The sequence below is a fragment of the Sturnus vulgaris genome, chromosome 13 (genome assembly GCF_052056855.1).
Source record: "Sturnus vulgaris isolate bStuVul1 chromosome 13, bStuVul1.hap1, whole genome shotgun sequence".
NCBI lineage: Eukaryota > Metazoa > Chordata > Aves > Passeriformes > Sturnidae > Sturnus > Sturnus vulgaris.
The window spans coordinates 16,480,185-16,741,983 of record NC_142255.1 but is presented as its reverse complement, the minus strand read 5'-3'; the positions used below and the strand labels follow the sequence as shown (position 1 = coordinate 16,741,983).

Here is a 261,799-nt window from a genome sequence, read left to right as displayed (position 1 = left end):
TCCAATGCCCATATGGCCCCCGGACTGCCAGCCCCAGAACTGCTTTATTTCCATCAGAAATAGGGCAGACATTTCCTTATCAATTTTTAGCTAGGGAATTGCAGTACTGTGGTAGAAATCTGCCAGCCCCAGTCCCTCACCCCTTCAGTTTAAAACCCCAAAGACTGCAATCCTTTCCTCCCAAAAGTCCATGATGTTGTCCTATCCATCCCTAATGTAATTAATATATTAAAAAGTACTTTTCCATGAAAAAAGCAAAATATGTCCATTGGGTTGTATTTTCTATCCCCTGAAGATAATTTGCTCTTATTTTATGAGTACTTAGTACCAGATATTCCCTTTAGAAACTGAAAATACTTGAAATAGTTCTCTCTATATTAAGGATAGAAAGCAGAAACATAGGAAAGATCTATACAGAAAGAAACGTAAAAGTCCAGAGAGGCATGGTAACCAAATAATAACCAAATCTCTGGAACGCTATCTCCCCTAATGTGAACTCCTAAAGTGCAAATCACAACATTCAAAGCTCCAGCCACCCAGAGCAGCTTTTGTTACATCTGAAAACAGAGATACAGACCAATCATACTCGGGAGGAAAATGCCTTAACATCATTCCTTGCAGGACGACCTCTTCGAGTGAGCCACACCACGCTTTCAGCAGGGCTAGCTCGAACACCAACCGCAGCCGACCGTGGTTCCAGTGCTGCAGGAAAACTCTGGCATGATATTGTTTCCCGGTGTCACATTAAATCAGAAGCGAGGCCGTGGATCGCTGCTTTAGCCAGGAGTTTCCAGGCAGACACACTTCAGATCTGGCTCCCTGCAGCTACAAAGCGAAAGCACACAGAGAACACCAGCCAGGTGTTCGTGCTCACCGGGCCAGGGGCTCGCCTGCTTCGGGTGATGAATGGATTTCAGGATCCCTCCACGTCTCAGGGGCTGCCTGGAGGTTTCCAGCTGTTGCCAGAGTGAACAGCTGGGGACAACAGGGCACAGCCCCGAGCCACGGGGATTGCTGAGTGTCACATTGGCGACCCAGGACAACTGGAGGCTCTGAAACAAACCCAACAGCCAAGGCATTGCTGGCCAAAATGACAAGCCACGTGAAACAAAAATCACTTCAATTTGTAACTGCGCCATCACCGCAGAAACCAAACGAGTTACAGTGATGGCATGGTCCAGCAGCAAATCCATTGACATAAGAAAACATTTCCTGGCCATGGTTACGCTAACGGTTAAAATGGTTACAATCCACGTTCAGATCGACACCTCACCCCGCCCTTGGCAGGCAGCGCTTTCCCCCGGGCGGCTCCGGGTGCAGCACCCGCCCCGCGGGGTCGGGGATCCCCGGCTGTCGCGATCCGCAGGGCGAGTAAAGGCGCGTTCTGCGCCGCTCGGGGCTGGGATCAGACCTGAGGACGAGCAGAGGGGCCAGGAGCGGACAAGGGCGCTCGGGCAGCGGGGAAACCCGCGGGAGCGTGCGCGGGCGGGCGACAGCCGCGACAGTCGCGACAGGCGCGCGCCGCCGCCGCGCGGCCGGTAGATGGCGCTGGCGCACCGCGCAGCGCGCGCGGCCCCGCTGCCCCCCGCGCTCCCGGGGCCGCGGGTTCGGGTCCCGCTCCCGCCCGGCCCCGCAGAGCCCGGGCACAGCCGCCGGCCCTGCGCTCCCAGCGCCTCTGGAGCACGGCTTAGCAAGGCAAAAAACAACCAAAAAAATATATATTAAAAATTAAAAAAGAAGAAGGAAACACCGTGAGCTGCTGCAGCCCCCCCAGCAACTCCCGGGAATTCCTGCGCGGAGATGAATATGGATGAAAATCTATATTACCCCAGGCGCCAACTTAGCGCAGGATGTTTATGAAATATTCCTGAAATGTAGTTTATTTACAAATCAAGTTATCCACTTATGTGAGATACTTAAAACATTGATGCGGTTAGTGGACAGTTACTATTATTACTTATCCCTTGTTACGCTCCAGGTGCTCCGTGTGGTACCAGCCAGGCTTGGTCCCTCCTGCCGGGAACCTACAGCGCACAGGACTGAGCCACATCTGGGGAACTTTTCCCTAAAATCAGGCTGTGGCTGACAACAAGATACCTGTGCAAATCGAGGAGGGAATAAAAGCTCTAAGGATTTTTTTTTTTTTTCTTTCTGCTGGGTTTGTTTATTTGTTAGCTGCAATTCTTCAGAATAGCAGCTGGATCAAAGTTCATTTCAAGCAATTTTGATCACGAAATAACCAGATCAGAAGCTGCTTCTTTCTTCCCTTCTTACGTATCTTCATCAGAGGCTTTTCCCTGCTGCCTTTGAGCACCAGGCAGCAGAGATCATGTACCCAGCCCTAACAAAACCCAGTTTCACACCATTAAAGGGAGGATAAATTGGAACACTTGCCAAGGACTAGACAAGCTTCAAAAGAATATTTTTAGCAAACCCCTGAGTCCTAACAATTTGTAAAATGAGAAAAATTCCTTAGCAGGCTCCGCGCTGTATTCCAGCGCACGGAGCTCGCTCTCTGTACTGGCGCTGCACTGTATGCAAATATATCACATTTTCCATGTTTGTCTGTGCATGTTTTGAGTAAGGGCACACTAAAGCACTGTCCCTGAGTCGTAAAAATGCTCTAACTGTGGTTCTTATCTGGATGTCATCCCTTGTAAAATGCTGCTGTTGCATTTCTCTGGTTTTGGTTCTTTTTCTTTTTAAATGGTGACTTTACGTCCACTTTCTCACACACGTGTTAAGGTTTTGCATCTGGAGCAAACCTGGGCTGCCTGAACCGGGTTTTGGAGCAGGACAGACTTGGTGGCTGGCGATTTTTGAGCGGGGTGTCCTGGCCAAGCAGAGCTGAGACACGCGGGACACGGAGCCGAGCGCAGAGGGGAGCAATTCTTTCCGTGGAGAAGAATCCCTCCAGCTCACCGAAACAGAGCTGCCCGTGGCGAGTTTAAAACCACGGCAAGAACTCGTTACCCTTTTGGAAGCTCTCTCTGGCCCCAGCCTGTGTCTCCAGGCGGTGCAGAGGGGATTGCTGGAGCCCTTTCCCTTTCCACTGCCTCACATCCCTGAGGAACAGGGGGAATTCTCTGCTTTCCAGCACGGTTGCCCTTTGTTTATTTGTTCCCCCTGTTCTGTTTCAAGAAGGTATTTTAAATAAAAACCCAAAATGTACAATTACCAGCTTTGCAGAAAAAAAATTAACATTGTTAAACTACCCAATCTGAGCTGCCCATACTGTGCATATTTTGCATACGCCATTTATTTTTCTTTGCCATTTTCTCTTAAGAAATCATCCCCCAAAAAATCTATTCCTGCCTATTAAAATTGCATTCTTTTTCACGTCATAGAGGTGGAAAATACGCACACAGTGGTTGAATCTTTGTTATTACATGCTATGCTATTCCCTGTCAGATGCTAAAACTCTTTCCTCAGGTGATCCTGAATTTTGCAAGTGCTCAGAGCAGCACAGGGACACTGGAGTCCCTGTGTCAGTAATGAGCTCCCTCCATCCAGCCTTGAGTTAGATCGCTGCCCAGTTACAGAGCTTTTTCCTGCATTATTTTTTCCTATCAATTATTGATTAAGAGCATTAACTTGTTCATGAAAGGTAAAAAAATAAAAAAAAAAAGAGAGACCAAAAATTGCAATTTTAGAAGGTTTGGCGGGAAAATTATTTCAGAGGAAGTAAATTGGCTAAAGCTGACCAAGAGCAAAAAAACCCTGAACCCTAAAAATTCAAAGGGAAATATTCTGTCCTTTTCTCACCCCTTCGAGTGAGGAATTGCAGCCCATCTCACACTGTTTGGAGAGTCATGCTCTTTGCACTGTGTAAATATGAAGCAGAGCAGAAGAGCCATCTCCCTTCTCGCTAAATTCACTAAATGTTAGGGAATTTAAAGGCAGACCTTTAGCAGGCTCTTTAAGCCCTTTGAATATAAAATTTGCCCTTTCCCCCCCTCAATAAAATCTGAAAAGGAAAAGCCCTTCAACAGCTTCCCTCTCGATGTTTTAAGGAAGTTCACCAACCAGACAAACATCAAATGCTGATGGAATGGGCATATTTAAAAAAAAAGCAACAAAACGAAACTGATCTAAACTGATGTGCTTTGCTTTCAGTAGGAGCTGGCAGAAAGGGCTGGTAGGATTTTTGGTTTCTGTTGTGGACAGTGTCTTGGTCTCTTGTGGTCTTAAAATTTGTGAATTTAGGAGCTGCTGCAGTTATCTATGAAGTCATTGCCCCTCTGAGTTCAGGGCGGTAAAAATGAAGTCAAATTAAAAGCTTTTAGAAAAAACACCTTTAATTGGTATTTATTTGAGAGGTGTCACAGTGCTGTGCCCACATATATATATGAAAGATGGTTTACATGGGGCTTTTTAATGTTACAGATTCCTCTCCTAAGAAGTTAAATTATTACATAAATGAGCTCTTGAAAGCTGATTTTACGTGTGAAAGCTGACACAGCTCAGAGAAGCTGGAAGCATGGGTGCTAAACCTGTGTATTGATATGTTTGAATTTCTTTTTTAGGGCTCTTTAGTAAAAATAGCTCCTATTTACAGTGATATAAATCGCCTGCCTTTAATGGTCACTTTCCCGAAGCATCTGCTGAAAAGCTTTCATCCACATGCTGCACCTGCTAAAATCAGATTAAAGAAGAGCCAAAGCTGTTTTCTAAAGGGTCCATGTCTGGGAGGAGGGTGGAGAATTAAAAAAGGAGCTGCAATCAGGATGATTTTTTTAAAAAAAGTGTTATTTGGGTTTGAAATAGGAAACTGAAAAAGTTGGGGTGGTTTTTTTTTGTTTGTTTTTTGTTTTTGTTTTTTTTTTAACATGAAACAAGTACCTAAAATAAGACTGCGATAAAACCAGCAATAAAAGTCAGGTTGAAAGCTCTCCCCTGGTATAGATTTAATTCAAAGTATAAGAAAGTTTGTGACCAAATAAAAAACTATCTCCATAACTAGCAATTCTCCAGTGGTTGGGGAATATTCTGCAAAAAATATTCTTTGCAGAATATTCAGGGCAGAAACACATCATCCTAGTTCAAAAAGAGGTGTTTGAAGGATGTTGTTGGGTAAATGCTGAATCTTAATAAATTAGGTTACTAATTATTAATTTGAACACCAGGGAAAAAATGCTCAGCTCTCAGAATTTGTCCTGTCTGAAGGGCAGAAATGAAAAGAAATAAAGCCCTGATGGACAGAATGTTTGTTCGGGTAATTACTAACAAAGCCAGCTGTGATGTACCTAAGGAGCACAGATCAGATATCATTTCTGCTTTGCATACTACATCTGCTTTCAATATTTTTGGTCACTCCAGGTCTCTGTGCAGAGTTATTTAATGCTGCCGTTTGTTGTGTAACACCAGTGAATTCTGTGATACCGGAGTTCTGCCGGTTCAAAGGAGATGGCCCTGTGGAGCATCTTTTTGATGTCATGGCTTTTGCTAGAGGCTTTTGTTTAAAGCTTCCCACACACTGTCTGCTCTCTCTCTCCTGCTCTCTCTCCTGCTCACGTGTGGGAAACAGCAGAGTAATTTGCAATATAAATTACAAAATCAACTGTTGAGTTTACAAATTGAATATGCATGAAAATATTGCCTAGTATTACTGACTTCCTCAGCCTAATAAAGGTAAATATGTCTGAAATTTGTGTTGGTGAAAGAGTGGATATTTATATACTGTAGATATTAATTACAGTTGGGCTGATTTAAAGTTTCTGTTATTAATTCCCTTATAGTTTCTCTGTCATTGGGATTAACTGCAGCCACCTACAAGCACAACCATTGGGTAATATCCTTAATTACAATGGGAAGATGTTCCTCTTACAGTTAAAGCAGTGCTTTAACAAGTACCTCCTAGTCTCTTTTGTTTATTCCAAATAAATATTAGCCCAAGGGAAAAAAAAAAAAAAGAGGGACCAACACTCTGAGAATAAAAATGGACTGGAGGGACTCAGAGGAGCAATGATTTTGGTGAGTGCTTAATTTCTTGTTTGGTTGAAAAAAGCCTGGATTGGCTATTGACAGGTCCCTATCAATAGGCAGACCCCAGAGGTCTGGCTATTTGCACATGGCCTGATTGACTTGTCCTTAATAGACATATAATTGTTGACAAATACCTTCCAATAGACTGTGGCAGGCATGGCTGGCAGACAAAAGAGGCTTCCCTTCGACAGGGAGAGGTTTGAGAGAGGTGGCACCTTACCAAGGGAATAACCAGCTTCCCTGGAGAGGCTCCTGGAGAAAAACCTGGAAAATCAACCTCATTCTCATCCCCTGGTGGCTGACAGCCAGCTCAGACATAAAAGCAGTGTTGTCCAAAGGCTGTGTGGGATCCAGCCAGGGTGTCCCTTCCTCTAGACAACCTCAAACTTCCAAATGCAGCTTAATCACAACAAGCAGTGTAATTATAACAGCAAACTCTGCACTGAGCCCGTCCTCTTCCCAGAGCCTGTGGTTTTCGAAAAGCACAACAAGAATTTTTCCTATTATTGTTTGCTCTATTTCTCTCTCTCAGGTACTTTGTCCTCAAACATCCAGCTGTTATTTACGGACAGGATTCCAGGGTAGGCGGCCCTTCTGCTGTTTTTAAGTCCTAATGTTTCCACTGATTCACTAAATAATATTGAAATATGAATTCTTAAGAGCAGAAAAGCCAAGGGCAGTAGCTGCAAGAGCAAGGAACTGAAACATTCCAGTCCCCATGGATTCCTGCAGCCGCTGTGTGTGGTTGGTGCCTCTGAAAACAAAACTCAGAAATGGATGCTTAGTGCTGGTCACCCATTTGTGAAAATCTTGGCTGACTTTCCAAGGCACCTCAGGAAATCATGGTGGAGCTTGCAGTCTACAGCTAAGGATCTGGGTCTAAACACAGCCTCATTTTGTGCAGTGCCTTCACACACACACACACACACACACAATTCTAAATGAGAGACTTAAATAATACATTTACTGTGCTATTATTTTGCTGTGTTAAATAACAGCGCAGAAAAGAGAATGAAGAGGTGTAGGCAAAGGAAAAAAAGATAATAAACTGCATTTATCTGTCCTCAAGATAATAGTTCTATATTAGATATGTTGGGGCATTAATTACATGGATTTTTAGAATGTTTAGTACATTATAGGCATTGCAATACTTGTCACAAGACAAAAGGCCATTGAAATGATGCAGTACAGCCTTAGGCAGCCATAAAAGAACAAATTGTTCAAGTTTGTGCATCAGTGCGAGATCCAAAGAACCCTGTCTCCAAGAAAAATACCAGTGAAATTTAGAGATGTACCTACTGTGTGTGGATTTACCCAGAAGTGGGCTGAAGCCTGGACTCTGGCCTTGGTGTGCCTGCCTTTCCCTGTCAGCAGCAAGCTGAGAAATCGCTCCTGAAAGTTTGCCTCGCAGGATTTCTTCCCTTGGTCGTTTTGGATTTAGTAACATCTGCCCCGTTGGGACACGGTGCCTGTCAGGTGCAGGTACCACCCTCACTCTGGAGCGTGAGTGACTCGCAGGGGGAAGGCAGAGAGGGGAGGAGGGGGGTCAGGAAGTGTGTGTGCTCCTTAAATCTCTAAGCTAATGTCTTCAGCCTCCCACCTCTCAGCTCCCCCACCTCCCAAACTAATAAAAACAAGCATTAAAAAAAGAGATACAGAGGGGGAAAAAAAAATCCACCAAAAAGCAGTGCGGACTGTGATCACAGAGGCAAGCAAAGGAGGGTACAAATTAGTGTGACACCATCAAGGTGACACTGTAGACAACCTCTGACACCCGGCACAAAGCTGGATGCCTGGTGCCAAAAAGACCTTGAGCTTTGTCTTTGATTCTTATTGATCAAATACACAGATTAAATACAGTATCAGATGACAAGGCTAAAGCCCGGGATTCTGCGTACAGCGAAGATCCTCAGACATGAAAGAGCAGATAGACAACAGAGACAGAGAGACAGACAGAGAGGTGGAATAATTGTATTGTGAATAAACAGATCTAGGCTGAGGCAGGCAGTTCTATCGGGCAGATGGGCAGGGCTTTTTGTACCTACTGCACTTCTTACAGGTCATGAAATCCAAGTGTCAATAATATTAGGAATGAGGGACAACGTTTTAAACAGCATTTCTGCAATCTCCAAACATTCCTGAGCATGTGCATCCTGTGACCAGCTGCTCCAAAATGGTGCACGCGCCTGTGTGTGTGTATGTCCATTAATTCAGAATTACTCCAATTACGAGCTTTTGATGCTCCAAACCCCTCTTCCTAACCCAAAAGAGATGGAGAGCCCTCGGCCTGTCCAATCAGATCATTTTCCCTCCTGCCTGCAGCAGATGTAAGCAATTTACTTTTTTATTTCTGCATATTCAGTGCGAGCGGAGCTGCTGGTGACTCCTCACCCCGGAGCCTGCAGGATTCTAACCCTATCAAATTAAAGCATTTTGCTCACTTATTCCCAAGCGCTCGGCGGGTGCTTAGCAGGCCTCCCGCTGCATAGCAATGGCGGCCGTTCGTGTCCGCTCATAGCCCGGGCCTAATCAGGGATTATTAAGGAAAATATACAGTGCTTTAATTTGATGAGGCTGGTTATAGGTACCGCAGTTAAAGGTCACACTCTTACGTGTATCTCCCTCAGTCACTGTAATATTTCCCTCCCGCTCGGCAATCCTCAGCTCCAAACAATAGGCCAAGGAGACACGTTTATTTTGGTCACGCTGTGATGAGCTCAAATAGGGACAAAAATGAATTATTTAAAGTTGGCATAAACAAACAAGCCCGGGCCAGGCTCCCCTCAGCCCGCTCGTGCCCTCGGCAGGTTTGTGCACGTGTGTGTGTGTGTGTGTGTGTGTGTGCACGCTTGGTCCTGCTCTTGCCTTCAAAGAACTGGCAGTAAAACCCTTCCTCAGCTGGAAGGTGAAGCCTTTTAGATGCCAGCTCCAGGCAGGATGGTGGCCAGTGGCCACTGCTGGCTGTTGGGTGAGACCCAGCCCGTTCAAGCCCTGCAAAAGCACCTGGGAGCGTCGCAGCACCAGGTGCCTAAAAAGGACTTTTCAGCTGCTCTGAAAGCTTTCCCCACCCAGCAGGAGGTACTGGAGTTATCCAGAGAGAACAAAAACACACACAAGGCCTGATGGGGCAGGCTCTGAACCTTCCTGCTGCCACAGTGGGAGCTGAAGGGCTCAGCTCAGCCCCGTGCAATCCAGAGGTTGGGAGAGCCAGGGAAGGGCACCGACTCCCGTGCCAGGGGAACCAGCTCATGGCCTCCTCTAAATCCTCACAGCTTCCAGCAGAGTCTCTGCGGCTGCAGGGAAGGGGAAGGGAGGGCATACAACAATTCTCTTCTCCCGTCAGCCCTAACTCTGCTGCCATTCGTTAAAACAGCAAGGTGTTCAGGCTCTTGTAAGAGCTGCGTGGTGGGGAGGGAAAGAGCGAGCCAGTGAGAGACGGGTGGGTTAATTCTAATCTCCTTTCAAGCCTAATGGTTTGAGCATATGTGTCCATGCAGCAGACCAACAGCAGGCTTATTTACCTCCAAAATTTACATGAGAATTGCTTTATGCAGCTGTATGTAAAAATTCAAACCACACAGTGTCACTGTATCACACAGGTCAATCCAAAGCCCAGTGGCATTATAGCGAGAGACAAAAGCCTCACCACTTCACCAGGGTTTCCTTTAGGACTGAAAGTTGCTCTATTAAAAATGAAAAACAACAAAAAACAAAAATGTGAGCCTATTTCCACTGCCTCCCCCTTGCAGATCCCCAAAAGCTGCCGAAATTATGAGGACCTGGAGCCTGAGCCTGCTTTTGCCCCTCTCAGCAGGCTGCAGGGAGGGCTGCAAAGGATGTCAGGATTGGGCCAGCTTCATTTTGTGTCTGTGAATAATCCCGTTAGCTGATCCCCAGGCATAGACTTTTTATATACACATTACTGATGGGCAAAGGCAGAAGAGTTCACGGAGGTGCAGTTTCAGTATTTATCCTAAACAGAGGCAGACAGGCTCAGGCTGCTTGGGATGCTACAGGCATCCTGCTCCGTCTGGTAAATTGCTTGTGATTGCCTGGTTGTTGGTTTGTTTTTCTCCCCCCAGCCTGAAGGGTCTGTGATATCTTCAGAAAAGCCACAGCTATGTGTGCTGTGCTATATGTGGAAATACACATTTCTTTAGAGATATGGGGGATCCTGCACAGCAGAAGGAACCAGGATCTTTCAGAATCACCTCAGTTATATTGTGCTGCACTGATTGTATCCCATCTTCTTCCACATGAAAAGCCCTTCTGTTTCAATACCCCTAATTCTACCTGTTCCTCGAGTAAGTTTGACTGGTATTTCATGGTCACATACTGCATTAGCAGCCTCTGCAGTGGCACCCCCTTTGGAAAATGCAGAAGTGTATCAAGGGCCAAAAAGTTACCTGTACTTTTTTTAAACTTGATAAAAACTTTTTCTGTGGAGGCTTGGGACAGTTCTTATTTTAGTCTGAACCAATTATTCAGCCTTAATACCTGGACCCTGGTATGCCTCTGTCTTTGATCAGAAAGAACTTGCCTGAAGGCCAGCTCAAGAGAGGTTCAAAGTCAAATGCTTTGATTTAAACCACTCTGCTCCTATCCATGAAAGAAGATGAGAAGGAGCTCTCTGGTATAAGACGTGAATAAGTGCAATGCAGAGTGTCACGTGCAGCATTACAATGCAAAGCATACAGAAAGAGATGGTTCGGGGAGCAGAGGGCTTCAAACACAAATCACCCCAACAGCCTGGTGGTTCTGGCAGTGGCAAAACACCCCAGGGACCACAGCAAAATTCCCTAGCCTGTGAGATGCTCCACATATTCCACATGAATGCAAGAAATAGAGATCTCAGCATGACCGAGGACCAAGATTCAGTTGTTTGTGGTCTGAGAGCCCTTGGAACATTCATAAAGGTCTCTGGACAAGGATGGCATGCTGCTGGACCACTCCAGTACTCTGAACAGTTCTTTCCTTGACACTGCGTTTGGCTACATAATTCCAAATAACCATTACCTGTGTGACTACAAGGATCTTTCCAGAACTGCCCCATTATTTCAGAGAATAGGAATATGATTCCTACTGCCTGCCATGGAAAGGGAATAGGACTCAGGCCCAGAAATCTTCTTGGATCTACACAAAGAAAGGAAGCCCAGCCTTCTAATGGCAACAGGAGATTGCTCTCCTTTCCTACTTTCCTCAAGCACCTTGATGAGTATTTCAGTCTTTGAACCTCCAGACGCTCAAAAAGGAAAAAAAAATTCTTCTTGGGCTTCACACAGGAAATGAAATGCAGGAAACACAGTATCAAAATACAGCCCTGGATTGACAGTGTCACCATTTTATTGCTCGGGTTGTAATCACTCTGCCAGGGAGTGATCATTTCCCCATGTCCAGGAGCAGGACTGGCTGCACTGCCTGGAAATGCAGGAAGATGATTTCCCCCCATGCCATTCAGAACTTCACTTTGTTGACAAGAACTAAGGGAACAAAAAGAAGAAGAGCTTTTTTCAGATATCTTTTTCTACTTCTGGTGAATGAAAGTAACTTTTCTTTAACTGTCAGTGCTGTGGCAAATACATTTAGTCACTGTATCCTGCTGGGTCTTTTCACTGGGGAAGGTTTTGATGGCAGAGCCCTCCTTTTCTCCACTGACTGGTACCTTAGACATTTTTCTATCGTCTTCTTTTCATTAATTTGCCCCTATCCATCCTTTCTGGTGTGCTGGTTATTTAAAAAGAAGCCCAGAATTCATTGGAGCATAATACAACAGTACTAAAGCAAACCAGATTTGATTTTTGCCTTAGAATGGGGCCTCTTTGGAGCGAGCTCCCCAGAGCCCATCCCCACAACTGCACCAGGGATTGCAGCAAGACTGCTCTGGTGTGTGGGCTCTGCTGGCCAAGGTCTCATTTCAAAATGCTCCTTCATGGGGAAATAGAAAAAAGCCAAGGTGACAAGTTCCAGGGCTGCTACGTCACCACACCTGGTGGTGCCAACATGCCAGCAGAAGTGGAACCAGCAAAAGAGACAACTGAAGCGTTTCTGATACTGAAAAAAGCAACTCAGGCCACAAAAAAAAGAGTTTGAGGGCAAGGCTTTAAAACTCTTCTCCCCCCCACCCCCGCTCAATTATCAACATAAGGGAATCATGATTTAGAGATGATGCTTTCCTCATTCCAACTATCAAAACAGACTCCTTTTCAGGCTCTGTAAAGGGCTGTTATAAATGTATAATCCCACACAGCAAAAGCAGATCAAAATCAACATACCAAAAAGCACACTGGGGCTGAGGAGATGCAGTGCAAGAGATCAAACCATCAGAGAAGTAAAACACAGGGGAGGATGAACAAGGGTAGGAAAGAGATGGCATGAGAGAAAGAGAATAATTAACAAACAGCATATTCTATAAGGAGCAGGTGACTCCAGCTCATAAAAGAAAACACTGGGATCTCTTCTCTGCCTGCACAGTAGTTCCACAGGTTTTGAGATGAGAATGATGAGAAACTAATTTCCAAGGTGCACCTCAGATGTTTGGTGCACAACACGGCAGAGGACCAGAGCCTGCTGCCATCAAACAAATGCATCTTCCCAGAGGTGAAATTAAACTTTAATGCAACCTACCCTATTAAACTATCCTGCCAGGCCAGCAAGGTGCTCATCTGCTGCTTGTCAAGTGCAGGTTCTGGGAATGCTGCTCACTGTGCTGCTTCACCTGCGCTGTGGCTTCCTGAACTCCACACAGCCCTTCTACACATCCTAGAAATGCTCCAGGAAAAATACAGAGGGAAATTTGACACAGCTTGAAATCTATCCGGGTGAAGGGCACTCTTAGATACCAGCATGGAAGGAAGGAGGGCTGTTTCTGGGTTCAGAAGTTCCTGCCATGTTCTCTCTGAGGGAGGATCTCTAACTTTTTGGTGTGCTGTTGGCCTCCACTTTTGGAAATAAGCAAATACTATTTCAGTGCTCTTCCTGAATACTGAGAGGGCATCTTTTGTAGCCTCTGCTTTTGTAAAAAAATTGGAGGTTTGACTCCCATAGCATGATCTTCCTCCAGAGAGAGAGAGACAAATCTGCATGGACATGACAAGAGAGTTCTTAAAACCTCTCCAAGCAGCAACGAGCCAGAAAAGAGAGAGAAACAAGAGTTCAGAGAACCATGAGAATACATCAAGGTTCATTAAATGTCGTGTGAGCCTGTGGAAGTCTGGTCACTTGTGTTTTTTGCTGCTAAGCCAAATGCAACGTGTGTGTGTGATGTTTCCTTCTACACTGACAGTCCTGGGGCAGCCAGATTTGTGATTTTGCCACAAAACTTTGAGATTCAAGCAGGAATTTGTAGTTCATAAGGATGCCGTGGAAGAGAGATAGGGAAATGGGAACTTCAGAGAAATGTGTTGGATTTTGGAAAGGAAATGAACTGATCGGAGCACGATTTAAGCGAATGGAAGAGCAAGGGAAGAAGGAATGAAAATTTCTGTGGGGGAAAGGATGGGTTGAGGGTGCAGAAAGTTTCACAAGCCTAAATGAACACCTTCCTTTTATTATCTCTGAAGAGTGGCAACATGATCCCTAACTGAGGATGAACACATGAAATTGCACATCCAGTAGCCACTGTCAGTCGTTAATAGAGCAGCGAAGTGCTGCTCTATAACATGGAGAGGGAACAGCAGCACCCACACCCTTTGTACCCACTTCTTGCACCTTGTAGTATCATTTTCTTCTTCTTAGAGTAGATAAAGGGGATTTAGGGAAGACCTGTCAGTCAGACCTTAATAGCTTACTAGATTTTAGAACAAATTTGAGGAAAGGATCAAAAGGAGTAAAGGGCAGACATTTACCGTATGGGTTTCCTGGGGCTAGACTGTGCCCAGCTATCCTGATAAAAAACATTTTTTTTTAAATTAAAATTCTAAAAAGGTATCCAGTCTTCATTAAAGTGTTCCAGCAGGTGCCACTTGGGAACTACCCAGTTCACTGGAGGAAAATAGAGACTCAGTCAGAGCTCTGAGGTCTGGGTTGGTGACCGGGGAAGGGAGGATGTGATGTGCTGCAGGGGGGAATAGGGGGCTGGAGGGAAAATATTAGGGGAGTTCTTCAAAGATCAGTCTTTGGACTGATCTCATTTAACGCTTCATTAATAAACTTGGCACAAAAAGTAAGAGTGTTCAAATGAAATTTGCAGATTGTACAAAGTTGGGAGGCACCATCAACACAAACGAAAATCGCAATATCGTGCAGGAAGAATTGGATGACCTTGGGGACAGAAGTAATAGAAATGGGATGAAATTGAACAGTACAAAATGCAAGGTCATGCACTAAAGGACTAATAATGAGAATTTCTGCTAGAAGCTGTTAGGAATGACAAAAGAAGAGAAAGACCTGGGTTTCCTAGTTGATTACAGGATAAATATGTGCCATAATATAATGCAACTGAAAAGAAAGATGCAATCCTGAGATTCATCACCTGTAATAGTGCTAATAATGAGAGGAAAATATTAATGCTACTACACAAAGCACTGGTGAGACATTATCTGCAATACAGCATCAATTCTAGTTACCCATGCCCAAGGAGGATGCATGCAAATGGGAGCAGAGGGTGCAAAGAGGACTATTACAATGATCAAGGAACTGGAGAGTTTCTGAGAGGAAACTAAAAGCCTCTCCTTGCTCAGCCTACCTAAATGGTGGCTTAAAGGGACCCAGATCCAATTCAGGAATGGTGGTGTCCAAACCAGCTGGGTAAGGATATGTGTGTAAAGGTGACCCAGGAAGAACTGGTTATAAATTTATTTTAATTCAGCTAATTTGGGAATTACAAGATGTTTCTAGCCACTGGAGTAAAAATCTCTGAAATGACTTTCCAGTGGGTGTAGCAGAAGGACAAAATCTCTGCCCAAAGCATTGAGAAAATTTAGAATATAACCTGATCAGATTACGAATTCTACAACATAATATAACATGGTGGTCATGAGGCAGCAAAATGGATTTAATATTCCAGACTCACATTCTTAGGTTTACAAGCCATCAGCCATCTTTTGTATTTTTCCTTTAATGCCCAGGAGGATGGGTAGGGGCATCTCTTTACCCTTCAAGTGGATAACACCAGTAAATGAGAGACTTTGCAACACAGGAATCTTTTGGAGATAGCAATTAGTCAAGTAAGTATCTTAAAAAGATAATGAAAAATTTAGTTTGTGTGTGTGTGATATCCTGAAATTTTTGGGGGAAAGATACTACTTTTTTTTATTATCACTTGAGAAGAACTGTGGATAAAAAATTGATTTTTCCTCATTCTAAGAGTCCACTTGCCAGCATAACACACATTCTTTGCTTTTCTCTGGAAATATCTCTTGATATCAATAATTTATGCAAAGTCCTACTTTTGGTTGTCTATGACATATATCAGCTATTTATTTTTGCTGCCTGGGAGGATGAATATTGACCCAATAGCTTTAACTATTGTATCCAGCTACAGCATATGATCCTTCAACTTCATGAAGGCACAAGTTCCAAAAACTGCCCCCACTGAACATTACAATAAAGCCCCTAAAATTGGAATAAGCAGGCTACTAATGACATTTTCAATGATGTGGCAGGGCATCTTCCTTGCTCCCTAATCCTACATGGAATTTTTCAGAAAATTAGTTTCTTCACTGAAAAAAACAGCTTCAAACTGACCACTGTTATCTGCAAATTCTAATAAATAAGGCAAAAAAATGCAAAAATAGGCAGAAAAGTCTACATACACACTCACTTTTGACATTTTTTTAACCATATACATTGCTATTTCTTTCTACACAATATTTTCAGTCCAAATATTGTTGAAACACATTAAAAAATAGCATGAAAACAACCCAGATATTCTTTATATAGGTCAAGCAAAATATTTTTGATAAACCAATGCACTTTCAGAGGGAGGATTTTTTTTTCTTGTGCAAGATATCTTTTTTTTCTCTTCCTCCCAAATGTCAGAAATGTCAGCTAAGCCTATTTTATAATTTTTTTCTTTAATCTTAGTTACTGGATGAGAAAAATCAGTTATTCAGCTGTTCTAATAGCAACAGTTGGAGGGACAGAAGGGGAGATTTTACACTGGTGGAGTGTAGACACCTAAACTGGCCAATGCTGCCTGTGCTTAGCAAGTAATAATGATGAAATGAATTTGTCTAACTAGTGCCTGGAGGATGCCTGTGATGGGAATGGTATCAGAGCTTCACAGCAAAACTGGTGGGGAGTCAGGCTCCACACAAAATACAGAGGCATGCATAAGTAGGAATAGAAGTATATAAATACAAATAGGAATATAAGTATATAAATAGGTAATAGGTATGTGTATAAAATGTATGTGATGGGAATGTACAAGCATATCCCTACTTTGAAATTGTGCTATTCATTATGAATGCTCTTGCTGATTTGAAACCTCACCTAAATATTGCATTAAGAAGCGATTTTTAATTACAAACGTGGCAGACAGCTACAGTTATTTCTCCCTGCATTGACATGATAACATTATCTCTCTGCAAATTCATGGTTCACTTTCTGAGGCAGCTGGGATGGCCACTGGTGTGTAAATAAGGGAATGTGGGGATGTGCTGGAGAGAGCTGCTCTCTCCCACTGCATGGAATAACCTCATGCAGTGGAATTCAATTTTCCCATTTTCGGGGATGTGCCTTGGATGTGAAGTGTCACTGCTCTGCCTTGCCAAGCACTACAGCTCCTGCTATGGAAGCACAATGAAACCAAACAATTAGTTAGAATTACTGCTCTTAAAGAAAACTGATTTGCTTGTCTTTCTTCTAAGAGAGACTCAGTTACCGTATACCATCAACCTTGGCTTGACTGGCAGTGATTTCCCTGGTCTGGTCTGCTGGGAACCTTAAATGAACACGAGCAATTATAAACCCAAAGTCTTCAGCAATTTGTAGGCATTATCTCAGGATAATTGCCCTGAAACGTTCACGTTGCAAAGCAAAGGTAGATAATTTAGAAATCCATTTTTCTCTGTCGGCGCTATGAGCTGGGTGGAGCACTCTTCCCCCCTGCGGGCCTTGTAGTGGGGTAATAAAGCCTGGACTTGGTCCTTTGAAAAGCCCTGTTGCTGTCTTTAAGAAAGTAAAGAGGCCAAGTCTCCGTTCAACCTTTTCTGGCTTTATTATTATTTATAAAATTGAAACTCAAGCCTTATTTTCTGGCACAAACAGAGGAAAACTGGAATATTAAAAGCCAAGGGAACAAACCTGCCCCGAGGAGCTCTGCAAGAAAGCCTTCCTGCTCCCTGAATAAGTACCCCTCAGAAGGAAACACTGTGCTCCTCATGGCTGCCCATGCACCAACACAGCTTGGTATTTTCTGGGAGTTTTACTTACTAGCTTCTAAAAGTGCTCCTAAGTGCTCAGCTCCCTCTCTATGTCTGGTGAAAACCTCCTGAGAAGTGCTGAACGTTCCTCTCTTCTCATGACTCACACAACTGCCTCATCTGTAGGTGGTTTCCTCAGTTCCTTGCCCCCATCCAACCGAGCAATGCATTCATTGCCTGACTGATTTATAGCAGCTCTTCCCTCCACTGCAAGCAAGGAAAGCTGCCTCTGGCTTATGAGCAAAGCACGGTGATCTCTGAGCTCCTTCTGCAAAGAACTAACAGGAAGAAGGATGCTCGGAGTGAGGAGGAACAGAAAGGCTCACAGCTCTCCAAATTTTCTTGGAGGCTTTCAGAAAAAGAAGCCATTACTGCTTTTTTTTTTTTTTTTTACTTGCTTTGAAATAATCAAACCACACAAAAGACCCTTCACTGGACTCTTGCAAAGCCACAAAGCTCGTCTCAGTGAGGAATGGTGAGGACTGACTTCTGAGGAAGGAAGAAGAGGCCCCCAGAGCAGAAACACCTGCTGCAGTCAGTATCTCGTACCTGTGCTTCCACATATCAAAACTAAAGTAGTCCAGCTCAGCATTTTCCAGAAAGTTGTTATAAAAAAGGAATCATCAAAAATCAAAGCTGTACAAGCCCAAATCAGAGACTGGGTATCAGAAAGGGCAAATAAAGAGAGCATTTAGTAAAGAAGAAATCATTGAAGTAACAGCTATGTTGGAAATATCCAATGAATGCTTTGAGCGTTCTCCCTGTACCCTTCACTTTGGAGCCCGTACTTTCCTATGGAGAGTAGGAGAAAATTCAAGGAGCAAACACTATTATCAAGGAAAAACCTCTGCAATATTCTGAGTTCCTGTAAATTTAATTGATTCTTGACTGTTCTGACCTTGGAAGAAAAACTGAATTTCAAAGACTGATCCAGTTCTTTGCACCACTTACGGCTCATCTGTGAGCACCATGAGAAGAATGGGACTTAGAAACCTTCACCCTTCTGCATCCATATCCCTTTTCTCTCCCCCACTCCATTGTTTTTCATGCTCAGCTTATCCCATAAAATTGCAAACTCTCAATGTTGCCATGCTTCATCAAACCATTTGGGTGTCCATAGCACACTCACTCCTGCTGCTCATCACCTTCATTACCTGAGTTTGCCTTTGAAGCTGGCCTTGCTCTCTGGCAGGGCTCTGTTCTCCACAGTGCTGGGACACTGCAAAGCATGGCCAGAGTGCAGGACATCTCCAGCTGTGCCAAACCCATGGCCACATCAGTCCCAAGGGTAGCACAGATATCCTCCCTCACTCCAGCACTGCCCACTGCTGGAGCTGCCCAAGTGTGCTTGTTTTTATAGGCCCTGGGGAGTTGGCCCTTTTCGTTCTCTCTTTTTTGATATTTTTTTTTTCTTAATTGAGATGCAGAGTGAACAGAGGAGAAGAGAAATGGGAAAAGGGGAGTTATCAGCAAGAGGGCCAGCTGAGTGAGGTTGGTGACCTGATTTCCAGCATACTGGGGGTATTCTGTGACCCCTGTAATTTTACTGCCTCCTGAGTTATCACTTGTGATTTTCACTGGAGTGAAATGACACATCAGGGAACAGTAAGGATTCCAGCAGACCACAGACAGGCAGAATACAAAGTACCTACCAAAACAGCTGCTGTACCTCTGGCATAGATATATTTTTAATCCCTTGAAATGGAGATTCCAACTCCCTGTTCGGGTCCCCCTAGGCTTTGTTAATTGAAAATTCTAGAGAAGGCAACTTTAATTTTATTTTTTTTTTTTTTTTTACAATCGTGGGCCAAGCTCACAATGCCAAAGCTCCAGAGGCTTCTGTATTGTAGCTTTGAAGGAGATCAATCCAGATTCAAATGTCCTCTCTTTGGGACAGAGCTTGTTCCCCATGAAGACCCCATTTTCCTTCCTGACCAAACAAACTCTTTGCCCAGTGATGTTGTGCTCAGTGGAGTCCCACCAAATAGCAGGGACTTGAAATCTCAGGTAGCTTAGCAACAACACATTGCCCTATCAGAGACTGGACTGTGTTAAAAAAGAACTGTTCCAAGTAAAATATTTATCAAGAAACAGGTGATGTAAGAAGAGATCTTTCCTGCAAAAATAATGAAACAGGATAGGTAGACTCTCTTTTGGGTGAAATTTCAGTTGCACAAACCCCAGCTTTCTGCAGTGCCTGATACAGTCTCAAAGTTCATCACGACTATCCTCAAAAAGCAAAAGCAAACATGAAACTTAAAATATTTGCTACATTCTGCTTTCAAGTTTAAAAAATGGTACCTTTTTGAAAACCAGTGAATTCCCGTTTCATTTCTAGTTGGAAAGGGAAAAATAGCCTTTATTTCAGAGGGGTTGAAGAGAGCAAAGGCAAGGTGACAGAACAGAAAGAATTATGTACACTTCCCTTTACATGCAGAAAAATGCATTGAAAAAACTTTAACCAAGACACTTATGGCAAGATTTCTTGCTTGAATTGAAAATCCATTTTCTATTTGAAAAGTTTAGACAAGGAAGTTTTGACTGAGAGCAGTGTTCACACACCTTTTAAAAACTGCTACAAGCTGAACATGTAATTCCAAATCCCCCTGGAGAAGTCCTATAAAATTATTATCAAATAAATAGAATTGTGTAGTAATGACAGGAAACCATCTGTGAAATTGACTGGAGGATTAGTTCCCTGATAGCAAATGCAGACGGGCAAGGCAAAAAGTGCTGTAGAAGTTTGTCCCCTCCAAAATGTGAATATTTTTAATCATTCAGTGAAAGATTTCTTTCTTTCTAACGGATTAATGTGAGAAGAGTCTTTGCTCCAAAAGTGTGTGCTGAATACCTTTTAATTTTTAAAGAAGAAATCAAATCCAGACCGTAGCAGTGATGACTTCTTTCTCATTCAAGTGCTTGGAGCAGGGTGTGATTTGAATGCTGACACTGCTGACTTGCTATTGCATGGCAGTTTGTTACGTGAGCACCTGTTTTTACCCAATCCCCCAATTTTCCAACTGGTGCATTTTGTTCCAGGCAGGGGTTACCCTACTTGTGCTGCAAGTGGCATAGGCTGGGTTTAACCAATGACCTACAGCTCACCTGACTTAGTTAAACAACTCTGATGGACTAGTGCTGCCAACAGGGAGAGAAGTGGAGGCAGAAGAGATTTTCTGCCTGTCCCAAAGAAGCAGAAGATCAGATGCTGGGAACCTTCAGGCGAGCAGCTTTGTTGCCATAGCTGGTCCTTCAGATGGCAACTGAAAACAAGGTTTCTAATACAAATTTGTGTGAACTTTCCCTCCCTCCTGTTCCCTCCGTTGGCCCCGCTGAGCCTTTCGGCCATTTCAACTCAGAGCCTTAGGGCTTAATTATTAGTATGACAAGCTGAGCTTTCAGAGAGGTGAAGGGGGAGAGCAGAGGTGAAGTGGCTGGAGACATCCTGCCTCAATAGGGCACAGGCAGCAGCCAGGCTTCCCTGCCTTTCCCAGCATCACTGCCTGAGCTTTCACTAACAGCTGCCTGGGGCCCAGGTGGCCACAGTCCTGTCCCTGTCCCCTCAGCCTCCCCACTCTCTCTGGAGGGTGCAAAGCTGCTTTTGGGGCCCTGCTGTGATCTGAATTTGGGAGCATTCCCAGTGCCAGGCAGCACAGGCAGGATTTTCTGTACACACATCCCAGTGTGTGCACACTCAGGGCAGAAACCCTTCTGAGTCCTTGTGACTTCTTACTGCACCTTTCCATTTGGATCCTTTTAAAGCCCAAGACTCATGCTTTGGGTCTTGGCATGAGACGAGAAACAAAATAATCAACATCATTAGCAGGCAGCTCTCCTCTGTGTCCCCTGCCCTCGTGGCACTTACATGCTCCTCACCCTTGTAATATTCCTGTATGTATCAGACAAAACCTCACTATTTCATTGCCTTAAACAGGAAAATGTTTTCAACTCCCCTATGCGCTCCTGCCTAGTTCATGGCTTGATTTAATTTTACAAGGCAAGAGCTGGAACAATTATCTGATTCTTCATGTACAGCAGGCTTTCAGTGGTCATTTCTGAAGTTTTACTGGTTCGTAACCTCTGTAATCAGAAGACCCAGTTAAAAAAAAAGAAACTAAGTGAACAGGCAGGAATCTGTTCATATTATCCCTTCCTAGCTGTCCAGGCTTTCATCCTCTTTTCTCCCACACATGCCCTTATTGCTCTGCTACTCACCCACCAATGAGGGTCTGTCAATGGCAGTGAGAGGTCAACATCAAAGCACTTTTACAGCTAGCAGCTTGCAGCTAATGCTGGCATTATGGAGAGAAATAGAGAGAGAGAGAGAGAAGCATAGGGATTGAATGAATGGCCCTCTCATATGGAAAGAGACCGAAGAATAGAACAAAACCTCCTATTCTCCCACTCTTTATAATACTCCTGGGCTGAGTGTGCGTATGTGGTACACAGCTGAGTTTGAACTGCATTAGCACTCTTTCAGTTTACAAACAAGAGGCCTAATTTAGAAGAAAAATCTCTTATCTGATTATTTCTTTGTGCTCACCCATGTGGTAAAAAATGTCTGTACAGAGAAGGGAGGGGGGCTACAGAGGTGACTTATTAACTTCTTTGGCTGTATCATAATTGTGAAAGGCAACTGGGGGGATCATTATTCATCCATAATTTTCAGGCTTGAGGAAAAGAAGTAGTAAAACATTCCCTCAAAAGATATTTCAATGTGGATTACTCTTTTTCTGAAGAAGGCGTTGGAAAGACTGTGGGTCAGCCCCACACCAACTGTATGACTGATGCCACTCTTATCCCCTGCCTACACAGAAACCCAGGAATTATTTTTGTCCCCTGCAATTGACACTGAGATTGGATGTCCTCCTATAAATATGCTATGGCCTTGGTAGAGTGGATTTCACAATTTGCTGGAATTGCTATGCTAGGTGGATAATTGCAATCACCTCTCCTGGCTCACCTATCCCCGATTCTGCAGAGGGAAAAGAGGGAATTCAAAGCTGGCATGACTGCAAGGCTGTCACCCAAAGACTCTAGCAGCAGGATTAGGCATGAATATTGTTTCCAGGACTGACAACGAGTATTATTATTTATATTTTTTTCCTTCTCTGGAGTCTGAGACATCTCATCCTTCTATCACTGCTCAAGTACATTATTTAACAAATATAATCAAAAAACCATCTTAGATCTCTCTGGCACTTTTCTAGGGACAAATCAAGGTTACAGTATTTAATTCATGCAATAAAGAGCCTCAGCAAAAAAGGTGCATAATGGTTACTCTTATTTCACATCTCCATGGGTTATGCTACTCCCAAAAAGTTGAATGTGATCTATTTGGAGTGGTCAAGTGAAGATCTAAAGGGCCTTTGTGGGGGAGAAAGGCAGCTTGGAAGAAATACTGGGAAGAAGCTTCACTGGGTTCTCACTTCCCCTGGCAGCACATCCACACAGTGAAACACCTCAAACCCTCTCCAGATCAGGGATTTCTGACGGCAAGAATTGGTTATAGCCATGCCCTAGCAAACTAATTTTATATCTGTAACTGGGATTTTTGTCTACCCATGCAACATATAAATGTATAATAACATGTAAATGTATAATCCCAGCTGAAACAGTCTTTACTCTGAACAGATTTACATCAGGGATTTACATACTGGGATACAAGTAAAAAAATCATAGTGACTCTCAAAGTTTCACCAGGATTTTCCTCCTTGGATTCAGGATGCAGAGATTAGAGAATGGCTGGAAAAGTGTAGATGTGATAGGTACTGATCTTGGAGGCTAACCTAGAGAAAGTGTTTTGGAAAACAGCTGGATTGGTTTAGGGGAGCCTGTACTGGGGGATTTGAGTGGTCTATGTTTTCAGAGACCCTGCAAGAAACATGTAATGAATACCAAGACTTGCCTTTCAAGCATAAATATGACAGAGATCTTAACCATGTGAGTATCTACTGCTTAAAAAATTCACTATGAGACCAGAAAGAAAGAACAAGTAAACTACAGTATAAATACATCTGTGCCATGTAACTGCAGGATGCCTTGATGCCTCAAATGCCTTTTGAATACTAATGCTTTTCTACTTTACTACAGGAATTTTTCATGTTGAGTTTTGTATAAGTTTTTTGTCAAGTGTTACTTAATACGCTTTTGAATCAGAAATCAGCACAATAAGCATAAGACAAATCCATCCATTTTTCCCCTCTGTATCTCCTCACAGGACAGGAGTAACAAGGTACTTGTCTTGCACAAAGGCCTGAAGTTGTTTATATTTTTTTAAGATGATAAACGTGCAACTCAGCTCGCTATGTACAGATTTATTTTAAGCAGAAAGCACTGTTGGTAACCTCAGAGAACTGTGTTCCCAAATTGGTGTTAATTGGCAGATAAAAGAATAATGACACCTGATCTCCCACCTACCCTTTCTGAGAGTGCCAAACACTTGCTCCTAAGCTATGAGCTAAAAAGGGCTGAAAGAATTAATGACATTACTTTCCTTTAGGAGGAACTGTACTGGCGCTTTGAGCTCAGTAGAAGAGAGGCAGATAGAGGATATAACTTTTTTTTTATTTTTACAATTTTGCACGCTCAATCAAAGCTATGCCTGACTTTATAAATCTAATGGTTTAAAGTCTTTTACGTGGCATTGATCTGTTTTGAAAATTCACAGGAGCAGTAGGAAGCAGTTTAAGCAAGGAGTAGCCTTGGGAGCCAGAATACCAACTCAAAATTTTTTATTTATCTTCTTGAAGATGGCTGTGATGGTTCATTAGTGCACATTCCTAACTATAGACACAGAAAAAAAGGACATAAATATTTAACCTTTGAAAAGGAACTCATTTACTGGAAATCCAACTTTATGAACTAAGGTTATAAATAACTCTGATGCACTGCAATCAGCATAGTATAATGAGATCACATGAATGGCTGAGTTGTCTTTAACCTTTGATTGTTTAGAGGTGCAGTTATTCATTTGTGCTAAGGATTAGGATGATGAGCACCGAAGTGAAGCTGGGTATCATCAGGCCCAGGGCTGTACAGAAAACATCCCTGAAGTGAAAGCAGTCCCCTCCCCTCCAGTTTCTACCTTCAGGATTTCTTTCATTCCCAGTAATTCAGTTGTAGTCTGTCAAAACACTGAAGGGGACATATATTTCAAATTTATCTGTAGGGATTTTGTAATGCTAGAACAGGGCTTTTTCACTTTGCCAAAAGAGATCTCCTGGGGGAGGTCTGTTCAAGTTACACACTTTTTAAGCATTTGTTTTAAAATGCCATGTATAAAATACATTTTTTAAGGTATATTCTCCCACACAAAAATATCTGCTGCACAGTAGATTTGTATTAGCACAATGCATAGAGAAAATTCAAAAGTTTCACCTCTACAGAGTCCTTCCTTGACATTGTTCTTGCAATTCCAAGTCTCTGGCAAAAGGTGCCTGTGAGTAACCCAGGGAGGATAATTCTTATTGGTATATTTTTTGGTTAATTGATTTTTCAAAGCAGATGATTTAAAGATCATTACATTGCAATGTTTTATAGCGATGAAAAGCACTCCCAGCCTTCTGGAGACTTCCAAGACAGCCCTGGATTAAATCTCACAATTTGTACCAGTGAAGCAAACCACTTAGTCCTGTATCACTGAACTCTTAATAAATGCAGAAGGTGAATCATAGATAGTTATGTAACCTGCCCAAAAATACAGAATACTGAGCAAAAAGACTAAGGGACATAAATGTCCCCAGAATGCTCTTCAATGAGGTTTGCAGGGTCGGGCATTCCAAATATTGTTGTTTTTCACAGCTTTACTCCTCTTGATTTGAAAGTATTTACTAATTTTACAGAAATATAGTTTACTGACTAATTTCATGATGAAACAGCTACATTTTCAAAATTACTCATTTTGGGGTGAAAATAACCTACAGATTCACCCCAAAATACAGAAAAACACCCAATAACAACAGCAAAGAAATACAGAAATCATTCTTGACCAATCTTTTTTAATGCAGAAAATTGTGAACGCTTTTTTTTCCTCTAGTTCTGCTCACTTTTCTTAATACCTTGGGCTCAGAATTTGAGCTGCGTTCTCAAGAGATGAAAAGCTTCTTCAGTATGTAAGGATAATAAAACAAGCTAGTGGACGCTGAAAACACTGAATTTTTTGTCCATTAGGAACATCTGCCTATTCCAGGAGGGATATCAGAAAACGTGTCCAGGCAGAAACACAAATTGAGAAAATGTCTGTGGCAGCATCTGAAATAACCACAACAGGATAAATAATAAAATATTTACCATGACACAGTAAGGCTCTCTCACCATGGCAGTGTAGGGCAGGCTCCCCAACAACATACTTCCAGCATTAGGTCATGGAAATGGTGTCAGAAGATGGTTTATTGTAAATTATGGCCTGGATTGCCATATATCCACTACACCTCCAGGAATCTGAACTCTGAAGTCATTTAGAGGTAGGGTTACATCTAGAAGAAAGGATATCTTCCCTGGGAGATAAAACAATACAGCACTTCTATGTTTTGCAGATGTAGCAAGAGGAAAAAAAAAAATCATTGGAAATGGACACCGAAGAAAAAACCAATGGAAATGGAGCTGGGGAAAACTATTCTGAAACCAGAAAAGATTTTCCAGAAAAAGCCAAATAAAAAGACTTGTTTCTTGAGCATTAATACTAGCCCTGCCCCTCCTTTGGCCTTTAAGCTGCAACACAGGGTATGTTTCTGATTTTAATTTCATCTGCTCTTATCACTTGGATAGAAATGCAGAAAATCTTTGCCATCTATTTGCTCACCATGGTGAGTGCTGTGGCTTGCAAAGAGCAGGCCAGCATGAATAATGCCAATAAACAGAGTCAAACCACACAGCCACTTTTGAAGTGTTATTCCATTAATCTGGATACCTTTCCCAGGCCTTTCTTCCTCTTCTGATTGCAGAATTTGGGGCACCCAAAACAGCAGCTATTCCTGATCTTTATCCCTGTTACCTCAGCAGTGGTGCCCCACCAGCACCACATTTCAACAGATTGAAAGCCCAGATTCCACTCAAAGGAATTCAATTAATGAATTGGTGAACTAATGAACTGATTAATGAATTAATGAACTAATGTAATGGAACAGTGAGCAGTGAGAGCCAAATTAAGGTTTTGAAATTTAGAAATTGCGATATTCTTTTCAAAATACAAATGTTGCTGTTTTTTTTTTCTACTCAGATAGGGGTATTTAATTCCTGAGTAGACTTCTCTCCCTTCTTTCCCCTAAGTTTTCTTAACTTTGATAAAACTGATTAGGAACTGAAGGAGATAGAAATCTCCTTAAGTTATCCTTAAACACACCTCAAGTGGTGCCTCTGTGACACAGCTGTATATCATTGTTCTCTCTCCAAGCATACATGGAAAGACTGAATGATTTCCTCAAAATTACACAGGCTATTGGCACCAAAACTTTTAGACAAATCCAAAAATTACCATTTTAAGCTGCACCCCATTTTTCTGGAACACAGCCACTATGCCTAATTTTCCCCGAGGAAATAAATTACAATTAAATAAAAATTGAATGAATAAGGGAGGAGAAGCCTAAATATTAAACTATAAGTGTTGGAAGAGAATACAACTTTTTGGCTGATTCCACTGTGTCTATAAATTACAGCATAGCCTAATGTATCATGTCTCAGATACAAGAACAGCACTGAAAAGAATAATTTAGTTTCTCATACACAGAGTTAATGATGAATTACCATTTACATGTTTCATCATTCACCAGTACATATGGCTATAATTCAGGAATCGTGACGGTACAAAATCTATTACTCTAACAAAAGATTTGTATCAGACAATTATCTTGATGGTTCCTGTCTTGTTCTTGGAGTAGCAGAATATTCAAAGAGCTCTGTGAGTTATCTGCCAGCTCTGGAAGTTCTTAGATACCAGTGAATGTCCCTCCTCAATCGTAAAAACAGAGAAGAAAAACTAATGTTATTTTTATGAGTAACTTAAGAATGCTGGCATTCCCCTCTCTCCCTGCTCAGAGAGGCTGCAGTAAACCACTCATTGAGCCTATCCTTTCTGTTCTTTTAGCAGGATTCCAGGGCTGCATTTTTACCTGTGTTTTCCTTCAACTTTTATGTGTTATACAGTCAGTTTCTGAGGACTTGGCAATTCTTCCCCCCTGCACAAAGTAACTGACTTGTTTTCCCAAAAGCACATTATATTATGATGTTACAAACTCAACTCTAAAGGTCATTAATTCATGATTTAATGTTGTATGGGGCAGTAATTTTTTATTCCCCATACTTTCTGTAGAAATATAAACCAAAAGAAACCTCCAGATTAACTCTTTCATCCCTGAATACCGTGCCTGTATTCATAGAAGCCTGTCTCAAAAGCCATTTCTTCCAGTAGAATACAAGTAAATATGTTATGAGCCATAGGGACACGGAATGAAGCCGTGAAATATTCAAATCCTGAATTTACTATTGACTCATTGTGCTATCTTTCCCATGCCATTTAGCCTCCATAAATCTAGCTGTGAGGCTTCAGTGAACACAGAACAAATTATGCCCAAATCCAACTGGGCCTATCTGGTTTCTGTCATGGTTTGACATCACCTGCTTCATTTTATAGCTCAACTTGCATTAGCAATCCATACCCAAACCCATGCAACCTCATCTGTGCTACAAAGTCCACAGAGAGAAGACCCATCTCTCTATTTAGGTTTTATGATAACTCTGTGAAACTCTTACTGGTCATAATTTTTTCTCTATATCAAAATACATCTCCATATTTTGATCCTCTACACTGCCCCGTAAGGCTGATATAAAGAACTTTCGAATATGGTCTCAACTTCCATTTTCCACTGTAAAACGTTGCTTCCTGGAACAAGTATGAGACTCAAATGTATGTATTGACATTGTCTCTTTTATTTCCAGTGTCTTATCTAAGGAGTTTTCAGTGAGTCTGTCAGATTCCTTGATTAAATCATACGCCTCAGCTTTGAGCCTGTTTTTCCCTCAGTTGACATCTCGCCCTAAATACAAGCTTCTGCTTAGGGCTACCTCTTCCTCATTCAACCTGCCAATCCTAAATTTATCAAAACTCAAGATGTGGATATCCTTTTAACCTATTTATCCACATTAGATAATTCTTGACTTCTCCCCAGGGAATGTTTCTGGGAAGCTATCCGTTCTTTGATCTGCTTATTAGGCTTCACTGTTGTCACATTTGTGCAATTCATCTGTAGTTCTGGCTTTCATTTCTTTCAGGAAATGACAATTCATTTGTGGGGGTCTGACTCATTTAAGACAAAGTCCATGGGAGTTGAAAGCTCTGCTGCACCACTGAGGCTCCATCTGTGAAGAGACTTTGACAGTTCTTTCCTGTAGCTGAAGATTCTGCCTTTCCAGCTACAGGTTTGACTCCCTCCCTTCTGGACTTACACTTGATTTTATTTCCGTTATTGTAACATCACTTTCAATAGATTGACAGGCAACTAATGAAGAACTGGGACTAATGAACTGGGACCTTCATAACTGCCTGGACCTGGAAACAATCTCTACAGTCTTGGCCACAATTTGTCACTTTGAAAACCACATCAAAACATCAGGTGGACAGGAACACAGACCCCTAGACATCATAGTAGAAAAAATAAAAAAGGTGAAATTGTTCTTCTTTTACTGTTTGTGTAGCTAAACACAGTGAGAAAGATGCAGAAAGGTTTGACCGTCATCCCCCTCTTGCCCATTACCATCACTTTTCTATTCTGGAAATTATATGATAAACTTGGATTAAGCCACCCCCCAATTCAAAACCAAACTGGATCCAATTCAGGTCTCAGCCTACCTATCAAATATGCCCAGATACAATTAGCAGTCCTACTGAACATGATTTAACCTCATTTTTCCAGTGGACAACATTAAGTGAAATCAGTGGAGAAGGGATGCATTTAGCTGAAGAGCAGCTATGCAGGTTCCAAGGACATCCCATGCATTGCATCAGGAATAAATCTCTACAAAGGTGTTTTGTCACAAAATTTTTCCTTTTTTTCCTTCCTGTCTGGAGGTGTCTGAAGCCCCATCAGTCTTTCTATAGCATATTACATTCCCAAAATATACCAATGTGTCACACTGTAAAAATAGTACCCAAAGTACCTTAACTATGAACTTTACTATGTTATAGACACCTAAGTGAAAAAAAAAAAAAAGGAAAATGAGCTTGCTGGAACCACACATTTTAACATGCAACTATATCTTTCTCATCTGGGCTTGCCTTCAGAGCTATGATAAGCATTTCAAACAAACAAACTATTTGTACAAGGTATTGCTTGTAGAGCCTGGTAAAGTGGTGTTCAATTGTTATTCGCACTCTCTCAACACATTCCCTATGGAACAAAATAGGAAGTTATAAGAAAGTGAGCAGGAAAATAGGATTAGAAGGTAAAGCATGGACTCAGGAAAAGGTTACAGCCCATTAAGTGACAGGCTGTCACGGTCATGTGCTGACTTAGCCCCGGTCACCCTCGTAAAAAGCACACACGTACATGGTTGGTTATCACAGATCAGCAGCAGTCACTTGTTAAATCTGAGCCTTAATTCCCAAACAAATATGTCCATCATGCTAAATGGAAGTAGGTATGTGCCAATACACTACTGTGATTTTAAAAATTCATTGGGAGGACTAAAAATAGCTCCTAGAATGCATTAAAAAAATGTGTTTCTATGCTGTTCTTTGCGACACCCGTTACTTCACTTGTGAGAATGTTGCTACACCGTCCATCTTTATGAGATTATAGACCACAGAAAACACATGGGGAAGGCTGATTCTCTTCACATGAAGCCTTCTCTACACCCATCTGGCAATATAAATAAAGCTTACTAGTGAGGATAGATGGCACTCGGTTCCAGGCCCTTTACACTGCTAGACTGGTGCAAAGCAAAGAGCCGGTGTCTGGTGTTCGTCTGACAAGAAGAAAATCTATTTTTGCCCGTAGAACTCTGTGGCAGATCATTAGAATATAAAAAAAACCCAACAAACCAACCCCAACCCCCAGATATCTCACTTGTGCCTACTGGAGGAGAGCAGGCTGAAACAGAGCTGAAGACTCTGTTGAATCTTCCAGGACATTAATAACCAAGAACCACTAGAAATAACCATGGTAACAAACAGTAGCTAAGTACAGTACAATCACCCTGATTACCATAGAATTAGCACAAAACAAATGTTTATTTTTCCTAAATATGTGTATTATGATGATGATGATAATGTTAGTAACTACCCCAAATTACAGAGTATTTGCCCAAAATGCCAATGGTATTGCATTAAATGCTTTGCTCTGCATTTGTTTTCAGACTTGCTTGTAGTAATTGGTGTAAAAAGTGTATTTTTAACAGATCCTTTCCCCACTCTTTCTCCCATCCTGTCCCCCCTCCCTGACTCTCAACCAGCTCCATTAATTTGAATATCCATTGGATTCATTGATCACTTCACAGCTGACCACAACACTTTTCTGACATTAATCATTGCACCATTAACCTTTTTATAAGGCTCTCACCTACTAGACAACACAGGTTTGATTTTAATTTACACTCAGGGATTGTGCATTCAGGGAATTACACCATGAAAAATTAATTTGAACTAATAGAATATATGCAGGGTTGGTCTTAGGTACGTTGAGAAAAAAGTGGCACCATGTAAAAGGCAGTAGAAATATTGGTACTGCAATGGGATGTTTACTTTTTTTTGCTTTTCCTGAGCCCCTCTGTGTCTAATCCCACTTCTTGGCTTAACTCACTCTGCAAATGATTCTAGGATGTCATCTGATTTCTCTGCTGAACTATCTCACTTCCACTGTGCCACTGCTAATATTTGCTGGATCCTGGCAAGCATGTCTGGGAAGTTGACATGGCCAAAAGTCCTAGGCACTGCTTTTTCTGGCCTAGTTTATCTCCCCAGATTGAACACAGTTTGGAAATAATTTAAACTTCAGAATAAGAAAAATATTCTTGGGAATTGCAGGGACCACAAATAAATTCTAGTGACCCAGATCTCCTGGTTTATCAGCATCCTAGAGCTGGTGTAACAGCTAATGTCTTTCCTTTTAAGTATGGGCCCATCAGATTCTCAAGTGCAAAGAAGTCTTCAGTAGGGAAAGGTGCAGCCCAAACTCACATGTGGTTCTGCCACCTGGGACAATGAGCACCAGATGAAGCAGGGAGTGACACTGAAAGGATGTTGAAAGTTAAACTGGAGGAAGGAGGCAAAGCTGTTGAGTCTGGCAGCTAGGATCTTGAATGAGACTGTCACACTGATTGACAGATATTCCATGGACCTGACCCCCTTGTCACATTCACCTCGTGTCAGTGGAACTGCATTAACTAAAACACAATGACTCAAAATTTACACTGGTGCCAGTGAGAAGGGAGGGAAAAAAAAAAAACCCAACAGAACAGGTTTTATATGCACAGCCTGGGGAAATGATCATCTGGTGCAAGTGTCTGAAACTCTGAAGGGAACAGAGCTAGGAGGGCATTTTGTGTGTGCACACAGGGCCGTTACACAGCACATATTCCACAGCTTTCATCATTCAGCACACATTTCCCTCCAACAAAAGCACACACACAAAACGAGACACAGGACCCATCAGCAGCCACATCCTCTGTGTGCCCTGAGATTCCCAGGAAGCTGAGGCTCCAGTGCAGCCCCAGACTGTCAGGCTGGGCTCGGTGTGAGCTGCACTGACAGCTGGCACTCGGCTGTGCTCAGCCCCCCTTTTGCAGTGTACAGCATCATGCTCCGACACGCGATTGAAGTAATTAGCTGCCGAGCGGCTGAACGTACCCCGCAGAGCACTGGTGTCTCGTCTGACACATCTGGGCACACAAAGTAATTGAAACAGCTGCTTCTACCCATATGGCAGCAAAAGCTGGTGGTAGAGAGCCTGCTGGCTAGGCTGTACCAACCTCAGACAAATTAGCCATCATTAATCCCAGAATCTGACCAGCATACACACAGCCACTAATCAAGACATCTGGGGGAGGGGTGCTGGCTGGGAGGGGGAGGGAGGGCTGCCAGGGAAGAAAGAGGCCATTTAGGATTATTCTTAATGGCAACAAAGTGTGAAAAAGAGGAAAGAAAAAAAAAAAGCCTAATACTTTAAGAAAAAAAAAAAAGCAACAAACAACACCCAGCAGACCACCACAGCCCTCCCTCCCCAACACTTTTCTCAATCAGCTTGTCTAGGTGGCTTTGCCCACGCTGTTCATTAGAGAGCTGCTAAAATAGCAGCATTGCTTTCTGAAAGTGTCACACTGATATATGCACATGTCTGGCATCACACAAAGATTATAAATAGCGCCATGTAATCTAAGAACCTGGGGTATTTTTACCCTGTGTGGAATGCAGCAGTGAAGTCAAGGCTGTGGGTGAAAACTGGACCTGCCCTTGTATGTAGGTAGCTGAGGTGCACCCTCTTGCTCTGCAGGACCAAGCGTGGGCCAGGCAGGCACATGTGGGCTGTTTTCTTTCATCTCTCCAACACCATTCTTGGCTCTGAACTTTGCCACCTGCAGTGAAGTTGTGCAAAACAACGTGGCTCATCTTGCCATTGTAAAATCCAGCGTGCAAGTGGGAGGACAGGGAAAGCTTCATAACCATCACCTCATAACCACAGGCACAGAGTGCTGTGCAAGGAAGGAAGCAGTTTGTTTAGGGAAGAATGGATCAGATGATGCCTATGGTATTCTGCCTCGTGTTTGGATTATTTTATGTCTAATAAGGTGTGAGCCCTAATCTGAGTTTTTGCTGTTGCTGAGGTATTTATGATCTCCCTCTGGCTTCCCTGCAATCTCTTTTTAATGGCTGAACTTACAGCTCAGCCTTCACTTTCAGAAAGGTCAAATCCCTTGGGAGGGCTTTTCCCTAGCCACCCACTCATGTTTCTTAAACTTACAGGAACAGAGTGCCCAAGATTCTGCCCCAACATCACATGTTGAATGGCTGAATTTACCAGCCAATTCAAGAGTCACTGGGGGAACAGGCATCCCAGCGACTGCACACGCTGTGCTGAAAGACCTTTGAGTGATGCCAAGTGCGTGTACATTAGCATTTTAGTTGGTTTCGAGAGTGTGCTTCTGATTAATCCTCCTTACTGTGCCTTGGCTGGAACTGTGGAATGGCCTGGGCTGCTTCAGCTGCATCCATTCCTCTTGGATGCATGCAAAGCAGAAGAGATGTGCCATGAGTGCACCTACTGCACTCCAGCTGCTAACAGGACTAGAAAGAGCCAAGCCAAAAGCAGCCCCTCAAAACCAGGGTAGTGTGGATGCAAATTCTGTGGTGTTTGACAGAGCCTCCCCTTGCAGACTGCTTGCTAACACACATCATCCCCAACAGCACAACACTGGTGCTGGGGTGGTGTGATACAACAGCCGTGAGCATCTCTCTGCTGTTACCATATTTACTGTGAGCAACCAAACCATGCTGCAATTTATTCACAAACTGCTAATGTTCTCCAAACAAGCTCTTGGCACTGCTGCTTTCCTGTTCATTTTAGCTGTTCTCTGCACTGCTTTGGTAGTACGAGTGGGATCTCTTGCACATGGTGTCCCAAGCAGCACTGCATTCCAAATAATTTTGGGATAAATTTCTTCCACTCTAGGGAAAATAGTGCTACTTGCTTTAAAACAACCATGGATCTAGTTCCAGCTCCCAATTCCTCAGCTTTCAGAGACATGACAGGTTATTTTGCAGGGGGAAAATCCCACGACTACAGTGTGAGAGGAGATTATAGTCAGGTTTGCAAGCAGACTCTCTCTGTCCCCAGCAGTGCTCCATTATGATCTTAATCATGCACATCTCACTTTGTCCATGTGGGATGAAGAGTTTTAAACCACTTGTCTTACAGTAGAAGTAGAGACTCTGCCTGGATGTTCAGAGAGGACTAAGTGACAGTTTCAAGGTTGTCTGATGTTGGTGATCCCTCTCCTCTGCTCACATCTTGTCACGTCCCTCCAAGCCTGACTGTTCTTCAAAATCTAATTTCTACAATTTCTTACAGAGATTTGTGAAATTTGGATGCTTCCCTAAATAAACATACAATGCCTTTCCCCATTTGGAAGTCAGTTCTTATTGACAGGCTGCTTTTTGATTACTGGGATGAAATGCTGTGTTAAAGTCTGTATTACATCACACCATTTTACAGCTTCACTGCAGGTTCATCTAAAGGAAGATGAGCTACAAGACAGCAATTGCACTGGTAATTAACAGAATAAAAGACATTATGGAAGGCATACGAAAGGCAAACATGATTTCTTTAAAAGGTTTTCCTCAAATGTTATTCTCTCTAGCAGTACACTGCGGCTCACTTGACATCCTAGTCCCGGTTTATTGTTTTAAACAAAACTATGTTACATAAGAAAAGTTCCTGTCTGGAAAGCTCTGCTGACAGCACGTGTTTGATGACAAAGGAGGCTCATAAACTCCAGCACACTGGAAAAAACAGTACAAGCAATGTGACAATCTTGGCTGCTGGAAGTGTCAGTGTGCTGGCTGTGTCCTGCCTGGCTCCTCAGGCTCTGCTCAGACTCAGCTCTGTGGGATGTGCCTGGATGGAAGCAACGAGAGCAGAGTGAGGTGGCCCCTTGTGATTTGTTTATGGGAACGTTGTTTCCATCAATCTGTGTCTGTGAGGGATGCAAGTATGGTGCTAATGCTTCCCCTGACACATGGATCAGGTAATGCTGCCAAAAAAATATCCCCCCCTTTCAGACATTCCATAGCTTCTGGATCCTGAAGGCAGATGTAAGTTGTGTCTTCTACAAAGGCATCTGCAATGTGGTCTTTTCTGTGGTTAAAAATTCCCCCCTTTTTTTTTCTTTTTTTTTTTGATTGCTTGGCTGGCAAGCTTAGGCACTCTTTATTATCAAGAAGGCTGCAATTCTTCTTCCAAATTCTGTTGTCTATTTGCTCTCCGAGTGTTTTTTGCTTTATTCTATGCAGTTTTATTTCTATAGTTGGGCATTGCAAATATTCTGCAATAATTTTGCTTCAGCAATATAAAATTGTGGGTGTTTTCCAAGAGCCATATGGAACATTTTCTTTAATTTTTTTTTCAGGTCTACCTCACAAGCTTTTCCAGATATACATTTTCTTTTATGTAAAGACAATTTATAATCTAGATAGATTAGGACTCGCTATGCACTAGTTGATCCACTACTGAAACACCTGAAGTGGTGCCCACTTCACTAATTCCCTAACAAATGTCCTGGTTCAGCACTTCCCCTGGGACACATCCTAAAGCGAGTGAGAAAATGACTTACTGATTATCAGGCCTCATAGTCTGACATGTTTAGCTCTCCTGCCTAAGCACTTGAAGTAAATGAGATTTCTGTAATTTGGTGAATCAGCACAAAAAAAACCCAGAACAACCCCCCTCAGAGGTAAATTAACAGAGCATTTTGAGATGAACAGCTGAAATAGTTTCAAGTGCAGACTATCTAGATATTCAACTCTTTTTTTGGAAGAGATTCTGCAGTTCAAGCAAGTTGACAACACTGAAACAAATTAACTACACATTGGCATCAATCTGAGTCTGCAATCTTCTCTGAGGAAGCTTTGCTGAAAACTTCTTCCCCTTTTGACAATGGAATTTAGAATAAATTAAGAGAGATGGACGCAGGAACAGAGCAAAGCAAAATTTGGTTGCTATAATCCTGAAGTCTGTAAAATGCAGACAGGTGAAATGACACGAGCAGATCAGGAGATGCTGTGAGAAAGAAGAGAAACTTTCTGTGTCTGCCTTGGCCAAGTGGTGAGTCAGGGACAAGGAGTAACAAAGACGAGTAAGGGACAAGTAAGGGACAAAGAATAAGGGGCAAAGACAAAGAAGAATGGAAAAATTCAGGAAATGCTTTAAGCAGCAAGAAAACTTTGCTGATGGCAGGATCTTTCAGCCTGTCTGAAAACTGAGTTCAGCTCTTTGCAACATTTGAGATCTGACTTTAAAAATATCATGAACTTTGGTGGGAAATAGGGTTCTAGGTATGGAACACCCCTGAGTCTGGAGAGAAGGAAACTTGGCTCATTTGCATTGATTTTGCCTCTTCAGTCTGTCATTGATCAGGACCACAGGTTCGTTTGGAAAAAGCAATGCCCTTGGCTTTTCCTATGGGAGCTGGACATTCCACTTATCACCTTGCACATTACTTATCTGTGGAAAAAAGGGGAAGAGCAACTTTTCTTGGCCAAGAATGCCAGAAGGGAAAGGTGTGCTTCTCCTTTTAAAGGATGGAATTTTGAGAAGTGTGGATTTGAATCGTTGCCTTTCAGCAGCAACAATAAATACTCAGCACCTGCAAAGCTGCATTGGTAAACATCTAAAAAAAAGGGACCTCTTCCCCCTCCCCTTCCCTTTGTCCACTACTATATTTATGAAACTAATTATATTTTTCAACAAGAGGATCACTGTTTTCCTTCCAATTCCCTTCCCAATTTGAGCCCTGGGCATAGGAACCACACTGCACAATTAAAACAGTTAGCACAACACCTGGATTACAACTCTGCACTCGATTGGGGGCCATATGGTTTATTATTCCACGTCAAACCTCAGCCATGCATATATTCTTTCACATAAATGCACCCCTCCAATATATATTTTGAAAGCCTCTGTGCTTTATTTCTTTATATATGAGTAGCTGTTGGACAAACCAAAATTTCTGTGCTCAGCTGCAGCAGAAAATGGTCTGAAATGTTAAGTTTTCATAAAGGCTTGCTTCCAGATATTTAGGGAAAAAAAAGGGAAAAAAGAAAAAGAAAATTCAATTTGAAACATCTGCTGTTCTTCATATGAAACCTGTCCTGAGGGCATGTTGTACCTGTGTCTGAAGCTTCCTGCCTGACCATACCAAGTTATGGATTAATGATTAATCTACATCTCATGTATGTGTGTGTGTTTGAAGAGGTGTTTATGTTACCAGTCTGTAAATACTTCTTCACTCAGATATTTTAAGTCATCTGCAAGGTCTGTTACCTGCCTCTGTTAGAAATGTGTAGGCTTAAGCCCTGAGCATTGTCAGATTGAACTATATTTACAATGAGTATATAAGATTAAACAGGGTCTAAATTATCTTTTTGTATATATCTTATTTAAAAAATGGTCCTTCAATATTCTTTTTAAAAAGTTGTGAGCCCAGAAAGCAAACTAGCCTGGGCTGCACAGGATGGGCAGTGTGGGCAGATGAGAGGGGTGATTCTGCTGGGGACATTATGACACCCTCTACAATGTCTATGGTCCCAACAGCTCAAATCACTCCATCTGCAAAGCTGCAACCCTACCTGGGAGAGAGAGAGACAACAGGATTGTAAATGACACCATTCATCTTCCTTGCCAAGCAGTTTCACCTAAAATTGTGTTTCCTTGATTTCACACCCTGCCTTCCCCTGACCCTTAAGCATCATCACTTTTTGTGCTGGGCTTCCACAGATCTCTTTTTTCATTTTTTAAATAGTTCTGAGAGTATGTTTTTAATTACAATCTGAGGAAGAAAATAAATGATATTTTTGGAGACCCCCTTGGAGCATTCTCAGGGTGGTTCACTTATAAATCAAATTATTGAGGGCTTAATTGTGCAACCCTTCTGTCTTGCAAGCCCTTACTCATCTGAGTAAGTTCAGGGAGACTTCCCAGTGGGTAAATGCTCACTAACATGTGTGCACAATCTGGCATTACATGAATATCACTCTCACATATTTTGTGGGCCAGTGTATTTCCAGTATTTGCAGTGTGTTAGATACAGTTTAATGGTAAACAGCTGTTAGAAGTGATTTATCAACATTATGGGCCAGTTTCTAACATCCTTACTCGGAGTGGTACCTAACTCCTCAAAGAGTCCCTGTTAAAGCAGAAGGAATCACACACTGGAACACATCAGAATCCAGCCCTGGAGAGCTCAACTCTGCTGAATATTTGGCCTAGTCCTCCAAAATATTTAAACACACACTCAACTTTGAGCACACATTCATATACACCCTACATCTCTGTCCTTAGCAAAGAAAGCACTCAAAAAAATCAAAAATGTAAATGGATTTTAAAATTTTTTCTGCAAGGTACTGATTTTGAAATAGATGCTAACATCTAATTATAATTAAGTGCCTCCATAGGTTCTTTTGGTATTCTTCCTCAGTCATCTGCACCTTGAAGGATTGACCATGCCCAGAAGAAACAATTTCAAAACGTATTAATCATCTTGTGATGGAGTTTGTCACTTATTGCTTTTAAATCTATCATATGCAGAAGGCTGGCATGGGATGAAAATGCTGCAGTTGGGAAGTGCCTTTATCAAAACATGCAGAGGAATTTTTCTTAAAACTAAAATGTGTATATGTGTGTGCAAACTTTGTGTATATACAATAGATAGGTGTATACCCACATATTCATTTTTTTCTGCATCTCAGCAAACAAGAACTTGGTTTGAACCTAGAACTAGGTTTACTCCTAACCCTGTCTCGATTTCAGAAACCAGATATATTCTACTAGGCCCTGTATGCAGGAGCAGATATACCTTGTAATTAATTTAAATATTTCTTCCACAATCAGCTATGCAAGCAACTTCTCTCCCGCCTGTAGATTTATGGAAGCCTCCCACTTTCGTGCTGGGCATTAACAGAAAATTAAATATGGCCAAAAACAGGAGAAAGGAGATGGACACTTGTGTCGGTGAGCTCACTGAATGTCAGTCCATCTGTTACTTTATAGGTTAATGTCCCACTCGTGCCCTTTCCTATGCCATTATCCCTTGATTTCCCAGTGCATGATTTGGAAAACAAGACTCTGGGAGTCAGGCAGGCACATTTGCTTGTTACAGAGAATACGGCTGATAAGATGCTCTGTAATAACAGACCCGTGCAGCCCCCAACAAAATACAGCAAGGCATGTAAGGAAAAAAATTGGAAATTTAACTTTTAGTGATAGTGACTGCATGTAGAGCCTGCAGCAGTCTCATCCGTCTGACCTTGCTTTGTGAACTACAAATGACCTCACTGAAAAACAACAGAGACCTTTTCTTGCTCTAGGCTGTCTCTTGATTGTATCTCTTCCTTCAGGTTACTGTAACTGCTCTTTTCCAGGGGTTGGGTAGAAAAAAAGAGAAGCAGAGTAGAAACACTTAGCTGAAGACCCAAAGGCCCCCCAGGCCTGCTTCTTCCTCAGTTCTACCATCACTCTATTAATAACAGACAACGTTTTCATTAAACGATGCACTTTCCCGCTCCAGGATAGACTTGAGTTTTCTGTACTGATCATTATAAAAGTCCCAGGAGGGCTCCTACAACCACACTGTCTTCACAACAGAGACAAGAACTATCTGTTCCTACACAAACCATACACTGTAGTGATCCCAAGAGTGAAAGAGACCTAATAACCCACAAGTGAAAGAGGTACGGAGCCTAGTTATCAAATTCCATCCTGCAGGATAAAAGCATCCCCCATTCAAACTTCTCATAGAAGGTCTTTGTGGATAAAAGGTTTCTCTGAGCTGCCCCCGAATGGCAGGAAGCTGTTCCTCGTGCATGGCAATTGCCCTTGTTTTACTTGATTTTAAATGGAAGAAACCTCCCTTATCATACTGAATCTTTTTCCAGCGCTGGGTGAGTTGTTAGTGCATTCAGGGAACGGCCTTCTGTTCCTTTAAATACTTGAATACTTTTAAATTGTTGCCTCTTCCCCCCCTCTCCTTTAAAGAAGATTATTGATACCCGTGTAACCCTGTGCTAGGAAGGCCATTATTTTGGGCAGGGGGCTGCACACTCACATATGGTGACACCATCCCCTGGTCTGAGGAATTTGCAGTAAAGAGAGACACTGCACAGCACCCAAAACCAAGCCCAGTCATCACCTTCCCCCTTCAGAATAGATGATATTCTCAGTGCACCCTCTCCAAAAGGTAAATTAAATCCTATTTTCATTTTCAAAGGCTCCCCTGTACTCTTAATCTTTTCTTATGAAAATTGGATGAAGAAAGTAAAAAGATCAATAACTTAAACATGAAAGTAATCAAGCTATCATGAATAACCCACTACAGGGAATTCCTCAAGGTACTTCCTTGGAGTTCTTGGAATAAAAGGCTTCCAAAACCATTTATTTATGGAATATTAACTAAAATCTGGCTACAGTATAGCTAAATATGTAACAGAGTTATCTGAGTTAGCACTGCTAGTAAAACTCAAGTTCACAGTCTTAAAAAAGTTCTCAAGGATATTATGCTGCTGGGAAAAGAACGAAAATTTTACAGCTTAAATCTTTGTACTTGCAAAAAATATGACTATTGAGAATGTTCCATTAGCAGCTGGAAACAGATTGTTTGGCCACTGGTATGGCTAATAATGCTGCTGGCATGCCAAACTCATGGGCACTGCTAGGCAGGGAGGGTGAAATGAAGTTTTACTTTTTGGGTGGTCACCTTGATTAGGCTGTACCATTGTAGCATCAGCTAAAAAGCTTGTAAGCCCTTGGATGAGGTTCCCTCTACTCAAATATTCCAAGTCATGGAACAGGAATGGTCCAGGCAGCAGCCACAGAGAACTTGCAGCCAGCTGATGCTTCAGCAGTAAATAAACCTTCCTTCCCTGATGATCATTTTCATAAAGTCCTGGTCCACAAAAAGTACATACTCTGGATTTTTAAATGTCGTTATGTCTTGGAAATCTATATGACATAAACTTTTGCCTAAAAATCAATTCTGAGTTACAATTTGATTAGCAGAAAATTGCCATCACATTTGTTTCTACATTTGTCTACCTCATGTCCTTTTCATTCATAGGCTGGACGATTTAAGCTTTCTTTAAAAACTCCCCAAGAAAGTCTGTGACATTAAAATGTCCTTTGATGCTCTTTCACTAAGCAGTGAATATTAACAGTTATGGTGACCCTGTTCCCTAATGTGTCTCTATTGGATCAATAGCAGTTAAGTGCCACTGTTTTACAATTAAAAAGGGGATCATTTTAAATTTAAAAGCTCATAGCTAATTTTCTTCTTGGCACTTAATAGCATAATTCATTTTTGAAAAACCACATAGGGAGAGCATATACTTTATTCTTTGTCGGCAGCCTTACTGGGGCTAGTTTTAGTACTCATTGTTGCATTATGTATAATTTACAGCAATGTCCAGTCAAGCCATCCGTGTGGCAGGAAGTGTCACATTGCTCCAAAATATGAGTTTGATCCACAGGCAAGAATTAGAGGAAGAACCTGCTGGTTTTATACCTCAGTGAACATCTCTCTGATAAGCATTTTGTAGCTGCTTGCTTTCAGGGTTTTGTTTCTGCACCTTCTTGCTAAGCAAGGCCTCAGCTCTTAGCAGGAAAAGAGGTTTGTGCTTGAAGAAGCCAACAGGCAGGCAGAAGTTTCTGAAATTTGGCCATCCAGCAAAATAATGAGTAGTACAGTACTGCTACACTAACAGCACAACTTTGCCCTTCCTACCTGCCAAAAAAACCCACTGTCATGTTCAATCCTGTGAGGTTTTTTTGTTTTTTGTTTTTTTTTTTTTTTTTTTTTTTTTTGTTTTGGTTGTTTTTTTTGTTTTTTTTTTCATTTTTCAGCTGAAAAAAAAGAACAGAAGGATTATGAAAATCCTGCTGTTTTTCCCAAGCCCCCCAGGGGTATTTTGAGGTTGGACATTTCCATTGTGGATGCAGTAGCCAAGGGTGTGTCTGCACCATTTGTAGGCTTCAACCTCCTACTGCACAAGAACAATGTCAGATCTTAATTCACGTCCTACAGTGGAAGAGTAGCTCTTGTAGGGTTTATCTGTGAGGGACAGGGGATGGGGAGGTTTCTGGTGAGTAGAAGCTTTTCTGTTTTCGACGTTTCTGCCCTAAGTATAGGAACTTAGGAGTCCCAAGTACGCTTCGAGTACTGTAATTTCAAAATTTGGTTATTGGTAACTAAGATTTTGCAATCACTAAATTCAGGAAGGAACCCAACCCCAAACAATTCCAACAAGTTTCAAAGAGGGAATACAGACATAGAACTGAGGAAAGTTTAGGATTACACTTCAATAAAAGGTGGCATTTCCTGAACTTTTCACACCAGAGCAGAGAGCAGCAAATAGCTGACTGCATCAATATTGGGGTTTGTGTGTGATTGCAGTGTTGGGGAATTATTGCCTGATTGTTTCAGTAACTTTGTGAAGATGAAACCCACTCTTCCCAGCTCCCATTCACCCCTGACTAATCCTACATGAAATCTAAAAGATATTTACAGAAAACAGCACTTCTGGCCCCAGCTGACACTGATGGTAGCAGACAAACCAGCTGCCCTCATTTACAGGTAAAGACGAGCTGGGGCTTTTAACGTAAAAGCCCATATTCATCCTGAATTAAATAAATTCTCTTTTAACAAATCACTGCTGTGCATTAGTAAAAAAATAACTGGAGCCACTGAGCTGGTGCAGTGTGATAAAGACACATCAGACAGAGGAAATGTTGGGCTAATGTGAGCTGGCCCCCCCGGGATGCTCTCACCCAAATGGTCACTGCTGTAACCCAAGTCAGCAAGGGGACTGGCTGGGAACGGCAGCAGATCAGGTTCTGACAAAGTGTGCTGCTCTAACACGCCTCTGTACAACACAATTAACTGCTTACACCAGGCGTTGCCTTGTTTCTGCCACGTTACACTTCTCACATTTCATGTAATAGTGTTTGCAAAGTGCTCCCAGTTTTCAATTAGCCAGCCCTGCCTTCCCCTCACTCTCGTCTGTGCCATTCCAGCTGAAGCCAGTGGACAACCCAGAAGTTCAGTCTCTCAGACACAAGCTCTCAAAGCATGTGTTTCAAAGACACTGGTGGCAGTTTTGCATTTTTATTATTTTCTTTTTAAAGCAGGTCATTAGATGTAATTTATTCTGTACACTTCTGGGGAATCAAATCAGGGATATAACTTCCCTTTGCTTTGCTGCCCTAGGTGTCCTAACAAAACAAGCAGTAACCACTTCATCTGCAGAATAACCTTTCTGTGAGTGTCCTTCTACCTATTGATTTGCTGATCTCCATCACAAAATCTCAAACTACTGCTTCATACCCTGCTTCCCTTTGAAGTACACTTGCGTAATTGTATACAGATAAAAAAAAATAAATCAAAGACCCAGGAGTTTTGCCTCCCCTCTCTGTGCCCTACAACGAAAACCACAATCACATTTGCCTTTTTTGTGTAATTACTCTTTCATATCCTTTCATACCTGTGTGAGATGGAGCACTCCATAAGCTTGGTTTTCATTAGGTGCTAAGTGCTTACAAGTATCTGCAAGGCTGTCAGTCATCCCAGAAAATACAACACCTGATTTTCTAGGGCTGCAGTACTCTGCTCATAAACCAGATACTGCATGGTCACTTGAAACCAGCTCATGTAAAACTTGGTTTCAAAGTCTCTAGGACTTACAGAAGATTCCAACACAGACACGGTTTATTTGAAAGATGCAGACACTGCAGGTAGCAAGTTAAATGGTCTGACAGGTGGAGCACCAGCTTGGAAACTTCAGATGATCAGGAATCTTTAAGCAGGTTTGTGTTTGGTAGCCCAGTTTCAAACAACTCTCAGAAGCAACCAAACCAGCCTCCTGTAAGAATTTGATTTTTACACATCTCAACTCAGAAAGTTCCCAGCATAGGGACACCCCAGACTGTGGAACAAGAAATGCTCTATCACACAAAACCAGATGCAAATGTAGTTCATGTTCTCAGTTTTCAGAGCTGGATGTGAAACTGAGCTAAAATTGTCTCCTAAACCCCAACTTATTTTACAAGAAACTGGTTACTTCCAATTGCCTGATCTAGAAAACAAAGAAGTGAGAATGTCTTGCTTTTTTCATTCTTGTATTTCTGATAAGGCATCAGATGAAAAGGAGTGAAAGTTACTATTTCTAAAACTTCCATGAACACAAAAACATCAGTTTGGAATGAAGACTAAAACCATATTTTGGTATATCTATCTGTTCTCTCTTTGCAGTAGTGATTGAAAAGGTGGTTTGTAATCAGTGGTATTCAGCATGGCACAGGATCCTTTCTGGCAACTCAAGAAATAAAAGACTTAAGGAAACAGAACCAAGGGTTTTTTTCTGTTGCTGGAAAACCTCTGGCTCAAACCAGTGAGCCTTAGCTTGGAACAGCATTGAGCTGAAGCTGATTACACTCAGGCAGGAGTCTGAACCAGGGCTGGGAATAACTCTGTGTGTGTGGATATTTTACCAGACATTTGGGCATGTTGGGGGTAAACTCTTCTCACGGTTTTTTCATCACCTGGAATGTCCCCAGATAGGTCTACACAAGAGTCTGGGTATGAACAAATTTTAAGTGAAGATAGACCCCCTTCTTCAATATGAATTGTAAACAAAAGCATCAGCTGGAGGAGCCTGACCTCTACTCTTTGCTAGCATTCCAATGTCTGGAGAAGGAATCATTTTTGGTCCAATACATTTTCAAAACACTCAGGAAAGTCTGAGATATCAACCAGGCTTCAGACCTGATCTGGGGGCCAGAGGCCCTCCTGCTGACTTGCTGGATTTGGATCAGGGCCACAGAGAAACAGCAATTCTTCCAGCTTGCATTAGAAGACAATTGACATTTGTAGGCAACGTGTGAATATTCAGGGGACTTTATTACACTGAATCCAGTAAAGTTTTACTCTGTATTAAGTTATTGCAGTGTTTGAAACTGAGCTGCAAAGTTTTGATTAAAAAAAAAAAAAATCAGTAAATTCCATATGGCTCCCAGGTGTTCCTCAACCTGGTCCCCAGTTTCCCCTTTCCCCCTCACCAGAAAAAGAAAAAAGGGATCTGGATTTATACATAGAGATACCTTCACTCTGCCACCACCCTGATATTATTGCATCCAGCACTGCAGACAAAGCTTGGAGCTTCCTGCACAGTATGGGCCCAGGTTTGCTTTCCCACTATACAGCATTTACAGATGTTTTCAGGAAATTTGCTCCAGGCAGGTGAAGAAAGAAGTAAACTTTTTGGTTTTTCTCTATATTAATATTTCCTCCCTTGTCCCAACATCCATGTGTGATTCATTCTCCATTCAAGCAGTTCACCTAAACAGGCACGAAGTCAGGATTTTATTTTAGACCTTGTTAGGTTATTTTTAAAAACATGTTTATGAGTTTTCTTTCATTCACTTAATCTAATCACACAAAGCGTTTGAGTACAACCAAATTTTAGAGGTACCATCTTAGAAGTCACCTACAATATTTTGCTTTTATTTACGATGTTGTAAAATGCTGCAGTACAGAAACAATCTTAACACCTTTCTTAGTTAATTTGCCCATTTATCTTGATAGAAGAAAACCACAGTAAAATTTAAACTGATTCAGATATTTTTCAATTACAAACCAAAATGGATTGTGTCATGTAAAACCACAGAAAAAAAGTCTGGACTTTCTCATTCTTTTTTCCCCAATTTTTAAACTTAGAGACTTCAGAAATGCAATTTTTCAGACTTCTGCTTGAAAGTCTGCTGGCATTTTTGTTGCTACTGGACAAACTGTGTTAAGCAGGTTAAACAAAAAGAGTCACACCAAGACATGGAAAAGTTCAGCTAATGCTCCCTGTGATTTTAAGATAAGTTAAATAGACTTCCCTACATTCAGCTCCTAAGTCTAATTGTTTTGTGGACACTGCAGGAAGAAAAAGCAAACGCTCATGTGTCAATGAAAAGAAAATACATTTTCCTACTGAAGAAAACTTTGAGTCTAAGGAAAGGGACCAGCACAAAAAAACCCCACAACTGTACAAAACTCAATTTTGTGGAATATCTTTGTTCCTGTTAAGTGGGGAAAAACAGCACAGCCCTTTGGCCAGGATGTCACTTTTATCCAACAGCTGCTGTTGGTTCTCTGTTCTCTTCCTCCCTCTGCACAATCTCTGGGTTGTTCTACATTTCCCCACTTTCTACACTTAAATTACCTTTCAACACAGGCCCCCTTCAGCCACTGGAGCTTTTAAAATACATATATGCAGGTGACAGTTGTCTAGGGAGAAGTACATTTCCTTCTTCTGGTCCTTTATGCTAGAGTTGATGCCACACAATTCCCTAAATATGGGTATTTGCCATGGCAACAACTGCAGCACAGTTTTGCAGAAGTCGCCCCTTAAGTGGCTTAATGGATATGGTATTTATTCCCTTTCTGAAGATTTAGCTTCAGTGACACATTAATACAAACATAAATGGAGCAAATATTTGTGTGCTTCTTGGGAATAACAAAGGCACGTTTATCTGATACACACAGAAAAGACATTTTTGAACCTCATTAATACATGAGTAGAAGTCAATGGAGGAAAATGGATCTTGTTAACTGGCTTCTTGGATACCAATAAGCATCTCATTTGCCTTAAACATATCAACCTAGCAACACTATTTATTCAATATAGAATAATCAGTGACATTAGAGAGCCCCAGCATTGCACACAGAGGAATGATTAATCTATTATTCATTCCACAATAAAGACTCTGAGGGATTTACCATATGAAAAGTGATATTCAGAAAAGGAGGTGGTATTTTTTTTTCTCTGACCTGTATGGGAATTCCTGTCCTGTGGGATGAATTCCATTGAATAACACTTAGAGTTTTGGTTGTGGAATTTTTAATTTTTTTTTTAAGTACTCTACCTTCCTGCAAGGCAAAAAAGAGATTCCAGAGGACTCTGGGACTGAGTGTGTGATATGAAAGCACAGGCATGGAACTTTGTATAGGCTGTATCACTTTTATGCCTTCTGAAGAAATTGAATTGTGTTGATTTGAGAAGCAAAAGCCCCTTTTCCCCTGCTGGTGCCCATCTTGCCAGGATGGTTGATGTTAACACGGGGCTATATGCACATACAGACACTTGTGAGTGTGCAGACTCCAGTGTACAGCTCTGAAAAACAACTGAAAACCTCACACAAAACTGTCATCAGCCTGGAGCCCATATCTACAGGATATCCACAAGTCTTACACCTCACCCAGGAACCAAAAAACCTTTGAGGACGCTTTCCCTGCACACTCCAGCACAACACCAGCTCTTCAACCAGAGCACAGCCACCTCCAGGAAGGCCACTAAACCAGACTGTGCACCTGCTTTGCAAAGTTTAGATGCAGCCATTAATTTTTTTCGCCAACTGTTTAATAATTATTAAGAATCATTCTGCTTACTCTGCAGTAACAGCCATGACCTGAGCTACAGCACCAGCAACCCAGCCCTGCACACGAACAGATGCACAGCTGTGCATTTAATTGGTGTCAAGGTGGCACCTGAAAAGCAGTTATTTGAATATAGATTTAAATAACAGGACAGGTGACTTGCAATTACTACATGTGCATTTGTGTGGACAGCTTGGGATTCTGCTGTTTCAAAGGCCAAAACTTTTTAAATTTCTTTCCTTCAGGAAGTTTCTTCAAAAATCTAAGAGGCTATAACAATGAAGGAGAACTTTTGTGTAAGTAAGCACTAAGTGAAAATTATAGAACTGGGATTTAGATCATGAAACTGTCTAAAAGGCAAGTTGTTATTTGATTTTGAAATGTAATTGAAAATAAGAATAATGAAGATAATTCCAATTACTCTGGAATGGCCTTCTGCTCCTTGCAGGGTGTGCAGTGATTAACTAGTCTTTTATAGCACTTCATTTTTTTTTCCACCAGTGATGAAAGATTTACCCAGGAATCCTCGGGTAAGAATAATTTGTTTTGGCAAAGATTTTTGCAGTAGAGTGGAGGGAGGATGCTAACCTCTGCCTCAGCCCACTCAGCCCTTCTGGGCTGCCAGGGCAGGCCAAGGGAGGAACTGGAGGAAGAGGAGGAGGATTCTCCATGCCAATTCAGACAGGCAGCAAACCACGCAGACAACTTCAACTTTGACCACTCTGGCTACCATAAAATTAACCTTAGGGCTGCATCACATCACACTGGCCTCAGCACACCTGTAAACACCACTGGACTGAGTGTTTAGGAAAAGCAAGCTGCACTTCTAAGGATCCCTGATGAATACTCCCACTTTACATTGTTGGACTCTGAATAAACAGAACTCATTGATGCATTTCTTTTTCCTTTCACTATTAATTTTGGAGAGTCCTGCTGACATACATGAGTTATGTGCTGTGTTAGGATATTCTAGCAATACACTGGACTAAAAGCAATGGTAGCTTCTCTCATCAAGAACTCTACTGCATCTTTACCACTTGTCACCCATGTGCATCTTTACTGAACTCCAGAGATCTCAGAGAAAACACTTACTTTTTGATGACTAAAATAAGGGTGCTGTTTTTTGCCACAGCTTAGCTTAAATTATGCAAAACTCCGAGATATGTGAGGCATAAAGAAAGGAAGAACAAGGCCTTTAATTGAATTCAAGATCCATTTCAACTGAATTGCTAAAACCCTAAAACAGAAGAGCAGTTTTACATTCTGCTAACATAATCCACCTCCATCCATGTTACTCCCCATGAGTCACACACACAAACTCTCAGTGCACAAGATGCAAGAAAAGACCACATAGCAAGCAGCTGAATCAGCCTCTCCTTTTAGGCCTTATATTTGCCCATAAAAATAGTGAATATTGAGACAGGACTATTCCAACTGTCATCTACAGCTCTTTGTTAGTGATAAGAAAGGAAATTTCTTCACTTGGAAATTCTAGTTCTTGTGCCAACAGCTGCATTGGTTCCTCTGCTGCTGTCAGTAACTGAGTTCACTTTAGACCTTTCTAACACAGCACTTCAGAAACTGTTTGCTGCTTCTCAGCCCACAGCAGAGTAATTCCATCTGCAGGGCCATGGCTCCTGGAGGAGACAGCATTTTTGTGTTGCTGTCCTCTAAATTAGTTTGCAACATGGACAAGTGAAATGACAAGGGCAATTAATGAGCAGAAGCACAATCCCTGGGTTCAGAGATTCAGGCTCTCAAAGCTTTAATCTACAGATCCTACAGAACAAGGCACAGAGGCAGTGCAGGAATGTGATCCACAGGAGCATTTCCCTGCTGGATGGCTGATGGAAGAGCATTGGGATGTGCCTTTCCTTGCTCTCACAGCCTATAGTGCATGGTCCACCAGCAACCCTCTCCCATTGCCCTGCTCTGCCCACATTCCCCTGGCTATCAGCACAGCTCCTCTCTCCCTCTCCACTTCTCCTCCTCCTGTAACCCTCTGCCCCCTCCCTCCCTGTGCTGATTCATTCCCACAGTCCTACCTGAGTTACTCCATGCAGCAAATCCCTTTTCTTAGTCCAAGTCATCCTCCATGGCCCAAACCAGCCCCCACAGGCTCCAGGAAGGGGCTGAGTGAAGCAGGGCAGAAATATTCCCTTGCTCTGGTCAGCAGTGGCTCAGTGAAGGCACTGCAGCACCTGGGGCCAGCAGCTCTCAGCAGTTTCCTCAGGGTGTGGAGGGTGGAGAGGCAGCCCAGGGCCAGGTGAATGCCTCAGCCCACTCACAGCTGTGGAAATGAGTTTCTAGATCATTCACCTCATGCTTGCACAAGCAGCAAATTTTTGATGCAGCCCCCAAGCCCTGATGGTAGAGGGGACATCTCTCCTGTACGACACCCATTGCTGGGGGACACAGGGGACAAGTCACTCAGAGAAGCCCCAGCAGCTGCTGTGGCAATGGGGGGAGCCTGGGAGTCACAGGGGGTCCCCAAAAGTGAGAGATGCCCACATCTCATTGTCCCCATGCAGGAGCAATCAGTTGGGCTGTAATTATCACTACTGGGTCCCCCCAAACAGGGGGAGCACAGCTTTGTGCCCATTCTCCCATTGAGGATGCAGCTCTGCAAACTACTCCTCTCATCCTTCTTTACATATTTATTACAACTCTTTAGACTGATCCATGCAAACCAAAGGAAAGCCACCAATGGAAAGGGGCTGGCTTGTGCCAGCAATCCCCAGACTGTCAAGCGATCACTGAAGATTGGACAGGTCCTGATGAAATAAATGTTGGCTGCTGACTCTTCCAATTTTGCAACACTCCTCTGTGTCACTGGAGCAGCCTTGTCCAAGATTGAGATATTTGCAAACTGTCATCTTTCATAAATATCTGCCTTGAGTGACACTTTGCCCCCCTCCATTTCCCTTTGAAATGTACCTAGCTGGCACAGAGCCTGCGGGATTTCATTGCTTGTGATAGGTGATTAGCAAAGAGATGATTTCCTCCTCCCTCCCCCTCCTCCCCTCTGCCAAAGGGCTGAGTGACAGGTCCAAAAGGCGAAAGGCAGACTGGGGAAGCAAATCTGCCAGAGGCAGAAGTGATGACACTCCGAAAACACTTCATTCATCTTGCCAAATTACAGGCTGGGCTGGGGACTGATGGAGACTGGAGGAGGGAGGGGGGGCTAGGATAATCTCCTGCCTTTGCCTTGCATGTTCTGTGCTCAAAAACATTGCAAAGCAGCTCCTGGAGCTTGAAGGATGCACCCCAAACCCCTGCAATTTCTGCTCGGTAATGCTCCCAGGCGAGCTGTTACCTGGCTCTGCTCAGCCTGGTGACGAGGAGCACTGAGTGTCTTAGTCATGGGTGTCACATCCCCTCAGCCTTCCTGCCTACACGTCAGGAATGGGGGCTGAGAGGGAATTTCAAACAGCAAAACAAAGTAGGAAGTGTCTGGTCCTCCCAGACAGTGCAGCCACCTGCACAACCTTCCTCTGATTTATCTGGGGAGCTGCTCAGAGGGCAAACCAGGTACCTGTGGTTGAGAGCTCTCCTGTGTCTGTTTTGGGAACCTTTGAGAGGTGATTTGGGAATGAGCACAGGTGTGAGCCACCGGTGATGCTGGTTCTCTGTGAGCTGGGATGTCTTCTGAGCAACAGCAAAAACTAATTTTGTGCTTGGACAAAGTTCTGCACAAAAACTTCCTTTTTTGTGAAGTATTTTGGAATGAGAAATCCATTTAATTTTTTTTTCCTTTTTTTTTTTTTTTTCCCCTCAAAATATTATCTAAGGAATGGCTTGATTTGGGCTTTTTAATTTAGGGAAATTTTTTTTTGGTTTCTGGGTATGAAGTGGATTCCTGTCTCAAATGTAATTACTTTTTTTTTTCCACCTTACATTTAATGATTTAGCATTGAAATGTTTCAGACTTGACAATTAACTACTTCAACCCAAAGTATTTTGCCTGAATTCTCAACATGCCCCAAGTCTACTCTATTTACATTTTCAGACTTGACATTTCCTTTTAACAGTGAGATTGCTAACAAAGGAAATTATGTTTTCCTCCTGTCTTTGCCGATGGACGTTGTAAGCAGTGATCATTGAATCTTAAATTCACTTTTCCAGCTGAAGAGCAAGTCAGTTATTTCAGAGGGTGCAATTGAAAGTCTCTCTCTCTTCTGTCATCCTGAAGTACTCCAAGAGATACACAAACCACTCCTGAAGAATGAGAGAGAATGATTTTATTTTTAATAATACATGAGTTTTTCTTTACGTGTCAAAGGGAGAACACCAGATTCTGGTCTCTCCTAGGCTAGTCTAAGACCTAGGGTGCACTCAAACACAGACTTAATGCTGCTGCAAAAACTTATTTGAATTCTGTTATATCAGAACTTACAGCTCAAATAGATGCTGATGTCACTTTTCATTTTTACTTGTGTAAATGAAGTGTTGTCTGTCTGTCTGTAGCATCATCTCTCGATGGTATCTCCCAGGATACACTGAAAATGGAGACCAGGGCATAATAAAGTGAATTGCTAATAACAAAAATAGATGCCTTATACATTATAGAGTGAAGTGTCTACTCTAGAAGGAGAAATATATTTTAAATGATCCTTAACTATTCATCCCAGAATCAAAAATATCAGGGGTGGAAATGATGAATGGCACAGTCTGTCCTGGAACTGTTTGATACAAGCATGTTTACTAGGCATTTATTTGATAAATTCTATTCAGCAGAAGTAATTCTGAAAAACATAAGAATTTTCTAACAGTTGAATCCAAACACAACATGATTATTTTTTTCTCTTCAACACTAAGATGTGCTCAGCTGGGACTCAGAACCTGCATGTTCTCAACTGCTGGGTGCCCTATATCCAAGTGCTCAATGCTGTCAGCTGGAAAAGACATTTCACGACCACAAAATTATTAGATTTTTTTCTCCTTATTGTATGAGCTTTTACTTCTAAATTGGAAATGCTGGAAAATGACCATCATTCAGTATTGGAACTGGGGAGTACCATAAAACATAAAAATAAAGCCACAGGAAGGATCAAAGTGAGCCAACCCCTTCTGGTAGATTTCACTACTAAAAGGTGTGCAAAAAAAAAAAAATTCTGATGCCATTTATTTTGAGAAGTTCTGTTCTGTCATCACTCAGCAATTTACAACTTCAAACAGCTAATTGAATATCACCTACAATACCTCACATACAATGTGAGGTAGGCTGGCCTAACAGCATAATATCTCTGCCCCTTCAGACTGAGAAATCTGGTAAGAGAAATTACAATGCGTTCCTCAAGGACAAACACTGAGTTTGTGATGCGACAGAGATTAGAACTTGGGGGCCCTTTGTCTCCCTTCAACCACCTTGCTGCTTTATACATGTTTGCACACACCCAGATCTGCATAGCAGAAAAACACAACAGAACGGGGCAGAGTATGAACAAGCAAACCTGCATGTCAGCACATGGACAAATAACCCAGTTCTGCACCTACAGTGCAGTTCAGGTGAAGCTGAAGCAGTTCAGGTGAAGTTGAAGCACCTCCAGCCACACTTGCAACTAAAACTAAAAATCCTTCTCAGCTGTCCCTGCAGCTTAATTATCTCCCATGCAAAATTAGAACAAAAGAGAGAAGGGATTCCTGATCCAGAGTGCTTTGGAGTGTTGGGGGATTTTTCCTGGGAGTAGGGCTGTGATGCCCAGCTCTGGGAGCAGCTCAGGTGAGTGGTGCCTGCCAGCAGAAGAGCAGCTGAGGTTGTTGCTGTCACCTTGGGGATGTGTCCTTGGAACTACGGATGAGAGTCTCGATCTTCAGGGAGGAGCAGGATTCATGCATCTCTTCAAGGCTTCCCAGGGGTCATCTCCAAGGGTTTCTTACTCATACCCTGACGTTAGATGGCTCTGCATCAAGGCACTGAGGAGCCTGAAGCCTTTAGTGGATGTAGCCATCTAATTTCTGGAGATAAGGAGAAAGTGATAAATGCTACATATGTGAGCATAAGATGTGGTGTAACCCATCTGGCCACCTACAAACACATGTGTTGTACCCATGACAAGTTAATTGTGCATTAATCAGGATATAATCTCATACTGCTAATGCAAGTCATGATGTAATTTTACCTTTACTACCTATACAACTATGGCCATTATTATCCTGTAATAAATCGTATCACTTCAGACTGATGAATGACACTAGTTAATGTCTCTCCACCTAATTTGTTATTTCACATGGTGATGTAGGACTACTTTGGTTTGGTTTTTACCCAGGGAAGCTGCATTACAGTTCTCTTTATTGGACTTTTCCAGACCACTCAGAACAGAAGTAAAAAAAAAAGAAACTGATATTTGTTTTTATTAAAAAATAGAAAGAGGAGATTTTACCAGAGACAGTTGTTTGCTTTTGTTGGGATACTTCTTTCCAGTGAGCCCAGCTCTGAGCAGGAACAGAGATACTTCAAGCAGCAGTAACCAAAAATGCTGACTTATTTAACACACATCTGGCCGCATTGCTGCTTTTTTGTTGCAGCATTTGTTTGTTGCATGTTTGATGCAAGAATAAATAATTGCACATCCCCACTGCTCCCACAAGATGCACATAGGCCCACTTGCTCAGTGGAAAACTATTTAGCTATAGCTTAAGAAAAAAAAATGCCTGTGTTGGAATTGCACAGTCACATTTCTTTTGGGCTTTTGAAATTCACCTCTTTACACACACCTGTGTGCCTGACCCTCACCCCTTGAAGCTTTTCAAAGTTCTGGGTGGTGGTTGCAGAACAGTTTTTTTGGTGACAAATAGGAAAATGCAGAGAGGGGACAGAGACCTAGAATGAGTTATTTTTCTAATGTTTTCCATTAAGCAGCAGCTGCTGTTCCCAAGCTGTCAGCTCTGTTGCCAGGGTGATTTTGTGCGCATGGCACGGAGCGGGGCTGGGTTCAGCACATCCACCCTCCTGCCTGGGAATGTCACTGCACCACTGAACTCCTGCACCAGCAAACCCCTTCCTCTGACTTGGGTGGGCACTGGGCTGCAGGAGCAGAACTCCTTGCTGAGGTCATCCAGCACTCTGCTCTTCCACACTGGCACAGCCTTGTCTTCTCCCTTCCCCTGAAGTAGAACATATGAAACGTTTCATTTCTGACATTTTAAATTTCACATACAGTTCTTGGTCTTCTCCTCATAGGACATAACAGACAAGCTAAGTAAGATATTAAATATTTCAGGCAGTGGCAGCAAACACAGCCAACAAACCCAAATCAATGCTCAAGTGTCTGCACAAGGCTAACCAGTGACTTCAGTGGATCAACCTCTCCCTCTAAACATTGAGCAAAGGTTAAAGAGCTTTGGTGCACTACACAGAGGACAACAGAGTCGTCTTGCACACAAAAGTGTTGACACTCCAAGCACAGAAACAAGGGGCTAATTTTGTTCTAATATTAAACTCAGTTTGCCTTCCAAAGTGCAACATTTTTCCACTCTGCAAGGTAGGACTCCAACACAGGGAGAGAACGTTTTTCCACGGTCAGGGCATTATGATAAATTTATGGTTTCTGAGTGTCTAATGAATGCAGTAAGAAAGGTAAAATGTTCACAATTCTTTAATATACTGGTGAGAAAACCTTATCAGTTTACTGGAGAATCACAAATGGCAACAGGTCAGATCAAATTTCTCATGTGGCATAAAATCATAAATGCAGTTCCCAGGGCTACCTCAACTTTAATAAAATGAAGTCATCCATGTGTTTCTTTGTATTAATATTGCAACTAGGTTTAAGCATATATGAGCCATGATTTTTCCTCAAGTGTTAAATCAAATTGAATCACAGGTTTTTATGAGTGATAAAATGATAATAGACCAGATCTGGTCAGCTAGGATAATAACTTGATTCAGTACTTTGGATGTAAGTGTTTAAGATTTCCACAATAAAACTGTAATGTTATACCCTGAAGTGTGTTAATGACATTAAGTGATGTAACAGTGAAAGCGAACTGACAGAATGTAATACCCATAGGGCCATCATAATAGAAATAATTTATAATGTAACAGCAATAAAATCTTTAATGTTATCTCAATCCAGTCCTGTCCCCAAGTCTGGGGTTTCAGATTACATGTGATTTTTTTTCTATGCATTTAAGTGTTAACTTAAAATAATTAAGAAAATGGTTTTCAAAGTGGAAGAGCCTTTCAAAGTTGCTGACCTGATAATAATATTATTAACTCTTTCCTTCCTACCAAATTCCCATGTGGCCAATAGCTGATATCAAAGGAGGTACATCTCTTATTCTTCCATTTTTTCTTTTTTTTCATTTCAAAAGCAATTTACAGGAATCAAGGAATATGTAGAACTACTATACTACATGAAAAGGGTATCCCATCCTCACCATGTTCACATCTAAACACAAACCCAAAACACACTGTAAAAGAGTTTGAACAAAGACCCAGTAAATGTCACCACACCATAAACACAAGGTCCATATTTGTGGCTACTTACAAAAGAAAGGGGAAGCCAATGGGGTCTCTTCCATCCTCACTGTGGCAAACCACAACTTGTCCTGGAAGAGCCTGCTTGGATATCAGCAAATGTTCTTCCTGGCAAAATGTTGGGATAAATTCCCCAGAGGGCCCATGAGATCTTTTACAGTCAGATCTTTAAGAACAGAACTGATCAAACATCTCTAAGGTGTGGCCACGATGTGTTTTATCCAGCCTATTAACAGAGAGGTAAATCAGACATGACAGAGACATTTCCTCCATCTCATGCAGCATCAATATGTTTCCTGGAATCTCAATATGGTCTGATGTTTAACATCTAAGACAGTGGTATTTAGGAGATAAAGAGCTTTTCTGCTCATTATTCTCTTCAAAACATATGAAAAGAACTGACTGGACAGACATGTGCACAGATCTTGCAAAATGTGTGCAGAAACATAACATTTAGAAGTAAGCCAAAAACAATCTTTAATACTTAAACCAAGACTTATTTGTTTCAAGGTAAGGTATAATTTTATTGCATCCTCCTGATCAAATTGCTTGCTAAGAATATTAGCTGTTTTAGGCAGGAATACTGAGGGCTTTCTGTAATGTATGCCATGCCTCAGAGGAGCCAAACCAGAATAAATTCAGCATCTGAATTCTCTTGCAAAGCCATCCAACCCAGGACTAATAACCTGTGTCTTTAGAAAATACTCCAGCATCAGACATACAAGATAGTTATGGTGCAATTAAGAAAAATCCTCTGACTCTCAGGTTCTCTCTGGACTCACCAGGGAATGCAGAAAAAAAAATAAATAACTGGAACTGAACAAAGAAGCAGCTTATCATCTTGAAATATGCCGGGTTAATCGTCCCTTTAAAAGCAAATGTATTAGGAAAACATTAGATCCTTAGCCCTCTGTGACATAATTACACAGGCTTCTGATTAAACAGAGGCTCTCATTAAGTAAAACATTTTATTTTAGTTTCTTGTTGGTTGTTGGTATTATTGGGCTTCCTGCCCAATTCCAGCCAGGCTACCATATGAACAGTGAAAACAGCCAACGTTGTTAATACAATAACAACAACAACACTTGGCACTTCCAGCATTCCTTTGATCTCAAAATCTTACAGCAATTTACAGATATTACTTGGGTGCACCACGTGATGAAGTGGTGGAGCAGGTAAGACTGACCATGCTTATTTTACAGATGGATAAAGCAGGGCAGAGAGGGATTCACCTGGCTTTTCCTGGCTGCTAGAAAGTCAGTGGTGAGATCCAGAAGTCCTGAGGAGAAAACCACTTGGAATTACTGTTTCAACAACCACTGAACTTTTTTCCTCCCTCCTTAATTGCTGTTGTTCTTTACAGGTTCCTTGTAGCAGAAGAGGACTTGTGCTGTGAAAAATCAAGCAGGGATGCAAATCATAAGGAAAAGGCAATTAAGCATTGCTTATTGCTTGTAGTTTAAGAAAGCCTAGTACAATTTCTCTCCAAAACAGATTTGTGGTGGTTTGCATAAAGCAGTAAGGACTTATTTTTGGTCAGCTGAGATGTAAAGTTTGCACTGGGGGTTAAAGTAGTAAGTAACAGAAGGATGTTTTAATTTTTAGATCACCAAATCTGGCCCTTCAGACATGTGTAGAGAGGATTCTTTGCCGAGCTTCCAGTGATGGGAATGTAAGGAGAACACTTTTGCATGGATAGGGGGTGCATTTATGAATACACAACCTCTGAGTTGCCAAAAGCACTGAGCTTTTGTCCTCCCATCATCCTGATCCACCTTTGGTGAGGATACTCCTTCCCCAGTGGCTGGTAAGGGGGCTCTGGTAGACTGGAATGGATTTATGTGGTCAAACTTAGAAAAAAAGGCTCTAGAATTCAGCATGAGAAAGGGTGAATCAGCTTTTGTCCTGCATCTAAAAACACCTCAGATGTTGAAAGATGAGCAGAGTTTACATTTGCTGAGCAAGGCATGGATACAGGAGGAAAGTTTTGAAGAGTACAGAGTTTCCCTTCACACAGAATGGTTTAATCCCTAAGATTAATAAATATTTCTCAGTGGTGTGCTGGCTAGTAAGGAAAGTCACTGCTGATTTACCAGATTTCTGCCACAGCCAAATAATTCCTTTTCTCTTTAGCCTAAAAGAGAGAACATTGATATCTAGGAGCATGAAGTGTTAAACTCCTCTTAGGCAGTGAGGTTTAGAAACAAAATCTCACACAGTGTATATAAATATCATCTGTATCCAGACTCCACCAGTGTGGATTGTAATTGGCACTGCTGTGAATTATCTGTTACTGATACACACCAACACCCCCTGATTGTAAGCTCAGGTGCCCCTTCCTGGCTGCAAAAATGAAAACATAACACCCACGTGTAAACCTAATGGAGTCAGTATCAGAAAAAGCTTTTAGGTCTGTGTGCATGTATTACAAGAGTAACAGAGGTGGAAACCTGCTTGTCACTTATTCAGCTGGATATGAACAACTGGCTTCAAAAGAATCTCAGGAGTAAAAGATTAAAGGGAAGATGACCATGAACTCTCCTTTCCCCAAAGAAGTTCAAAGCTTCCTGATTTAGGTTCTTATCGCACTATAAAGAGGGGAAGCAAGGAAGATAAAAATTTAAAAATAAATGATCTTTAAGAAATTATCCTCATCTGAGTGTCCTCCAATATGTCTGGTCCTCTAAGTGTTAAGTGAATTGTAACTAGATCCTAGGGAGACAGTTGCAACCTGGTTATCAGTGGCAGTAAATGGAAGATAATAGCCCCACTAGAGAGTTATGAAATGGCTTGTCTTTGAGCTGCCAAAGTGTTTAGGCTCTCTTTTATTATATTCACAGCAGTAATCCGATATGTCCTGACTTCTGTCATCTGTATGTAATGCTTATCAACTCTCTGCCAGTGATTCACCCCCTTGTCAGGGACAATTATTCCTCAAAGTGCTGAGGTTACAACTGAAGCAGTATTATGACTGGAAAGAAAATATGAAAGGTGCAGCACATCACAGCGAGCAATCTTGAAGCTGACGTCAAAGTGGAGGAGGACATTGTTGATAAAAAAATAAGGCATAACAGGAGTGTTGCACTGCTGCTCCCATGGCACTCCTGAGCTCTGCTAAGGTCATGCATACCTATGACCATGGTGATGGAAGATTTTCCATTATTTTATTGGAGCTAGGTCTCTCTACTTGCCTGGTTAGGTGTCTCTCTCAATTTCCATTCTACATCCCCATTTAAAGCCACTTAAAACTGAAGAGGCAGCGTGTGTTCTGTCCCTCTAAATTTGCAGACAGGAGCTCAGCCCAGGAAATTCATTTTCCTCCAGAGGATCATAAAATGAAAAGCATAATCTAAGGGACAGAGGGCCCAATTTGCAGTTTTCGAGTTGCCTGAAATTACAGTAACACCTGCGGTGAAATTCTGATCCAAGCTCGCTCCGACCAACCTGTTCCATCACTCTTTTAGATGCCTCAGGCAAAACTGAAGCAAATCTTGATCCTGAGATTGTGACTAGGGGGATGCTAAAGTCTGTCCTGGCACCACGAGGACAGTGCTGGAGAGCAGAAGGAAACCTGGGATTTGCAGGTTTCTGGATTGCATGGCCTCAGAGCACCAGAAGCTCAAGGCCATTGGGAGAGAGAGTGGCTGTGGAATTTCTTTGTCTCCTCTCATGACTGTGGCTTGGGAGCTTTGTCAAGGGCAATGAGGAAAAGCAGCTGGTCAGTGAACATAATGGTGGAGCCAGGGAGGCCAAAGAGGGGTGGCAGATGGTCCCAGGGGCTGTCCAGCTGACCAACAGTAGCACCTATGCCCTGTGTGCACATGTGGCACCAATCCAGGACGGGTTCTTAGGTGTCAGCCAGCACATAATTCACTGGACTGAGGGTTTCAGCCTACACAGTAACAGAAGTGGAGGAAAACAATACCTCTCTGTGGTGTTTTGATAGTCCTTGGGCTCTATAAGTACAGTGCAAACTCTGTATTTCAGCCCATTCTGCAAACAAGGGGTTGAGCAAGGCCATTTCCCTGCTTAGAGGGTCACAGGGGTCCAATTGCAAGGTCGGGGGAGGCTCCAGTGAGAAGGCAAAACAAGCAGGGTTGGAGCAGGGAAAGGAGGAAGGAGACAGCCAGGGCTGAAAAGTAATGATGTCCCGAATCAGCATGCTCAAATCACACAGTGGAGCCACTTCTCTGGGCACAGAGCTGAGTGCTAGCCAGGCCTTTTGGCAAGGGTTGGTGCTGCCACTGGTGCTGGGATGTTTGGTGCTTCCTGCCTGTGCACCAACAGGAGCCCACGGGGGTCCCAAGGGTCACGAGCAGCAGGATCAGCTGTGCTTCCATTGGGAGGGAAACTCCAAAAGCACTGAAGAGAGGGAATGAATCACTGTGCCTTGTCTAATATATTGCAGTAATGTAATATAACAGCAATAACCCCCAGAGTACCATCTGGTGAACTTGTGACTAAACACAGCTTGTTTTGCTCAAGGCACACAAGCAATGGACAAGTATATATTTTATTCTTCCGCTTCACCCTGCCCAAGTGGTAGCAAAACTATTTCTGGAATTTTAGGCCATCTACAAATCAGAGCTGCAGGCAGGTATTTCTCCCCTATGAAACACACAGGCAGCTCTGCAGGAGGGTGCTCAGCAGCACCAACTCCTGAGTCTCAGTTATGGCCACCAAAGTAGACAGAGGCCCGATCTCAGCTGTTTCCTCCCTGTTTCTGACTCTGCAAAATTCCCCAGTAAAGGTCTGTGTGTAGGTGGATGTTTCAGGTGATGTTTCCCAGGGATGCAGGAAGCCTGACTCACCCATGAAGAATATTGGTGACTAGCTGCTCTGACCTTGGTCAGAGTTAATCCTGCAGGAATGGAAAGGTTCAGATTTCAGTACTCACTGGAAGAAAAGGGAAGAGAGGAGGAGCAGCCCCCTACTAAGATAAGGACATGACCAGTGACTCTGCCATCAGTTACAGCATTGCTTGCATTTGGCATTATATTATGAAAATATCTATTCAGAGGGGAAAATGAGATCAAAGACAACATTTCCGTAGCGATGACTTTAGCTCCACTTCACTCTGCTCCCTCTCCTCCTCCCGTCCCTCGCGTTTCAAGGCTCCTGCTCTATTCATCTGCTCCATGCCACCCCAGGTTTATAACATCACATCAGCAGCAGCACTAATAACCCGTGATTCTTTCCCCCTATTGTGTTTGTCAGAGTCAGTAATCTGGGCACTACAGTGGTGAAAAGCTACAGTGTGTTCCTATAGCAACCGACTAATCCGCAGGTGGAAGGTGATTGGGCACCTTTTGCACCGGAACAATAATTTGAAAGATCTTTTTCAGTGTGCTGTTCTGCAGCATGAGTTCATTGTACTGCAACCCACCACGAATCGTTATAAGCTGTCAGGAAAATGCAGCTGTGGCTGCACAAATCACAGCGAGGAGAGGCGACGTCTTCCAGCAACAAGCCCTTGAAATATTTCACGGCAGGTTAAGAGGCCAAATTGTGTATGGCGAGATGTATTGTATAGGATAAAACAAAGAGCTTGTATAATAAGCCAATGCTGACAGTCTCCAAGTCAGGGAATCCCAGTGAAGTGTAAGGCTGTGCATGAATATGAGTTTTCCTGAGCTGTGGAAGGAAAACAGCCATAATAAAAGAAAGTGCTGGGCAGAGCTCCCACATTTGACTCTTCCAAAACCAATTACTCCCACCTGGCTATTCCCATTTCTCCTAAAACATCTCCTGTTACAGAAGAGAATTTAATATTCTCTAATTGAAATCTCTAATTTAAGGCATTTTCTTGCTATCCTCAAAGTCTGAAATCCTGGCCTGGACTTTCACGGCGTGATTAGATATTGTAGAAGTCACCAATTTTTGGATATTCAAAGTCAAACTAAGAAACCTTAATGAAATACACGTTTCCTCTGAAAGCCAGGCTCTGTTATATTTCTCACAGTTAAGTAGTCTGAACTTGAGGTAGGGAATGATCTTCCCTGCCCGTGGCAGGGGGCTTGGAATGAGGTGATCTTTAAGTTCACTTCCAAACCATTCCAGGTTTCCCCAATCTTTCCAAGTAAACCAGCCCAATTCATGGAGCAAGTGCAGCATAGACAATGAGAGAACAAACATCTTCAGACCAGCCTCAAGCAACAATCCCTATCATATGCAGTCTAGGTCTAATTTCTACTCTTTTTTATTTTGTTTTTTTTTAAACACTGGCCCAGAAATAGTGGATATAGATAGAAACCACTTTAAAGCTCAGTTGTAGAAGCAGATGCATTTCCCATACAGCCATACAGTGGAAAGTGAGAGCAGATCATGGAAATGATGTAACAGGTCCTGTCACAGGAAGGAGAAAAAATGAAATCTGTTATAAACTTCAATGAGAAGAGAGAAATAGCACAAGTGCTTCTTTACCTCAATTTAATCACATTGAAGAAAGAATGTCTTTATTAAGGGCCTGGACTTAATAAAAATGCCAAAAACTCTCATTACATAAATCATCTCTCTCAAGATTTGTTGGGGTGATAGAGGAGAAAACTTAAAATAGAGGGCAAACAGAAGTTTAATTATTAGGTTATGACTTCCAAGGCTGCAGTTTCAAAAGCTTCCCTACATTTACTGGCCAAAGATCCCAATCTGGGATGCTTCCATCTAAAGCAAATTTCCTAAGTATGAGACAATGAAGTCAGTGTCTCATTTACAGCTGAAGAGTTTTATAAAGCAACGTGTCCACTGAGAGCTGAATCAACAAACAAACAGTACAGAACAGATACTGCTGTTATGACCTGTTTTGCTCATCCCAAACTAGGATGAATAAAACGGATGAGGCAGGTTCACATACTCACTCCAAACTGGCAGAAGAAAAGCTTGGATGGGGTTTAGCATATCCCCCCAGGATATTATTAGATTATTAAATATTCTACAGCAAATATCAGTGCCTTCCTCTTTCTTCCCTCTCCTGCCTTTCACCTACCTTATAATTCAGGAGATCTTCCCAAAGAAAGTTTAACTGAAACAGCCAAATATCTCAGAAATTTTCTTAATAAACCATTTCCAGAAAAATATTTTAAACGTTTTGACCATCTTTAATTGTGAAATGTATTGATTGTTCTTCTCAAGTAATTCATGCCTTAAAATGACACATTTTTGTTCCTTTCAGAGGACTTGGATAGATAGCATTGTTTTTCTTTCCAAAGCACATCAAAGAGCCCAAATTTTGGCAGGCTTTATGTTTTCTTTAAAAAAAAAGAAAGGGGGTGGGGGGGGGAGAAAGAAAGAAAAACATCAGCAAAACAAAGCTAAGAATAACTGCTCTTTTCTGAAGAGTTGTGGGCTTCTTCACTTCCAGATTCATGTCATGGTGCTCACTTCAGGGAGCTGCTGAGACACAGAGCCTGGAGGTGGGGAGGAGGAGAGGAATGGGAAGATCAGAGAATTGGCACGGGACACAGAGCCTTTTTCCTCTTGATGTTCAGGCTGAATCTAGACAAAGTCAGTCAGAACCCAGTGTCATCATGATTTTTAAACACTTTCATGGGCCATGCAAGGTCACACTGTGGTCTCTAACACAGGGGACAAGTTTCCACATATCTGCAGCTGGTACTTCACTGACAGCTGTGGTGATAGCTGCTCTCCAATTTGTTGTGTCTCCATTTTGTAAGTGAATAAATTCCAGAAATTGACTGGATTTGGGTTAATAATAGCCCTTTTCTTTCAGGACAAGGATGTACATAAAGTACTGAGAGAGCTGAGTGCCTCCCCCTTCTGCTCAAAGGTTCAGAGGAAGTAGGTTGGTATTGCTGCAGAAAGGTTTTCAATTTTGAGCATGTTTTTGCCCCTGGACCCATTTTTCTTGATTTCCTTTCTCAGCCAGTGATTATGATTTACTTATCACAGACCTGCACTCCTGTGGCAGGATCTGGTGTCTGTGCTGTTGGTAAAATATTGTGCACTGTTGCCAGATGTTAAATATGAAGGAATAACATCAAAATAATGTAAAAGAAATGCCACCAGCTCTTACTCTGTGAAGCAACTTTTATCTTGATTTACTGTGCAACTGGGCTTATTTACTGGTGTTATAATCAATTATTTTAAGGCTTAAAAGTCTCCTGGTGATTGTGGTACAAGTGGCAGAGTTTCCAAAACTTCCCAAGCAGAGCTGCTTTGCTCTGAATGGAGAATAAGATATGAGGAAAGGCTCGGGAAAGGAGTGGAGATAGTCTGAGGGAAATGCCAGCACTGCCTGCTTTATCACCCAAAATGTGGTGTCACACTGAGCTGAAACGTGCAAACCTTCCCCACCATGGCCTGCTCCAGGGTAAAACTACTTTTGACTTGATGGGGCTTTTAATGGACTGCTGTCATCCAGCACAGTGCTGCAGGAAATGGCAGTGCATGGCATTTGTGGAAAAGGACACAAAATCCCTGGAGTGTGGCATGGAGCTGCACCCTGGCCCAGCTCACATCGTGCCCACACTTTGGGGAATGAGCAGAAAGGCACAAATTCAGGGTAGCTGATACAAAACCCACTGAACTTCTCAGCTCGGAGTGATAAACAAAAGTGCATCACTTGGCTGACTTGTAAATGACTGGGGCAAAGAATACGTCCTCTGGATCAAGATGACAGGGCTCAGGGCTAGAACAAATCACACAATATGTGAAGTTAGACTGTGACCTATTGCTTGGTACAATTATCTGACCTCCTAACAAAGCCTGGTGAAGATGGCAGCAATCCTGCATATAAAACAGAGCCTGGTGGAAAGTTGCTATTCTTCAAACCCGCATCTAGACATCTTTCAAGTGATTTCAGAATTTAGGGTGAAAGTGGATCTTAGGCCTTTTTTTAAAAAGCCATTTCAAATCCTCATTCATATCATAAATGCTTTTTTCTCCTTTTTTCTGCAGGCCACTGAAATCTCTGGGGCCATGACATTGTCTGGCACTGAATGCAGCCCCTTTTTATCATTACAAAGAAATAATGAAAGCATATGGTGGAGAGGCACTCATATTTCAGTGTATGGTGCCTTCCTCCTTCTCCAAAACCAAGCACTGAAAAATATATAGCATGATGAGAACACGGAATATTTCCAATACACTAACAGAAAATTCCTAATAATTCAAAGTCATCCCTGCTGCCTAGCTTGATTGTAAGTTCAAAGTAAAAGAAACCAAACATATCTCCACTTTTGTGCATTAAACATCAGCAAGTGACCTGTATTTTATTACAGTACACAGCTGTTTTATCACATAAGTAAATAAATCACCATTGAACTAACTTTGGGAACGAAGATTTTGAATAATAACACAATTAAGTTTTCCCACAAAGTCCAAATAGCCCACTTGCTCATAGTTGCTACAAGCTGTGATTCCCACGTGAAAGATATCAACTTATTTCCTTTTCCTGTCAATCATCAGTACCAAGTGGGGCCCTGGTATGTCAGGTCATGACCTTTCACTCTGGGCATGAGCCTGAAAGCCACTAGTGAATCAACTAGTTTAATTATTTAGGCTGTTTTTAATAAATATAAAAATGTGGCCTTAAATATTTCACATGCTTGTTCAGTTTGGGCTTTCAAGGACCTCTCATCGGGCCCACCAGCCTGAAAATGTGCTCTTATTGGTAGGAAATCAGTCAATTAATAACCAAATCCAGCTTTTGGAATAAGGTTTATTTTGTTGATTTTGAGCTTCCTGGCTTGGGTGTCACTTGCTTGTTGGTTTAGAGGACAGGCTTTTTTTTTTATCTATTTTTTTTTTTTAACATGAGACTGTTTTTAATCAACACCAGCAATGGTCTATTTGCCTACCTCCCACAAAATGATCCTTTATACAGATGCCAGCATAAGATTCATAGATTTCCATGTATGGCCTATTTTCCATATCCTCTTCACCTATGGGGAAAAAAAAAAAGCAAACAAAGAAACAAACAGGAAGAAATCCAATATAGCAAAGTCCATATAAAAAAAACTCTTAAAATATTTTTGAGGAATGTTGACAGGTTTGCTATTAGATCCCTTATCAGTGGACAGTTTTATTCCATTTTAGGTCAAAGCGTGATGACAACCTTCCTTTGCTAAACTTCCTAACAATTTCTTTCAGCTTGCAACTCCCATAATCTAAAAATCTAGGCCTGAACCAAGCTGCTGATTCTGCCCAAGATTCTGCACAGGCAATCTGCAGTAACTACAACCACATCAGTATAAAACAAGGAGTGATGCTTTCCCTGGATGTCAGGGGTAATGATTTATATTCTACAGCCTATTTATGCTTATTGCTCAACAAAATTTCCAGCTAGTAGATACAGAACAGAATTAAACTTGAGAAACTAATTGATGGTGTCTTTTTAAAGAACAAGCCTGTGAACTTGGACTGCCAGAGTTAACTTTGCTTCTGAACATTCCTGAAATGTACAGAATTTTCCCAGCATCTCTCAGATTTATTTTGTTCTTCTTTCTCCTGGTGCTCCAAGACTTCTCAAGAGAGTGAGTGTGAAGGGCTCTGTCTATTTATAGATGATAAATCCAATTCTTATCTTTCTCCCTCCTCTCCCCCCTGCCATGGTCCTGCATCAAAGACTTGGGGAATGGGAAGAGATGCTCTTAGTCTGAATTTTCCAATCCCTCTCATGGACTGCTGGGTCTGCAGGAAACATCAGCATGCCAAAATTTGCTTTTCTTTCAAGCAGGAGTATTAATCTAAATGATGAAATATATCTCAAAAATGAAATTGCTGCAGTGTAGGGATCATCAAAGGTACTTTAATTGAATTATGCTTTGTTTGGGACAGTAGAAAACATTTAATCTTGATCCTGTTTGAATTCCTCATTTTGCCTTAATGGCTTCAAGGTGTGCACAATAGTACTTTGGAATTCACAATATGATCAAACAAAAGTCAGCTGAAGCATTCTATCTTTATTGAGGAAAAGTGTCCTTGCCTGATAATGCTGCTTCTCAGCAATTTCAGCAAAATTGCTGTAGTCCAGAGAAATCTTTTCAATTCATCTAAGTCTGCATTTGCTGATGAAAAGCTGCCTCCTAAGAAGTTTTCAATCCTCCTCCCTCAAGGCTCACCAGCAGGAGCATGTGCTCATAGCATGTGAGCAGCCCCCAAATCTCCTGGAGGAGGGCAGATCAAACCCAGAGCATCGATCTGAGCATCCAGCACTGGGCAATCGGGCATGGGAAGCTTCTGGGGGCTTTGGGCACTGCTGGGAACGCTCTGCACTCACCTGGTTCAGCTTCTCAAAGGCTGACCCCTCCTGCACCAGGTTCAGCCAACCTATTAATGTCCAAGGAAGCCCTGGGCCAAAGCAGGCAGTTTAAATAGCTCAGCTGTGAACACACAACCCCATTATCATTTCTGTGAGGCCGATCCGAGCAGCTGATTCATCTCAGGCAGTTTACTCTGGACGAGAAGTCTCCACTGCATCCATTTTAGGTTTTAAATCAGATGAGGGTGAAGAACTCTGCACTCAGACACTGTGTTGGGAGGTGCCACATAAAAGGACAGACAGGCAGAGAGCTTGTAATAAAGGCCCTTATTTCCCATCATATTTTACTAGCTCTATTCTGACATGATTACTGATTTCAGTGGAATAAATGCATGCAATGAAGTAGTTAGGAAACTGTATAGCCATTATTCCCTTAAAACACACGTTTCCCTGGTAAATATGGCCTGGCTTTGCATGCATCTGATGGGTTTAGTCACAGAAAAGCTGTATTTACCATATATTTCATTACCATGTATTTTACAGCACAAGCCATGAGAGGCCCTAGCCCAGTCTTAGAAAATGATGGGAGTTTCCTGATCCATACTTATTTTTTTCTCCTTCCTCTGGTGGGGGTTCACACCTTTTCTTACCTGAGTCAAAAGGCAGAAGAATGCTTCCAGCTCTTCAGCAATCTCTGACAGATCACATCTTTTGCATACTACCAAAATATTAACTGGACAGGAAACTTATGTGAGTCCTGAAACCAGCCTGGAAGATTCCAGAAAGAACTGCACCTTCCAGTTCTCTGACTCTCTTTCAATATGACTATGCAAGGAGATGGCCATTATAAAACAGGAATGATGTGATTACATTTCTCCTTTTCTCTTGGACTATTATTTCAGCCAGTAGGCTCTTGCTTTTTAGACTTTTACTTTTGCATGTGTATTCAGCAATTCCATAAATAATATTTTCATTATCAACATCGAAATCTCCAACAGTTTTCAACTCCTAATGAGGTTTTCACTGTTCTCAGGCAATACTTGGAAAAGCCTTTTATATGATGAAATGAAGGTGTGAGAGACACTGAGCAAGGTGTATGTGTTCCCAATGGCATTACTTTCAAACAGTCCTCAGTTTCTTCACTCAAACAGGTGGTGATCAGCTTCTAGTAAAAGCAGACTTGAAATTATTTCAGTCATCCAGCCACTGGAAAAAAAAATAATAAAAAAAGGAGAAAAAAAGCCTGTTACTATATCTTATTTGAAGTCTCCAGAAAGCTCAACATAACATGTTTAGAAGAAATTTGAGAATATCTCAATGATATATTATGGCTTCCTGTAGGAAGCCACTACTTCTTCTCTCAAGTTTAAAAATGCTAATGCTTAGGAAGCATGGGAAAAAAATAAGATCTTTGAAACGACATAACGAATTGTTATATACAAAAACTGTTTCCCAATATTCCTGTACACAAATGAAAGTATTGGTGAAGATAAAGAGCTCCTAGAGTGCTGAGGAAAGGAGATAAAAGACAGGCTCAAGCCAAAGTGCACTATCTGAATGGATTATTTGAGAGGGGAAGGCAAGTGTGGTTCAGATTTTAAAACTGCCTCTTTGCCATACAGTGACAATGTGCTGTGTTCATATACTAACAGTGAAATGTGGGACCAAATTCTGCAGTGGAAGCAAGGCTGTACTTGAGGAAGGTAAAATACTTCAAATTTAAGCTGAGCTTGCATGCTTAAAAGCCTAATGAGCATTGTAAAGGTCACAAGAAATACAGGAACCTCAAGTGACACTATTTTGTAGAAAGGTCAGATGTTCTCCTTCAATTAAAATTAAGATGTATTTATATCTTTCATATTTTGCATCAAAAAACAGGGGCTAGGTTCCAGAGGCTGAGAAACTACCAGGATTCCTTCTGTATCTGACTTATTTTGAGATGCCAAAATAACCTTGTGGAGTGGGAAGGTGAAGGGGATAAGCAGCTTGTGAAAGGCAAAGCAGTCTCGTGGCTTTTACCAGAGGCTGAATGTATGGAGGGCCCAGACCCAAGAAAGTGTTTGTGCCCATGGAGACTTAAAATAACCACACAGGGCAGCCAGATCCTGGCATTGATGCTGCTTTTGAATGTCTAAAGTCACAGTGAGTTTTATGGCTAAATGCCATGATGCTCTTTGAAGATTTAAGGAGCATTGCATTTCGTTTGAGATAACATGCTTTCGCAGTTGAATGGCAAGTTCCATAAATTCCTCTTGGATAAAATCTGAAGTAAACATCACAAAGTTTTGCATGGGTTTCTTGCAATTTGTTTTGGAGCTTTTGTGTTGAACGGGACTGGAAAATGGCTGGCAATGTTTTATTTCAGTTATTATACATGGATTTTGAGCATGCAAGTCTAAGCAAAAAATGTTTGGAGAGCACGGCTATGCTGCATTTTTTTTTCTGGAATAAGTGACTGTTTTAATTAAAACAATTATACAAGTCTTTGTTTTCTTCAACTTGTTTGATTTAGTTGGTTTCTTTAGCAACAAACAAAGCTTTCATGGCTTCTTCACATTTGCACAGAATATTAATTTTGCTGCCTTTGATTTCAGAGTCTTGTAGACTTCAGCAGTCTCTCAGCATTTCAGTCTCTAACGGGGCTGAGATTATGTGAGCAGCAGAGATGGGGATGTGGATATCCCTGCATGTGGGTGAGGAAAATCCCAAGCACAAATATGGGCTGGGAAGAGGATGGATGGAGAGCAGCTCTGAGGAAAAGAACTTGAATCTGCTGGAGTGAGTGCAGAGGAGAGCACGGAGCTGCTCCCAGGGCTGGGACAGGCTGGGAGAGCTGGGGGTGATCACCTGGAGAGGAAAAGGCTCCAGAGGCATCCTAGAGCCCCTTCCAGTGCCTAAAGGGGCTCCAGGAGAGCTGGAGAGAGTCTTGGGATAAGGGATGGAGGGGCAGGACAAGGATTCCAAAGTTTGCAATGTCAATAACCTCCAAACCCTTCTCTTTATAGATGGCTCAAAGTTATGGGGAAAAAAATTAGAGTGGTGTTGTTTCTTTTTTTTTTCTGTAAAGCTTCTAATTTTCTTCCTTATTTTATTTTCAAACATTTTTGATCAGCTCTACTACAGCACATCATGTTTTCCATTGACACATGCATGCCTATGTTTAAAATATCAATTCATTTATCTCCAGAAATGTTGACACAAAAGATAAGAATCAGTATAAAAAGAACTGTTTTAATTTTGGTGCTTTTCAAAAGGAAAGGGAACTTAAAAATGCATTTCCCTCTGAAAATGTGGGTTCAGATTTTGGCTCAGAAAAGTAACAGTGGTATTTAGTTTCTCATCACTAATTCTGCATGGTTTATCCAACAGAAAAAGTAAAATAAATGTCTGGGTATTGTGGCTGTGCCCCAGGGTGACATTTGGGGTGGAGTGGGCAGAATGGGGTGGGCAGTGCTGGAAGTGTCCGGGTTTCACCAGCATGCAGGGTTCAAATCCATCATGTTCCAGAGAAGGGAGCTAGCAGATAAATCTCTTGCTGCCTTCCCTTAAAATCCATAATTTAAAAGATCTGTTTAGTTTATGCCTGTTGCTGTTTTTAACATACATAGCTAAACCTCTATTTTTATATATTTTTTTAAGCTGCTTATCCAGAAATCAGTACATTTTCCTTTCTTCAAGCTGTAACTTAAAAAAACCCCAAACCATTCCTTTCTGAAGCTCCTCCCAGACGAGTACATCTAGGTGAGGTTTCAGCCTGGCATAAATATTTTATGCTTGAGAACTAAAGGTCTGCAGAAATTGGGGTTCATATTGGAACCCTGACATAGCCTCGGCCATAGCAGCACATGTGGGTGCTTGCTTTAATAAAAAAACCCTTAATCTCATTTGGCTCTACCTCACTGGCAGCTTGAAGCACTTGAATCAAACAGTACAGCTGTGAATTGTGACACTGGCTGGATGCAAGCCCAGAAAACTTTTCCCAGAGAAAACCCTTCAGGGAGGAAAAAAAAAAAAAATAGAAGAAAAAAAAAAGAGAAAAAGAAGGAGGAGGAGGAGGAAAAAAAGCTTCAACAACTGAAATACAATAGAAGCCAAACACAAAACCCCACAATCAAACCTTGCCCCCCTCCAACCTGAATCTGAAACAAACCAGGAAACCAAAAGATAGATTGGATTCTTCTCAAAAAGGTTATTTTGTAAGGTAGAAGGGCCAACCTGGGCAGCCCTGAGCAACGGCCCTGGTCTGTATTTTCTGCAGAGCAGCAAATAAAACGCAAGCCAAAGGATAGGAAAGCTGAATTATACCACTTCTTCAAAATCCATTTAAAAGAAAAGGCAGCTTTGATTTTTGTGAGGAAGAAGAAAAATATCCAACTGAGGAAATTAAAAGAGGGTTGGAAGCACAAGTGCCATAAAGCAGACCTAACACAAGTGCTCTTGCAATATTTATAATCTTATTTTTGCTTGAATCCTGATGTTGATTCCTTCCCCTAAAGCAGATAACTGAGCAATATGGAAAAAACAAAACAACAAAACCATAGAAAGCACATCTGAATGGAAGGAAATGTTCTTTTTCAGAAGGAGCAGCCATACTCTGGAGTCATAAGGTCAAGAGGTGAATTTCTACTGAAGGGAAACATTAGAGCTGAATATTTCTCATCTGTCAGTCCCATTAAATACCATCTTTTAAGGACTCAGGACTGTGCATTGCGCCTTTCTTCAAGTTAGCAGGATAATAAAGATTCTGTTGCCTTTTGCAGATGTTTAAAGACATGATGTGAAAGACAAATTCTCCAGCTAAAACCCTCAAGAAATGTCACTTCTGTGTCTTACTGAAGGAGCTCCAGCACATTCACTACATAAACATCTGCTGGAAACATTTTAAAAAGGAGGCTGTTTAAATAATGGCTTTTGTAGGCTCGGTTGGGATTTTTTTTCTCTTCTTTAAAGAAAAGAAAATGAATTTGTGGAAAAGTTCCCTCTTCCAAAGCAACTTTCCTTTGCAAACATTCTTCAGCTAAGATGATCTGATGAAGCAGCTTTAAAATGAAGAAGAAATGTTGAAAATGTTCCTTCAAAACATTCTATATCAGTCGCACCTCAGAGACAGTCATAAATCAGTGCTTTCTTTGACTTCAGAAAGTTGTTGCTCTTCATTGTTATGCTAACTTGTTTGTGACAATTATAGCAAGTCTCTCTTTACATAATAATTGGATTTTTCTATTAAATTTAACAGACAAGGAGAAAAAAAGGAAAAATAATAACCATCATTCTGTCAAAAGTAGCACATTTGTGGCATAAACTGAGAAAAGGAAAAAGAATGAAAATAAACTGAGTTTATAGTCTTTTTACTGTAATTTGACTCTTTGTTCTACATGACTAACAGAAGTCTACCTGCACTTCTCCATCTTCAAATGTCTGCCAGAGTGCTGGGCTCTACAGAAACTGTGCCTGGGTACCAAAATGGATTAAGATTTTGGGTGGGTTTAGCTTATTTTATGTTTGTTAGAAAAAAAATCTACACTTCTGGATGCAGTACCTCTATTTCAAAGTGACAGAAATCAGAGATAGTTGGAAACCCCTCTAAGGAAGTCCACTTGTTGCCGAATTAAAGGGTGTTTCTAGGACTATATATCCATTTTATGAATTGGGAAGGGACTGGGGTGGTGTTTAATACAGTCCATTAAAAGCTTCATTAAACCTTGAAGATTCCACATTAAAAAAAAACTTCCAAGAATTTTGGAAATGATGCTGTAGGTATGCAAATGCAATTGGATGATTAATATTGTCATTCTAACATATAATGATGTAGGGACAGCTTTCACAAGGAATTTTATTATATAGAATATGGTTTTAAGATTAAGATCAGATGTGAGACTTCTTCTTCAGGACAGAGATGGAGAATGATGAATCTACAGCAATTTATCTGATAAGCAGTCCAGAACTCCCAACCCCTAACTAGGGAAGGGGAAAGGCAGGGGAAAGGCTGCCAGGCACTGTGGGGAAATAGGGGAAGTAAAAAGCAATCTGTTGCAGTATTAGCAAGTAAACTGGTGCAGTAGATTTTACACCCAGGTCAAAATCAGGAGAATAAACCAGTTATTGTCTGGCCAGAGATCTGTCTGATGGCACGGCTCAAGCAAGTGATGAGGAAAGAAGAAGTCTTCCACATTTTCAGGGCTCAGAAGACCTTTTCCATCACCAATGCCCATCCCTCAGCATTATCTTCATCTGTGGATTTACCCACGGTATGCATAAAGGTTACTTTCAGAAAGGCCTTGATAATTTCTTGGCTTTGGCAAGGTACTCAGATGTAAATGGAATTATTTTGGCAGAGGCATCTTGGAGGGAAAAAAGTTCCAAGAGGCCACAAATTCATTTTTATCCCCTGGTTCTGTCTTCTCCTGGTGCTTGTCACTGATGGCACCATTACTTAAATCTTTATTTCTTGTGTTATGCAGAAAAGGTCCCACAGTGTTAACCAATATACTCTTTCTTTTATTCCTAAAAACCAAGAGAGGTGAAGACCTGATTTCCTTCTTGCTTAACATCCCTGATTGTCTCATAAAGCTTGCTGAGTAAAACTGGTGTCCAGACTTAAATACAGTAGATGCAGAAAATAAGTAATATTTTCCAATTGTTTCTTATCTGTTGGTGATTTCTTTCACAAGTCACTAACAATTGTCTTTCTTGATGATTAGTTGCTCTTGTATATCAGCTTGATTTTTGTATTCATATGCTTTCACAAAAAAGGTTGAAAGTTCAGTTTTTCCCAGTTTTCCCCTCACGTAATAAAACATCTTCCGTGTGATCTTAGCTCCCAAAATCCCTTGTGACTTTGACTTCACACAACCTTGTAAAATTTGAAGTTCACTGGGTTTGTGAGGAAATGAATCTCTTTATTTGTGTGTCCCTTACAGACACATCAAGAAGTCTGTGTGATGTGACATCCTCATGGTATGTCAGGCTGATTTAATCTGTATGAAAATTATGAACATCTCATTTAACACTTCCTTCAGTGAATCCATTTGCTTTTCTAGAATATGTGTATTTATGTTTAATGATATGAAAAATGAAAATAACTATCTAGGTGAACTGTTAGAACATATCCTAGTGTTTAAATGGAAAGATTAATGAGCAATTGTGTGAAGGGATAACTTAAGTAGTAAAGGAGAGGGGAATTGATTCATCCTTTCCTATACAAGAGCAAAGAAAGTCTTGGCTTGTTGCTGATTTTACTCAAATGGTGATTGCTGGTGTTTACTCTACACTTCCTCTTAAAAACCCCTCTAAACTGTACAAATCTCCCTGCACCACTGGCACAGCTGATAGGCCACAGCTGTACTGTAAAACGAGAAGTTTCTGAACAGACAATGATTATCTGTCAGTGGATAATATTCTGCTCTGAATCACTAATGGCCTCTGCAGGTTCAGCAGTGGGATATCAGAACGAGCTTAAGCATGAGCTTAAATATTTGCATGCAGTGAAAGCTGTGTCAGAGAGACGTCTGTATTAAAATATTTGTGATAATGATTTATTTCGAGGACTTTTCTGCAGAGTTTAGTACCCAATCATTTTGTGGAACATTTTACCATTCTGTGTAAGATCTTAGTAAGTATTTCTGTGTGCAAGCCAGGCAGGGAATATACCTTTTTATTAGCAGAGCTGGTGTGATCTAGACAGGTGTGGTTTGATCTTTCCCACACTGACCTTCACATAACTTCATACCTGACCCGAATGAAGGGCTGTCTCAAGGGTAAGGAACAACTTGCTCATGGAGAAGAAAATGATTATGCTGCTGAGTTTTGTGATGCAGCTTTATAAGATGGAGTGTATTTTGGGTCTGTGACTACAAAGCCTCACATTTTGACAATTATGCAGCATATGCAAAGGCCCATTTCATTTACAGAACCCAGGGGTACTCTACAAAGCTTTCTCTATAAACATGGGTTACAGCCTACTCACAAAGGTGCTGCATTCTTTTCTTTCATTAACTGCCACACTCTAATTGTTAATTTGTGGCTAACATGCAAATAACAGCATTTTATCCCAGTAAACAAAATTAGAATAGCTTTAGGTTTGCACTTGATGCTGTGGGAAGCTCCCAAATCCCAAGTGCCGAGTTTGGTTTTCATGCATTTGATTTTCAGAGATCTTTTTAGAGTTGGAAAAGAAATATCTCCAAATACCTGGAGTCTGTGGGTTTATTTTACCATAAACAACTTTGTTTCTTATTCCCATTTCTGGGAGCTGGGGATATTTTGTTTTAAAGAGTGAAGTTGGGGCCTTCATAATTCCTCTGGATAAAGGATGCTGCAGCTGTGTAGCAGCAGTTTCAGGCCTCAGACACTCTCCTGCAATGACATCTGACATTTAGCTAAAACAAAGAATGCAAATGAAAGTTCTGCCACTACCACAGGCAAGAGTTTTACTGTTCAAGGTAAAGGGCCAGGCTTGTAGCAGGGGCTGGCAAGGACTAAGCATCTTTTGGCTTATGGGCTCTTCCTGCACTTCAGTTAATATGAGGTTTCCCTGGCATAGAGATATATAAGTAATAACTCAGTTTTTTAATTGCCAAATGTTCCAAAAACTCCTTGAAGGAAGAGGCAGAGAAGGAAGTAATTGAGAGTATAAAAGATAAAAAGGGGAAAAAAATAAAGTCCTCAAACTTTCTCAATATATCAATATTTTTCAAGGCAATGAGGGTGTGATGAAGGAAGGAGATGGAAGAAAAGCCATTACCATGCTCAGTTCCAGAAATTCTCCAGTTATTGCTTGAAAAGCCATCCAAAAAGCACTTGAAATTGGTGCTGTGTGCTGTTTACACTCTTTGGGAGGGAAGAAAAAAATCAGAACAAAACCCCAAACATCTTCTCCAAAGAAGGGAAAGGTTAGAAATTATCTGTGCTGCACTGATCAATTTACCCGAGTTGTCTTTCCATGGATTGTATTAATGGAACTTCATTTTCTTTTATTCAGCTGCTGGCCAATTTCTTCTTGACTCTTAAAAAGATCAATGAACACATCTCACTATCTTTGTACAAAATGAGCCTCTATTTTTTCCTCAAAGTTTAAGGGACTTTATTATTTTCATTTGTGATGGATTTTTCTGTCTCCTTTTTCTTTCAGCCCCTGTTGTGATTTCTCTGATCTATTCTTTCTTTTTCATGGATTTTGTCTAAACTGCTCAGGTTTGCTATTCTGTAGGGTATAGGCAGGTAGGAAGTTATGTTTTTAGGTCCAGTAATGTACAAACACTTAAGATTACACACAGCTCCTTCTTTAGTGCTGGTGTGAGACAGAGGAACTATCACTAAAATGAGACTAAAATAAGAGTGTGCTGTTTGAGGAAATTCAACAAGCAGTATCAGTGAACTGAACTGTACTTTTGAAGTGTCAGTAAAATCAATCAAATATTACTCAACAGGAGAAAAGCTAACAAGTTATGGCCAGACAGGATTAAATTTAACCAGCAAGTGCTCTTTGGTTTATCCTCCTTTTTCCCCCCCCGTTTGTCTGTTTTGTGTTTTGTTGTTGTTGTTTGATGTATGGGTTTTTTTTTTTTCTTTTTGTTTTTTTTTTTCTCCTCTAGTTTTGACAGACTGTAACTGGTTTTAACCCTACATTTTCATCCTCAAGCAAACATCACTGGTCTTTAAATGCAGCTTGCCTGGAATCTGCTCTTGGTTTATGCACATACAACACCCACCACTTAAACAGCTGCTGTCTTATCCTGTCAGTTATTATATTTCTTATACATTGAAATCTTAAATTCTGCAGAGAAATTCACTAATGTCCTTAATCATAATTTAGCCACAAATCCAGTCTTTTTCAAGAAATGTTGACAAATGGAAAAAAGCGTAGTCTAAACATGGAAGTCAACCCCAATAACTTTCCAAATCTATCAAAATGAATTTTTGTTCTGACAGAAGTTCCAACACTGAAAACTGTGGGTTTAGTTAGTATTTGAAAAGCAACCCCCCTTCTCCACCAATGCTTAAATTATTCCTGGGAAATGAAGTTGTTAACATGAAATTGTTACAAATTACTGTTTTATTTCAGACAAGCTGAAATATTGCATCCTGGTTTTACTTAGAAATAAAAAGTGAAAGTGAGTTTGAAATGACCATTTAAAATATATTGCTGAAGTCATAGTAAAAACATTTCTAAATTTACAAATGGCATTTTCTAAAAGATTGATCTGCTCCCTAAAGATTTTTTTGATTTAGGCAAAATGGCATTCAGAGTTAAAAAGCTTTCAATAAAAAGTACTTAGCCTAAGTTATAGTAATTCCTGTTATAAAAATCAACATTTCTGGGCCTTGCTGAAGATTCCTGGGACTGTTTCTCCTACAGTAGAAATGGGTTATGTTAAGGGGGTTCATTGTTTTGGCCCTTCCAGGCTAACATCTGCAGACTGGGGCTGGAACTGGGTGATTTTTAAGGTCCCTTCCAACCCAAACCATTCTATGATTCTATGATTTTATGATTACAGCTTATATCCACACAACATCTAAGGTGGTTTAGCAGCACACAGATTCAGTAAAGAAAAGTATATATAGAAATATATTTCTATATATTTCTATAGAATATAGAAATATAAAATATTTCTATAATATAGAAATTTCTATATTTCTTCTATATAGAAATACAAAAACATGGTTTCAAAAACAAAGACAAAGCTCTCATTCCACAACCCCAGAATGCCTAAAATATTTCAGAAGTGGCAAAAAGAAAAGAAAAACCCTTTGGCAGTACTGTCACTCTCCATTTTCCCCATGCACAGTCCTACTCCCATATGCAACTCCTGCCTCCCTTTGGCTGCTGTGCTGCTGTTAATAAGCCTGTGCTGTACATTTGGCATGATTTCCACCTTCCACTTGCCATTTATTCCTTTTACAACCTCCCCTGTTATAGGTCTAGTGTAGCAAACTGCTGCTTTATGGGAATTTGCAGCCCACTTGACATATGGTACAGGATCACTGGCCAAAATGGCAGAGGAGCACAGAGGATTTTACAGCCCAAGTTCATCATCTGTCTTGTTCCAGGACTTACTTTAGTCTGTGCCCAACAGGAGCCTAAACTCCCAGTCATAAGATAACCAGAGTGGCTCCTCCACACATCTGCTGGACATCTCGAGGGCTTCCACTGCTCTTGGAAGCAATCATGGATCATGCTGGCATCCCCTCCCCAGAACAGCCGCAGCCCAGGGGCTCAGCCTTTGCTTCTTCTCTCTGCTGGTGATCCCACAGCAATAAAACCACGGTGCTGCATGTTTCCCCACGCTGAACTTCCTGTGCTATCCAGAGTTGTGTCACTGATGGATCAGGTCAGGGAAATCTCCCCTCCAAATGAGTTTATGGAGCCTCACAAGGCTGGGGGTGTGGATGCACCTCAGCACTGCTCCTTTCCTTCAACCAGCAGTCACAACAAGGTTTCTGCTTATCATTCTACTCATCGTGGCAGATATGAATTGATGCCTGTCCTGCACCAAAACCACACAGAAGAGCTTTGGCTTCTGAACTTGGGCTAACGTTTTGTCCAGTATGAGATGCCCTGCTCTGCATCCTGCTAGAGGAGCAGGTGTAATCAGACACCTGGAACTTACCAAGCGTGCATCAAATGTAAAGAATCTGTTCAGATGTGATTTTTAGGTTAAATACTCCAGATTGGGTCTACTTTCACTGGAGGGACAGCAAACTGAATTTTTCAATGACCCTTCTCATTTTCCTTCTGCTTAAACGCAAACAAATATAATTTTTATTTAAATAGCATAACTCCACAATGTGTAAAATCTCTTCACTGGGTTCTCTCTGTCTTTCTTGCCATGGATATTGCTGAAATTTTAATTTAGACACTGTGCTATGGGTAGTCTGCCCCCTTACACTGATTGTCAGGAGAACCACTTGTCACTTGTAGATTAAAACATTCCAGCAGACACATTCAGAGAACAAATCATTAGTTGCTCAATTTGATTCAAACCACAAACTTCTATCACAAAACTTCTGTGTTCCACAGGGGCAGCACATCTGTCTCCCTTCCACCACGATCCTGGTGAAAGGTTGGCTTTCTGCAAAATATTCAAGGTTCCATTTCAGCTAAGACTTCTCACTTACAGAAGAAATCCACCCAGAAAACTGAACGAGCTGAGAGTAGTCTGACAAATGAGATGAGCAGTGTTTTGAATTTAAAAAAAAAAAAAAAAAAAAAAAAGGAAAAAAAGTGTTTCTCAATAAAAATACTTGGTGGTGAAGCAAAGTTAATAATCAAGTCAGGTAGTACAGCCAGGCCTTTTCCTGGGTTCATGTCTGTGCTGCATCCCAGGCTTCATCAATATCCACATATTCTGTCAGATTCTGGATTGTTGCTTCCATGTACCCCAACTCCTTACGGCTTTTATTCCCTTGCTTTCATTTCCTTTCATTCTCATTTCTCCTTATTGTTGTTGCTTCTTTGAAAAGATCAATGAACAGGTCTTACAGTCTTGGCACAAAAAAGCCACTATTTTCCTTTAAACTTTAAAAGAATTAATTATTATTATTATTTCTCATAAGAGGGATGTTTGTATCTTCCTTCTTGCCTGTAGCCCCCCTGCAGCTAAACTTGCTGATGGTCCTTTGTGTTTAAAAGAGAATTAACAGCAAAGAATGCACAATTTGACTTAAAACATATTGATATTGTAAAATGAAGAGCCATTTAATGAATTTTTTGTCCCCAGTGAAGAGCCAGTGTAAGGAACAGTAGGGGCTGCAAATAAGACTGAAAATGGCACTTTAATAGCAAAATGCATTTGTTTGAACAGTGCTTACCTTTTCTAATGATTTTACAACATTGTCTCTCCTTTGTTCTCTTCATTAGTTGTCTGTGACCACAAACACATTCCAGTAAGAAAGGTAAAAAAATAAAACCATCCATCCAAATGTTTTAGACATCAGGAAAAACACCTCTTAGTACAAGAAAGCACTCCAGTTGGTTGGTGCCCTGCCTTGGACACACACGAAAACCCACAAAAGTGAAATCCCAAATGACCCAAACTCCCCAGCAAGCTCTTGCCTTGCAAAATTTTGCTTCCTGCCCATGAGAAGAAAGTAGAGCCTGGAGGAGGGGAGGCTGTTGACAGGGAAGATGCCATTAATATTTCTGGGATTGCAAGAGCATTGATACAACTGTTATTATTTTAACAGCACTTACAAGCACTGTTGAACGTTAGGGACTGAAATACTGGTAGCTGTATTTGAGGCTTTACTTATTAATGCCTGTAAAATGCTTTGAGATCTTCAATTACAGGATTTTTGCAGGGAAAACTTTTATATTGTCTTTAGCCACGCCGGCCTCAATCCTCAGCTGAAAGCTGATAAATACAAGTGCCATACTGTCCTGTAATGCAAGTTAATGTAAAATAACCACAGACCTCTCTCACTCAGATTGCTTTTGGCTGCTTGCATCCCCTGGCTGCAGTTCAGGAGGGTGGTACATTGTGTCAGGGTCAATCAGAGCATCTCTTTTCTCACCCCACTGCTCCCAAACCATCCTGCTTCCTGAAAAACCATGAGTTTTCCATCTTCCACCACACTGGCCAGACTCATTGGAGGGTCGTGGTACAACTCCAGAGCCTGCTCAAGTCCGTGTGCCTGGGGTGCTGATAGGATTTTGTTGCTCTGTCCCTGTGCCACCTGTTTTGCAAGGATGCTCCAGGTTGTATCAACACAACCTCATATCACACCATTCTTCCCAGGCCATGCCCTCTAGTCCTGAGAACATGGCCTGGGATGGATAGGGTGGCAGCTGTAAAATTCTCTTGTACCAATTACTAAAAATAATAGCACTTTTAAAGAAGTTCCTTTTACAGCTCTTACTCTGCACTTTTTTAAGGTCTGTCTTCATCTTGGTAAGTGGCTGTTCCTTTCTCCTGCTCCCATTCCATCAAGCTGGGAAAGACCTGTAGATTTCCACCCCATTAGCTGAAAGCTGTCCTGTCTGCACCCCCTCAACCATTCCCTGTCCTCTGAGCCAGTCAATATTTCTCTGGCAGTACAAACTTTCCTGGAATTTCCTCATTACTGTGCATGGCAAAGCCAAAAGCCATTAACATGTGAGATGTTCCTCAGAGACTTTTTGGCAAATCCCAAAATGGCACATATTTAATAGCAAACCATCTCAAAAGGAGTTGAATGTTTTAAATATAATTATTTATGCTGTCTTTTTTTTCCCTCCCACCTACCTGGAAAGCCAAACTATTTTAACTTGCCAAAAGTTTGATTTTCCAGACATACAGTGAAGGAAAAACCATTTTACAAGCCTTAGACAAAGGTCTCCTCTGCTCAGTCATTTAATATACAACAATTTGAAAAATATCTCAACACACACCAGAATGAGGCAAAAGCCCTAAGACTGCAGCAGTATGGGACAGTTGTCTTGGTACTGACAGGAGGTAGCAGAAGACATTGCCTCGACTTCATGACAATGTCATGAAATAACATTATTTCATTATTTCATAGTTTTCCAGCTTTTAACATGCCTCCTCAATCTATCAAATTTTTCGTATCTAAGTTTTTAACTTTTTCACCGAGTTTTTAAAGAGAAAATCTCAAATTCTATTACAGCATACATAAAACAAAAGCCTTCTGCAACAATCAAGGGCATTTTTAGATCTTGACTCACACAAGGATATTTTATAACTGATTGATAAATGACAAATTGCTGTTTGGGTAAAATGTGATTAACAGTAAATAATATATGATGGTTGTCATAGGCAGTGAATGAATAGAAATCATATTTACTCACCACCTACAATACTTCATATCTACTTATAACAGACTAATACTTCTGTAATAAATAACCGTAACAAGGTCATAAATCAGCATTAAATGAAAGCACTGTTTTAGAAAGCCAAACTCAACATTACATGTTAGAACAAAGATTTTCAGCTTTTCTTAATAATAACTTGGTATTTGATTTCTTCAGTCCCATTCACACTACTGATTTTTCCTTAGCTGAATTCATTTAAAAGCAGACATAACCACACAGGGTTTGCCTACTAATGAAAACATCATCAAAACCGAAGTCCCAGTTGCATAAACGGATTTCTTGCCTGAAATTAGCTCTGAACACCCAACATTACCACCCTTTACACAGGCAATATGTTTTTAACAGACTGATGATTGGTCTTAGACTGGCTACTCCTGATCTGGTGTGGGAGGTGTTCACCCACTAGGCTGCTGCTGTTTAACACTACCACCTTTATACCTGGTTAACAGGAAGAAAATTAAACAGCATAAAGCTTTATAAGCCTGCAGCATGGTTGGCAGGATGCTGGTTTGGAGTCAAGTCCCTTTGCCTGGCAGGCCTGGTGCAGTGACACAGGGCTGGGATAAGGCCATCTGTGTTTGGTGAGAAACCTTTCAATCATTAAAGCTCTGCAATGGAGGAGTGAACAGGGATGCAATACCTCACTCTGTGGCCCATCATGACTGAAAAGGTTTGTGGTTGGACAAGGAGCTTCGGGTTTTTAACAGTCTCCTGATTAAAACATTCTGTTAATTAAATAAAACTAAACCCCAGTGCTATCCGGTGCTCCAGGGCTCACTCTGACTGATCCAAGAGCTTTTGTTTACAACACAGAGACCAATTGATTTACACTTTTTGCTTTCAACAAGCCTCTCATGAAGAACACAGTGACATGCTGAAGTGCCAAGGCAGGAGAAAGGCACAGTGATGAAAACCAGACACTGCAGCCATTAGCATCGATCAGCAATTGATCAGTGTATGAGCAAGCAGAGAGGTACACTATGGTTATTGTGTGTAACAAAACCTGATTTAATCTCCTTCAAAAGCTGCATGTCCTGTGAAGGGCCTCTTTGGTTGGGAGGCACAAACTTCATTAGCACAAAGCCAGGAGTCATGTAAGGAGCTTTGTCTTGCAGATTATGGAAGTCCCTCCTTGTGCAGACTGCAGGATACGAAAACATTTTCCAGATGATGCATTAAGTCAATCAATAGCTTCATGTCAAACAGGACCTTACCTATGTCCTTTGCTAATTTAATTAGATATTTCACAAAACTGGCTAAAACCATGCTATCACATCACTACAAGAAGATGATTGATTCTGGAGAATGAGTAGGGGAAGCAGGACAGCTGAGAAGGAGCCTGAGATGCTGGGGATCCCTCATGTGTGTTGGACAGCAAACCTTTTTGTTTAGCCAGTAGCACTGACTTTGTTATGAGCAGGTTCTTCAAACTTAGATGACCCTGAAAGGGATTTCTTTTAAATGGAAAAAACCCACCCAACTGTCAGCTCGACAGAGGTCTGTGAGTTAACTCCTATTACACTCAGTCTGAGCTAAAACGACATCACTTTTCACTCTCACCCTGAGACCTAACGAGCTTCAGCACTTGAGATGTGAAAGACCAATAACTTAATCCACTGTTTGAAGCAATCCCTATTTTTAAAGCAGTGCTGTATTTGATTAAGCCACTGTAAAGCTCAGCAGAGCTGTGTCAAGTTAAATTATATTCTTTAAAGTAAAAATGCCATTTTATCCGAATTGTAAAACTTCAGTCTTAATGCATTTTTATAAGAAAATCAAGAACCGTTTATTTATATCCAGACAGACCCCATTAAGAGCAATCTATAGCTGGCAGGTGTTACAGGCCTGGATGTGTCCTAAAGGACTAAAATATTATCTTCTAGATTTATAGATAAAAATATCAAACTGTTTTCAAAGATATATGTACAGATGCCCCAAAATGACAGCCAGAATATACCCCTGTGATTAACACTGAGTGATTATGCAAGTCCCAATATGATTTAAACACTGCTGCTTTTACCAAAACCACTTTTAATCTCATCAGAACTGTCCTCATTAGGCCAATGGAGCAGGTTTCCCACGATCCCACATTAACTGGTATTTGTCACCTTGTCTTTCTTAAACCTGTTACCTGGGTCACTCCATTCACTCTCTAAATATTGGCACAACCTTAGATTTCTTTGAATCCTCTGGAAAATCACCAGTGTTCCAGGGCATTAAAAATTGCTTGGACAGTTCCTTGGCCACCTCTGTGAAAATTATTGGATGCAGGTTGTTCAGAGTCAATGTTATTAAAATGATCAACTCTGGCATTTTTGGAAAAGAAACTGTTTCAGCAGCATCATGGTCCTGTGTGACTGAGTACTTTGGCTTTTTCTCAAACACAGACCAGAAATGGTTTTTTTTGAGCACTTCTGATTTTTCTGCATTGTTATTAAATATTCTATCTTATTCACCCAGGAATATCCAAGCACAGTGTCCTGGTATTAACCCTTACCCTGCAATCCATGCATGTGCACATGCAGACATGCACATGTTTTGATATTTCACTGCCATGACTGAAAGTTTCCTATCTGTACCTTGGCTCTCATAATTTTTCTGTTCTTTCTAACATCTAGGCCATGTGCTCTTACCAATTTGCCTTTTCTCTTTTTGTTATATAACAAAATAATAAAGAATCATTTTCCTTCCAAGGTGGGTAGTTGAACAGTATCACCTTTTTTTATTAAACACAGAACTTTCTGAGACAGAAGCAGAAATCTGGATACTGTTAGGGCTGGTGCACCATTCCCACTCAATTTCAAATCTTACGGGAATGAGGTGGTCAAGAGGACTTCCACAGACTGATCTCTAAATTTGGAAATGAGGTAGCTGTTCAAGTCAGAGATGGACATCCCTGAAAAGAATTTGTGGAAAAAGGTATGTGACACACTGGACAGGTTTTGTCTTTGGCACTGGGGACCTCAATTGCTCAATGTATTCTTGCATCAGTAGCATCTTCCAAGCACTCAGATATTCTGAGAGAATAAAGTTATAGTTAAGCAAATACTTAAGGCATTAAATGTTGCTTTTATTCAAGCTTAAACAGTATTTGAAGGTCTTCAGGACATTAAACTATCCTGACTCTTTCTCCAGGTGTTTAAAACGAGGTTCAGACTCGTACCAGTAATTCAGAATTCATATATTGGCCAAAACAATCCCAAACCTCAACAATCAACCTCAAAGCATCTCCTAGATGTAAATCCCACATGCATTCTGTTTGACTGGAGGGACATATGATTTTGTCAGTGGATTGTGATGGTGAGAGGAACAGGGGTGAACAGGAGGGTGATCAAATTGTTGTCCTCCCTCTTTTTGACACAGAGAGATGGGGGCTGTACCATCAGGGCACCTCAGAAGTAAATCTGATAACATTAACCCCCCCTGTGATTTCCATTGCACTTTATAATAATAAATAAACTGACTGTCTGTGTAGTGTGAAGTTCAGGCTTTACCCTGTGAGCTGAAACAGCTCCATCCATTTACCAGAATGCCTTGGGAAGCTGAACAAACTTTCTCTCCATGCTGTGCTCCTGGGAATGTGAAGTTTTCTCTCACTGGGGTTAAAATGTTTGAAAAGTGGAGCCCTATATAAAATTCTGTTTGTGTAGCTGAAGTTCTGACGTTGTTTACCTGAAATGTTTCTATAATTCCTCAACTTTTGAGTTTCAGGTTGGTGATTTGCGAGTAGCAGATTGCACTCTCCTGAACTAAATCTAACAAGCGCCACAAAGTGAAAATAAACTGGAGAGACTTGAAATAAAAATCACTTCAAGAAATCTAAGCGTGGTGGGTTTTTTGTGTTGGTTTTTTTTTTTTTTTTTTTTCCTTTTCCTCCCACTTTAAGCCAACTAAACTCCCAACACATTCTGATCATCTCGCCACAGTGTGTCTGTGCTGGTGACAACTGATTCATGTGTACATTTACATATCCCCTCAGTGCCAGCAGCAGAATACAAAATGGGTCCTCCTGCTCTGGCAGATGACACAGCGCTGGCAAATCAGGAGGAGCTGTCAAAAACAGCTGTCCATTAAAAGAGTTTGCTGAAACAACTAAGAGCTGTTTGAAAATGCTAGGTGGTAGAATTTAATTGCAGTAGCAACTGTTCAAAATTAAGATTAAAAAGGACCAGTCGGTACGGGGTTTCAGGTTGGAGGGGTGTTTTTATATATGGATATTTACATTTGGGATAGAAACAATTAAGTCTGCTGATTTCCTCTGCCTCTCTCTGCTCTCACTCATGCTTCATCCCTTGGGTCAGAAAGTTTGGGCATATCCATAAGTGCTCTGTTGCACATTCATCAACTCCCCACACCAGCACCAGGGCAGCGTTATTTTAGAGATACTGCGGAAAAACGAGAAATGGATGCTTTTTTTGTGTGTGTGCAAACCCTGCTGTGCTGCACTGTCTGTGTGTTATCAGCTGCCCCTGTGGACAGGGGATGTGGAGAGTTTTCCACAGTGGGAACAAAACACCAGCACAGACAGCCCAAGCAGAGCTCCCAGCAAGAGTATTCCATTACACCTCGCACCCTGCCTGAACACCACATTTGTCTCAGCACATAAAACTGCATGCACATAAATGAAGGACTTTATGAAGTTTTCCCTTCAGTATGAATGCAGTCTTGGGAAAACAGACCACTGCAACAGCCCAGAAAATTTCATTTTTCACTAGGAACTTGTTTTGAATGTGCTGGAGGCAACGCTAAGCCCCACTTTGGCTTAGGTGGTCTCTGAATCAGAAACTTGACTGTGGGATAAATGTAGCAGAACAGAAACACAGGCAAGCAAAAGTGTTTGGCAAAAACTAGAGATCCTGCACATTCTCCCTAGTTCTAGTTGAATATTTTGTAGAACAAAACCATTTGAAAAAATATAGAAATGAAGTCAGTGTGCTTCATTTTGACAGTGTCAAAGCAAAACTATTTTAATTTTGTGATATAAAAGATTTTGTATTTCAAAATTCTTCTTTTTCAACAAAAATATTCAGGATGCCGGGAAGGAAAAGGCCTCCTTCAAGCTCAAATAAAAGTGTTTCTCTTTTTGACTATTTTTTTTTTTTAATTTCTCTTTGCAGCAGCAAAGCACAGGCAGGCATAAGATCTGCATTTAGCTCTTCATTTTGAGACCAAGTCCTCATCACAGCCCCTCGGGCACCAACTCTGCTTATGTGCTTTAGCTTGGCACATCTGTAAGTGTGTGCCTTAAACATTTCTAGCATTTGGAATGCTTGGTACTCATTCTCTTCCTCACACAAGCAAAAATCTCCCTGTCTTTTCCCTCTAGAAGGCAAACACTAACTGTCCATCACAGGGCAATGAATTTGTCAGCCAGTGAATTGAGAGAGGCCAGAAATATTAAGTACATAGCCAAGATTTCTTCTTGCTTTAAAATAAAAGACCTACAGCTTGAAATAGTTCAGAATAGCCGTGGCCATATTGCAACAGTATTTTGTAAATTTTACTGCCTTTGAACGTTTTTACCTTTGTTATCACTTGGACCCCAGCTTTGGTTTGTTTGCTTTAAATAAAATCTGCCTTAAAATGTAAGAAAAAAATAAAACTGTTGCAGCAAATCAAAAAGCATGCAGGCACTAAAATTAAATTTTTCATTCTGGTAGAAAAAATAGAAGTTGAAAAGGCATTAGGCTCAATTTCCCAGCAGAAACCTTACAGTAATGCCTGTGACTGCAAGTCTATAGCTCAGTGTATACAATACATTGCAACTAGAAGTAGCAGTGACAGCTGGTGGGTTAGTAAACAGATTTCATTTCAGTTTTTGTCTGAAAATGATACAAATTTTTCTTTAATATGATTCTTTGCTACATCTTCTGTTTCCATCCAGTGATGAGGTCCTTTCCAATTTGTATTCAAGCTCTGTTAAATATTTTATTTGACTTAACACACATAAATGAAACAAACAGAAATAATTTTGAAACACTTTCAGTGAAGTTTGCAGTTCTCTTGGAATGATTAAAAAATGCAAGTCCTAATGGAATTTGGAAGAGGGTGAGTATAAACTGAGGGCATTTTAATGGCCTTGTATACACAGAAAGCCAAACAGAAATAAAACTTAACATGTATTTTAGAGTGTTTTGTTTTAGAAGAGATATATTTTTAGTTTATATTTTCTGAAATTTCCTTCAGGAAATTCCTTTAAGTAATCATTTTCCTTTTGTTTCCCTGTCCTTCCCTAAACCACCTGAAAGGCCTTCAAACAGAGGTAGGATGATGGAAAAAAAAAAAGTTGGGAAAAAAATCAGAAAAAAGAAAATGCCTAAAGTAATAAAAAACCCCATAAACTAATGACACAAAAGCATGAGTGCTCTGTTTGCAGGGATTGTCAAACGGATTAGGTAATTTTAAATTTAAAAATCCTATCTATATTTACATGTATATATTTAATGTAACACTATTTTATGACAAATCACCTGTAAGTGTTCATTGGCCAGAGGGGAAATTTTGAGGCAGACACATCCCCAGCTCCCAGGAATGGGAACAGGGGTGGCTCATAGAATTCTGTGTGTGCAGGGTGTAGCCTTAGGGCAGCAGACAGACACGTCTACGACGAAATCTGTCACTGCATTTCTTCTTTTCATAGCCAAATAATTTGTGCACACAGGCAGATAGTTGTAGATTAGTCAGAAACATGCAAAGTTTAATGAAGCTTCACTGTTCTGTTTCTATCACTGCAACCTCTTGCTGCAGAGACTTTACAGAAACAAAAAGACCCAGAACATTTTAATAGAAATTAAAAAATAAAGTGACTCTGGATTAAAACTCTCCCTGTGACACTGGTGGGAGGATGTTGAGGCAGGTAGGGCAGGTAGGACAGACCTGTGCTACAATCACAGCAGTGATCATGCAAGAGAAGCCCTCATTATTTTCAACATTAATAAACCTTTCCTGTCATCTCTGACCAGCCACTAAGTTTGGGTTTCATGTCCCTGGATGCTGCAGAATCCCACGGTTCATGAGTATTATCAGCCATGACCAATGTGTGAAGGAACAGCTTTCACATGAGTTTGTGCATAAATCAATATACAACTGCATTGAAATCTAATGCATTGCACAGGCACTGATATAATCTTGCCATTAAAACATCACTTTCTATTTCCTTTTATTAAGGCCTTCGATTTAAAGATCAACTGCTCTGCATGCCCTGTCCTGACTCCTGTTTCAAAACACTCAGCTCAGCATGGAATAACCAGCCCTGGGTACCCCAATATATTAACTTGACAATGTTTTTGTGGATGTTATTCCAGTCCATGAAGAAGAGCTGAGTCTAGGTAATGACAGTCCCTGGGAAGGTAGAGACACTACTATCTACATCAAACCCTGAAAACACCATCTCAGTGCCACCACCAGCTGATTCCACAGTGCAAGGGCACTGCCACATATTTGCCATTAACAGCCAGGACCCAAGTTAAAATTAAATTAAAAGTGACAGGTCTGTGTCCTTATGTACATGAGATCCGTGGTGGCAACAAGGATCTGTTGTCCACAGTTAAGATGCAGACTGACATCAATAAAGAACTCTCAGTTAAGAGTCTTGTCTCCATTTCTGAGAAACCTTGGCATTTTTAACAAGCTTTGTAAAGGTTTTAGGAATTGAAGGTCTAAAAAATCATTCTGATGAGGTCCAGTTAGAGGAGATGGAAAAGGGAATTTAAATGAATTAAACATGTACAAGTTCACTGCGATTTTGTCATAGAATATCCTGAGTTGGAGAGGACCCATGAAGACCATCAAGTCCCTATTTTTTCAATAGGGAGCTTTAATATTAACAGCCTGTTCACCTACAAAGCACAAAGCAAGCACAGCACTGGATGCTCTCTCACAGATGTGTTTCAGGATTCCAGGATCCAACACAAGGATGCATCCCTGGGGTGGAAGCTCTCAGACTTCCTTGAAGTGACATTAAAACCTCTGCACACCAGGTCACTGTAAAGCTGCTGGTGCTAAGTAAAGCTGCCATGATGTTGCCAACAGGGCAAAATCCAAAAACAATCTCTGGCTCCAGCCACATACAGTGGGGTTGACTGCCTGGGCAGCTCAGCCAGAGCAAAGGCAGCCCTGAATACAATGATAAATTGAGAAAGGAGGAAGGGGGATATATAAAAATGAGGGATTATTCTTAAATCAAAAGCTATGTCAGGTCACACCCCTCGCTCATCTGTGTGTGCACTCCATGATTCTCATTCAGTTCTTTTGGATTCTCAAACAAGGTGCGGAGTCCTAAAAATATTTGGAACTATTACAAAGCATAAATTATAAATGTGTCAAGAAAATGGAAAAAGGTGTCTTGGGCCTACTTAGAGCACAAAATGATCTCAACCATTATTCAACAATGATATGAAGATCTTTTATTTCATTTCTTCTTAACAGTTCCCTGTGTTTGCTATCATTTCTTGCCCAGCACCGTGTCAATAATTACTAAATTAGCGGGACGCCTGTACAATTTCAGCTAAAGTGTTATTACTGACAAGTCAAACAAAGAAAGCTGATCGAAAAGATGGGACTCCATCTCCTTATTTAAATGGACCGTGTTCACAGAAGAAGATTGAAACTCCTTTTTCTTCAAAGGAAGAAGGGAAAGGTATAGTTTACATTTTGTGCTGCTCAAGGACAGAGAGTCAGAGGAAATGCCTTTTTAATGTAAACCTCTTTTCATTTCCAAGGGACAAAAATGAAGGTTATTTAAAAGAATCATGCTTGGTGGAAGAAGTAATTATGTATTTTTTTCAAATCTCAGAAGAATAATGCTTTTATATTTCCCTGAGATGACCCAATTCGCTTTGTGATGTGCTCCCTTAAATGTGAGAGTGTTGACTTCTTTGAACCTCATTGTTTTTAGTGTCTAAAGAAGCTCCTCTCATACCACAGTGTTGATTGATTTTGACTCTGAACTAATGCCCGAATTTTCATAAAGCTATTTCTGGTTTCTACAACCCTTTCACCAAGTGAAAATGGTGTATAATATCTTCTCTTGGATAGCTCCAAAATACTCACGTGTAATGACACGTTCAAATTGGCTTTTTGAGAAGTATGGCCCCAAATTTGTTACTCGTTTGGGCTGGAGAGCTCCATAATCTGGAAGATCCTAACAGAATTCCAAGATCACACAGACCTTTCTTAATATTTATTTGATGCTATTTCTTTATGGCAATTTTTGGTGGAATAGATGTGAGTACTTATTGGCATCCCTTAATGTGTGAAATAGGATGTAGTTCTGTAACCTTCCTCAGAGAAATATCTACATTTACCCTTTCACTACTCCACTATCTTGTTCCCCCACAAAAATAAGAGCTTTCACAATCAGGATCAACAATTTTTTAGATTTTTAATCCAAATCACCTACTTTAACACTGTTGAAAGTGTTCAGGGACAAGTTTTTTTGGCAGCAGATATGTAAATGTGAAAAAAAAATAGTATTAAAGAACCATAATCACTGGAACATGGCAAAGCAGAAGAGGAGACAAATCTTGTCAGTCTTAGTCATTCAATGATTAGTATGAGCTACTCCCCTAAATCTGGAATTTATTTAGTTGTTGTCACTTGTCATGTAAACAAGCCAATGGGGACTACTTAAATCTATAAAATTAGACACTAGGTTTTAGGCCCTTTAATGTTTTCTTTGATTAGGTCTCACTGGCTCTCTGGGCACTGCCTTAATGCAAATAAATAAACAATGATAAAGTTAACTACAGCATCTCACTGACATTTTTCAAACATTAAAAAAATATTTTATTTCATTTTTTTTTGGCAAAAGTTTTGAGTTGAGCTCTCAGTAGCTCCAAAGGCTCCAAAGCAAGTAAATTCTCTTCCCAGTGAGCTGAATCCAATTACTAATTTCACATGTAGCACACCCTATTCCATTCCTTAATTCTTAGTCAAAGGAATAACTGGTTTAATATCTGTCATCTGCTACTTGCAATTCTACAGTCTCACAGGCTGGGGTCCAATTATGCAAACTGAACCAATTTCTAGGCTAGATCCATTTAGAAGTCATCTTTATCTCTTGAATCTGTTTGAAACTTTCTTCTTCTTCTTTTTTTATTTTTTTTTTAAATTGACTGTTCTCAGAGCTTTAATTTTCATGAAAAGATTGAATACAAAAGACTTTTTTTCCCTCACAAAACACAAGTGTTTCAAAAAATGTGACCAACTGAAAGCAAAGAAACAGATTTGTACACAGATTTTTGGAAATGAGTGGCAATATTGCAGTAGACTTCACTTCTAACAAGCACCAGTCCTTTTTTAATGCTGAAGGTATTTTTGAGGCTGGCTTCAAAATGATCTAGTGCTAATGACTTATTTCATTATTTGTTTTTTATTAAAAATCCTCTGTAAGACCTTTAGGTATTAATTTTCATTTTCTGGGGATACCATAGGAAATGTAGAATAAGTTCAAAAAAATAAGAAAAACAGAACCTGAATCAGATAAAAGTTGAGTTTTTACTTTATCACACAGGGAGAGGGATATTCTGTGAAAATGAAAGACAACTGATCTTTGAATTTACTTCTTGCAGCATGCACAAATTAATCTGCGGTGCTCTAGGCCACAAGATATTTATTGAGGATAAAAATTCAGCAAGAGACAAAAAATTACTGAAGCTGTACTCTAAGACTCTTGATTCAATTACAGAAAATTAAATACTTTAAATAGTAGTTAATCTCCACGGAAAAAGGAAACAGCTTTTCTCAATGAACAGATTATATCATGTTATTTATTAGGGAATTTCTCGCACTCGCTTGTGAAGCATCTGGTTCTGATCACTGCTAGAATCAGTCTAGAGAAGTAGGTGGAATTGGTCTGATCCTCCCAGGCACATTCACTACTACCCAAACAGAGAATATCTGAGGGAAGATGTAGCTACACCTTTAGTAATGAGGAGCACCATCACACAAGGGCAAATTAAACAGCTCTCCCCCTCTATGGGGAGAACGCAGCAGCAAAGGTAGAGCTACTCAGACTGGACTTAGAAGCAAAGAATTAAAACCCACGTGTTTGGAAGAAAAATAATGCCCTCAAGACAGCTTTGCACAATGTAAATTCGTTTTAGGCAGTGGGAAAATGGATGTCTACTTGAACCATCATTTCGTTCCAGGAGAAATGTTCTTGTTCATACATTCCTAGTCCATGCAAGAAGGAAACAGTGATTGCTCATACTAGCATGGATTTTCTCTTTAAGCAGAATCATGATGGTGTTTACTTTGGCAGGGAACAAATTTAATGCTAGTTAAAACATTTTTTGTTGACTTTTACACTCATTACATGCTGTTGCAGCAACTCATGAAAATTATTAATAGAAATACAAATAGCCAAATGTTTTTTAAAATCACTGTTTGTTGCCTTTGAGTCAAGTAATCAGATCTTTGTATTTGGAGAACTGAGGTATTGAAGGAAAATTTGGCATTCTGAGGAACTAGTTCATTGCAGTGCACTTTGCAATATTAATGCTGTGTACGAAAGCTGAGAGTATGGCATAAAGGTTTAAAGAAACCCGAAAGATTTCTTAGCTTATCACTAAATTATTATTTTTTTTAATCACTAAGAGTCCTGAGGGAATGTTCATAGCTTCAAAGAAATCAGAGCAACGGTGCGACGTAAACATCTCCTTCCAACTCAATCTGCTGGGCCAAGATTCATCTCCCCCACACGAGGCAGCCAACTGAAGTCTCTGCCATAAAAACACTGCTACCCTACAAATAACTAAATAGGCACTGGAGGAAAATGGGAATCTCACAAGGACAATTCAGACCCTAGACAGACTAAATTGCCTCCTTACGGTGCCTCTCGCACTCCATTGACTACATGGAGAGCCACAGGAGAGAATATCCTTAAGCACCCTGGTTAAGTGCCTGAAGTTAGGTGGGATAAATCCAGGCCTCATGGGTGAAAGTCATTTTCTACATGTGCTGATTCATGTTTATGTCTTTTTCTCATGCTACACATGCATCTGAAGTGGTTTAAATGTGCATTTTTGTGTACCTGGGCCCATTATGACATATATTTTCATCCTGTTACAAGCGGAGTGCTAAAAGGGGTTTTAATGAAAATGGCAGTTTGTTCAGCAGCATTTAATTCGAGACAACTGGCTTTGTGTATATATAGGGGGGTTCTATAGAGTGTTCATGTCTATTCCTGTTCCTTTGAAAGAATGTTGTATCTCCTTTGTGAGAGAGAGGCTTGGTCTGCCGGAATGCAGTGTTAAATTCTCAGTAAGTACAACTCCTCGCTGTCTACTAAGCAGGTGACCTTACTAAGTGGTCAGCTGGTTTTGTTTGCTCTTCCATTGAAATCTTTAAAAATCTATACTGAACATATGTCCACACATACAGATGTGGGAACCCATGCATAAGAATTATTGGCTGACACCAAATTGTAGGCACAAGGTAAATTCTTCCAGCAATGAAAACTCACAGGGAACAACTGAATCTTTTAAGTATCCCCTCATGGAACTCTCTTATAAATACAATACCCAAGGAGAAAATGTTATGTCTCACTAGAGCTTATAGAAGAGTGATCACCAACAGTTTTCAGAGCAGGCATGGGTCTCCACAGCTGGTGTTTTCCTGATCCCACCATTCCCACAGCTGCATGTCTACATTTCAGCCACCCCTGAAAATCTCCAGTCATGAAAAATGGACTCACGTTCTTAATATTGTGTACACTGTGTTTTCCCTTTACAATAACTCAGAGCTTCCCACCTTCTGGTAAGAAAATGTTGATTTAGTTGCAGGATCCTGACCAAGAACTAATTCTTAGGGAAGATGTAAATAATGTGTGAAGATCAAACAAAGCCAGAGCCCTGATCTCAGTGCCTGGTGTGATTTCAAGTCTTCACACACACTCCAGGCCCAGTAATGCCCAGCTGGAATTACAGCTGAAGGAATCCTTAACAAAAGTAATTTTGAAGGATCATCTTCTAGCCACAAACTCAATTTTTTAGCTGCCTGGGGCTGGTGCATCTTCTATGACATTATTCTGAGGAAAGGGCGCGGTTCTGGCCATTTTGTAAAAAGATGATTGTTCACTTGGAGGGACTGTGGGCTGGGATCTTCAGCTCATGGGAACTGACAGAGCCTCCAGAAGCAAAGCCAGCTGACACCTGCTGAGGTCCTGGCACACCAAATTTTAAATGCATGTACAAGTTTCACTCCCCAACACCAAATGCTATGATGTCTACATCAAACAGTCAATTACATGTGGGCTGACTCTAAACAAAAGTTTTTCTAATTGTTTCAGATACACCATCTGTTTCTGATCAAAACCATGGTGAAACTGCAAACCCTCATAAACATCATCCTAGATTTCTCTTTTGAATGAAATCAGATTAGTACTGAAGGGTATAACTTCAAAGAGCTCTGAGGTGCTGTTGTTATCCAAATGTACATGAGGCTCATGGGTCTTCCTTGCCAAGAAATCTCAAGGGAACAGCTTTCATGCTAGTTTTTTATTTTTTACCTACAGGCAAAATAACATTAAAATGTCCTTTTCCAGTTGTTTTTTGTTTTGTTTCTAGAACAAACTAGGCAGAAGTGGTGCAGGACTTTATTATTTTCATATAAAAATACACTGAGATTGGTGGTTAAATAGATGTCAATAAATATTTCAGCTGAAATCCTCGGAGTGCTTTTTTGTTTGGACATCTCTTCCCATCTAGATAGAAGTTCTGACTTTAACTTCAGGATATTTCTTAATATACTGCCCACAATAGTGTTTACATTCCCCAAGTAGGACTCCCTGCTTAGCCCATTCTTCTACTCAGAAATATATTTCAGTGTAGCTGGCATGAGACACAAAAGAAAACTTCCCTTGGCCCAACACCAACACATTTCAACAAAGCTTCTGATCAAAGGGCGAGACAGAAATGAGAAACAAGAAAGGCAATAGTTGCAATAGCTCAACAGCTATTGTGGAATTTCTTTAGGGAATCAGAAAGCATCCTTAAAGAATCTATATTGTGGCATTAAAGTATGAGCAGCATTTCAACAAAATGCCAAGAAGAAAACTTCCATCAAGGAAGTTTAACCATTTCTGTCAGTTTGGAGGTCGAAGAGGCAGAATGACAATACCTCCCAGGGGAAAAAGGGCTTCCTCTGTAGGAGGTGAAGAGCAGGTGAAAAGGAGGGATGCATCTGTTCCAGAAGTCTGGGTACCACCAGTGCAATCCAACAGGGCGGGTTTGCAATGCTTTGTAGAAAATGTGTGTCTCTTTGTGACTGCTCCTATGACATTGCAGGCAAAAACTTGCTCTTGGTTAATGTGACACATCACAGCTGAGTAACTCCAGATGCAATAATGTGGAATCTGTCCCGTTACATATTTAAACCTGAACTTAGTGGATAAAAAGAAAATCCTTCAAATAATGAAAAAATAAAGAGAATAATGAAAGAATAAAGACAGCACAGTATGACTATGGCTTAAATACACCAACACTGATCACGAGCCTGGTAATGAAACAGTGTTTACTGGCCATGATATTTTTATTTTCACTTAATCCAAAATATTTCCCGTGTGTAATTGCTTTGGAAGTTACAGCTTTAAGGCATGACACATTTTTGTGACGGCAACATCAACGTGTAGAGAGAAACATTAGTGCTCAGTGTCAAGCACACTTGAGTTTTTCAATACATTTGGAGGAAGATACTCATAAAGCCTCATCACAATGGCATGGAGGACTAATATTCCAGACAATTAGACTTTCTGCTTCAGATGCGACAATTCAAATGCGGATGTCTTTAAAGCACATTTTCATCCCCTTTATTGCTCACAGGAGGAAAAGAGATGCCTTTTTTGTTTATAAAATGTAGGGCTGAAAATTGTCTGAACAGATGCTGGAGACTGTAATGTCTCACTTTCACTGTTGCAGAAACCACCACTTGGTCATCTCATGCCCCTTTCTCACTAAATCTCATATAAATATGATTATGACTTCAATTGTTATGGCTTGCAGAGAGTTGCACGGGTAGAAAACATAAAGCTGGAGTTAGCCATCTGAAAATCTTCTCTTTCCCTTCATGACATTTCCTTTAAAACTTACAAAATCTATGCTTGCAAAATAAAAGTGAAGGTCTTTGCCACCTGAATCTAAATTGAATATAATTGGATACTTGTATGTCAAAGCACTCAGAGACACAAGTCCAGGTACCAGCACATCAATAGGAAGGCAATTGGGTCACAAGGTAACCTATAGTATATATGATATATCCTCTTAAAGCTGTTCTCAGGATCCAAGGAATTCTTTTGTTAGGCACTGAGTGGATGTCTCTTATTAAGGGGGTGTTTATAATGGTGGACAATGAGATTCAGGTATAGAGCCTACACTAGTCTTCCATCAAAGGTAGAGAGAAACCTAACAGCCTGAAATAAATCTCTGCAATACTTCAATGGCAGAACGTTTCAGCAATTTTTAAATGTAGTCCTGAGCATCAGAACTGTGTCTGAACCTGATGGAGAGCACAAAGGTAAAGGAGACCTTGAAACGATCAAAACCCACTTCTCCAAGTAATTATGCAGACAATGTCTAACATTTATTTTTCCTGCCTAAACTAGCTAAGAAGCCTCTGCCAGTACAAGGAGGCACCCTGGCCTGGTGATATGGACAGAGGATTTCTTGTTCCAACAAGGGATATAAAATGAAATTATAATAGCAGGCAGAAGTCTTACAAAATATTCTCATGAAAGAAGAGAAGTCAAGAATAAAATTAAGCAATGAAATCCTAAACAGGAAGAAATCTGTTAATTTTACCTTGTCCCTAATTTAACAAGCTTCAAGTTTAATCACAATTGGTAAGGCCAGTGCTTACTGTAGAAGATATCAAATCCATAATCATTTAGCTGAAAATGGGGTTATGATGACAGGGCAGCAGTCTCATTGCTAATGCTGGCTACTAAGCAGATCAGTAAAGCCAAGTACCTGACTCTCCTAAACTGAATGTGCAGGTTTTCTGATACAGTGGCTTCATTCAGCACAGCCAAGTCTACAATACACTCAGACACACATAATTCAGCTTTATGGCACTCCTTACTGCACCATATGCACAGACTTCCCTCCCATCCCACCAAGCTATATAGATTTTCTAAATGCATGCAAATGTATCCAAGATGGCTCATTTTGTTATCAACTCCCCAAGTGCTAACATTCTAATCATTAACTAATTGTGTCTGTGCTCTATTGACAACTTGGCCACCTTCTTGCTAATTTTTGCTGACATGATGGAGGCCCTGAAGAACTGGGTTAACCTTTCAATGCCCATTGAAGATCCACAGGTCTGATGACGATTGATTGACCTGGCCCCTGTGTTAGATAAAACCTCATCAGCTTTCCAAGTGATTTGTGTAATGAGGCATCAGTAATTGACAACAGGTAAGTGAACACAGAAGTCCCCATCTTTATTGCTCTACAAAAATGAGTAGAAAATTCAAGTCTCTGTAATGGGTGCAAACTTGTAAAAGTTAGCAAGAAATAGGGGTGAATACGTGTGCATTGTAATTTCATGAATTTTTTTCTTACAGATACACACAGGAGCAGAGGTGCAATGTTCTCAAAATAGATGGCACTTCTGACATGTAAGTGATGTGTGTCTCTTATAAATGCATGTGTATGTATATGTATTACACATATATATTGTATTTGGGTTGTTACAGAAGCATATGCTCGCTCTTGTTCTCTCATAAAATCTTCTGCATGGTTTAGGAGTCTATATAGCCCACATCAATTTGGATTATGATAATATAAAGCCACAAAATCTCTTCTGTTACCAAGTGTCACTGAATTTTCAAGGAATGAGCTCTAGGTGGCTATCCACATTTTGGGCACCCATCTAACCCTGGCCTTAGTAAGACTAAGAATTGAATGTTATCTATGTGTACATATGAGATATTTGTCTCAGGATGGTTTTAAGGCTTAGGCCATACAACCTAGACCAGTTTTCTTCCTGGGGGACAACAGAAAGTGCTGCAGCCTCATCTCTACAAGAGCTAGCTCTGCTCCTCCTACTTCAAGTCATTTCTATGTGCTTCCAAACCCATTGATTTAAAACATCACTCACTTCTGCACTCTCAAAATGTACCCCAAAGGATAAAAAATATTCCACAAATAGAAAGGGAACAATCAGATTTGCTGTACCATAAGCCTCTATGGTTATCTTTTAATTTTGTATTAAACAGCTATAAAACTATCCACAAGGGACAATAATACAAGATGAAATAAGAGAAAATACTGTTAATAAAGAATGATTTTCTCACTCATCACAGCCAGCCAAAGAGCATGAAATGTTCCATGTATGCAGACAGGCACAGAGATGTACACACCAAAAGCACACACACATATGCTCAAAGAAAATATTAATGTGGTATATCTGCTCAAAATTATTTGACCAAATTAAAAAATAAAAAATGTCCATCCAAAATTCTGAATTTTCTATCCTAGTTCATTTGTGGAAAGACAGAAAATCTTCTGTCTTCCCTCTTTAGCACTATGTCCCTTCACTTCCTTCATTCCTTTCGATTTTTTGTGCCAAAAACACTTGCAGTTTCCAGATAACTCTGATTTGGTGTCCATGTGGCCATCAGTGCTTTTCATCTGATGACATAGACAAAACTGGCAGCTCTTGTCAGAACCAAGCCAATATCATCTCTCACACGTATGTGCATTTCTGTTTGATTATTTTGTAATTTTTTTTTTTTTTTTTGCGTCTTGAAGGTTTTCAAGAGTTCAGATACTTTCCTTTCCTAGCCATTATTTATTTGGCATTGTATCACATATAGTTGTTTGATTATAATGATAATTAAAGAAATGGAATTCTATAGAAAATCATAATAGAATCACAGCATCAATTAGATTGGAAAAGAACTTTCAGATCGTCAAGTCCAACTGTTCTCTCAGCATTGCCAAATCCACCATGTCCCCAGATCAAACCATGTCCCCAAGTGCATGTCTATACATCTCCTAAATCCCTCCAGGGATGGTGACTCCACCACTGCCCTGGGCAGCTGTATTAGGGGTGGACAAACATTTGGGTGAAGAAATTTTCTTCAGTAGCCAATTTAAACCTCCCCTGGTGCAACTTGAGGCAAAAAACCACCAAAGAAACACCCTGCCATTGCTCAACAATAGCTCCTAACATCAAGAAAACACTAAATATTTTAAAATGTTACCTAAAACGAAAATAATTTTGTTGAAAAAAACACAATGGGTAAAATTTTGGCACAACTGAAATCAATGGCAAAGCTGTTACTGACTTCTATGGGCAAAGGATTTCTTTAATGTTTCCTATGTACCACAATGGGTTCTTATAGTCAAGTCCAGATTTTATTGAAGGAAACTTCCAATTCCTTAATTGCACTGCTTGAGATTTATCCCCTGAAAGTAATGAATTTGATAGAACAAGAAAATGAAGATACACCAACCAACCACTTTCTACTGGCCCATTACCAAAAGATGACCACCACCCCTCAATCCTCACAATATTCCAATTCTCCTCCTTATGATGCCATGGGTAATTTTGTTTAAGATACACCTGGTTTTATGTATTTATTTATTTTTTGAATCAGTGGGCATTGCTGCTTTTTGGGGATAGCCCTATTCAAAACTTTTGTCAGCATCAAACAAATCCTACAAAATGTCTTGGCACAGACTCCCTGCACCTGAGCTTTGTCCTGGTCACTTCGATGCAGCCAAAGATTAGCTCTTACCTTTCCATAGGCAGAGACCATTAGCTCTTAAACAACCAGCCAATGCAGCCCAACAGAAAAGCTGAGTGCATTTGATTCTAGAAAATAGTTGGATTTGGGGGAAGATCATGCAGAGAGACATTTTTGATATGGAGTCACAGTGGTAAAACCTTTTACAGTGAGTTACTGCCTGTCTGGGCTGTGAAACCCTTTCCTCATCATGGTACTGCACAGCATCACTTCACAGGTACTGCTTTATTTTTCTTACAATTTTTGAAAATTGAACTTAGGTAAAATAAGGTAGACAGAGATCAGAAACATAAACACAGGAAATATAATTTAACATATCAGCATATTTTTCAAAAGGTCAGAAGTGTCTTGCATGCTAGGAAATGAATCTATCATAAATATACAAAGTGAATACCCTAAATTTATAGGAGAGAGAATTTTTAGTCTTGAGATACTCATTACTTTTTTGCTTTAACATTTCTATCTCTAAATAATGAGTAGTTCCTCTACTATCAATTTGTGGATTGGATGAAAATTATTAAATTTTATCATAATCTTTGCAGTATATTAAAAACCATTATATCAATATTGAAGCAGCAGATTGAAATTATTATAGCATGCACACACACACACACACACACACACATTTATATTTGTATACACTCTCCTCTGCAAAAATCCCAGTATTTAAAAAGCTCATCTACTGGCATCTTCTACCCATCAATTTAAACCTTAAGTGTTAACATAGTGCACTGCTAGTAATTCTTGTTTAATATTCTTTGTTCTATAGTGAAAAATATACATGTGAGTGATGTTTGATATGTAAACCCTTAAAAAGTAATCAAATCACACTTGTACTTAAACTACTGGAAATAGAAGCTTACCAGTTAACTAAAACAGAAACAGAAAGTATGGATGTTATTGATAAAATATGTTTCATCTTCTGTATTAGATAGCATGCAATGAATAAAAATCTAAATTGTGAGAATGTTTATGTTAAAAACCAATAGTGAAAAAGGGCATTTGTTAACTAAGAATTCATCAAATTTACTTCTCTACATAATTTTTAAATTAATGCAATAGAACAAAAGTTTGTTAGAAGGTGTTCATAGTTGAATTACAGAGACTTGACAGGACATGGACTATATGGTACTGCTCTCAAGAGCACCCAAATGATTTAAGAATTTGAGTCTGACTTTCAAAGAACAGCTTTTAAGCAGTTTATGTAGTTTGTGTAGATCTGCTCCAGAGCACACACAATGGGAAGCCCATGAAACATTCACACTTCCATCAGCTCTCTTAGCTCTACACCTCCTTCCCAGGGATTTGTTGCATTCCCACATCACAGACTACAGTCAGGAGCTGGTGACTCCTTGGGGTAGGCACAAGTCTGGTCAGTGAATTAATCACATGGATTGTACCTTTGGCCAAAACGAATATTAAAAGTAGCTCTGTATATGGAATTCTTTCCTTTGCTGCCCTTTTTCTCCACCCAAGAATGATTCCCCTTGATGAAATCCCAGATAAAAGTGCAAAGGAAACCTGGGAGTTACATGGATGGTTCAACAAAGGGCCTTTATTTCTTATCTCACCCAAATCAGCTTCCACAAATCTCAGTTTTAGGTTGAAAAAACAATGAATCATGAAGCAAGTGTCGGGTGAGGATCATTTCTGGTTGTTTCCACATTAAATCGAGGTAGGTGTGAAAATTCCACACAAGTAGTAGGACCAACACTCACAGTAACACTCCTTCCTCTCTGCTGGTTCCTATTACCAGAGGCAAAGCAGAAATCTGGCATCCATTACTAACGACAATAAGTAAACCTGGTGCTTAATCAATCTAATAAAGAATGTTGTTGCCTTGGGCAATTGCTTGTGTATGTTGCCTGCCCACAGGACCACCAAGCTGAGCATCAGCAGAATTCCAGCTTTGGCTCAACCCACATGTGCTCGTGTTTTCCTGTTTCTAATGCAATTATTCTAAGTTATTCACAACATCATTAGTCTTTCCTATAAAGGGTGTTTTGGTGGTTGCAGTTTTCTTAGAGGTGATCTCTTCAAACTTTGTTCACTATCTCATGACCTATCTGCCTCAGCACTTGCTCTGAAAACAAACATGTGGCTACAAAAGCAATTTCTCCTCTATATGGTGAAGGTACCAGGGCTCTTTATACTGTAAAGATGGAAAGGAACTGTCTCCTATGTCTGATATAAATGACTTTAGGACCAAAACTGGAAACACAACAAGCTCCTCCACTACTGCACATTTTTAAATAATACATGAAAAGACATCACATACTCTTTCTTCTGCTACTCCCACCTACCCCACCCTGGCTCTGACCAGGGATTTTTGTCTGAAACCTGAGGAATCTTCATGAAAACAGTTTTGCAAAACCCAATCTTGGTTTCACTGCCAAGTATGGTCTGGGCTGTGTTCTATGACAAGTGTTTTCTCAGAAATTCCCAGCTGCTTCTATTACAATTCCCAATCCATTGCCCATAAGTTTAGCTCTGTATTCCTTTGCTTGATACCTTCTTCACTGAGCATAAAGAATGGAGCTCAGCAAGTGGAGCTCCCCCAGATTCTCCTTGTACACTGTAGTCAAGAGGGGACCCACAGGGATCCCCAAGCCCACAAACCCTGAGAGTTCCCACTGATGCAAGGACTGACTCTACCTTCCACTTTTTCTACAAGGTCTGAAAACAAGCAATCAGAACCAAAGGATTTGTTTTTGGTTTAACACCTTAACGACTGACTTGCTTTACCTTGTCCTGACAAGTCATTCCTTCAGCAGTCAGCACTGCTACCTGCTCTTCCTGCTGATGAGATTTCCTTGGATTTATTCCCTGAGTTTCCATGGAAATAGTTTATCATTGTGGTCAAGGTTGGGCAATCCAAATATATTTTATAGAATTAGAATATAAGAACTTTGCAAACAAACTTGTAGCTCTCAGCTTCTTCCATCAAGACTTTATTAATTTCTTGTTTGTTTGTTGGTTTTTTTTTTTTTTTAATGAGCAGATAAAAAGTTTGCATTAAATCCTAGAATCCCAAATGGTTTGGGTTGGAAGGAGCCTTAAAGCCCATCCAGTTCCACCCCCTGCCATGGGCAGGGACACCTTCCACTATCCCAGGTTGGTCCAAGCCCTGTCCAGCCTGGCCTTGGGCACTTCCAGGAATCCAGGGGCAGCCACAGCTGCTCTGGGCACCCTGTGCCAGGGCCTCACCACCCTCACAGGGAAGGATTTCTTTCTCATATCTAATCTAAATCTTCCCTTCTTCAGATTAACATCATTCCTCCTTGCCCTATCACTGCACGCCTTTGTATAAAAACCCTCTCCAGCAATGAAGACAAAAAAATTTTAACATAGAAATGGAGAAACTCCAAGAAAAGATAAAACTTTTGGAAGAACATAGATGAACTTTCATGTATGTTGATATAGATAACTTTTTTTCTTTACTGAAAGGCAGAAGGGGGGAAAAGGTAATCAGTATTATTCAAGCTCATTTAAGTAAACCAGAATTTTAATAAACAATCTATTAATTTTTTCTTTTAAAAGACTTTATTGTCATTTAATATTTATAGGGCCACGTGACGGTTCTGTAAGGGCACAGCCCAATTAATTGCATGAAAACTATGTATTACCAAGAGTAAAGACAAAAGGATGTCAAAATAGTCAACTATTTCCAAATGACTTCTACAAATATGTGAACTCCCAAACCGCTTTTTATCCTCACAATACTCCTCACAGTGCTTCATTTAAGCAAGTACTCAAATTAATCTGTAGCTCAGCCAGGCACAGACACATGCTCATATGTAAGTTTGCAATAAAAACCAGGTTTCAGTATGAAAGTTCCTTGACTAGCTCATAATTTACTGATTATCAACAAATATTAAGCATGTTATATAAACTGCATTAAATTTACTGTTGATATGGCATGTTGAAATAATGTTTTAATAAAAATTACTCCAAACAAGTGTGAAGTTTTAGTGGTGATGACATTATTCCTACAGATTATGTCAGGCCACTTAGAGAGCTCTGAGTAGGAGACAAACCATCCTCTGCCCCGTGGTCCTGAATGGCTCAAAGTACAAAAAGTTGGAAATTTGCCCTTAAATTTAGCCCCTCTACAAGGGGCTTTAGTATGGAAATCTACAGTAGAATGGCTGTGCATTGTTTTTTATTTTCCTTCAGTCATGCATTTTTTACTAGGCTTTCATTTGTATCTCATTATTTCTAATGATTATCCCTGATTCAAAAGTGAATTAAGTCAGTGGGGAAACTTCTGTTGGATTCAGCAGACTTTGAATTGAGATCCTAATTTTGTATTTTCCTACGCTTGTAAAATAGTAAATAATTTCCTTTTAAAGCAAATGTTATGTAAAGCTTCTGGCAAATGGAAAGGGGATATATTCAATTGAAATTATTCCTAAAGAATAATAAATATTTTACAAAATGCATATATTAATGTTACTAATTAGCACAGTTTACATATACATGTGCATGGAATAGCAACATACCTACTCTCTTATGTTTTTTTTTCCTGTTTTTAAAATAAAATGCATTCTTTTTTAATAGACTGAGTCTGTAGCTGGTATCAAAATCTTATCCCATGCCTAAGAAATGTGGTGTAGGCTGAATTTCCTCTGGATTTTCAAAATAAGTTTTGGGTTAATTTATAATTTTCTATTTAGTAGCCAATGAAAATTGACAAATGGGAATTTCCCATGCAATTTGTTCTTTTCCAATGTTATTTTTGTGGCTAGAACCTATTAATACAAATTGCATTAAAACCTCAGCTTCCATTGATGCTGTTCACACAGTCAGACCTTTCAGTATAATTTTACTATTTGATAGATGCTAGATATTTACATCTTGTCATTTTTTAAAAACAGATATTCCAGTTCAACAGCAGTGAAATGTCCTTCCAAAAAGTTTCTATGCCTTAATTTTTTACTAAGGCCCTTTTAATTTTTCTGCAGCTAAAGAAAGGAGAAAAAAAAATTCTTTTACATGTGTGGCTTTTGGAGAATGGTAAGAAAAATGTGAGCAGGGTGGGGAGCAGGGGGAATCTTTTTCAGATGTTGTGAAGGTTTTTTCTCTCTCATCTCCCAAACCCTGTAGATGGAGCCCTCCACTAAGATCTTGCTGTATCTCTAGCACAGATTGACTTCTTTTGGGTTGATGATGATTGATCGTGTTGTTTTCTTCATTACTTTAAACCTAATCAGTGCTTGGTGTAATTTGAGTAATGATTGCTCATTATTGGCAATTGTGAAGTTTAAGGCTTTCTCCATTTCACCTCACAAGAGAGTCAGTGGGGAGATTCTCGTCCCTCCCCATTTGGGCAATGTTTGAGGTAAGAGAAGGGGAAACCATCACCACTCATAGGCAGTAGTGAAAGCTTTCTGCAAGTTTATTACTGTGTGTTTTCTTGGCAGGGGGCTCCTGGTTCTTACCCCCATCATCAGATCCCATCATGAAGAAATGAGTTTCCTAGCAGACTCTATCATTTAGGCCTTACTGAAATGCCTCAGTCCAATAAATCATGCTATTTCCTAATACTGTGTCTTATAAAGTGGTATGGATGGATTTGCAAATAAAAGGGTTTCTCACTTCCCCATCCCCTAAACGGAAAGAAGATAATGAATGAGGATCATACACAGGCCAAAACGATATAGTTCCTCATTACCCAAATTCTGCTTTAACTTTGCTATTTTGAATTAAGAATAAGGGGAATTACTGCATAATGGAGTGGTTGATTTACAGGCGCTAAGCTTGGTAAGCAGAGAAAAGGATGCTAAGCTGTTCCATACCTGTAGGACACACCATGGGAGCCTGGCTAAGCCCTCTGTTTGTGCTGAAATTATGCTAAGGACATAATGAAAATCTATACAAATCAGAAAATTTCAGATTCATGGTTATGGGAGTAAGGGCAGTTTTTCTTCCTGGGCCTAATTCCACAGATACAGCTACAGCACTACCTAAGAGTAGATTATTATACATAATGATTTGCCCAAACATAGCAATAAAGGGGAAAAAATGGATACTTTCCATATTATTGCTAATTCTTACCAACTGCTTCAACCATATTAAGCCAAAAGTCACATTTGATGTTTTATCAGTTCAAAAAATTGCTGTGTAGCTGAGACAAAAAATACATGGCACTTGCATTAGACACCACAGCTTCATCCATTCTATTTCCAAAGCCCTTATACGGAGAATATGATAGCCACCAATTGAATGAAAACATCGGGATTTTTCTTCCATAAAAAAAAAAAAATAAATTACACTAAGCACAAAACACAGGAAGCTCAATTTGCTCAGTTCTGGGGTGAAAAGGTGTCCCTGAGCCAGCGGTGGAGCTGCTCTGCCTGCTCCGTCCGCCTTTGCGGGAGAGGCAGCGGAGCGCGGAGCTGACACGGAGCAGCCACGAGCGCGGTGTCGGTGACACGCTCGGTGGCAGAGGTGGCTTCACACGGGCAGGTCACACGTGTCCCTGCCAGTGTCACCCTCAGCCTCGGGGGCACTGCCAGAGCGGGCAGCAGCGAGGATGGAAACAGCCTGAGCGACAGAGCCGCCGCTCGCTGGAGGGGACTACAGATCTCATTTGCTTAAGTTAGACCAAAGGAACCCAGCATGGATAAAGCTCAGCTTTTTTTATTTTTTTTTTTTCCCTCCTCATCACTGATTTTTTTTTTTTTTTCGGAGAGAGAGAGAGAGAGACTGCCTACTATGACTGTGCAAGTAAAAATAAATACATTCTGATATTATAACATCACAATAATGCGGTCGTTTGGATTCATACCGAGAACAGTAAAAACAATATGCTTTCTGATTGAATTATTCAAGCTCGTAGCTTTTAAGTTTCAATTATAGATACAAGCATTGTAGGCAAGAGAAACTGAACAATAAACAGCATTTTCTTGCTGAGGTATAAAAAGCAGTGAGTTGCGGAAAATGATTTTTTTAAAGATGAAAGTGTAGCCCATCATTAAGATCAAATCTACGAGAGGAGAAGCTCTGCAAAGCAGTGTTGCTATAGTACACTACTCCAGATGTAATCCCACACAGACTTCCTTGGCTATGATTCTGACTTATTCAGTAATTACAAGCAACAAAGAAAACAGGCGCCTGGTAAGTGTACGTTCAAATACTGAGTTTAGATGAAAAGTAATATGCAAAGCCATTAAAGGAAGGATAGAAAGCAAAAAGATGTTTTAATTTCTTCTTAAGCAATGCAAAAAATATTGCGTGCTTTAAAAAAAACAACAAACAACAAAACAACCAAACAAACCAAAACCGGTTTGTCATTGTGTGCAAAAATGCACAGGGAAATTCTAAAGGCTGAGTGTATGTTGGTGTCTGTGTGGTTTCTCAGATAAGGATTTGGGCTCACCCTATTTATGCCCTGGAAGACTTCTGCAAGATTTGTTACAGTCTTACAGGCCTATATATGCAGAAACAAATTATATATTATACACATGCATTTGCGAACGAAAACAAATAAGATTCATTCAATTTAATAAAGATTAAAAGCATAACAGAAAACCAGGGTATTTATAGCCTTAAATTGACTCACTATGTTCTTAACTGTAATCCATGTCGCTGATTCCACCCCCCTGAACAATTCTGTGATCTTGTGTCTTCACTGGGGGGGCTGATGCTACAAGGATGTGTGCATGTAGTTATAATTTCTTTAATAGCACCACAGAACCAGCTGCATTGCCTTGCAGGCTGGCGTTGCTGACCTAATGAGGCAAAACCACGTCTTGCTGTTTAACTGTGCACGCCGTGAGAAGCCAGGCTTAAGTCAAATGTTGAAGTTACTCTTTCAAAACACATGGAAGAGCAGAGCCACCTCATGTCTCAGCAGCTCTCACGATTTTTCTTCTTAACTCAGGACAAAAAATATTATTGTGAGCTTCATAAACTGGTATTAGCAAATTCACTTTTTTTTGTAGGGATTATGGGTTTGGATACATTTTAAAATGTACAAGTGAAAAGGTCCTTTTCTGTTTGAGAATTGAAATAATCAGTTACTTTGAAAATTTAATTTGTCCCCCAAAGCCACTTTTTAATGAAAGCTATTCATGGTCCAAACCATTCAATTTGCTGCCATGCCTGGAAATATTTTTGACAGTGCAGGTACATTAGGAACTAGTGTCCTGGAGATCCCAGAACTATTAACTCTTGAGTACTGGTCAGACTAGTTTTAAATGGCACTTCAGCCTCCTCCTTCACCCTGGGCCACTTGTTGGTGCTCTGGCAGAAAAACTTGTGCAAAGCAATGTCTGTCTGACAGGTTGGTTTTCTGGGATCTGCTCCTTGCTCTGCTGCTCTGGGAGTCTGCAGAGGTGTTCACCCAGGCACAAATGAGGGTACAGAGTGGGGGCAAGGCTTCTTTTCTTAGCAGGTTTGGTTATATTGAATTAAGATATTCACCAAACCACAGTCTAATTTATCTTTAATCTAATTTTATCTTTAACTTCTCTAATAATGCAATGGCATTTACCTTCAGCCTGAAAGGGGAGAGCAAACAAGTCAGAGAACTATAAATATACAGAGGGACAGTTATGTTCCACAGCTTGTATTGCTTTACAGTTCTATTTTGCACTAGAAAATAACTGTGTAAAACAGATTAACATGGCTGAATCTACCTTTGTCTTTTTTTAACACGCACTTGTGGCCATTTTTTGTATAGGTAAATAAACATATGATCAGATTACATTTAAATAGATGGCAGATGCATAAAATTGGGCATGTGAGGTTTAATTATGAGCACAAAATTAAATATTAAAAGCAATTTTTTCCTTTTTAATTGAATTTTGATTTGAGTTCTAATCTCTTGGTAAACAACATATATATATGCAGATCCATACACATACCCACACCCACAACTAAAGAACTTCTAAACACAGGATTTTCACTTTTTGGCATATTTTTCATCATTTATCATCATGATTCATTTTAGATTAGAGCAATATGTATTCCCATTTTAAGTTGTTTTGAAAGAGATTCAATATTGATTGCACGTGTTTTCCCACATCAACATGAACAGAAAACGAATGATAAATACACTCTCTGTGGATGTTTTGAATACAGCAACATTTGGGGGTTAATGAAGGTAAAGAAGAAGCTCTCAGACAGAATCATTGGCCTTCTGCCACAAAACTAGGGAAGGAAACTGGGGCTTTAATTTCCAGTTCTGAGGGAGCTGAAATAAGTAGCAAAACTCTGGGGCTCCATTCATGGCACATCACCCTGCACGTGAAGTTTAGGTCCATGCTCCCCCAGGAACAGACAGGCATGGGGTGGTATTAATGGATGGAAACCATGGTCTAGTGGCTGCAGTGGCATTCCTCTTTTATTTGGACATATTGGAAGGAGAGGTGGATAGATGATACCATATGTCAGAAATAATTACAATGCTATTGAGTCTCAGTATGACAAAGAGAAAAGTAATGACTCTGGCTAAGGCCAGAGAGAATAGAAAGCAATATTTTTTTGGAAAAAAAAAAAAGGTCAGTGTCTGGGAAGATCACCAGAAGCAGGGCTGGGTGAAAATAGCAAATTTTGAAGCCAATTCTTCTGGTTTTCAAGCAAGACAGCAATCTATGTCACTGATAATTCATATGAAATTTGAGTTAACCATTTGTGCATCTTGGAAGAAGCCAAAAGTATCTTTTCAGCTAGATTTTCACATTCCAGAGCTGACTGACCTTCATTTGTGATATCATCCAAAAGCAAACCCATACTCGCTGCCCTCAGTGTGGATCTTGCTGAGTCTTCCAAACAAAGAGGAACCCATAAGAACAGACTGCAGGAGAACCAGCTTTTGAGGAAAGTTGAAGAATCAAAATGAAGAAAAAAGAAGAATCAAGGCACAGTCTCTTCATTCTAGTGGGGCAAATTTGTCTGAATTTATTATCAAAAACTCCTCCATGTTTTGAGTGCATTTGATGTGTTTCATTGAGCAAAGAGAACTTAGCTAAAGGACTGCATGGCTGTGATTATTAACAGGATTAATTTGCATGAGAATTTGGTGCAGTCCTGGAACAGGAATATTGCAGCAACACACCCCTCCGAGAGACAAATGACGCCAATAAGAGGAGCATTAAAAGCTGAGAGTGATGCTTGCAAGACTTATTTAAAAATCAACAATGGAACTGACTGGAAAGTTGAAAAGCTCCACTAAAATACATCCTGGCTTTGCTAAATTGCTCCTGCCAGAGGATTTTTTTGTCTCTAAAGTTCAGAAGCATTCCCATCGGGGAAGAGCAACAAACATGAGCTATTTACTAGAAGTTGTCTGAGGCAATATGTACTTCCCAAATTTTTCTTAAAAATGTTCAGTCCTATCTGAAATGACAGCAAACGTTGTCCAGCAGTAATATTGAATGCAGAGCCAGATCAGAAGAATGAGGCCAATTTGTACCAGATGAAGAGCCAAGGCACAGAGGTGCCTGCTGGTGCTGGGCTGTGTCTCTGGCTGCACTGACTGGAAAGCTCACCCCCAGCCCTCTGAGAGCTTTCCTGATAAAGGGATTGGGGATTTTTTTTCTGTTTTTTGGACCACTGATGTCTCAGTTTCTCCAGCTGTATGAGATGGAGAATTCTGAGTCCCTTGTCACTGCCTTGGCAATAGAGGCAAGTTGTGCAGAACTTGGGAACTGTGGGAACTGAGCTTTTTCTGAAGGACATTATGGGATCATATGTCCTGTATCAGGAGGCTGCTCTCACTGCCTGAAGTGCTCCCACTCACTCCCGTCCTCCAATATTTTCCAGGCTGGCTGTGTGAGCAGTGATGCCCCTCGACACTAAAGCAGCTGCCAAGTGAGTTCTAAGGCAGGATCACTCCAGTGGGAGAGCAAACCAGAAATTTCCCAGCCCTTCTCCCTCTCCTCCCTCAGTGATGCACCCACAGCATCATTACTCCAGACCAAAGGGCAGAATTTTGTGAAGCTTCTTGTTCAAGTCCTGGTAACATATAACTTGCAGGCATGCACTTTGACCCTCCCTGAGCTTGGAACAGTTCTCTCTGGCAACTGAGAGTATTTTTCCATCCTGCTGATGACTTAATTAAATAAATAAATCTTTGAGGCTGATATTGTTGCCTCGAGGTTTCATTCCTTGGCTGAATGCCCTTTCTTCTCCAAAGTACTGTAAAGTATGGCTAGGACAGCAAGGAAAAAAGAAGATTCTGGTCCCCATTATTGCTATTGCCACATTGGCTAGTGGAAATCAGAGGCCTTAACTTGGAGCTATGTAGGAAAAAGAACTAGAATAGGACCAGGACCACCCAGAGGCAAGTTCAATATGAAGATTCTCTTTAAAGTGAAGAAGACCTGAAAATATGCTCCTTTTATAAAAGAGACCAGACCTTTGCAACTTTAGTGGGAAGGATCTGCATGCTTCAAAGAGAAGCAAACATATTCAGTTCAGTCCTTTAGACAAGAGTGCTCCAAAGGGGAAACAACAATAACTGTTTGTTTTATACACATTGGTGCCACATAGGGTGTAATGCTGAATGTCAGCTCTTATCTGCCATGAAAAGACACTACCACCATAAACACCTGAGTGGAACTGATCCCCTGCAATCCCACATCATCCCCGTGGTATACAGACCTTTCCTGGGTTGTTTATTTGCTCAGATGACATGCCCCTGAGCAGCATGTCAGAAATCTGAACACTGATTAAACCTCACAGCTGACCTAACCTATTGGGAAGAAATGCTCATGTATTAAGCTGAATAAATTCTGCCCAGTTATAACCGTGAAACCCAAATACTATTCAAAGTAGGCTAAAGAGAGAAAACCAGAGCCAAAATATTCTGCTCTCTTAGGAAGTCTAAGTCTAGAATTTTTGCTATATAACAGCAACAGTAGTAATGCTGCTTCAACGTGCCTGAGAGCCAGTTCTGTGGGGTCAGAAAGATGTCATGCAATTTCAGATAAAATTGGATTTATTTAATACTAACAATACATATTTTATTCTGCTGGTTTGGACTTGTTTTTGTTTGGGGGTTTTTGGACATTTTTGAGTACTTTTTTTTTAAACATCTCTCTCTGAAAAGGCAAAAAGAAGCATTTCTGATGTATGTCAACTGTGAGACCAAGCATTCCTTCTTGGTTATTTATGAAAGACTTTCCTGGCTGACTCTTAGAGTACTCCTTATCAGTTTAATCGTAATTAGTTTATTATTGCTCACTGTACAAACTAGGAAATCAAACTCCAAGTACAACATGATTTAAAAAGTTTGTTTTATAATTCTGCTCTTGGCGTCCTCTCACTGTGTTTTCAGATGGCAGGGAAAAGTCCCTGGAACTCAACAATGTTCAGAAAATTGTTTTGATTAGTAAAACTGTTATCCAGTCTTCTAGCTTGATCCCCAGGTGATTAACTTAGAGATAAAGTTTAAGTCTTGAAATGTTCAGCAACTACAAGGTGTATAATACAACCACCCCCAGAGGATTCAAGCATTTTACAAACTATTTCCAAATGGGGCTCCATAGTTAACCCAGCTTAAAATGCAAGTCACTCCAACAGGTGGAAGCACTTTTCTATTGCAGATCTCCTCCATCAGGTTGAGAAAGGAATTGTTTGAATCACAGGCACCACAAAGAACAGTAAATGCCCCTGTTTAGAGTTCAAAACATGACCTGAGCTGGTGTTTTTCATTGTGGCACTGCACAGAAGGCAGTGGTATGTGCTACAGGAAAAAAAAAAATAGCTTTAACCTGGTGCACCAATGTTCCCTTACCCAGATAATCCAGAGGACAGAAAATTAGATATCTGCATTTTGGACATCCTACTATTCTTTGATTAAAGCCATGAGCTTTATCTGCCCTGCATTAAAATATCTCAGAAGAGCTTCTGGTATATTCACCAAGTCTTCCCACCAAAGTTTTTTGGGGGTGGCAATCAGGGGTACTGTTATACCAGTCAGGGGCACAAATATACCAAGAGCTGCACTGGGTACACCCTGGCATGCTCCTGAGCCTCAGCAGTTTGCAGAAGATGTGCAGCAGCTCAGTGACTCAACCCTACTTCTACTTAAAACAAAGGAACCCACTATTCCAGTATTTCATATAAAATTATCAGTGAAATTCCTCCTTAGTCTGAAGCCACAGGCACACAGGGGGTTAAATTAATCTCTAAATATTATTTTAATGTGGGTTCTGTGTACAAATTTCCATGGTAAAGAAAGAAATTCCATAACCAACAAAAACTATGAAAATAATACAGAGTTATCAAATGTAGCCATTTATGGCATGAAATATCTCCTCTGATATATCTTCTGTATTTCCAGCAGCAGTGTACATACATATTAAAAAGGAATTTGCCTGAAAGCATGTGATTAGATAACTCATCTCATATTTAATGTTAATTTATGAGCATTAGGCAAGTTCTTATGAAGCCTTTTTAAACCAATTCATTGCCACAGTGATGATCATTTATATCAGTCCTTGCACTCAGGTAGTAAAATTCCATAATTCACTTCACTAGATAACTCTCCTAGCAGAAGGCTTTGCTAATGCTCCATATATTGTCATCAATACTAAGGAATACTATTATTTCTCACTAACAGCATTATTCATGATGAATGAAGATGCACTGTATCTTCTACTGGTACCTTTGATGCTAAATAATCCTTTTTTTCTCTGAACATAAAGGCTCAGAGGAACACATGGATTCAGCAGTTCTGTGTTTCAGCCTCAGCTCTGCCACTCACTCCCCTCAGAGCCCCAGGTGAATCTTTTAATACTCCAAATATTGGGGAAGGCTCTCAGTAATGAAGCAAACTTGACTTTGTCACACCAAGAGCCTCCCCCGCTCTGTTCTGTTCTCTCTAGAAGCCTTTGGGCAGAAGCAGAGGAATGACACCTGCACCTTGGAAATTATGGGAATGCAAGGCACACGGAGCTGGGCTTTCTGACACACAGGGATTGCACTGGAAGAGTTACAGAGATACAGACAAAACCTTCCAGTGCTGGTATCCACATACAGCTACCAAGAGAGCAGAAATTCAGCCACAGCCCAGTCCTGACCTTGCTTTTGGGTGATATTTCTAGCAAACTAGTTTTTGTGACTCCAACTGGGAAGTATGACTCATTTGATAAATCATTTCAAAGTTTCTAAAATATTGGAGATTGTGAAAGGGCAAAGTATTATTAGCATCACAAGAGGGGCTGAATTACAAAAAGCAGATTTGGATTTATGGCTTTCGTTTCTTTGCCAAAGCTGGGGTCTGAACATTCAGTTCAGTTTAGTCTGCAGATAGGGACCAGCTCTGACATTTAGATTGGGTTTCTGGTTTCAGATTCCAAATCCATTCAAAGTTGTGGTCTCTTTAATATTTATTGCAAAAGTTCAGATTGGCTTCACCCAGTGGCCTGGCGATGCTGCCACGGCACCGTGGCCAGCTGGCTCTCCAGTCCCACAGCCACAGCTGTGCTTTATCCTCATGTCCCCAGGCTGGCTTGAAGAGCTCAACTGGACCCAGAAACTTCAAGGAACAAAGGAAAGTGAGACACCAGAACACAAATGTTGCTGTGGGGTTCAAAATGGCATTTGGTAAAAGGGCATCTAGCAATGCTGGCACTAAGAATATATTACAGGCTTGTGGAGCCACACATCACTCCATGAAATAATCAATCCAGTATGACACGAACTAATCCACCTTACAGAGTAGTCCTACAGCTGGGACTAATCTAATCCAACATGAGCAGTCTCTTGGGAAGAGTCTCTTTTTGAGTAGGGAAGAAACAGGAAATGCCCATTCCCTTTCCGGCATTGTGTGGTGCTCAATTCAGATGAGGTATCAATTAGCATTTTTCTTGACGACTATTTGACAAACCATTATTTCAACTATTTCCATTGCCAGGTCTTAGGGAAAATTACACTCAGTGCCAAACAGTCTGTTAAAATCTTGCCTAACAAGTCTGCATGCTCCACACTTGAGAATTTAAGCAGATGCTTTATGTGGCTAAGAAAAAGAGCTCCCTCCCAACATCCACGGTGGAATTTCAGGTTCCTTTAATGGTGTCCAAATTCCTTCCCACCAGACACATTTCCTACCAAATCATGAATAAAATACATCTTCTGCTCAGGCGTTAAAACACAGAGGAGAAAACACATCAGCTGTGATGTCTTAATGAGGAAGGCTGAGAGAGAAGAGGTACAACTTGAGGTCCACAAACATAGGAGCAATGATGCTTTTTTTGGCAGGTGTCCTCTGTAGGTGCATCTTATAATGCCAGTGAACATACAGAAGTAAAGTTCAAAGATGAAAATGTATTATTCAAGGGATATTTGAAGTCTGAATGCAAATCATGCTAAATAAAATATTACAGTTGTCTGGTACTTAACACATTAGAAAAAGAGCAAAGAGGTAACACCTGATACTATGGAAGACAAGGATTACAAAGGGAGTTCAGAGCATTTGAAGCTAGGTAAGTTCTGTTTGAGAAAACGTTACCCAAATCCCAAATTTCCAGATGACTATGGACAATCCCTAAGCCACTTTAGTCACCAGGTAATTGAAATGTGATAGGAGCAGTTATTTTATGATATTCTGCCATTTGAGACTGCAAACTTATTAGAATAGGTTTTGTGAGACACCAGGAGAAGAAGACTGGGGAAGAAACTCTTCACTTTTTGAACTGAAGGAAAAGAATAAAGCCTGGGACACATTCCACTAGGGACTGAAACTTCATTACTTTCTTGTTATATCCACAGGGCTGTTTCATTTCCAAAAAAAATAAAAATCAAAGAAATCAAAATAAAATAGGAAAATGAAGTAAAATAATGCTTTCTGATTATCAAGAACCTTCTAACTGAAGCTGGAGGACAAGAGGTGGCTAAGATTTACATAGTTCTTTCCAAGCACTGGTCTGTGATTTTCTTACATTAAATAATATTTTACTCAAAATTACATGAATATTAAGAGATCTGTTTCCTTTGCAATGTCTGCCAGTAGCATCACGTAGTTTTATGGAGCTCCCAACTTGAGGCAATAGCCTCAGAGAATGTAAAATCACTTCCCATGTGGCAGGGATGGGTACACCATTGTCCTCCTCCACCAGCATTCCAAATGGAAATGCAGTCATCTGTTCCTCTTCTGAGCACTTTGTGCTTATAGCAGAAAGGAAGTGAAACTAAAAGCATCAAGAAACTAGAATGAACAGAGCCAGGCGCAGTTTAGACCCCTCAGACAGTGTGCCTCATTGCATTGCTCTACAGTCATCCAGAGATGAGAAACCATTATTATCAAGTTAAATGTTTCCTTGAATAGTTATTTCAACCAGTCAGTCCTGACAAACTCTCTCTTTTGCACTGCTAGACTGTTTTTAGTTTCCAACACCCCTGGAAGAAGCAGGCCAATGAACTGTGAATTCACACATGAGTTCCAGCTCTGTGTGAAAGTCACTTCACCTCTCTGTCCCAGTTTTCCCATTTGCCAACTGGTATCAACACCTAAAAATTATCTATGGCTTGGGGAACCAGTGCTGTTGTCCCCAAGAGGTGTGGGGAAAGTCAACACCCCTTTGCCCAAGGTCAACTTTGAGAATGAAAACTCTTCATTGCCATATTGTTCTTCCTCACAGTACCTCAACTTCAAGGGCAATTTCCTGAAAAGTTGAGTATTTTTGTGGTAGGACAGAGACAAGGAAAGTTCTTCTGAGCTGCTCATTCTGGTGTTTCAGGTCCATAAACCTCACCAAAACTCTTAATTCCTGTGAACACAACCATTCTCTTATCAGGTTGTGACAGAGCAGTCTACAGCACGTCTTGACATTTTTACCTAAGAAAGGATTTAAGCAGTTTTATCAGGAAAAAACAAGTATTTCTTTCTTTTTTTAATATTTTGATCATCTTAGCTGTATACTGCACATATTCTGCACATCAGTGTTGTGTGTTTGTGTAGAACCCTGGACTAGTGATTTTCATTTTCACAGCAAGTACCAGCTCTGGATACTTCCCGCACTTCTCAAGCCCATTAGCAGACAGGCACCAGTCAGTGGCATTATTGCAAAGGTTAATTGTTTCCTTTTGCTGTGATATATAACAGTGACATCCAAACCAGAGCAGTTTGAGAACCACTGGTGAAGGATGGAGCCCGTGGTAAGTGCACTGAGGTACTGCTGGCCCAGATTCCCTGCACAAATTAACACTGGTTTCCAGCTTTGCTAATGAACGGCTGTTACACTTCGCAGCTGGAGGTTTCTGCTGCAACAAATTCTGAAAGAATTTTTGAGGTAGAAGAGAAGAGACAGGCACAGAGACCGGGAAAAGCTTAGTTATTGCAAGGGACCATCATTTGGACGTTTGCTTTAAGAGTGAATTATATATGATAATGGCTTCATTGTCATCAAATAGAATACAATTAATTTTATTTTTTAGTATGTTATCAGCAAGCAAACCACCAGTATTAGCTAGATACCATCTGGGAGTGACAGTTTCCTTATTACAAAATATGTAAAAATATGGACTCCCTTAAGGAATCTGTTGCACTACATCTGCTCCGATTTTTGTTATATGCTAATGGATTTTAACCCAGCATATGAAGCATGTAAAAAAAATAACAGAAAATTTTCAACTAAATTACTTGTTTCACATTTAAAGTGTCACAAAGACAGAGACAGCCACATATGCAGCCTTAGCTACAGGGGACTGGGAAGAAACAAAGAAGTAAGGAAGAGGCATTTCTTACCTGCTGTTTTGCTATCCAAGCCTCTCTCTCAAGAGGAATTCTAGCTGCCCACATAATTAGGGCCACTTGGTATGTGAAGGAAGTATTGGGACTATACACAGCTAAATCTCCAATATGCTTAGGTGATAACAAAAGATTGTGGCTGCTGAAGTACAATTATCTTCCTTATTTCCCTCTGTTCATAATATTTTAAACAATCACAATGATTAAAATGGGCTATTACAATTAAGAGACTATTCTCCAGGGGAGAGGGTTGGATTTTCATGGTCTTCAGACATTCCCTTAACTTCTCCTGCATTGATCAGATCTCAAAAATCAGCTGGAAAGACAGACTATGCAGCGAGGTAATGAGGAGCTATCTAGATTACACAGAGAATATGGTAGATTAAAAATCCTTTCTGCTCAAATATGGGTGTCATCATTTTTTGAGAGAATGACCCATTACCAGAGCTTGAAATAAATGCAAACACAGAGCAGAGGAGGGCTGGGGGTTTTTTCTGCTTTTTTTTTTTCCCCTGTACAATTATGTAGTGCTGTAGCTTTAGGCTAACAGAATTTTTGCACTTGTAAAGCAGTTTGGTATGAATTGCTTTTCCATGGATCTGTGTCCCCAGGCCCTGCAATGTGAAATATTCCAGGCATTACTTTTTCATTAGCATCAACACAGGACATTTCTATGTATTAAGCACTAAAAAATATTTCATGACCTGTTTACACTTCATATTAATTAATTGGAGCTGGGAAGTTTTTGACTGCACATAAGCATTTTTGCCTAAGTTTTCCTTAAATAAAAGAAATGCACTGCCAGCTGTGGAGTCCCAGAGATTTTCCAGACAATTTGGAAAGACTATCTCTTCCCTTGCTAGTGTATGTATAACCATGCATATATAAATATATACAGACATATATGGCCACACACATATATGCTCACATATACAAGATATTGTTATTTACAGGTGTAAAGATGTAACTCACAGTGAATTTCTAAACTCAATATTTTGTAGAAAAAAACAGTGTGGGATGTGATCAACCTAAATAAATGTTCATGGGAGGGAAAACTACCTTACACCTTTAAAAATCAGTAGTTACATGCTTTATACAAGCTCTCCAGTGTGACAAATTGAAAAAGCTTCAGAGATATAAATTAAGTTTCACAGCACATGGGAAAGCTGGATAGGTGTTCTTATACCCACTAATAAACCCAAAGGGTGGATTTAGGTGTAAAGAATCTGACTGAGTGACAGGGCCAGGAAAGAACTCAAGTGTCCCCAAGGTCTATCTTCACTTTTCTAACAACCAGATCACATTGCTTCCAGACAAAGAAAGAATTCCCTAATCAAGACAGATGTATAAATCAAAACAGAATACTCCCCCTTTTATCCTTGGTGGCCCAAGTTCCAGATTTGCAATTTCTAAAATTTCTATGCTGCTAATCAGGGAAATACACAAATGAAAAAGCTATTTCCAGATAATATGAATATTAATAATTTTTTTTTTAATGGAAGAAAAAATGGAAATGGAAAAGATATTTCTGTATAAGGCGTGGGATAGCTTTTAAAGAATAAATCTAAACTGAGATTCATTCCCAGATCTAACACTGCGGGCTGTATTTTGATGCTTCCTATTGTTACATGACTTAGTACCTGCTGAGTCCACTCTTCCTCGACCAGGTTAGACAGTTCCACCCAAATAAATCAATAAGTTTAGACACATGAGTGTCATAACAGGAAGCGATGGTTTATGGTGGATGTTTCTGGCTAGACATTACAGCCTGCCCCTCCTCGCCAAATGGGTGACTGCCGTCTCCCTGTGGAGAAAGTGCAGCTGGAATGACAGAAAGGGATGGATTTCTGCTGGGCCCAGCTGGGAACAACAGTGGGATTTACTGCCCTGGCTGGCAGGGAACACACAGCACTGCCTGGCTGACCCAAAGAATGAGCCTCAAGCCCCCTGAGCTTTTGAAGAGGGATGGAGGAAAAAAGAAAGTAAGTAACTTGCCCTGTTAATGGTATAATGAAAGCAACCCTTCAGCACCTCGCTCCCCTGTGCATTCAGAGGGAACAGACCCCTGTAGCATTCATTTCCATTTTCATGGAAACACTTTATAGTAAGTGGCAAAGTCCTCCTGCCTCCTTTGATACTCGCTGCAATAACAAATACTTGTGCTACATTTCACTGCATTAACAGTGCACCAAGCCTCTCTCAGCCAGCTCAAATGGACTTCAGCAGCTTGGGCAAGTGCTCAGATCAAAGCGACTGCTTTCTCTCTAGGGACAGGCTCACCCAAGAAAAGCCCACCTTTGGTATTTTATTTTGCTGCCTAATGTTTTGGACAAATTTCCCAGGGCAGCCAAAGAAAAAACTCATTCAACCTTTGAAGAGGAAGTGAGTCCTGATGGATGCACTTGTCCACACATCCCAACCCTGGCACCTTTAGCACTTAGATTTAGTCAAGATGTGCTCTCAGAAAATATGTGCAACTTCAGCAGCCCTTTTTAGACACATTTTCTGATTCCAAACCAGTGTCACCCTCGGTTTCTGTCTTGGCACAGCCGAGAACACTGAGGTTTTCCCAATCAATAGTTGGTAGCATTGACTTTGTGGTGTGTTGATTTTGGATTTGAGCAGTCCCTGCAGAGTGCTGGGTGGAAGCTGAGGGTTCTCCAGTGGCACAGTCAGGTATGTGTTAGAAAAGGCCAAGGGGGACTCTTTAATGACTCAGTGAATTCAGAGCCAGAGTATCACCCCAGTATATTCCTAATAAGATGTACAGGAACAGATTTAAGTGGCACTTAATGTTTCTCCACCTACAGTACTTGCTGTCACTAGGTGCTAAATAAAAACGACTTACAACCCAGCCCTGAACTTTGTGAGCCAGCACAGCTGAGCAGGGCTTGCTGAGGGCCCCACAGTTCAGGTTCATGGAGATACAATTAAAATGCACAAGACAGATGCTCAGTGAACTCTAGCTTTTAATATTTCACAAACAACCTGGATGCCTTTACTCCTGACCCCCAACAAAGATCTTTTTTCCTCCTGATACTTGTATTTAAGATTAATGACTAGCCATTTGGTTAAGGGAAGTTTCGCCACTTTAACTTTTTAAAGCACTACTTTTCCAGCCATATTTCCTCCCCAGGAGTGCTGATTAAATGAGAGAGAAGCATACACCAACCAAGGAGAAAAATCTTGGTCAACTGATGTCCAAAAGGGAGAGAGGGTAATAAAAGAAATCCAGCCACTGCCCCCAAACTCCTCAGGTACCCATATCTTCTGCACTTCCTCCCCAAAACAGACGTGTCTTCATTTCTCACAGTTTTGGGCACTCCAAATACATGGGAGTTTATTGTCCAGGATCCCCATGAACCCTAATGGTGGCAGTAACAGTGGGGGAGGGAGAAGGGAGGAAATTTGGGATCTAAATATGCCTAATACTGCTGAATCAAGTAAAAGCAAGGTCACCATTACAGCCTAGGGAACATAAGAGGGCCTGAGATGCTCTCTAACAAGTAGATCTGGAATGCTAGTTGTGAAGAGAGCAGCATATTTCCCATGCTGTTTTGGCATTTGTGCAGACATGGTACTTGAGCTCGCCATTAACGTAGATTATACTTTTATTTCCAGGGTCAAAAATTCCTTTGCAGAGAGAAGAGGAACGTTTTTTTCACTGGCTTCTTTCCATGTGTTACATTGTACTGGGAACTTATCATTTCTTTCTCACCATGAAAATTTCACGTATCACTAAAACAACAGTGAGTGTTGTATAGCAACCAGTGAGTAGCCAAAAATGGTTAATGAAGTCTATGTTCATTATACAAGATATCTGAAAAACCCTGGATGTCTGAATCCCAGGCTCCCAAACCAACTTATATATTCTGTCTTTTCTCTTCTTGGTATTCATACACTTAATATCCAGTCATCGCATCACTCACAATAGACAAGAACACTGCAATTCCAGCCTGGCACTGACCTCCAAGTGTTTTTAAGGAGACACTAATGAAGGAACTACTCCAAAGGCAGGCCACAGCAGAGGAAGAGCGAGAGGTCTGTTTCATGTCAATGTTTCAAATTACCCCAAGGAAAGGAACGCGCATTTTCACTTCTGGGAAGCTGGCTTTGGCAAGTGGGCAAAACAGTGCAGGAGATCTGATATGATGTCAATACCAGATCAAAGAGGCTCATCAAGTCAGCTAGTGAGTGAGTTGGGAGCCTTGGGAATTGCTGCTGGATTCCCTCTGCTTTGGTGCTTTGCAGATTTCTTAAATTTAGCAGTACAACCAAGGACTGCTCTTTTCCTTGTCCTTGCAAATTAACAGATTGTTATTGAAGATATTATTTTAGATTTCCCCTACCTTTGACTGCTTTAAGCACTCAGCTTTCAGAGCACATTAGAAGCCCCCTGCAGCCTCACTTTCTACCTGTTGTCCCTGTAGTTCAGGGACTTCGTTTTCTTCTTCTGCTCCCTCTCTAAAGTTAGAGAACTGGTTAACTAAGAACTATCAATATTGATTTGAAGATTTAACATATAAACTTCAGCGACAGCAACAGACTGACAAGTTGGGCTTTAGAAATGCTAAGAGGCTTCTCTTTGCCTTTGAGAAAAGAGGTTGGAAAAAATAACTGAAGGACTCACATCAGCAACACATTTAAGAACTCAGTAACCAACAGTTTAACTTCCATATTTTAACAACTGAAATACTCATGTCATTGTAGTTTGAGACATAAAAGCAAATCATATTTCAGATGGAGTAAAATTAATTGATAAGACATCCTGTCAAAGAAACTGTTTTACACAAGAAATGCTTCACTCTAAATTTGTTTTTGTTTGTTCAAAAACAAGCATACCTGGATGTCTTGATATTTGAAAGACAGGGGATATGATCTCATTTTGCTGTAGATCTATGGCATGAGATTTGTGCAGGATAATTCAAAACAAGTGTTCTCAAACTCTCTCCTGGCTGTGGATCACAGCTTCAGAGACTCTGAATGGATTGCTAATTGGTGCCTGACAGGCCATCATGAACAGCAGCCACTCCACGACTCCCCATTCAGAGAAAAATAGGTAAGAGCAGTGTGTATACACAGCTCCCTTATGGCATGGTTACAAATGAGAGAGGGAAAACAAGCTGTGCTCAGAAGGAGTGCTCAGGACCTCTAGAAAGTGCCAAAAGTACAGAACAGAGAGCCACTGAATACAGAATATTCATCTTAAAATGTCAGATTGATTCACGCTTAGAGTGACAACATCTGGGGGTGGCTTAGTGGGTGGGAAGTGATTGTTCAGCTTCTGAGGACTCAAACGTCCAACAAACTCTTTCCATTCATTTCAACAGCCTCTGGGCAGGCTCTTCAGTGTTCCTCTACTTGGATCATTATTCTCCATCTATATATCAGTGCAGGACACCTTCCCCTTGCCCTCCAGATGCAAGTGGCTTCCAAATCATGGATGGTCCCATCCACTGGTTTCCTTTCCTTCCAACCCATCTTTCTCCCACTCCAGCCTGCTCTTTGTTTCTTAAGTTTCCCACTCTGCTCTCCAAGTCTCACTGCAGGTCTGGTCTCCAGGGTCAGCTTCTGAGAGTGGTTCTCCCTGTTTCCTGCTTTTCCTCCCAATTTTGTACTAACTTACAGCTTGTTTACCTCCTTTCTATATCTATTGCCCCAATGATTAAAGATTAACAGAGTTGACACAACAGGAAGGAGTGGTACAATAGGATATGACAGGTGACCTTTTGCAAGGCTGCCCACCTGCCTGTTGCATATTTGATACTAATGAAGCTTTGCCAAAAATAAAAAGGATGAAACAACAAGATTAATTTGTTTAAATATTAAGTAATCCCATAGATATCCTCGTAGCTGCCCATACTAAATTAGCTTCTCCAGGTTCCATGAAATTATTCTCTGTTTATAGGCAGCAAAACCAACACTCGAGTCCTGAAGAGTGATCTGAGCTTACAAAACAAACAGGAGTCTGAGTGTGCTGAGGGATCTACACTCAAACAATTGGGACCCTCAGGTGATTGCAAAATTTGGAGGTAAGCCAAGCCTGCCATTTATTTTCTAGTTTGTTTGTTTGTTTTCAAGCACAGGTGTTGTGGGTTTTTTTTCTATTATGTTCTTTTATTTTTTTTCCCCCAGCAGAGTAATACACTATTGCTTTAAAAGCCTGTGTTATTTTAGTGCAAAAGGGTCTCTCTCCTCCACTCTGCCTCTCAGCCTTGAGGTTCACATTGCACTGATAGCACTAATCTCTGAAGAACATTTCAGGATCAATGATTATAGTACTGCAAGCCCCTTGTTTTGCAGACTTTTAAAAATAAAATAAAATAAAATAAAAAAATAGCCAGCACAATCAGGACACATTCCTTTTCATCTCCGTCTTTCTCATAATTTTCCATGGCAGAGTTCATGTCAAAAATGCTTGGTTTCCACCCTCCACCCAATTGTAAGCTCTTCAAAGGGAGAGAATAAAAGTTGGAGCCTGAATCCCAGAGCAAATGCTCCTGCAGCCATGCTCGAGCCAGCTTTTGAAGTCTTCCGGCTCACCTCTTGATGCCAGGCAGGCCCCTATTATTACCAATGTTGTTAGCCATTTCAGCTCCATTTCCAGGCCTACATGGACAAGAGAGCAAGGGAGGCCCTTTCATGTCAGGCTTTGCAAAGCTGCTTCAGTGTTTGAAGGATGAAAGTCACTCTTGTTTGTTCTTGCTGCGGTGCACAACATTTGGCTTAAAAAATAGAGGATGTTGCCTTTCTTGAAGTGGACTGTGCATTGCTGGACACAATCAACGCTAATGGCAGTTCTGCAGTCAGGGGGTTCAGGGCTGAATTTTTTTTTTTCTTTTTTTCTTTAAAGAATGTAAACAGCCAAGTGTAGCGGCAGCGAGATCTTTTTTAATTTAGAAAAGAAAAATATGTTTGTGCAGATAGCAGGGGAGAGGAATGGGGAGGAATCAGCCATTTCCTCATGGCATATGTACAGATGAGAGATTATTTTAATGAGGTTCAAGTAATGGGAGCCCTTTATTCAGGGACACTGAGAGGAAAAGCTTTTCCCCTGTCCGAGAAGCAGCCAAAACAAAGCTGACTTATCCCAGATACAGAAATGGTCTGTGAATCCCACAGAGAGCCTCTGCCTGGGTTTGGTGCACGACCTGGGGTTGGTGTGATCCCTCTTCCGACCTTCTGAGGGGAGGCTGGTGGGGGAGGATTAAAACTTCCTCTCTTCAATGTTGTATCGATAGGTAGAGTTTTTCATCATGCCATCCTCTTTTCCAGGCTCATTATGTCCTCTCTCAGTCCAGGTGTTTCCACCCACGCTTGTGTTTTGAAGGCAACAAGGGAGGGGATGACAAGGAAAAAGGAAAGCAAAAAGAATCCCCCTGAACATCACTTTTTGGGGAATGAAAACCTGACATTCTGCTGCGGGCACCATCCTCCAGCAAAACCGCAGCAATGAGGTTGCCAAGATAAGACAACCCCAAGCAAGAGAGCAACTAAATAAATAAGCACATGGAGAAAGGAAGTTTTTGTTTTGATTTCTTGTTAGTCATGATATTTCGCCTTTTATCCCCACACAGTTCCCACCCACCCCCTCGAAATCCGGTGCTATATATTCCCCAGAAACAACAACAATGCTCAGAAGTCTGAGAGCAGGGAACGGGCGGTCAAATGTACTTCTTGGTCCAGCTGTGTTTAGTTTTCAGATGCCCATGTGTTCCTTGTTAGGCTGTCTTCCAGCCCTCCTCTGCCTTCTTTTCTATTCTTCACAGGCCAAAACTATGAACCAATTACAGACCACAGAGTCAGCTATTTACCCCCTCCTGCCTTTACACAGCTATTTCCTGCCTGCTATCAGCAAAGTCAGACAAAGATGACAACAAGCCCAAGGTTTTTACCATAAGTTGAACCATAAGCAGGGACCTGAAAACACCCTAAAGCTGTTATATTTTATGTAGGGGAAAATTTGAAAAGGATTATCTGAGGAAAGCAATCAGCTCCAGACTGAAATCTATCTTACTGGTGTTTATATGATAAAATAATTGCCATTTAGGCCTCTATCACACTTGGAATATGAATCATATGTCTGGAGGGCTCTCCTGCAGAGGTTTGGGGGCAGAGCTTCCTTCTTCACCGTGGTAGCCTCTCTGGAGGTGCACATGGGTCTCTGGGCCAAAGAAAACAGTTGTGATTACAGAGTGATAGAGGCAGCCACATGCTGATTCAAAGACCTATAATCTTCTCCCCTTCACCCTCCCCCTCCCAAAAGCAACAAGTCTGTAAAACTCATTCACTTGCCAGAGGCTGTTTATTCTGTTTAATGGCCACCTATCACCCCTTCACTCATTCTTTTTAGATTTACTAGACAAGCACAAAGCAAATTAGTGCAAAATGCTTTCAGTCAAGTGTCAGGTGGAATCAGACTTGATGAATACTATACTGCTGGGCTTTATAACTGTAGGAACACATATACTGACAACATTGTCTCCTTCAATTAAAGCTATGCTGCCTGTTTTCTGAATCCCTCATAGAATCCTCCCCCCCTCCAAAAAAGAGAAAGAAATAGTCAAATTTGTAAGTTTCTACTATCCTGTTTTAATAAAGACATTTCGACCCTCACTATGGTGGTGCAAATGGAGGAATCTCAATGCTAGAAATTTTTATGATGTGTTTCAAAAACGTGTTCTTCAAAGGAAACATTTCAGTGACATACTGATCTGCAGCAAAGTGTGGATATGTTCGAAAATAGCACCGTGTCGGAACCTTGTAATGTAATATTTATAGTATAAATCTTGCTAACTTACCATAGAAATGAGTCCCCATTGTTGCTTATCCATAAGTACACAAGGCCAGAGGGGTGGGGGGCAAGGGTGGAGAGGGGGGCTGGTTTCTCCTTGACAAGGCAGGGCAGAGGTGTGCTCTCCCCCTCGGAGCTGATGCGCGGAGCAGCGCACACACATCGGGGGGAGCGTAACCCCAAGGGGCTCCGAGCAGCGTGACTCCCATTAGAGTCAATAGGAGCCATGTGGCTGAAACCCACACACACATCTCAGGAAACTCACCCCCCGAGCCAAAAACCCTTCCTCTGAAGATGGATTGTATCTGATGGGCACAGCTCAGAGTAATGAGCTGATGATGCCGCGCTGCCCCAGGGATGCAGCGAGCCTGCAACAGCATCCAGGAGCAGACAGCTACACCAGAAACAGGCACAGCGTGATCACAGCCCCACCGATGGACTGGGATAACTGCTTTGAACGGGGAGAGACTGCAAGCTTGCCTGGAAGAATGATTTCAGTCAGATCCCTGTGGCCACACAGGGGCCACACTGCTCTGAGCCCGAACGACAAGGATGCTCCTCTCTGCCAGGGAAAGCAGAGCAGACTGACATTTGAATATGTGGGGCTTCCTGCAGGTAGAGCAAGGTGGTGTTAGCCCCATCAAAGGCCACAGCTGTAAGAATTTTCATAGCAACATCTCTGGAGAAAGCAGACATGATAGAGAAGCTACAGAGAAACAACATTAAGGCATTCTGGTAGCATGGATCCAATCGCCTGTATCGAAGCCATCTCATGCTCCCTTTCAAAGCCTAAAAATATTAAACAAAGATACTCCTACAAGATACATTAAATAATCAAAGCATCCCCATTTCTTGGAATTGCAGTTAAACCGAGAAAAGACTCAGAAGCTGGAAGATAGTCATAAATAAAAAGTATTATTATTCCCTACCCTCTTCAAGGCACTAGATTTCACAGGTAAAGTTTGGTTCTGCACTCTATTTCAGTGCCTAAAAGCAACCCTAAATTGGGATGAGAGAGATGAATAAGGACCTTTATGCAGGTGTATTCCATGAATGTCTTTTATGGATGCCAAGTTGAGGATAAAATCTAATTTACAGCTCTAAATTAGAAACATGCACAGACCCTTTGGAATGCATGTTATTAGTAAGTCAGCTTAGAAGTCTGCATTAACTCATGCACAGTCACAGTAAGAAGAAAAATATCATAATTATTTCCTCTACTGCTCGTTGCTCTTTCTGAGAGCAGAAAGTGCCCAAATAAATTCAAGTTTAACTGAATGGGACTGACCCATTAATTTTGTCTTATTCTCCCCCACCCCCATAGTGAAGGGCAAATAGGTAAACTGTTTTCCTACCCCTCAGCGTTTGTACTTTTTAAGTTTAACATATCCTTTTTTTACCTTTCCAAACTTTCTCTTAGCCCTTGGCTCCTTAATAAAACTACCCCATGAAGGGAATGCATTCAGGATGAACATGAGAAGTAGAGGGAGGAGGACAGAAAAAAGACCACCTTTAGATATTGTCTGACACAACACCTCAGGCCACAGACTGAAAAGTGAAACTTAAGGCATAAAGATGGGGTGGGATGTAACAGGTTTGCTAAGCAAAACCCTGAAAATCAGAAATTTTGATGCACAAGAATAGGTAGGGAGTCCTAAAGGAAGGGAAAGACTTCCCTGCCTCACTTTGTCTTTCTAGAGGAAAACACAGACACAAAAGACATTATCCATCACCCACATTTCAGCCATCTCTGGAAGTTTATAAATCTGTAAGTCTTAATTAGGCTAGGCTCTGTCTGTAGTCAGTAAAGAGACATGAAAAAGGCTTTTCTTGCCATTTTAGTTTTGATATTTAAACAAAATCATAGAATCATTGAGATTGGAAAAGACCTCCAATGTCACCAAGTCCAACCTTTGACCAAATACCCTGTGCCCACTAAACCATGTCACAAAGTACCACAATTACTCTATTTTAGAGAACTTTCAGGGATGGAGACTCCACTACTGCCCTGGGCAGCATGTTCCAATGCTTGCCCACTCCTTGAGCAAAGAAATTTTTCCTAATATCCAAGTTGAGCCTCTCCTGCCTATATCCCTATTAGAGGTTCCACTGCTCCTAGCTAAATTACTCCAACCTAAATAACTGCTCCAGATTTAGCAGAGGGATTTTCCTGTTTTTCCATCCATCCAACCAGCACCGGGTTCCTCCACTGAATTCGTTCAACCACAAGGTGGCAAATCCTTTACCAGAAAATGGCATTTTCCCAGCAGCCTGTTTTAGCAGCACACACACAACAAAGAGTTGCAGCAAATATAAATCAGAATAGCTTCACAGACCAGCACAAGCCTTTTCAGTGTTACAAGCTTTTTCTGAGGATAGTGAAGAAAGAAAATTTTGGTAAAATTTTGAAAAACGCATAATGAAAACATCTATCAAGGAATCCTGTGGAAACAAACCTGTAACATTTCCAGCAACTGTCTTCTCTCCACTGTGTTTTAATTTCCTATAGAATCTATCACAGGATTTTACTAATTCCACAGAGAGCTGAGAACCTGGCATTTAATCCTGCCAGGAAAAAGCAGCTAAGAATAAAAATTCAACTTACAAATCAAAGGTGCAGAGTCATCCTTCCTACTAAATAATTCACCAAGATTTAATATGCTAGCTTTAAAAAACAATTATGGAAACAAAACCTGTTTCAATTTCCTCTTTCATTTTAAGATGTGACTAATATTAAAGTAGGATCAGAGGCTCATATCTGAGGTACTTAAACCAGACTCATTGTGTGTCACTGCTGTCTCACCTGGGGGGTTCTTTAAGGTTGTTTGAAGAAATGAAAGTTGTTGGCTTTAATTACGCTTCCTGAATGGTTACAGTGGGAAAAGCAGAAGATTTCAGGAAGTAGGTTTTCTGTTCAGCAAAAATGAACGTGAAATATATGGGATAAACACCAAATAAAAATTAAAAAAGCAAAAGAAGGCAGTTATTCAAATAACAATTGCAATACCTACAAGAAAGAGGAACAGAAATCATTCTAACACCTAAATGCCATGCCTGTTCACTGCTCTGGTTTGAGTTATTGTCTGTGACCTCCAGAAAGGTTTTAGAAAAATCTTTTTTAATTGTTCCCTGCCTTCTTGACTGAATAAAGAACATGAAATTATAGGTCTTAGTCCTCCAGCCCCTTTTTCTTGTAATGTAAAAATTCTGCCAATAGTTTGATTAATAATAAATAAAGGCCCAGAAGCCCAGCTTCTTCCACAGAAAGAATGTCAAGCAGAGGCTGCAATGATTTACCTCTGTATTGCTGCTAACAGAGATGCTCTGACCCACAATATTCTTTGGAGATGAGCTTTGAGAGATGGACAAGAAAGAATAATCAGCAAATCTATTTATTCAGAAGCCAAACCATGCTGATTCAGTATCAATAACACAGACAAAAGAATAACCACTGACCAAAGCCCAGCATGGTGTCTCTGGTGGCTGCAGGGAGTGTCACCACATCAGTGTCACCACGCCAGTGGCTGTCACACCCTTGCTGGGCCATTGCCCTGGGCACGGGCAGTGGTGGCATGTCCATCCCCACTTTGATTTGCTGCCTGTACTCTGACAACTGTTTCAAGCCTTCTCTTCCCACTGGCACAAACATGGATGGTCCATCCATGATGGTTCCTTCCTGTGGCTGCCCCCAGGGAATGCTGCCAGGGAAGTTTCCCAAATCAAAGCAAGCAGAGGGAAGGATGCCACCTGGCCAGGAGCAGAACAAACCTGGGATCAGACTGAGGTCAGAGGTTGGCACAAAAGCTCAGGAAAGCTTCATCTCCTTCCTTTTCAGTGCTAGGCTTCATCAGCTATTGACCTGCAGGTCTCTGCAAGGGAAACGTGTGACTGGGGAGGATCAAAGATTTCCTTCTCATCTAGGGAAGGTGAGGCCTGGAGACTCAGCACCAAAGAGGGATGCTGGCAAGACCTATAGGAAAACAGAAAGGACAACAACACAAAGACTGAGGAGCCCAGAGGAGGTCAAAGGAGGATAACCAGTCTTCAGGGAAGCAGGGTGGGAGACAAGAGAATGCATCCAGATGGATCAAATCCTCATGTAGCCTGCACAGTGTGTGACTGGTGGGAAGAGGCTGTGCTCTTCCTCCTTATTGCAAAACCACTTCTCTTGTTATACCCACGTCACAGAAATCAGCATATGGCTTGCTAGCTCCAAAGGTTGTTATACTGACAGCATTTCCTAGCGTAACGTGCAGCCATAATCTGCTGCTGACTGGGAGTGAGGAAAAGCCAATGCTTTCTGCTGCCTAGCCACAGAGCTGAGAGTCAGGAGTCTGAATAATTTCTCCAGCTCAGCCAGTGGTTCACTCCATACTGTCGATTACAGCACTTGGACTCAGTTCTTAGTGGTGAAAGGAAGGGGTAACAACATTTCCTATTGTTGGGTGACTTGAAACTTAATTAATGTTTTCTAAGTGTGATGACCCTCAAAGGGGAGATGCCAAACATCACAAAGCACTTGGCACCTCTTTTCTCTCTCTCAGTCTCCAAGTCAGCTAAGCATCTTGATTATCATAAAATCACACAATAATCTGTGTCTTTTCTGCCTGTTACTGCTGGTGGATTCATGACAAGAACTGCATAAAAATGATTCCACTTTCCCAGACTCTACAACTCATATGGCAGGCCAAGAGAGAACCTGACAAAGAAGTGAACTCATCTGCACCCATGTCACTTTTCCCCCCATAATTTACAGCTTCAGAGAAGTGTGCTGAAGCTCACTCCCTGTTACCTGGTTGGCAGGTCCCGCTCAGAAATTATTTCATTCATTATCAGTACACCTTCAGAACTGGATGCTTTTACACTTCCGAAGAGTAAGTGCCATAAAGTGGTTGAGAAAAATGCCCTGGCTGCCATAAACCAGCCTCTGTTGGATGCACTAAATATGTCAAAGCAAACTCAGAGGGTTCTTTAACTCAGTAGCTGTGGCATCAGGAGGAAAAGTGCTTCTCCTCCCAGCAAGCAAGACCAGCTTAAGGACTCCACTTGATTTCTCCCTTGTGGAACAAAACGTAGATTTTACTACCTGCTATGCAACTTGCTCTATTTATGGTTTGAATAATTTTTCCTCTGTTCAAATACATTTCATTTTTATCGCCTTCAGTAGCTTTACACCTGAAAGAGCCAAAGCCTGAACTGGGACATTTAAAGACTTCCCAGAAACTCCAAGGCAGAGGCAAGGCTTGCTATCATGTGTATTTTTAGGCCAAGTTTTTACCTCTGTTATTACTCCTGAAATACCTCCCTGGGCCTTCACAGTTCTCATTTTACCCTCAGTACAAATCAGGATAATCCCTGCTTTTGGAAAAGACTCACTACCCTATCCAGACAGCCTATATACTAAACCTATTGCTAAGTATGGTTTCCTGAACATTTCAAAGTTGGATTACAATACCAGTTGAGTACATGATTTAAAAATAGAAGTCAAGAAACCCTTAAGTATGGCAGTAGAAAAATGACACCACATTTTGCAACGTTCCTTTTAAAAAAGAAGGAAGAAAAGAAAATAAAAGCAAATACAAGATGGCTGACTGCCAGAGTTTTGTGTTAACTTGAAGTGCAGAGGTGATTTTTAATGCTTCAAACATCATTCATGAAATATTATATATATAATTTGTACTCAAAATAACATGCAAGCTCTCCAAGGAAACATTAAAATAAATAGCTTCTTTAACTCTTTTGTACCTTGATCGTATCTTATTTTGATGAATCAATAAAAGAGGGACGTAAGATTGATGGAGGACAGATCAGTAGGGCAATCATGTACTTTATTACATATTTATGAGTCTGAAAGATCAAAGGATGTTTTTATGCACATAACTTGGCAAATGCGTTTTGCCACGTTCAGATATATTCCAAGTGACTTTAGCAGGAATGTGAAAGAAGTTGGCATGCTGCCCACAGAGCTATTTGGTAAGACTTTGAATGATGGTGGGATTACAAACCATGATAATAAAAACACATACAGCATAACATCGATGCATGTAAACAGTATATCCAAATGCATATGTGTGATTGTATAATGTGTGTATATACAACATATTGCAATTTCTGTGCACGTTCTATATCCAACTGCAGCCTGGACTCAACAGCTCCTTCACACACTGGAAATCTCCCTGTTCCTTTTAGCAGGCTCCACATCAGGCCTGCAATGCAAACAAAAGAAGGGAAAAGAGCACCCTTCAACCAGAAAAGCTGAGCTTATGGGCTGCCATGCACAAGCATCAGGACATGAGAACATTTGCAGCTAGGTTATTTTGTCAGCAAAGGTCACCCATTCCTCTTTAGGTCGCTGTCAGATGCTACTCCTGCTGCATGGAAGATGGAAGAAGTAACTCCATTAGCCTTAGAACCTGTAATTCCACCTTTCCCAGCTTCTGCACATGGACATTTCACATCCTAAACTCACACTGCTCCTGTTTTTATACATTAAATGCCTCAGCATGAAATAGCAGAGAGCATCCTGCTTACCCAGGGCATGCACTGTCACCCAGCTGATCCCATATCCATGCAGGAGCACATGGGAACTGAAGAAAGGAGTGAAGAGCTGCCCCATGGTTCCCCTGCTGAATCCATCACTGTACCATGAAGCTCAGTTCAATAATTCTCATTATCTCTGACACAGAATCATGGAATAAATCTGCAATACAGCTCGAAAGAGGTTTGCAGCAGAGTTTGAGTGGCCCAAGGACGCTGAAATTTTGTGTACTACTAGTACTAATAAAATTCCAGTGTCCAGAGTTTGAGGTAATGAGTGTTATGTCTGGAAGGGAGAGGGTAACTGAATTTCATTAGGACTGATAGGTGTTTGTGATCTAGAAGAGTTTAGTCTAATCTGCAATAGATCCAGGACAAGTCACTTTTTCCTATGGTTTGGAGAACTAATTTTCCTATTAGTACAGTCTCAAACACTGCTGCTCTCAGAAATACTCATTGCTAACAACAGAGCTGAGGAACTGTACTTGAGATCCCTGGAAATCTGACCCAAGGTAGGCCTCAAATAGGGTAAAATATTCATGCACCCACAGTCACCAGATCCCCTTCTTATGTCCTCAAAACGAAACTGTCACTCATTTCTTAATTGCAAAGTGATAATAAGACTTCCCAGACACAGAGGGGATTGACTAAGAAAATAACTCTTGTGAAGACACAGAGATTGACAGAAAAGCATGTATCTTCCTCAAACCAAGACAGCAGGACTGCTACCATTCTTCTTTTACAATTTTCTTACTATGATTTAAAAGTTAATGGTAAATTTTTTATTAGATTTAGCAGAACTTGATTGATTCAAGGATGCTGTAGAGGCCTGTCAAAATGTGCTAAAATATACAGTATCTGCCAACACCCCATAGGGAACATCAGGATATTACCTGCAGCTACAGGAGGGATGGGCTTTGGGATCTGTCACTGCTTGAAAGGTGCTACCAACATTTAAAAGAAAAAGCTAGTGAAAATAACGTTTATTTTATTTTTTTTATATTAAGGTTTACATGGGTTATTGGAGTCCCAGTGCAGAGGTATTAGGTATGGAAAAGCCAACTGCCTTCATCTTTCCTACTGCATCCTTGAGTCAGGTCAAATAAGGTGTCACTCGGGCTAGGTCAGTGTCACACAAAGGTAGCACACTCCGTGGGGTCACAGATCATGCCAGAGGATTTTGTCCAGTCATTAGGGCTGGGATGGATTCAGGTTGGTGGCTCTGGCTATTAGAAACCACCACAGCAGGTTTCTCTTTCTGCTGCTCCCTGTGCTCTGTGCTCTCCTCCCCTGTCCTTCCCCTTTGTGACTGTTCCAAAGCCCTCACAGGTGTCTCTGTGTCTGTGATCCTTCATGCATTTGGACACTGCACATTTTCCCTTTGACTTTGAACCTTAATTTTGCGTTTTTAATATTTTTTTCATGTCACTGTGAGCTTCACTAATCCTTTGACTTTGGTGTTTACACCCCTGCAGCACCAGCAAGGTGCACCCATGATCTGGGGCAGGCATCACTTCACAGTTCTTTATTACCCCGTGTACGTTTTGTTCATTCTTCATGAGACATTCTCTTAAACTTCTTCATCTACTTATTTCTCACTTTTCTGAACTATCTTCCTTTTGCTGGCATCATTGTCACTGAAGTTCCCAGAAAAGAAGCATTCCAGTATCTGCTGGATCAGACCCTATTTGCTGTGCCTACCCTAAGTGCTATTAAGGAACCTCTCATCCTGATATCTTCCCAAGTGGTCACCTTAATGACAATCCTAGACAGCCCAGGCTCTAAAGTAATTTCTGCTACTGGCAGATTTGTTGCTCTTTGCTATTTTTCCCAAGTTTCACCTGTGTTTATCAATAGTTACTTCTACAAAGGTCTCCTCAGTGTCTCAGGATTGATTCAATGAAGCCTTTAAGCTGCTGTGTAGAGTTAAGCACATGGATAAGCTTTCATTTGAAGACAATAGGACTAAATGGCTCACAAGACAATATACAGTTAAGTGTTTTTTTGTAAATTAAGCTGTAATTGTTCAACAGTCTTGTGGGATTTTTCTTTTTAAAGGAAAAAAAGCAGCCCAAACAGCTCGTCTCTGCATTTCTGGTTACCCGCTGGTAGCAAGGCTGTTATATTCAGAAACTACTGATGGATTCCTTTAGTCCAAATGTTTATTAACATAACAACTATTAAAAACCACACCTCACCACATCCCCCAAGACACACCCAGGTCCTTCTGTGTGAGGAACTCAGCAAACAAGAGTGTTAGGAGACAGCTGTGAGCTCCAACAGCACTAGGTAACATTGGATTGCAGCAAACTTAACAACTTTGTTATTCCAAATATTAGCACTACTGATGAACCTTTACTCTGTTTCAACAGACACATAATTAATTCATTTACAAGACCTGCAGGAGAAGGTTTCTCTCCACAGGAAGGGGCTTTGGCAGATTTGCTGGCAGCGTTTCAGGTGGGTGGGTTGAATTTATAGTTCTAGCCACAAGCTTTTGTTCACATCCAGGGAAGTGCCCTTAAGTTAGTCTGGGCTTAATTATTCAGCTATAAATCCTTTGACTTCAATCTGATTTAGCCCATATTCTCTGTGAGCTTCACCAGGGCGTTCTTTCACAGGGTGATATTAAGTAGAGGATGATAAAACAGAAGCATTCCTGATCTTTCCCACCCTCCCTGGAGGGCTGGAATAGGGATGGACCATGCCTTGTTTCACTCCTACATGCCCCCTGAATGATTTTGGATGGTGGCAGGCAGCACAGAAAAATACATATACAGGGCCATTCTCAGAGCTCACCAGGACAGATGTTCCTGTTCTTTTACTAGGACAGGAAGAGCCAAGGGAAGGCAGTGAATGCTTTCAAGTTAGGAGATACATATCAAAATGCTCCACAAAGAATTTTTTAAAAACTGCAGAATCTAGCAAACCAACATGTCAGCAAACAGCTATATAAACAGGCTTTCCTGTTTCTGTCTTATTTAGACACAAAGAGAAAGAAGAAAATTAAAGATGGCAGCACACTGATATTGTTCATGGATGCTGTCATCTGTCACACTCTCTAGCCTGATATTCAGCTCAGCTGGCTAGGAAGCTGTATCCACACAACTTGAAGTGAGAATTTAAAATAAGAGTTAGGCTGGTTCACATAGCTATGTGGACATGTTTACTGCAGTGTAATAGCTTAATTTGAATTAGTTAACGTTAATTAGAAATGGATTTAATGAACTTTGAGGAAGTTGCCATTATGCCAAAGCAAAATTACCCATACTGGCTTTTATTCAGCTTAAATATCCATATTTAAAACCTCTTCAGATCATGCCAGAATAACTTTTTTTGCATAGAAAAATTCCTACACAGAAGAAAAAAAAAATGCACCTTCACTCAGCTGGAAAAGACAGTGGCCTGATGTAATCCCCATTGTCAATATGTTTATTGTCACGTACAGCTCAGGATCAAAGGACATGCAGCCAGAAGATCTAATTAAAAAGTGAGGATGTAATAGACAAGCCTCATCTTCTGCTCAATCAGCTCTTACTTAGTCCTGAGATCTGAATTTCACACAGGGTAGCACAGGCCTAGAGGTCAAGAGATTTACTCTTCATCTAAATCCAGAGAGGCTCCTTGTCTTGTCCTTTGCTTCTGAAACAAGATCTCCTGTTTTGCACAGCTAACTCGACCCAGCCCAGCTGCAAACCTTTCACATTATCCAGCTGTGATATGTTTCGCTAGAATAACACTTTCCTTGCCTTCAGATTTGTTTTCAGGTTTTGGTATGGGGGCTGATTTTTTTTCCATCTTTTTTTCTTTTAATTAGAGGACAAATATAGTAGAAAGTTTCCAACTGCGGACTGCCTTTTTATGTATCAAGTATTATGAGACTCTTTATTCTAAAATAACTGCAGCAGTTGCTTCTTCTTGTTGTTTCTGTACAAAACCAGTAAGAACTCATACATGGCACATCTGGGAATAATGATAACTCTGCTCATTTTCTTCTTTAGGGGAAGATTGTGGTGACTGCAGTCCAAATAACAATGTATTATTTGGGCTGGCCTGCTGGCAAGGTCTGAGGATCAGAGGATCCTCAGTGACTGAGTTTAGACTATAAATCATTACTGCCCCTCACTGAGAAGGGTAACTGAGTGACCCCAAACAGTTTAGATGAAGTTGGTTTATTTTGCTATGTAATAGACTAAGATCATACCTGTCCTTAACCTTTAGGAGCTTATGTGTGTTTCCATCAGAGTTTCTTCCACTTAGAACACTGGTCACAGAATTACAGACTAATTTAGGTTGCAAGGGATGCTGGAGGGTCATCTGCTCCAACCTCTGTCTCAAAGAAGGGCCAACTTTGAAGTTGGGTATTAAAAACGTTTGCAGTCCTATGAAATCATATCTCTGGGCTTTGTGAACACTAATCAAGAGAAGCTGATACCAGGCCTGTGAAGTCAGTATGAACCTCATCAAGGGTACAGAGGTGCAGAAAGATGAAATTTTCTGCCCTGAAAGTTAATAAAGAAGGTTCCAGTGAGCAGGAGACGAGTTTGACATCAAGCCTACAGCTGACCAGGGAACACAATGCAAAGCTCATTTCTTGGTCTTAAAACAATCATGTTTCCTTGAACCTTAATTGTCTGGCTAATTATGTTCAGCTTTGCACCCTGAGATGAAATTAAAAGATGAGATTTCATGTGAGGATGAAGACACTCATAATCACTTCTCCCTCACTTTACAAATTTACAGATTAATTTACAAATTAATTTGGAGCAGAAATATTAAAGAGAGATGTAAGAGTGACAGCATGTCCCAGTGAAGGTTGTTTGCAGTGGACTACAACTTCCCAGTGTCTGTTTGAGCTGCTGGGTTTATTATTGTTTCATGCTGGAAAAACTGGAGAAGCTTCTACCCAACAGTTCAGCCATTTCTGGGAACAATCACACCAGTTGGTCCTGAAAGGTTTAGAATTTTTTTAGTGAAGTTCCACTAATGTGCATTGGGGGACTGTCTCAAAATGTGGTAGAGGCCAATGCAGGGACAGAGAGGTATCGTTCACTGTCCTCATGAATATTCAACAAAACGTGGCCAAATTACAATCCTCTGCAAATCACCATCTGCATATGCTCGGTGGAGGTTTGTTCGAGGGTAGCAGCACAATTCCCAGAGCATTCTGTCTTAATTGCATATATGCCATATCTCCCACAGGGCTGCATGCCAACCACATGGACCTGCTCCATGCCCACCTCATCCACTGACCTGGATTCTTCCACAAACTGCACCTCAGGAGGAGCTGCAGCTGGGCTTCAGTTTACACACAAGGAAAAAACGTGGGTATTTCCAGAACTTGAGAGTTGCTATGACAGAAGGAGAGGCAAGTTCTAGGAGTAGCAAGAAAGCACAAGGAAGGTGCAGCTCACACGGTGTTCAGGCTGCACGTTTGAATAAGAGATTAGGATGGTAATAAAATATTTTACCCACATTAATTTTTCCTGGTGACAAAGCATCTGGGATGAGATGTCAAAGAGATGAGCATATGTCTAGGCTTGGCTGCTCTAAGGCAAGCCAGTGCAGCAGTATCTCCATTAGGAAAGAAGCGGGGGTGATAACAGCCAAAATTATTATTAGAATGGAAGTTATTTGGATGTTGATGAAGATGAGTTCAGAGGACACTGCTTGAAGAGTTTAAAAAAAATAAATTAAAATTAAATGGTGGCCCAAGAAGGTCACTGTAGGAGCAAACAGAAAGTGAACAGGAGAAACAGGTTCCAGGACAGAGTCTTTTTAACCAAGATTTCAAGACAGAGATTATAATGAGGTCTGTCAGATGTAGCCAAAATGTCAAAGAACATATGAATGGAATAATGGCCTTGAGATTTGGCCCTGAAGAGCTTACTAGAGACCTTGGCAAGAGCAGTTCCACTGGAGTGGAGAGAACAGAAGCTAGAATGAAATACAGAGTATTATTATAGACCACAGTGATTGGCACCAGAGGGATCTGTTCATCCCATGGGCCATTTACTGGGACCTCATGGGCTAAACCCTTAACTCAGCTAAATTGGCTTAACTCCTCCAGAAATTTGATCAGTTTACATCCCTCAGAAATTCCATCCAGAGAAGAAAAGCTAAAAACATGGTGGGCTTTTAATTTCTTTTGAATTTTGAGTTTATTTTAACCTTCCCGCATGAAGTAATCCCCACATTCTGTAATAAGTCATCCATTTCCCTAAGCATCTTAGAGCATATTTTGTTTCTTTATATATTTTGTTTCTTTACATTGTCTCAGTGGTGTAAAATTAGGCAGATCTTAAGCGAGCTGCTCTCATTACACAGTGTGATGAGTCTGAAAGGGGAACAAACAAACTCCAGGATGAATGATTAGGCATTTAGCCTTACAATAGCTTTCTTTCCTCACACACTCATCTTCCTATCAATTTCTTTTAAAAAATGAAAACAAAAAAAAACCCCACTTGCTATAAATTAACTGAATTATTAATCTCTTCTCCTTCACAGACTTTGCATGTTGGACAATAGCCAGGGGATGGCAGTACCATGTGCTGCTGCAGGTATTCCCCTTGGAGATAGGACACATACATATTCCTAGACATGCAATAAAACCTGGATCTTTAAAGGAAGTATGAGATGATCTCCCTCGACACTTTGCTTTTTAAATCATCTCTTTGGTGATTTAAAACCAACAAGTTTGAACAAGTCTGAATTCAGATCTCTTTGACCATCTTCAGCTCGGTGACGTCGGAGCTAGAATTATATGGAAAACACATTGCTTAGACTTAAAATTAGCAAGAGCTCTCCAGAAGGAACAAAAAAGGTATAAATTATGTCTGATTGAACAAACACAACTCCACTGTTGAACAGCCACTCAATGAAGAGGGCAGGGAGAGGCAATGGAGCACGGTAATGTGTAATATTACTAGTCAATGGGCTGTGTGCTGCAGTGGGCTCCCAAACGCTGGAGGTGTCAGGGAGATAAATAGCAGAGTGTCCTCCTCAAAAATATGATTAATACCCTCCTCGGTCCACTGCTGAAGATGTAGTGGGTGCAGCTGGTTTGGACAGCAGTTGCATAGAGGAAAATTCCAGGACGATTGCAGCAGAGCAGAGAGGGCAAAGAGTAGGACAAGTAGTCAACTGAGTGGGAGTGCTGAGCCCCTACAAGGGGAGAAGTAGGCCAGAGCTGGCAAAGGTCTTTTGGCTGCTGTTTAAGTAATGTTTATAGAACTTTCATGCATGCACAACTGAGTTTCGAGTTCATGATCTTTGGAGGAAAAAAGGGAGAGAAGCATGTTCGAGTTCATTGTCTCTTGTAATAGTCGTGCCAGAGGTGGCTTTCAAGGAGCCATTCTTCTCTCCTAACCTACCCCACTGCAAAGCCTGTACATCACAGAAAAAGCAGGTGGAAAACTGAGAAACTTAAAAAAATAAACCAAGAAAGCATCACTTTTTTTTTTCCTGCAGCCAACTGTAATTTCCTGAGAAAGCCAGAAGTGTGTCAAGTGGGGTTTTCACACTGTATCGTTTTCAAGGAATCCTCTAAAATTCTCAGAAAAACATCCTTTCATGCTTCTCTTGTCACAGCACTCAGGGGAGACTGTCCAGAGCTCAAATTCCCAGCATTAGAATCTGAACACACCATAATGTAACTAATGCTCCCGAAATCAAACAAAGGCAGAGGGCTATGGATGGCTTTATTTCTTAGGGCAGTGATCCCTGCCTTTGTTGGTCTGCAGGCAACAATACCAAGCAAGCAATATATTACCAGCAATGCCATATTATCCACCGTCTTGCATCCACAATGAATGTCTCAGGGTCACCCCTGAAAGCCTTGGGTGGGGATGAATGCCTCGGGCAATCAGGCTCCCATCAGCAAGGAGGTGCTGCAAAAGCTGCAGGCACCAGGCTGCTGCTGAACGGAAGGACACACGTGTTATTAAGCACACAAACACCACACGAGCAGGATACACATAAGTACTTCTGTTTAACTTCAAATGACAAAAAAATAGGATGGGGGGAAGGAAAAGTTCCAGTGGATTATTGATCTGAAAGACAGTGATTAATAATCACCAGTTTAGTATTCTGCATCACCACTGCCTGTCACACTTCCCTGGAAACAGGATTAATATAAGAAGATATTATATATGTGAGCAAGGCACTAAGGTAGCACTGTATTGATCTGAACTTTAGAGCTGTTCAGTGCCATTAACAAAAACAAAAAGAATGCAGGCGCTTGCAAAAAGGAGGATAGTGGACAGAAAGAAAGTAGTTGGTTTTTGTTTTACAAATTGCCAGCAGCCTGCTCATCTCTGCAATGAGATTCAAGAATTACCAACTACAGACCCTCGGTAAAAGTGTAACCTGCCCCACAAAGCCTTTCCCTCACTGTTTGCAGGGCAAACAGGTCCCTGACTGTAACTCACAAAGTTGATGTAAGAGGTTACATACCCCCAAGGACCCACTTCCAATCCTACAGGAACAGCACTGCTTTCCAAGAGAATTTAGAGAAGGATATATTTTTTGAAACATTACGTAGTCCAGAGAACTGTAATGCTCATTGAAAAAAAAAATCTAGGCTGACATACACAGAGTGTTTTAAGAAAGAAGAAAGGAAAGTAAAATAAAGCTGGTTAATGTATTTAAAGACACTTTCAATGAAATGAAAGTAATTTAACTGCTTTATTAAACCACTGTCTCAAATTCACTTTGTTCTGTTCCTACCTTTTTGTTTCTGCATAAAGAGGGGGCACCACTATTTGTTCAACATAATATTAAGCATACTCTGCTACTCAATTAGTAAACATGTCAAGAGGTGGGTTAGTTATTCATGGTTCAGGGGCACAGCCCCCTTTCAAAAGAACTTTTTTTTTTCACTCTAATGAAATGATGGATAATCTGGAAGTAGGTGCTTTAAGAAGATATTAATCATTCTCTGTGGTAATGTTAATCATGCGTTCCATCATCTCCAGATGCTGTGCATCACCTTCCTCAGAGATAAAGGGCACCCAAGCCAGCAGAGTCCTTTTGATCACCTTTCTCACAGTAACTCTCATAAGGCATTAAAAGAAGTATTCACATTTCAGGGCATCCTTAAAAATGAAATAGAAAGTGGGAGAGTGAGGTAATGGAGGGATTCATGGACTTCAATCTTGACCCTGTCATTACTTATGCTGCCCAGATGGGAGGTGCATGGTTCTTTCGTCCTTTGTCCTAATCTTTGACATTTTTCAATGCAATGTTTGGAATGAATGAGGTATGAGAAAAACCCTGATCACAGGAAATAGAAAATTAATTCACAAAAGATTTGAGGGAGAGAGGTGAGGGGAGAAGCAAAGGGAAAAAAAAAATCAACCTTCACTTTCTCTGAAGAAAAATCCAACAAAATTATTCCCTCACAGCCTGCTATTCCATTCTTAGAAAACATTAGCAGAAGTCAGGTCAGATTTATCTCAGAGTACTGTCTGTGATGTCTCTTCGAGTTAATAAAACACACTGCCACCACTGAGACTTCTGGCCAATTAGACCATTTTATGACTAATCTTTTATAGTTTTTCTTCTTTTTTTTAAGTTACGTATAAACCTAGGGCATATCTTAGATGGCTGAAATATCTCCTCTTGCAGACTTAGATGCTTCAGAGACCCCAACGCCTAGAGAAGAAACTTTGAAGGTCTCCTAAAGCTAAAAAGTTACTTTCTATAAACTGTTGAATAAAGATAAACCACAGGAGACTGTACCCACTCAAAGGCAGGCGGTGTTTCTGTCACAGCATGTAAGTGTTGAGGAGAAAAGAAGTTGTGTGAACTTGAAATAAAATAATCCAACTTTCTTAAATCCAAGTTTAAATACCAAATCCGTATGCACCTCTCTTAGTCAATGATCCCCACTAAATGTCACTCATGATGTACTACTCTATGAGGTAAGTTACAAAAAAAAAAGGAAATTTCACAAGATATTTAAAAACCATTACACCCAGAGATATTTTTGAAAATATTGCAACCAAGTTGTGGTTACCACCCTCTGTGGTTTAGATGAAATTATGATGTAATACCGTTTTTTGCTTCAGAATTTAATGTCAGATGGACAATTACCCATACCACACATTTAATACAAATATAGTTGTATTTCCTAGAATGCTAAACATCTGCTCAAAGTCTCTGCAGTTTGATCTGGTAAGAGAGTTTGCTCTTCCTAATTCTCAAAAATGGGCCATGCTGCAACGCCCCATTTTTATCCCTGTTTTTACCCTTGACTCCTTGAAAGGAAAACCTAAAGCACAGGGCTGTCACTGAGCTGGGCACTACCCTGTGGTCAGTGTCCCTGGGGCAGCTGTAGGAAGGACATTCTGTGGAGTAAATAACCCACACTTCACTGAGTATGATAAAAGTATCCTTTTTTTTTCACAGGAGATATTCCACAGTCCCACCTGTGAGACACCAGAGGGAAGAGTCACCACCCTGGTGCTTTGGCACTGATATAAAGGAGCTTTATGTGCACTGAACTGTGCATGTGCTATGCTCAGTTGTCCTGGGAAATATGGATAAACAGCATTATCCAACACTACAGAATACATGTAAACCAGTCCCTTACTTTTTCATTTTTCTCCAGTAATTCTTGGAGAAACAAAGCCTCCCTTTCTCTGACATAAAGCTGCCTCACAATATGCACTAATTCCGAAGCTTTAGACAAATTACATCCTAATGTATTGAGGATCTTTGCAGTGAATTTATGTAGTGCAAAAATTCGATCCAATCTTTGCAGCAATTCCTGCTCTATTTTGCATTCCTTGGTGCTGCCTCCCAAGCACAGTACACTGTATTAACATAAGATCATTGGTACAGGCCCTTTGTAGACAGCAAAGCTGAGAGACTAATGGATGTCTGAAACATGAATGTTTTTTCATTCCTTGTGATCTTGTTAACATATGTGTATTTAATAGTGGTAGCATTATTTTTGACTTACACCATTACACTACATTACAGTTGCTATTAATTATGCTTGCTATTGGGAACAGTTGCATGTTTACAGATTCTTTTTTTTCATGGGCAGTTCTAATTTATTTTTTGTAAAGACAGCTATAGTATCACTCAGTTTTTACAGTCCACACAGAGCTATGGGAAATGTACTTATATTTAAATGGACACAAGACAGAAATCAAAACTGTTGTCAAATTTAGGAAAAGAACTAAGATTTACATGGCCTTGGTAAGAAATTTTCTGACTTCAGAACATAGTACTTCATTATTCTTGTAAAGTGAAACCCCTCAAATTAAATGTAAGTGAAACACAATCTTAACAATAGCCAGAATTTCAAAGTGGCTTCAACTCTTCCTTCACTCAAGTGTGTACAAATCTGTTCTGAACATCACTAAGAGCTGGGACATCAAAATGCAGGTACATTAAATAGAGCTTGATCAGGAAAATTAGCAGTTACAGAGCTGAATGGTATTTGGTGGATCCAAGGTGAATATGTTGATATACATCCTTTGTGAAATCCTGGAGTGGTTTCCAGGAGAAATAGGTACCTAGTCTCCCACTTTATTTCTTCTGGGAAGTGAAGTACTCTTTCATTATTGATAAGATAGAGAGCTGCCTTCTCTATTCATTGCACTCAGCTCATATTGATAGATGGTATATAAAAATTTCATTTTGGATGGTAGAATTCAAGTACAGTAATACAATGGTGTTTTGTGGATACAATCTATAAATCTTGAAAAAAGAAGGAAAAAATAATGCTTTCTGTCATCATGGATAGCAGATTTAGATCATGAAAGTTACCCACAGTACTAAGCCAAATGCATTCACCAAGAATTTTGGTTGATAGGGTCAGGAAATAGAGTTTGCTGAAGTTCATCAGGCTTCTTATGTAACTATGTTTGTGTATATGGAAAATAGGAGTTAAAATACCTTCCAAAGCATCCAAAGAATCTATACAAGGTACTGGTAAACAATCTTTTTTGGAATTTACTGACTAAATTTTTGCATGCAAAATAGATATCCTCATTCTTATTAGCAACTTTGTAGAGTAGAAGATTACTTATACAGACTGTGGGCCAAATCTGGATTCAACTTTTCTGTTTAGGCTAAAATTCTATTATTGTCACAACTGATTTCCTTGAAGAGAGGAGAGAGTGTGCCAAGGCCATAGAACTTGCTTTTAGTATTTGATTTCACCAGTCTTGGAAACACCTCTCAAGAACTTGACTCTGAAAGGTGGAGATTTCCTAAAAAGTTAATCTGAACTGATTGTTCACTGCTTTGAACCAGTATCTCACAAGAATGGGTGTCCTCTGTTTTCAAAGGGCTGTGATATTTCTGTGATGAAACATAAACTCGCCAAGGAAACACAAAGCAGTCTGCTGGAACCACGTTGGAGAGACAACTGAACAAACAGCTGGTTAAAGGATTACAGCCAAAACAAAGGACTGTTTGAAGGTCTCTCTAAGTTTTAGATAGCAATGGGAATCTTTTGAAATGGGGGCACAGTAGAGCTGCTATAGAAAAGGAAAGGTTTGGGACCTTTCCCATTTCAGAGAGACTGAAACTCTGCAGCACTGTCTGGTGAGCCATTGGCAATGACAGAAGGCAGTAAAGGATAATAACTAGATGAACATTACACCTTCATAATTCCAATTCACTTTAAAACAAAAATCTTCAGTCTTTGGAAGGATCCAAAGCGTTTCTCTTTATTAACTGATTGTCATTGTCATGTTCCAGTTAATATTACCTTCCCCTCTTTAGCCCACTTTGCCTCTCCCTTTAAATGAATTACTACTTTTCAGCACAATTAAGCGTTTGAAGCAACCAGGAGATACAGTTTAAGCACAGTAAAAATGTCCAATTGAAAAGGCTAAAGATCAATATCAAAGGTCTAAAAGGTTAGACCAATCCTATCAGCTTCAGGGAAAAGCTGGTGCTAAGCTACCCTCGAAGAAAGAGCTAATGGCCCACAAATGATCTTTGTTCAACCTGGTTTCTCCCATTTAAAAAGAAATCCTCCCTTTATTGAACACTGTAATTTTCCCATTGCTGAAAATGCAGAAGCTTTAAATTCCAATTTTGGGTGTGCTGAAAGATGGGAAATAGTTTCTTTTAAATACTTTTCTTTATGAAAGAAGACAATACAGGCTGCCTATTGGCCCTCATTATCCCCACCTCGATTTGACTTGCCTACCTGCTCCACTGCACTGGTTCAAGACAATTAATCCTAATATTCAACCCTCCTGGTGTAATTTCTCATCTTGGCAGGTCTCTTTCTATAATGACTAAAGGGGAGTGGCCAAATTCTGAAAACCTCTGGGGTGAGCCGGATACATTTCCACAAACACAGACAACAATTCGATCCTGATATGTTAATGAAGTGTGGTATTATCAAACCAAAGTGAGTATTTAAAGCCACTGTTTAAATAAAACACACAGCACTGGTCATGATATTGCAGACATGGTACAAACAGGGAAGTCTGATATGGAAAAAGGGCATTGTAGGCAACTATTGTTTTAGGTTTCAGAGACAGCTGATGTTGAAGAAATATTCGTATTATTTTCCTAATTACACCACCAAAATCTCTGCATAAAACTCCCAGGTGTTTTAACCAATGTGTTTATTAGCAAACCAGTCACATCTGTCTGTGAAAGGGATGTTGGATGGGGATTATGGTCAAGAATCAATTCTCAGATAGAAAGATGTTTATCTGAAGTTATCCCTCTGGTACTAACAGCCCAATTTTAGATATTTCAAACCAGAGTGGACTAAAACTGGGATCCTGCTCCTTCATCTACCTCTCTGTCTTGCTTCCTCCCCTGGAGGCAGCAGGAACACCAAAAATGCCTGACCAAGAGAACAGGCCATTGGCAGATATTTTTCCCCAAGCCAATGCCATTTATTTAATTGAGTCTTTATTCCCCAAGAGACAAAGAGGTAGCCAGGCAGAGGTAACTGTGGGGTAAAACACTCAACTGCTACAGTTCTGCTATTCCAGTCACTCCAGCCACAGACCCTGGGTGTAAGCTGATAATTAGATGAGATTTCTTGGCTTCTGCAGAAAATTAATTCTAACTTGCATTGGGTAAGATTTAGACCTGCACTTATTCAACAGGTGAGGAAACCAGAAGTTCCACTGGATTTCACAAAGGTTTGGAATCTCCATATTTACAGATTTATGAATAACCTTAATATTCTATTTCTTTGGGGTTTTTTGTTTTCAAAATACTGAAAGAAAGAATAACCAAGGTGAGGGAAATTAAAATTCACCACAACCAGTGATAGCTTCTCTGCAGGTAATGCTGTAGCTCCCAGAGCTGTTTGAGTGGCTCTGCATGGCAGGGTTTGGGGTATTTCTCCTGTTAGGAAGGGAAACTCCCATGATCTTGATCAGGGGCAGCACCCACATCTAACCATGGAAGATCTACAGCACATATCAGTTTCTGGGTCACACCCTCAGTGGCACAATATACAATATATGCAATAAATATACAATAGACAAAAAATATACAATATAGTCCTGGGTTTTCAGCATGAATTTACACCAGCTGACAGGAAGGCAAGCCAGAGAATAAAGCTGCTTTAACTCAGAGTAAAAAATTATCTGCTTTTTATAACCATTTCTCACATGGCAGTGGTGTCATGGAAGGATTTTATACCACCATAGTCCACTGCCTCTTCTTTATGCCAAGGCTTTTTGTAACTACAGGCTGAATGGGATTGGTGAATTGAGCCATCAAAAGAGAAATGAAACCTAAGATCTTTTCTTTCATGGCTTTTTCAGGCAAATCAGATCCCCAAGTTAAGTCACCACAAGGCTGCACAGACAGACACACCAGCTTAAAGCACAGTAAGGCAAGGAATGAAAACAAATAATAGGAAATGTTGGATTGTTAATTTTGGCATCGTGACTGAATAAATGCAAGCTATATCTGCATGCCTTTGGGCACACACAGAAAGGTAAAAGAGAAAAATAAAAATACACTTCCATACAGTACTTATAAAGACAATCCATAATATTTTTTTTAAAAAAGTCTTATGTGTAAGGTCAATGTAATAAATATTTCTGAATTCCATTCAAATCTACATTCTCCTCCCATCTAATGTGGATATTTGGAAGTTATAAATATTTCCACTGAAACCAGCATTTAGGCCAGTAGTAAGCTTATTTCTTAAGAACCTATTTTATTTTTATTTAATCTTGGTTTGTTTAACTTTCCTTATTTTGTTCTACTTCCTTTTTGCCTGTTAATTCAACATAGAAAACATGTCAATCTTGCCAAGATGCTTTCACCTTCTCTGAGCATGCTTCAAAAGAATAGTGGTGTTTTATTAGCTGATATTGATCAAAAAGCAAATGGCAATATATTGGCTTAGCCATGCAAACATAGCTATACCCAGCAAGATGAAACCTACTTTTATTTTAAACTAGAATTAGGGTCTATATAACTACCAGGACTTAGTCAAAGGTCATAGGGAGCAACAAAAATCTTTATCAAAAGTTAGGAAATGCTATAATAAATATTTGAGCTGAATCAACCAAACCACATTCTACCTTTTTTTTTTTACTTGGTGTTATCAAAGGGAATAAAATCTCCCTTTCCTTCACACATTATAAATTTAGGGCAACTCAGGAAATTGCCCATTAGAAAATGAATTTAAGTCATATGTGACCAAAGGCAGAGGGAGCTACTCCTGTTCTGACTGACTTGGCCATACCAATAACCTGCACGGTGGAATGTTTGCTGCTGTTGCCTGACAGACTTGTGGATCAAGAACTATTTGTTTCAAAAATTCACCAATTATTCCAAGTAATCATTAGGCTGGTAAAATTTGTTATCTATTCTTTGGAGAATTTGGGAACAGTAAAAGTCATAAAAGTTAACTGAAGGAATCACTTGTTGTCCATTTTTGGTAAATTATTCAGTCACTGAAGCTATGCAAGGCGCTGAAACCTCATATTAACAAATAATTCCTTAAATATATTATCCTAACAGCCTGATTTCCAAATGAACTGCTATGAACCTACCTGGGAAGAGTGAATCTCTGGTGAGTATTTTATAGCGAGAACCCTGCACTACTGTCTCCATCTGATAGTTATTTTGTACCCTGAGGCATGTGGCTTGATTTAGCCTAGACACTAACTACAAATGTCATTTCCATTCATATGGCCCTAACTCAGTAAAAAAATTAAACATATGCTCAAGACCCTGAGAAGTCAACTCCTCTCATGTTGAACATTAAGCACAGTCTTACATCCTTCCTTAAATTCTGTTGAGAAGGATCAGGATTATCCAAGTGCTCAGAGCTGAGTATGTTTTTATTTGCTTTGCTCAATTAGGACTATAATGATCTCGTTCTGTTTTGCAGATTCTGAAGCTCCCTGCTTCAATAACCATTATGGCTTTTTATCCAACAATAAAAAATAGAAATTTTTGAATCCTCTGGTGGTTTAGCTGCAATAGTTTACTGTCCATCAATTCCTCTGTTGAGGCTGCAGTTTTTATAGCACAGGTGAATGGGCAGCAGTAATTCTGGATTACAGAAAGATGCTGAACATCCAAGCTCTGGTGACCAAGAGCTCTGATTCATAACCATATTGGATTAATCATGGGGCTGCAGAAGGTTGCTGCCCCAGCTGTCTGCCCTCCCTTATCTCCAAGGTTACTCTGTTGGAAGTTATCTCTTCAGTCACTGCAGATAAAGCTGGCAAGGAATGAGAATTAAACACATCTGGTTGATCCTAAGGATGGGGAAGTGTAAACATGATGGATCCCTCTCAAGTCCTGCAAAAAACCCTGTATTTCCAAAACCTGTAGGTGACTGCACAGTTTCACAGGGAAATGGAAGATCATGGAAGAACAGGAAAAACAAATCCCACAGCTTAAAACCTTGTGATTTTCAGGTCATTTTCTTAAGTTTAAGCACAACATTATTATTCTATTTCCTTATGTTTCACCCTTATTCAGGATTAAAAAAAATATTAGCAAGTTACAGATCTTTATATTATAGAATTTTGTATTGAGAAATATATATAGAATAACTATTTCATTTCTCAAACCATTCAGCTAGGCAGAAAAGGCTGCAAATAAATCCTGCCATCAGACTTCTGCACTAATCTGTCAGTCAGTACCACTATCATTTATTTTTGTTTCTGCGCTTTGAGGTGCGCAACCTTTGTACTACGAAGATAACATTTCTGCTGTGACTCCAGGGCTTTCTCCTCTGCACAGCTATTCCCAGCACCTCACAGCTAATTGTGCATCCCCCTGCTTTGCTCTTGCCTGGAAACATCAGGTGATCTCCCTTCAAGCTTCCACACTGGGGCTAGAAACAACTGCTCAGTGGCGAAGCATCACAGGCTACGTTGTCTGGCTCCGGAGAGACCAGGCTTTGCTGCCTTGGCCACAGAATCACACAGAGGTCTGTTTTTCCTCCCTTAAATGACTGATAATCAGTAATAACCCTGCTGAAATCAATGGAGCTTTACTGCTGTACGCTGTGTTAACACGAGGTGTGAATCTGCCTTTGGATCCGGATTCTGCAGCAGGGAATGGTGAGCAGGAATGCTCCAATTGCTCTGAATTCACTCGCCAGTTGCTGATATTAACTCTATATATTTTAAGCAGACACTTGCAGTTTCTCAGATGTCTTCTCTTTCTCATTTATTAGTTGAGTTATATTTTAAGGGTGCTGAGAGATTTACTGTCCATGTATAAGATGTATTCATTTCGGCCAAGGCAAAATCCTTGCGCTAGGATCCAAATGTTGGACACATCTGTTAGCAGGCTAAGGAATGACCCTGTGTTATTATTATTTTTTAAACCTGACAGCTCACACATTTGAAAATTGCATAAAAATATGTAGCTTAGCAGCTCTGCCTTCTCTTTGTACTATTTGCTCACATCCGGATCCATTTTTTCCCTCGCCTGAAGCGGGGGAAGGACAGCCCCATATCAATCGCTCCCTACGCCAGATCACATTAGGGAAACCCCCAACTTTTCATTTCAAATCAGCAGCATCTTTCCTTTGATCCAGAAGACCACAGCTGGGAAGCTGACACGACTGTGCCTCACGCTTCCCCTGCTCCGAGCCCCTCTAACGAATTCTGGTGGAGTCACCTCTGCTCGGATTTTGCAGAACCTTTCCCTCCTGTCACTGACAGAGCAGCAGAATTAATCACACTCAGCCCAACTAACGTTAACAATCTGTCAAAGTGGCCAACGAAATGCTTCATCTACTGTAACTAGAAAATTCACCTGAAGACCTGCTGATTTGTCCTGGCACTTCTGCCTGTAGGACAAAACAGAGAGAAAACACCTTTTTTCCCCTTGTTCTCTTTTCAATATCTGCCACCTCCTCTTCTGTTGCTTTTTCATTATTATTATTATTATTATTATTATTATTATTATTGTTATTGTTATTATTATTATTTTATTTTGCTTGTCTTGTTTTTTTCCTTTATTCCCTTACAGTAGTTCAGAATTCACTGAATTCACTAAAAAAGATTTCTGCTTAAATGCTCATGCAGTGCTCTCTCTCAGACGGCATGTGGGCCTTCACTGTTGACACCAAGCCAGGGGTTGTTGGAAGTTTTTGCAATAATGTCAACAACTCAATACAGTGATGTTTGTGCCCTGCTGGATTTTGACAGATTTTGGACTTCCAGCTATTTACCTAAAGAAGTAGCTGATGCTGTGGGTAAACTCTTCCTTCAGAAGTGGATCTGCCCTACACAAGTGACTGGAAGGGAAGTCCCTGTTACCTGTCTAGGACAATGCTGTAAATCAAGGAGTTCACCTTGTAAGAGTGACTCTTGCAGCAAAACATCTGGGTTGCTCCAGAAAGTGATTTTTAATGTTGTCTCTGTAAAACGATTTTAGTAAGGCATTTTTTATGTATCATACAAATGGAGTCTAATGACCCTTGCAGTGAACATTTTGTCATCTACTCCTGAGTAAAGATGGGGTAAAACCCAGCAAAAATCAGAAGGGCAGATTTTCCAACCTCTTTATACAAAGACATAAATAGTAATTAAAATACAATTAATTATATTAATACTCAAACATATTTTGACAGGTTTTCTCCTTTGAAACTGATGAGAGATGGAATTTGCTCAAATAAGCCACATATCCCCAGCCAGTCAGCAAAACTGATGGAACTTCCAGGGCAGCTCAATGAATCCCAGTGTTTGCTTTCAGACCCTGCAATGGATTTCCTAGCATTACCCTAATTATCCTAGCACTACCTGTTTTAATGGAAAAGGCCAATCTTCACATTATGACACAAACATGATCCAGAAGACCAGAATATGTAAGAAACTACTAAATTGAGTAGTCACTGAATTCTAAATTTTGTTCTCTCTGGCTTAGCTTGTTTTCACTCCCACATTTTACTTTTTTTCCCCAGTAATAGATCCATGAAGTAGATCTCCAGATGCCAAATTGGATTCTAGGGTCCTTGTGCAGGACCACTGGACTTGCAGGAAATGCCTGAAAACCATTCCTGAAACAGCAACTTCAAAAGCCAGATCAGTTCCATGATTTTAAAGGTGCTCTAGTTCTTTCAAAACAGCTGGGATTTATCTTCTTATGGACAATCTCTAGAAAATGACTGAGGTTATCTTGGTCTAGTTGTAGCTCCCAAAGATCACCTTTTTCTTTTTAAATGTCCCATCTCTGAATGCTTTTTGACCCAATGATTTAAGGACACCAGGAAACCAGGGGGGAACTTCCAAGAAGCATGTGGTGTTACCTGGCTCACAAAGCTGGGCAGAATCACAACCCAGGATCATTCAAATATGGCAGGAAAATTACAGAACAACTATTTTATTGTTATTTTTAGCAGAGCCAAAGTGCAACATATTATTGGCTAGCAACATCAAGTGGCAAACTGTTAATGCATTTAAGGCCCTTGTTCAACAACACCCATAAACATATTTCCCACATCTGTATCTAAATATCTGTTGGACTTCAAGAAGTTTTAAGCATGTGCTGAGAATTAACCTCTGTGCCTTTCCTGATGTGGGGCTCTGTGTAGGTAAAATATCTATTGTAACATCACTGCCAGTTTCCAAATCCAGGTCTTTCCAAACTCCAGGTACTATTCAGTACGTAAGACTAGAGGGAAGGAGGCAGATATGCATTGGCAGAACCAAGATTTTGAGGTTGTTTTGAGGCTGGGGCTTTTCTTGCGTTTTACAGATTTCCAGATGTTTTGAATGAAAAGCCCTTGTGCAGTTTTTGAACATCTCATGTAATCCACCCTAAATAAAGTACTTGTGCCTTTTGGCACCTCTCAAGCAGCAGTGTTTGAACTCCTGGTATTCACCCAAATGAAATTATTCCGAGTCTGTGACTTCCCTGGAAGTCCAAGGTGTGACAGTGGGGAACAGAGGGGCTGGGACACCCAGAGGGGAAACACACAAGGAAGTTCTTGGGTGTGTAGAGACACAAAGAACTGCTCTGTTATATCACAGAGAGCTCTAAGATTCACTTTTATCTAAGCTTTGTCTTCAGAGATCCACCCCATTAAAAGAAAAAATTAAGCTGGAACTGATATGTCTATTCATTTATCAGAGGAAAATAAATAATCTGTGCTGCAAAAAACACATTCACCCTTTGCATACTCGCAGAAAAACCATGTGAAGTTTGAACCATGGGAAACTAGTCTCTCTTATTTGTGTGGTTTTTCTTTCTGCTATGCTCTTAAAAGTAAGCAACTCATTACTACAACACAGAAAAGCATATTAAAATATCCATTTCCTATTGGAAATTGTCCACCTTAAAATGAAAAACAAAACCATGCCTTTCTTCCCCAATAAAATACTACACCATTGCAACTGGAACTAATTTGGTGGTAGCCTCAGAAACGAAGCAAAAGGTTCAGTTGCAGGGAGGGAAGAGCGTCCACAGGCAGGTCAAAGCTGTGGTAACACTGCTGGGCAATCCAGGGGGGGCTTGCACAGCTCTGGCTGCACATGGTGGCTAACAGTGGCCCTTCAGCTCTGCAGCCTGTCAGCCTGCCACCACTCACACACACTAAATCCTCTCTGCTATTTAAAGAAGTGGCATTATTGATCCTTTTCACGTTCCCCCCCCATTCCAAGGCCACTACAGGCCACTGAAAAAGAAAAAGAGACACACACACACACAGACAGACAGCAAAACTCAGGCAGCACTTTAGTTGTAAGTAACAAGTACCAAAACTGCTGACCTTGCTGCAATTTTTTAAATCAGGGGATAGTAATATACAGCCCAGATAACACTATATTTTCTTTATTACCCTGAACTGTACTTAATTGATATAACTCCATGGGAGGATAATCTTTTCTACAAAAACCCACACTCTGTTGTATGTCCATTCCCTAAGGAAAGCTCTGCTCATATATTTCTCTTAATGTGGCTTTGCAAATTGGTCACTGCACAGTCATATGCTCAGCAACACTATTTCGATGTTTAGCATTCATTATTTTTTTAAATGCTGAAATCATTGCAGTGACTGATGGCTACTTAGATATAAAATTCTTAACCACTAACTACTAACATCTTTGACTCAATTATAATTACCAGACAAATTTTGTTACTACATATATATATATTCAGCTCTGATGTGTAGATGGAAAAGCACATATGATGAATTAAGACAGAATAACCTAATCCTTAATTCAGCTGCTTTCTGGGGTGAGTGGAAGAAGAACTTAATGGAAACTCCAAGGCCTTTTGTTTCTTTTGGGTGAGGGGATTTACACACTACCTAAGTGCTAGCACATCTAGCAGCTTCAAGGCCAATTCCATTCTGAAAGGAAAGCCAGAGACATACCTGCTCTGCTGCATGAATTTGCACCCAGATTTCAAACTATGTGAAGATGATATTAAGGAATATGCCATGAACATAAGTTCTGTAAGAAGGTAGAAAACACGAGGGATTTGAGAAGTACTCTATTCTCTTAATGCTTTGGTATATCAGAAGGGGAAATGAGAGTCCATAGGCCAGTTTGGAAATCTGTGGAGTGATAAGCATCCTGCTCTGCCTGCTAAACCTAAGGATAAAGTTATTTCTAAGTAAGGAGAGGAAACTCTGCTGCTCAACAGCACCCAACTCATCTGCAGTGGTCTGCATATTGAGGGAGAGATTACTCACCTGGAAATTGGGCCTGTCTCCTGACAACAAAACACCCTGATTTAACTGGCAGTACCAGGGAAATCACATCGATTTTGGATGGTGAATCACATGCCTACATGGAGCTCAGAACTGCAGGCTTACAAATGTTATCACTCTATTAGTGATTTTCTTGGAAGTACTGAAGTCTCCCTCACATGCCCAAGGCAAAGAATCATAGGATTTTCAGGTTGATTTTGAAAGACCAAAACATACTTTCCTAGTCCTCACAGCTACAGGGATAACTGAAAATATCAGATCTGGAAACATCAATCGAGTTGAAATGCAAGACTCAGAATCCACAGGGCAAAAAACCCCCATGACTATGACATCTGTTAATTTTTATAGCCTACTTTCTGAAGAGAAAATGTATGTGATCAGAGGTGTTTATGCTGGGGAAAGGAAAGGACAAACTTGACAAAAATAATGATGCTCTAACAAGCCTTGTGAAAACAGCTGGCTGTGTAGAAGTGACTGTGGCTGTTCCAGCAGTGGCCAGAGGGAAAAGCACAAGCATGGGGACACACAGGATTAGCCACAAGAGCATCCACCAAAGAAACTGCAGCTACAGGAAAATCTGTTGAAACTGGCAGTAAATTACAAATAAAAAACAAATCATGAAGGGACTAAATGTTTCTTTTGTGCCAGAACTTACAAAACTAATTGCTTAAAAAAAGGACTCAAGATTTCAAAGCCAATCTCGTATTTTTTGAAAGTTTACCATTGGCAATGAGACCTAAAGCAGTTTACAAATATCAGGCTGAACAGTACAGCTCCAGTGCAAGCATAAGTTGCAGAATCAGAGCAGTTAACCTTTAGATGACACTGAAAAATTGCTCCTGATGGAGTAACCTAGAGCATCTCTGCACATGGAAGTACAACAGGCCAGGGTGAGGAATGAAACAAGGGAATCAAAGCAGCAAGAGAAGCCTAGGAAAACACTACTGTGTATAATCAGAAAGATTGTGCTGCAACACATCTAATTGATACCAAATCCATGAGGTTTAAATACAGTGTTTGCAAATTAAGACATCTATATTCCATCAAACTCATCCAAAAGAATTCACTCATACCAGAGCCTCATTTGTCTGCAAGGAATGTGCAGACATGAAATCCAGCCTGTCTGCAGATTACATTCTCAGACACATGGTCAGGATCTCATTTCTGGATTCCACAAGCCCCTGTGTGCATATTTATTTATTGGTCTCTGGATATATCACAGTCTGGATCCTCTCCTCTGCTCTAGAAGCTGCACATGGATCTGCTGCCTCACGTGCAGCTCACCTGCCTCATGCAGGTCTCTCTGAGCCTGAGGAACCACCAGGTGCTGCTGGGGACATCCTGATGTCTCCCTGAGTTTTTAGAACCCAGCTGAGAGCCCTGACTAACCTCCAGCATGCTCTGCCTGCCATGGTCTCCCTGCTGAGCTGCAGGCAGCTAAAACACACCAGGAAAGAGTGAAGATTTATAACACATACCTGTGCTCCCCATCCCTGCAAGTGTTCCAGGCCAGGCTGGAAGGGGCATGGGACAACTTGGTCTAGTGGAAGGTGTCCCTGCTCATGACAGGTGGGTTTTGGAACTGGATGATCTTTAAGGTCCCTTCCAACCCAAACCAGTCTATGACTCTATTATTCTGTACTGTCGGGTTGTCCTGAATCCTGGCACATGAACCTGCACAGTTTCCACACAACAAACCTGTTGTTTTGACAGAAATCTCTTAATCACAGGGCGGTCACAAGCCATTTTACACCACCTGCAGAACCAGTCTGAAGCCAGGCTAGTTGCTCCCTGGACATGCTAAAAGCATGACTGAATACATCATGTTCCTCAATTTAAAATGTTTTTTTAATCACAAAATATTTGCAGCTGAGAACGAGATTGGAATTCAATCCTCAACCTACTTCTCTTACCAAAAAATACAAATAAAAGTGCTGAATGCAGAAAAAAAAACCAAAACAAAAACCACAAAAACAAAACCAAAAAACAAACCTCCAATTAAATTAAGACAATACCAAGCATCTGTGTGGTTTTCTTGTCTCACTTCAGCGAATCTGAAGAAGAGTCATTGCCTGCGAGATACACCAGAAGTCTTTTGTTGATATCATAGTGCTGACAAGTGTAATAGTGACAGCAACATCATGTGAAATTATAACAGGAATCTTCCTTTCAGCAGTAGGTCTTGATAAATTGGACATACTGATTCCTGCTATTTGTTGCAAGGTAGTGTGGCATCTCTCCTTTTTTCCTTAACAGGCGCTAATTATTGAGCATCAAATAGCGTAAAATATAACAGCTGTGCATACTGTCAGTGCTATATGGGCTGCTGAAGGTGTCTGTGTGTGCATATGCCAATGTGTGAGCAACTGACAGTGGGTGGTTTTGCTGTTTGCTTTATAAATGCATCTGAATAAACTGGATTATTTTTCAGGGAGGTGGAAATCCAACTGGTTTACAGCTGAGTTAACAAGGAGAAGCCAGTTTCCAGAATGCTTGTGATGACTTTGCTGCAGTGCTGGAGGAAGAAGAGTGTTTCAGACTGATGGGCAGGGCTGGGAAGCAGCTGAGGAACATGAAAGTTCTTGAAGAATAATGACATTTTGTCCTACCCTGAATGCCCAACTAAATTATTAACATGTTTTCAGGAATAGGAAATAGGAAATTCCAGCATTTGAAAAACAGGAGAAGAAAAGAAGAGGAGAAAAAAATATCAAGAGAAACCAAAATCTTGATGTACTATTTTAAGCTTTTATAGGCAAGTGTGCCAAATAGTGGGAACAGATCAAATAGCAGGTGAAAGTTTGCTGCCAAAAGCTTTCAGTCCAAAGAAACTTTTTCCTTTGTGAGATGATTTAAACTGTAAACCATAAATACCCTGGTACCTCCCTGACCAAGATAACAACCTCAGGGAAAAAAAAAAAAAAAGGGAAAAAAAAAAAAGAAACCCCTAAAAATATTACTGTGACCTGTTTTATGGTAAGGTCAGGCTCTTAATCAGTTTTGGGGTATAGCTCTTGAAACGAGAATGAAAGACTTTCTCCCTGAATAGTTTGCTCTCCTCAGGTTATAGTGAAACAAAATATGTAAAGTTTTTTGCTTCTGAGTGTTAGAGCTGCTCTTTTAACTTTCCTTTTAAGTTGGAAAAATGCAGTGAATAGAATCATTCTTTTCAACTCAAAACTTCTTCATGAAGGGTTGAGTCTTTTTTTTTGTGGTTGCACTGGTACTAACACACCAGCTTCAGATGACCTTTACAAGTATCACATGGAGGCTTTATCCTGATTAAAATGGTTTTCTACACAGAAGGGGAAGGCCTGTGACACCACTCCGAACAAAACCTCTGCAGGACAAGGTGTAAAAGGATAAAATACATTGCTTCCTCTAAGAGGAATGGAAAAAAGGACTGAGAGATTCTGAATAAGAGAGAGACATGAAAACCTGTGTTTCATTTTGATTAATTCTGCACAGTTCTTCTTTAAGCAAATGACTAATGTGGCCTCTGACCCAACAGGAGAATTCTTTTAGCTCCATCCTTCAGGAAACCCAAAGAAACAGTGCTAGGGTTACACCTAATGCTGACCTACCTCATCCATCTGCTTTCAGTGAGCAAATGTCAAGTTCATATTCTTCTCCCATCGATGAAGGGGTGGGGAAGGGAAGAGAGAGGGGATAAAATTGCGGTAACTTAATACTGGCATCAAGATTTATTTACTGTTGATCACAGCTGGTGGACTTTTTGTATCTTGCATATGTGTGAGGCTGCCTGGGTCAAGGTGCATATGCCAACGAGAGAAAAGCAGGGATAAAGTGCAGGAGGGTGGAAAGCCCGAGGATGTGGTGAACCAACAAGGAATGAGAGGCTCCAGAGTAAATTTATAGTTATGTGATCTGAGCCCAGAGGGATCTGGGCAGCAAAGCTCCCTGACCGTAAAAATGCACCGGCTGCTGATGGGTGTTAATGGCAAAGGGGGTTATGGACTCAGGCATGGGCAGTGGAAGTGCTGGACATTTGAAAAGTGAGATGTTAGAGGGGTCAATGAATCAAAAGAATGGAGGTGGTGATGTGGTGCCTACCACTGTGTGTGTGCCCCGCTCCCACCGTCACCTTCCAACACGCAGGGGTAAAAAAATTAAGGAAAGACAAAAACAAAAACAAAAAAAACAGGGGAAAGGAAAAGAAGGATTCAGGGAATATGATGAGGAGCCCAACTGGCATTTTGTGCTGCTAACGTGCATGACATTTCAAGAACTGTGCTTTGCATTTCCCTTGTAATTGTTGTGCCCTTTTGCTCCCCGTGCACAGTGTGTGCCATGGCACTCTGCCTCTCCAAGGGCAGCTGGGAGAGGCCATGGATGTGCTCGTGTGCACTTTGGGTTCACAAGTCTCCCATTTGCAATTAGCAGATGAATAAAGGATGTAGGACAGGGGGTTATTTTGGATCGCATGTTTTCCATTAAAATATTTTCTTTCTTCCTTCTCCCGTTCCTCTAGTAAGTCTCCCCTCTCCTGAACCCACACTCAGACCATCAGAGAGTCCCTCCAGCTCCAGTGTTTGCAGTGATACCTGCTGGACTGCATTACAGGCATTTATCCCTCTGATTGTCACCAACACTGGGACAAGGATGCAAGGACACTGGAATACCAATCCCATTCCCCCATGGCAAGTGCTGCTCAAGGAGAGCCAGTTACTCACCACAATCACATCACAAAAAAACCAACTTTCCTTTGATTGTGACTCCCAGCCCAATCAGCAAAGAAAAAAATCCTTCTCTCCTTGACTAGTCTGGAAACTTCTTCCCTTTTGATCTGGAATAATGGTCCAACTGAAGATCCACTGGATCAGGCCCAAGCTAACTTAGTTAAAATGCAGGTAAAAGTGACTTCTAAGTAGAGAAGTTTCTTTTAAACAATTTCAATGTGGATTTTTTTTCTCTCATGTACTAAAAGTTCATTAAATCTCCTTCCTTTTCAATGAATATCTGATAAACCATTTTAAATGAGTCTCAGCTGAACCTGCATTTGATCAGGATGGGAAAAACCAAACATGCTACAGCTAAACAGGCTTTTTTTTTTTCTGGAACATTGAAACAGATTTTCTGAGAAATAAACAAATAGAGTAAAAGGCTATTGAAACACAAGAATCAGTCAGTGAAGAATATCTTCAAACAAAATTCTGAGACTTCCCAAACTTCTAGGTACAATATCACTGTTCTCACCTGTACTGTGCTATGGTTTGTTGCACATAAACATTCCTGGAAAATGCTGGATGCATAGACCTAGTTTGCATTTGTGCATAAAGATGATGTTGTACAAAGTCAGTGACAACTTTCAGAGTTCATCTGTAAAACACTTAACTAAACATTGAATTGATTGTAACATATCCACTGTAGAATTTTTAAGGGAAGATCAGACCATGTTTTTGATATAATTCACTGGTTAAAAATGAAAATAATTTTAAAATTTGTAAGCCACATCAATCTAAGTTATGCTGAGCACACTTCTTTCTGCCACAAGCTGCCAGAGAATATGCCCTTTAAAGATAAAGCACATGTTAACCCCTAAGAGAGTCACCTAGAATAAATGTTGCTGGTATTTTATCCATACAACTGCACTCTTTTTCCTTTTTTTTTTTCTTCCCCCTAAGAAGCACACTGGTCAAACGTACCAAGTGCCTCTTGTTAGAAGTTATCACTTCAGAAAGGAATTTGCAATCTGTAGCACTGCAGCCCTTGGATGGGATCATGAGTTCCTAACCTCCCCGGGTCTGGCCTTTGAGCAGAACTTGAGAGAGGGGGTGGGAAATGAGGGAGAGAAGGAGAGAGAAAGCAAAAGGATGAAGAAGAAAAGCAAAATAAATCAAAAGCAGCTTTCTTGGTAACACCAACATCTCAAAGGCCAAGTGTAAAAGGACCAGGGCTCTAATGATATCAATTAGGCTCAATCCTCTATGTCATTTTAGATATATTGTACCCACTGAGTATACTTAAGTCCATATGTATAAGGTCATCTACGGGGTCCAGAACATAACAAATTATCAGCAAAGGGTTTGGTTTTTTTTTCCTTTTCTCCCTAACACTTTCCACTTTCTGAAATAAATTATAGCTCATAATGGTTTCATGTTAGGAACTAATTTTTCTTAATTTTTTTTTCCTGCTGTACCAGGGGAAATGATTATTATATCATTGAGTGTGTTCATTGTACAATGAATTTAAAAAAATGCTTGTTAGATTTTCTCAGATATCTTTCTGCAGCTAAGACAGGTGACTTCCTTTTGAGATGTCACGGTATAATTGGTATCAAAGGTGCCAAAGAGATAGTCTCTACAAGACATTATCTGCCTTGGCTAATCTCTCCCAGCATCCCTCATTACACTGCGGGTTTCTTCACAGCAGCATAATTTCATATTCATTCTGAAGGGAAATAGTAAACTGCTAAGAAAAGCAGAGCAAGAGTCTTCAATATTGTCTGTTTGAATCTCTTGGCAGGCCTTCAGAAACATGTCATCTTGTTCTATCAGCAGCGTCTCAGGATGTGGTGACCACCTAAAGGCACACTTGAAGGCTGACAATAAACTTGTGCTACTCCCTACACTTCCTAGAACAACAGGCTTCATGCTGGATTTGCCGTCATTTTTCAGTCCCTTGGAGAGGAACTATGCCAATTTGGGCAAACACAGCAGAATCTTGTTACATAAATTGAGTCAGTTCAGACTGTAGCTCAACTGTGCTTTTCATGATTAGGCAGAAATGCTGTTTTTACTGAGGATACACAATTACTGGATATTATGTTGGATGGAAACACCATTTCCCCTGGAATCATTAGAAAGAGGATGTTTGATCTTGTGCAAGATGGGACACCAGACACAGGTCTCACAGAGCACTGTTTGTCACTGCCACTGGGTAATACATGATATTATTTTCATAGGGGTTATATGTGTCTCCTGCTCTCACCAGACATCCTGTGGGCACCCTCTTTGCCAATTAGCACCAATGAGATCAATGACAGATTGATTGGTCGGGATAGGAAAATCAATAGTGTGGTGGTCAGGGCACTCACCTCAGCTGTGGGAAAGCCAGGCTCAAGACCCTGCTCTAATGAATGCTCAATTATTTATGCAAAGCAGAAAGGTCTGGCAGAACAGATTGAGGAAGTCTATCCCAGCAGAACGACCCACTTGGGGTCAGAACAGTCCTAAGGGATGGGGAGGGCTGAGAAACTGGAGCCCCTGGCTTGAGCTCTTTTTTTTTTTTTTTTTTGGTAAAGTGGCAAGTTTCCAATCCAAATTTCAGTTGAAGTGAATGGGAATTTCAACCAGCTCTGCATGCAAATCTGTCCTACTGATCCCCCCTCAGCCATGGCTAAGTGGCTCCTGGGTTCTGCTGAAACAGAAAACAAAAGTTGGTTCAGACCCTGGCTGTGCTGATGTGTAGCCAGTGACAACCAGTTGGCCAAGGGATTCTTGATTACAAGTCTTAACATAAAACTCAGCTGTTATGAACTTTTTATCACTATCTCCTGTCATTAAATCTTGCTTTCAACTCCCAGATTTTCCCATCTCCTTGATAAATGCTGTGGAACCTAGAATTAGCTTGTATTCTTACTCTCCTTCCTTTGGTCCTTTTCCTTATTGAGGACATGCACATCAGCTCCATATTTATTAAAGGGGAAAAGAAATATTCTGTTTAACCTTCCTCTATATTTATCACAGTTTATATGTTAGAAGTAAAAGGAATATACAGAAAAAAAAGAAAAAAAAAACAGCCTTCAGCTTGGTTTTTAAAACACAAAGTGTCAAAAATTCATCACTTTTTTTCATCCTGAGTATTTCCCTTTGTATCTTTGTTCAGTGGTGATGGCATCCCTTGTGTGCCTATCCTGTGAACTGCTCAGGTTGAAGACTGGTCCATCCCTATTCCAGGGTCAGCACAGGGAGTACCAGACTCTGGGGCCTTTAAGTGTTTCTCTACTGAAGTAGAAGCACTCATCTTATTCCTCTCATTCCCCCAATACAAAGGGATGCTTGCATGCCATGCCTGCATCACCCCAGATGTATGGCTTGGTATAATTTCATCTCTCCTACTGCAGGGAATGAAACAAGGCCTTCAGCTGGGAGGTTTCATCACCCTAAAACTCCCTGAGCACATGGGCTATTCAGGTCTTGGAAAATCCAAGCTGCACTCTGCAAAACCATCTAAACCTCGATCAATCTGGAGAGCGCTGGGCTGGTGCTCCAGAGTTAAATCCTTCAGGGAAGTTCTTGAGTTTTGGTGGAAAAAGGGGCAAGGTGGGAGCACTCCTATTCCTGGTAAGCAGAGGTGTAATTAGAGAGAAGGAACTGGGCCTTAGCTGCCAACTCTGAAATACACATCTTTGCTAACTCGAGTTAACAATTAATGCATTAATGTGGAAAATAACAGCAATGAAAGCACAATCAGCTGTGGATTTTCCAAAATCCTTCTTCAATACAAGCTCCCCATCTTGGAAAGGCACTTCCTCCACTAATGTACATGGAAGAAAATGAAACCCTGTGTCTACGACTCAAAGACCAATTTATGTTCCTTTTCTCCTACTCCACATCTCCAGCCTATATGAATATTATTCCTCTACTTCTATTTCTATTAATTGAATCTGAATACTAAAAAAGTGATATGAAAGCCAAGCAGTGAAGGGTCTCTATATGCCTTTTAATTTTTTTTATTATTTTTTAAAAAGCTTTAAACTGAAAAAACAATCTGATAAATTAATTCTCAGGTGTGAGCATAAAATAAGATGTCCTTTAGGAGTTGGGAATTAGCCCAAGAGCATCAGAGATACAGTGGCAAAGGGCATGCTTTAAGAATACCAAAAAAGATTTTGTAACAAATTAAGCTGGGGATGAAGCTGTGCCTGATGTTACAGGCCATTATTATGCACAGTTATGAAACACTGGTATGCATTAATAATAAAGATCAGTGTCGCCTTCTAGGGAAAAATTGAGCATTCTTTTAATTAACTTAAATTTTTCATCAAATTGATTGAAAAGCTCTCATCCTTTTTTACTTTCATGTAGCCCTACATTTTATGCCATAGGCTGAAAGCAGTTTTATCTCAAATACTTGGTGTTTTTGAAAGAGTCCGTGTCTTATGAGTTAAAAAAAAAAAAAAAAAAAAAAAAAAAAAAAAAAAAAAAAAAAAAAAAAAAAATCACAGCAACAACCTAGAAGCAAGCTGGGGCATGAAATGAGAAAAAATTGGTAGTAGCTTTCAAGTAAATCACTTTTAAAATTTGGCGTTTATCTTTGAGGGAAAGAAAGGAAATGTCTTTTCCCTGGCAGCTTGGCAGGGCTTTGGAGGGATTGGACCTGAGGCACACAGCATCCAGCTGGAACTGGGGAGAGCCCTGAGCTCTTCTCCGTCACTGCTGGCTCCTGCTTGCTTTGGTTTCTTCTTTGAATTTAAGTGCTGAGAGCCTCCAGCTCTGCTCATGTGGCACAAGGGTAGGAGCCCTTCCCAGAGGATCTGGCTGGGATACTGCTGGATGGATTTTAGGGCACTGTTTGGGGTGCTTGTCCACATGCCTGGACAGCCACAGCAGTTCCTCTGTTGCCATCTCACACCTGGACAGCCACAGCAGTTCCTCTGTTGCCATCTCACTCCCCTGCAGCGATGCAAGGGCAGAAATTAATGCTAGGAATTTGGGCTTTCTCTAACTGGAAATGTTCAGTCTATTTCCTGCATGGAAACCTCATTCCCAGTACAGCATGTAAGAAAAATAAACTTCAAATACACTGCCCCACTCACTGCTGCTTTTGCAGAGCAAGGTCTGGAGGTGACACTGAGCCACTGCTCCCAGATGGGGGGCAAGCCAATCTCCCAGAGCAAGGGGATCCAGAGATGCTCATTCTGGCATCCATTGCACCATCCCAGCTGTGCTGAGGTCCTCCTTGGGACAGGTGTACAGCACAAACACCCACAGCCTCCCTCTGGGCTGGGTGAGAGTTCAGGTTCAGAGGGCTTGGCCCACAAACCACGTAGCTACAATAGGGAGAGGCCACTCCAAAGTCCAGCTGTGAGGCAGTGATGCCTGCAGATATGTGAAGTTCTCACAGGTTGGTATTTGCATTACACAAATTTGCTCAGTAACTAAACCAAATCAATGGAAGGTTTTCATTAAGATCAGCATCAAATCTTTTGGATCCTGAAAGAGCTGAGGGGAAAACAGGAAGGAGTGAAGGGGAAAGGGGAGATGAATGGATAGAACAGAATATTTTCCTTATTCATCACAGAAATATATCAATCTTCACAGCCTATATTTCCTGTGCATCTACGCCATCACAGTCCTTCCCTCCCTGTTACCTATTAACATTCTACAGTGACTGAACAGAAACATTTGATATTTTAAAACATGGCCTAGAGTCGTAAAACCTGCCCACGTGAGAGCTGACAGGAGCAGCACGGCACAGGAGCTATCGGCCAGGGTACTTGTATGGGAAATTACTTTTTTACTGGAAACCTCCACGGAACAGCTGTGTGCGTCAGGCTGATTCTGCAGCTGACATTTCTATCTGAGCTGGAATGAACCAATATCCCATGCTGGTGGGAAAGGCCACAGGAGATGCTGGATCCAATTCTCCCCTCCCTTTTACGGGTGTAAAACAGGCGCTTAACAAGATTTCATAGCTATAATGCTGGGCTGAGGATCAAGCCAATTCTTCTGGTGGAGATGAGAAAAATCAAAATCCTGCAAACAATTCCGACTGGAGTATTTCATTAAAGTTTTCATAAAGGTAGAGATATGAGAGGAGTTCCAACCTCATTTGTAATCAGCAGCAATGTTCTCATTGACTCCAATAGGGCTAGGAATTGCACCTATTAAATATATTATTCTCACAAAATTCTAATTGAAGCAATTACATCCTCCCATCCTAAATCCCACCTGGATTTTCAGCTGGATATTGTATTCTTCAATTTCTGGCCTCATACCCTTGTCTAGTGTTTCTGTGCACCATTAAACAACTGCTGCATTTCAGATCTGAAGCAGGTGCAATTACATATCAGGTTTTTACGTGTGAAAAGTACTTTAGGATATTCTAGGGTGAAAGGTACAATATGACTACGAGATATTGAGCCTTTCTCACAGTTAAATCCACTTTATGGCTCCACACATTTCTAAAGAAGTGTAACTTAGAATTCAGCATACACTCTTCAGTGTAAAAGAAACTCTAGGAAAATAATTTTGACTAAAACACATACAACGCAAAAATACTTTCATTATGTGACCGTTTTAAGCAAAATTTTCATGCTGCTTTTAAAAAGTCCTTTGTTGCCCTGTTTTCAGTTGCTAATAAATAGCTCCTAATCTATATTTTTATCCAGGCCCATTCCCTTCTTACCTTGCCATTCTTTTAATGTGTACAGCACCTTATCCAGCAGTATCCAAGATTAAAGTTCCTCTCATTGACATAGAATGAAGGCAAATTATACCGTTTGCAAGAGAAGAGATAATAAAGGGGGAGTCTATAGAAATACTTTGATGAATTATATAGTGGCAATTTTCTGACATTAGTAATGTAGGGCAGAAGACAGTGTTTCTGATATATAGATGTAAATTCATCATCCAGACTGCATTAAAGAAAACTACATAAGATTCCTTGATTTTTGGATTGCTTACCAGAGCAATCAGGAAAATGTTAGAGTCTTTTCCAAGGAAGCTCCCTTAGTGCAAAAGGTGAAGAATTACATAGATGAAATAGGTACCCTTTTGTGCTAACCATCATAAAAACAGAGCAGCCTGCACCTACATATAGAGGGAATGGCTTTGTACTGTAAGCTGAATAACCAACCAGAGCTGGAAAAATCGGTTCTTTATTTTATATATACAAAGAGAGAGATATATAGGTATTTTATAAATGTCTATACATATGGATTTGTTTGTTTGTTAAGTAAGATAATATCCAATTCCCTGTTTTAAAATAAGGTATGAAAGACCAGCTAGTGGAGAAGGGCAGAAGGACATGATATAGATGGCACCCAGCAAGGCCTAGGAAAGGAATCTCAGCAGTAGCTCACAAATTTTGTTTAACAGTTTCTTTCTACTGAAGTATTCAAAGTGCTTCGTTAGTTCAGAAAAGATTTTTAAACATGATAAATCACTCATGTGATAAAGTGAACTGTTTTAAACTCAAAATTTAGTAAAACAAGGTATATTGCAGCTTCACTACTTTGTACCAGGAACCTGGTGCTCTTTCATTTTTTCTTAGTTAAAATCACAGAGAGGAAAATTTTGAAAAGGGGAGAACTTTCTTAGATGTTGAGTGTTCAGATTTTTGTTACTCAACCTTTCTATCAGATGGAGGCAAGGTTGGAAAAGTGTAGAGAAAAAGGAAAGAAGTAGGAATGAAAGGATATGCTATAAAAGTTAATTAATCAGTTTATCAGTGGCATAAAATGAGCGGCTACAAAAAGCACTGAGGGTTCAGAGCTGCTTGAAACTCCCACCAGATACCAGAAATTCATCAAAGCTGGTGGCAAAGTCCAAAGTCTGCCAAGTCTGTGCCCCTCCAGCACCTCAGTGGCCACAGGGTGACAAGCAGGGTGGGGTGATGTTGGTTTATTTTCCCCTCTGCCTTTGTCTCCACACTCACATGGTTCTCCTGAGCACATCCATGATCTGGCCCCAGCACTACAGCTTCTGCAGCTTTTGAAAACAACAACAGGACATGATTTCTTACACAGCGGAGATTTCAGCTCTGTCTGACCCCTCGGTGTCCTCATTCCCAGCACATCACGTTCTGGGTGCTGTGTAAACATGGAGCTCAGGGTCACATCCTGATCTGCACATCCAGTGGGGTGCACAAGCACTTTCTGCAGCGCAGGGAACAGTCCCAAAGCACACAGGGATTTATCCTTATTTATTTTTTCTCTTTTCATTTCTTCTTCCCCCCCTCCTACACCGGTCTTGGCCGTTACAGAAAATAATGGGTTCGTGGGTGGATTCAAGACGTCAGAGAGAGAGAACAAGCGCTGCTGTTCACTTTGTAGTAAGGCAGGGAACAGTATTAAAGAAGCAGAAATCAAGGAGTGGGGCTGCAGCAGCAGCAGTAGCTCATCCAAAGCAATAACAACGCGCAAAGGCAAGCCATGGCAACTGAAGGAAGGCTGGAATCTCGCGTGCCCATGGTCTTGTTCTTATTATTACAACACAGCGTGACTAAAAATATCAAACCAAACAAAAGAAATTCCTGCAGGCAAGGGGTAAGAGAGGAGGCCGACCACTGCTGGAAATGGAACTTATTGTTCACCTAAGTAGTGCAGCGGGGAACAGAAATCATAGAAGCAAAGGCCAAGATCAACAGCAGGAGCAGCGCTGAAAGTAACAACAATGTTCCTGAACAAGGAGGCACAGACTCCAGAAGAGGCGAGTTAGAAAGGGGCTTCCCACCCTCTCCATCCCTCCAGCAAATCACCCACACTGAACACAGGCTGGGGGCATGGCTCTGCTGCAGGGCAGGGGGATGCTGCAGCACCATGGGATGGGTCTGGGGGTGGCTGAGGGATTTTGGGCCCTTCAGGTATCAGCTCTCAGGTGACACCAAGCTCTCAGGCAGGGATCAAAGCTGCTGTGGGATCCTGCTCAGCAGGAAGGGCAGGGCTGCCAGGCTTCCAGCTGAGCCAGCCTTGAGGGAGGCTGAGAAACAGCTGGATGCTCTTGCATCTGGAGCACTGACAGCACAGAACTCCGGGATCTGGGGGAGTTTAGAGCCAGGAGCTGGGGAGCCCAAGGCTGTCAGTCCCCAGGGCACACCCCTGGCTTTGAGAGCCTGGCACATGGGTTACTAGGGCACCAGGATTTGGCTCCTTGTTGTGTGGCTAGTTCAAGCAGAGACTTGATTGGTTTCTGTGGTCAGAGCATGTCCATAAAACACTATCTTTTTGCCTAGCTGAGCATTTTCTGACAGAAATCTTTTCCTGGGCTGCTCTCTGGCCAGCCCTAGCTCAGAGCAGCTGTGCACAGAGAGAGAATGCTGAACTCCTTCTGTGGAAAGAAATATGTAGGAATTATCAGTACAGCTAACTGGTAATAAAACTATTATTAATGGCCATATTGTTGCTTTGCACTCCTGTGATACCTTCTAGAAAATCCCCAAACCATTTCACAAGTTAATGAGCCAAAAAAACTTCCATGCTGGACTGCCAGGCAAGAATTTTTACTACCTCCTTTTCTGTCCTAACTCCTCCAGCCTTAATCAGTGTTTTTTGGCCAGCCTGTTCTCCACCATCACAATTTAACATCTTACAAGAGAGCTGTTCCATACTCCCCTGCATAACTCTTCCCAGGGACAGGAGGGAAACACGATGAGAATTGAGTACCCAGTCTAAGACCAGTAGACGGGACTGTGACCTGGGGCACTCAGAGTGAGGATTTTATAAGGTGCAGTGCTGTGGAGGATTGTGGAGCTGCAGGAGAGGCAGCTGAGGATTGGAAATAGGTGTAAGGGGACAGAGCCTGTGGAGTCATAGTCTCAGCTGGGATAAACTAGTGTAGCTCTGCTCACTGGAACTCCAGTACAAAGTTCATTTCAAGAAAGAAAATGATGACTGGATAACACAGTGCTCATAAATGCATCTTCCTGTAATGTAAAAAGGGATGAACTCTTCAGTGAGATGGTGACAGGCCCAGATTTTCATCTTTCCAAGACTGAACTGCTGTCTGTTTTCTACATCTGTATAATCTTCCCTTTAAATTCTCACTTAGTAATGAATAAATATGTGTTTCCCATGTCACAGCTCCTTTCCATTCCTTCATTTTCTCCAACATTAGGCTGTTTATAAAGGATGCTCCTGGGATGGAGAAACAGGCCCTGAGATCTCAGAGATGATCCTGTCTTTAAGCTTCCACTGCTACTCCACCTGCTTCATTCCTTCCTTTTTAGCGTTGCACCATGCATTGAATATGTAATTTTCTCTCCCTCTGCTGTCAAATACACATTTTTTTCTGTGCTTGTATATCCCAATCTATAGAAATTCCCCCAACTTGTGCATACATCAGCCACATAGTAAAACAAAGGCTTTATGCATTCAAACAGATGATAGATGGATTAGAAAGACATAACTAATATGACTCCTACTTTCAGCGGAGCTTTAACTGACTGAAAACACATAGTTCATGTTAAATCTTTGTTGAAATTCCTATCAGTAATACGCATATTGAATCATGAGAATAAACATAAGATGTCACGAGCTCTTTTTTTTTTTTTTTTTTGCCTCGTGGTGGTTGCAATTTCAATCTATTTGTTATAAACAGGGAAAACAGCGTGCCACACTGGAATAGCTGAGCTGAGCCTCTGATTCATTTCTGAGGACTGGTGATAGTGCGAGCTACAGCCTGGAAGAACATTCCTTGCCACCAGGCTGGTATTAATTTCCTGTTCAAAAGGGGCTATATTGTCAATGTGACACTTTAATCAGCCACCAAAGTGACTCTGGGAAGGCAGGCTTCACAATCAATGTCAATGTATTTCATGTAGTTTCAATACGGCTTCGTCATTTCGCTTCAGAAGCGCGCAAGGAGGGTCAATACATTTCATTAGTTTGTTTCATCTAAAGGACAGTACAACATCAGAACTTTGATTATATTATAAGAATTGCCTTAATGTGACACCAGATTCCCTGATTGTGCAACACCAGGCACTGAAGTGCTAGAGGGCACTCGAATTATCCTTCACCCAGGCACAGCCAAGAAGCGCCCGTGAAGGGTGCTACAAATGGGGGAGAAGATAAGAGGATGCTGACAATTTGCATAATACACGGCAGATTACAGCTCCTCTAAATACATTATGGAACTTGAAAAAAAAAAAAAATCCTTAATTTTCAAGGACACCAGTTGCCATAAATCAGGTATTTGTCGCTTAGAAAACCCCTTTAGAAAACGCTTGGCATACCTAGGTAGGTCATTATTTTCGTGCAGTTATTTATCATTCATAAAAACATAAACTAAGTACAAATATCCATTTTCATGTCAAGAATTTCTTTAAAAAAAGAAAAAGAATTGGAACCCTTATGGAGACATCAACGTGAATTTATTCCAAGGTAAACATATGGAAGTAGGCAGATTCTTCATATTTGTATAGTTTGTACAACTGTTTTAATAGGAGTCTGATTAATGGGATAGGAGACAGGTGCATGTTATTATTTAACTGACTTGAAGAGAAAAAAAAGACATAGCAGGAAAAAAACCCAAGCAGGAGTTTGGCTGAGTGAAGTTATGGGAAAATCACTGGGGAAAAAGAAAAGTTCAATATTCAGTGTTTGTATGTACCACAGGGAAGGATGTGAATTGAGCTTTACTTTACAACGAGCAGAGATAAGCCATACTGAAGGCACATTATTGATCTAATTTCTTGGTTGATGCAAGCATTTCAGCTTTGTCTGCTAGATCAGATGAGAATGAAACAGTTTGTATGTTTAGGTGGTGGATTTTTCAGATTCCATATGACAGATGTCATTTCACAATATGCTCAGCATTGACAATTTTGAATATTTGGAATTAAAAGCAGTATACTGGTTTATCCCAGCCAAACATCCAGCCCCAATTTTACTCTCCTCCATGTTTCTAATACCAAGATTTGTTTCCAAATAAGTGAATATCAACCAAGTACCTCAGTGAGTGCAGGCATTACTAGCCCACGTATTTTTTCTTAAATTTGCTGAAGTTTCTACATTTCTAAGCCCATTACTTAGACTGCTGGAAGTCCTTCTGAACTTTGTATATATAATGAGAAAATTTCATTCAGAATAAGAAAAAAGCACCTGAGCCAACACTTTCAAATTCAATCCAATCATTTTTTCAATTCATTCACTGTGATCAGGCAGCAGGATGATTTTTCTTTAGCCACATGTCTCTCTCTTAACAAGAGAGTTTTCTTCAGAGTTTTCTCACAGTATCAGGTGCCATCATGGCCAAAACACAGCTGTGGTTATGAAAAACCCCATGCAACCAAAACAAAAGCTCAAGGAAGGCTCTCTCCTATGCCACCTCTCCCTATCATAACCAATCTGGAAATCAAAGAACAAAAATTATATGGTTGATAACACTTGGAGAGACAATAAATATTGCTGCACAAATCTGACTGCAACTTCAATAAATCTGCTGCTTACTCTAGTTGTTAAAAGAAAGAAAAGAAGATTAAGTTTCTTTGAATTTTTTTTCTCTCCCATTTGAAGCCTCTTAAATTGAGAACATGGAGAAGAGGGATTATAAAACATGATGATGACTCCAAAACAAGGATGGGTTAACCTCAGAAGGTTCAGATGTCTCTAGTCAAAAAAGTATCAGGGAGGATTTTTCAAAATAGCTCAGTGTTGATCTAAACTCACTTCAGCTGAAGTCAACAATTAAACTCCCTGTGGAAGAAGAGTCAGTGACTTTGAAAGTGATACTTGCAAAGAAAAACACTTCTGCTGGCTTTGATCATGTAATTGAGATAGGAGTTTAACAAGATCAAGATTCTCAAGATTTCTTCTTGGACTTAAATATTGACTCTTACATTTAATTACTGACGAAATAACCTCTGAACTGCCAAATTTATTAACCGTAAAGTTCACTTTGGCATGAGCTGTTACTCCTGGACTTTTCATGTGTCATCTCAACAGTAGTACTGATCACACCAGCTCTGTGTGGACTGCTGCAAATAACCAGGTGAGAAAGCCCACTTGGTAGTTCTTGATTATTTAAATATTTTCCACTGAGAGCTGGAAATGTTACAGCTTAAGACAATTCAAGTATTTATATTCAGTAAAGAAATTAATTTTGGAAAATTCGCTGTCCCCAGTTTGCATAACTCTAAATCCTAGAATTCCTTCATTGGAAATAATTTGGCACAGTTAAGAAGACCAGTTCTCAAGAGGAATCATGAACTGCTTTGGAAATGCTGCTGGTGAGGAGTGAAATGGATCATTCCTGTGAATAAGCCTAAGGAGCATGTGTCTGAATTCACATTACAGCCTGATCTCATCAGCTCAATTCAAACCTCAGGGTTCTTTGAAAGCCATGCTCAGAAAGGAAATTTTTCTTGTCTGTATCTAAAACCCACTGATAATTCAGATGATGTTTTAAGTGATGTTCCTTGCAATTCAAGACAACACTTTTTCTTTCAGTTTTGTTATAAAATTTTCACGTGTCCAGGTTTGTACCATGTATTTGCCAAAATGAGTCAAAAAACGGCTTTGTGTCTCACTGTGGGGTCTTGCTATCAGTGATCTGATTCTACTGACAATCTTTGGACAGACTTTCAGATCATTTTCTCATAAAATAGTTTTAGATTATCTTCTCATAAAATAATAATTTTATATTATCTTCTCATAAAATAGCTTTACAGAGACTAGAACCAGATTTTTTTTTTTTAAGAAGTGGTGTTGCACAAAAAGGGCAGGTTTGACATAGAGAAGTACAGACAGTTTTATTTTATGTTTTATTGCAGTGCTAAAAAGGATTTCTGCAGTGTGTGATAGCTGTGCAAAGCTTTTCACTACTTTAATAAACCCTAGTGCCACAGATGTTAATTTTAGCTGGATAAGAATTTGCCCCAATGTGCAGAAATTTATATCAACAATGTAGGCTTTTATATAGAAGTTTTGGGTAGGAAATCTGGGAGATTTTTTTGCATTTATGAAGGATCTTTTCCTCCACTTAATTTTACAGTTGGGATATCCTTTGACTACTATCTTAGTAAAATGAGTGAATAAAAAGACAAGAAGATACAGCATTCTACACTAAAATAAGCACCTTCTGTTATCAGTAAAATTACAGATTTTGAGAGGAGTTAGCACCTTCAAGGATTTGGCTTAATAAAAGCAGCAGAGGCTTCAAATTTAACTGCAAATTCCCTTTGACGCACAGAATTTATGGCAAAATTCCACCAGAAATAAGAACGAAGTAAGAAATCTTGAACATACACACACACTTAATATGTCAAAATAGAACTGAGATATTAGATGCAAAGTTAAAACTGTAGGAAACTTTGGGACTTTTTTTCTTGAAAGCTGGTGTAAAAGATAAAGAGAATTTAGTATTTAAAAATATACCCCAAAACATAATGGAAGAGGGGTATAGTATTGGAAAGAATACTTATAAAATAATCAATTATTTTTAACTACAAAAAAAAAAAACTACATCAAGTCAAGCAATAAGGATGTGGGCAAAATTAGCTGCAATTTTAACAGCAATAACGAGCATCAAAAATTGCTGAAAGGTAAGAGAGAGATTTTCATCTTTGCACGGGTCTGATTTTGTGAGCAGCGAAACACATCCAACCCCACACAACCATCTGCTGAGGGCAAACAGCTGAGGCTGGACCTTTTCATGAGCTGCTCAGGTGTTATCCTGAACCTCCAGGAAGCTTTTAAAGGTGAGAGAAAGTCTCTTTTTTTTTGAAGGACCTGTGAGCCACAGCCAGTGCTCCAACACCTGGATCTGCCCATCAGCAACTGCCATCAAGCAAAGGGCAGCAAAAGGCTCTGCATAGGAAAAACCCATTTGGAAACAGGAGTGCCTAGGAACAGATGCCTGAATTTAATCACCAAAAAAAGTCCTCAGAACTGATGGGATAAAACAATTAGGACACATGGGAAAGGTGTATTCACTCCAGGAAAATTCAGAACTTTGGGATATGAGGATAAACACATCCTAGGATGCAAAGCTGAGCCCTGCAGCATTAAAACTGAAACCTGCCTTGAAGGAAACTTGTCTTCCCAACAGGGCCCAAATACATCTTAATGAACTAGATCCTGAGCAAAAGTAATTTTAAAAGTCAAGACTTTTTAACAATACTTTTAAAAAGTTCCAAAACATCAAGCAGGTGTTGATTACCAAAAATAATTTATCAATTCAGCTATTTCAAAAAGTACCATCAATACACAGTAGAGACATTCCCCCTGTCTCAAAATCTCTGACAATATATGTAAATCCCAGTCCATAATAAATCACAGCAAAAATCAGATGCACATTTAAAATACTTTGAAATGATGTATTAAATTTTTATCCTCCCAAAATAATAACTACCTAACACTGACCAGGCACATATTTTAAAGTGGGATGTTTTCAACTGGCTTCAATAACTTACAAATAGTTGAAGTATATTTGCTTTGTTTAAAGAAAAAAAAAAAAAAAAAAAGAAAGAAAAAGCAAAGTCAAGACCTTTCTTCCCAAGATCTAACCTAGAGAATATTTTGACAGCTAAATTATAAACTATGAGAACCAGGGGAGTTGTTATGGACCATCAACTATAGTGAAGCCAGGGAGTGTTATTCAATTAATCATTTTACTCATTAGAGGTAAGTAAAAGCCAAAATAAAGTTAATCAAAGTCTTTTATGCCCTGAGTTTACAGCAGCTCCCTGTGTCTTGATGGATTCTTCTTGTACCAGAGACAATGTTTCAAAGACAGATCAATAAAGAGAGATTCCTGAAGTTTTGAAAATTAACACCTTTCTCTAGTTATAAGTCAATCAGGAAATAATACAAAAAAGAGTTGAAGAAGTCAACACAAGTTCAGTGGGACCTTAACATGTGTGTCCCAAATTGCTAGATTTAAGTCGTTCTATTTTTCCAAGCAGCTAATTTTCCCTTTTTGAAGTACTCACAGAAGGTCAGGATCAGTTTAAACATCAAAGCTCTATGAATTAAACAGCTTCATGGAAAACAGAGGAAGAAAACTTGCCTGAAGTAAGACTCTGCAGTGATGCAACGTGGCCCACCTCCTTTCCAGGCCAAATTGGGTGTTTGGATATCAGTCCAAGGCTGTCCTGGCATACCAGAGAGCATGGCTTACCTTCCACACACATAAAAATACACACATACCCCTCCCCAAGGGTCTTTTGTCCCCGAAAAAAAAATCCTCTTTTACTAATTCTATGCTTTCAAGTATCAACTGAATTTTTATGGATTTCTGCTGACATGTTCTATAATGTTTCATGACATGGTAGGAAAGACAATACATGAAGTATGAACATCGATTGATAGAAAATAGTCCACAACTCAGGGTCTCTGGAAATTTATCAATAAAAAAAAGCTCAGTGAAAATAGTTGTCCTTTAGAAGAAAACAGGGCTGCTCCTTTTAATCCATTTCTAAGACAATGCTCTTTTGACAACTATTGTTAATGTGCCTTTCTTAATAATTGTTACTTCAATTTCATTTCTATTCAGCAGGCATAAACACAGTATAAACTTTTAGAACAAAATTAGTAAAAAATTAATTCGGAACATAAAGGCATGTATGATTAATAACCTTTTATCGTGATGACTAATGGAAAACTTCCATGAACTCTGTGGTTCTGATTCCTTTGGGAATTTTAAGAGACGGAACTTACAAAAACATAGCCAAGTTGGCTTAAAAACTTGAGCCAGAAATCTCACAGAATCAGATTCAATTCTTTTGCCAAATCTAGAAATGTTATGATAATACTGAAACAAAAACCCTTGTGTCATCCTTCAGTATCTCAAAACCTCCAGGAAGTGCCATGATGGGCTGCACAACAGAGCAGAGAGGTCGAAATGGGATCAGTAAATGTGAGGCTCATCTGCTCCCCCAGCCACTCCTTAAAGCCTCCTGCCAGAACTATTGCCTTCCATTTGCTGTTCCATCAAACAATACAGGAGGCATCATTCAGCAAATCAGAGGTGTGTCTAACCCCTGAAGACAGACTCCAGCCACAAGCCAGTTGATGCCCTTGTCGTGCTGAGCTGATATTGAGAAATATTTCCCAGAACTCAGCCAGATTCTCAAAGCAAAATGTCTCAGCGTGGCTCAGCGCTGGCTGACTCGTGCTGGTGGGACTCCACTAATTTTTTTGGAATTGCATCAGCAGTAAAATCAAAGAAAACAGTGATAAATCAGATTTTTTTCTTTACCTTTGCCATCTCTGCTGCTGTGCTTTAGTGGCATAAATGATAAAAAAAGAAAAAGGTGCAAATGTAATACTATCAAACGTACATGGAGGATGTGTTTCATTTCCCACAAACAACATTTGTTCTATAAACTGAGCTCCCGGAGCCAGGCTCTTCATACAAAGGGAAAAAGGAACAGAAAAGGAGTTGTGTGAGTTATTTGGCCATTTCTAACCTCACAAAAGTGCTTTCTCAGTTTTATATTTCAGGTTAGAAGGCAAATAAGATTTGAGAATATGATAATTTTTTTAAAACCTCCACCCCAAAAAGTATGAAGTGGATGTTCCACTGGAGGGAAGACATGCTACACTGATGAGGCAAATTCCCTGGTTCAAGCAGTGTGCTCAGCTCCAGCCAGGACACCTTTTCACTGTTTTTTAAGTAGATTTATTGCTATTCCAAAATAAGCTGTACATGAGGATGCAGCACAGAAAAAGCAAAGAGATAAAAGTAGCTGAAGTCCTCAGTGTATTAATTCACCAATGCATTTTTTAAACACATAACTTTTTTAGAATGCAAATTGCTACTCTGCTGGCACTTGGGGTTCAAGTTAAAATATCCTGAATAATGTGGGTTTGGGTTTTAAAAATGTGCTTAAAACCTAAGTAAAAGAATATTCAAAATGTGTGTCTGGGGCCAGTTGTCATTTGCAGGGGAGTAATGGGCTTCATGAATTTCATGGCTATCTGACATTCAGTCCCTTCTTCCTTTGAATTCTGAATAGCAATGGTTAAAATACCATTTTTAAACTGCAAGTGTTGACCTTTCCGAGGTGGGTCCCTCCGTGGAAGGTGAAGGGCAGGTGTCCTGCTGAGATAATGTCACTCCTGAGCTTGCTGAAATCCATTGTGGAGTGCACTCGGAGTGTGACGTTATCCCAGCAGGAGCCGTGCCCCCCGGAGTGCCCGGCTGCCCAAACCACCCAGCTGAAAGCTGGTCTGGGGATGGCAACAAAGGGAAAGTTTCACATAAGGGATGGTGGCTCGATGCAGTGCAGCTGCTTAAGATAATTAATAAACACCGAACTGACAGGACAACCAAAATTCCAGTCCTACCCGGAGGACAGCTTCCAGAAAATGCCATGGGTACAATATTCATCTAATATCCGGTCTAATATTCAATCCTTGAATCAGCTGCTACAATCCTGAGCCAGTCAGAGCCATTCATACGAGAGGGGAATCTGCAAAACTTCATAAAAGTCAAGTGGATGTCAATGGGACTATCATGAGCTATTATGGGAAATGTATTCAAGCTATGATACAATGCCAATGGACAATTCATGACTAAATTATTCGCTGTGATTTATTTGCCACCGTATCTCACTTTGTGGCAGGCATGTGGGAGATTTTCCAGGTTCACAACTAGTCCTGGAACAAACACAGGCTGCCTGTAAGCACATTAGAGCTGGAGGGAGTATCAAGACAATTTCTTATTCGAGCTAACCCCAAACTTCTTACCTTAAGGCCTCCCTCCAATATATTTTCTAGTGAAAAAAGGACTACTATAAAAAGCCCTGTACCAGACCATAGGTGTGTGAGGAGGGTAGAGCTGGAATGAGGGGAAAGGCACCCCATGAAGCTCAGGATGGAGTGCTGCCAGCAAAAATGTGTGGCCATTGAATTACAGACACTTGTAGTGCCCCAGCAAAGCCAGTCACTGTGGGCTAAATTCGCACTCAAGCTTGCAGGGCTAGAAAGAGAGAAACAGCACCATTTTTACTTTTTCTATTTTTAACCTGCCCTTCCTTTCTCAGGTATGGCACCTCCTCTCCAAGGAGGCATTTTGGCTGGCCTTGAGACTCAACAGCTCCAACTGAAACACCAAACCTTTGGCAGCAGCCATGGGCACAGAGAGCAAAACCCAGCCCTCCTCCCCAGACACAGGCAGGATCCGTATGGCTGAAGGTGCAAGCACTTTTCTAAACTGTTTTAGTCCATCTCTAATGGAAATCTAATGGAAATCATAAATTACTGAAAAAGGTCCACAGGTGCTGAAATTTACTACTGTGTTGACTGCTGGCAAGGTCTGAAAGTGAGGAACAATGCAAGATGTGCTAGGAAAATGAAATATTTATGACATTCATATTCTCCCTGAAGCTTAAAAAAAAGCCACCCAGCAAACCTTTTGCTTAGTGACCAAATAATAAAGCCAAAAAATGAAAAACAAAATAAATGTGCAGGGATAAAAGGAAAAAACCTTGACCTATGCGGGTGTTTTTAAAACTGTCATTGCAAAGGGAATCCTTCTCATAGCAGGTCACTGGGTTTATTTATTTTTTTTATTTAGAGTATTGAAATTTAATCTGAGCATAAGAATAAATTGGTCTCACTGAAGAGAAGAATGGAATGGCTCATCATGTTAAACTCTGAATAATCAATGACATTTCTCAATATTCTATTCAGTACAGTACATTGTTAGATATTATATGCACAGAGAGGAAGTTGAGATAATTTTTCCCACAAGTAAACGCTTGCCGTAGTTATTGTAGTTTGCATGAGACAGGAATGACTTGGAGCAAGGACAATAAAAAAGCAGGGGGGAAATTACACTACAGATTTGATCTGGCTTCCACAATCAGTTTGGCAATTGGTTTCATTGGGAACAGCTTCAAGCCTTGCAAGAATTAATGAAAAATAAAGGTTGGCTTTGAGCAGGATCGGCACAAAAAATAATGTGAATAGCATGAAAGGTTTTGATTTTATGCATTAGACATGGGAAGGGGGTGAAGAACAATCACTTCTAGATTTTCCAAATACGGAGCTGGATATGAACTTGGTGGCAGTCCTGTTTTAAACAATTCACACCTAGTTGCACCTTGCAGGCTCCGCAATCATTCTGATGTCTACCATATGTGCAGAACGACAATTTAAAAAATGGGGTGACACAAAAGCTAGGATCTTTCTCATAAGGTGCAGCTCTATTGCTATAGCATACTTTGGTTTTTAACGCCAATTCTTGAAAGCTAAGCCTATGTTTGAGAGTGAAGGACGAGCTGGGTTTTATGCACAAAGATAGAAAGTGAGTACAAAGAGACAAGTAAGTGACCCTGCCATCAAACCCAGGTGCAGAGAGCCCACGGGAGGCTGAGTGTCCTTCAGCATGAGCTGACTGTCCCTCCAAGCCTGAGAACATTTTGGATTATGGCTCCTGTCTTCCTCTCCCTGGAATGTACCGTACATGATGGATCAAGCCTGATTTCTAAGTGACTCCACAAGAGGTCACCACGAGATGAACAAATTGTTGTCACGGATTTTGTAATGTCATTCCTCAAAATTTCACAGACATTGGTATATATCTGCTGGATTGGATGGGAAGGACTTCAAGAAAAAAGGGGATGACGAGTCATCCTTGTGGCATCCTGCACCCCAGTGAGGTCAGAAAGGCAATGGGGTCAAAGCCTATGATGTGAATGACATTGCCTGTGTGCCACAGGATTGGCCTCCTACTCCTTCTGGGGCTGGGGCGTTGAGAGACTCCCAAGTCAGAATGGTTGGAGCTACTTCTGAGGGTGAAAAAGCACGACCATGTGTGCAGAGAGCTCCAACACCTCCCCTGGTTTGCAGCTGAGAGGCAGAACTATGAACGAGGTGCTGCTGCAGCCACACTGAGCTGGTGCCTCTGGCCGTGCTGGGAGGACACACGGCTCTCCCCAGGCTCCATGGGCTGTGCCATCCACTGCCCCTGGCAGGGAACTAGCTGAGCCTCAGGGAATTATCATGGAAGTCTGGCCTATCCACAAGCTGTCTCCTCCAGCCCACTGATAAACCCATCAAATTAAAATGAAGAGCAGGCGCTTGGTAAGGGTTCATATTTTAGACAGCTTAATGAGAAACTGTTGGAGGTCAGAGTGACATTAATCCCCCACAACACAGGGATAGACTTGGAAGTGGATGGAAACTTTCTCCAGCCCCCACTCAGCAAAACATTTAAGTATGGGCTCACCCAGAAGCATTACAGCTGGCTTATTCATATACTTCATATGGAGCACGGGAGAATACGTGCCTTTAAAAAAAACACACTGTCTGAGATCTAAAGAGACAGATAAACCAATATGTTCATTTTTGATTTGCTTGTGACATTCGAAAGGTTCAGGAGCTGTGAAATTCCGAGTCTGGAAACTGTTTCCCAGTGCTGTTTTGTGTGCTGATTTGATTTGTACAAGGATCAGCCTGAGACAGGTCACGGAGAGCAAATCACTTTAGTAAGCTAAACAGTAGTAATAATTTTAAGTGCTATTTTCCCCTTGAGATTAATTTTATTTTCTAATATAACCAGAGGCCAGTCAGAGAAAGAGGAGAAGAGAATGACATTTTCCTGGATCCTAAAAGAAAGCTTAATGATGGAGGGGGTTTCAAAGATAATGGGAAATGGGGAGAGGCAACTGTAATAACACAGGAAGACTTTACATTTATGGAGGATGAAATTCACCCTTATGTACAGGGCTAGGACAAGGATCATAAAGTTTAAATGTTTACCCAGCACAGAGGTGGATTTCACCCCTGGTTACTTGTCTGTTCTCCAAGTGTGTACACGCTGAGCTGAGAAAAACAGAGCCATAGCCCAGGATAAGTCTCTCACACCAGCAGACTGACACAACATTGTTTGCATTTTATGCACAAAGCAGCAGTGTCAAAGATGTACTAAATAACAAAGATTGCTCTAAGGAAGTCAATAGACAGGTGTGTGTGTATAAAGAGAGGAGAGGAAAAGTGGTTTGGAATTAAATAAACCAGGAAAATCAGCAGGAATATCCTTTCCCCTGGATGAACTATGGAGCTCTGGGCAGTCTTTCCCCAATCATTAAAAAGCAGCTTTTCCCCAAAACCCAGCATAAATCCTGACTTCTCCAGACAAAAAGGCCAGTGACTGATCCCTGGGTGTAACAGCTCAGTTGCCTCCATTCTCCGTGTGCTTCACCATTCCTGCAGGATGCATTTCCACATCCTCATTCTTCATAATGTCTTACCCATGCCCATTTACTGCTTCCCATATAAACACACACACTTTCTCAAAACATGCTTTAAGTCCATTGTTTGCCAGCACTGTCACAAACTCTGCTCAAGGGTTGACTAATAATTTGCAGAAAAATCTAATACTAATTGTATATTGTGTGGTCCTGCAATTACAAGCAAACAAAGAATTTCGTACGAAGAAATCCTGTATTTCCTGTAGTGAGGAGTCCTCTAACTTGTATGGGATTTAAATCAGCTTCCAACAGACCTAATGAAAAACTCGTAGTAGCTTCTGTGGGATGTGGGTTGTGTTCTCTGGCATTTTAGAAAAAACAGTGATGCTATGTTCATCAAAAGCCTCTGAAAAATTATGCTGATTTGGGTAAAATGCTGAATGAAAAGAGCAAAGATAAGGATAAATTTTTAAAGGCAACATTACTTTCTAAAAGGCACTAGGGTATTTCTACATTTCTCTCAGCTTTCCTTAAATACTGAAGATGGAAAAGGCAGAATAAAAAGTATAAAATGTTGTGAATTAAATTCAAGACTTTTTTACCTAACGGAAAAGAAACCAAAACAGCAATATGTATCACAAACTCAGAATTCCAGTTTAGGAGGAGGTAGCTTTGACTTTTATTTTTAAACTTTAAGAAAAAAAAAAAGCCGAGCAAAACAAAAACTCATCCCAACAAAAACAACATATTTATATAATCTTGAAAGAAAATCTAAACCCAGCTTAACTAATGGAGCTAAAGCTCATCTGCACATTTAGCTCCTGAGTTGCCTCCTCTGAAACTCCCTCTGGGTTGTCCATAAGGCAGCACAGCCATGGAGGATTAAACTTTAATCAAACACCAACTACAGTTTTAATCTTGCAGGCACTTACACACACAAAAAACTTCCTATGTGCAAGTAGCCCTTTTGAGTTCAAAGCATTTACTTTACCTATATAAAGTTATTTACATGCACAAGTGTTTGCAGGTTCAAGGCCTATAACCTGAACAGCATAAGAATGTTTTCAATAGTCCCTCTTGAGCTACTTCATGGCAGTTCACTCTTGGAAGGGAAGGAGTTTCTGAGTATCTATCATTCTAACTAGTGTTCTTCATCTGGCCCCTCTCGGATTCTTCACAACTCACCAGATTTAAAAATATGGTATTTTCTACAACTGTTTTACTGGAGTTGCAAAGCATATGGTAAATTTTGAGTAAACTGTGTGTCCTTCCCTAGAGAAAATACATTTAAAAATAAACCTGCTATGGAGTCTATAAAAAGGCATCACATTTACAACACACAACTAAGTCACTGCTGCACAATACAAAAAAAATTAAGAGAGCTTGGACTAGTACTTTCCTAAGTATATGAGGGGAAGTACAGGGAACTGGTGCAAAAGAAACCTAAAAATCAAAGTGACATTATTAGCACTAAATTCTCCCTCCATTAAAGTCTCTTATTGTCATGTTTATCCTCCAAACTATCCTCCCTGCAACCAAAATGGACCAGTCTGTCTCACTTAGGAGTTGATTCAGTGACAGCATCTACAGGGGAAGCACATCTGCAGTGCTGTGAAGCCCAGCTCTTTTCCCATATAAAATGCTCTGTGGATGGCAATTTTTCCCACCGTTACTAAATATAATGAGTCCTGCAGTGGAACTTGGCAGCTCCTTAGCATTGTACAGCAATTACCAGGAAGAAGTGAAGAACAGCATCATTTCCAAATGAAAGAATGGGGAATTAGATGAGCATAATGTAGTTCTCCACTGGAATAAGGATGGGACACTGGAATTCTATGGCATCTTTTTTACATATACAAATGGGCTCTTCTGATTTCAGAGATGCTCAGAGCAGCATAAATAGTCTTTTGTCAACTAAAAATCAGCCAGTCCCTGAGCCAAAGTCAAAGGAGTTTCCACTACCTGAAGAAAAGACTTTGTATTTCTTGTCATAAATATCCCACTTGGAATTGGAGAGCACGTTTTAAAGAGGGAAATAGAACAGAGCTGATCCTACCAAATAAATAAAGCAAAATATACTGCACCAGCCATTTAGATTGCCCTCAAAGCAACTCCTTTCTCTTTTTCTCCTGAGCTTGAGCCTACATGAGAAAAGAGTGACCCCTCATTAATACCCTCCTTACAGACTGCTTATTGTTTTTACTTGTTTTATTTCCTTGCACTTGGAAATAGAAGCAATAAATTTCCAGGGAAATGAAACTCACTTATCAGATTTTCCAAGCATCAAGTTTCATATTAGGAAAGGGAAAAAAAAATCATTCTAAGGGGACTCGGTACAGCTGTAAACCAATATGTGGAAGCTCTATCAGAGAATAAACCCTCCTGGTAGACTCACTGTTATAAGCCTCAAGTTTCAGTCAGAAATTTTCTTGAAAGGGCCAACAAATTAACAGGGCAAGTATTTAGTGATTCACAATCCAGACCCCTCAAATCAAATCAATGCAACTGACATTTAACAAGGTCAAATATTGTCATGTCTGAAACAAATGTAGATGGGCAGTGATTGTTTCACAAGCCATCTTTATCAGATTTATTTTTTTGTTTAATTTTCCTTCCAATAAGCTTTATTTATTCTTTTTTAAATCTAACACCCTGATGGAAAAGACAGAAATAAGAAATTTTTTAACTGAAAAAGTTCTGTTCACTCCTCAAAATAATTTCAATTTTTTTTTTTCATGTTGTCTAGTAGACAGATATTTAGGTATTTTCCCTAATGCAAGTTCACAAATCACTGACCTTTTTCTCAGTGTCCTTCCAACTGACCTTGCTGAAAATTGACCTCACACAGAAACCAGGACAGGGTCGGGCTTACAGTGAAAATCTTGGACCGGGCTCTATCACCAGTTACCACATTATAATTCAAGATTAATACCACAAAACTTAATGCAATGGCTGTAGAATTAAATCTTTCCAGCAAGAAGTTAGTTCACACAGAGGAATCCTCCCACGGGGGTAAATATCAATGTTGGGGAGGGGGGTGCAGGGCAAGGCTATCTTAAACCACTGCCCAAAAGTGAAAGGCATTTTGAGGCTTGTTAGACTCATTTTAAAAGGCCGGGTCTGGCATGAAAAATTCCTACATCTCGTGTTTATGCACATTTCTACGCAGCGACAGAGAAAGAAAGAGTTGTCAAATCTCAGAGCACAGGGAGCACAGGAGCACGAGGGGCAAGCAGGGATGCAGCAGGGATGCAGCAGGGATGCAGCAGGGATGCAGCAGGGATGCAGCAGGGCTGCGGGCAGGGATGCAGCAGGGATGCAGCAGGGATGCAGCAGGGATGCAGCAGGGATGCAGCAGGGATGCAGCAGGGATGCGGGCAGGGATGCGGGCAGGGATGCGGGCAGGGATGCGGGCAGGGATGCAGCAGGGATGCAGCAGGGATGCGGGCAGGGATGCGGGCAGGGATGCGGGCAGGGATGCGGGCAGGGATACGGGCAGGGATGCGGGCAGGGATGCAGCAGGGATGCAGCAGGGATGCAGCAGGGATGCAGCAGGGATGCAGCAGGGATGCAGCAGGGATGCAGCAGGGTCACCTCTGCCTGCAGCTTTGCCTGCAGCTTTCTCTGACACCCGTGACTGACCGGGCTCTGGCTCCAAGCAGCTCCTCTACACTGTCAGGCAAGCCTTAAATTCTACATGAAAGTTACTGTTAGATTCCAACGAGGAGACACTTCAATGTGTCCCAATCAGGCCTTAATCTTTAAGTGCTGTTTTTTCTCTCTCTCTTAAAGATCATGCTGTTTTTTCCCTCTCCTCAAGAGCCCTAGCTGAGCCAAAGCAAGCATCGCTCAGCCATCAAAACAAGCCAGAGCAAAATAATCCCCCCTTTTTTTTTTTCCTGATGACTACCACGAGGAGGCACTGCAGCCTGCTTTATGGAAGGATTTTTTTAGTTATTAAAAAAAAAAAAAAAAAAAAAAAGAAAAAAAAAAGAGGCAAGAAAGAAAAGAGAAGAGGAGAGGGAGTGAAAAAAAAAAAAAAAAAGAACCAACCACCCTGGTGAAGTGTCTATTCGACACCAGCACAGCTCTGGTGTCATTCCCTATTTAATGGCTGTCAGTGAGGGGGAAAGACAACGTGGTGGGTAATTAAAACCAAATTGCAGGCAGGAGATGACTGCAGAAGGATGATATTGTCATTAATACTGATTTAACATGCACCTGGGTAAGGTGAGAGAGTGCAGCTAGGGAAATCGCAAAGGCACCAGGGTTGCCTAATTTAAAGATGTAGGGTTTCCAGCAGAAGCATGTTTAAAACCTGAATAAAACCATCATATTATGACAGCGGATATAAAACTGAAACAAATGTGCTACACATGTCTGTTAAAAAGAAAAAACTCTCCAACCCTGTGTTCACAGCAAAGCAAGCACTGCGTCCTCTCTGAAGTTCAAAAGTATTTTTTTAAGAAGGTTTTTGTTGGGTTCTCTCATATCTTGGTTTCTAATGTGTTCGGTGCTTCCTCTGCTTTTACAAAGCTGACTGACAAGAAGGGACCTTTGTTAGATGGAGGGGGGGAAAAACCCACTGAAAAATCCTGTCTGTCTCACAGAAAAAAAAATTCAGCTCCATTAATATTTCAGGGAGTAAAGATCCCCCACCTCGTATTTAGTGCAGGACTGTGGCACAATTCATTTGTGAAGAGAGGAAACTGTGGACTGGCTACTGAGAGAGGAGATAAAACAAGGAAAGTTTGTTAATGATAGCATGGTACAGACGACAGAGTTTTGTGTTGCTCCAGCCCTGACCAACTTCATTCCCAGGGCTCAACCCGAGATCCAGCAGGGCTGGGTAAAGCTTGCCCAGCATCTTGCTAAATGCAATGTAAATCAGCAGCTCTTAATTATAAGTTCAGCTACTGGACTTTTCCTTAGTGAAACAATGCAGTTCAAAGCCTTGAAAAAAAATTTATGACACCTAAAGGTGAAAAAGTATATTTAACAAAACCTATACTGCTCCCATCCTGCTTTTAATTTTTTTCTTCATTTTTGAGAATCCACTCTCTGGACATCACATCAAGTTCAAATAACTGAAAGGGGGGGTTGCAGCGTTCACAGACAACATATTGCTGTACAGGAAAATCCCCAAACTACAGCTGAAACTGGGGTAGGAACCGATAAATCTCCTTTTAGTTTAATTGTAAATGAAATGTGTGTATGGAAATTACCACCTTTCTGACTTACTCTTAAAAACTGAGTCATTATAGAAGTCATGAAGATATATAGATGTTCCACCGAGGAAACATATTAAAAGGCGAGACTTGAAATAAAATAGAATAAAAAATTAAAGACAAAATAAAAATAAAGATAAAGATAAAAGAACTCAGGTAGAGAAAATAAAGGTGATGGGTGCTGACCCATAGGCTGTTGAAATCGGTAGTGAAGTTCTGGAAATTCAGTAGACTCGAACAAACTCATAACAAACATTATTATGACAGGATTTCACTGTTTCATTTTCCCTTTTCCAAGAAGCTGAAAGGTACAATTAGACTTTTAATAAAACCGCAGAAATGTTTGTCACCTTCTGACGATTCTCACCATCTTTTTTACCAATTCACAGCGACCTGCGAGTCAAACCCTCCTCTCCCTCTGCCCGCTGCTCTCGGGGACCAGCCAGCCCCTCTCCCTTTTTTGGGGACGGGTTTGCAGCTCGGCAGATGCTCTGAGGTGCCGCCAAAGGAGCTCAGCTCACACCCAGACACCTTTCAAGGCAGGTGTGGAGGATGCCGAGCTCCCCGGGGCACGGCGGGGCCGAGGGATGGGCGGCAGGACCGAGCGGTGCCCGCGGCGGCTCCGGCCCCGCTCCCAACAATCCCGGATCCCTCGGTGGGAAATTCACCGCCGGGATGGGGGCAGCAAAGATAAAGGCATCGCTCTCTGGAAAAAGCTTCCGTGACAAGGGAATCAGCGAAGGACCCAGGCGGGCAGGTGCTGTTTCTCCCCGGGCTGGACGCAGAACAGACAAGCTGCTAGAAAAGACTGGCAAAAAAACCACGAGATCTGCCGGAGTCAGTGCGAGCCTCGCTGACTTGTACTGAATAGACTTGGAAAGCAGCTTCAGTATCAACAGTTTCTAAATTAAAACCTGTTTAGGTGATCATCAGATCGTGCACTTGCTTGCCTGCTTCACTCAAATTATCTTTTTCCCCATATTCTAAAACCTGGAACTCCAGTGACACTCACAAACAACATATGTTGGTCAGATGAACATAACATCAGCTTTTTTTTTTTTTTTTTTCCTCCTGTGTGTCTGTGTATGAATATTTTATGGCTCAGTATTTTCCAGATCCAAGATCAGAATTCAGCTATCAATTTTCTGGACCCTGACACTCCATTCTCTTAATTGGTAGTAATTTAAAAATCAAGTGACTTATTTGCAGTCTACTTTCTTGTTTAAGAAAAAAAGGAAGCAGACATCTTTATAATAGCTGCCTAGAGAAATGTCATGACAAATTGCAGCATAGATCAGAAATACTACTTAGCAAAGAGCTTAATACAAGCAGCTTAATACATAAATACGAAAAACTAGGAGCAGGATAAAAAAAAAATAGAATCCTAATCTCTTTTGCTCAACTTTGAAATCTCTAAGGCCCACATCCTAAAAAACCTCAGTGCTTTATTTTATGATCACAAGGAGCCCTCCTCAAGTTAGTAACTCTAATAGAGTACATGCATGAAAATCCACTGTGATAAGACTTAAAGTACATTTTCTAGTTGGGAATATTGGTTGCATTTTCCGTTCCTGTTCCTTCTTTTCTCTCTTATAAAATACATATTCTGTTATGATTTCATCTGTCTAAATAGAGGGATTCAGATTAACTACTTCCACTACTGCATCAAAGCATGATCTAAACGTTTGGATATGAATCAATTAAATTCTCCTTTCCACTTTGAAAAACTTGCCAGAGGAATAGCTTTCTTTCCATATTAGTTGTTTGAGAGTTAGAGGGATTTGCTTCATATTCAGGTCCCTATTAAAAAAACCTGTTCAAGGACTGATAATTTGTAAATTTTTAGGGTTTCTTTTTAATATACATAAAATAGATCATGTTGTAATTTCTTTTATGGCACAAGGTAAAAGCATAAGAGCCTCTAATTTTTTTTGTATTCGGTTCACTCTGAATTCAGAGAAAAAAATCCAGAGAAAAACGTCGCTTTCCAAATTCTGTCATCTCTGCACTTAGAAACAAAGGGGGTTATATTCAATAAGCTCTGTGCTACCAAGGCTTCAGGTATCAAAAAAGAAAGTTGTATGTTCCTCAAGTATCCCCCCAAAAAGAAGTGATCAGTCTTCAAAGAAACTGATAATTCATGGACAGAAAACAACAACATTCAACCCAATAAAAGCAGCTCTTCTGCAGTGAGTTGGAAATCTGACCCCGTTCCCAATAGCTGACTGCAATAAAGCATGGAAAATCATGAAGCAACTACCTGACACTTAATACCAGGTTATTATTAGAAAACTATTTTCTTGTGGAGAAAAAGAAAAAAAAAAAGTAATTTTCTTGTACCGCTATGAGGAAAAGGCAAATAACATCCCTTTCACCTTTTAAAAATACTAATGCCTCCACATTGAGTTTATTTGCAGTTGAAGTAAGAAATACATGGGGCAAACCTTCCCTAGGTGCAAAGTGATATTGCTCTGTGGGCTTCAGTGTAGCTATTTTCATTTATTCTAGGTCTGGACCCGGCAGAGGAATTTTTTAATTTTTTTTTTTTCCTCTTCCCCCCGGAAAGGTAACAGCTGCCAGCAGCAAACCCAGAAACATGCAGTTTCTGTTATGTTTTGCTTTCAGATGAAATGGAATGTCTTCGGGGAGCCCAGAGGCATGCTAATGAGACAGGTTCAATGGAGATGGACACACTGAGGCAGCACCTTGGCCCTTGCTCTGGCTGCCCTGCGTGCGGAGCGCGGCTCAGCGGCTGGAGAGCTGCCCTAGGGGGGGCACGGGAGGATTTCCATTGCACAGGGATTCTTGCTTATGAACTTTCATTAACACTGGGTTAATTTCTAAGGACACCAAAGAGTCAAAATGTCTCGCAATTGTTCCAGGACTGCTACACAAGAGCCGTTTCTGTGCAAAAAAAAAAATAATTATTTGGATTAATGCAAATGTATTTTGTTTGCGAAGGGGAATATTGAATGTTGGACTTGTTTTAACTCAGCAAATACTGTAATATTAATGTATTCACTGAGTGGATTAGGAAATTTATCTTGTAATTTGTTGCTGCTACTAGTTGTCATTTTTGATTCCTGGAAAAATGAAATAAGATTTAACTTCAAAAAGTTCTTCTTTATTATCTAATTAAATAAAGGTGGCAGATTAATTGACTAATTGGTGCTCATGTATAGATGGAGACATATGGAAAGGATTTAAGATTAGACATATGGAAAGGATTTCTAAGATCTGTAAGACTGTGAGCAGCATTTTATCAGATGTTTTGTATACAACACGTGACCTGCACAAAATGCTGCATTCAGCATATACGCCAGATTCATAAATGGGTACATCTGAAATTCAGCCTTGTGGACATATTCACAATCAGCAAAGATGCAGACCAGTAATTCCATTTTGGACACAAACCCGGCAACAAGGAGGACTCTTAAATACACACTAAAGTGCCATAATAAATAGTGATTTTTATTTTTTTTAATTTTATTTTTTTTAGGGACAGACCCTACCATTCATACACGAACTAAGAAATACACAAACACTTGAAAAATACCCATTCAAGTGGGTGACAGCACAAAAGTGCCAGACTCTGAGTAAGATCTCAGCTGGCTGAGTTTAATGTGCACACAGAGGGACAAGGAGGGAAGGTGTGGGGATTTAAGCCACTCCATTTCAGTATTAATTCACAGGGAGGTGGTCTAGACAGCGGAACTCAACGCCACAATGTACACACACAGAGCCAACAGATACAACCACGCTCGCAGCAAAAAAAGAAAAAGACCCAGTCAGACAAGCCTTGCAAGAGAAAAACAGTTACATTCTGTTAGGTTAATGGGTTGCAATATCCCTGCCACATCTGCAATGGTTTTAGAGGATTTATACCTGTAGTGAAGCAAACGATGACCGCATTGCATTATCGTCTTTCAAATAAATATAATATATTCTTGAAATACTGCTTTGGTCAAGTGCCTGGGATTCTTGTTCGACTCCAGCAAAGATTTTGACTGCAACTCAGAATTGCAATGCCTATTTGGGAATTATAATAGAGCAACTTGCTACAAGAAAAAGGGTGGATGCTTTTATCCCCAAAAGAAAGAAAAAGTCTATGTCATCGCTACTCTGAAAATGACACTTGAACTTGGGATTTGTGTAAATGTAGTGATGAAATCTTGAAACACTGTAAGAATTTATCAGCTAGAGAACTCTTCACAAGGGGCCAAATCAGTAAAGATGGCACTCTGTGTAAAATTATCACCTAGAAAAAGGAGTTTTTTTCCTCAAATACGGGTAGAAAACCAGCAGTCACCCTACAGCTCAGGGAGGTGCCAGTGTCGGAAGAGGCTGGTTTTCAGACTACACTGAAAAGAAACCCTATTTATATTTTCCAAATGACATGAAATAGAAATTGCCTCCATTTGTGATCTTGGAACAGTCACAGCTCAGTTCTGGAATTAGCATAATTTCTTACAGCCTCACCCAATACTCCTAAGGAGTTTAGCATGCCATGATACCAAAAACAATTAATTTTTCACTCCTGGTGCAAATGGCCCATAAATAAGGGATGATTTGAAGACACTGATTTAGTTTATCCTCTGGAATGTGGGTACTCCATTATTCTGACTGTACCATCCTCTGCACACTTGATCCAACTGGGATAGTAACTCTCAGTCAAAATACACCCAGGTACCCACCAATAATGAATAAGAAATTTGAAGATATTCATGCTTTCCCTCAATTTACTTTTCTGGAAGTAGTGAAATATCCCGGTTTGTCAAATTTAAAAGCTTTAACCCTTTCTAATCCCAACCATAACCTTAACCCAGCCCCAGACCCTGTCTCAGAGAGGCCTGGGAATGCAGCCCTGCCTACAAATCAAAAAGAATAATTCCTTCAAAGCTCGTGATACTTTGCTCTTGTTTTATTTCCAGGAATTTGCAAAGTCCCACACTCATCTGGGCTGCTGCCTCCCTGTTTTTTTCTACTGCACAGCCTCACTCGAGCTGAAAGCAGACAACGACACCAGGATTCCCCCCCTAGAAACTGGGACATTCTCCAGCGTGTGACACCGAGCACTTCTGACCCCAACCCTAAGTCTAACCTAACTAAGCTTGGGAACAGAAGAGGCACTCACAGATTAGTCACGCTTTTTGTTCACCTGTCTGAAAGTTGCAAAGGACCCCAAACCTGAACCTTATTCCTAACCTTAGGTAGGCATGGGAAATATCCACCAGCCTCCAGCACAGAATGGGAGAGCAGACAGCAGACAAAACACAGGGGCTCAAACCAGCATGCCCAGAGCAGGGCTGATTATGGCAAACCTTTTATAAAAGCATCTCAGACTGTATACTAAATAATTTAGCAGAGCTTACTTTAGGAAATCTAAGAAAACATGTATAAACTAGTCTCATAAAAACCTAATTTTATGTAGTGAACAGTGTGTGCCAATTTCCTTATGGTTAGTAGGAGTATAAAACATCTCAGTATGCTGTGAGGGACTGAAACAGGCAAACTACATTAAAAAATACACTAATAATACTGTTTATAATTTCTGCCTACTACTTATATAATAACTAAAGAAGGAAAGGGGAAATACAGGTTGGGAAATCTTCTTATTTTTGAAAGGTTATAACCCAGCCTTCGTGTTCACTTTCATGATAAGCCCAAATTTTATTCTCAATCCTCCACTTAAAACAAAAGAGAAGTAAAAGATTGAATCAAGACTCTGTGAGTTCAGAGAACTACTGTATACATTAAAATAAGAATTAATAATGTTTCAGAGGACCTTAAAAACTGTTGACAGACCCGTGTGTCCCCCTATCCAGATATGTCTGTGTGTGTTTTTTCCAAATGTGAGATTTAACTAAGTCTGTCAGGTACCAGCTCACATTTTTCTTATTTTCTGTCACGTGCATCAGCTGGTCCTTTAACAAAGGAACCACAAATTGTCATGGAGGTGACTCAATAGAAATACATCTCAAAGATGAGTTTGGTGGGGAAAAAAAAATAGAAAAACATTAGAAAAACAAAAGTATCCCTGTTCTAGTTGTGCTCTCAGATTTTGCAGAACTCTGTGTTTTCCTGCAATCCCACCCAGGTTGCCCATTCCCAATTTACAGGGCCCGCACGCCTCCCCATGCACCAGCTGCGGCAACTGAAAGTAATTATCACTCCAGACACAATAAGGTGTTAAAGGTAGTGGCGAGCATTTTGTGCAAAAAGAAAAAAAAAATTAGGAAGAAGGGAACCTGATGAAAGGAGATTAGTGTCTGTTAGTCTTTTGGAGAGGAACGGGGAAAGCAAAGAGGGGGAGAGAAATAATAAATAACCCGATCCTTAGGGGATACTTGCATATGTGGCAGACAATGAAATAAAAGTTTTCTTTGAAGAGTGAGTTCCTTTTCAGATGAAGTAAGTGGCACCAAAATGAAATCACAGAGTTATATTACAGCTGATGTATAACTGATCAAAAGAGCAACAGGATGGAGTTATGAGAAGAGAGGCTGAGAAAAACAGAATTAAACCAAAACACACTTCTTCGGAAAATAACCCACAGGACCCAGGGATGGGAATATCCACTGCCAGGCAGCTCACAGAGACTCTGCCTGTTCAATACCTGTCCTGAACTTCTTCTGGGGGGTGGGAGGGAAAGGGAAGAGACAGCACACGCGGGAGGGAAAATCTTACTGGAAAAGTTGTCAGAGGCAAGGCAGGGAGGGCACGGAAGAATAGGAGCTCGCTCCCAGGAACGGCAGAGAGGTCGGATCCGTTCTGGCTCTCTGTCTCTTTCCAGGGGATCTAATTTGCAGTGAAGCCCCTGGGACTCCTGTCTCCGGCACTGCTAGGAATGAGATCACAGCCTGAGTATTTGTTCTACATTTTCCAAGAAAGTAGATTTTAGTGCAGCAAAGGACTCACATAAGGATCTCTGTGAATGACTCAGGTCTGTGCACACCGAGAAACGTGCGGGAGCTGTAGAGGGAAGGGATTTTTTTTAGGTCTGTTACATTTCTGCAAGGGGTAGAAGTTTATTTATTTATATAGGCAGTAGCTGCTCATTCTGATCCTACTTCCACCAGTTTTTCCTCTGAAGTTATTCCACTGATGATTTAATGCCTGCTGAATTGCTGGTGAGGCAAGGTCAGCTCTGCTATGGGGCAGTGTCCAGCAGCTATAGATGAAATTGGTGATAACCCCTCCTGCTAGCACAAAACCCTGGAACACAGGCTGTAATCAAAAATACCCCAGTCTTTTCAGTGTGTAAACTCACACTTTAGCTGTCTACCTCCGAATTTCTGTGATAAGTTCTGGACGCTGATGAGCCTCCTCTTTATTTAGGGAAGCACAAGTAGAATCTGACACAGAGTAATGTGAAATATTGCCAAATAAATTGCACCCAACTCTCCTGCATTGTTAGAAGCTTCCAATTCAGCAGAGCTCAAAGCTAAAAAATAGAGAAATTGCAGTCTATGAAGCATTCAAAGCAAGGACTGGTTTGTACAGCTGTAAACTAATGTACATGTTTTCACACAGATTTTCTGCATTTGAATAGCTCTGACTTCAAGCTACACAAACCTTTCCACTTCTCTTTTGTACTGGAAATTTTTGAATGCTGCAAAATCCCCAGCTTTGGAAATGTGACCGGTTACAAATTTAAGCGAAGAGTTGTGATTTGGTTTGGGTTTTGTTCACAAACCTCTGCAAACCAAAAGACACCCTTATTGGCAGAGTAAAATAACCTCTCCAGTGCCCCTTTGCAAAACATCTTCCAGCCTCATGGAGACAGGAATTAGCTCAGATGTTCCAGAGTAAAAAAGAAACACCCAGAGCCAACTGGAAAGCATCACATACAGCACAGCAGGCCTGCAGCATCGACTCTGATGTGTCCTTGACACATCTTCTCTCTTGGTGGTAGAAGAAAGGTGCTATGAACAGGTGAGTCAGGAAGGGGGAGGCAACATATGTGCATAAATATATATATATATGTATATATATATATATATATATATACACACACGGAAGTCCAGTGCTTCCTGAACGAGCTTTCTGCTGCTGCCTGCTTTATTTCTAGTTACTTCCTTGATAAAAAGTAAAATGATGCATCACCTTAGCAGGCACCCAGCTGCAAATGAAGCAGGATGATGTTCCCTGAAGTTTTGTGAATATAGGAATCTACTGATTACTGATTCTTCCTTTAGACGTTTTTTCCTTCAGTAGAAATCCCCCCTCATTTCCTCCACTCACTTTTTAATCTCTGTACCAAGTACCAGAAATTACTCAATATATATTGGGACAACAGGATGTTGCACTTGGGGATGTGGGCTAGTGGTGGACATGGCAATTCTGGGTCAATGGTTGGAATTTATGATCTCAGAGGTCTTTTCCAACCTTAACAATTCTGTGGTTCTAAGCACAAGCTGACTGTTGTTTGTGTCACTACACAGTGCTATCAGTTCAGTTCATTTCCATATCACTGGTGCTAGAATTTTACAGGATAAGTCAGTCAGATATGCCATATTCAATGGTTATGTGTTTTCAGTTTCTGAAGCTAGGAAAAAAAAAAGAAGAATTTTTAAAAAGAAAAGAATTCAGGATATTAGTCAATCTGCAGAAGGAAATATAAGTAAAAATAAAATTATTTCTAGATTTTATTCATTGTGAGAATGAGTTACTTTTTATGGGCTAAAGTAAATAAAAATACTGGATGGTATACAAGGTCTAGTAAGGACATGTCTGGAGGAGGTTGAGGCTACTGATTTTGTTTAAGGGCCTATCTCCTTCAGATGCTTGTACTTGCAGGTAAGTCGTGTTGAAGTGATCAAAGTTACCTTTATATGCACACATTGACACAACTGGCCTCAAAGTCACCTGAAGTGTGTGAAAACATTAATTGACACAAAGGTGAGTGCTAAAAAAGGAGCTGTTGTGGACTCCAAACTGTGTAGCAGCACTTGAAAGCTATAAAAGTGTAACACAGCACATGCATTAAACGATTCCACGTTGTTAACACAAGCCATTACACTGATGCCCTGCAATGTTTCCTTTGCCACTTCTCTCATATTAAGAGAATGTTTCTCTAGACCTTCATCATTCCCTGAAGCAAAAACTGCTGTCTGGAAAGAACAAGACCCAAAGCATTGTATGGCATTATTTATACATCCACAGGCATGAAAGGCACAAACACCACTCAATTCCTCCTGACTGAGACAGAGAGCACACTACAAAATCTTCAGAGCAATTTCTTCCTCAGCACTTTCATTAAATATTCAAACTGGGGAGAAGATTTTCAGAATTTTACAGGGAGAAGTCCAAAATTTTGTTGATCAACAGCCCGCAATTCACATATTAAACTGTTTGTGATCCATCACTTCAGTCTTTTTCTGAAATTGCCTCATGGGGAAATACTACAAAATAAAACTTCAATACACCCATAAGCTCCAAATAAAGCTTTTCTCTTTGATTGCCTCTATCTCATCTGTCTGCTTAGATTTGTGTGTCTAGTTAAGTGAATACAGAAGACCATACACTTGAAATGAAAACTACACAGAGTACACTCTTGACTTGTTACCATAATTTACCTTCTAAGTGGAACCTCTTATGAGCCTACTCAATTATATTTAAAATGACTGCACCTTTATTTCAACACAGTGTACACGCTGAACCTGCGGTCGAAAATCCTGAGCTGATGTAAAATTGCAGAGCCTCATCAAAATTCATAGGGGATTCCTGACTTACACCAGCCCACACAGGGCCCCCGGAACCCATCAAACTGCAATGCTTCTCCCATGGGGAACAATATTAGTGTTAAGCAATAAAATGAAGTTGGTTTTATGTCTAATGTTGATTTCTAATATAATACTTTAGTTTATGCTTTTTCATGCAACAATGCCTTGAATACATGGCAGGTTTACACTGAAAAACACAGTTTAAAAATACTTGTTAAATGCTGAAGGCTTGACAGTTCCTTTAAATAATACTGGGGAAAAAAATAAAACAACACAAGAACATTTTGGTAGTGGAATGAAAAATGCTGCCGTTTACTGTGGTATGTCACCGAGAAATTAGTATAGATTTTTTTTTTTTCCAGGACTACTGTCAGGGCTGGCAGGCCTAAAATTAGACCTACCAGGTATGCACTTCACACTGTCCCTCAGGTCTGGCTGTCAGCTCCCTGGGAACAAGATTCCTGGATATTTCAATACCCCTCCTGCTCCGTGGATCCCCAAGAACAAAGCCGGCGGGCAGAGGCAGCACTTCATGACAAGCATCTCTGCGAGCAGGAAACAACCCATCACCCAGGGCTCACCTCTTTGAAAAGCAGCATTTGGAAATAAAGAAACGTTTAGATGGAATCCGGAATAGTGGGAACTGTTTTAAAACAAAGCGGTGGAGCTGTTTTAAAATATTCAGTCCTATTTTGAAGTGATAATCAGATATGAAGTGAAAAAATAAATCAATGAGTTCTCCAGTGATAAACTATCAATATTAACTAAAGGTCAAGAACAGTCAGATTTTGTTTGTCTTAGACATTGCTTTTTGCAGTTGACATTAATTCATTTTAAACCTGCACCATTTGCCACTGCTTTTTGTTTTTTTTTTCCTTTTTTTCCATTTTTGGAACAAAACCTGACTGTAGGGTCTCATTTACTACATCATGTACCTTTTTCCAATTACACAAATGACTGAAGTTGACAGTGGTATGTTTTTGAGTATAAATATGATAATTTACTACTGCAAAAGAGATAACATGATCCTCTTTATTCTGCTATGCTCTGCTTGCAATGCTGCGCAGAATCTTAATTGAAAGATTTTTAAATAGTAGCTAAAACATTGTTTAGGTTTTGTTGTTGTTTTGTTGTGTTTTTTTTAAATAACAGCTCTTGATGCATTTTCTTTTCTTCTACTCTGTGTCCTTTTGCTCCTGCTTTTCATCCATTCTGGTATAACCGACTCTGTCTGGATCATGAGTTATCATTGGCTGCCAGTGGAATGCTACAATGCAATTTGTCTTATTGAAACATGGGCTAGCCCCACATGGCTGCAAAGAATCATTCACTTTCTAATAAATCAAACATTTGGTAAAATTCCTTCTTCTCTGACATGAAACGGTAGGACAGACAATGCTGCCTGTGAACTGAGAGGAGATGGTGATAAAAACGCCTTTTTTGTTCAGCGCTACTGAATTATTTTGTGATTAGTGAATTGCAACTACCAAATCCAAGCTCGCATCCATGGCTGGTATTTTTTTTTTTCCTTTCAAATTCAATCACTGTACTGTTTGTCTACTGTAAATAGAATGTTTCTGCACTTTACATAATTATCAACATTGTTTTTCCATTTAACAGAGAGAAAATCCTCGCCCCTTCATAATCACTGCAAATTTTGCCATGAAAACACAGAATTCTAAAGCCGTGCTATTATGTCTCTGACAATCTTGGAAAAATATTTATCTGATAGAAGGCTCAAAATTATGGAATATGAAAGGCTCAAAGAAGAAATAAATTAGTTTTTTTTCTTGTAGCGTCACTAAAACTTTGAAAGTTACCATGAGTGTCACTTCTCTGCAGCCGTAGATTTTCTGCCAAACCTTTGGAAGCCAGGTTATCTGGAGGGGACATCTGGGATTTCTAACAGTGATTACAATACATTTTGAACTGCGGAAGTGACATTATGGCTATCATCTCCTCAGGAAGAAGGATAAGCCAGGATGAATCCTGAGAGTCCATCAATCCCCACCGACTGCCTCTGAGCAGCTCACAGCCCAGTGTCAGGCTCGTGCATTAAGTTCCTCACACGAGATCTTTTAGGATGGCTTTATTACTTCTCACATTTTATGCTGGTGTTAGGGTCTCTTAATGCTGCTAATTCTATCTGCTAAGATGTCAAACATCCCCTGTCAGGAATGTCCTTCCTAAAACATCCAGACGTGTCTGCCAAGCCAAAGCTGCCTTTTATCTTATGATTTAGGAAAGGGAGGGAATTATGGCTCCTTTCTACCAGTTTATGATCCCAAGATTTAGAATCTGCACAGAATCTGTACCATATGTTTGACCACAGCCTGCACAAACTTTGCTCGAACACAGTCCTGTAATGCAGCCCAAACAATCCTGTGGTGCTGAGAGGTGGCAGGAGGGAGAATTTCCATCAAAGGCTGGGTATGGCTATAAAACAGCAGTGACAACCTGCAGGAAGCACTGGGGCCCTTCCATAGCAATGCAAAAACAAACTTCATGGAGTTTATGGAGTGACAGCTCAGCCACAGACATCTTTAGGACACAAAGGAAGGCAGGATCCTTCAGGAATCCTACATCTTGCTGTTCCCCCAACAGCAGAGCAGCATCAGCTGGTCACATCTGGATCCAAAAAATGAGAAGAGACACTTCACTACGTCTTGGAGGCTACTTGAGATCCTTGTGTATGGTTTGAATACAGGTTCAGCTTGTGTCCTGGCTTTGGTTTGTGTTTGAGCAAGAGACATGCCACGAACACCAGCAGAACCAGTTCAGCAGCAGACCAGAAGGAGAGGGCTCTAGGGGAGAGTTCAATAAAATTGGACATGGTGCAAAAACTACTTTTTTAGCTTTCCTGACTTGTAGACACATGGGAAAGAACTTCTCTTGATAATGAATTTCATGGAAGACTTGCAAGAGCTTGTAGTGCTGACTTGCAGGCTGAGATCAGACAACAGGGAATTCTACTGGAAACTCTCTGCCAAATCTGGTTGGTCACCACAAGATCAGAAAACTTCTTATTGGCTTCCATAGGCCAGAACCAGACCCCAAATGCAGGAACATCATCTACCATAAAACGCCCTCCACACTGCAATTTTGTGATCAAACATTTAATGCAACACCTTGGGAATTTGGCAAGTGAGAACCAAAACCCAAGGCAGTAAAGGAAGTAGCAGCTTGCGCTGCTTTTGGCATGGTATTAACTATGGCCAAGGTCAATTTTGGGTGAATCTCTACAATTTTTATGATTTAAAAATATTTTTACAATTCTCTTCCCCCTCCAATTGCAATTGCAATAATTCTACGTGTTAGGAACAGGGTTCAATCTGAATGAGTTTGCTTTGATTTAGTCTGTTTACATTTAAATCATATATCAGTCTGGTTGTAATTCAAGCTCTTTACTGGCACCGATGTAGGAAAAGTCCATTTATTTCCAGTCACTCTTTTGATGTAAACAAAATCTTTGTCCTGCAGCTATATCTTAACTAGGTTAGGAGGCACAACAGCTATGTAATGGTATCATGTGCACTTCAGTCACTGCATATGTAATTTTTGCCAACCTGTAAGTAAATTAGCACCACCAGCAGTCTACCTAGAGTGGCTTAATCACAGACAAATTCTTGAGCCCCTATCCCAGCAGTGTTACTTATAGTCAGCCTGATCCCAAGGCACTAAGGAACCTCACTGACCCTTTTGCCTCATCTGTAAAGTGGGGATAACAATATGGGGTGGAAGAAGGATGTACTGGTAATATTTGTGAAGTGCTTTGAAGATGCTGAGAGTGCCAAATGTTATCATGGTTTCTAAGCTCTGAAATGTTTGATATGATTATGTGCACACATAATTTTTAATGGTAATTCACAGCACAAATTAGAGATGATATTTACATTTCTTCCAGGCAAGCTTAATTTCCAGTTATCAAGGAAAATATCTATTGCACAAATAGGGTATCAGCTATTCAAAAGTTCCCTCAGGGCCTACCAGTTCTATAGCATGCCATTTTTTTTTAAGCTGTCCATGAGATGACAGACTGTAGCAGTTCCCTTGGAGGTATTATGGATTACTGATGAAACAATAACCAGAAGTAATATTTTCCCATCAAAACTGGAGCCTGGGGTTTTTGTTGTTGTTGTTGTTTTTCTCCTAAAAACACATGCTTTCAGAAAGACTTTGCCTTCATTTATATGTAATTTGCAATCCTATACAAACAGCCCTTGAAAATTAAATTAAATTCATAATGGACTTTTTTAAAGCAAAAGTCTGTAAGTCGCTTCTGTCAAAAGCACAGAATTGTCCGTCTTTGGACTTTGGACTTCAGTATTTCTGTTTTCTAAAGAAAGCCATCTGAGGCTGGATGTGTTTAGTAGACAACTTCTACTGCCACCTCTGCACTGCAGAAGTCTTGGGCTCTTGAAAAGACAGAACGTATTAAAAAACTTAAATAACATAGATTTAAAATAAAACTTAAAAAAAAAAAAAAAACAGAAAAAAAAAAAGAGAGAGAGAAAATATTGAGCAGTAGGAATCCTGTCTAGGCTGTTCAGCAGTGACATGAGGGAAGATGGGGCAGTCCAGAGAGCTCTGGTCAAAATACCCCATGCTACAGTAAATTATCAGAACACAAACCCATGAAGACATAGCAGTGCTTAACTCCTGAAACCAGGAAGAGTTGGCCACCTAAATGCTTCTGGGGCTCTGAAGGGTAATCTCTGTGTCCTAGTTTCCCACCGACAAAACACATACAATACATATATAATAATATATAATGTAGAATATAGAACACAGATGCTCCTTGCAACAAAAATTCCATTAAATATCAGTATTTCTAGGACACCAAGGACCACAGTAGTCTTTGAATTTCCTTTCCTATGCTCCTTTACCCATTCACCAGCAAAACTGTGTAATATAATGGAATCACAGAATGCCAAAATAGCTGAAGCTGGGGAAAGGCCCCTCTGGTGCTTCCCTGTCCACCTCAAGCAGAGCAGATTGCCCAAAGTTGTATCCAGCTGAGTTTTGACTCTCTCCAATGCTGGAGGCCCCACAGCTTCTTTAGGCACATGTTCTAGTGTTGCCCAGACTCACAGGAAAGATTTTTCCTGGGTTTAAATGGAATTTCTTTTAACAGCTGTTTGGTACATCAGCCAGAAACCAAAAGGCCAAACATCACCTTGATAAAAAGTTCCCCATACCAAATAAACAGCTAAACAATAATCAGAAACGTGTTTCTATGTGTGTGTGTATCTTAAACTGCAGATCCTCAGCTCTGCAAACTTCACAGCACAGACCAGTGTGTGGTCACATCCTCTGTGTCCAATTCCCTTTCTACCTTGCCAGACTGGAGCCAATGCTGGAAACAACACACTTTCATCTGAATGCTTTTCAAAGTATGGAGGAATTCTGGAAATACACCATGCTGATTTTAATGCATTACAATCACTACTGCATGTCTCAGTTAAAATCCTGACAGCTGGTTTAATTCATGTCTAGATTCTCTGAAACTTTCTCTTATTTTCTTCACATACAGTTTACCTCAAATGCCTGGACTTTCTTCAAAAAAAAGTTGCAAAATATACACATTTCAAACTGGGAAAGCAGAGATACAATGCAGTGGGACTGTCAGACCCAGGAATCTCTACTAAAACATGTTCAAAATAAATAACTTGTCAGGATGTGTACACTACATCCGCATCAGGGAGATTTATTGAAGGTTAGTTTAACAGTCTTCTGTCTGAAGGAATGAGGGTGGCTGAAGATCCCAGCCTGCCCTGTGCCCCCAGTTTTGCATGTGCATGGCCACACTCTTTCCTTTGGGTTGCACCAGATGATGATGCTGGGCAGGATTTCAGGATTTTTGTTTGAAGACTGATTCTGCTTGTGTTTAGTGTTCCCGTCCTCCACAGCCAGGAAAGCTTCTGGTTTTCAGTTCTCCTATTTTTGTTTGATTATTTCTCTGCGAGATCGAGAGACCTCAGTCTCCCCTTTTGCCTGTAACCTTTGTTTCTCTCGGCCTCTGTTCTGACAGTGAAAATGCTGTGCATTAAACAGACCCACCCAGTGCCACTAAAATTGGGGGAGAAAGAAAAGAGGGAAAAAAGGGTTGTCTATCAGACCCTTAACGTTTAGTTTCTTGAATGTGTAACATTCAGAAAGATATCTGAAATAAAGGCCTCTCTATTCAAACAATGTGTGCATCAAACAATTTGGGACCTTGGGAGCTCCTGGCCAATTGCTACGAGTTTGTGCTCCCCTCACTCAAGGGAGGTCTGAAATGTCAAAATCTTCTGTCATCCCACTTGTCACATCACATCCCACAAAGGAACATGGAAGCCATCATCCACTCTGCTGTTTATTGTCATGAAACCCCATAAATACTCACTCTCCATAAACAGTAACAGCCCAATTAAAGCACTCTTTACCAAGCGTGATCATTTTCAGACAGAAAGTATTGATTTATCCACCTATGGGCACTGCATAGAAACATCTCTTAATGAGAATGATAGTGACCTCCGAACTCTGCTCTTTCACCCTGTAATATACTCTCTCAATTTTCTGTTAAGTGGTCTAGTGGCACATCAGCAGAGATGGAAAGACACTCTGATTCTTTAATGTCGACACTGGAAGGCTCGCAAGGAATGCTCAAATCTTCATTGTAATGGGAGGTGAACAGAAAGGTCACTTATATGCAGGGCTTTCAGCTTGTTTGACAAGGCTTCTTTAATAAGTGAAACCTTGTTGGGGTACACTTGTCCATCAGCTGCCTTTGCCACTCAGCTCTGACACAGCCAAACACAAACAGTCCCTGTCGCATTGCCCGGCTCTGGAGTCGCTTCACCTGCCCAGTAATCCTTGGCAAAATTCACAGGTCGGTCAGCTGGGGGTGTTTTAGCACACAAGGGTGGGAAGCAACAGAGACCCTTGATTTTATTCTGTTCAGCAGCTTAAATTTGTGAGCTTACTGCGTGTGTAATTGACAGCAGACATGGAGCACTAAACCAGCGCATCCGTTACTTTGATTAATCCTCCTTTGGAGTGTGATATTGTTTGATATACAGTGCAGGGCTGACACAGGTTACTGTAATGCCACTTTACCAAACAGATTACAAAATTGTGCAGGGAGTATACAGCACTCGTGCAGATAAATACACACAAGAGGAAATTCTAACAGCTTTTAATTTCCATGCTTTTCAGTTTTATTGTTGTAAATGCAACTCTTTATAGGACTAATGACACAGGCTGGCTCGACTGAGTCAATTACACCAGTAGGCACTTGGATCAGATATTTCTCCTGCTTTCCATTTGCACTGTCTACGCTTCTGATATTTGACTAAATTACATTGCACCGTGGTGCATTGGCACTTGCCATATGTTATATCTCAGAGCATTTTAAAGGACAATAACAAAAAATAATAATATACAACATGTAGTTCAAAGTGGGGACGCAGGCAGGAGTGTCAATCACGATGAGCTACATTCAGCAAATAGCCCGGAGTGTTGCGTTCCTGTGTCCTCTAATCTGTGCTGGTGTTAAATGAGTAGGAAAGTTGGTAAGGATGCCAGGGACACTGACTGCTCTCAACTGTGTGGGACTACTTGTGCATGTCTGTGAGTGTGTGTGTTTGTTTGTTTTGGGGCAAGAGGGATATTTGGTGAATTTTAGTGCTCATGAAAGTTAGACAGCAACAGCACCATCTGTCCTACCACACAGAGCGCCGCAAACTTCCTCCACACAGATCTGCCAATGCACTTCAGCTCTGACCTCCAACACCCCTTCAATTCCAGTAATGAGTCTACAGCATCTCTTGAGGAGAAACTGTCAATTGTTCTGATTTCTGCTAAATTGTGTTATGCTTAGCAGTGTGGGCAACTGCCCACTAGTGACTAGCCTGGAGCCACTAAACTCCAATCTGAACCTTGCCTTCTGGAGGTGAAGAGCTGCTTTAATATACCCAGGAACCATTTTATAAGCCCCATCTCCTTTATACTTCACTCACACATCAAAAGTAAGCAGAACAAATCTGCATTTAAAGTCAATTCAGAATAAGGGATGAGGTTTCATCTCTCTCCCTTCAGAACTTTCTCTGACCCTGGGAATTTCTGATTCCAAACTCAGGTGCAGAGCACCCAAAGAAGGATCTTTCTGTACAAGCCAGTTTGCCAGACACATATCCCTCAGGATTGAGTTCCATGACAGAGTAGCAAGATGTGCCACGTTTGTTCTGAGAGAACTCTATAATATTGACAAAAGTAGATTTGTACATCGCTGTGTCTTCCCTTAACTTGAGTCAAAATCCACTCAAAGGACTTTAACTGTGGCACTCGCTACATTTGTTACCCACACAATTACATGACAGTTCTTATAATAAGCATTAAGGAATAAATATTCTTAAATATATGAATGTTCTACCTAAACCTTTTCCCATTTTTCATGTACAATTTAGATCTGGGTCTTTTTTAGTCATTTTTTCTAAATGGCAAATTCCTAACATTGATATTTGGACTGTGCAGTAGTGTTGCTCTGAGTTTTCACATTTGATTGCAAGAGAGGGAAGCTGAGCTGTACTGATGAACTAAGAATTTGCCATACTTGATCTGATTTATAGTTGCTAAAGATGCTGTGTGATCTCTTCAAATCATTGGGTTGAGACATTTCAAAAAGAGATGCAAAAAACTATGATGATTTGAGGTAACCTTACAACCTCAAAGATTTGATTTTACCCTTTACTCATTTGGCTAAAATGTGAGGCTTTACATTCCCTTCCAAATGGGTTAGCCTCAAACGTTTTAATTATAGATATTATTATCCACAAGGATGTTAAAACTCTCTCTAAATCTTGCTCTCAGATCTGGGAACAGAGATCTGCAGCTCAGGGTGAACATTTGGCTACAGCAGTTTTGACCAAATTAAATGAATGAACGATATTAACAAGTAATCTAATTAAGTGCATATTACTATGTTTGTGTATATTCCACAGTCCATGCCACCTACCATAAAAGTATTAGAGCTCATCAGTGCAAAGAATATTGCCTTCAACTCCAGTAAAAGGAATAATTTCCCTGCAGGGCAGTAACACTCTTCAACGTGGCGAATAGCCACAGGCTGCAGGGTTGTGACTTTATGGTAAATAGCTGCCTCTTTCATCAACAGAGCAATGAATTGGAAGAGCCCCTGGTGAAATGTATGAGGGTAATTTGATTTCTTCAGGTATAAACATGCAACCCACTCGTTTTCAGGCACCGCTAATTAGGCTGGGTTATCCAGATGCCTTGGGGTAATTATTTTGGCTGTACTTACTGATAGCTGGGAGGGTTGCGAATGTCAGCCGTGTTCTTTCCCACCTTTGGCCACAGTCCCAGTGATTCATACCGCAGTGATCCCGAGCTAGCATCCGTTCTAAGGGGCATAATTCTACTCCCTCAATAAACATGTCTAATCCTCAGCTTCCATTAGGGTTACTTAGAGTTCTCTGACTGATGGTCAGACACACAGGCGAAGCAATGCCCCCATTTCTTTGTGTGCCTTTAAGTGAAAAACTAAGAGAGAAGGCTTGTGTCCCTTTGTTTTACATGTTTTTAATGGCAACTATTTTTCAGCAATTCAGTTCCGTGGAAAAAATTACAGTAAATTACACTGCCCAATTTAAAGAAAAAAAAAAAAAAGGAATAAAAGCAGGTATATGAAAAGGAGATCATTATTCCCAGTGATAAAATGCAGCTATCCATGGACTAGGACACCACAGAGTTGGCCTCAGCCACTGATTACAGCAATATCAAGTAGTAAAGCAAAGCCCCCCAGTTTCAGACACTGAGACTGTGCCACCAAATCCTGCAGGAACAGCACCACAGCATGTGAAAGATCTGGTCAGGGCTGGAATATGACCAATTAGGATCTGATATTAAAAGACATTCTTAGTATTCCCAGCTAGACCATAACAGAGTCCCTAGGAGATCACCTCTAGATCACACCCTGATCTGTCATTTCCCTTAATATGGCATTCTCCCTTCCTTTGGGGGTTGGAATGAGATGATCCTTAAGGTCTCTTCCAACCCAAACCAGCAAGAGTCTGAGAGATTCACAAAGCTTCTTGCTCCAGCTAAATTCTGGGAAGCAATGATGGTGCAGCTCCATGAAGAATGGTCTTGAACATCCTCAAATCACTCAGGAGCACAACCTTGAGCTGATTCAAGGATGGGAACAAAACTACCCTTCCCTTGAGCATACAGTAACAATTTTTGGGGTAACACCGTGCCTTTTGGACAGTCCCCTGCTCTTCTGCTTGTGCACTGCAGCCTCATCCCACCATGAGAATATTGAGATGGTTTGGGCAATTCCTCCATCCCATTTCACACAGAAGGATTTTTCTCTCACTCCTTGGAAGCAAAGCAAAGAGCAGGACACTGACCTGGACCCCCATGCCTACACACACACGAGCAGCTCTGCTTCTCCCCAGTTCTGCTGCTGACACTGGTCAGATATTGTCATTTTCTCCAACTGAACCATTTATGTGACAAAGGGCCCCTTGTGTTGGGAAAGGCTACTCATGGGAGCAACAGTTTGCCAGTCTCTAGTGCTGATTTCTCTGCTAATAACACAAGGGGGATAAAATGTTGTTAATATTCAAACCTCTGAGATTTATTAGCTTTTTGTGCAATGCAAGTGTAAATGATGCAGAAAATTCATGTACATGATAATCAATTAAGAGCAGTATTTTACACGAAAACCAGGACTCCACAAACTGCATAAATGACATGCTTTACTCTAAATTGACCTAATACATTTCCAGAAATGTGTCAATTAAAATTTTAGCCTTTTGGAAGAGGGGGAGAAAGACTATGAAATCAAAGCTATTAAATACTGGGAATAAAATCAGAATGTTGGTTTCCAGCTGGCACAGTAAGAGAGGCTAAAATTTTGAAGAAATAAAGAAGCCAACAACAACAACAAAAAAAAAAATTAACAAAAGGAAACAAACCCCAAACCCACAGAATTTGGTACTACTTGCTGCTGCCCCACTCTCAGACATTTCACTCTCCATTTTCCAATACCTTGATTTGTTGGATTGTTCTGCTCTTGTTTCTTCTAACAAAGGGAGAATATAGGAGGTAAAATGGCACTACCATCCCTTCATCCCTTCAGGATATATAATGTATATATAATATGTAACCTCTGATTTAGAGCCACCTCCTTACCACATGGTAGTTAAATAATGGGGGAAAAGTTGTTTTGAAAATGGCACTGGCTATTTCTATATAGAAAAACAATTTTTCTGTAATACAGAGAGGGTCTTTCCACAGTTACGGTTTAAAATATTTCTATGCAACAAAATTAAATCCAATCCATGCTTAGCTTCTGCACTTTGTTTTCTCCCTGTGTTTTACCCAGCTCAGACACTCTTTCAAGGTTTTTATATCTTCTTTATGTGCAATGTTAAACAGTATTTGTGCTAAAAAAAAATAAAAATAAAACAAAAGAAACCACAAGACTTTTAATATTTGACAGGAATTGCTAAAAACAACAAGTCCCAGACAGGAGAACCTTCCCTTCCCAAAGCCTGCCTGCAACAGAACTCTTGTGGGTACAGGACAACATTTGAGCACAGTCCCTTAAAATAATTATAATTACAGAAATAATCAGTGCTCAGGATCCAAGAACTCAGTTTTTCCTGTCAAGCATTTTTTCACATGGACAGAAGGATCAGAGATACCAGCTTCCCTCTACAAAGAGCAAAATATTACCATTAAATATGTCTGTCTCTCTCTAACTATATTCCTGCAGATCCATTGGGAGATTATTTTAAAATTAATGAAGAATTCTTCCCAATTTCGAATGCCTGATTTTTTTTTCCTCCAACAATTTCACCGCTGGATGTCAGCTCCTTCCCACCTCTTGCATCTTAAGCCTCTGAGCTCCAGCTAACATTTAAGAAATGGTCCATTTAGAAGTTGTGCACTGCATTTTTTTTGTAGGCTGCTTCATTTGTAATTAAAATGCATAAGGCAGGGATGGAGTTGACATTCCAAGCTAATTCCAGCTGGAGCCAAAGGACAACCCAGCTGACCAGCCACAGAAGTACAGCAGGGTTTTTGCTTCACGCTTTCTGAAAAGCATTTGAACCCCCATCCAGTGAGAAGGGAAAATCCATTCAGTTCTTTTCATCAGTAATTGTCTTGCCCAAAAGAGCCACCATTATCACATTTTTGGGCTGGGGGAGGGAGTTACATATACCATACACCCAGGGACCGCTGCAAAAGAGAAACCAAAGGGAACAAAGCCAATTTTCATTAAAGCCATGGTTAACAGGGGCTTCTCAAAAGCGTCAATCATAAATTCCAAACCAGAGCTAAATTCCACCATCCACTTCTGCAGCTCTACATTCCTGCATCTGTAAATGTAGCAATATGGAGCACTGGGAATTCATGTATGTGTGGGTTTGTGCACGTGGGGTTTTTTGGAGTGGATGGTGGTGGGGGTTTTTTGGTCAGGTTTTTTTTTAGCCTTTTTATCTTTTTTTTTGCATGTGTTTGCCATGTCATTTTCTGGCAGCAGCTGTTTCTTCTGACCTCCCCCATCTAAAACTGCTGGGGTGTGCAGTTCCAGCACACCTCAGGGGGCTTCAGCCCTGGTAAACTATTGTTTACCATCTCATAGAAGATGATTTTTTTTGTGCACAGATCACACATAATAATGATAATGATCATGCTCTGAGCTCGTATGCACTGATCTTCATGACACAGACTGAAGAAGCACCTGTAGTAACATATTCTTTAAAAAAAATAATTGTGGGATAATATAATTTCCATTCACACCTTGGCTACTTATGTGGAGGTGCTCGTCCCCAGGCAGACTTCATTAATGTGGTCTCTCTAGTGATGAGCAAGTTTTCTTTTCATACTCCAGTCCATTTATATTTATTATTACAGCTGAAGGGAGTAGCTGTCCTTTCCTCCTTAGAAAAGCAGGCCACAGAAACCTGAGAGAAGATTCCATCCCAGAAAAATAAATGACATTTTATGTCTCATCCAGGTGCTGGGTCTGGCACACCAACTGATGTGTGGTGCTCACCAGCTGTGAGCCCTTTCCATCACCTTCCACAGGCTGAGGATCAGCCCCAGAGCCACACACTCATACCAGTATTTATTCTCTTTGTGCTTTATCTTTCTTGGAGGGAAAGTAAAGTAATAAACCTGTGTCTTCCACAAGCAAATTTCCTTGTCCTTGGTGGCTGCATTCTCAAACACTTGGATATGAATGAGCTGCTCAGGAGCAGAAATGCTCTGTGGTTTTTAAATGTATTTTTATAAAGTGAGACTCACTTTAAGGTATTTCTTAGGTGAAAAAACTCCAACAGGACTTAATCTTGTGAGGAGCTGAACATTTCCAGCTAAATACCAATTGCCCTTCCATCCCCACTAGTTCATGAAGAAAAAAAAGCTTCACTCCTTCCAGCATTGGTCCAAGGAGAAATATTTCCCAGGCATTTCACAGATCCATGCCACGAGCTGGAGTCTGTGCTGCTGGAAATCACCATTGCTCCAGTGCAGCAGCAACTCCAAAATTCTGCTTCAGAGTGGAACCAAACTCCACACAACCATCCCCTGGAAGTCACCCCAATATAAACCAACATAAACACACAAGGAAGGAACCACAGTGTTCCAAACCAGCTCACCAACAGCCATGCTGGGCATGTATTTCCCCCTGATTTAAAATAACTTCCCAAGTAATGGTTTTATTTCTCTCTCTTTTCTTTTTTATATTACCCTTTTATACCCAAAACTTTAAACACTCAATTGTTTGTTTTATGATGCCTTTTATAGTTTTGGCAACTAGTGCATGCCATGTACAGAATTTTAAGACTACTCATTCACTCACAATGCAATTTTAAACTCTTCCCAGATGAACCAAATTTACAATATTAATTACTTTGTGAAGAAATCTTGTGGTTTTAAAGTTGCTTATATGTAGTAAATGGTTTAGAATTATAGGGATTTACAGACAAAATTCTCCTTTAAGTGCAGTGCTTAAATATACATAGCAGTGTAGGAAGAAAAAAGCGATGTGAATCTCCTTTTTTTTCCCTCCAGAATGTATGTTCAGTCTTTTTACTTTTTTTAGCTAGTTGGGAGATTTGTTCCTTCACCAAAAGAACGTTTCAGTGCAATCTAATTCCAACTAGCAGAAGTGCTATTCTGGAGAATAAGATATATTGTGTGGTTTATTTTCCAGGAGAAATATATTTAGTTTTAGTGGGACTCATAAGCTAATAAACTACCTACAGAAGAAAAAAAAATATCCAGCCATAAATCTTTGCTTCCTTATTTTTAATTGCAAAACTCTATTACTGTCGCTCAAAGGGTTAATGATTCTCTTGGCTGGAGGACAATTCATTCTAGGGCTAAACGCAATGACAAATAACCATTATTCTTTCCAACTGCACTGATAATCGGGACAGCTTAAACATTTTCGCCAGTATAAGTGAAACCATTAATCCTCTTGGATTTCACGATAAGCGGTGACTGCGAAATAATGACTGTGTCATTGCAGGCAAGAAAAAATGTTAACAATTAAAACAAGTTAGCCATTATCTTACAGAGTACTGAATCGCTTTCACATTTCATTAGCAATATTGTAAGTGATATGTACCTTATTAAAAAGCTCTTATTATCCAAGAAACCTAATTAGTCAAAATCTCTCAGTCACTGGTTTAATTTTCTAATAGTATAAATGCTGTGTTGGGTAATGCACTGTAAAGAAAAGTTGGCTGTTTGTCCAAAAAGAAGTTCCAGCAAGAAATTCAAAAATCTTATTTAAGATGAGAGGAACAGCACAAGGAAATACAGTTTTCTTACTCAGTATCAGGTGAATTAGGGTTTTGTGAAATCTACTGCCTGGGCATAGAAAAATCATTACATTCTTAAACATTCTCCTCTCAATATTTAAGCAAATTGCTCGGTGCTATATCGAGTGTAAGGTCCGAGAAAAAGGCAGAGGAACTTTTTGTTAAGCTGCAAAAGGCATTTTCATTCTCCTCACACTCTGCCCTGAAGCTTCCTATAAATGAAGCTGATGAACTAACACCTGAGACACAGCTACACCTGGAAACACACGAGGAAGAAGCCTCTGCATTTCTTGAAGGCAGTGTCAGAGATCACACCTTGAAATCCTCCAGGCTTTACCCTCTAAGCCCCTAAAAAAAGACCAAAAGTAACGCTACCATTGCCCTGGCTGCTTTTTAAAAAAACAGACGGCGGCCACTAAAAATACCTCTTGTTGTTTTCCCAGCCCATTGTTTTGTTTTTTGTTTTTTTCTTGGTCAGCAAAGCGAGACCTGGGAGGGAGGGAGAGGGAGCTGCAGAGATGTGTCTGAGCCCGCTGCTGTGGCCGGGAGCTCCCAGGGACCGAGAGCAGCTCCCGGAGCATCCCTGGGAGCGCTCGGCTGCGCCGCTCCGTCCCTGCTCCTGCTCCCGCTCCCGGGAAATGTCACACTGCAGCCCCCACAAAGCAGCCGCAAGCCAAAGGTCCTCTCTCAAAAAAGTGGCCATAAGAAGCTGGTGAAGTCAGATTTTTTTAATTTTTTTTTTTATGCCAAATAAAGCATGTTTGGATTGACCAAAATACTCGCAAAATCCCACTCAATTAGGCAGATGCTTTCAGTCTAAAGTTGAACTATTGCCTTTTTTTTCCTATATAAAGAAGCCCTGAAAATTACAGGAAGTGTTGAATTTCAGATCATACAGTTCATACAGCTTTATATTAAAAAAACCCTATTATTTTTGTAATTAATATAACTTTTATTTCATGAGGGAAAGCTAAAGATGTTTTGACAGAGTGACCTAATTCCTCCCCTTCTCCTTGCCTCTGCTCTCCTGCATATAAACCTTTGATTTGCACAGAGAACTAAAACCCAATTATTCAGAATAGAAATCTTTCACTATTTAATACTCCATCCACAAACAGATATTTAGACAGCCCTCTCAGTCTTTCTTTCATTTTGCTTTTAAATGCCCTACCTGCTTCCAAGTCTAATTGGAGAGGCTGGACAATGCTGTTTGCCATGTTCTCACTGTACATCAGCACCATATTTCCAGTTTAGAATTTAAAAACTATCATCTCAAATTCTGATGCCCCGTAATTTAAATACTTTGCTCCTTTCCATTAGAGCTTCCCAAACTCCCTTAGAGTTGGAGCTGCAATTGAACTGTAAAATTAAGGTTTGGTTTCCAGTGAGCAAATGTTTGGACATGGGATTCTGGCTCATATTTAGCAATTAAGAATGTGCATTTGAGCTGACAAGATAATGTGACTTCCGTATCTCTCACAGCAGGAGTCTTGATCCCATGTTAGTGTTTAACATATGGGTTTTTTATACATCACATTAATGTGACTGCAATGTGGAGTCAAAACACATTTCCAAGCAGCACTCCTTTCTTTCAGAAGATTTTTCTAAAACAACAACAAAAACAATAGTTTTCATATTATAATAAAAGCCTGTGGGAGAGGAGTAAAATGATTATTTTCATTTGCCACTCCATGAAAAATGCCGGCCTTACAGCAAATATTTTAAGTAATCCTTATCAACTGTACTTTTAGTGAAAAATCAATTCTCCTCATGAGAAAAAAAGAAGTCTAAGAGCAAACTCTACATGATGTCTCTCACTCTCTTTCCCTAATACACTAAAGGTGCTAAAAAACCACAGAGAAGAGGACACGATCAAAAACCATACAACACTTTCCAGAAGAAGCCAGTTGCAAAATTACTGACAATTATCACCATATTTTTCCCTCAGTCTATTGCTTTTGAGTTTTATACCAATCTAATTTTACAAAATTTTCTTGTCCTTGAACTACCAATTACATTGGGGTGGGAGCTAAGGCTGTGTTTTATGCAGGTACTGGGTCAGTGTGTGCCCACCAAATCCACGACATGAGGAACTTTGTTTTCTGTCAGCTACTAAATAATATTTGCAGCAGCAACTTGGGTCACTGGCAGATATTTCAAAATGAAAATGGCAGCTGAACTCCAGTCCCCTAAAATTTCCCCACAGATTTTTGATTTGGGAATAATTGTTTTTTCTTTGTTTTTGTTGCTGTTTTTATCACTATTGTTATTTCTCCAGTAAGGCCAAACCTGTCAAATCTTAGGTGACAATTATGGAGAGGGCTTGTATTTGCTTTCATCCAGCTAAGATTATATTAGTGTTTTCCTGAGATAAACTCAAAAATAAATAATAACATGTCACTGACATAGAGTCTCTTAGCATCCCTAAAAAGTACTTGCACAAAAACATAAATGTGGGGGGGGAAACACTTGAATTAATAAACTAATATTCGCTAATAAAGGCATCAAGACTCTAACCTACAGCGAGTGCATGCTGCAAATATGTATTTCCATCTTCAACCCTTGTTGAAGTTGTTCCCTATGCCACAGGAAAGATTCTAGGTTTATTTTCCCCTAAACCTGAAGCTTATTAAATTCAATTTAGTCTGGCCTTTCCTAGCCGCTGGGAGAGGATGATATATTTTTTTCTCTTCAGGCAGGACTGAGCTTAAACACAACCAGGGATTCATGCAAAACCATTCAAGACTAAGGCAAGTGCTTCAGGGGGGCAGGAAAAAAATTAACTATAGCTGTTTCTACAGTAAATTGTCAAGTGATGGGTTGCTTCAGGATGGGTCAAATCAGCTGAAAGTCAGATCCTGGCTTTGCCAATGAGTCACAACTTTATCAGGTCCTGCCTCTGGTTATTACTGCCAGTGTGACTGGCTGGTAAGGGAGGAAATGCTAGGGCAGAGCTGGGGCTGTCGTGTTCTATATCATCTCCGGGCCTCAGCCTGTGTCTGCAGGTGTTTCTCTCTATTGAATCTCCCTGGGGAATCTTCGGCTTCACAGCAAAAGCCGGCTGAAGTGAAAGTGATTTGATTTGGATCCTATTACAGGCACTTTACCTCTTCTATTTCCGTGATAATAGCAGATTGGAGTCGATTATTGTACCGGGAGGGAAGTTAATGTGTTGTCAAGAAACACTGGTAAAAGTGGCACAGGAAAAGGCACATAAATAAAAGTTTAGACTGAAGCAAAAAATCTGGGAGGCAAACCTGCATAAGTGTCTTTCTCAGCTCCTACCAGTGTCTGAATGGCCCTGGATCCTTTTCTGTCTTTATTCTGATTTTTACAAATGAGGGATTTCTTCTTGCTTTAATTTTGTCGCTCCTCCACATCTTTAGGGCAAGAGTTTTCCTCCCCCCACCCCAGCCCCTGTCGGGAAACTCAGCCACCCAAACAGAGTAGCTGCAAGGACTGAGTTTGCACTGATTATCTTGCTTTGTATTCCCTGGAGTCTAAAAGTTTGCCAGCCTCAACTAATGCACCTCAGAGAATCACAGAAGCAGGAATGAAACCCTAGCTGGGTTTGAAAGAGGCACTTTATGTCCGTTCACAAAAGAAAAGAAAAACATTGAAAAATTTCCAAGAACTCCTGCTAGGTGACAAAGTAGCATTTGTAAGATGCCCTTCAGTGCTCCTTCAACTTCAATACTGAAACCTTTGTGTTCTCTGTGGTGCAGCTTCAGATGGAAGTGATACTGGGTTAGAAAAACATGCTACATCAAACAAGACGTGGCTAATAAGATGGAACAATCAGGTTTTGCTCTGATTTCAAATGTTCACTGAAAAAAAATTTGTGTAGCTCACCCATAATGCTTGATCATATTTTAAGTGGCAAGCTGAAAAAAAAAATCGTCATTGAAATTGTGACTTTCAGCCAAAGACTTTTCCAAGCCAGAGACATAAAGCATTACTGAAACATAACCACTGTTCAACACAATAAATGGGCACACAGCAGCACAGCCTGAATGGGGTGAGATTTGGGAAGCAGGGCGTGGGAAGGGGATCTGGCCAATTTGGGGAACATGCCAGTGCAAAAATACTTATGCACAGAAGTTCCACACAAGCCCTGTCATCTTCTCTTCACCCTTTTTACAACAATGAAATAGTCAGCTCTTCTCTCATTTCTATCTCCACTTTTTTCCTTTGTTTATGTCTCAAATTAGTGACCAGTGCCCCAAAACTATTTCTTCATTTAAATACCTCTGCTGCTTCTTCGAAAAACTAGCATTTTATGTAAAAAAAAATTCCGGTCAACACGTAAAAAAAGAAATAAATACCCCCATCAATTTTCTTAAAAAGCTGTTTTTTAAACTCTTCTTTGGTTTCATTATATTTTTAAACTTTATCGCTTTCAGGGCACCATTTTCACATGACTGAGCCACACACAGCATTGACTTTGATTCAGCAGACAGTTGCTTGGGCATGGCTGAGTGGATCAATCAAAAGAGCACAATTTGATTACAGAGTGGGATGGTCTAGAGAAATGTTGGCAGCCCTGTTTGCCTTGCTTCAGGGTCCTGACATTTCATCCTCCTCCTGCTTTAAAATATCCAGAAAATGGATGGCTTCTATATTTTTGGATATCTTCACCTGTGGGAGGGAAGTACAGTGCCCAGGCACACCACTCACATCTGAAATTTGGCAACATTTGCTCATACCTATGCAAAGCAAACACCAGGGGAACAGAATGCCCTGCCAATCCCAACTGGAACATCCACATCCACCTTTACCCACAAATATCAAGCCAGAGGACAGCAGAAGTCAGTGCCCAAATTGTTTAAATTTGTATGTTCCCTTAAAAGTCTCAGGCAGAAAAGGGGGTGAAGATGGTTTTTTAGGCCAAGGCACAAAGAGCAGGGCTGTAATCTCACAGAATCTACAGACTTCATGGCATCAGGTGCCTTTGCAGGAAGAAAATGGGATATGCACATCCTGTCCTGCCACCCTCATGATACAATAGGCATAAAATTGCTTGTACACTGTCTGCACAACAAACTCCCAGATCCCTGCTCTTCTCCATTACCACTAAACTGTGAAATGACATGTGTCATTCCAATAAAAAATGAAAGCTATTAAATTTTCATGGGCGTTTAATTTCCAAATGCTGAATTATTTTTGTTCGGAGAAGCCCAAAAATGTAGATGAATTCTCAATTCCTCTTACAACCACCACATGGGATTAATTTGATTTCTCTTTTTTTTCCTTTTTTTTTTTCTAAACATAAAGTGAGGAAATTTTAGACTGAAATAAAATTCATCTTGACATCCAAGAACCCCACCTACACAATCAATCCAGCAAAGCACAGACCTACCTGCAAAATGTTTTGGCTTTGCCAGGTCTGCATGTTGTGCAGACAAATACATCAGCTTCAGGGTATTGCTCAACTGCTCACTGTGTCAGACCAAAACTTCACTAAATCACTAGAAACTTTTTTTCACTGGCCTGTAGGGGCTATGCAATGTTCTGAGTCTCCACCTTTCCTCACCTATTTTTTTTTTTTTTTTTTTTTAATTCCTTGTCTTCTCAACATTTTTTTCAGGCATTTAAAGACCACCTTTCCTCCCAAGTGCCCTTCATGGGGAACACATCCCCCTTTCCTCTTGACCCTCTATCAGCAGCATTTAAAGTTTCTGAAGTAAAAATTAATCTGCTCCTCTAAGGATTCACATTTGTGTGTCTGATTTATTATAGCAAGTGGAAACTCTTTTTTGGAAAGTGCAGACAGAAGCTGTAAAGTCATTCCCATTCTACAGAGAGGCCCAAGCTACAATCTAGGAGGAATATAAAAGCAAAGTCTGTGTCTGCACAGAAGACTTTCTGAATGTGGGGACTTTGTTGCCTCACTCTTCTCTTATGCATCTTGTCTGTGGGTCTGAGTTTCTCCCATTGTAGAGAGACAGACAGACAGACAGAGGACTGACAGATCAACAAAGTCAACACCCACAGTGGACCAATAAAGTCAGTAGAAACACACTGCATTCAAGGGCTGGGATAGAGAATACAACTGTATTAAAGCTAGGTTTTCCATTAAATATATACAGTGGACATGCAAGCAGTGAGTCACACAAAGATTGGGCAGCAATGCCCTCAACCAGAGCCCTGGCTGAAACCTCTTGAATGTTAAACCATCTCTTCATGGCTACCATGAAACCACAATCTTCAGCTGCCTACTCCAGACATGTTTCCCAAGAGAAATCTGATGTGAAATTTTTGTATTCACCATGGTATTGCCCAAACTATGCTTATTTTAAGTAGAATAAAAGGTTGTGAAGGCTATTTACAATTCCTAATGCTTTGCACAGAAATTGTACCAAACTGCCAATAATTAGTCTTCAGTATGTGGAAGAGAGAGCAGGACTTCTTCAATGAATCTCAAAGAAAAAATCCACAACCTACATAAGGATTATTTTTTAAAATCAGCGTTGATAAGAATAGCATGTAGAATTTACAAAGAAAGCCTAGAGGTCCTATAACAGCATGGCAGGAGAAAAGCTAAAGAGAAGCTTTTATTATAAGGTTACTAATGAAGACTATCTTTAATAGTGAATACATTTGACTGTGACACAGCATCTTAAACAAAAAAAAAAAAAAAACAAAAAGAAAGGAGAAGAAGGACTATATTATCTCTTTACAATACTTCTCTAGAAAATGGATTTTTTCTTTTCTCATTTATCTCCTGGGCTAAACAATCACCTTAAGCATATATGTGAGCTTGGAGGGTTGTTTTAGCTTCCTCAAGGATAGTGCAAGAAATAATAGTTGGCCTGAAGGAATGAAATCAGTCCCTATCCACAATACAGCACATTTGAAGTGGAAGTGCCTCTGTGCATCACAGGAATGCTCCAGTTTTGATGCATTACCAAGCGCCCTCCGTATCCAAACAAAGCTTTGCATCTGACTAGTTGTTACAGGCAAATGATTTACATAATTACTTTGGATTTTTCCCCTCAAAAACACACAACATATGAATCATTGTACTCTGTCTTAAAGTCATTATTAGCCAATTAGAACTCCAGGATTTGCATAATCACTCTTCAGTTATTTCTTGGTAATCATAATGTGACGTGTGATTACCAAAGTCAGATCAGTGACTGTACAGTGGGTTATCAACTCAGAATTATTGAGGGGCTTTTCAGCAATAAAAGAACTACCTCAGATGTGCAATTTCCTTTGAAACTAGCATGAAGAAATAAAAAAATAAAAGGAGGAAAGTATGAGTAAAATAAGGTCCCTAGAGTGATGAAACCAAAAAAGAATAGTTCTTCTATTTATGCACTCATGAGAGTGAAGGATTGGATTTCTGGATTTCAGGTCTGATACCAACCCAAGTACAAAACTACTGTGCATTACATTCATAAGTCTTACAAATTTGTCTGGATATTAATAGAGAAAATAGTAGAGAACATGCAAATTTGAGAAATAACAAAATTTGGATGCATTCTGCATCGAGCACCCTATACAAAGCCCAGCTCTGGTTCAGAGCATGCCAAAAGCAACCATGACCGTGGAGAAGGAAGGGCTGCATGGTGACTCCTGTGCCTGCTGGGTGACAACAGAGAGGAGCAGGGTCAGCACGAGTTTTATCTGTGGACAAACTTCCTGAGCAGGGTCTTTTCCTTGGGATGTCGCCTCGTGAAAGGCCCCAGATAATGTCACGGCAATTTGGCTGGGAGCAGAGAACCACCCATGTGGAAGATGAATGGTGTGCCTCAGTGAGAGCCCAGTGAGGAAGGTGGCAAGGTAATGAATCTGCTCCAGGGTGGAAGGGGTTAAGTGCCTTGCCAGAAGACAAGTTAATGATGTACTGCAGCATTCAATGAAGATTGATTGGGAATGGTGTAAATGGGCAGTGGGCAAGGACAAAGAGGCTTGCTTTGGGAAAGGGCAGGATGGAGGGGAAGAGACAGATTACAGCTGAAGGTGGCTGGTGGGTTGAGTGGAAAGAATAGTCTCAAAAACCACAGGGAGAGACACTTCGGGGGGGATGATTTCACTCACGGCCTCTACTGTGAAGCAAGCACTGACAGAATGGTCCTGACAGGTGTCTGCTGGTAACTTCTGTGGTACCCACGGCCCCTGGACTGACATGGTTAAGCAGGGGTAACCAAATAGGATTTTGCACCTCCTTCTTCGAGATCTTCCCCATGTTTTAAGGCAGCACCCATATTAAATTCAATTTAAATCCGGAAGGCTGCAATATGCAAGAATTCAACCACAGGGGAGAATAGGGTAGTACAAAAATGCAATTATATGGGAGTCCTTCCTCTAGCCTCACTGCAAACATGGAACATTAATACCTCAGAAATGAGGAGCACAGTAAAAATGAAATTATATGGGACTACTTCCTGTAGCCTTGCAGCAAACATAGAACATTAATACATCAGAAAAGAGGGGCACAGTGACCATGGTGGAGTTCCAAACAACATCCATCAGGGGGAAAAGCTGCACAATGAAGGTAAGTAGAGGCCACAAAAATAAGTTCAGCAGGTAAGTGACAAAAAGATGTAAGAAACTCTGTTATAGTCTAGCCCGGGTGCAAGAGTTTTACAGATTATAAATTAACCATCCCAAAATATGTTCAATGCCAGTATTGTTATACCCATGACAAACAAGAAAATGAGCCAAATAAACACCCAAGACTCCAGTTCCAAAATATCAAAAAGAATTATTTTCATCTGATAACTAGACAACTAAAACCAAAAGTCACACACAAAGGTGTGCAGTGGAAAGAAATTCTTTGGCCTGGATACTATACAGACATACAGAACAGACAACTCTAATCTCTAGGCTTGTTAGCTTCATCTATTAAGTAAGCCTGGAGTACAATAGAGCTACAACTTCCCTCAATGAATCTCATTACAGTGCTCATTTGTTGTAATGGAAAGGGCTCTTACTCACAGTGGCTCACTTTAACCCACCCCACCTTTCTGTATCCCTCCTTCTCCCCTTGCAAGGAATCCAAAATAGCCCACTTAAGCCAGCATTCCTAGGTGTATTAGGTGTGTAGTAAATATCCAAGTGATCCCCATCATCATTTTCTTGGTTGATGGATACCCTCTATGAGCACCACAGTTTCAGGAATTACAGCAATTCCCAGGTGCATCATTTGGGTCTATCTGCTTTGATTTAGCTTCCCTCTTAAACTCCAGAATGGACCAAGAGAAATTAAGTTACAGTTACTACAAGCCTATGCTGAGGATATCTCAGTGCCTCATCCCTGTGTGCCATGCTCAGAATATGGAGCTGAGGAAGAAGGAGGAAAATCACTGAACACCTGCCTGCCCATGAGAGGTGGGGAATTAATTCCTCATTTTGCTTTCTCTGCACGTGCATTTTTGGCTTTACCTATTAAATTGTCTTTAGCTCAACCCAACCCAATGAGATTTCTACCTTTTACCTTTTTAATTCTCTCCCTCATCCCACTGAGTGGAAGTGAGCAAGTGGCTCAGTGGGGCTGAGCTGCTGACTGAGGTTAAACCATGACACGACTGGAACCACATAATAGGCAAGCTTCTTTCCCAACACTGTTTATCTGCATGGGAATATTCCTGTTATGGTTGGGACTTCCAAACATCAGCAGGGCTTTGGCACAGGAATGAGGCAAGGACCCCGTTGATATCAAGCAAACCCTTGTGGTGTAGTTAGAGGAGGTTGGATCCTTCTAACACAGCATTCAGGGTGATGAACGAGTCGGGGAATTCTTTCAAAATCATCCGTAAAAAGCCTCCTGTTGCCCTCTGACTGAGCTAGCTGGTCAGATGGTGTGCCCCACACTGCACTGCAGGGCAGGGGAGGTGATGGCTGCCTCAGCAGGGTACCTGAACCAGCACTTCTGAGTGCCATGATGATGGCACTTTCCAATCAAAACATTTTCAGTTGAAATATTTATCTGTAAAAACATGCTGGCTTTTGAAGTCTCTCCCCCAGTAAAAACAAACAAGCAAAAAACCCCACCGAACAAGTGACTGAGGAACAGAGAGACACTAAATTTAATTTAGTCACAAATCCAATTTTCCATTCAAACCTCACTTTTGACTGTGCCAAATTAGATTTCGTATCTGCCTCAGCACAGGGCAGGTTTTTTCTAGGTCCACATTTCCTCTACCAAGCACACCTGGTCCCTTCCCAAAGTGCACTAGAGGTATCTATCCCTACCTACCTCTAATCTTCATAGGAATGCTTGGGTACATTTTATAAGTGAACCACAGGTCTGCACTACATCCTTTCACCTCTGAGTGCATCTAATCGTACACTATGAAAAAAATACAATATGTTCTCTTATTTTAAAAACATTTCAACTGCACTAAAAGTGCATTAATTCAGTTTTCTCAGTCCAAACCATTCCAGCAGCAAATGCAGCCTGTATAGAGTGCTCTGCTGCATGTCCCCTATTAGCTAATTCTCTCACATCAAGCTCATTTAAATCTATTTGTCCCAGACCACCCTCTTTAAAGAGAGGAAGGAGGAGGATGGGATCTCTTGCTACTGAGGCTCCCATCCTATTTATGACTGAGTGTTTAAGGATGCTTTACAAAACTTTCTCAGTCTCCTCTTGTAATTCAAATCAATTGTAACCATAAAACAAAAATTCTGGAAGTTATATCCCCCCCCACCCTGAAAAAAAAAAAAAGGTTTAATTTGATAATTGAAGAAATAAAGGGTTCTTTTCAAACCTGACATTAAAAATCTCTAATAAAAATGGGGAAAATGAAGGTCTAGGATGACAGTCTTTATCAAAGTGTATATAGAGACATTATATGTTCCAGTAATTGTTTAGGCCGGTGAATTAATGAATCCCTGGCTGTAAGTCTCCATTTGAAATTATTTCAGTGGTGTCTGCTGCTCTGCTGCTTTGGAAAAGCCTGTTGTCTGAAGCTCTGGAGAAGGGCCTTGAACCCTGCCATTCAATCCCTTTCAGCCCATCAGCTGAGTCTAATTGCCAGAAAGCACACGAGACCCCTAAGCCTGATTGTTCCCCGACCTCCTTTGAGGTTCTGAGGCATGAAAAGCAAAAGGGAAAAAAAAAGCTCTCTTTTGATCTTCTGTTTCTTTCTCTCTTTCTCTCTCTCTCTCTTTTTTTTTTCTGCCTACTCCTACTCTAAGAATGACACATTTCTTTATATGGCTTCTCCTTCTTATAAAGACAATAATTAATAAGGCCTTTATAAAATGAGGCTTGAATTGGTGTCACCTTCAAGGGTGGTCCAGGGCTCTGAAGTGAAACCCCCGGTGGGCTTAGGCATTGCATGGCCTTTGCACAGGTCAGGTTTAAATACCCTGACCTCAATTTTCACTCTCCTCCACTAATGAGCCGATTCACACATGGATACAAAATTATACGAGGGAAAAGACAAAAGGAGCAAGGTGTAGTTGACACCACATTGGCCAAATTTTATTATCATCTTTGTGCCTATGACATCACAGCTGTGGACATTGTCAAAGCTCTGAAACCGCTCGCTTTCCCCCCCCACCCCACTTCTTTTTGTCCCCTGCCTTCAGCTTTATATAATTACTTTCACAAACTCACACTCTCTGCCTATTATTTGCTCAGATGTCATGAAGCTGTGACGTTAGTTGGGACTGGGGACCAGTCTGGGTTCTTGTGTGGTTACACATGCAGAACTGGGTCGCTTTTCTTGAGGTTCTGCTTCACTGCCTCACTGTCAATTGTGAGGATAAAGCGGCATTATGTGTAGCTATTCTATTTCACAGGCTTATCAATCTGACACCAAAAGTTTAAAAAAAAAAAAAAAAAATCATCACACCAGGGATGTTACGTGTCCATTAAAGGAAAATTGTTGATGGTTGACATTGAATGAGTTGTCAAAGACAGCGAGACACCCATTGCATAAGTTTCTCTATTAATGCAAAACGTTTAACAAGTTTATTAGAGAAGAAGCTAAAAGGGGGGGAAAATGATGCTATGACAGCCACACCCGTGGGTTGTAAACCTGTCAAATCCCGTCAGGGGAGCAAGGTCAGTGTTTGGATTGAAGACAGAATCAGCAGGAGGCACTCTTCCTCTGAGTCAGTGGATCCCACACCAGGCGCTTCCATAGCGGTATATAGGACAGTGCCTCAGGGCTAATTCACAAGCTAATGTTTCTGCCTGACACAGCCACAACATGCTGTTGATAAGTTAAGGAACAAGTACTAAGTATTTCTAGGAATTAAAAAAAAAAATAAAAAATCCCATGCCACTTTTTGTTGCCATAGGAAAGCTGACTAATATTTAATCACGCAATTAAGTTCCGCTGTCCTTAATCTCGAGCATGGTTTCCAATGGTTGTTGTTTTCTCCACTTCTTGTCCCAAGATAATGTGCAGGGTTGTGGTTAAGCACTAGCAGAGCTCCTAAGAGGTGGGCTGGATTGATCCCTGCGCCTTAATCTCGCTTTTCGGGGATGGTGTAAGGATGATGAATAAATATATGCAATGATGCAACATGCTAAAAAGTCATTGCACTAAAATAAAAGTATGCTATCACCTTTGGGACAATTTTGGAGGTCTCACCTCCCAGGCAAAGCTCAAAATGAATTAACACTACTCTCGTTAAGAATAAATTAGACTTGAAAAACATTTGTTCGTTAAACCCCATAATACAACTGCACAGTTAATAATCCTGTCATGCTTCTGCAAAATACGGACAACTCTGGGCTGCTAAACAACAGGTATTTAACAAGGTACAATAAGTCTCCACAAGCAAGGAATTGCTAAAAAAAAAGCCTATCATTAATTGCCATTGTTTTGTCATGAGGGGAATTTCATGCAAGGAAAAAGAACTGGCAGAATTTTTTATTCCTTTTTTTTTTTTTTTTAAATTGAAATCTCCATCACCCTTTTGCCTTTTAGTTCTGACAGATTAGTTTCGCAAACATAATGTTGAAATGTCCTAGCAGACACACGTCAAGCATGTACACATACATATTCCAAAAGACAAGCACTTCAAAATATAAAATATCCAACACACTATGCCTACAACTTGAGAGAAAAAAAAGAATTTTATTGTATTTTTTTTAGCCTGAAGTATTAAATTAACTCTGGACACCATAGGAAAAAAATTTAAACCACCGAAATTAATATATGAACATGAATTTCCTGCCTGTGTAGGTGATATCTGTGAGTGCTGGTGGCAAAGGAGAAGAAGATAACATGCAAACATCACAGCCAATTTTAAAAAATATATAATCTCAGTAGTGGCACATGAAGACATTTTCAGCTCAGCAGGATATGGCAAATTTATGTGTTTGGTGCTTCTTCTCCCCTTCCAACCATGTATATTAAGGACATTTCCTGAACCACATTGGGACTGCCAGTGAGCAACCAAAATGAGCTAATAACTCTCTTTGGGCACATGCTGATGGAAGAAAGAAAGCTGGAATAACCTGATTTGGCCTCACCAACAGTTTTTTTGTATGACAGCTAATCAAGCCCATAAATATAGAATGGATTCATTATCATCTCAATTTTTTTTTATTGCTATCTATTTAACTTCCAAAGTGTTAGTGTGTTTATGAATATCTTCTAGGGAATTAATATCACATATTTGACATACACATTTCTCTTAAAATAAGATAAAAAATAGTATGAGGTTAATTTTTCTTAAATACAAGCAAAGTATTGCAAAATTATACACTTGTAACAGATGGGACCAGAAATTCTATAAGACTTATCTTTATTAAATATCTCTGTGTAAAGGCACATTGAATGAGGCAAATTTTTAACTGCTGAGGATTTATCCTTCTAATTCAAAAGTGCAATACATTATGTTAGGATGAGACCATAATACAACTTGTTTCCAACTCATTGATGAGGCTGAGGGAATATCAGTTTATTTATCTGACATTTAGAAGAATCCTATGGAGCACTGCTGCAAAGTGCAGAGCAAGACTAAATGAAAGGGAAGAAATTAACTGAACCCTTCCTATCAAACAAGGAGTTCTTGATTTTGTCCCAAAAATCATGAAATACAAAAGTTAAGGTTTGGAGAATCATCACAGAACAGGCAGAATTTGATTATTCCTCTCTTCTTTCTGCACTATCATTCCAGTTTCTATCTCTTCAGATGTATTAAATTTCTAGGCTGTTCCTTGTACACCAAAAATCAGGTCTAACTAAAAAGCACAGGAAAGAAACGAAGGACAGTCTGAAAAGTCTGTCTTTAGCTCATTTGATTTCTAGTGGGAATTGAATCATTCTGGGAAAGAGTTTATTTCCTAGCCACAATTACACCCAACATAAAATATCATGATCACAGTCCATAGAATAGATTATTGTGATATTAAGCCTGTTTCTTTACATTAAACTATGCACAGTGATAGAGTGAAATGTATGGCTAGATCACATTTTAAAATGCATATAAAATGGTTAAAACTGGAAAGGGATAGTCTGAAATTCCTGGTTCCTCAGACTCTTACTATGTTTTAAAGCACTGGAAATCAAAACGGGCACAAAATACTATTGCAATGGTAGTAAAGCTTGGCCATGTAAAAACATAAATATTGACCCAGTGAAAAAAGCCTTAGATATATCCAAATATATAATATAGTAGTTTTTATCTGAGCATACTTACATAAAAACAAGTTATGATGGGATAACATTCACACGACTTTCACTGGGCTAACCATGTAAATGCTGCCCTGTCTGAGGATGAAAAGTATTTATAAAAGCACCAGAATTAATGCCCATTTGAGAGCAACGTTTTATTTTTTATAGTACTTCAGTTGCTCTTCTTTCCACAAGAAAGAACGAGGGGAGGGTGAGGAAAATACCTTCTGAGACCACCCACAAGCAGCAGGGTGAAGAGCACACGGGCTTTTCCACGGATTCTCTGTGAAACAGCAAATACTCAACAGAGCACAGCCTTTGGGGGAGTCACTGGGACACGGGACATGTGCAGGTGTTTCCCTGCAGACATGGCTCCAGAAGGGATGCCCCTCACCCAGATTCCCTTGGACACCAACATATTCCCATGGGTACCTCAGGAATTCTGTGCTGCTAAAGCGATAAAAGCGCTGTCTGTGGAAACACAGCCCTAAAAACGATCCCAACACCAACACACAGCTAAAACCTTTCCCAATATCACTAATTGTAAGAGTTTGAGAGTGCTGGAAATGTTCAATTCCTCATCATTCCACTCAGCTGCTGCATTCCCTTGGTAGCATCACTTTGCTGGAAAAGATTCCCCATCGTGGATGCTACAGCACTATTGGCTTCTTCCTTCACTAGAGATTCCTGAGACCAAGTTGCAGTTTCCCTTTCTGCACCAAGCCTTGGTGAAAATATAAGAATTTGCTGTAAAATTGTTTCATCCATAGTAAATGTGCTGAATTCGAATGTTATAAATTCCAGCAGGAAATAAATCATGTCTCTGAGGACATAGGAATTTCTATGCTGGCTCTAGCAGCACATATAGACCTTGGATTATTGACATTCTGCCCCAATTTAGGTAATAAATAAAAAATAAATAATAAATAAATAAAATAACAAATAAAAAACTCCATTATTTCCACTGTCTGTAGGTAATGCTGGCACAAAGCCTTTAGCCAGAAGTTTGTTCTTCCTATTCACCTAAGAAAACCTGAGTTCTTGGCAGCCAGATGCTCTGAAAGACATATTCCAAAAAAACTCCTACATTTGATCAAATTCTATACCTATTGTTGAATATTGTGTGAGGCTTATTTTTCTAGTACACTAAATTTGCAGACATTTTTTGTACTAAAAGTTCTCTACTAAAGAGACTTTGCTGAAAGCTGTTATGGATAGAAAAAAATTTCTTTCTTAATGAATTCAATCAAGGAGGAGCAAATGGAAATACCAAATGGCAAATACTTTTTTTTCCCCTAACAATTACAGCATTATTTTATGTGAAATCTGTTCTGTAACAATGAGAGAAAATTAGTGTGTGTTCTATTCAAAAGATACTGCAGGATGGATTAACATTTATGATCCAGAGTTCAGTGACTTGAATGTTTTCATTTTCTTTTTTTTTATATTAATTGGATTTTCCAGTGTACACAGAAGTAGTAAAATGCATTTAATCAATATGCTTTGGGACTAAATTAGCAAAGTACTAATTTTGTTGTGCAAGGTTATATTATGTATTGTACATTTTTAATCACAGTATTCTCCGTTTATTTCTCATTTCCAAGCTTATGATCCCATTGTGTATAATGCAAAAGAACAGAGGCAGAGCAACCCTCAGGAGTTCAAATATATAGAGGAGAAGTGCTTTCCTCCTCGGTAGGGGAGGGTTTATCAACTTCTCATCCTAACCTGAGCAGGATGACATGAAATTATTACACAGTCACATTGCCTGACAGCAGCAAGAGCTGCAGTCGCTCAGCCATCGTAGTTTCTTACATTTTATTAAACATTTTTAAGAGAGAGATGCCTGCTGGAGGGATATGGAAGACAGTTGTTTTAGGGGAGCTGACCCTAAAAGCCCCACCAATCCCAGGGGTAACCCACATCCTTCAAGGGTCATGAGGCAGAGGAGCAGGAAACTGGAAGGCAGTCCCAGCAGGCACTACCTGGATGGGCTGGTGCTCACTCAGCTGAGAGAGCAAAAGGACAAAGGATCTGCCTGCTCTGCTCCACAAAGGGAGAAAACTTCCATGAAATAGCAGAAGAGTGAGAAAAACGCCAGAGCAGGCACCTAGATGAGATAGGAGATACTCCTGTCACTGAGAGTCAGAAACTGCCCCATCCCTGGAAGTGCCCAAGGCCAGGTTGGAGCAACCTGGGATAGTGGAAGGTGTCCTTGCCCATGGCAGAGGCACTGGAACAAGATGATCTTTAAGATTCCTTCCAGTCCAGACCTTTCTATGATTCTGATTTAGCTGGGGGGTTCTGTATGTTTAAGCCCTCAGAATCGCTGCACATTCCTGAACAGGATTCTGCATCTGTCAGGGGAAACCAAGGCAGCTGGTGAAGTTTCAAACGGAGCTTACATAAATGGGACAAATTTAGTATCAAAGTGGCATCTTACCTTCCTTTAGAACATATCTCACTGCCTCTCTTCTTCCCCTGGAGCATGACATTTGTTCCTTAAGACCACACTTTTCTGTCACCTTCACTCAAAATAAAGGAAGTGACATTTACAGTGCAACACCACTAAAGGAAAGGTGATTCTCAAGATTCATTTTTAATCTGTGTCTTTTCAAAGGGAAGCACAGGTTAAAAATAAAAATAATGAAGAAGAAGAAAAAGAAATAGGTTGCTTTGGCAACTGCCTGGGGCTGGCAGTGCAGTCCTGCTCCCATGCACGCTTGGAGGCACTGAGGGACAGCACCTGCAGCACTTCTCAGGGGGTGGCTCTGCTCAGCATCACCCTGTAACCACAGGCTGTACCCCAAAGGCACAGGGAGGCCTTAACTTTAATGGGTCAGGATGGAAAGTAATGATTTGCTCAGTAGTGGAGAGCCAGTGTTAACTGCCTAAAATGGTGTGAATGGCTCAGATGTTCAAGGGCAGTCTATCAGGCACCAGGCAGTGTTATCAGGATCACCTGTCTGTCAGCTGCATTACCTGGCTTCCCCTGATTCATTTGCTTTAAAGGACTCACTGGGTTTACTTCAAACAAACCCAGCAACCAAACAAAGCAAAACCAGCTCCCTGCTAAGACCCTAAGAGGAAAGGGGAAGAGTAACACACTTAAACATAAAGTTGAACAGAAAGGTTTAAAATTTGCAACTGATGCTGTGCAGCAAGGAGATAAGAGCCTTCCAGACAAGTTAAAATGCACAGATATGCCAATCAACTCCAGATAGATTCAGGGGTGGTGAACACAGATTACTCACATTACACCAGGCTATCTCAAGTTACTCAAATGACATAAAGGGATACAATAATCACACACTTGTCTCATTGTGTCAACTTTTTAACAGGGGAAAAGCCATTGTCCACTTCAAGAGGAAACAGCAAAGCAAACCAGATCAGATTATTCTCAAGTGAATTGTCAGGTTGAGGGGGTTTTCTACTTATCTGATACTAGAGCAGACATTGATAGCAAACAGCTCACCTGACTGCACACAAGGACCCATTCTCAAAGGCAAAAAGCAATCTGTCTCAATTATTAAAAAACAAATTAGACAATCAAACTGGAATTTTGGCTTCTTTCTTAAGAGAGCCACCATGCAAGGGGGTGGTTGTGACGTAGCCAGAGCATCTCTGCTAGGGCTCAGCTGCCCACAAAAACAGACAGTGCAAAAATATCAGACCAGTGTCGCCTGGGATACAACCCTGGTGTCCTTAGGCAGACAAAATACCCACTTAGAATGGGGTGAACATGGGGGAAAACTATTATGGGGCACCTGGGAAAAGAAATTTTTCTTCTTGCTTACAGCTCTTTTGCATTTATTCCTCACAGCACTCATGTCATGGACCCTGAGACTGGCTGCTGAGAAGTGTAAAGCAATTTAGGGTGGTGAAAACAGCAACATTTGAGGTCATTACGAAAAATGAAAAACTATTAGCCGTAAGTGGGCAAGGGCTCTGCTCTCTCTGAGCCCTCTGAGTTACCAAACACAAAGCCTGCTCAGTTGGGGCTTTGCATTTAAGGGGATTGCACTCTAAGACAACTCAATCATTCCTTCCATGTGGGTTTTAGCACAGAATATAAGCACAGCTTCAGTACAGGAGTGACGTGAGGCAGTGTCAGCTCGTATCAACTGGAAACTTTGAATTAGCTTCAGAGGGCACTGCATCTGTTCTCTTCTGTCTGCAAAAGGCACATGATACTATTTTCTTTAACCAGCTCTCCAAGGATGCTGACACAGTTTAGAGAAGAGCTGACCTTCTAAGCTACTGAGAAGGCCACTGAAGAACTAAACCTTTCTTTTCCAAGGTCTCTCCTGGCTTTGTTACAGTCTGAGTGTTCCTGCCCAGCCTGTGACCAGCTGGACACAGCGAGGAAGCCTTGGGAGTTTTCACACCACATCCTACACTGGCCCAGCTTCAGAGTGCCCATGAACTGAAGACAAAGAAGCAATTGTTTTATTGTCAAACAAAAATTCCTTCTAGGGGATTAAAATTGATAAAGCTAAGAGGCTTTTCCTGGTAAGAAGTGACAGTCGGCTACAGATCAAAGGACTAGACTCTGTTTTCTCTTGCAGTCTCCACCAACTGTTCTCTTAAAGGATTGCACCTGACCAGATCAAAACATAATATTTTTAGACAGAAACGTTACTTTTTCCTTCTGAAAGAGAAGTTTTCATTAGGATCCAAGCAAACCCTTGCAACTACAAATTAACACCAACAGAAAATAAACTTTCCTGATGCTAAACCAAGTTTTTCACAAATACCGAACATTTTGTTGCACTCTGGGTTATCTTTCTTCTAAATCTGACGTACCCCTCACACCTGAAAAAGCTGTCAGAAGTTGTGGAATCCTTCTGCTCTGACTATGAGAGTCAGTGGACAACCAATACCACATATAAGAAGTGTTAGACTTTATGCCCTGCTCTGTTCAGTATTCTTCAGTCTTCATGAGATCTCCACTTCCAGGACTATTCCTTGGTGTAAAATTGTGCTGGCTTTGTGTGCCCTGTAAGTCCTAAGGCTGGAATGTTCCAAGCCCTGTGGAGGTTGTGCTACAGAGCCTCACTGAACTGGGGGCTGTGACTTTCCCCCATTGCTACTTCAACTCCAGGTATTTAAGTGCATATTTCACAGAGTGTCTCAACCACAAGAGCAGCAGGGTGTGTTTGGGTCTTTTTATTTCAAAGCTTGTGGTAATTCACAACCACACATCTTAGATCAGAGCAGAGCCCTAAATGTAGAGTCCAGCACTGTGAGTATGAAGATAATTAGTAATCGGAACTTCTCCTTTCCCTGAATCCTCGTGTTCCTGGAAAAAACATTACCACAGCACTAAAGCAGGGGAGATAATAAGGCTTTTTCTTGACACCATCAGACTGTCTACATCCTAGTCTGCACAGCTTTTGCAGTTTTAATATTCTCCCTGCACCCCTATAAAACAGGAAGCATTTTCTGTGGTTTCAGTCCACCCAGTGTACAGAAGTTTTGTGACTCTGCCCCCCAGGCTCCTGTGTGTTATTACTTCAAAGGCGCTGATCTCTTTTTAAATGTCCCTTTTGACAACTCAAATCTCTGAACTGGAAGTCAAAATTGGCTAAACTGAGATCTGATAATCGGCAGTTTTACTTCCAGCAGCATCCTGTGCTTGCAGTAATAAAAGCAGTGATTATCTTTGATATGGTTGATGATGTTAGCAGGATAGGAGGCATTCCAGCTGCTTAATTTAATTTCAAATCCCAGTGATAGCATCTAATGGCTGCAGTTTAGCTACTGCTACAGATTTCATTTTGCAGTGACCATTGCTACTGTCAAGGTAGCTTTATGTTCCCACCTGACTGCAGAGTCCCAGCAGAAGATCACTCATCAGGTAACCACCCTGGTTTTAGACTGCTGGATCTTACTGGATCACTTACAGTAAAATCTTGGTGCTGATTAAATTAATAGAAAATCTGACCCACCAAAAATTTCATGGTACTACTAATAAATGAAGAATGCAGATGATAAAATTCAAAACGCAGAAGGCCAGAAACCTTTGTGAACTATGAATTACTGAGCTTTCATTTTGATGGTAAGACTGCACATAAACACAAAATTTAAGTTTGTGCTACTCTGTCCTTCTGTCCCTTCATTAGAAACCCCCTACAGGTCAGTGTTCTACTTTTGCCAATGGATATGAGGAGAAACACACATTGCCACATTCTGCCAATTTCCTCTCTACTATTTCCTTTATTTTGGTGGTCTTCATAAAAATTAGCCTCATCACTAAAAGTGGTTCTGCTTTTTCCTACCTATACACTGCAAGTTAACTTAGTCCATCAGAACTATCCTAAAGTCTCCAGCGATGCTGGAATATAACACTGGACAGAGAGAAAAGAATTTAAATTAACAGTCAGAAAAACTGCCTGTGTCTTTCAGTGGTGGGACTGAGAATAATGGGGGACAGACCAGAGAAAGGAAGAAATCACTTGTTTTTAGGTTCAAAGTCTCTAACTGACACAAATTACAACACTGTGCTATCCAGACTAATTTATCAGCATCTGAACTATGCCAGCATTCTTCCTGTCAGCTGAAGAGGCAGAGAACAGAAGTGCTGGGCTTTGAAAACAAGACCTTCATTTTTGGGTTTTGCTTTTGCTCCATTTACCTGTGCGGGACAGACATAAGCACTCCCTCCTCCCTCTCAATTTCCATATTTATCTCCTGAAACTCATCTCCCATGCCTTGCATTTCTTTACCTTTAAAGAGCTGGAACAGCCATGAGAAAGGAGGCACTAATTAAGACATCCTGACTTCCCAGACCTTCCCAAAACAAAGCTGCTTGCTCGGGTCTCTGTTTCGGGAGGTCTTGCTCAGCATGACAATGGTCAGGCACATTTCTGAGCAACCCCAGAAAACTGGATTAGAATCAAAGCCCAAGATCCCAACTTTAAATGATGACAAAAGTATCTGCCTCAGCATTTGTGGACACCTCTGGTACAAAACAATTCTGTTGCCAGATTAACAGAGAAACTGCTGAGCGTCCCTGGCAGATTAACATGTGTCTCTTCACTTTTATTCTCAGCATTCATTATTATCCTCTAATGTCAAAGGCAAAAGTGAGCAGACTCTGCAGACCAGAACAACAACAAAAAAAATCTTAAGTTTTGAAGGGCATCTACTGACTGTTAGAAGAGTCTGAAAAGGGCGTATGAACTACAAAAGCACAGGAATCCCAGAGGTTGGCACATTCATGTCCTGATTTTTGTTGGACACGCTGCAACAAAGAGACACAGGGTCCTAAAATCTGTGGTTACCCTGAAGTGGGGCATCCAGCCTGCTCCCTGTTTGGTTCAGGACAGCCACCAGAAATGGTGACAACTGGAAACAGGCTGGACTAATTGCACCATCCCCATCCTGGTTCTAGCACAGCCTTTTCCAGAATGATCAGAGTTTATAGGAATTGTTGTGTGCTTGTGTGGTAGAAGGTCAGTGTTCCTCTCAATTACCTGGTCAACCACAGCACTGAAGTAGACCCCATTAAAAGGGAAACAAGAAGAAAACTGGCCAGCTACAAACAACTTGCCAGTCCTGGTTTCATCATTGAGTAGAGCATAATTAAGAGATGAAATGGATGCAAATAATTAAGAGATAAAGAAGATGAAATGTGGTTTTGTGACACTGCTCTGGGCATATTGTCCTTGCACTGCATCCCACAGCACTGGATAGAGCCACCCGAGAATCACAGCCCCTAAGTAAGGAAGGTATGGACAAAATGGAAAAGAACAGGTATATGGGGCAATCTTGGACTGCAAAAAATAAATAGAGCAGCACAAGACCTCTTTCTCCAGTCCCATGTCACTCTTAAGCAAGATATGGAGTGCAGCATGTTTAATAAGATATGAAGAAAAAGCAGAAGTGAGGTTTATTTGTCCTTGCAAGCTGTCAGTAACACCCCCTTCAAAAAAAAAAAAAAAAAAAAAAAAAGATTGTGTTTCCCTTCTCTGTAGGGGACTCTGGTTCAGCAGGCACAATTTGGCAAAACCTGCTTCTAGCCCAAAGGGCTTCGAAAGAGACCAGAGGATGGACTGGGTCAGGTTTTTGAAGCTTTTCTGACAAAGGAAAGGAAGCCACAATATAAAAAATACATTGCGAAAATGATTTTTTTTCCCATATCCTTCTACCTTTTAAACATACTTAATGCCACTTGTTCTATTAACCTCCTCTGAACTGCAGAGTTTTGATTTGTTGAAATAAAGATGCTGCTGTACCCCACTGCTATCACAATATATGATAAAAGCCAGTAGTTCTCATAAAAAACCCTGCTGAAATCATTAGCAGTCTCCCAGAGTAAGGACTGTGTCAGGTAGTGACAAATCCTTTTTAAAAGGGAGCTTGAAATGAAAATAACTTTTTTTTTTTTAATATGTCCATATGTCTGTGCACTAAAAGTAGAGAGAAAAATTCTCTGCTGGAAACATTTTTTGACTGGACCAGACTGAGGTAGGAAGCAAAGAAATAATAAGGAGAAAGGGGGGTAACGTTATACACGGGAAGGTGGCGAGGAAAACACTAGTCCTGGTCTGAATGTGTGTCCCTGGTGTGTGTCCCCAGCCCCTGGCAGGGTCCCTGAGCCCCGGCTGGGTGAGGCTGGGGACACTCACTGCTCCCACCACTGTGGCCTGGGAGCTGCTGCCCCGCTGACCCTGGCAGCTGAAGGACCCAGATGCCCAGCTCCAGGAGGAATCTCTGCAGCAGTGTCAGGGGTGTCAGCTCATCTTCCCTGCCCTCCTCCTCCTGCTGCTGACAGACCTGCCTGTGGGGTCTGCTGTGGGGTCAGCTGCTGCTGTGCTGCTGTGTCCTCCTTGAAGTCACTTTCCTTTGATTTCTGAGCATGAGGTGCATTCTCTTGACAAGATGCATCTGCAGTGTCTGATTAGGGTAAAAGAACCGTGTGTGGGGAATATTCCCTATACTTTTATGTGTAACAGCATGCTGGCTGCCAGTAGCCCAACTGGTCTCCAAGTGACAGATAAAACCTGGAGCCTTCTAGGAAGCAGAGAGGCAAAATATTCAAGAATTGTACACAGATCTTTATTTTACCAAGGGTAAAATAGCCAGCTTTTCACATTTCACGATTTAATCTATTTACTGGAAATATCATAATGGAGACATTAAATAAAAACTAAAAGGCTAATAAAAGCCAAACAGGACGGAGATATGGGTTGTTTATTATTAAAAGCACCATTACTAAAAAACACTTTATTTTTATACTTTTATTTGAAACAGTAAATTTGAGACTAGGAAAAGAAATTATACAACTGCTTTATGGAGCTTTCTTTGTATCTGAAGGGTCTATGAATATAAAAGCGTATCAGGGCCAAATCCAGAAGGTCTTACTCAAGCAAAACTGATTTTAGTGGAAATAAAGCCTGATGGACTAAAGGATTTGGTCAGTAATTTATGGGACCCTTATCTCTGATCCACCTTCTAGGAATGCTAGCTTGTGGTACAGAGCAATGTAATATGCTTAAATATCTATGATTAATTCGGGTAATCTGGTTTATAGAGACTGCTTATGTAAATGAAAAGGATTTACCTTTATGTCTGAGATGAAAAAAATATACATCAGATACAGTGAGCCACACATTACAGAAAATGGCCCAGCTGAATTGTATTAATGTCTCAAAAATGTCGAGAAATGCTGTATCTGCTCCTTAAGCCAGTAATCATCGTACCTACAAATTGCATATCTTATCCTACTTTACACATATGCAGAAGTGGGCAGCGGCTGTTTTGAAGGCAGCATATCTCTCATTTGTACTCCTTACAACATGCTTTTCAAAGCCTAACAGAGAACTGTGGCTAAAGACTTTCAAAATGAGGAGAGGGCTGTGAGGGATTAGTGCTTTACCTGGGAAATGGAGCGGAAGTCAACTATCAAAGCACAACAGCAACACTCCCGTGGGCCTGGTCTTAAGGACGGGAGGTTTTCATGTGATGAAGTGGTAATTCAGTTCAAAGTCTCGGGGAGAACTCCCTTTGTAAGTCTGTCCAACAAGAACTACAAATTTACAGATAAGAAGTGGAGGAGGGACCAGTGTGATCATCTTGTCTGACACTCTCCAAAGCTGGCTCTGGCTGGAGAAACAGGCTGGTTCAAAATCCCTCTTCCATTTCCACTGACATCTAAGATAATCCCCAGTGCTTCAGTGAAACCTTGATAAATAATCCCAGATCCTTGATAAATAATTCCCACTGGACTGACAGTTGTCCAAATTCTACAGCAAGGACTTCTTTGAATCACCCTTTCTTTGACATTTTCAGCACATGGAACAGCCCCATCCTTGGTAGCACAGAACCACAGAAGAGCCTTCGAGGTATGTGCAATGGAACATCCTTCAGGACAACTCTCCATCTTCCCTGCATCAGCAGGGAAAGTTTCTTAATGCTATATTATAGAATCAGAGGATGGTTTGGGCTGGAAAGGACCTTAGGAAATCATCCAGGAAATCATCCAGTTTCCTGTACCATGGGCAGGAGCACCTTCCAGTAGACCAGGTTGTTCCAAGCCCCATCCAACCAGGCCCTGAACACTTTCAAGAATAGGAATTTTCTGTAATTAAAGCCACTTCCCAGCTCTAGAAGAAAACCCTGGTCATTTGCAATGGCTCATACTGATTTTAGCATTAGCTAACACTATATAACATGCAATCATTTCTCAAAAATTAAAAACCAGATGTAGTTTTGAAGAAAAACTACAGATTCTGCAGCTTCAGATGAAATCAGGAAATAGAAATGTGGGGCAGAAGTTCTAGATCCAGCTTGGACAAGACAGAATCAGATTTATTCCACCTAGCACTACCTGAAAGGTAACTGCATCACAGTATTTCTGAGATGAACAAGATATGGTTGAATGGAGTTAGACTAAAACAGACTTCTACAACAGAAGGTTTAAGCTAATATTTTTTCCTCTGCACATATTATTATAACTTCCACACAGTACAATTCAACCTCTGTGTGCAATCCCCATAGCCAAAATCAGCCTAGTAAAATCAAGTTTAGTAAAACAATGTAAATAAGATAAGACATACCAAAAAAAAGCTCTGATTTCATATTAAAGTGAAATCAACACCCTCAACCAATACAGACGTTCATAAAGAGATAAAACACCTCAAAGCAAAGCATCTGTGTTTGTGCTGCTATTTCATGTCAAGGCAATTACAGTGATGTTATTAGGAAAGATCAGGAAGGGAGCAGTGTTGTCATATAGGGAGAAGAGAAAACAAACAGTTAAGCAATCATGTAGAACATCTTAAAGCTGGTGAGGGAACAAAGCTTAGCATTGTCAGGGTATTGATCTGCTCCAGAAGGTGCAGAGTTCTGCACCACTGTGATTGCCTTCCCTGCTGGGTTTAGAGAGGGCTGAAAGAATACAGTATTGATCTGGCCCAGTTCCTGAGAAGTAACTTAGTGATAAACACCGACTCCAGCCCACGGCTCTGACAGCAAACTGTTGCAAAACAGCAGAGCTCTGTTGTGCTCACAGCTCCTGTTATGCAGGTAATCCCTGAGCAGCACCACTGCCCACTGCATTTCCAGCAGGCAAGTAGTGCTGGCCAGTGGCAAGAATAGAACTCCTCAGGGTTCAGCTACTGCTCCCACTCTTTTCACTCAAGTATGCTGAATGCAGGGTATTTTATTATTTATTCTACGTTCAGAAAACACTGAATATATAAGGAGGCTTCATCTTAGCTGGAGCCTAGCAGAAAACAAATCCAAAGTTCTGGATTTAACAAAATTGTTTTTCCTCTGTTTCTTGCCGTTCACTGTAATGCTGCAGGAAGAGAGAAAAACACTCTCCTCATTTATTTTCTTACATATCAGTGAAATCTTGTCATTCTGTAACAACTGGGCACTCCAGAGGAAGCATTTCTACTCTTAACAGCAACAATGCTGTCCTACAGAGGGAAAACTCACGTTAGTCATTGCAACCTGGAGGAAAAGGCTCTCATGCACCTGCATTTCCAAAGCCTTGGGCTGCAGTTTCATGCCCTTCCTGGTGGCATCAACCCTCGCACTAGAAAGCAGCAGACACAGGCAGGCAGAGAAGAAAGATTTTAAAGCCCTGACGAACTGAGACCACAGACTTTAGGCAGTTAAAGTGCAGACACAATGGGTGGCCCAGGGCAGCTCTAGGAAGTGTTACAAAGCCTAAGTGCTGGGGCAAAAAGAAACCTTGTCCCGTGGAGTCCTCAGCAGTTGACTCCTGTCCTCTCTCTGGCCCACCTGGAGAAGTCCATCAGCAAAGATGAACTGAGCCACCTTCTGTGAGATGCTGTTGGCTTGTTCTCACTGAAGGGGTATTTCTGTGTCTGTGCTGAAGGCTTCTGGGAATTCCTTGAACTTTTATTGCCTTAAGCCTGAATTTTTTTCATGGCCAGTGCTGATCATCAGCTTGACCCCAGGAGCAACACGAGGCTCAGGATTTCCCTGTGTGTGGATGCTGGACCTCGCCCCTGGGAGCCCAGGCTTCCATCTCTGTGTTTTTATGCACAGCTGAGAACCACAGTCACTGGGTCAAATTTTCACAAATCGTGAAGGCACTGAATTTCCAAAAGGATTGCTGTGGGCTGCACAGGCCTGCTCCCAGAAGGCCCCAAGGAAAGCAAATGCTTGTTTTCTCTCTCTGCTGCACAGGTGCATAACCTCACCTGTGCTCCCCAGCTCCTCACACTGAAAGAATTTCCCCTCCACGCTCTGTCAGGTCTGCTGAAAGATGCTCCATCTTTCTGCTAAGCAGACATAGATCTTTTATCACATCACTTCTGCAAACAGCACACATACATTTTTTATTTTAGGGTGTGTTTTTTTCTCTTTTTCTTTTTTTTTCACAACTCAGCACTGAGAACAAAAGAAAACTGTTTACCAGACACAGGCACCTGGTTTGGGTTTTGTTTCCCTCCGTTACTCTCTGAATTCAACTCTGTTTTTAAATAAAGAGATGCAGAAGAAGCAGGAGACCTCCTGGGTCAGCCAGGTCAGCCTCCTCTATCGAGCAGGATTTTCCCATACACTCTGACCCCCTCAAGGATTTTATCTGGCCTGTTTTTCGAACACCTCTAATGATGGTGACTCAGCTACCTCACTAGGCAGCTTATTCATCTGTCTAGCCTAATTGCTCTTAGCTTCATTTTGTCTTGCTTTGTATGCAATGTGAAATTTTCCTTTTCTCTTTTCCTTTTTTTTTTTTTTCAGTTTTTTGACTATTTCTTCATCAAGGCAGGGAGGGAGGGGGCCTAACAAAAAATTGTCATCTTCCAGAAAAATCCCACAATTTCTTCCAATTTGAAAATATCTGTAAAGCACGGTAACACTACTGAGATGTCTAATTTATTAGCCTAGGTGCAAAGTGCAAGCTAGAGATGATTTGTTCAGTGAAAGGGTTAATAACAATAACAGCTGCAGAAGTCCTGGCACCCCTTTTTTATTCTGCAGAAGTAGGGATGGGACTATCAACATAACTTCACCTAGATAGAGGAATGGAGTGTCAGAAATCCATGTCTTGAAGAACGAGACAATCAAGCATTCAGGGCAAGCAGGCACTGCTTTGGTAACGATGGATCAGCTTTTCAGGCCTTGCCCAAGGGGGAAACACTCACTCTCTTTAGTCCTTAAATCCAGGGAGCAGCATCAGCTCAGTACCTGGTCAAAAAGATTTTGGGATAGTGGGACAGAATGCAGTGAGAACCGAGTCCCTTGTCCCAGGAGTGGAGGAGCTGCTCAGCAAGGAACACACCCCAAAGGCTGGTGAAGGGTTAACAGGACACAGCAAGAGCTTCCCACCCAAACATGGGTCGCTCTGTCAGACCAAGAAATGCAAACTGATATCCCAAAATGGAAACGTGGGCTGCAATCAGTGGGGACTCAGAGCTCTGCAGCCTGGCAGGGACATAAAGTGGCAGGGGCAGCGCTGGCTGGCACCTACAGCATCTTGAGGGATTCATTTGCAGCAGATTCTCAGCTCTCACTGGTTTTGAATTTAGGAAGAGCCAGGTGAGGCTGCTTCATACAAGAATGCACCCACGTCCAGTGACCTTCCATCAGAGAGTTTAACCCTAGTTTGAAATACAAGTGTAGTTTGGGCCATGATCTTTACAGGAGTTCACATTTCTGGCTGTTAATACTGAATAGCATCAATGTTGAAAGCTGCAGAAAATCCAAGTAAAGAAAAGCATTGATGAGTGTTTTCATTTTGTTTATCATTCTGTTTTTCAGTTAGTTTTGATTTAGCTCTAATTTTTTTCCAAATGCTTAAAACTACACTTGAGCAAGATAATTCCTCCTTGTTAAAAAACAAAACCAAAACAACCAAAAAAGGAAAAACAAAACAAAATTGTGGCTGGAAAAATCGAGTTAATCTGTAAATATTACTGGGTTCTGTTCCAGTCTAGAGAATCCATAAAAGATAAAAAGAGAAAGGAAGAATGGATAAAAAGAGATGGGGGAAGAGAAGAAAGGGTGAAAAATGAAGCCAGGTGACCAAGGAACAACACAGACATGGTGGCTATGGACAGAGGAACATGCTCAAGTGAAGAAATGTGCCCTAGTGCACAGAAGTGGTCAGCACAGCCACTCACACATCACATGTTTCTTGCCACCTAAACCACCTGAACAACTCATTTCAGCACATGCCTTGTTTTCAGCTATCAGCCCTGCTGCAGACAATTACAAAGGCTCATATTTGAACACCTACAGAACCAAAGCTGCAGAACAGGGCCTTTCCTCCAGTTAAGAGACCATTTTGAAAATGCCCTTGACCAAAGCATGCAGATAAACTGGTAGGTGTTAGCCTGGGAGAGGGAAGTGCTACTGAAGTGGAAATCTCGTGGGGAGAAGCATATTCTGCCATCTCCTATGCTCCCTACAAAATCATACCCTGAGAGGTTTGTGAAAGCTGCAGGACAAAGACCAGAAGGACCTTCTGACCTTAATTTATTTCATGTTAAAGAGGTGGCTGAACAAGAGACTGCTTTACATAAACCAAGAAGATGCTCTACTCTCTCTGCCATCTATATAGGAATGCATGTTCAAATAATGCTTTATAAAATAAGAGAACACTGACAAGGGGTTGGTTATTTTCTTATTAATTTCTTCATAAAATGACACATATTTTCCTACTCTTGGCATCCAAGAATTGTATTTAAAGCCCCTAAAGGAAAAAGAGGCAAGGGGGAGAAAAAGCTTTTCCATGGCCACTAAATGAGAGAAGGGCAGAGTTGCAGCAGAGTTACTGAAGTGAACAACCTTGATCCGACCAAAAGGAGTCATTTAATTTTAGGTATTCCCCAAAGGTTTTATTCTTCTTGGCTGCCAGGCCAGAAATGTCAGGTGTGTTGAGATGGGGCACCCTGGAAAGTGCTGAGCCTGAAAGGCAGCAAACAGGTTCCGCATGACTGCTGTTAGGTCTGGGAGCCTCCACGGAGAGCTGAACCCTTTGACCAGATAGGTGTGAACCAAAGAGGGGACTGGGTCATTTCTTTTCAAAGTTCTCTTTGCTTTACAAAGGCTTAAAGACTTTTTTTTTTTTTCTTTTTAATTCCAAGAAGCTCCAAACCTTCAGTTTCAAAAAAGGAAAATAATTTTTGAAAAAATTAAAAAGAAACAAATTGAAGCACTTTCTTTTCACAAATAAATGACACAACAGGGAAAGACCCAGCAGGGGAATTAAAGCTCTTATTCTGACTGATCCAGCAGCATTTTTCTAGGCATTAGCTAGACTTAAAACAATAATGAAGTTTGTCACCATGTATGTCATAGAGCAGATCTCTCTAAACCTCAAGGTTTCTAAACTGTAATATCTGTGGGGAAAGAAATGCCTTCTGCTATGGATATACAAAGCACCAAGTACAACAAGGTCTAGCTCTTGACAAAGGTCTCCAGCTGATGTTGAAATACAAATAACTAATGGGACAAGATGGAAATTGTGCTCTAGTCCTCCCAGTGGCTATTGTACAATGAAATGAATGGGGACCTTGGGAGAAAAGGAACAGAATCATACCCTGTGAACACACAGCTGCAGATTCAGGGCCTGGCTACTGCCAGTGTAGGTCCAGACCCACATTCATTTTAAAAAAATGCACAAAAATGCTTTCTTCAGTAACTTGAGCAACCCATAAAAATTTCTTTTTGGGTTGCAAATATGCATGAAGGCAGAGCTGGTGACCATGTCTGTCCCAGCACAGGACCCCTCAAATTCTGCTGTTCATGATCCTGTGTGTTTGTTCACATCTAGTGACTGCCAGGGGCCAGGAGTTTCCTAAGGAAGCCAAGATTTTCATTTATCTCAATTCCAGACGAGTGTATATCGCCAAGAGTTAGACCACTGACAAGATTAGCTGCTAATATTAGCAATTGCACAAAGTGTCTTCCTAAAATTCAGTAGAAAAGTGAGATTAATCCAGCCCTTGGAACATTGTTCCATGATGGCTGAAAATGTGTTACAGCTCATTCACAGTCCTACAAACTTAAAAATAATGCTTACACATTCACTTTTAAGTTTAATTTCAGCCAAATCCTCATGGTTATCTCAAAAACTCGTGGAATTTTTGTTGTGTGTTTGCTTCACAAACTGCTTTATCCTCACACGTGGCTTGACCTAAAGTCTGCAATAAGACATCATTCTCCTGACCTACAGGTTGCAATTTTCACCTGGCCATGTGCCACAATATGCCATGACTCCCAGAGCCAGGGGCAGCTTTGGGAATGCCTGGGGAGGGGACGGGGAAGGGACAACAGCAGCTGCCACAGATGCCACCATTCCTTGGTGGCTGCAGCTGTGCACCAAGGTGACACTGCCTGGATATTTACAGGCTGAGCCCATCATGTGTATCAAGCAGCATCTGCCCCAGCACTGCTTTGCTCCCAAATTCATGAGAACTCAAGTGCTGGGAAAGGATCTGAAGTGCTTACAGATTTCCTTGAACAGTGGTCAGTGTAACAGCTTCCATTTCCTTTAGGCACATTTGACGGACCAGTTCTGCAGAATTTAGCAACCTTTGCTGCACGTTTTCAGCACTTTGGATTATTTATATTAAAACTGAATTGCCATCACATTTTGGAATTACTTCATGGAAAAGGAAAAAGCCAACACAGCAGGCATCTAAGGCAAAGGGCATTGAGATTATCCAAGTTCAGTCCTGAATGTGTAGTTAATAAATTCTTCCAAAAAAAAAATCTTGCCCAGCCACAAATACTTTTATGAAACTCTAAATTTTCCCCTCGGAACCTTGTTTTTAAATAATTTGATTGTGCAACATGCAGAGTTACAAACTGCCACTGATTTGTATGAAAATTAGAAGTATTTATCCTTTGCAAAACCATCAGGTTTTGGCTGACAGGACAACTTGAATGTTTTTAGTAACTTTCAGCACTTATTGTTAGTCCCTTCTGATAGAAACACTGTAAAAGTTTGGAAGAGGAGCAGCAATTCTTCACAGAAGAAAGAGCATCAATCAATGGTTGACTGCCAATTTTGCTACAAACTTTGTATATAACCTTCAACAAGTCATTTAATTTCCCCATACCTTAAGTTCCTAATGAACTAAAGGTTGTATATACCTTTTCCCTCTACCCTTTGCTTACTGAAAGCATTTTAGGTCAGAGCTGGGACTCCCATGTACCATACCACAATCAGACAAAAACCATAGCTCAGAGAACTTATTAAATGCAGTATTTTAATAGAGCTGTAGGGGATGCCTACAGCTCAGTTCTGAGCACATGTTTTAATTCCTAGGAAAAATATACACATTAAACAGGAGTGGGAGGAGTGGAAGGAAAAAGATTCCAATTATCAGGTAGTGGGAGCAGAGTCAATCAGGAGGAGCCATTCTCCCTCCCTTCCCCAAAACAATGTAGGTGGTAGCACACTGAATCTTCAGATTGCACCACAGGATGCAGAGCCACAGTTCAGCTTTCAGTGTTACTAATAAAAGGTTAAGGTTTCAAGCTATTTTTTAATTTAGATCTGTTGTTTGGTAATTGGAATAAACATTCAAATTTGAGCATCAAATTTCTCATTAGTTTCACATCAATACCTGTGCTGAAACTATGGATCAGTGAACTGAGTTTCTCACTGCCCAAGTGAATTCATTAATCATTCTCTCCTAAGATGGGCACATAAGCAGACAGCTGTTCTAAGCAGCTGTCTTCTGATAAAACTCCTAACGTGCATACTGCTAAAAAAAAAAAAAGGAACATACCACACACACACACAAAATCTACCTTTTCAACAGTCTGCTGTTCTCTTAACTCAGAGATCTACCTGCATGGACAGGTCTGGCAGGGAAAGGAACTGGATCCCCACTCAACAATGCATTCCAATTTGTAAATGGTCACTTTATGGTTACAGACAGAAAGTTTTAAAACCATTAAGACTTAGTTACCAGTTCTTATCTGGGGTATCATGAGGAAGAAGAAATACAAAACCAGACACTGATGAATGTATTCAATGGACAGGTATAATCTTAAACCAGATCCAGTTAGTTGTTTTTTTCTGTCTATAACCACATAGCTTCAATTCTTCATCCACTATTCCCATTCTTCTAATAACAGATATTTAGATTTATTTTCATACACCTTGATGGGCTGGGATGAGATAGGCATTATGGCACACATTAGTCTCCTATTTTCCATTACAGCCAAAACAAGTGCTTAGGTAACTGGAGCTTATCCTATTTAAATATATGCAATCAGGAAATTTGAGATTGCCTTGATGGACCATATAATATTTCCTTTAGAAGCTCCCTGATATGCCATCGTCTACAAGTTCATCCATACAGCAAATGGTCTCACTGGGTAACCTTTCCCCAGCTGTGTCACCCACACCAAAGAAAGATGAGACCATTGAAAAATGTATAAACAAGGACTTTTGAACTGACTTTGTCCAAGAGACAGGAAGAGATTGTATAAACACACCTTTTAATATCCTGAAACATTACAAAATCTTTGCTCTACGTTAAAATGAGTGTTTTATATGTTTGGTATAAGGCAAAGCTTAATCGAAATGGGTTTTTTTTGTTTCATAAATTGACAAAGTTTTACTTGGCAAAACTGTAGACTTGTTGAAAATTGCATTAGCAGATGCGTTCAAACATATCTGGAAAGAGAGAATAGGGGTTTTTGTTGAAAAATTAGCTTCCTGGCTGTATGCAGGGCCATCAGACAATTCAAAAATAAAGAAGTAAAATTAAATTAAGAGCCCATGTAAGCACCTAAGTCAGTATTAACTTCAGTAGATTTTGTGACCAAATTTATATTCAGTTACTCTATGGGACAAACTCTCCCTGACCACCGTACTGAGTTATGGAGATTCCACACACTCCTTTGTGTTTCACCAGAAAGCTGCAGAATGTGGTAACACAAATGCATCAAACACAGAGATGTGGCACTTGGGGACATGGTTTAATGGTGAATGTAGCAGTGCTGATCTTAGAGATCTTTTCCAGCCTAAGCTTCTATGATTTTATTCTGTGATTCCACAGTGGAAGAGCTGGGCTGATACAATGCTGCTCCCAAAACAATTTGCTGTCAAATACCTCTCGTTACTTGGAATTTAAGGAAAAAAAAGGATAATCTTTAACAAGGCAGTGTGTGTATAGTGACAAAAGGAGACATTTCAGTTTCCTCTGCTAAAGTTACTACGGTAAAGTTTGTGGAAATCAACAAAATGTTTGATCCCTCTCCTTGCAAACCTTGCCCTGACCATATCTTCAGTCAGAACCACAATAACTTTAACAGTAAGTTACAATGAGTCCCTGAATCTGGAGAGGCCATGGCCACCTGTCAGAGAAAAGCATGAGGGGACTGTTGAGAAATTTGTTTCTGGTTCTAAACTGTATCAATAAAACAAGAGAAGAATAACCATTAATTGCTTCCTTGGGATAGTTTACCTCAGTAAAATCCACATGATTCACATCACTTCTGACGTAAATAACAAAATAAGCTCTGTTAGTGTCTTGTAGTAAAATATTTGTGCTTCACCAGGCTTTCAAAACACTTTGACGAACAAGAATTACTTCATCCATCCCCTTTTCCAGGGCATCAACATTTTATAGCAATCTAGACTGGTTTCTGTTTGTGCATACGTGTTCCTTGAATTTCCGTGACCAGAAGATTTCCCATTTCATTAAGACCAGGCCAATTCCCAGCTCAGTTGTGAATGAGAGCTTTGCTTGACTGCACATAGAAAGAGACTGAAAACAAAATATTATATTTCATATCTCCTGAAATAATCAGCCCTCCTCCTCTTACATGTAGAAGAAATTCAGACCTGGTGACATGCCTAATAATATTTTCATCCCCCAGTTCATAATGGCTATAGAAGGATCAGCATGACTTGAAATACATAAATAAAGACCTGTTCAGAAATTGGTAATTTTCTTTTTTCTTCTTTTGTATTAATGTTTTTTTTCCCCCAGCTTATTGTAGGAAATCTGCATTAGAAAATGAATTCTAAAAGTAATTTGGCTAACAAAAGTCCTATTAACAGTGGGGTTTGTAACAGAATGGAAGATCCAGGAGACATGATGAAGAATAATGAAGAATTTTGTAGCACCTGTCCTGAACCAAGCAATAGTGTGCTATGATTGGTGTGAAACCTACAAAGCTCAACTGTGGTTTTCAGAAGATGATCAAAGAACAATTTCTCATCTCCAATGGCATCAATAGGAAAGCTCATACCAAATTCAAAAGGCCAAACTCTGATGGCTTTGCTCACAATGAATCACTCTTTATTTCATGTGTATTCCTCTAACATCAGTGGAAGCAGGGATGAAGTAAGGGCTACTGAACCAGAATACAGATATCAGAATTTGATGTGAAGCAATTAAGTTGGGATATTTGTATCACTTTCTGACTCAATTCCTAGGTACTACTGGGGGAGATAAAGGTAATTTTGATCCATTTTCTAAGTTACAATATTATCTTAATTTCGCATTTAACATGTTTCCTTCCTAAAAGGAAATGCAGCCCTCCTTAAACGCTGATACTCAGACAATTATCTCTTGACAAATCACCTGGAGATTTACTTTTTATAAAAAACAATAATTCACTCCTCATCTAATTCCCATTAAAGTAATAATTTGTAAAAATGAAAATTACTTTGATAGCTTGACCAAAGCTTGTATCTATGGTTAAATATGTACAGCAGCTTCCTGAATGAGGTAATTGATCAAAATAGTTTTCAAGGGCTTTGGCTTTAAAGAAAAATGCCAATATCAAAGGATACAGTGAAATCATACACAGCAGTTAAAAATAACTCTGCCTCCTGTTGAGGAAGCCTTGGACTGTTTACCCCTTTGGCTTGGTATCAATCTAAGCATCAAAGGACAAGGCATAAGGATGAATAATAACCTGGCCTGATCTCTTCCTAGCCCCAAAAGTCTACCAATTGTAATATTTTTATATGGTAAATTTAAGATTTATAAAATTTTATTTGTAAAATTTATATGGTCTTCGAGGTCCTACCTTTTTCCCTTTCATTTCTTTTCATGTCTTGTACAAAACTGTCATGAGGTTATTGTTGTATTAACAAAATTATCAAAAACTACCCCCCAGAGATCTACAGCCAGTGTGTCATGTAAAGCACAAATAGGAAGAACATCCTGTGCAGGAGCTTTCAATATAAACAGCAAAGACAGACAAGAAGTAACAATAAGGAAGGTTTACTGTCCCATTTTAGAGGTGGGCAGCTAAAGATTGGATACCTGGAACTGTGCAAGGACACAGAAAACACCAGTAGCAGCAAAAGAAAGTAAGCAAAAACTTTCCCCAGATAAAATGCCTTTTATTAAGAATCTGTCACCTACCAAGACTTTTCATGGGGTCCCAACAAAATGACACTGCTCTAAACCATTTTTTTTTTTAAACTTCCCAAAGGTGAGTGTCGCCTTGGACAAGGTGCAGAAAACAGGAAAACATTGTGTGTGTAGTCTCTCAGACATAAAGGATCCTGGGAGTGAGAGAGGTGAAGAGAAGAATGGATTTCATTTTCACTGCTCAAACTAACGGAGTTTACAACTTACAAAATGAAAATAAGCCCCGCATATGAACCCATATTTTGAAAAGGATACAAAGTGTATCATAGCGATATACTAATCCTTTAATTCCTCAGAGAGGCAAATAACCTTTTCTCTTGATATAGGCATCAGGCATTGATCTGTCACACTGTTTGTTCTAGCAGAGCTCCCAGAGGTGCATTCAGTTTGAAACGTTAAGGCTAGTTCATTAGCCGTCCCTAGCTCGTTTCTCTGAGAGAATCAAGATAATACTGTGGTTAGTTAATGGCTTTCTCTTGTTTCCCCCAGAGCCTGCCTGTCTGAAGCCTGCAGGCCCAAGCAGCTCTCTTTTTTCCCCTTTCCCTTCACTATTAGTCACAGCTGGTAAGGCTTGGGGGAGCCTGGCTTGTTTGGGAACAGCTGGATGGCACAAATGGTTGAGTCTCTCCTGCAAACAACCACCTTGGCCCCTGCTGCCAGCGAGGAGGGCTCCTGCCTGCACAGCGCTGGGGAAGGAGGGATGGAGGGAAGGGGCAGCTCCTCAGCATCATGCTGCAAATATGTCTCCCTCTGAAAAATGCCACAATTGTAAAAATTGAAAAGAAAAAGGAATTCCTGTCTCGGAGTGGCTGAGACCCACTATTTCCTAAATAAAACTGACTTTCACAGGTAACTGGTATCTCCAGAATCAGGAAATGTCACCTGCCTTGCTCTTGTTGTTTACCATCACAGTTTGGAGGTTGTGTAGTCACAGACAGGAATCTCTCCCAAGAGCCATCCCACTAACAGCTCCTAATGGATGGACAACATTCCCTGTACTTTTGCTTCCTGCTTAACACATTCTGTCCCTCGTCATCCTCACGTAGATGCTGAAGCAAGTCACCCACCTGGAGAGGTTCCAGCACTGCTGCGAGCATCACAAGGCTAAATGGGACAGCTAAAAATGTGCTTATCTCTCTTGTTTTTAGCTTGCATTTAGGCTTTGTAAAATTAATATCTGATTCCCAGGAAAGCAAGACAATGGCAATGTTGATGAGTGTCAGATATCTGCAGGCAGAGGCGGTAGAAGTTCCCTTTGCAGGGAGTAATTCTATCAATGTGGCTCAGTGCTGATCTGCAGTGTCCCCGCTATTCTGGTGCCTCACTCTTTTATCTACACAGTCAGCACTCATTGCTGTGTTACCAGACACTGCCAGTCATGAAAAGCTGCATGATGATTTTATCTGCCTCCCAGTATATTACCCATTGGGGAACAAACTTAGACTTGTAAATGTTTTCTCTTACAAGTGCTCTAATCCAGACATTTAGAGCTGCTTTTGCTCGCCAAGCAAATAGCACCAAGCTATTTACAGAAATCCTGCTGAAGTTAGCAGTAGGCAGGGTGGTGACTATCAGATAAAACTCAGTATGAAAGAAAACTCCTTGATATTGCCACAGGATTTTTTTTTTTTGTTTGGAACAGTAAGTACACACCCACCCAACAAAATACAACAAAATTAAAAAGTTGCTCTTTGGAATACATTTTTATGTAATAAATTTTTATGATTCTGCTGTATGAGCCTAAGTGTGAACAGCCACCGAAAGAAATGATGCTTCCCCATCACTCCCCTTCCCTGCACAGAGAGTGATGGCTTTTTTTGCACTGTCTTAAAGATGGAGTCCAGCAGAAAGTTATTTACTCCTTTAGTTGGGAGAAATTTTCACTCATCTAGTTCCCTGAACCAACACTGCAGGACCCAAGAGAAGTCGCAGCTCACTGTCAGACTGACTCAGCCACAGGTAAGCTGATTAAAACATGTCAGTCACACGGGCATCTAACACCTGTTCCCCAAAATGTCATGGAATATATAGTACAGCCATGAAAACTGACAGAGCAGGAGCAACATCTGACCCAATCACAAAATCAAGGCACCTCTTAGGCAGTCACCAAAATGCACGTGAAAGCTGAATGCTAACAAAGAGAATGGGAAAAAAAGTTTCCTGGACAAATCTTAGTACTTAATCAGAATACAATTGGAAAACTAAATTTTGAAAAAATGAACATGGCAGGTCCTTTTTCCAAATGCTCCAAATCTTGCCCTTCCACTGGGTCTAAAGTATGTTGCTGGAATATTTTGTTATGTCCAGAAATGACAGAGCATAGCAAAGGCACATGAAACAATGTGGGAACACTGTGCTCCCCAAAACACAAGCAAAAACAGCAATGAAAGTCAACAGGGCAATAAAAATGGAAAAATAATGTGTTTTTTCATCTGTGAAAAGCATTCAGGTTCTTTAGAAATGCACACCAGAGTGAGTTTTTATGAGACTGAAAATCTACCATCAAACATGCACAGCAGAAGCTGGTAGGGCAAATGTCTAACTAGAATTTGTCCTACATTCTCAATTTCATGATCACCTCAAAAGACAAATGCTGTAGTTGACATCAGCCCATGACCTCTCAATCAGCTTCCCAAGGAAATATCTCTTCCTTCCATGCCTCACTACAGAAACCCATTCCTAAAGCCAGCCTTTTATCCCCAGTTAAAGCCTCCCAACTGGCCTGCAAAGAAACTACCCAGCCTACAAGGCCTTAGGAGATTGAGAGTATTCCCTATGAATTCAACAGGCCACAGATCCAATTGGAAGCACTTGGATCTCTCCAATTCTTGTGTTAACTTCAGCTTTTCCCTCACAATGCATTCAGTCACTGACTCGACGATGAATTTGGTTGTGTCTGTGTTAATCCTTCCTTCACAGAAAGGACTGTGACTTTCTCTCAAGTGTCTATTTGAATCAAGCACTGTTTTTGTCAAAACCTGATTTTCAGAAAGTAATAGAGAAAGTTTGGTGTAACTAGACTATTATTTTCAAGGTGAGATAAAGTTGGCTTCTATTTATCAGATCTCTATTAAAGGAAGGAGATGTATTAAGGAAATGGATGGGGCTATTTAGTCATCTTTGCTAAGAGCTCCATTTTCTATGGATGAAACATGCTATTTAATGATTAACTATTATTATTTTTATATCCTATTTTATGACACCATGTCTTGCTATAAGGCAACTATTTACTAGTCTGAGCACATAGTATAAAGAATTATCATTCTTTGCTGTCTTTTCTTACCAAGGAAGTGAAAAGAAAGAAAGTTACAATTTTAAAGAGAAGACTTTTAGCAGAAGTGATTTATGACCCCTGTTAGCAATGGTCCTATTCATATCATATGAAGATACAGAATACCTATGATACAAAAAAAAAAAAAAAGATAATTATTGCAAACACTCACCAAAATAATTGGAAGAGCATTATTTAACAAAATAGTACACAACAGTCTTCCTACTCCTGTAGATATCTGACTGTTCATCTTTCATTTAGAACATTTTTGGGGGGTGCAATTTGGTAAATCACATCTGTGAATACTGAAAATGATGCAAATATGACAGAAAATGTTGTCAGGAAATTTGTGCACCTTTCAGAATAAAAGTAGAATATCCTTTCATTTGCTGTAGGGGACATGCTACAACATGGCTTTTTTTTTCCTGCCGAGTCTGTGATCAAGATGTTTTTCAGAAGATCTGAATTTGTGACAAAATTAGGAGAGAGAAAAGTTCAGAACATTCAAGTCACTCGGCAATTCATTTTCAGATTTGATCTCATTTTGTGTTTTAATGAATGCTGAAATTTGGCTGAAGTCACTAGAAAAGACACGAGCTGATGCTTCCTTGCAAGAAGGCCTTCTAGCAGAATCTGAGCTCATGACTTCTTTCTGTGAAGTCTTAATTGGTTAGGACAGAGGATTTTTTTATTTTTTTTTTAAATTTCCCAAAGCAAAACTCGTTTCCCCAAGTGCTCCAAGAACAGTCACTAGAAAAGAAATTAACATGTAAAACTGTAACATTTCTAACACTCCTACATGACCAAAAGGATGCAATTTTAGAACTGTGATTTGGAACCTACAAACATTTTAAACATTTGTCTTGTGGTTTATTTGTAAACTAATGAGTCTTGATGCTGCTCCCTATGCTCATGCTGCAATCTGTTGTTGGCCTTTTTGCAGCTTTAAGATCTACACTTTGGAGAATCACAGGGGGTGTTGGAAAAATAAGCCAACAGAAGCAGCATGATTAAATTTCACTTTTAACTTCTGAGGAACTAACATTAAGTACCATGTGTTTTTAATGCATGAAAACACCCTCAAAACTGGGGCACTGCAAGTTGGATTAAGATCAGCATTTCCTTTTCCTCAAGACCTTGCTAGATAAAATAGCCTGGGCTTTTTTTTCTTTCTTTTTCCTAAATGGCAGGTTGCCAGCAGCTAATTTAAACGTAACAATGGAAATAATCATTCTCACAAATTCAAGAATTTGTGTCTCTGTATCTATGGCAAATGTATTTAAGCGTCTTGCTAATTACTTTTACTTACAGAAGGCAAGAACCAACAGGATTCTCATGCACATGTATAAACTGGCAAGCTTAAAGATGTGCTGCAGGATTGAAGCCTGGATGTGCTCATGTACTAAAATCCCAAACTTCAAAGGGTTACAAGAGGGAGGCTAATTGAAGAGCCTTTTTATATAATCTCATACAGTGTATTTACTTTTGCTTTTTGGGATGTAGATGGTGCAGCAGTGTATGCAAACTTGTAAAATAAAACTTGTAGTGTCTGTAAGAACTTCATTTCACATATGACCTTTTACAGTAATTGGATCTGAATTATAATCAGTCACCTGAGTCCTGAAATAGATAAAATAGTTTTTTAATGTTAAAAAGTTTTAGCCCTTCGTTGATTATCTATCAGTGCTTACAGTCCTGTGAAAATAAGATAAATGAGAAATTTGGTCTCTAATTAGACTTCACTAGATTTACAGCTTTTAATTTATACGCCAATGCAACTCAGGCCGGCACTAACACAGATAGAGATGGAGCCACAGTTTTCAATTGATTTAACAATTTAATTGCAGCATTAACATCCATTAACATTTAACTAACCTTTTAAACTAACCTCAGGCACAACCTTAAAGACTAAATGAAGTAAAATTGCATATAAAAAGGTACTAACATACAGCTGTAAGAAGCCAGAGTGAATCTTTAGGGAGATTTAGCATTGCTTCTCCACATCAGCAGGAGGGAGTCTGTTTTCCTTCTTGCAAAATTCAGTAGGAAAGCATGCTCTAATTTATAGGAAAAGGAAATAGACACATTTGATGGTTATTAACTCTCATTTATATCTTCTTGTCTATACGTGATGTCTAAAAGACACAATATCCCTTACTCTGGTCATGCACTAAAGAACAATTTTATTACTCAGAGAAACAATATTCCTGGATTATCTGTGATGAAATGCGATGTAAGGGAATATAAAATAAGTCGCTGAAGTTTGATATGGAAGAGAAACCTGATATTTTAGAAACAATGGACAAATAGGGCTCTTGTTTACGTGGGTATAAATCCAGAGCAACTACACTGAACCTGCTGGAATTTTTTCAGGTTTATCCCTGGGTACCACGAGAGAAAGTCACAGAAAATAAGCACAAGAAGTGCCTGATTTATATCTGTGTTGAGCACCCCAAAACTACTTCAAAGCAGCAGTAGCTGTGGGTGTCTGGGGCTTCAGCAGGGAAGTCCTGAGAGCCAGAGCTGCAGTTGTGCATCTTTGTTCCCCCGGTTCTGTGGCTCCAGCCCTGGGGGAGCACCTCACACAGAGGCCATAAATCTGCATTCCAGCATTTACCACTGCACGTGCCCAGAGCCCACCAGTAGGGCTGGGTTAGGATTTAAAGGTCTTTTGTTTCTCACATGGATGGCAAACGGGAGTTTTGAGGACCTTTAAAAATGTCATTTAGGCGTTCTCGACCTGTGTGGTGTCAGATCTGACATCATTCTCTGTGCCATCTGTGTACAGATGCACAGATACTGTAAAAAATTCATAATGTACTGGGGGGAGGGTTGGTAGCACAGCACAGTATTTGGTATTTCCAGCTATTATCTAACCCAGTTTCTTTTGGATTGAACCTCTGCTTGCACAAATTATTCCAGTGTGTTCAGTGGGTGACTTGTAAATGCTTATCAGCGCTGCTGAATTTCACACTCAAGCTCTCAGCTAACTGTGCATGTGCTGTCACCATTTCTCTCTGTCTAAATGGGATTTAATATTAGCCAGGGAACACCAAAACATTAGGATGATAACTTGTAAACTATCACAGCCTCGTGTCTTTTGGTGGCAGGACTGAGCATCACACAAGGTTTGTGGTCTGTGTTGACATGCAATGGTTGCATGGAGTGTAAATTGATGTTCCAAGGATTAAGAGTCTCCTAGCAGTACATGTTCACACCATTATGTGTAATGACTCCTCTGGAATTATTAGTCATTCCAATCAGCTCTCTGCTCTACTGTTTGACCACATACACCATAAATGTATGAGGTCAATGATCTGGACATTAAAAGCATTGATACAACAGAACACTGGGTGGGTTTTTCAAGCACCTTGTTTGAATTCATGTTGCCACACTTGAGAAATGGATCACATGTATGCAAAGCCCCTAAAGTCTTTGTTTTCAGCTCTTCCTCGAACTCCAGTGAGTAGACTGTAGGTAGGTACATGAAGTCAACAAATTTATTGAAGTAGTTCTAATAAACTCTGGATTATGACCCCCTAACAAGTTAATTCCAACACAAACATGTGTGGTAGTACCATCCTTTCCCACTCCATTAAGACAAAACCATGAAAAAAAATCATAAGAAAGTTCAAACAAATTTTTAAGCACATCCACAATGGCATGAATACTTCAGAGAAAACCTGGATCTCCAGGGGAAGCCCTGCTCTATCTTACCAAGTACTTCTCTAAGGCTAAAGATTATTTTGCTGTGTATCTCTGTGAATACTTAAACACATAGACAATATTTGGGTTCTTGCTTACTGAAAAAGCAACCTTTTGAACTGTAATATGTGAATTCATCGATCAGTGTTCATATAGAAAAAATAATCCCCTAAACATCAATACAAATTTTAAGCTGCCACTGCTCTCTCTATACATCCAAAGGGGGTCAGATTTCCAGGATATGCACATAACCCATCTGCCTCTTGTTTCTTAGATTCATCACTTCAGTACTGCATCTTCTGCCATCAAAAATAGGATTTCCATTTCTTTCTGCCTCTGCCTCTCAACAGTTCATCTGTGGATAAAAATTCCTCAATGCATATTCTCTCCTCTTGTTTTAGCATAGCTTAATAATGTCATTTTATTCTTTCTAAAATAAGGTGTTTGAGTTTATCAGCTGCAAAATGCTGCTATATAAACCAAGAAAGTTTTCCTTTAAAGTTTCAAAAATATGAACCAGTGTTTAAATAGCTAGCTGAAACCTAAGCACCAAAACCTTATCTAACAATGACATGGAAAATTGGTTAAATTAGATGTTTTACAGGAGTAAATGACAGATCAACACAGCAAAAAAAAACCAACCAAACCCCACCCAATAAACTCCACCTAACCAAAACACAGAAATATAAAGAATTGTAAGGCAATAAACCTTGTGTGTGTGCTAACAGGAAGATCAATATGAACTTACAGCTTTTAAGAGTGAAAGTAACCTACAGGAACCTACGAGATGATTTTTCAGATTTCCTTCTTTTAAAAAAATCATTATATGTTATTTACTTCAAATCCTCCCCTACATTAAAACCATCTTAATATCCTTTCAATATCCTGCTACACAGAGTCTCTTTGATGGAAAGCTGCTGTGTGCCTCCCATCTTCTCAGTAGCTGGTTCAAGGGAGGCAATCAAAGGATGCAATCAAGGGATGAGGTCAGAACCAGCCTGTGTTCTGCAAACTGGAAATTATCAGCTGATATAACAACATTCATCTAAATACAACCCTCGGGCTCCCCAGCAATCCCTTGGAGATTGCACTCGGAGTGGGAAACACAGAAATGGTCTTGGGTCTCCTTTTCAGCTCTCAGGGTATCACAGCCTCTGGTTTGATTCATATTCCAACTACAGCCACCTAATGATACATGAACATATTCTGGATTTCACATCTGGCCTTCACGTGTGACTCCTCTTCATATGAGAGGGGTAATTGCCACAGGTTCCACGTTGCATTTTCCAGCCCCATTCAGGTCCTGAGAACCCCACAGCATCTCTACAAGTTCCCCTTTCTTAGACAACTGGAATTTGAGTTCTGGCTCATCAGAATCACAGAATCATTAACAGTTAATGACAAATGAGGTGGGACAGCAAACAAGTCTTTAATCACCCTCCTGACTTTGTAAAGCACCAGCAATTGGAAATGGGATGTGTTACACCAGGATAAAATCCTGGATGAAAAAAAGGCAAAACGTGCCCTCCATATATAAATACATATATATTTATACACATAATGCAAACTGGCAGCCAACTAACAAAATACTAGGGAATGACTCACTGAATCAGACATGACATCAGAGATGGAGAGGCCTATTATCTCATATATCCACTCTTCTGAATAGCCTTTGCATTGCTTTATTTAATTCTTTGTTCTCTTTGCCATTAAATATCCCTGCTGATTAGGTTTGCTCAATCTATCTCAATTAGATTTACCTTACTTTCCTAGTCAATTCAGTGCTTAGTCTAGGTTTATATAAATGAATTCTGGCCACGCAGCAATTGCTTTTGGAATTAACTAAATATAATTATACTGTAATTTTGAGACTGCAATAACAGTGTAGTTACATGTAATCATTGTATAAAGTTATGAGTAACTGCATAAAATTTATGTTCTTTTTGATTAACATATTAACACTTTTTAAAATCACAAATTGTGTGGACTACATTTGGAAATTACTACGAATCTCCCATGCCTCAAAGCAACATTTAAGACTCAATCCTCACATTACCAGCAATGAAGGACACCCTATAGGCAAAGACAAAACTCAAATTTCCCAGTAGCTTCCATGGTGTCACACCACAGATTCCACTCACAAGTGGGTTTTTTCCAACTTTGACAGCAGAGCTTACTGGAAGAGCAAGAAAATACAGAAAATATGTTCATAAAAATTACACAGATATAATTTAGAGTGAAGAGCATGATTCAGGCTTGATGCTCTGTTGTGGCCAAAATAAGCTTTCTCATTCAGAAACAGATTTTCATTCTCTGTTCATGCTGTGCTAAACACAACAGGATTTCTCCCTTAGCTGAAGAATTTAAGTAATTTAGAAATACAAATAATTAATAATCATTATTAAAAACTTCCTAACTTTAGATTGCAGATGTGTGCTGTAACATCTTTTAGCTTACAATCAGTCAGCTACAACATAATTTCCCACATTTTTGTTTTCTAGAAAAAAACAAGAAAGAAAGGGAGAAAGAGAGAGAGAAAGAAAGAAAAAAATTACAGGAAATGTGAAGTTAATTAACTATATCCTCAATCTGATGCTTTTTAAAAGTTTCCAGAAAGAATTCCATTTTTTCCTAAAAAGATGTGCAAAAACGACTTGTCTGCAAATCCAATTAAAGTTGATAAATAATTCAGTTCAGGTAGCTCAATATTCAAATTGAAAGCCAGCATCCAATTTGAGGGGGGAAATAAGCATTAAAAAACCATCTTGAGCACATTGTGTTACATTGATACTTTGCAGCACAAGCTGGACTTTAAATGAAATGCACTCTTTATTCAGATGACAAATTGCCCTAAACTCTAGTATTTAATAAATAATATTATAAAACATTAATAGGAATATAAATACTTAAATATTTATAACAATGAGGACCATAGATTCAGGACTGAGATCTAAGAACTAAAGGCAGACAGAACTAATCTCAAAACCCCATCTTGCAGAGAGCTCCACGTTGACTATCACCTCAATTTGCCTTGCATATGATGGGCCTTCTTCAGGAATTTGAGAGGCCTTGCATTAAGTTTTCAGGATCTTTCCTCTTTTCAAGATGCCCTAAACCCAAGTACAAGACATGACTGAAGGAAATTTCTTCTGTGATTAGAAACTATTAAATACTATTTTAAGAATAAACCAAACTCCAGAAGGGTCATTCTGTGTTACAGAATATGCAAATATCTCAAAGGCTCAGGACAGAGATGGCAAAGGTAGAACATCAATTTATCCCAGAAGAATTTTATAATTGGGTTTATGACAGAAGATGTGAAAGAATTATCTTGGTGACAGTTTTACTTCTGGAATGGCATCTACAGATTGAAGGTAAACTGGTGTGCCCAATTATCTGGATGAGCAATTGTGGTTGTTATTAATAGGCACACAAATACAGTATTCAGCTCCATCCATCTTAATCCAAAATTTAGACCCAAATGAATTATGAGCTTTCCATTACTGTAAGAGTCTTCTTTACTGTGTGCTTTCAGTCCAGGTGAGCCTGCCCAATGAGCAATTAAGTTCTAGTTCTGGAAGAAGATAGAGGTACAAGCAACACCATACAGCAAACTCCTTGAGTTTTGGGACAAGTTTAGGAGACTTTTGGGATGTATTCTTCAAGAGATGAATGCCTCAGCCTCAAGACAGTGGTGGATCCTATTAACGTTTGATGACCTCAGGGAGGAAAAGGGGCTCAATTGAAAAATTCCAAGTGCAAGGCTTTGTGGAAACTAACACGAATCTCTGCTGGAAATTCATTCTCAGCAGCTGGGAATGAGTAAGGAGAAAGAAGTTCAGTATTCTTGCTGGGAATCATCAATATAATAGATCCAGCTGCAAAGGAATTATTTTCTATTCAGCTATTTCTTTTCTCTTTCTACTATATTCTAAGGTAAGATTTCTCCAGTGAAGGTGAGGATGTGCTATTCCATGATACCAGTTCCTTCTGAGTCCTTACCCAGCTTATGTTGCAGAACACTGATGTACAAGGAAGAGTATTTCAAATTGGAAAGAAGGCAATGGGAAAATGTGAGAAGAAATGAGATGGAAATAATGATGGGAAGAAATGAGCTCATCTTTCAAGAGATGACTAAACAGAGTTGGTCAATTGAGCCTTGCAGAATGAGAGGGAGATGACTGCTGGAGGATGAACACAAAGTGAGACTGGGGCAGGTAAATAAAGAACAAATAAAAAACTATGGACAGTGCTAGGATAAGAAAAAAAGGCGTTGGTGGGCAACATATCTACTCAGGAATGAGGAGGAGGTTTCTAACAATCTAAGCACTGCTAAGTGTAGCAGATGACTTTTAAGATGGAGCTTAATAATTTGAGGAAAGGAATTCTATGATGTGGTAGCCTGCAGTGACACAGGACTGGACTGAGTGACCCAGCTACTTTGTTCCACTGAGATGTTCCTGTGTGACCTGCAGCTCTGCAGCTCCTGGGAAGGTGCTGAAGATGCTGAGAGCTGAGCGTTTCAAAGCTGCTCAAGATTGTAAGGTTTCATGACAGCACGACTGTGGTGGAAACTGCAGGAGTTTCAGAATCTAGACCCAAATGCATTATGACTGTTCACAGAGAGCACACACTCTGTGAGCTGGTGCTTCACTACCTGCCCTCCATGAAAGCCAAGCTGGCATGTGCTTCCTGATGGAGCATTTAATACACATGAGCCAACCAAGGAACACAGGTAAAATAAACAAGATGCAATGCATGCAAATGAGATTTATTTATTCATACTTACATTTTAATAGTACTTTAATTTGGTTATAGAATTTGCTTTAAGAATGTGTGTAAAAGAGTAGAACAAAGTACAATCTAATTATAATAATGCATTATATTTTTCTACTCGCTTCTTCAAATTTCCCTACAGAAGCAAAATATGAAAATGTCTCTAAGAAAATCCTTAAATTATGTAGGACCACGATGAACCAGAATGAGTTATGCTTAGTGTGTAGAAATAATACATTACACCAGTATCCCTTAGCTGTTAAGATCCATATAGGATTTTTTTCTGGGTGGTGATTCATATTATCCTATCAATGCATTAGGGGGGATTTAAATTCTTAACACCCACCATCACACCAAAGGCAGAATAGACTACTTAATATGAATAACAAGCACCAGAAGAAAAACACTCCACCCCATGTTTCTTCTGCAACTTTAAATTGGACACAAAGAGGAGGAGAGGAGGAAAAAAAGAGAGCAGAATAACAGGGAATTAATAATGGAGAAACCTGATTAGAATATAATTTGTCCTCATTAGTACAGCATTCCTGACATAAGGCCGCTCCTTGAATCCTGTTTACTTTGAAACTCCAAAGAAAGAAACCTATATAGTTGTTAACACTCGGCTTTTCAAGGATTGCTCCGTAATGAGGGTGGAGTGTATATGAGCCGGTTGGTTCTTTACCATCAGAGAACACTGAAAACACATCTGTGCACTGAAGCATTATTGGGCCTTTCAAACAACCTCTGCGGCCACTGCCTATAAATCTCTTCCCCTGTCATGTTTAACTAAAACCCAATACCCATTCAACATGAAATCCATCAATGTTATACAGAAAACAATGACAAAGCACTCTCCTTTGTGTCAGGAAAAACAAATAATTCTGCAGGAAAAAGAGGGAAACCTCTTTTGGCAAGCTTCTGCAAGGGTACAAAGATAAAAAGTGGCAGCTTTCTTTTAAAGCAACATATACCCAGCTACAGAAATAATTTTCAAGGCCAGATCTACACTGGGCATTATGGTGCCT

At 40.5% G+C, this 261,799-nt stretch overlaps 2 long non-coding RNA genes across 6 annotated transcripts; one reads left to right on the top strand and one right to left on the bottom strand.

The window, feature by feature from the left end:
- Window positions 1-51,388: 51,388 nt before the first annotated feature.
- On the bottom strand, window positions 51,389-194,846 carry LOC148222270 (uncharacterized). Of its 5 annotated transcripts, XR_015806571.1 has the most exons (10): window positions 194,703-194,846; window positions 67,870-68,425; window positions 67,238-67,487; window positions 65,817-65,900; window positions 61,388-63,245; window positions 57,234-57,391; window positions 56,012-56,227; window positions 53,290-53,477; window positions 51,916-52,018; window positions 51,389-51,737 (listed from the first exon to the last, which is right to left on the bottom strand). It is a non-coding gene; the product is annotated as an uncharacterized LOC148222270 (long non-coding RNA). The 5 variants fall into 5 exon arrangements; XR_015806568.1 differs by lacking the exon at window positions 61,388-63,245; XR_015806569.1 differs by lacking the exon at window positions 67,238-67,487.
- Window positions 107,776-126,005, top strand: LOC148222271 (uncharacterized). Its single transcript, XR_015806412.1, has 2 exons — window positions 107,776-107,901; window positions 124,392-126,005. It is a non-coding gene; the product is annotated as an uncharacterized LOC148222271 (long non-coding RNA).
- Window positions 194,847-261,799: the final 66,953 nt, after the last annotated feature.